The 265,923-nt window shown below is 44.3% G+C and overlaps 1 protein-coding gene and 1 pseudogene across 9 annotated transcripts; one reads left to right on the top strand and one right to left on the bottom strand.

Annotated features, from left to right (window-relative positions):
• Positions 1-28,908: 28,908 nt before the first annotated feature.
• KANK1 (KN motif and ankyrin repeat domains 1) lies at positions 28,909-234,135 on the bottom strand. Of its 8 annotated transcripts, XM_080668062.1 has the most exons (14): positions 234,060-234,135; positions 215,831-215,920; positions 155,997-156,122; positions 94,060-94,178; positions 59,543-62,224; positions 43,252-43,449; positions 42,514-42,622; positions 41,124-41,366; positions 39,589-39,676; positions 36,372-36,591; positions 33,741-33,883; positions 32,886-33,086; positions 30,539-30,637; positions 28,909-29,940 (listed from the first exon to the last, which is right to left on the bottom strand). In XM_080668062.1, exons 4-14 carry the CDS (start codon positions 94,094-94,096, stop codon positions 29,878-29,880), a joined length of 4,083 nt encoding a protein of 1,360 aa, XP_080524188.1. In that variant the 5' UTR covers positions 94,097-94,178; positions 155,997-156,122; positions 215,831-215,920; positions 234,060-234,135; the 3' UTR covers positions 28,909-29,877. The 8 variants fall into 8 exon arrangements, with proteins under 8 accessions (XP_080524188.1, XP_080524189.1, XP_080524193.1 ...); XM_080668063.1 differs by lacking the exons at positions 155,997-156,122; positions 215,831-215,920; positions 234,060-234,135 and adding an exon at positions 233,283-233,334; XM_080668067.1 differs by lacking the exons at positions 94,060-94,178; positions 155,997-156,122; positions 215,831-215,920; positions 234,060-234,135 and adding exons at positions 62,811-62,918; positions 64,128-64,188.
• On the top strand, positions 169,916-170,643 carry LOC308248729 (microtubule-associated protein 1 light chain 3 beta-like; annotated as a pseudogene). The gene has a single exon. The product of its transcript is annotated as a microtubule-associated protein 1 light chain 3 beta-like (transcript).
• Positions 234,136-265,923: the final 31,788 nt, after the last annotated feature.

The following is a 265,923-nucleotide window of genomic DNA, read 5'->3' on the forward strand; positions in this document are numbered from 1 at the left end:
AATGATGTACTTTACTCCATAGATGACTGATCAATGGATAACATTGAAAACATGACTTTAATATTTTTAGAACTATCAGTCACATGCATTATAAAAAAATTAGACATCATCTCAAGCAGAAAATAAGAGATTTGCAACTCCCGCCCCAGAAGTGACCATCAGGAGTGACTTGGTGGGTCCCTCTCAGTCTCTGCTGCTCTCATTCTGTTTGTCTATCTCTGTCACAGGCAGACTCATTCTCACATGTATGGGTCTGCCTGTGGAAATCACGTGTGTGTGGTCTAACAGGTAGGATCCTGGATGCAGAGAGTTTGTCCACGTGTCTCACATGAGAGGACCCCTGGGGTCCTTATCTCTGGGCACATAGAGACCCCTGCACCCACTTCAGCAGCTGCTCAGCTTCCCTCCTCCATGTGGACCAGGATTGGTCGATCCCATGCCCTCTCCATGGATATTAGGGGTTTTACCAATTCCAGGCTATTTCATCAGTGCTATTATAGACAGTCTCAAAAATCCATCTCTGAACAACTGTGCAAGAGTGTCTGTGGGGTAACCCCTAGCGGGAGCACTGCCAGGTGCAGGTGTGCCCTGTGGGACTTTGGCAGGTCCTACACACTGTTCTCCCAGAGGGTGGCCTTTCCCCCTCCTCCCCAGGGGATCTGCTGGGGTCTCTGCTGCCTCACCTGGTCCCCAGGGTGGTCGCCACCAGCCCAGAAGCCGCCAGTCTGATGGTGACAGTGCTCTCTCCTCAGTGTCCACAGTGAGTGTGTCCCCATCGGGGAGGTGGGGCCTCTCTGACATGGAGAGGCGTGTGCACTGTCTCATTGGAAGTGCATGTGTTTGCCCTTTGTCCCTTTAGAAAACAACTTTCCAGAGTTCTCTGCACCACAGGAGGGTTACACCTTTCTCTGGCCTTGCGTTGTGAGGAATGCTTTGCAGCTTGAGGTTTGTCTTTCCAGATTTCTGCATTTTTCTTGTTTTTATTTTGGGCACAGGAAGAGCCAGCCTTTGCTTGACTGGCTTCTGGCCCTGGGGCCACACCGAGCACAGAGCCTGTACCCCAGGATTATGCACGCACTTACTAAAAGGGCTTTTTTTTTTTTTTACATCTGATCTCTAATCCATGTGGGATTTCCCTTGCAAATAACAAAAATGTGATTTCAGATAAACACAAAAATATGTGAGCAGACACAAAAAGGCACAAAGATTCCATGTGTAGGGAACGTCCAGAACAGGTAACAGAGCAGCGACAGAAAGCAGACCAGGGGTCTCCAGGGGCAGGAGGAGTGAGGAGTGAGTACTGTTGGTGCAGGGTTTCCTTTTGGGGGGAAGGAACATCCTGCAACTAGACGGTGGTGATGCTTGCCCAGCATCATGAGTGTCCTTCAGGCTCAGCAATGGCAAAATTTAAAATACAAATAATAATTTTATTTATTTATGAAGTTGAATCACCCCAGGGAGAAACAAAGCATAAAAGAAGAAAGGAGAATAGAGAGAGAAAAAAAAAAGACCTTAAAGTACCCTGAATAATAATAATTAAAAAAATAAACAATTGAATAACCTCATGAAGAAAAATAAAACATAAGGAAAATAGAAGGAAAATAATAAAGGGGGGTAGCACAAGTTTTTCTGAGTGGAGACGGCGAGCAGTCTCAGCCAGCGGCTCTGGAGCTGGCCCTGCTGGGTTTTCAGAAGGCAGCTCCTCCTCTGAGGCAGGACCCTGGGCAGGTTCCAGGGCAGAAGTCGATCTCCGGCCACTCAAGGGCCCTGGTTCTCCAGAACCACAGCTGGCTATATGCACTTCGGGCCTGCGCTGGCCCTCGGTAGTATGACCCAGCTGCCCCTGAGTGGTGAAGGCAGGGCCGGGGTCTTCATCGACCCGCTGCTGTTCCTCTATGACCCGAGTTGAGCTCTGCAATGACAGTGACCAGCAACCGGTCCAGAGACCTCAAACCCTGCCAGGCCCTAGTCGCTGCTGCTTCTGCCCACTGGACCTTCTGCTCCCGGACCAGGCCCAGCCCTGTGTCTGCACAGACCTCCACCCAGTGGAAATGAGTCACCTCCAGGGCTCGGGATAGACCTCGGGCAGAGGGGGCTACCCACACTCCACATCAACCCAGTGAGCCTTGACCCGGGGTGTGAACATGACTGGTCCACCAGGCTTCTGACCCCTCCTCAGCCTGTCCCTGCTCAGGGAAGGCCCTTTCTATGTGAACCCCCCTTACACACACACACACACACACACACACACACACACACACACACACACACACGGAGGGGACATCGGGTTGCTCAGGTGGGGTCAGAGTGGTGGCCTGGCCCACACACAACCACCCTGGGCCTCCCTGTGTTACCTCTGGCTCCAACTGTGTCAAGGGCGACAGGGGTCTGCGCTGAGTCCTGAACCAGCGGCAGCCAATGCGGAACCTACTCTCATCGCTGCCCCTCTTTAGGCCTCGGCCTTGGGACACGGGGAGACCCAGGGCAGGTTCCAGGGAGGACTCCTCATCCAGGGGTGGTGGGGCCTCGGTCATGTCTGCAGGTGCCTCCCAGGCCGGCCCCGGCTCCATAGCTGCCACAGGAGAGGCTGATAGAGGTGGCAGGACCTCTGGAAGTGCCCACGTCTCCAGCTCTTCATCCCACTCCTCATCAGACTCCTCTGTCTGGACTTCAGGTGTTTCTGCACGAGCCTCCTCTGCCTCCTGGGCCGGTGCTGGGTTGTAAGAGGAGAAAAGATCACCCACCTGCTTGCATTTCCTTGTGCCCCCTTCACTCCCCCCCCCCCACTTCCCCCAGAATAGGACACAAGCCAGAGCCTTCCAGAGAGGCCACAGCCCAGGACCCACCACAGGGCGTCCTCCTCGCTGACAGTCCAGCAGGTGGGTGGTCTGAGGCCGGGCTTTGCTCCTGGCCAGTCTCTGGGGGTGCTCCCTGTGTGCCTGGCACTGATCCCTCCCCATAAGCTCACATGCACCTCCCCCGACCCCCATTCTATTCCCACCTTCTCACCCTTGGGCTCTGCCTCCTTGGGCTCCAGGTACTCTGGCCAGGTGTGATTAACATGGGCATTGTGTCGCATGTAGGCACATGCTGGGAACCTCCTGGGGAGCCTGGGCGACTCCAGGAGGTGGCTGAAAAGTGGATCCAGGATGGAGCTTAAAACTGTGTTCTGCCTTTGTTTCCAGGTTGGAGGTGTGCAGAACCTGGTCAGCTTCTGGGCAGAAGTTGATCTCCGGCCACTCAAGGGCCCTGGTTCTCCAGAACCACAGCTGGCCATATGCACTTCGGGCCTGCGCTGGCCCTCGGTAGTATGACCCAGCTGCCCCTGAGTGGTGAAGGCAGGGCCGGGGTCTTCATCGACCTGCTGCTGTTCCTCTATGACCCGAGTTGAGCTCTGCAATGACAGTGACCAGCAACCGGTCCAGAGACCTCAAACCCTGCCAGGCCCTAGTCGCTGCTGCTTCTGCCCACTGGACCTTCTGCTCCCGGACCAGGCCCAGCCCTGTGTCTGCACAGACCTCCACCCAGGGGAAATGAGTCACCTCCAGGGCTCAGGATAGACCTCGGGCAGAGGGGGCCACCCACACTCCACGTCAACCCAACCAGCCTTGACCCGGGGTGTGAACATGACTGGTCCACCAGGCTTCTGACCCCTCCTCAGCCTGTTCCTGCTCAGGCCCTTTCTATGTGAACCCCCCCTTACACACACACACACACACACACACACACACACACACACACACACGGAGGGGACATCGGGCTGCTCAGGTGGGGTCAGAGTGGTGGCCTGGCCTGCACACAACCACCCTGGGCCTCCCTGTGTTACCTCTGGCTCCAACTGTGTCAAGGGCGACTGGGGTCTGCGCTGAGTCCTGAACCAGCGGCGAGCACGTCGGAATATACTCTCATCGCTGCCTCTCTTGCGGCCTCGGCCTCGGGACACGGGGAGACAACACGAAAACATGGTGTCCTCTCCAATGCCTCTATCCGAGTGAGATGGGAAGGGGCAGTTATAGAATGTGGCTGCCTGGTTACCGGGTTCCGTTGGGCTCCATCGTCAGGAAGTGAGGTCACCTGTGGGTCCCCTACCCTGAGCATCTCCTCAGACATGAGCAGTGACCTCACTTCCTGACGATGGAGCCCAACAGAACCCGGTAACCAGGCAGCTACATTCTATAACTGCCCCTTCCCATCTCACTTGGATAGACGCATTGGAGAGGACACCATGTTTTCGTGTTGTCTCCCCTTGTCCCGAGGCCGAGGCCGCAAGAGAGGCAGCGATGAGAGTATATTCCGACGTGCCTGCCGCTGGTTCAGGACTCAGCGCAGACCCCTGTCGCCCTTGACACAGTTGGAGCCAGAGGTAACACAGGGAGGCCCAGGGTGGTTGTGTGCGGGCCAGGCTCACATACAAGGGCCTGAGCAGGAACAGACTGAGGAGGGGTCAGAAGCCTGGTGGACCAGTCACGTTCACACCCCGGGTCAAGGCTGCTTGGGTGGATGTGGAGTATGGGTAGCCCCCTCTGCCCGAGGTCTATCCCGAGCCCTGGAGGTGACTCATTTCCCCTGGGTGGAGGTCTGTGCAGACACAGGGCTGGGCCTGATCCCGGAGCAGAAGGTCCAGTGGGCAGAAGCAGCAGCGACTAGGGCCTGGCAGGGTTTGAGTTCTCTGGGCTGGTTGCTGGTCACTGTCATTACAGAGCTCAACTCGGGTCATAGAGGAACAGCAGCTGGTCGATGAAGACCCCGGCCCTGCCTTCACCACTCAGGGGCAGCTGGGTCATACTACCGAGGGCCAGCGCAGGCCCGAAGTGCATATGGCCAGCTGTGGTTCTGGAGAACCAGGGCCCTTGAGTGGCCGGATATCGACTTCTGCCCAGAAGCCGACCAGGTTCTGCAGACCTCCAACCTGGAATCAAAGGCAGAACACAGTTTTAAGCTCCATCCTGGTTCCACTTTTCAGCCACCTCCTGGAGTCGCCCAGGCTCCCCAGGAGGTTCCCAGCATGTGCCTACATGCGACACAATGCCCATGTTAATCGCACCTGGCCAGAGTACCTGGAGCCCAAGGAGGCAGAGCCCAAGGGTGAGGAGGTGGAGGAGGTGGGGTGGAATGGGGGAGGTGGTGCATCTGAGCTTATGGGGAGGGCTCAGTGCCAGACACACAGGGAGCACCCCCAGAGCCTGACCAGGGGCAAAGCCTGGCCCCAGACCACCCACCTGCTGGATTGCAGGCGGGGAGGACATCCTGTGGTGGGTCCTGAGCTGTGGCTTCTCTGAACGCTCTGGCTTCTGTTATGTCCTAAGGGGGGAGGATGGGCACAAGGAAATGCAGGCATGTGGGTGATCTTTTCTCCTCCCACAACCACAGCACCGGCCCAGGAGGCAGAGGAGGCTCGTGCAGAAACACCTGAAGTCCAGACAGAGGAGTCTGATGAGGAGTGGGATGAAGAGCTGGAGGCGTGGGCACCTCCAGAGGTCCTGCCACCTCCATCAGCCTCTCCTGTGGCAGCTATGGAGCCGGGGCCGGCCTGGGAGGCACCTGCAGACATGACTGAGGCCCCACCACCCCTGGATGAGGAGCCCTCCCTGGAACCTGCCCAGGGTCCTGCCTCAGAGGAGGAGCTGCCTCCTGAAAACCCAGCAGGGCCAGCTCCAGAGCCGCTGGCTGAGACTGCTCGCCGTCTCCACTCAGAAAAACTTGTGCTACCCCCCTTCATTTACATTTTCCTTCTATTCTCCTTCATTATTATGTTTTACTTTTCTTTGTGGTTTATTCAATTATTTATTTTTTAATTTTTATTATTTGGGGTATTTTTGGGTCTTTTTGTTTTCCTTTCTTCTTCTTTCTTCTTTTATGCTTTGTTTCTCCCCGGGGTGATTCAATTTTATAAATAAATAAAATTATGGTTTGTATTTTAAATGGTGCCATTGCTGAGCCTGAAGGACACTCATGATGCTGGGCAAGCATCACCACCATCTAGTTGCAGGATGTTCCTTCCACCCAAAAGGAAACCCTGCCCCAACAGTACTCACTCCTCACTCCTCCTGCCCCTGGAGACCCCTGGTCTGCTTTCTGTCGCTGCTCTGTTACCTGTTCTGGACGTTCCCTACACATGGAATCTTTGTGCCTTTTTGTGTCTGCTTACATATTTTTGTTTGTGTTTATCTGAAATCACATTTTTGTTATTTGCAAGGGAAATCCCACATGGATTAGAGATCAGATGTTAAAAAAAAAAAAAAAGCCCTTTTAGTAAGTGCGTGCATAATCCTGGGGTACAGGCTCTGTGCTCGGTGTGGCCCCAGGGTCAGAAGCCAGTCAAGCAAAGGCTGGCTCTTCCTGTGCCCAAAATAAAAACAAGAAAAATGCAGAAATCTGGAAAGACAAACCTCAAGCTGCAAAGCATTCCTAGCAACGCAAGGCCAGAGAAAGGTGTAACCTCCTGTGGTGCAGAGCACTCTGGAAAGTTGTTTTCTAAAGGGACAAAGGGCAAACACATGCACTTCCAATGAGACAGTGCACACGCCTCTCCATGTCAGAGAGGCCCCACCTCCCCGATGGGGACACACTCACTGTGGACACTGAGGAGAGAGCACTGTCACCGTCAGACTGGCGGCTTCTGGGCTGGTGGCGACCACCCTGGGGACCAGGTGAGGCAGCAGAGACCCCAGCAGATCCCCTGGGGAGGAGGGGGAAAGGCCACCCTCTGGGAGAACAGTGTGTAGGACCTGCCAAAATCCCACAGGGCACACCTGCACCTGGCAGTGCTCCCGCTATGGGTTACCCCACAGAAACTCTTGCACAGTTGTTCAGAGATGGATTTTTGAGACTGTCTATAATAGCACCGATGAAATAGCCTGGAATTGGTAAAACCCCTAATATCCATGGAGAGGGCATGGGATCGACCAATCCTGGTCCACATGGAGGAGGGAAGCTGAGCAGCTGCTGAAGTGGGTGCAGGGGTCTCTATGTGCCCAGAGATAAGGACCCCAGGGGTCCTCTCATGTGAGACACGTGGATCCGATCCCACCTGTGAGACCACATACATGTGATTTCAACACACAGACCATCATATGTGAAAACGACATGACACTGTATGTAGAGAACCCCAAAGGTTCCACCAAAAAACTACTAGAACTGATAACTGAATTCAGTAAAGTAGCAGGACACAGAATAAAAATCCAGAAATCAGTTGTATTTATGTAGATCAATAATGATCAGAAAGGGAAACTGAGAAAATAATACCATTTACGGTTACATATAAAAAATACCTAGGAATAAATTTAACCAAGGATGTAAAAGACCTGTACTGAGAGAATTATAAGACACTGAAGAAAGAAATTGAAGTAGAGCTGGACCACTGTGGCTCAGCAGTTGAGCATCAACCTATGCACCAGGAGGTCAAGGTTCAATTCCTGGTCAGGGCATATGCTGGGGTTGGGGGCGCTATTCTCAGTAGGGGGCCTGCAGGAAGCAGCTGATCAATGATTCTCTCTCAACATTGATGTTTCTATCTCTTTTCCTCTCCCTTCCTCTCTGAAATCAATAAAAATATATTTAAAAAAGAAAGAAATAAGTGGAAGCATATACTGTGTTTATGGATAGGAAGAATTAACATTATTAAAAAGTCCATACTACCCAAAGAAATCTATAGATTCAACACAATTCTATCAAGATACCAATGGCATATTTCACAGAACTAAAACAAATATTCCATAAAATTATATGCAACCACAAAAGACCCCAAATAGTCACAGAAATCTTGAGAAAGAAGAACAAAGTTGAAGGAATCACCCTACCTGAAAACAGACCATCCTACAAGTTTACAGTAATCAAAACAGCATGGTACTGACACAAAAACAGATATGTAAGTCAATGAACCAGAATAGAGAGCCCAGAAATAAACCTACACTTTTATGGTCAGTTAATATTTGACAAAGGAGGTAGTAATATATAATGGAGTAAAGATAGTCTATTCAAAAAATGGTGTTGGGAAAAATGGACAGATATGTGCAAAAAAAAAAAAAAAAGAAACTAGACCACTTTCTTACACCATACACAAGAAAAAACTCAAAATGTATTAAAGATTTAGATGTAAGACTCATAACTATAAAAATCCAAGAAGAAAACATAGGCAGTAAAATCACTGATATTTCTCATAGCAATATTTTTCCTGATATATCTGTTTGGACAACGGAAACAAAAGAGAAATTAAACAAACAGTAGTACATCAAACTAAAAGGTGTTTGCACAGCAAAAGAAACCATCAACAAAATGAAAAGACAACCACTAAATGGGAGAACATACTCACCACTGAGACATCTGATAAGTTAATAATTAAAATTTATAAAGAATTTATACAACTTAACACCCAACAAACAGTTCAATTAAAATATGTGCGAAGGACCTGAACATACATTTCTCCAAAGAGGACATACAGATGGCTAATAGACATATGAAAAGGTGTTCAGTGTCACTAATCATCAGAGAAATGCAAATTAAAACCACAGTGAACTCCCTGGCAAAGGGCAAGGAGACACCTGATTGGTGGTGTTGCTCTTCTATCAGTCAGGGCAAAGCAGATGTACAGTCCTTACTTTATTCTAGCTTGATGCCTGTGTTGGTGGCTAGAGCTGTTTCATGCCTGGGGCACATAAAAAAACACACACCACAATGAGAAATCATCTCACACCTATTAGAATGATTATTATCAATCAAACAACAAGTATTGGCAAGGATGTGGAGAAAAGGGAACCCTGGTGCACTGTGGGAATGCAGATTGGTGCAGCCACTGCGGAAAACAGTATGGAGTTACCTCAAAAAATAAAAAATGGAACTGCCTTATGACCCGATTTCACATTTGGAATTTATGCAAAGAACCCTAAAACACTAATTCAAAAGAATATATGCACCCCCATGTTAATTGTAAAGTTATTTACACTAGCCAAGACTTGGAAGCAGCCCAAGGGCCCATCAGTAGATGAGTGGATAAAAAAGCTGTGATACATTTTCACAGTGTACCACAAAAAAGAAGTCGGCCATAAAAAAGAAGGAAATATTACATTTTGCAACAGCATGAATGAACCTGAATAAACCAGTCAAGAAAAGACAAATACCATATGATTTCATTTATATGTGTAATCTAATGAACAAAATAACAAACAAAATAGAAACAGATTCACAGATAAAGATAGCAGACTGACAGCTGTCAGGAGAAAGGCACTGGGGAGGGTGAGTGAAAAGGTGAAAGGATTAAGCAAAAACAAAACAAAAGGAACCTCATAGACATAGACAACAATATGGTGATTACCAGAGGGAAAGGGCAGTGAGGGCAGGTGGAAGAAGTAAAGGAAGGCTAAATGGTGACAGAAGGAGATTTGACTTTGGGTGGTGAACACACAATACAATATGTATTATAGAATTGTACACTGGAAACCTATACAATTTTATTAACCAATGCTACCCCAATAAATTCAATAAAAATAAATATAAATAAAAAGTATTGTACTGATTTCCAAAACCTTGAAAACAATGGAGAAACATTTATTTACAATGGCTCTAAGAGGTATTCATTTCTTTGTGAAAAGAATCTCTTAAGTTATTCTGTGTTCTGATTGTGCTTTCTAAAATTGAAATGTGTTCAATAAAGCTAACAGAAAAGATAAGACCCATGTTTTGCTTGTTTTACAAAAGGCTTCTGAACCCTCACTCCAAATAGGTGAGGGGTCCTCAAGGATTAAAGAGCACAGAAAACTATACTCACTGCCTCCGGGGCCTTGTCTAGATGATGATGATGCCTCCTGTCCAGCTCATCAAGCCTTTGTGGGGGGATGTCCTTCTCAGAAAAACAACAGCATCTCCTCTGGCGGCTGTGCTTCGCCTGGGGTGTGGTGTGGTGGTGGAAGAAGATCTCAGCCAGAATGTGAAGAACTCGGGTTTTGGCTTACCACAAATTATTTCTATAACATCAAGCAAAAAACCTAACCTCTCTGGGTTTCTGATTTTGTATATTTAAGTGGGAATCAAAAATGATACTTGCATCAGTTGATTCTTCAGAGGCAAATAGATAAATCAGTCCACACATTTGACTTTCTAGAAGTTCATTGCGTAGAGCAGTGGTCACCAACCGGTGGTCCGCGGACCACTGGTGGTCCATGAGGTCCGAAAGATTGGCGACCGCTGGTTTAAGGAAACCTTTGGAGCAGCAGTCGCCAACCGGTGGTCCGCGGACCACTGGTGGTCTGTGAGGTCCGAAAGTTTGGTGACTGCTGGCATAGAGTATACCCCAAAGGGCTTTATTAACACTCACAGCAGTTCACTTCTAAGACCTAACTCTAGGTCTTGAAGAGTTTTCCTATCTGTAAGCTGCTGCTACTGCTACTTGGTTCAGGCTCTCTTGTGTTTTACTGAACACCCTCCAGAATGTCAGTTCCATTTACAAGGACCAACACCTTCTTAGTTTCTCTCAACTAACACGTCAGATTCCTGGCAAGTTGCCTGGACCAAGAACCAACCACAAACCCAGGTAGGCCAATCAATTTCTGGTCTTTAGGAAACTGGAGGTGGGACTCTTAAGAGCAACTGCCTGAAGAACAGCCTTACCCTTAGCAACCACCATTTCTGCTCCTCATCTTACTCAATTCCTCAGGAGAGACTTAAGCACTGGGGCCATGGACTGATGGCTCAAGCTTCTTCCCAAGTCTGCCCAACAATTATTCTACTCATTTCTTTCATTTGACCAGGAAGTGTTCATTGGTCTATGATTTATAGGCATTTTATCTATGATATTTTTAATTGATTTTTTTATTGATTAAGGTATTACATATGTCCCTATCCCCCATTGCCCCCCCCACTCCCGTACATGCCCTCACCCCCCTGCTGTCTCTGTCCATTGGTTATGCTTATATGCATGCATACAAGTCTTTTGGTTGATCTCTCTCCCTTACCCTCACCCTCCCCTACCTTCCCTCTGAGGTTTGAATATCTGATCGATGCTTCTCTGTCTCTGAATCTGTTTTTGTTCATCAGTTTATGTTGTCCATTATAATCTGCAAATGAGTGAAATCATGTGATATTTATCTTTCTCTGACTTATTTCACTTAGCATAATGCTCTCTAGTTCCATCCATGCTGTTGCAAATGGTAGGAGTTTCTTCTTTTTTACAGCAGCATAGTATTCCATTGTGTAGATGTACCACAGTTTTCTAATCCACTCATCTGCTGATGGGCACTATGATATTTTCATTTACTCTTTGCAACATCACACCAATTTGGCTTTCTAGAAGTTCAATAATGAGAAATCCAGAGGCAGGTGTTATGATCACCTACATTCTATAGATGTAGAAACTGAGGCTCAAAAAGGCCAAGTAACTTGTCACAGTCTCGGCTATAAAGGGGGAACCAGTAGTCTAAGTTAGGTCTTTCTGATTCCAGAGCCCCTGTGTTTTCTGGGAGCATGGCAGTACTAGTTTTCCCATTCCACAGAGTTGAGGAGGTCTGTGGTCAGTCACATGGTGATGGTGGTACCATCCAGTGGTGGAAGGACTCCATCCTTCTCAGACACTACTGAGGACAGTGCAGTGGCCAGGTGTAGACACAGGGTGGCAGAGACCATAGGACATACCGCTCCTCTAGCCTGGACTGAGTATAGTCTTGCTTCTTGCTTTCTGTATTCTTTTAAGTTAAGAAAAATATATGCACAACTATTAAATACATACCCAAACTATAAATGTTACATAATCTGCTTCATTAGTGAACAGAAACACCCAGCAGAGTAGGAGTCAAGCTTTGGGTCTAGTGAGAAATGAGGGGCTGGAGTTTTCAGCCACAGAATGGAAAGAGCAGTTGCTGTGACCATGAAATAATTTCCTGCCCTGAGATCAGCAAGGGAGGTCAGTGTTTTGCCTGTTTAGTCTCTTATTTAACTGACTGTGCATATTGCCTGGATTCCCTCCAGGTAATTGGATATACACTGAGTGGCCAGATTATTATGATTTCTGAACACATAATAATCTGGCCACTCAGTGTGTGTGTGTGTGTGTGTGTGTGTGTGTGTAAATATATATATATATATATATATATATATATATATATATATATATATATATATATATATTAGAGGCCCGGTGCATGAATTCGTGCATGGGTGGGGTCTGGCCAGCCTGGCCAGGGGGAGGGGATGTGGGCAGTTGGCCGGCCTGCCTGCTGGTCGAACTCCTGGTTGAGGGGACAATTTGCATATTAGCCTTTTATTATATAGGATATATACTGAGTGGCCAGATTATTATGCATTCAGAGATCATAATAATCTGGCCACTCAGTGTATTAGGAGTGTATTGTCCTGATCAATTCTGATTATCTACTGATATATCCACTGGTCTGGATAAGGCTATCCATTGTAATCCTTGTGGGAGGGGCATGCTGTCGACAACATGCACATATTTCCTTGGTAAAAAGACCAGTGTTTGATGTTCAGAAATGAGAGAACTCAAGGAGCCTGAAATCTTTGTGGAACATAGTGAGGAGAAGTTATGAGTAATAAAACGGGTGACCTGAGGGCTTATGGTTAAGAATCCCTGTGGTTTGGCTTCGTTGGAGAGTATAGGAGGAATGGATGGGCTGAACCCGAATTACAGAGGAACCTGCACCATGTCAGACCACAGAGGAAGTGAGGGAGCCATCGAGTAGCTTTAAAAGGAAATAATATGTCCACGCTGAAGGGAAACAAGGCTGGAAGTGGGGAGAACCAAGTAGGACCCTCCTGCAGCAACCCAGGAGTGGTGGTGCCCTGAACTGAGGGACTAGCAGTGGGAGAAGGGGATGGCCATGAGCTGTTAGGGAGGTGGGACTGGTGGATGTGGTGACCACCTAGCTATGGGATTTCATGTTGTGCATGTGAAGTGCTTAGCTCAGTATCAGGCCCACGGGAAGGAACCGATATGTCTCAGCTGCTATTGAATGGGAGGACAGGTAAGGAAACTGTTACAGAGGAGGGAGCCTGAAATATGTGGGATGGGAATGAGCCTTGAACATTCTACAGCGCAACGTGGAGCAGTGGTGGCATCAACTAGTCCAATGCTGAGAGATCACAGGAGTGAATGAAGCCCAGGTACCACCTCACAGCACATCCTGATGGCAGAGAAGACCTCCTCCTCCTCACACCCCACAAAGACAAGCTGTAGATTCTTCAGAAAAACCTTCCCACTGCCCAGTGGGCTCTTTTTTTTTCTTTTTCACCCACTAGAGCAGCTTGCCTGGGCTCAGCACCGCAGTGGACAACCCAATCTGGACATGGACATCTGTAGCTTACGTGGTCACCCATGGCCCAGCTGCGGTTCATGCTCACCGGGCAACTTGGGGACACCGTTTTTGTGTGAGTGCCTGTGTGCACTGGGGAGGGGTGCCAGAGAGTGAAACTTGGGAGGAAAACAACCTGACCTCAAGAGAAAGAAACGATCTGATCTTAACAGGACAGCTAATACTTCCAGCGGGCCTGTGCAAGTTCACAAGATGCTTTTACAAGCATGGTCTCATGTGAGTTCCTCATCACTTGCTTTTCCGGTATCGCAGGCTTGGAAAGAAGCTGTGGATGCTCTTTGGCTTTCACTCTGCAAGTTCCTCTCTTCCTGGTCAGCAAGTCACATGACCTAAATGTAATCGGGGCAGTTTGGGTGCTTGTGTGACTCCTCTGAGGTCTGCACATGATGGCAGAGTGCTGTGTAGCCTGTCAGTTTTGCTGGGTTCCTGCTTCCATGGATTCTTTCTTGCCCTGGCTCTGGACAGGGTCTTAGGCTTCATGAGAACAGAGGGTGCCCTTCTGTGAAGACTTCTGGGCCAGAGGAGGTGTCACAGGAGTTATTTACAGAGCTGGGGGTGGATGGGGTTTTATTGAGTGCCAGAGTATGGTTCTGGAACTGTCGTCTCCAATCTATGGCAGGAAAAACAGTTCCTTCCGTGGGCTGTTTCACCCTGATTTCTGTGGTACCTGACTTCGGAGGTAGGAGACGTTGGTCAACACTGGTGTGTTGAAGCCGAAGGGAAGAAGTGGCTGGGTGCATAAAATAGCAGTCTTTGCTATTTTAGTAGGCGGTGGCTTCCCCAAGCAATGGCAGGGGCCAGCAAACAGGTCACTTTGGAAACACCTTTGAGGAGTCTTGTCAAAGCCACAGCCGATGTGCTGCAGCAGGTAAATAAGTTCCATTCTCGTTGACCTCTTAGCTGAAGTCCTTAGACTTCCTGGCTGAACCCACAACCGGGAGAACTGAGGCAGCCACTCGCCAGGGACACAGGCTTTCTAATAACAGTTTCTCAGCGGCGGCGCCTGGAAAGTAAGTGTTCTTGTGTGTTTCACTGCAGACAGTCTACCACTTTCCTATTTCCCTCGCCTTGGGGTGGGAGTGATTTCCTCATCACTTGCTTTTCCAAGTATAACTAACAGCTTGGAGAAAGCAGCTGCAGATTCTCTTCAGCTTTTTTCTAATAGTTTCTGTCTTCTTAGTCAGTGAGCCACATGACCTAAACATAGCAGGGGCAGGGTTGTTGGGTGCTTGTGTGGCTCTTCTGAGGCCTGCAGATACTGGCCTACCCCTAACTACTCCAGGCTGCGGTGGCCTGGAGTTCGAGACTCTGAGGCATATGGGTAACTGAGTACTTACACTTTTAGATTGGTGTGTCTTTAACTGAGCACTCTAGAACTTTTTAGGGAACCGATTTTGGGCCCGAAGGACTTTTATTTACCATGTAGTTCCTAGATCATCCTGATTAGGGGAGGAGACTGTCCCTGAGACCCAGGAAGAGTTTGGGGCCGTGGATGCTTGTGTAAAAGACAGATGTCACTCAACGTCCAGTCTTGTCCCTGAAACAAACTTGCCTTTTTGAATTCATCTCAGATAAAGGGCACCTTGACTGATTTCCTTTTGGGATCAAGTCTCTAACATTAAAAATATAATCCCAGTCTGGCCGGTGTGGTTCAGTGGTTGAGCATCGACCTATGAACCAGGAGGTCATGGTTCAATTCCTGGTCAGGGTACATACCTGGTTGTGGGCTCAATCCCCAGTGGGGGGCATGTGGGAGGCAATGATGATTCTCTCTCATCATTGATGTTTCTATCTCTCCCTCTCTGAAGTTAATAAATATATATATTGTATATATATTTATAATAAATATATAATAAGTATTATATATATATACATACATATATATACACATATATATGTATATATATATAATATTTTATATATGTTTTATATATATATAAAATCCCAGTGAGACCTGTTGCTTTGGCCAGGCTTTGCCTTAACTGTGTGACCTTGACCAAATTACTTAACCTCTCTATGCTTCAGTGTCCTCATCATTAAAAAGTAGAAAGTAATGGTGTGCAACTACCTCCTAGGTTTGTGGTGAGGTAAAAAAAAAATCAGTTAACATATATAAAGCCATCAGAACAGTACCTGGTATGTAGTTCAGTGCTATACAAGGTTTGTTATTTTTCACTATTTGAATCCAGAGCAAAATGTGAAATAAAAGGGTATCATGGCAAAAGCCACTCAGAGCTTTCGTTTCTCCATTTTAAAATGAGGTGGTGATACCAACCCAAGTGTCCATCAACACATGGATAAAGGAAATGTAGCATATGCACACAATGGAATATTATTGTCTATATATATAAATGCCTGTACGGAGCGGTTATAGGGTTAAGCCTCAGACTGACCTGCTGGCAAAGCCGCAAACAAGTCCCAGCTTAGAGGGCACAGCTCTCTTAGCATAATTAAGCTTGATCTTGTGACTGCTCCCTAGATCCTTCCTGGGTAGCTAATGGGCTGTGGGAGGTGCAGCAGGTGCTGCCAAAACAAGTGAAACTTACAAGAACATTGTAAATTACCTTGTTTACCTCTGACTATAAAATAAAGCATCAGCTTGCAGTCTGGATCTGTTCTGTGGCTTCAGCCAGGTACAGAAGATCCATGTAGACCCAGCTTATTCTCTTTGTCTGTCTTTTCTACATCCTTTGCCGGCCCTCCCTCAGGCTCGCTGAACCCTTGGCTGTGCTGGCGCGGCACAAGTGGCGCCCAATGCGGGGCTGAGTTTGGCCCAAGTGGCACTCAATGCAGACCTGAGTGTGAGGGAACTGCAATTGTCAGGTGAAAGGAGGCCCCCAGGCGTGCGCACGCAGTAAGTAAGGTAGGGGTGTAGTACTAGCTAGGTGTAAAACATGGGAAATTCAGGATCGCAGGGAAAGAATGTATGCATATCCATGCTTAAGGCTATGCTCCAAGCAAGGGGCTGTTCTGTGAGGTATGAACAGCTTTTCGATTTTTTGGATTTTGTGAGTAAAACCTGCCCATGGTTTTCTGAGGAAGAAAAGGTAAATATAGAGGCATGGGAGAAGGTAGGAAAACAACTTCACGATCATTATATAGCTGAAGGTCCAGAGGAAATGCCTGCCTCTACTTTCAGTCTGTGGTCCCTGATTTGGGATTGCCTAGAGCCCACTCCAGAAGGGGAGTGGAGGAATGTGGCAGGGGAATCAAGACAGATGGGGGAAAGTTGCCAAAGGCTTCCAACTCCACCATCAGCGCCTCCGCCACCTCCTCCAGTCCCTGGGGCTACAGCTCCTGTGGGAGAGAGCCCTCTGGACGATGCGCTTCCTCCCAAATATGAGCAAGGATTGGAGGAAGCAAGGGAACAGCGCCGGCAGGTTTGGGATGATGGGCGTCTGATACAAACATTTGGAGAGCTTACTGTTGCTCATAAGCCTCTCCTTTTACCCCCTAAACAAGCAGAATCATTGCCTAGCTGCCTTTGTGGTACTAGGTCCTCCTTTAGAGCTAAAGACAGACAATGGACCCACATACACTAGTTCTGCTTTTCAACATTTTTGTCAGCAATATCAAATTTGTCATAAAACTGGTATCCCTTACAACCCTCAAGGTCAAGCAATAGTGGAAAGAGCAAATTGTATTCTTAACATGCAATTACTAAAGAGAAAGGGGGAGACGGATGTTATGTGTCACCTCAAAACAAACTCAGTCATGTTCTTTATACTTTGAATTTTTTGAATTGCGATGCAGAGGGTCATACAGCAGCCGAAAGGCATCGGGCCTCCTGTACAATAGCCTCTGCGGGGTTAGCCCGATGGAAGGATGCACAAACTGGACAATGGTTTGGACCAGATCCAGTAATGATGTGGGGAAGAGGTTGTGTTTGTATCTTTCCAGAAGGAGCAGTGCAGCCAATTTGGGTTCCAGAGCGTTACGTACGTCACCACAATGGACCCAGAGAAGATCCTTGTCCCATCGTTCAAAAGACTGAGAGTTGCCCCGATGACAGCAAAGCAGAAAAGGAAGATGACGAAGGCTATACAAAAGACTGAGGTGCCAACATGGGGTCAGCTGAAGAAATTAACAACTGAGGCCCAGCAGATGGCAGAAAAGCAAGAAGTGGAAGCTACTCCCTCAATCATGTTTCTGGCCATGCTAGCATTGGTTAGCTGCCAGTCTTCTGCAAACTCTTACGCAGCCAAGTCCGAGGACTCCTGAGTAAATCAGCAAAAGAAACTTTCATTTAGTAGAAAAATGTTGCTGTAGTTTGATTTCTCTACTATTGTAGTGTTGCATTGGCATTGTTTTATTAATAACCATGTCTGGGTTTTACATTGGCATTGTTTTGTTATTGGGTTCTTCATTGGCATTGTTTTGTTAATATTTTAATAGTCAGAACTTTGTTCTTGATGTTTAAGTTTTACTTCCATTATTAGTAGCTTAAAATTAAAAGAAGGGCGAGATGTAGGGAGTGGTTATAGGGTTAAGCCTCGGACTGACCTGCTGGCAAAGCCGCAAACAAGTCCCAGCTTAGAGGGCACAGCCCTCTTAGTATAATTAAGCTTGATCTTGTGACCCTCCCTAGATCCTTCCTGGGTAGCTAATGGGCTGTGGAGGTGCAGCAAGTGCTGCCAAAACAAGTGAAACTTACAAGAACATTGTAAATTATGTTGTTTACCTCTGACTATAAAATAAAGCATCAGCTTGCAGTCTGGATCTGTTCTGTGGTCTCAGTCACGCACAGAAGATCCACGTAGATCCAGCTTATTCTCTTTGTCTGTCTTTTCTTCATCCTTCGCCGGCCCTCCCCCAGGCTCGCCGAACCCTTGGCTGTGCTGGCACAGCGCAAATGCCTATGCAAACATCTGACCGGTAGCTAAGATGCGCAATGACCACCAGGGGGAGATGCTTTGACCAGTAGCTATGACACGCACTGACCACTAGGAGGCAGATGCTCAATGCAGGAGCTGCCGAGCTGCAGTGACTTGGCAGCTGCAGTTCTCAGGTGACGCACCCAGAACCAGAGAAGAAGGAGCCCTATTCGAGGGTGCGTCACCCGAGAACTGCCCTCTTGCAATCCGGGACCCCTAGGGGGATGTTGGAGAGCTGGTTTTGGCCCGATCCCCGCAGGCCAGGCTGAGGGACCCCACTGGTGCACTGATCGTTCAGTCATAAAATGGAATGAAGTGCTGACACATGCTACACCATGGATGAACCTTGAAGACATTATGCTAAATGAAATAACCCAGACACAAAAGACAAATATTGCATGATTTCACACATGTGAGATATCTAGAAAGGCAAATTCAGAGACAGAGAGTAGCATTGAGGCTGTCAGGGGAGGGGGCGTGGGAAATGGGTAGTTATTGCTTGATGGTTACCGTTTCTGTTAGTTACAGATGAGGATGATTTGGAAAGGGATAGTGGTGATGGTTACACAACAATGTGGATGCACTTAACACCACTGAATTTTACACTTAAAAAGAGTTAAAATGGCACTCTTCATGCTATATGTATTTTACAATTTAAAAAATTAAAAGTGACAAGAGGGAGAAATCAGCTAACTTTGAAAGAGAAGGCACTTGCTGTAGATACGGTTTATCAGGAAAAATTTGAGCTGGTAATGACGTTAGTCTGAAAAGTCCTTTCCAGCCTTAGCCTTCTTTTCCTCTGGCACTTCCATGCTCTTTGTTTCCTTCATGGCACATCTTGGGACAAATCTCCCCAGCACCCCCACCCCTCAATTTCTGTTCCCACAGCTCTCCTCCCAGCCTTGGTGCTACCTGCCTCAGCCTTTCTCAGGTGCCTGCTGCCCTACAGCAGGCTTTGGGTTTTTCTCTACTTGAGTGCGGCTGTTTGTCAACTATGTCTTACCCCTCGATGACCAGGGACTGTATCTTCTCCCGCTTTTATGCTGTTCCCTCCGCTCAAGTCCTAGACTCAGGATGAGTCCAAATGGGTGCCTGAAGATGATCCCCCCAGAAGTCCTTGCCACGAAGAACTAAAAGTACAAAGGACCTGCTTGCACTATGTTCTAGATCTGGGTTTTCCAAACTTTCAGAACTTCTACTCTACCCACTAACAAATGCATCTTACCTTGAGACCCAGAAAACACACACACATACACACACACACACACGTAGTTTCATGAAGTGACACCATTATTATATGTGGTAAAATCTTAGATTGCTGATTTATTCGGTTTTTAAAAAATGCTTGTAGTTACATTGATTTTTGTGTGTGTCTGTAACATTTTACTTGAAATTGTCCATTAAAAATGAAAAAAAAAGACTAACCTGCTTGGTGAACCAAAGCTACACTTACATTTTCCAATAACTGTCTCAGTTTCCTTATAATTCAACGCAATGCGTCATCTCTCTCTATGGAATCCCTCGGCACTGACTAAGGCATGTGAGTCTTGCTGAGAGCCATATGCCCAGCTTTCTGTCTCATCATCCCTACAACCCAGTGGGATTAGTGGAGATAACATTAGATTGATTTTTGTACCTATGAAATCTTGTTTGAAAAAAATACCATTATTTGAAGACTGACTCATGCTTGGGTGTGCCCACTGCTGGCCACTAGGGGGAGCTGATAGGTCAGGCTACACAGAGGAATCGTAAAACTGGCAAAGGGCTTGGAGGAATTGGAGGGAGTGGTCTCAGTGCTGGTGGGGACCTCAGGAAGCCCACGCAAGCTCCCACACCCCTTAGCAAGCCCCTCACAGAGGGACCAGAGGTGCTCGGTCAGAATTTATTTAGTTGAACAAACATGTCTCTAGTGGATTTAGTTGAGTGAACTTTTCCTGGTTCACTTCCTCCTCGGGGAACCGTTTAAATGTAGTGTGTGTGCTTCTTGTTGCATTTTTGGCTCAGCACTCGGACCCTCTTCCTTATGAAGCAGCACAAAACTAGCTCATCCCTTTCTGTCCTTCAGATGTGTGACCGGCTGCCTTGAGACTTGTGAACACCAAGTAGAATCTGCCTCACTGTGCAGAAAACCCTGCTGAGCCAGGAACCCTCCACTCCCTCAGTCAAGGAGGCTGGGTCACTCGCCCCTTTGGTTGTGGGGAATGAGGGATCCCTGGGAGGGAGCCGAGGCCGCAGCACAGCGTGGCCCAGGTGATCCTGGAACCCAGGCACAGAGGAGATCTCCGTGACATCGAAAGCCAGCTGTGCTGAGGACGCCCTGGCCTACCTTCGGTGCTCTCCCTGATGCAAATGAAAGGAAACATCTATCTTAGCTCCAGCACAGCTTCAGCGTCTGTCTGCAGCGAGGAACCGCAGGCCACTAGGCGTCTCAGCCTTCTCCTGTGAGCACAAGGAGGGGCAGCCACAGGCTGGTGAACGCCATTCTCCAGTGCCTCACAAGGTGCTAGCTGGGTATCGTAGTTCTTCTCCTTGCTCCTCCCATTAGTTTCACTTTTCTCCTATCAGCATGGCTCTCAGGCTTGACTAAAGTGATGACTGCAGCCTGCTCCATCTTTCCAGTAGGACGTGGAGTACATGCCTCAATATTTTGGGATTTCAGTAGACAGCTTATATCTAGAGTGAGCCAGAGGGTTATAATGCCCTTAAGCAAGGGAGAAGTCTGCTCACTTCTCTGCCAACTCCCTGCCCCCGCCCCTCCCCTCAACACTCACTCCCCCCGGGCACGCCACAATGTCCAGGCTCCATGTGATCCACTAGGCTGGGGTCAGCTATCGAAGGGGTAGGGTTAGCCTTTAGTAACTGCCCAGAGACTGAGCCAGACAGACCTGGAAGACTGCCTCTGAGCAATTCCATGGACTAGAATTCAGAAATGACTGTGGGGCCTCTCCCTGTTGGCCACAGGAAGAAGCCTGTGGTGAAAATCATGCTTGAAGGTCATGCTTGTCTGCTAAGAGCTTGGGGGGGATTCTAACACAGCTCTTGCCACTGTCCTCTTTGATTCTGCCGGCGGGAAGCCAACGCTGTGAAGGTCAAATTCCCCTGCTCTCCAGTGAAGGCTCCTCAGTGAGGACTGGCTGGAGCCATCTATCCTCCCTCCCTCAGTGGACCTCACCCTGACCCTCCTCCAAAACAGCCTTTGAAATGCACTCCCAAGACTCTTCTAACACTCTCCACTTCCAGCTGCTTGGGGCTACCACTCCGTGATTCTGAGGTTACCATCTTCTGTCCACTGCTTAAGTTCACCGCCACGGGGTGCTCTGAGGCAGGTAACTCCAGGTAGGGGCTCCCCCATGGTGACAATGAGGCCTCTGCCATGGAAGAGGCTCTTCCAGATGTAACTGTCTTCACCCTTCCCCACAGGTATTGGAGGAGGTTAATGGAAGGATGGCTCTTGAGCACCCTCCCAAATCCCACTGAGAACTACTCTTGGGGGAGGACCTCACTATGATGAATTTATTGCTCCAAACTTCTTGTTTATAGCCAAACACTTGAGCATGTGTCTTTGCAATTCTTCTCACAAATTAAAGAGGCAGGATTTGTTTCCCAATCTCCTTGAATCCTGGCTGGCCTTGTAACTTGATTGGGCCATAGAAATGATGAGGTGCCAGTTCTGAGCTTAAGTCTCAAGCAGCCGTGTCCAGTTGTCCTTCTTGTGTCTTTGTGAGAGTTGTGAGACCATGCTTGGGCTACTCGCCGCAAGATCAGAGTCACATGCAATGAAGCCGAATAGCCCTCAGCTCCCTGACCAAAGCCAGCCTGGGACAGCTGACAGTGGGGAGTGCTGGCCAAGGTCAGGGGAGCCAACTCACTGACCACCCAGACATGTAGCAATACATGCTTATTGTATGTCAGGAGGCTTTCAGGTCGGCCTGCTACACAGCATTACTGTGGCCATACTCAGCTAACATGCCCCCCTAGAAATTAGAGAATGATGCACTCCTTGAAGAAATCACATGTATTAGAAGCAACTTTCACCTTCAGATAAAATGAGTTCCTATAGATTACTTCTTCCCTTGCATTGCTTGGAGCTGACAGCTGAATATCTTCCACTGGTCTTCAACTCTAGATGTGTTTAATATCGTGGCAGAAACCAGAGAAGGAGCACCAGAATTGAAAGTCACTTTTTATTAGGCATCAAACGAACACACGTGGGAGAAGCAAAGCCAAGAAAAACGACGCTTACTTATGTTTGCATGGATGCCGGCTAATACGGGACTTCCCTACCCAGGTGGGGTTGGGTGGGTTGTTGGTAGCAGTTAATATCCCTCATGTTGGCATCTGGAAAACTCCTGTGCATGTAGAGGTCAGAGTATGAACCGATCACTGACAGGTCATCTTTATAAAACTTATTGGCGGGTAATGGCAGTGTTTGGCTTCCCTAATTTCAATGCGGATTAGAAGCACAGGTAAAAATCTAGCAGAGCAAGTCCATGAGTCAAAGTCTCTTGTGCTCTAGCAACGGCAGGGTTACTGGCCTCCCAAGCTGGAGTCACTAAACTCTGACACAGAAAGGTGAACTCTGACTGTCCTGTTTAAACGTGACACAGACCGGACCACACAGCAGGGGTTTTTATGGCCGTCACCAAGCTTCTGGCTATTGGTGATATACTTGGTCATATACCCTAACGATGACTGAATGAAGCGTGTGGGACAACTTCATTCGTGTTCTTTGGTCATTCAACGCCTGCTGTCAATCAGGATCAGCAAGCGTACTTTCTAAAAGTGAGCCTTGTCTCTCGGAGATGAATTTAGAGGCGGGGGAGGACATAAACAATGGCCTCCAGTTTCCCAGTGAAACACTGATTTCTCCATCCTCTTCTTACTCATCTCAATTCAGTCTCTGGCCCCAGAGCTATGGACACACACTGCATGCCTCTAGGCGGGAGCTCCCTCGGGTGGGTTCCTGCTCCCATGGGCCCCCGTGGCTTCCCTCACAGATGCTCTGTCTCTCCGACCTTGGCATGAGCATCCAGGAGGACCGCTGCCCCGGCTCTGTACAGGGACGCCTTGTGTGCCTCTGCCCGGTGGCAGCACGAGAACACAGAGATGGAATTCAGAGGCAGCAGCTGAGGGAGGCTCGATGCAGCACGCCCTCTCCTCGGGCCCCCACTGGGCTTTCAGAACCAGAGGGTGATTCTTAAATGAGGATTCACGAGGGAGGGAGCCGGCGCAGAGAGAGGCCCCGTGGGATTAGCATGAAGAAAGATTTTCTTTCTTTCTAAGTATAATGTGTGTGTCATTTTTCTTACATGGCGGCTATGATTAAAGTCACGTCCTCTGGCCAAATGCTAAAACCCAACTCTGGATAAATACAGGATTATACACACTGGATATATTATACAAGCTACAGAAAGACCGATTTGCCATTAAACAAGTGCACCTTTGTAAAATTCAGTTTTTAAATCGAGGAGCAAAGGGTCCACAGGAAACTGGCTAACTGTAAGGCTTAGTCACTGGAAACTGCAAACAAACAAAACCCCACAAAGAATACAAACACCAAGGATGCCAGCAGGTACTGCGGTTGGGATAAGGGGAGTCTCCTTGTAATACTGAACACTCCTCGCCTTGAGCAGCAGTTCTCAAAGTGCGGCATCTGGAGCAGCAGCAGCAGCATCACACCTGGGAACTTGTGGGAAATACCAGTCCTTGGGCCTCTTCCCAGGCCTACTGAATCAGACACTCTGTGGTCTGTGTTGTCACACCCCCCGGGGGATTCTGGTGTGAACTGAGGTTTGAGAACTCCGAGTTTATGAGATACAATCTGCGTCAGAAGGTACATAGCACAGGGCTATCCTTCCCAAAGAGATTTAGCTTTAAGGCATCTATGTAACATATTACCTTCTCTCCTGGGCATCTAGGATGGGACTGATACAGACCATCCTCAGGAAAATTAAGAAAAGCATCATTCACCTGGCCAGGGTGGCTCAGTGGTTGAGCATCACCCTAGGAACTAGGAGGTACAGTTCCATTCCTGGTCAGGACACATGCCCAGGGTCGCAGGCTCGATCCCCTGTAGTGGGTGTGCAGGAGGCAGCTGATCAATAATTCTCTCTCATCATTGACATTTATATTACCTTCTCCGATATCTATAAAAATATCTTTTTAAAAAAGCATTATTCAAATACTCTTCCATGTTCTGTAAGTCACCTAGTGACAGCAGCACCCACTTTCTATACCAATAAAGAAAACCTAACAAACCTCTTGCAGACGTCCCTAACTTATCACAATAAAGGTTTATTTCTTGCCCCCCATGCACCTGGTAACACAGGTCAGCAAGGGAACTCTACTCATCACGCAGGAACCCAGGCTGGCGGGGCCGAGGACATGCCAGGCCCAACTTCAGAAGCAGGCGAGCAGCACCCAGAAAAGGACGGGAGAACCTGAGAACAGCCCGAATGACCACTATACAAGGTGACGCCTGGGCCACGGTAGCCATCGGATGCTACGCTGCGTATTAACAGTAAAGAAAAGGCAAGGCCAAGGCTTCTCAGTTTTATAGTCACTACCTCTTTGTTCCCACTGATCTTCAACAAAATCTATCCCGTACCCCCACGGTCTTTTTTGACCAAATTTTTTCATTCTTTATATTTTTTTTTTTAAAAAAAGAACATACACACAGGAAAGTGCACGAATCCTGAGTATACAGCCTGATGACTTACCACGAAGTGAACATAGCAGTGGACGGTCATCGGGCACTCAGCAGCCCTCAGGCTCCCTCCCAGCCATCTCCTCCCCGTTTCCTAATGGTAACACTCACCTGATTTCCAACATCACGCTTCAATTATTTTTTTTACACACATGCATTCAACTAGCAGGTATCAGCCAGGCAGGAAGACTTTTCAGCCTGGCAGGTGGTGTGACAAACCCAAGCACAGTAGCTGACCTCTGTGAGCTGCCGGGAGGAAGACTGGCTTTTGGGGTGAGGGGTGAGGTGGGGATGGGGTAACACGTTTTGGACAGGGTTGGGCCATGAGCTCTCTGAACTCTCAGGGACTCAACCAAATTAATGAATATTGTCTTTATTACCTGTTTACTTGCGCACATTCCGTATTTCATATCAGGGCAGATGCCATCATAGCCAGCATCGCTGCTGCCTGACAGATGACGAATAAGTGACCCGCCCAGCCGCCCCTGGGTCTCCCACAGCCAACCGTCCCAGTGTTGAACACAGGCTGTTTTCTCATTCTCCCTTTTGTATAGCCTCGCCCTTCCAGGTGGGTCCAGGGCTGGGTTAACTGGCTGGGGAATGAGGAACAAGTGAAATTTATTTTGGCCCAAATACAAGATTGGCTTTTGGTCTTAGGGATATTCCTATGCAGCTTCCATTACCTGAAAATTAGGAATATAGTTCCTATTTTCTTGCCTATTAACTGATCAAAGGTCTTCATGGAGAAACAGTGGGCAGTTGGTTTCCTAAAATGCCAGCTTCTCCCCAAATGTCTTCAAAATCAGACACATCAGTACAGGCATGCACCCATAAACATGGTGCTTTGCTTTCCTGCCTCTCTATAAAATCCCTGCTAGCATTCGGGCCCCACATCCTGGGACACCATTAGAAGTGCTGACTAACTCCATCTGTCACATTGAAGGGCTGACTGTCACTTCCCAACCTTCCCCTCTTCCCCCCCCCCCCCCGCACCCCCCGCCACCCAGGAAATGGCCAGGGACTCTGGTGGGTGGGCAGTGAGTGTGTGCAGCTCTGGAACACTGTGGCCAACCACTCAGCCACATCCTTTGTGGTCATCATCTTCAGCAGATGTGCCTTAAATATACTTTTATAATCAGCTGGCTTCCAAATGACAGCCATGCTAACTAAGCACGGAGTTAACATATGATGAGTAATTTCCTCATGGCACAAAGGAGAATGAAATAGTCTCTGGCTAAGGCCGGGGCTTAAAAAACAAACAAACAAACAAAAAAACACCCTGCGCTTTCAGTAAAAAAAGGAAATAGAAAACTGTATTTATTCCAAAGCCAGAGCAACAGGTCATGGCCTTCTTCCTGTGCAGGAACATTACTGCTTCACAAGGAAGCGGGGAAGGAAAAGATTAACAGGAAAATACTCCCAGAGCAGTCTGCCTGCTCAGCTGCTGTCGCTCATGTACTGAGCCGCCCCCACCTCCCTTCCCCGTCCACACACACAGGTGGATCCGTGGCAGCAGGTTCCTGGCCTTCTAGAAATGACTTCTCCAGGCTCCACCTTGCCTACCTTATTTAGAAAAGAACTTGCGGGTAGTGTTCTCACAACTCAGAAGGAATAAAATTCTCAGCCTGCACCAAAGGTCACACTGAGAAACACCAGGGATGCTCCTTACAGATTCCCAGACGTAAAGAAGCAGATCTGCAGGGTGGGCCCAGAATTTGTATGCCCACCAGCTCCCTGCGGAGATTCCTATGCTGCTGTGAAGGGGGAAGCTCACACAAAGTATCACAAAAATAAAGGTATCTCTGCTTGCAGCAGGCTTCCCCCTCAAAGGACCCACGAGCATTTAAAGAAAGATTACGGCTCGTCTGTTATTTCCCTTGAGGGGAAAATTGCAGTTTTCTTACCTGATTCTGTCAACAAGCACTATCACATAGCTGCAGTATTTCAGTGTTACATTAAGTCAGGGATGAAACCGTGCTCGTGGGAGTATCGAAAAATTACCGGTAGGGACCCAACATGTCATTTACTGTGGGGACTAGTGCTAGATAGTGTTGGGGTAACTTTCCCCAGAAGCAAGGCCCACCTCTGTAGTAAGTATGGGGTTTAGTCCATTTAGTCCTAACAGTAGGACAAGTTGTCAGTTTTACTTAACATTAAAGTCTCAAAGTTCCCATTACTCCATCCCTTTAGTCTTGGGGTGGACTCTGGCCTTCAGCTTCTTCTTCTTCCTTTAAACCCTCACTTGAGGATATGTTTATTGATTTTAGAGAGGGTGGGGAAACATCAATCGGAGAGAGACACGTCGACTGGTTGCCTCCTGTACCCACCCCGACTGGGGATCGAACCCACAACCTAGGTAAGTGCCCTGACTGGGAATTGAACCTGCAACCCCTAGGTGCATGGGATGACCCTCCAACCAACTGAGCTACCCAGCCAGGGCTGGCCTTCAGCTTCTTAATTTCCAGGGCAAGGGTGTCTGGGAAACTGGCTTTTCCGTAAAGCTGGAAATTAAAATCAGCTCTCTCCAGCCCTCTGCCAGCCTCTCTTGGGGACCTTGCCCAAGCGTCCCCCCACAAACCCCTTTCTGTATTTGTGCCTCAATAACTTGCAGCTGTGCCAATGGGGAGACTCAGGCTGGTTTATACAGCGTGCCAAGATCCCAAGATAAAAAGCATTCCAAGTGCCCAGTGTTAGCAGAGCAAACAAGGCACGGGCAGCAGGCGGGCAGCAGACATTCCCCAGAAGCTAGATGTGTACTGAAGAAGACCTCACTCCGCGGTCAAACAAGTACTTGTGTTCTTTTTGCGAAATTTAGCACCAGAAGTCTGAAATGGCAGCACACAGATGTAGGAATTCAATCACCTTCCTTCCTCAAATGCAATGATGAAAATTCCCAGGATCACAAACCACCTGAGATACAGCCCTCCTTGCTCAAAAGGCATGTCAGGCGGTTAAGAGGCAGAAAACTCACAGCCCCATGTTTCTTCAAACACAAACACTCCTCTGCGTTAATTTGCTGTGCGACTTCAGATCTGATGGAACTTGGCCTTAAATAACTATCTGAACGTAAGGTTAGCCCAAATCCCAGAGCTGCCAGATCTGTCCCAGGAGGGAAAGAGATGCTCGTGACCCCGGCACCTGTGGCCTCCTTTTCATGCTTCATGGCCCTTCTGCCCAGAGGCCCCGGCATGAACTGAGCCGTCCCTCTGTTACTGCCCCATGTTGGCCTGAATTGCCAGCAGTGTTTCTCCAGTGCCTCCAAAATTCTTCTCTCCAAGGTGCTAACGTCTGAGCTCGTGAAAACAGGCTGTCCAGTGCAAGCACGGTGATGACACACACCTGTTGGAAAACTCTAGTCGCTGGCCTTATTCTTGAGCTCAATGATGAATGAGCAACAGAAAGGAAGGAAGGAGAGGAAGAAGGAAAACAAAGGTTGAAGAAAAGCCTCAGTGATCCTTTTGCGATGCACCTGGCTGTCGCGATGACCTGGGTTAAAAACCCACCACCAGCCACTCTGCCCAAACACCTCGTGTGCATTTTGGCCACCGTGCCTCTTCATTTTAATGAGACGGACTCGATCCCCATTACTTTTTAGAAGGGACTTGGAGACAGGGGCGCCGGGCCATCAGCTGCCTGAAATAAAAAGCCTGCCTGGCTCCGTCTCTCCTCTCCTATCATCATGGGTTTCCACCAGCACCGGCAGGTGCGGCCAGACTCAGAATCAAGGTGTGGTGCCTCTGCACGTGAGAAGAGCGAGCTCACCGGCTCCCCTTGGAGATTACCTGTCTGGTGAACTGCTTGCCTCACGAGGTCTTAAATTTCAGACTCGTGACATGCAACCTGAGTACTGAGCAGAGCTGGGGCGCTCGCAGGAGGTGTCTTCTGTTGTCAGAGTGCAAGACGGGCGGACCGGGCACTCAGCCTCCCTGTGCAACACATCAGCCGGTGCTGCCACTGCTGTAAGTCAATAGCATCGGGCACACAGCTGTCAGAGATGAAGCAGGGACAAGCAGAGAGCTTAATGAAATTTTATTTTGAAAATATGGCAAGAGTCTAAGGCACTTCAAACATTTAAATACATATAAGACCATGGTAAGTGTGACATGGTATAAAGGAATCCATAAATACGTGGAGAACTACACAGTGTTTCTCTAGAGGCAAATATATAGCCAATTCCTCTAACACAATTCAACCTTTATCATCAGGTAATAGAGTTGTGCAATTATTAATAAAAATATGGTACTGTTACATGTAGTTCTTCATGTCTTTTATTACCATGGAATATAAAAGTTGAAAATACTGTGTCAATTTTATATAGATACCTTTTATATAAAAATTCATATAATACATCCACCGAGATAAAACCAACTGAAAAGATTTCCTTTTGTACGTGTTATACTTTTTTTTAGAGTTCCATCTTTTCATTTTAACCCAGAAATCTACCAGCCCAGGCCCAAGTTGCTGATGACCAAAGTCATCTCAACTTGCTTTAAAATAATACAGACAAAAAAACATCAACAAAACCATCCTGGAATGGAATTTCTGAAGAGCTTCCCAATAGTTCCACACCAGTAAATATAAACGCTTGAGGAGAAACTGAAAACACCGTGCCAGCGAGAACCTGACACTCAGCAGTGGTGGTGGGGGCGGGTGGAGAGAAGACGTAGAAGTTGCCCGCTCAGGTCAGGTTACAGTTTCCTACGACTGTTCATAACGGAGCAGAGACTCAACAGCAACAGCGACGGGTCAAGTGTACCCTCCACAGAAGGAAGATGGCCGGAAGGGAGGCGGGATGTGCCTGCCGACAATCTCTTGCTGGCTCAGCTTCCACCGTGACAGCTCCAGCCTTCCGTCCTTGGCTTTTTGCATTCTGTTTGCTGGTGAGCTCAGGCACAATAGCATACATTCAGTATCTGTCACCCCAACAGGAACAGTTAGCAGCTTAATGGTGGCATGTAAATGGATGGCTAGTTGTACACAATCAATCAAAAGAACCTCGGTGGGTGGGACCAGGAGATGTCTTCCTTCCAAGCCTAGGGGTGCCCTAGAGACCAGGAAAGGGAAAAAATGGGGTTAGTATGTGACCTTAGGCAGATGTGTCCTCTGTGAATAGGAACTCGGTCTACCATAGCTGACAACCACTGGTGAGCCAGAAACAGAGAGGGAGCTGGAACACAGAACACAGGTCCACCAGCAGGAGGTGCTCAGGAGCCAGCTGAGCTCAGCAGTGCTGCGACCAGCTGTCCTGGGAAGTCAACTTCCTGCTAAGAGTGGATTCTGGGACCACAGGTTGCTATTCACATTACCTGCATTACAAAAAAAGGCAGGAACGTGGCGATATGTATTAGTTGGCTTGGGATGAGCCATTTGAATAATTCTGCCCAGAATAAGCCCTTTATGTGAGGGTGTGAGAGTGTGTTGTCTCCTGAGGACAAGCAGGGGTCCTTTCTCCGCTGTGCTAACCATTAGTACTTATGGCCTTCTGAGTGGGGTAAAAGTGATGAACTCTTAGGTTCCAGACTAAAACTTCCATTTTCAGAATCCTCAAAAAACCTGTGCCTCCCATCAACTCCCAGAGGAAGGGGGCCCACCTGTCTGGTGGATTTCAGCCTGTTAACAAATGCCAAATGCACAACACTGACCGGAGACTGGGCTTTGGCGAAGTTGACGTGGGCATAGAGGAGGACGGCGATGTCCTTGTGTCCCGCTTCCAGAGCGATCGAAAGCGCGGTGCTGCCATCCTTAAAGATGAAAGAACAAGCCAGGTTGGATTTCTCAGATGTCCAGACAGCCAGAGGGGAGGAGGCAACAAAACAAAATACCCCCCAGTAACTGTTATGGTCCCCCAAATCTAGGCATGTGTTCAGTCCTTTAAAAGGGAACTTTTCTGGACCTCCATGTGCTAAGCTCTACAAGGACAAGGACAAGGACAAAGGAGGCACAGTCCGCACCCTAAGGAAATCACAGTCAACAGGACAGTCACCCGTTCCCCTGTCTTTCCTCACAGTGGTTAGTGTACGGGCCTGCACACTGTGGGCCCTGGACAGTGTAGGCTGCCCATGGAGAAGTCTCATTCGACCACTGTGCCCACCAGTGGGGGACAACAGGAGATGATGGAGGTAGAAACGTATTTTAATTTTTCCCCCTTGTAATTACAAATGAGCAGCAGGCATGTACCATGTATGTTTTGACATCCTGCAGTTTGCCTAAGATCTCTTAATTTTCCTCTTGGGGAGAGAGCTGGTCCTGCATCCCTAACCCCCCTGCGGAATGCTGTGAGTAACATCAATGCGGAAGCACTGAATCCTGCTGGCTTGCAGAGATGCATCTTATGGAGCCCTGGCTGTGCGGCTCAAGTGGTTAGAGTGACGTCCAGATATGTCAAAACTGCAGGTTTGATTCCTGGTCAGGGCACATACAAGAATCAACCAATGAACGCATAAAAAAGTAGAATAACAAGTTGATGGTTCTCTCTCTCTCTCTCTCTCTTCCCCTCCTTCCCTCCCTCCCCTCCTCCTTCCCCTCTCTCTAAACTCAATAAAAGTAATTTTTAAAGAAGAAATGTATCTTATGGAAATATGTGGAAAACACTACATATGGGAAACAAAAATCATCAGTAAAATGTTCGGTTTCTTTTAAAACTGCAGGGATTTAGATGGATATAAAAGAGCATCAAGGCAAACAACACTATAACTGAGTTTCTGTCTAGTATTGGAATAAAGATTCCTTCGGGTCACTGGCCACAGGAAACACTTTGCATGAGGTCTGAATCTTATGGTCCCTCCCTCCCACTCTGCCTTCTGGGAGGCCAGCTGGGTGCCCTCCCACTCCTTTAAGGATGAGGAAATAGACTATTAGCTGGTGACCAGGATGTCTGGAAGTCACTGTGGCTCTAGGGCCTCGTATTACTATATCCACAAGCTGTTCTTCGTTGAAAGAGAGTAGAAGCAAAAGCCAACCAACAAAAACCAAGACACACGGAACACAGTGTTCTTGAGGGGACAGGCTGGAAATGCTGCCTCCAGTGCGGCAGGACTGCGGGTCCGCTCCTGCGCAGCCACCGCACCTGCAGAAGCAGCTGGCCCTCGCGCCAGCAAATCCCTACACTGGCTGCTCTTCCTGCTGCCTGGGGCCCACCGGGACCTGAGGTTCAGTGCGAAGGAGGATGTTTTTTCCCCTCTCACTTTTTAGTGTTTCCAGTTAGAGGAAGCTCTGGTCCCAACCTGTGTTCCACAGAGATAAACTTTTCAAAACAGAACCAACCCAGCCCGACCTCTATGACCTCTGGACCTTTCAACCCTGTCACCACCCAAATGTTAGTTCCTATGAGAGGAGCAGCTTTCCTTAGGATATTCCCAGTCAAGGGTTATCTGGGAGTGGGCACAGCTCAGCACCTGTGAGAGGAGATTAGACAGATGACGATGGACCAGCCCGAGCAGGAGTGGAAAGATGTGCTGAAGGGAGCCAAGGCTGGCCAGCATCCCTGGCAGATGAAACGTCACTCCCGTGGGCCCTGGTGACGGGCACACCTGCCTTTACTTCATTTCCCTGGGGAAGCATTTCCCTGTAGTAATAACGGTTCTAGCCACCCAATAACCCCAACTTGTAATGGCTGGTCATTTGGATTTCCAAATGGACTGGGGACCTGGTCCTCTCAGTGGACTTAGAAGTTGCCTACATCTGATTCTGTATTGTAAATCTGTTCATTCCCCTTTAATAGGCTGGTTCTCATGCCTGCCCTGCACCTCCTTCCTTTAGTAAATTTTGGGGCGAGGTCTATTTATCGCTCTGCCTTTGGCCTTAGTTAATGGAGTATTAGCTGGCACACAGTAAATGCTGCCAAGCTGGGCCATGAAGCGAGGCGGCCTGGGTGGCGACACAAATCCTCCAGGAGAATCAAGAAGGATTTGTTTTCTGCCCTGGCCAAGTGGCACTCGCAGAGCTCCCCGCTGTGCCCTTGCGGGCCCCCGGCCCCAGGGAGACGCTCACGTTGTCCTCCAGGTGGCCGTTGCAGCCAGGCTGGGCCAGCAGCAGCTTGACGATCTCCACGTGCCCATGCTCGCTGGCACACATCAGGGCGGTGGAGCCCTCGTCGTCCTGGATGTTCACGTCAGCACCGCAGGCCAGCAGGCCCTTCACCATGTCTATCCGTCCATGGCTGACCGCCAGCATGAGGGCTGTCTGTCCTGCCTGCGCAGAGAAATGGCAGTGAACTTCAGAAGTGCATACCGTGCCGGCAGGGTGTGGCCTATCGGTGGGGGGTGGGGGGGAGACTGTGCTGGAGGTAAGAAGCGGGGGGATAGGGGGTGGAATGGGGGAGAGGCGGGAGTGTGATGACAGAGGGGAAAAATGGACATAGAAGCATGCTGGTGGAGGCAGGCATGGAGCAATCAGCTTCTCATGAGCGATGAGCTACGTTAATATGTTAGATCATAAAGTATCGAGTCAGTTTTTCCCTTTAGCTTGGAGGCTCTGTCTCATTATATCAAGGAGCTGGAAAGTCAGCAGATGGTTAAGCACATCTGAACTAGGGGCACCCGGCATGCAGACACTAGTCACCTGGTTGACGCGAGGACTCGCAGTCACTGACAGGCAGGCTGACCTACAGTTTACGTGCACACGGCTCCAAACAGAGGCAAAGGACGGAGAAGTTTCCAATGGGAAGTTTAGGCCAGTATTTCATTGTGCGTTTGGTCGTCCAGGGCTGCCAGGTAGCCATGTGGACTCGGGGCTGGGCCAGTGAGTGAGTGCTCAGTGGTGGGAGGGGGGTGTGGGAAGCCATGCAGGTCAGAGCTGCGCTAGCAAGCACAGACACGAGCGAGCCTGGGAAGGAAGTGCGCTCACCTGGCTAGCTTTGGCGTTCACATCCCCACAGCCAAAGAGTTCTTCCACAACCCGCATGTCCTTCTCCGCTTCCACGGCGGCCAAGGCTGCCAGCATGATGGGGGTGTAGCCCGCCTTGTTCTGGTGATCCACGTTGCACACGTCTGCAGTGATAGGAGTCTTGTTTAGGGATAATTCCTCTCCTAATAGGAACTGATGGGATGGTGTTTGGAAGAACCCAATGAAATGGTCCCAGGAGGTCCAAGTACAGGAGTGACTTGGAAGGAAATGTGAGGGGTGTTTTTATATCACACAAAAAAGTTATTATTTTTTATTTCATGAGGCCAGTGAGCTTTCAGAACATGTCTTGTTTGCAACTAGCGGCTGAACTGGAATCGCGTGGCGGTCTGGGAGGCTGTTCTAAGTAATGGTTGCTGTGAAGGATAAACGATAATGTGGCAACTGGACGTTGATCTGTGTTTAGGAAATCACTGTTTTGGAGTGAAGAAGGCAGTGACAGCTACAAGAGAAAAATATTTGCAAAGGCTTGTGTACGGAATCTGAATACAAAACCACGACTCATTCTGAGGCCCAGGCTTTACTCATCTGACGTGTGTGAGGGCTTTAGAAGCAGAATTTCAATCACACGACACCTACTCTGAGAATTGTGGTCTGAGCAAATGCAGTCAAGTCCCAAACTGCCAGGGACTAACAGACCCTATAAATCAGACCTTTCCTATTCCTATAATTACTAAGAGGTCTTCTGGGGCGACATTATCCTCCAGGCCTTTTAAAATTCCTTCCGCACTAATAAAATGAAAGGAATGGAGGGTGCAGGAAAGACACTTTTGTGTGTGACCAAATGCAGTTAAAATGTTGGGATGTTTCTATCACATGGAGGAGGCACCATGAGACCTTCCCCTGAGTTCTGAAACAACTGTACACCAGGGACATCTACAGCAGTGCATGTTTTTGAATGTAGGAAAGGAAAAGGCTGTGTGATGGGGAAGCAGGTGAGCAGACGTGCTCTGCAAGGCTCCTCAGCATCTGTGATGTTCAGTTCAAACACACTTTATGGAGCCACAATCTCAGCCTATAATGGTGGTCAGTCAAAAGTAAATCCAGCCCAGCCAGTGTGGTTCAGTGGTTGAGCATCAACCCATGAACCGAGAAGTGGCTGGTTTGATTCCAGGTCACATGTCCGGGTTGTGGACTGCATCCCCAGTAGGGGGCCTGCAGGAGGCAGCCGATCAATGTTTCTATCCTTTTCCCTTCCTCTCTCTCTCAAATCAATACACACACACACACACACACACACGAAATCCAGAAAAATGATTAACCAAAGGCATCCAACAATGGAATTAACTAGAATAATTTAATTTACCAAAATATCTTGTCCACACAAAATATCCAAGGCTAGGTTAAATCACCACTTCGAGGAGTAACCCTGTTTTTTGCTTTCCTGGATATTCTCCACTTCTCTGTTTAAACAGTAACTAGGGCTGACAGTATCACCAGCTCTGTTTATGGTCTGAAAGCCTGAAGGGAAGGCGGCTTGGAATTCCTTCCTGAAACATGGAAGCAGTTTTATCCTGACATGGCCCCTACGCAGGGAACAAGCAAACTTAGAAGAGAAAAATGGACAAATCTGTCTGGTTTCTTCCCTGCATTCATCCAACATCCACAAAACAGAGCAGGAAAAGTTGGGCGCTGGGTCAAGCAGCAGCAAAGGAAAACTGGGCAACTTTATAGTCATGTTCTAAATCAGCTGTCCATATTGTGCTGTCATTAATTACACCGAGGCATTGTGAACTTTGGATCAGCTACATAACTGAAGTGGAAATAGGGATTTCAAAAACAAATAAAAATGAGCCTGAAGGGGAGGGGGGAACACACAACATGGGGGGAAATCTACAATAGTGTCAACAATAAAATAAATACATAATAATTAGATAAATCAAAATGCTTTGGGAACTGTATGTACCACTGGGCTGCTCCATTTGAATACCAAGTTGTTTGCTTTCTCAAAGCGACCCTTCCATGTAGCGCCCCCTCACTTCCTCTTTAATACATCCTTTGGCAATATTCTGAGGTGGCAAGTTCCAGTTATAAACAAGAATCTCCACAATTCTCACAACTACGGTTCAGATACAAGAGTAACAGTTTCTTCGCTCTATGCCGATTTCCCAATAACTGGGTGTATTTTGGCGGAAACGCGGATGATTCTACCATAATCCATCACAGTGCCTTTGCTTGGTCCCCACACACCTCCCCGAGCCAGTCGGCCGGAGGTTGTGGAGCAGTGACAGAGGCAGCAGCCCAGGGGCACCAAAGCCATGGCCCCGGGCCCTGGAGTGCACAGCCTCCTGGGAGCCAACCCGCTACCCTTGCACGATTCCAGCAGCGGGAACTGCGGCTCAGGGATGCCCCTCGCTCGCATGCAGCTGAACGGCAGCAAGAATATCCTCCAAACCTCCTCTCAACACAGACCTGGAGTCGGTCTCCCTGTTTCGTTTCCACGCCATGCCTCCCACGTGGAGTCAGGCGCTCCCTGCCTCACCATGCGGAGGAGCAATGGGGAGGATTGCAGAATGGCACAGAATGGGGGCACTGACCAAGCACCCTGTGAGAGGGGAGCCCACGGCCACGTACCCGCGTCCAGGAGCAGCTTGACGATCTCGAAGTTGGAGTGCGACACGCTGTAGTGCAGGGCCGTGTTGCCGTTGCCGTCTGCCATGTTGATGACATGGCGCAGGACCTCGGGGGACACGGCTGCGAAGGCCGCCAGGTAGTCCCCCACCATGGCCGGGACCGCCGACTTCTGGCTGGACACACGGAACCACTCGTGCTGCAGGGTGTTCAGGCAGAACCGCTGCCAAAACACCAGGCCAGGCCGTTAGTGCTTCTATTCATAGACTCCCTGGGACCCAGCTGGAAGCCCAAGGAACCAGCCCTGTATAGCCAAAGCCCACGCCGTCAGCACTGGCTGCAGAAGCAACAGCGAAACCCAGGCCCCGAGGGAGGCCTCAAGTTCCACACTGGATCATCCCTCCTGATTTTAAACTCAAACACATTGTGACTTCTCTAAGAGGCAAAGAGCCCTGTCTGGGAGTTCAAGTTCTGGCCCTGCTTCTCATGGGCCGTTGAAGACCCTGGGGAAGACACTCATCCTGTGCCTCAGTGTCCTCATCTGCAAAATGGGGACAATAAACACACCTTTCCCTCCACGGTGTTTGTGGTAGAAGGACTGAGGCAATGCATGTAAAACTCTTAGGCCTGGCTCTAGTTATTACGGAACTATGAACATTATGTAGTTATGCTGGCTGTGCAAATGATCTTCATAGTAATTGGGACAGAAGAAATTACTCAACCCACACTTAATTATGCTGCTCAACTCCTTCAACATCTCCACAGCATGAGGCTGGGAGACCATAAGCATGTAGCCAGCTCAATTCCCATGCCAATATTAAGGACATGTTCAGCCACGGAAAGGGAGAAAAAAGCAGATCTGGGACAAATTACATTTCCCATGAGGATCATCTGCTTTTGATCATCAGCCCCACTAGCCTCCCCGTTTAGGGTGTGGACACATGATAGGTTCTTCATGGATGACCAGGTCAAACTTGCACCGCATGAAGGTCAAGGGGCACAGCCAGTGCTGGTGATGGGGATAACTACACTTTTTTCATGGGCCCTCTTTTATACGAGTGTACCATTCATCTGTGCTTCTCTTTACAAGATTAAAAATGTATCAAGGAAAGATGAAAAGTCTATGTCAAAAGCAACAGAACCCAAGAAGTCCTCTTTCTATAGGAAGGTTGAGATTGCAGAGCTTCCATCTCTATCTTCTTGCCACTGGTTATGAAGTTTTAGCCCCTTCGACCATATTTTTGGTCACTTATTGAAAGGGGTCCTGGCCAAGAAAGAATTCTTCTATTTTTTTTTGCCCCCTCTTTTCTTTTCCCCCCCCCTCCCTCTTTTGCATATTCAGATTTCTATTTCTTTGGAGTTATAACACGGAAGGAAAGGGAATTATGTCATCTGGTTGTCCTGACTCTTGTTACTGCTAAATACCCAGTGTCCTATAGGGTTATATGGCCCCTGACATTGTGACCATTCATATGTCCACTACTCTTCACAGCACAATACTTTAAACACTTTGTGCACTAAACCAATATTCAATGAACAAAAATGTACCCCTCACGGAATGTGTGCCTGACACTATGCTTGGCAATCTGGGGTCATAGAAATGGGAAGACTTCCCTGAAGACCACATGGCCTTGTATGTTGAGCCAGATTAAAGAAAAAATATATTATGGCTAAAAAATCAGGGGCCTGAAAGCACCAGTTTTAAGTTCAGTTTAAACCTAGTGGGAAATAGTAACACTGTAGTGATGTTTCATGGTTTCGCTATTTGTGACCAAGGTTCAGACCAGCATTTAGTGCATCACTGACAGAGTTCAGCATGTAGTTCGATGTCCCCCCTCGGCCAGGAATTTTATGGAGTATTTCCCTCTGTAAACATCACTGCACGCTCCTTTCAGCACATTGACTGAATGTCAGGACTTGGCTGCCTCTGATGAAGTTAAGTCTCTATGGCAGCACACACAAATATGAGATGACACCATTTTTTTTTTTTTTTAAATACCATATACTGAGATTATGTGATTTAGTTTGGATAAAAACAAAACAAAAAACATGAACCAGTACTCAAGACAGGTATAATCTAGCCCCAGCACTAACTAGTAGCTGCCACTCTAGACAAGACTTATAATCTTTTGGGCCTCGGTTAAAGCAGGATGAACCAGAATAGAGGGGCCTCGTAGGCACACGCCCACGCACTTCTCACGCCTGTGACAGTCACCACCAGCTCTCCTTCAGATTGTGTTTGTTGTACAAGAAGGAAATCTAGTGGCCTCTCCAGGGTTAGATAATTCCTTAAATCCCTCCAGCCCTAACATTTTGGTTTTATAACTCTCTGATCCTGTGAGGCTTATCAATCAACTCCCTCGCTAGCTGCTGACTTAAGTTAACCAGCATAAAACTTCCTATTAAATCTAATGCTAAAATGCAAAGATTCAGCTGCGCATTACTATCTAAAACAACACAAAAAAACTACGTTTTCTCAGCGCACTGAATAGAGCTGTCAACATGAGGGCTGGTCTGACCTATGAAAGAAGCCACACATCGACTTCACCAACGCATAAGAGGGCGACAGACTTGGCAATGGGTCCGATTCACCACTGCCACGAGAACGCGGCTCTGTCCCATATCGTGCCCCTCGCGCTCACTACGGCAACCATCCGCCTCTTTGCTGTTTGCTTCTCAATCTCTCAGCCTGTGAGATGACGACAGTGCAGTTATTCCTAAGTTTAAAAATAGTGGCAGCCTGCATTCCACACCAGAACATAATATGCAGTTTCATAATTAAAAGGAATGCTGGCCTTGGCCCAGATAGGTTTTTTCTTTTTCTTTTTTAAAAACCCACACACATATGCTAATGTAAAAAAAATGTCTTGGGTGTTGCTCCCTGGATCACAAGGTTTTGTAAGTAGAAGCAGAACACGCAGGCAGGTGCCGAGGGACTGCAATTAGCCCTGCCCTCCATGTGCAAGTATGCCTGGCAGATGCACCACCCCTGAGAAAAGTGCAGGGTCGAGGAGGATAGCTGAAATTGGGCCTCCGGGAACGCTCAGTGTGACCCAGGGAGCGGGGCAGCAGGATGCTCGTCCTGCCCACACAGGCTAGAAATAGTTTGGAGGTAAGCATGCTGGCAACAACAGCTCAGGGGCAGGCCACAGCTGCATGACCATGGTGTCCGCTCGGCACTTTGCACAGACTGGGGACAGTGACTGTACATCAGACTCACCATATCCTTGCTGGTCAAAGCTTTGGGGTCATTGATGTTATTTTTCAGTAAGTTGCATGCGGACAACATCTTTTCACTTAATTCATACCTGAAAAGGGTGTGGGGGGGAATAAAAAAAAAGAAGCTCACGATTGGCCATAAAGGAAAGGAAAGGCATTTTTATCTCAAACTCTGTAACACTTTAAAAGATAAGAGACCCCACGCTGAGCCAAGCTCATTGCTCGGTACAAGGTGCTTCCCTGGAGGTGGTCCAGGCGTCCATAGGTGGCCAAGGGCTGATGCTATGATACAGAGCTAACGCCTCCAACCAGAGATCACCAGAGATCACGGCTTTTCATGAGAGTAGCTTTAGGCCTCACCAGTTTGAATTTTATGACATTATTGTGGGAGAACATTTGGATATTTTTCACCCCTTTTGTTCTGAGTTCTTAAAAGTATTTTTTATTCTTATGGAGTTGAAGAGGTCTGAATTACCACATACCCATTATGCTGACCAGTAAACCACATGTCCGAACTCACATTTGGTGACCCAGGAATTGTTTGTTGAACCCACATGAAGTGTAAACTTAAAAATCAGAGAACATAGGATATATACAGTATATCTCAATAAAGCTGTTAAAAAATCAGATGGCAAGACATCGAGCCATTTGAAAATACTTGGAAATACAAACTAAAAATACTTACCTTGTCTTAATACAGTTAAACTTTCACTTGCCAAATTTAAAAAAAGGCAAGCTTTCTAAAATGTTCTATTTATTACATCACATAGTGAAAAACCACACTGAAATTTCCATCTGTTCATTCTCTTGTTTTATAGGCACTGATGCTGTATTTACTAAGTCTTCAAAATTGACTACATTTTATGTGCGTGTTTCAGCCAACCAGTGTTTACTTGGTATTTCAGCTGCTGTTTATGATATTTCAAAAAACCATTCTTGTAGTGTTCCCAATCACTCAATGCACAACCAAAAATAGACGCGTGACTGGTTACATCATCTTTACAGTAAATATGATCTTTGGTTGAGGCCAAAAAACTGTCCCTCTCACACACAACGATCCTGTAATAACAGTACTGAGAAGTGTATCAAGATAAATGACTAATGGTAAAATCTAAAACCTTAAGAGAAATGTGCTGGATACAAAAAACTCAACATGCCTTTACATACAAGGTGAGATGTTCAAACAATGGAACCCTTAGAGGCGCTTAACAACTCTGTGGATGGTGGCTCCAAGTATACAATTAGATAACAGATACTTAGAGTTGAAGGAAATAAAGGTGACCAAACACATCAAGTCGTTCTCTTTGCTACTGTAAGAGATGTAAGAGTGATCACCTTCTTCTACACTTGTACTTATCAATATCACGACAAGATGGATGCATCTCTGAGGAACAGACCAAGTTTAGCTTTCCTTTGGAGATTGGAGAGATTAATAAGCAAATGAATACCACTGCAAAATCTCCTAAATGGCCAACTCTATTGCCAAGTACATTAAACATGGGGAGGGGGAGGGGAGGGAAGGGGAATGTACCACACCTCTCTCTGATTTCCACCTTCTCAGGTTCACATTCTTGAACCTGCATTTCATCTTCCACCCTGGCGGACTTGCAACCTTCCACATTAACTGCTTGGTGCCCTGCCGCCATTCCCCGAGTGTCTTCGTCCTCCTCGTCCTCCTCCTCTTCCTCGGGAGGGTACTCAATGACATCACACTCGTCATCTGACTCGGAAGAAGAGCTTTCCTCTGAGCTGGAATCATCACTTGAAGTTGTCTCATACCTAGGTGGCAATTGGGAGTTCAGGAGATGCAAGGTGCACCCATCAAGACCCAGTGACAGAAATGCCTACGAAGGGAACGCTGAGGACTGACTCCAGAAATCTCACCAGTGTTTTTAGTCCCCACACCAAGCAAGTCAGACTTGTGGCCAGTGGGCTGCATGCCTCATTTATTTAACATGCTTGCCCTACACTGAGCAGTCCAAAGTAAGGTCTATGTAAAAGCCTGGTAGTTCTGAATGGGTTCTGACTTAAGAGGGATAACCTGCATTGCCAACTGGTATACACACACACACACCAGAGGCCCAATGCACGAAATTCGTGCAAGGGGCTCAGCCCTCACAGCCGCGGTGGCTGCCTCGGCCCTCGCAGCCCTGGCTTTGTCCGGAAGGTTGTTCAGCTGTCCGGTCTAATTAGCATATTACACTTTTATTATTATTATTATTAGAGAGAGAGAGAGAAAGAGAGAGAGAGAGAGAACCTCTTGCTTAGTATAAATCACAGGAAACTTTGTCATGTAAGAACTAGGTCTGCAGTTGTTCATTTTTTTCTATCCTTTCAATATAGATTGATTTAATGGTTGTAAGACCAACAGGCTTAGCTATTGACTTGTGCCAATTAGAAGAGAAGGAACAAGCAAGTAGTAAACATTCTACAGAGAAAACAAAGAACTGACGGCAGGACTGGTTTGCTCTTCAGGGGCAAGGCCCTACAATTTTGTTTGCAAACACGGAGCGCCAAGCGAAAACAGCCCATCTTGAAGGAGTGGGCGACTCTCCCTGGCCATGGAGTGACGCTCTCCGTCTCTTCCTGTTTGTGTCTGAGTTCTGATACAGGTAAGTACACGTTGTCCAGAAGTGCAGGAAACCTGCTGCTTTTGCTGAAGACTATTTTTTTTTTTTCAGGTCAAAGGTGAGAACATGTAAATGGCCCAGCTTCATCAGGTATCCTTTCAAGAGTGACAGATCCTTAAAGACAGCAAGAGGGGGAGAGGAGAGAAGCCCAAGTGCCCCTTTCTTAGGAGGGAGTCTTCCATCACCAAGACGTGGCAGCATCCCAGGCTAGGCGCCTCTGACTAGGCAGGAGTAGGCAGGAGGCAAAGGAGACAGAAATACCACGTATAAATGCCGGTACCACCATCTTTCCTTACCCTCCATTAATGCCAACAAACTGGAGATTCTTTTTCGCTCCATTTGAATCTTTGTTGCCGTCTTTCTTCTTCATGATGGACTTCAGTGTGCTTTCATTATTTGCACATACTGTGAAAACATAAATCAAGACGATAAGAATTAACATAACTCATACCCATACAAGTTCAGTGAATAGGTAATCTTTCTTCATGTACATTTAGTTTTTCCCCCTCATTCATGTAAATAAAGATCTTGGCATGTAGATATGAGAAACCTGCACAAAGTCATTGGAAAATTGTGTGCATGCAAAAAAAAAAATTTCAAAGTTCCATTTAATAATGTTCTTTATGGAAAAGAAAAACCATTAGTACTTCCAGACATAACAAAAGCAGCAACTAGCGTGTGTATCAGACGTCACTGTTTAAAAAGTGATGTCGTGTCTCATTTGATCTTCAAAAACCATTTAGGCACTAAAATAAGGGTTATTATTATAACTTTTCTTCAGCTGAAATAACCTGGGGAAAATATATGCCTTCCAGACTGTGAAAAAGGGAAACGCTGTTTAAAATTATTTTCTATTTCATAAAATCAGGTGAGTTTTCTTAAAGGGACCACAGAGCTCTTTCTTTAGCAATCCTAAAGCTCTTCTAGGTCTACCTCCAGGTGAGTTTATCAGGCACAGTGACATCAGGATGGAACGCTGGCGCCACCGGCCTGGAATGCTGACGCTGGGAAGGACTGGGCGGGAGGAAGGTTACCGTAGAGGCCAGCAGCTATCTGGTCATCAGTCAGGTTCACTGCAGACAGCGTGCTTTCCTGAGAGGGGAAGGTATCCTGGCTGCAGACGGGCTCTCCTTCTGTGAACCCCACCTCCCGTCCATGTCGGGATGTCTGCGTGTTTAACGGTCCTCCTGACTGTAGGCCTCCACACCTACAGGTGTATTCCAAATTACTTCCTGTCAGGAAGGAGAAGGGTGAAGAAGTGTGTAATTCTGGAACCAAACAAAATGGGCTAAATGGTCGAAAATAAAAGGATTCTTGCAACTCATCATTTTCTTAAGTGCTCCCCCCAGCCCTGCAATTTTTTTTTGCATAAGTAGAACTACTATCCAAGCCACCCAAACGCAAACCCCCAAGGCCTTCTTGACTCTTAATCTTTTCCTTTATTAGCGTATCTGAAGCTTGTCATTCTCTCTGCTCGGGCTGCTACACCTAGCCTTGAGCTGGGCCACCAGCATCCTGACGGGCCTACTTCTTCCTTTCCCCCTCTCCCGCATGCTGCTGCAGAGCAACACTCCTGCTCAGCTCAAATCCCACCCTTACCTCAGCTAAAACGAAACCTAAAAAATTCCCCATCACTCAGGAAACACAGAGCCAGACATTCTAGATCATCTGCAACCTGGCACCAAGGTACCTCTCCAAGTTTACTGCCCTCTGCGCCTGTGGTCCTCCCTGGGATGGGGACTGCATCCCAGGAGATGGGACTACTTCTGAGAGGCTCTTCTTCCACCGGGCATGCTCCTCTTCCCCACCTCCACAGGGTCAAGCTCTCCCATCATGTCCTCTTTGAGCCCTCCCTCACCTCCCTAAGGAAAATCACTTGCCTTTCTCTGAACTCTCACAGCCCATCCTTCACACCCTGACAGGATCTGTAACACAAGGTTCTAGGTGATTTGTGTGACTGCATTAGACTCCCCTCTAGTCTGTAAATATTTTAAGGACACCAAACAGTTCTAATCAACTTTGTTTCTCTCACCACATCTACCAGATTGCTTTTGTGTATGTTAGGTACTTAATATTTGTTCACTGACTGAAGCAGAAAAATTGGATGAAGTATTATACAATCAATGTATATAGGTATATCACAGAATTTTCAATATGGCTAACATGGGAAGATATTTACAATATATGGTTAAATGAGAAAAGCAGGTATTAAAATTCTCTGTATGGCATAATCCTATTAAAACATGTTAATATATTTACACACAAAAACAAAAGTTATCTGAAAGCTATGATGATTTTAACTTTTCCCTGAGATGTGGTAAGTCTGGTACATTTATACAAAGAAATTCCACGCAGCCATTCAAAATGTTGACGTAGGTGGACATTTATTAACATAGAAAGATGAGTATAATGTGTTAATGAGTTTTAAAAATAGGCTATAAAGATTAAGATTACATGAAAATAAAACTAATAAAGAATTAATAAAAATAGGCTATAAAATAGTATAAAGAAAAGAAATCTATTTTGGTAAATAATTATATTTATATGAACACATATTAGAAAAAGTCTGGAAGGATATGCAACAAACCTATTTAACACTGCTTTGGTAAGGCTAAAGAATTATGGGTTTTTATAATCTTTTCTTCTTTGTGTCTCTATTTTCTAAACAGTGCATTACAAACATAAGCTACTAGTACAACCACAAAATTGAAATCTACACACAACAACGTCACATGATAAGGATTTGATCACAACATTTTTGAAAAGAAAAGCTTTGAAATCTCTTCCCGTAGATCCTCAGGAGAAATTTAAGTACTGATTGCATTTTGAGGCAATCAGAAGAAAAAGAACCATGATAGCCTAGAAATCTGTTCTTGTCAAACTCCACTGTCCATAGGTTCATCTGGGGTATTTGTAAAAATGCTGATTCCCAGGCACTTGCTGCCAGAAAATCATTCTATAAATCTGGGCATTTCTGACCCACCTTCTCCACCCCCCCCCCCCCCACACACACCACTGACCCATTCACAAGAGATTTTGGTGCAGATGGCCCACTTTGGAAACTACTAGTTTAAAATAATACTGTAATAAAAAAGGGTAAAGGGAGGAAAAACGTTCAATGTGAGAGATTATGAATTCTGAAGGCCAGGAAGGTTCAGTGACTTGAAGTCACATTTTGTAATCCTGTGAACAGCACTTTGTCCCCTAATCAAAAACACAATGTTCCCTCCTCTAGCTCTGAAGGTACCTCCTGGTAATTCCTTCACAAATCCACCTCCCTCCTCAGCACACACATACAATATTGAATGCAGCTCTCCAAATATTATTTAATGCCCCATAACCTGATGTGTCTCCCGGCAGCAAATATAAGATGTCTAAAACGCCTTTGACTTAAGCAAATAAACAAAACAGAGGATTTATCATCATTTATCTTCATTCCTCCTCCAAGTACATTCATCATTACTTTGAAATTACTACAGTAACCTCTAAAGTCTCCATAGTAAATCCCCAAGGCCAGAACATTCTTTCTAGAGAAACACCTTCAATAAGCATTTTCGTAATCAAAACCAATGATTTTTAACATGCAAATATACAGTAATCGTTACTATTATTATTGAAATATTCAACATAAAAGTAGATGGTGTAAGAAATCCCTGTGTTCATTCGGCGCTGGGGCAGCAGCTGGAAAGGCGCCAGAGACATCTAGGGAGAAACTGAACTGTTTGGCTTTGGGGGGAGGGTTGGAAGGGCAGCTTTCTCCCAGACAGAACAGCCGGCAGAAGCCATTGTTCCTTTGCTGAGCCCTCCCCCTACAGAGCTGGCAGGAGGGCACCACGTCTGAGTCTCTATTAACCTGCCTAACACTGTTAACCCTGTCCTGGTGAGACCATGCCCCACCCAACTTGTGGGCCCACCAAGCCAATTCCAGTGGCTTTTCCGTACAAATTGGCCTGTCTTGGTTCATATGCTACAGACTTTCTTAACATCTCTCAAGGGTCCACAAACCCCAAATAAGCAGCATCTGGCTTTGGAGTGCCCCAAAGCTCTTGCTAAATAGCCTCAGGCCTGGCATGCTGGCAGCCAGCCTCAGTTCATGGTCTGGCCTTACCTGGGCACCTCCAAGCCTAGCACATGTAGTAGCCATCTGCAGATCGCTTTGTAGCTTATGCCAGATGGTTCCAGGCAGGGCACAGGAAGCGGCTGACCTTGGCCTGCGCCTCTTGGGAGACCAGAGCCAGCACACCTGGTGGACGGCTTCAGACCATGCTGAAGTACCACCCAACCACCTCCATGAGTGACACATTCAAGTGGCAGACTCCAAAAGGGAGGACTCATTGGGAACCAGAGCTCAGCTGAAGTGAGCCCTTCTCTGTGGCATGGCAGCAGCAATCAAGGCTCAACTACAACAGGAGCATGCATATAGCCCACATGGGGTGGGGAGCTGGGGGACACAGGTGGAGTACCTACTTTGGGTGACCAAGAAGGCTACACCATTGGGCTTATAGGATACCTAGGCTACTTTGCCAAGACTGGAAGACATAGCAGCTCTATCTAATACATAGAAACAAACCAGCAAGGCAGCCATAATGAGAGACGAAGAAACATGTCCCAAATGAAAGAACAGGAAAAAAACTCCAGAAAAGAAATACATAAAATGGAGAAATACATAAAATGGAGAGAAGCAATCTACCAGATGCAGAGTTCATAACATTGGTTATAAGGATGCTCAATGAACTTAGAGGAAGAATAGATGAACTTAGTGAGAACCTCAACAAAGAGTTAACATAATAATGGAGATAGAAAATATAAAAAAGAATCAGTCAGAAATGAAGGATACACTAACTGAAGTCAACAGTAGAGTAGATGAAAGAGAGGACCAAATCAGCAATTTGAAAGCCAAAGAATCAGAAAACCCCAATCAGAGCAGCAAAAAGAAAAAAGAATCCCCTCCAAAAAGAGGCCCTGGCCAGTGTGGCTCAGTTGGTTAGGCATCATCCCCTAAACCAAAACGTTGCTGGTTCAATTCCCAGTCAGGGCACATGTCCAGGTTTCAGGCTTGATCCCTGGTAGAGAACATGCATGAAGCAGCAGATTGATGTTCTGCTTTCACATCGATGTTTCTCTCTCCCTCTCCTTTCCTCTCTCTTTCAAAATCAATAAAAATATTAAAAACACCCCCCCCCCCAAAAAAAAAGAGAACATGTAAGGAGCCTCTGGGGACAACTTCAAACATATCAACATTCACATCATGGGGATGCCAGAAGGAGAAGAGAGAGAGAGTAAGGAATTGAAAACCTATTTTTAAAAAAAACCAGAAAACTATCCTAACCTGGTGAAGGAAACAGACATATAAGGCCAGGAAGCACAGAGGGTTCAAAACAAGATAAAACCAAAGAGGCCACACCAAGTCACATCATAATTAGAAAGCCAAAGATTAAAGACAAAGAGAGTCTTAAAAGCAGCAAGAGAAAAGCAGTTAGTTACTTACAAGACAGTTCCCATAAGACTGTTAGCTGATTCCTCAACAGTAAAACTTTACAGGCCAGAGGGGATTAACACGAAATATTCAAAGTGATGAAAAGTAAGGACTTACAACCAAAATTACTCTACCCAGCAAAGCTATCATTTAGAACTGGACAGATAAAGAACTGCTCAGACAAGAAAAAGGTAAAGGAGTTCACCACTACCAAACTAGTATTACATGAAATATTAAAGGGTCTTCTATAAGAAAAAAAAAGGATAAAAATATGAATAAAATGACAATACAAACCTATCAACAATTACTTTAAATGCAAATGGATTAAATGCTCCAATCAAAAGATATACAGTGGCTGAATGGGTAACAAAACAAGATCCTTACATAGGTTGCCTACAAGAGACCCACTTCAGAACGAAAGATGCATAAAAACTGAAAGTAAAGGGATGGAACAAGATATTTCATGAAAATGGATACAAACAAACGAACAAAAGCTGAGGTAGCAATACTTATACCAGACAAAACATACTTTAAAACAAAGGCTATAACAAGAGACAACAAAGGACCCAGCAAGTCCACTGCTGGGTACTTATCCAAAGAATCCCTAAACACTGAATGGAAAAGACATCTGTATGTTCTCCGAAGCATCATTTACAAAATAGCCAAGATACGGAAGCAGCCTAAGTTTCCATCAACAGATGAATGGATAAAGAAGTGGTGCATATATACAATGAAATAGGAGTCAGTCATAAAAAAGAAAGAAAAAAAGGAAAGAAATCTTGCCATTTGCAACAACATGAATACACCTAGAGGGCATTTTAGTGTGCAAAGAAAGACAAATGCCATATGATTTCACTTATATATGGAATCTAAACAAGTATATAAGCAGAAACAGGCTCATAGATACGGAGAACACATTGTCATTTCCCAGATAGGAGAGAGGTTGGGTGGGGCTAGGTGAAAAAGTGAAGGGATTAGGAAGTACAAATTGGGAGTTACAGTATAGTTACGGGGATGTAAAGTACAGTGTAGGGAATCCTAGCTAATAAAGAGGGAATATGCTAATTGACCATCACTCCGTCACAAAGGTGGCTACACCCACAGCTGTGGCCAAATTCCCATAAGGAGCCTTAATGAACAATCAGCAGGGACCTGAGGCTATGCCCTCCCCCACCCCTGAGGGGCTTGACAGGGGAACTCAGGCTGTGTCCCCCACCTGGCAGGGCTTGACAGGGGTCCTCAAGGTGCACTTCCCGTCCTGGTGCTGGGCTAGGGGACCTCAGACTGCACCCCCCGCCCTGCAGGGCTTGACAGGGGACCTCAGGCCGCGCCTCCCGCCTTGGCACCAGGCTGGGGGACCTCAGGCCGAGAGCCCCACCCAGTGAGGCTTGATGGGGACCTCAGGCCGTGACCTCCACTCTGGTGCCAGGCCAGGGGACCTGGGCCATGACCCCCGCCCAGTGGGGCTTGATGGGGGCCCTCAAGGTGTGCTTGCCATCCTGGTGCTGGGCTAGGGGACCTCAGGCTGCTCTCCCTGCCCCAGCGCCAGGCCGGGGACCTCAGGCCACTGCCCCCACCAGGTGGGGTTTGACAGGGGACTTCAGGCCATGCCCCCCACCCCGGCACCAGGCCAGGGGTACCTCAGGCTGCACCCCCCGCCCCAGCACCGGGCCAGGGGACCTGAGGCTGCGCCCTCCTGCCTGGTGGGGCTTGATAGGGGACCTCAGGCTGTGCTCCCCACCCAGCGGGGCTTTGATGGGGGACCTCAAGGTGCACCCCCAGTGCTGGGTCAGGGGAACTCAGGCCGTGCCTCCCCGCCCAGCGGGGCTTGACAGGGGACCTGAGGCTGCACCCCCCTGCTGGTGGGGCTTGACAGGGCACCTGAGGCTGTGCCCCCCTCCTGGTGCTGGGCCGGGGGACCTGAGGCTGCACACCCCCGCCTGGCGGGGCTTGACGGGGGACCTCAGACCATGCCCCCCACCCAGCAGGGCTTGACAGAGGATTTCAGGCCGTGTCCCACACCTGGCAGGGCTTGACGGGGGACCTCAGGCCACGCCCCCCACCCTGGTGCCGGGCCAGGGGACCTGAGGCTACGTCCCCTGCCCGGCGGGGCTTGACAAGGGTGGGAATGGCCTGGTCTGGATCTAGCCCAATGTGGGGGTGGGCAGCCGGGTCTGGATCTCACGTGATTTTGAGACGAATGTGGGTGGGCGGGGACTTGACTCTGGGTCCCGTGGTGTGCCCCAGACTCTGACAGGAGGAAGGTTTTCATATACATTTTACTAATTTTCTTTCATCTCTGACACTTCTATTATAGAGAAAGGGTAAATAGCAATATTAAATTATTTCCCCTAATTAATTCCCTTTTAATGTGCACGAATTTCGTGCACCGGGCCATTAGTATAGTCAATAATACTGTAATAACTGTGTGGTGTTAGATGCGTACTAGATTTATTGAGGGTGGTCACACTTCATAAGATAGATAATAAATGTCTAATCACTGGTTTGTACATCTAGAACTAATATAATATTGTACATCAACTGCAATTGAAAAATAAAAAATTATTTTAAAAAAAAGAAAGGAATCCCTGTGTTCACATCACCAGCTCCAACAATGATCAGAGCTATCTGGTCTCATCTTTACTTCCTCCACCCACTCAGAATTATTCTGAAGCAAGAGCTAGAGATCCTATCACTTGCATCCATAAATATTTTAGTATATATTCCTCAAACAAAGAACTCTCAAAAAGAACTATAATGCTAAAACTATCAAACCTAAAAAAAGGATAATTTCTTAAAATTACCACATTATCTGGTCAATATTCAAATCTGTCCAGTGGTCTCTTGAAAATTTCTAATAGTGTTTAAATCAGAATCCCAGTCCTATACTTCCATTGGCTTTTAAGACTTTTAATCCATATGTTCTTTCTTTTTAAATACAGCTTTTAAAAAGCGTTTTAAAATTGAAGTACAATTTATATACAATAGAATGAAAACATTTTAAGTGTAGAGTTGGTGAGTTTTGGTAAATGCCCGTGTAACCACCCCCCAAATTAAGACACAGAACACTTCTAACCACCCAGTAAACCCACAGGTCCCCATCCTTCCAGATCATCTCCCCGGCCGAGGCAACCGCTTCTCTTCACTTAGCTTTGTAAACTAGGGCTTTTTAAGGCTTCTCCAATCAAGGTCCAACTGCTCAAGCAGGCATTTGAGGATACTTCTTGATGAGTCTGGATAGATTCTTCTTGCCTGTGGGATTTTTTTCCTGCTCAGCTACTACCGTCTACTCATTCAGAATGGTCTAGTGCAGTGGTCGGCAAACTCATTAGTCAACAGAGCCGCAGTTTGCCGACCACTGATCTAGTGACTTAATGATTCCCACTTTGGTGACCTTCTTTACTAGACTGTTCTACAAGCCTGCAATTTCGGTTGCCTTTGTCAGTTAAATTCTATCCACACTCTAATCAAGACTTGGCCCCAATTCTCTTTCCTCTATAGTTTTTTTTTCCTATGACATGATTCCACTGACACCTCTTTTTCCCCCTCCTTGTCCTGACCAAAATATACCCTGCCCTCTGTTTCCTCTGTTTCATGTGAGTCTCCTCCTTGAGTCTCTTGGTGCCATGTTCATATCTGGTGTGCTCTTCAGTGCTTAAAATAGCTCTGGACAATAGAAAGCCTTTGGTAAGTGCCTATGTAATTCAACTGAAAGTCACGAGGACTCTGTTTAGGCTGACTAGCAAGGCAAAGAACAACTTATTAAATATTAAACCAATTCTCATTCACTGAAATCAGAGGGAACTTGTCACCTTTATTGACAGAAAATGTTTTTCAGATGGTACTGAAACTCTGGCTGATCTTAAAGGTCCCACAAACAGTGGTCTGGACTCGTAAGACCCATCGTAGTCATAGGGTACATGTAAGATCACATGTGCACGAGCATGAGACTGTGACAGATGACTGCGGTGTTTAAGTAAAACACAGGGAAAGTGCAGCCAAGAAAGCCGGGAAAAAAGCGGCCAAGAAAATTCAATGGCCTCAACCTCAGCGCCTTTTAAAATCACCTGAGTTGGAGGTGGCCCTTGTAAAAATACAGATGTAATGAACTATCTGCAGGGGGGCCTAAATATTAGTTTGTTTTTAACAGCTCCCCAAGTGATTCTAATGAGCACCCAGGACTGAGAACCAGTGAATTAAATGAGCCAGTATAAAAACAAAACTGGACTGCTAAAAACAAGAGTTTAGACTTCCATCTGGTTTCAATCCATCAACTTGGGTCATGTGAATTATTAGGAATTACTGGTAATTCAGTTATTAACAGGCCTGGACCCCTAATGATAGGAATCCATGACAAGCAGTAAATACTACCCAAACCATATGGGCAAAACAACAAACAGCAGTAATAGGAAGCACCCTCAGCATTCTGGCCTAGATGCTCCAAACACTCACCAGGTGGCAATGGTTTTCGCCTGGGACGTGGGCAACTTGGATCATGAACTCAAAATGGCCATAAAGGCCAATAAAGCATAAGCCTCATTTTATGACTTGACCAGATGTGATGAGTAAGAGAGCAAGTGACGAAAATATGATTTTTTTCTCTCGAAAATAAGAACCACTTCGAAACATTAATTCTTATTCTCAAGTGTTCTTAGTGATTAATGTATGGATAGTTATGCTAGCTAAGGCAAACTATAATGAAAAATAAGTAACCTGAAAACAGGTTTTGGGTGTTGTTTTTTTTTACTTTCTTTAGAAATGTTAAAAGCAAATTTATTTGGTAAGAAAAATTATTCACTGAAAAATAGAACTGTAGGAGTTTTAAAGAGATCACCTTCTCCAGTTTCCTCTGAGATGTTTATTCACCCAGAATGGGTATTAGTGTTAGGAAAGAGCAGTGCTTCTCGATCTGTGGATTTTTAAAAAAATTTACTAAAATAGATTTTAAAAGTTGCTCCGTTCACACATTCCAGCTCTTCTGGCATGCTAACTCATATTTTTATTTACAATGTCAAGTGCTTTCTGAAAACACAACTAGGGACGATTAACCATGTTACGGTGACAATTTTGAGCAAGACACTGTGATATGATTTTTAAAGAACATTTAGCTTACTTGTCAAGAAGAGGTAGGACTGAAATTTCTGAATCATTATGGAGGCCACTCAATGATTTAGGTATTTTCACAAAGTATAAGAATTCAAAGGGATGTGAAATAGTACTTCCAGTTTTTCCAAGAAGAAAAGAGCTTGCACATGAATTCACCCTTGTCAGCCCACATGTGGGTTTGGGGAATAGACAGAGGTTATTTATGAAGGATCACCTATTTTGGGTACCTTTTATGACTTTTTTGGGGGGGAAAGTATGTAGCTTTGGTGGAGAAGGGACAATCCCTTTCCGTTTTCAGGATCACCTCTCAAGCACAGCCTGAATGCCACTACAGGTGGTCACCAACATAAACAGTCAACTTGAACTGGAGATTAAAAACTTACACGGCCAGAGCTGCAGTTTAATAATTTATAGGGCCACTTTAGTATTTTCTTGAGAAAATGCCAGACAGCTGTTATGAATGTATCTAAAAGTGGGTACTCAGAAATTAAAATGTTAGAGTAGATTAAGAATCAGATTCTTCCTCACCACAAGCCCACCCACATCTAATTACACACCATCCCAAGGCAACCAGAAAACCCACACTGACAAGCTGCAGTAACTGAAGCTGGGTTGAGCAGATGTGCTCTCTGTTCCTCAGATACAGCCAAAGTCCTCCTCTGCTCCCTAAGTTCATCCCCTTCCTTGCCTCAGAGAGCTTTTGATGCCAGCTGAACAATTCCAGCACTGTGTATGTGCACACTATTTGGGGGCTGACATATGCCACCAGGGGTAATCATTCACATTTCTGCTCTATGTTTTGGCTTCCCAAGTCCTTCAAGTTATGGGACCACTCTCTCTCTTTGTTCCAGTGCCACACTTTGCATATACTTGACACTGACTGCATAACTATCAATGGACCCCAAAGGAGAAGGGTACAGAGCAGACTTGAGACATCTTTATTGAGATATGAGTGACTTGCTGTTTAGAAGAATAAACAGCAGTAGCCATCATCCCCACTCAACAATCCCCATTGTCATTTATGAATGGACGTCAGGAATTCAAAGCCATTTGGTTTTCACAAAGCACTAATCCCTGTGCTTTAGCCAGAAATGAACTGCACATTTTAGGATTCATTCCGAGTATACTAGTAGGCGTCAAAGTAAACCTGCATCTTTTCCCCAGGTGGCACGTGCATTTAACTAGTACCCACTGAACACGATAAAGCATCGGTTTAAAAACCAGGAGGTCACGGTTTGATTCCCACTCAGGACCGGGGTTGCGGGCTCCCTCCTCAGTAAGGGGCGTGCAGGAGGCTGCCCATCAATGATTCTCTCTCATCACTGATGTTTCTATCTCTCCCTCTCTCTCTTCCTCTCTGAAATTAATAATATATATATATATATATATTTTTAAAGAGGAAGATTTTAAAATGAGTGTCAACTAAAGGGCTCACAAACGGGGTGAACAGATTTTAAACTCTGTAAAAGATTTTTCTCAGGACTGGAGTACTTTTCCCCAAGGTCTGAAACCGATCTGCAATTTCAATCCTTCTGAGGGTCATTATCCCCTTTGAGACTCTGATGAAAATTATGCACTTTCTTTATAAAAATTCCAAACACAAAAATGTTCATGAAGCTATGGACCCCAGGTTAAGAAGCCTCACTCTAAGGCTGTTTTTTCCAACAATATTTCCCTGAAATAGGGTCTGGGGTGTGCCTATAGGGTTGGTGATGGTGGTGGTGGATGACTGCAGGAAACCCATGAATTTTGGACAAGTTCCCCAGCTGAATCTGATGGGCAGTCTGGTGAAGAGCTAGTTTCATATAAAAATTCTGCTGAGCCCTAACCAGTTTGGCTCCGTGGATAGAGCGTCGGCCTGTGGACTGAAGGGTCCCGGGTTCGATTCTCATCAAGGGCATGTACCTTGGTTGCGGGCACATCCCCAGGGGGAGTGTGCAGGAGGCAGCTGATCGATGTTTCTCTCTCATCGTTGTTTCTAGCTCTCTATCCCTCCCCCTTCCTCTCTGTAAAAAATCAATAAAATACATTTAAAAATTGTGCTGAAAGAGCCCCCTGCATGAAAAATCCAATGCATCCTTCTCATGACACAGAAGGACATGGAAGCCCAGGCTCCCCCTTTCCACAGGGGTTCTCCAAGCTCCTGGACAGCCGGTGCCAGAAGCCAGCTACCTACCTCCTGACAGTGTATACTGCAGGTGCCAGGAATACTCTGATGCTCTTGTAGCATTGATTAAAAGACAATTATTATTATTATTATTAAAAAAAAAATAGGTACCAGGACAAGTAACTGGTAATTATTTGAACGAGGAGAAAACTAACTAGAAATGGTATTTTGTAACAATTTATTTCCCTGCTTTTGCTTTGGCTCACATCTCTGTCTACAAAACTGCTTTCACAATTATGGGAATGACTTCAAGTTCATAAACTTTTTAACATACCCAAGATAATGAACAGTGCAAATGTGGAAGCTGATTTAAAACGCAGTTCTTTTGTTTGAGTATGAGAGATGAATTTTCTATAACTCATGTGGCAGGCAGTTCAGTTCCACCATTATAGATAGTTTTGTTTGTATTTCCTCAGACAGTTATAATATATTTAGAGTATTTGTAACTGCATGTCATTTGTCTAGAATTTTCTCTCCTGTTTCCTCTTCCAGAGAGAAAGAAAAAAAAGAAAAGAAATATTAACCCACTCCTCAAACCAAAACAATCCAATTGATTTACAGGAAGCATAAACATGCTTTTCCTAAGGTTTCTTTGATAACAGAAACTTATTTCTTCTTAAATTCTTAATTACAATCTACTTATTACCTATATAAATAATACATGCAAGTTCAATTACTAGGAATTAAAAAGTATTTTAAGAACATCTTTGGTCAGCACCAAATTCAGGAAAAATATCTGTGATCTGTTACGTGACAAATGCATAGAATGTGCATGATTCAACTTTTGTTTAAAAAAGTATGTCTCTAAAATACAGCCCCACTCACATACACACTTGTACACACCAAACACACACGAGGTTACCCCCAGAGGGTGTGAGGCTGTCATTCTTTATTTATGGTCTTCTGAACCGCTAATTTGTTAGGCGCACATACTTGTTGTAATTTTAAGAAAATGGTAGGAGTTTAGGCATAATAATGCTGCTAAAAATAATGCTCTTTTGCATACCAACAAGTTATACCCTCAAATCTTCAACCGTAGGCAGGTTAAAGAGAATTTTCTAGACTGGACACTAATATACTTAATTTAATTTTGGCTTTGTTTTGGGCTTTCACACAGACTCTGAATGAACCTGAACTGAAAATTTATTCTTCCTACTTTGTATTTTCCCATTTTTATCTATATATTTTTTTATTTTGATAAAATTGTTAGTTGGGGAGGCATAATATAATTAGGAGAAGAAGGCAATGGCCAGCCAGAATAATGAAGATGAAAATTTGGATTAAAAACAGAAGATCATTTGTACAATTTCCGTTTGGCAATTTGTTCTTTGTCCACATTTCCATTTCTGGAAGTACTAAAACAGTAACAGCAACGACAGCCAGCATTTATTGAGCATTTATATACTCCGTGCTGCAGACTGTTCCACATGCTTTCCTCTTATTAACTCATTAAATCTTCATTTCAACCCTGTGAGGAAACGAAGACAAGTTGTCCTAGTGGCAGAGAAAGAATTTGAACCCAGAATGTCTGGCTTTGGAGCCCAAACTTAACAGCTCCTTTGCACTAAAGTATTAGGTTGACATAACATACATAATCACTTACATGATCTTTTTGGTAGATGTCATACCCAAATTCCCTATCATTTTATTTGGAAGAGAAAGTCTGAAATGAATACCTACCTATAGTCCAGTATGCCTTTTGGTAGAGAAATGCATGAAACACTGTGTAAGCAACACTCTCTATTATATGGTGTGTGCAGTAAGCCGCAGGGTATTCTGACACACCTTTAATCTTCACAGCTTGCAGGTACCAACGCTCTCTCTAGGCCAGTGGTTGGCAAACTCATTAGTCAACAGAGCGGCAAACAGCGGCTCTTTGGCCCCTTGAGTGTGGCTCTTGCACAAAATACCACGGCCTGGGCGCATCTATTTTGAAGAAGTGGTGTTAGAAGAAGTTTAAAAAATTTGGCTCTCAAAAGAAATTTCAATCGTTGTACTGTTGATATTTGGTACTGTTGATATTTGGCACTGTTGACTAATGAGTTTGCCGACCACTGCTCTAGACCATAGATCAAGCTGCTTTCATTTTCCGTTCGTATAACAAACACCAGATAACATTTAATATCCTGGGTTGAGTTCCTAACCGAATTCCTTCTTCATTGGAACTTTAAAAGCAAAACGCTTAAAATACAAATGTGATGTGGATTACAGTTGTTCTTGTGCGTTCTGAGAGGGAGCTGCCACTATGACCCAATAAGTATTATTAAATATATTTATACTTTTGTTCATCAATGCTGTGGCGCTTGTGCGTTTTAGCTGATTAATTAGGTGTTCATGTGCAGGGTCAGATCTAAACAGAGATGTGTGGAATATTGGTGTGACTGGAAATAGACCAAAATACACGGTAACACAGCCAGACACAACTTTCTTCCCCCTCTTGCTGTTCAGGGTGTCAGGCAGATTACTCCAATGGTTCAGCTGAATATTTTTGGCAAGAATGTGAAACAGAAGCCCCAGTTTGGGGAAGAGGGAGGAAGGCTGGCAGGAAAATGCCTTTATAATGGATGATCTACTGTACCATCTGTGTCTGGAGGTATTTAAGGGTTTTATTTTGACTTCAACATCTGACATCATGATTTTTAAAAAAGCAGTGGAAACAGACATATTATTAGTTACTTAAGACTCTTGCTTCAGTCCACATATCATTTTAATCCTGTTTATTCTAAAATGACTCCCCTGAACATTTATTAGACTCCTTTGATTCTGAAAAGCAAAAACATACACATCAGCTGTCATGGTCATGTCCATTTTTTCTCCTACAATAAACTGTTCTACAGCACGGTTACTAAAAGCTAATATTAATTCAGTATTAAAGTGGAAACCTAGGAAGATATAAAAGATATTTCAGCCACTACTACTCTTTAGGCTCTATAGCAGCGGTTCTCAACCTGTGGGTCGTGACCCACACAGGTTGAGAACCGCTAGCAGGGTCGCCTAAGACCATTGGAAAACACAGATATTTACATGACGATTAATTAACAGAAGCAAAATTACAGTTATGAAGTAGCAACGAAAATAATTTTATGGTTGGGGGTCACCACAACATGAGGAACTGTATTAAAGGATCGCGGCATTAGAAAGGTTGAGAACCACTGCATAGAGAGAAACAGAAAGACTTTGAAATTCTTGTTAATGGCTTACTTACAGTTAAGTCTAAAATACTGGACATTTTCACAATACAATTAAATTTAATGCATATTAGGGCCCTGACCGGGTAGCTCAGTTGGTTAGAGTGTCATCCCGATATGCCAAGGTTGCAGGTTCGATCCCCGGTCAGGGCACATACAAGAATCAATCAATGAATGAATAAATAAGTGGAACAACAAATCAATGTTTCTCTTTCTCCCTTTTCCTCTCTCTCTAAAATCAATCAATCAAAATAAATTTAAATTTAATCTACATCACACAAATCACACGAAGCATTTACATTCGTTTTGCGTGTAGCCTTTGGCCAGAGTTAAGAATATGTTTGCAGTGGCCTCCCAAACCTCACACTACAGTTTAGCACATCAACAACGGAAACCACATTCAACATGCTACTAGCACAACCACCAATGACAACAACCTTGACCCTGTGCTCACCACATGCCAGTGATCAACACATTGACAACCTTCTAGGATGGGAGCCCTTCCAGTCCCCACTTTTCAATGCCCTGGAAAGAAGGCTGACTTTGCTTCCCCAGGTCACCCTGGTTCGTGAGACCAGGACGCCAGGAATGAAGGCCCATCTTGGGCGGATATCATGCACTCTTAGAGACACATAACACTAATAACAAGGGAAGCCATTTTAGTAAGGCTTCCAGGAAAATATTATATGTCATGAAATCTTCCAGGCTAATTTCTCAATTATTAACTTCAATTAAAAAAAATCAGGAGGTGAGCAGGAATTGCAGTGAATAAGGGCAAGGATGAGGAAGACAAAAATGTAAGCACCGATCAAAACAAACAGTGTGGCTAGGGCTCCCTTCTCTCAGAGTTCTGGCTTATCCGAGAGGCCTTCCTGGGCCACCCCATCTCAAATAGCCCCCACTCAGACCACCACCACTCACTATTCCTATACCTGGAGTTCTTCTCTTCATAGCACATACCACCTGACATAGGTTAGGTCTATTGTTTATTTTCTACCAGTATTTTTTTTTATCAATAATATACTGGTAAAAAAAAATAATATACTGGTAATTGGGGTTACAAACATGAAAGGACCTTTTTTTAAGCCTTTCTAAATTAAATGAGCAAGTAAATAAATAACTGGAAGACATCATATCTAACCAGCAGTCCCAGGAGATAGCCCCCAGGCCAGCCAGCATTCATTTGCTTTTCTTCTTCTAGCCTTAGTCCTCAGGCAGAGGCCAAAGCAGCTACCAGACAATGAGAAACAGCAGATTTAACCACGGTTTTCAATCATTCTACCAAATTACCACTCTAAAGCTTTCTCAGGGTTCTAGCATTTTAAAATGGTTCTAGAAATACAGTCCCCACCCTTCCTCATCCCCAGGTCCCGCAGAGTGCTACCTACCTGCGACTTTACCCAGACTCATTTTGGGGAAGTCAGGGTTCCTCAGCTCTTCGGTGCTTGCAGACTTCATGACAGAATTGATGGATGACAGGGTGCTGATGAGCTGTGAGTTGAGAGAGCCTATCTGCGAGTGAGGTTCCCCGAAAGCTTCCGCCAGTTCACTATAGTTCTCAGCCAGCAGCGTCTGCTGTTCCACCAGCAGCTTCTGGACGCGCTCAATGTAGTGATCCAAGACGGTCACCATTCCGGAAGGAGCCTGAGGCTGGGGGCCCTCCAAGAACTCTCCTATAGGCTCATCCCCAACACCTACACTCCTCCTGCTGGCCATCAGCCCCACAGTCAACTGGGGAGGCCCACACGCTATGGTCCTCATTTTGAGACCAACCAGGTAGTTGTCATTAATATTTATCTGGCCCACGCCAGACTCTTTGGTCTTCACGGCTGATGGCCTGTCGAGCCCAGAACTGCCAGAGAGCACCGTGCCAACTCCAATGGACCGAGTCTTGGTGGAGGGGTTAATGTCCTTGACACGGCCTTCTCCTATAGCCACGGTCCGCGTTTCCACAGTCCCGGTGCTGGTCTGCTTGTCCAAAGTGCTGAGGGAAGTGTTGGTCCAGGACTCGACAAGGATGGCCGTCTCGGTGTTGGTGGACTGGTTCACTTGCTCCAAAGCTGTGCTGGTGTGCTGGCTGGTGGTGTGAGGCACTGCCATGACAGCAGCTTCCGCCTGGCCCGCGGGCTCCGTGCTCACGCTCCGGGAGGTGCACTCCTTCGGTGGGCAGACAATCACATCGATGGAACAGTCTCCACAGCCGATCGATCGCACTTCTTTGAGATTCAGGTTGGTCTTGAGCAGCGTCAAGTCGTTTACAGATTCTTCGGTGTTGCTGCCTGTTTCACAGACGCTGATTTCCACACCCACACTCTTATCGCACGTCTCCACAGCCCTTCCAGTGCACTGGTCACGCATTTCCACCCTTTCTTTAACAATCCACCAATTCATGGGCAGCTCCGGCCCTGTGACTTTATTCTCACAGTGGGGCCGGCAGGAGATGCCTATGCTACTTGTTTGCACAGAGGTCCCAACACACGAGTCAACTACGTCCACGTGACGGCCAACCATCTGGTCTCTCGTCTGCACCACTGCCTCCACCATCTTGCTGAAGACAAGCGGCTGGGCCATCATGGCTTTATCAGTTTTTTTCCTCGACCCAGCAGCCTGCAGCTCTTGCTTGAGCTTAGTCATCTCTCGGTCATGGGTGGTTTCTTTGAGCTGTACTTCCAGGCGGTAGATCTTTTCCTTTAAGGCTTCTATGGTCTGCTGTTGCAGCTCAATTTCTTTGTCAGCTTCGGTAGTCACCCCAAGCATGGCCTCTGTCACACTGACCCCAGAATCCCTCGTGTCCGTGACTGTCCCCACAGCAGCATCTTTCCAGGACCTGGAGCCTCTGTGGTACACAACAATATCATGCATGTTCTCGTCGGCACCCGCAGCCACGGACCGACGCTCTCGAGGCCGACACTCCCCGTTCTCCCTGAGGTCCGAGGGGGCCTCATAGCTACTGCTCTGGATCTTCCGCTCCAGGGCCTGCATGTCTGCTGTGAGCTGCCGGAACTCTCTTATCCTCTGTGTGCTCTGCTCTACGCTCTCTATCTCTTCCTCTTCATAGTCGATGTATAATTCCCTGCCACTTCTCGGGTCCTTGGAGAGCCGTTCCAGCTGGGACGCATTCCCAGCACTATAGGACCGCTTCCTCACACCACTGATGTCGTTCTGGGATGCAGCTCTTTGGTTTTGGTTTTTCAGCTGTGAGGCCAACTGCCTTTTCTCCTCTTGCAACACAGAGATCTTTACCTGGAGCACAGGGATTGTTCGTACCTGTTCCTCAAGCTCCTTCAGGCGCTTCAGGGCAATGGCCATCTGCTCCCGGATATGCTGCAGGTGCACGGGGCTCACGTTGGTCACAGGAGTGGAGATCCCTGAGCTCAGGGGGCTGTGGCGGATAGAGCTCCCCATGGAAGAGGTGGTGGCTGCAGCTGGGGCATAGCCACTATAATCCCCGTTGCCTTGGTAACCATTCTGAAGCTGGTGCATGACAGGATTGTGGTTTCCAGAACCCATGAAGGAGGAGAGAGAGCCTGTGGAGCCCATGCCTCCAAAACTGGCCAGCCTGGGCCTTCGGAAGTCACCCGGTGTCGCCTGCATGGTGACTCTCTCCTGCTCCAGTCTTCTCCGGGTCTCCATCAGTGTCTTGGTGACATGAAGGTTGTGCTTCGGGAGTTGTGGTGAGGGTGGTGGCAGCTGTCGACTTTCTGGGATGGTAAGAAAAGTGGGTGAGATGTCCAGAGGGGTGGGCAGCCTTGCGACTGGAGTTGATGTAACTTGGCTTCTGGCTAGGAGGAAGCTGGGGCACTGCTTGTTGTCATTGCTATTGGAAGATGACAGAGATTCAGTGGAAGTCCACACACCCTGCTGGCCAGGTGTGGGCCTGCTTTCTGGACATGGCACAGATGGCTTCCGCCTCTTCTGGATGTTCAGTTTCTTGATGGTGTTTCCTTTCTGTATGTCATCCACGTATTTGAGGAAATCTAAATCTAGTTGATAACCATAGGGAGTCTCCACAAAATAAGGATCTTTCTGTTCCTTGTCATGGTCCCCATTTAGAACATCATCTGCTTTTCCTGAGGGAGAAAGAGAAGACAATCTTTCAATGCTATATAATACACATAATGGCAAAAGCTAGTGTGTGTGTGTGTGTGTGTGTGTGTTAAGCTGGTATTATTTAACCAGTTAACTGCCACGATATTTTGAATTTAAGTAAAAAAGGCCGCCGCTTGCATCTATAGACGCTTATGGTGTACAAATGGTTAAGAGTTGACAGACCTATGTTCGAATCCTGGATCTATAACTTTACAGCTGGGTGAGCTAATAAACCGTTGGGAACTTCAGTTTCCACTCCCCTGCACCGCCCCCCCCTCCCCCAGCAAAAAATGAAAATGAAAATGCCAGCATTTAACTCATAAAGCTGTTAAAAGAATGTAATGAGATAATGATTTTAAAGAGCCAAGAACATAGCAATTCCTTACTAAATATTTTTATTTTTTAAAAGAATCATTAAAAGACTTAAAAGCATTTCCAAGCAGATAATTTCTTTTGTTGTATAAAGTCCCTTGAAGTATGATAGCAGTCACTAACACTCCTATTTCATAAAGTACACTCTGAGGCACAAAAGGCAAAAAAAAACACAAAACACTTAGTATAACTGACCTCCTAGTGCAGATCATGCCGCCTTACTGAACGGTGGCCCAGGGGTCCCAGTGCCTGATCACCTGCACAAGATCACAACTGGCCTTGACTCCTTCCTCACTGAGAGAGCTGAGTGACGAACGCCAGCAGCAGGGTTGCAAGAACGCAGAGCACAAACTTAAACTCTACCTTGTGTTTTCCCGTTTAAAAACAAGGGCAAACCCTGTGCCAGCTAGAGGAAACAGTTTCTCCAACTTTGACTTCTTTCGGACAAAACATCCACTGTCCCAAGAATACCTTGTTTTGTAGCTGTGGTGTATGCAAACAGATGCAAAGGAGGATGGAAATAAGGGCAAGCCTCCGTCCAAACCCTGGATCATGTGGCATTTGGTAAATGCTACTTCTGCCTAAACCAGACATTTAGCAAAGGAAACACAAGTCCTTTTCAAGGCACACAGCTTGCGGCTGACCTGAGCTATGCATTTCAAACTGAGAAGCAAGGCCATTTTTGTTTGTTTAAATTGTTGGATTTTCCTAGAGTCGTAATGAGAAGCGCTGCATTTTTGGAGCTTATGGAAAGGACCCAAAAGCAGCGAGTGAAAACACAAGCCATGGGAATACAAACCCCACCGGACTGCTGCAGAGGGCCCAGTACTTCCCGCAGTTTGGGCTGCCAGCCTGCCCTTCCCCACCGCACCACTGCTGAACATTTCTACCCGATATGGGAATGCTCTGAGCAAGCCTTCTGCCCCTGTTCGCCCTCTTTCCTCTGAAATGCTGGAAAGAAAAGCACACCAAGAAGGTTGCCAAGCAGAGGAGTTAAGAAGTTGTGTATTCTTTGTGCCCCGATTTAAAACAATATTAGACTGCTCCAGCTGTTGGAACTCAGGCATTAGCTTTCAGTTCTCAACCACGCAGGGAAAGCACTTTAAGGGGTGCACAGCACCCAGCATTTTCTAACCAAAGAAGGGTGAGTTGATGCAGAGCGCCCGCGCCTGGAAATCTGTGCTCACGTTAACAAGACCCCGTCTTTCCATCTCTCCTTCCCTTTTAACTCCACATGGACAACACGTCATTCAAAATATGCAGCCGGACCTGTTTTGAGCGCTGCCTGAAATTCCACAAGCAAAGAGAAACTGCAGGCTCCGGTGTCAGACAGAGGCAGACAGATCTCTCAGACACCGCCAGCCCGGGCTCTCACCCACCCCCTGCAGGGTCCTGGCTCCAGGGAATCCAGCCCCATTTCCCCCCTCCACCCCACCCCCCAGATGAGGCCCCCAGGCGGCCAGATTTGCTGACCCGCCCACCCACTGGCTAGCCAGCTCTCCGCACACCTACCAGTCGCCCGCTGCGTTCCCTGCAGGCCCGCCCCGCTGCACTGCACACCCCGCTCTGTAGCTCCGATGCCACGGTTCTTCACCCCATAAGGAAAGGAGGTTCAACATTTGCGTAAACTTAGCCGGGCCACGCGCAGATACCATAGGCCGAGTGTTCACCAATGAAGGCTCCCTCCGCCTTCGGTGGCGCCACCCCCAGCACACTCAGGGGTTCGGCATTCCCTGCTTTCTTAATGAAAACAGGAAACCGGGAGCTTTTGAAAATGTGTGTGCTTCATCCCAGGGCTGCCAGAAGTAAAAAGAACGCCAGCCGTTTAACCATGGCCACAGAGAGGCCCTGTCTGCGGGGCCAGTCCCTTCTCCATGAAAGAGTGTGTGTTCTTGTGTGGAGGCCCGGCAGCCTCGGCCCTCGGTCACCTGAGAAAGGGAGGCACCATCGGCCCCAGTACTCTCTGCAGGCTGGGTCCCCAGCAGCGCCCGGTGGGTGCAGAGCCCTGCGAAACTCGCACCAGCACTTGGCGCTCAACCAGTGACAAGAAGTTATCCTTTAACGTGAATCTCCACTCAGCTTGTGCCATTGCTTCTTCAAAAAAAAATTTAAACACCCTTTTCCATTTACAAAAGTAGTACGTTTGTAAAAAAAAAAAATGTCAGGTAGAAACTATTTAAGTCAGAAAGTCACTCATCCAGCCATCTAGTGGCAACTGTTGATATTTCGTTGTCACTCCCAGATTTTTCTATTTCTTAACATATTTACTTTTCCCACTTAAGCATTTTCAATAGGAAAGGTTAATTTTTTTTGTTTTCCTCCGAAAATATTTTTTTTTAAATATATATTTTATTGATTTTTTTTTACAGAGAGGAAGGAAGAGGGATAGAGAGTTAGAAACATCGATGAGAGAGAAACATCGATCAGCTGCCTCCTGCACACCTCCCACTGGGGATGTGCCCGCAACCAAGTTACGTGCCCTTGACCGGAATCGAACCTGGGACCCTTCAGTCCGCAGGCCGACGCTCTATCCACTGAGCCAAACCGGTTTTGGCCGAAAATATTTTTTAATGCACTGATTTAACATCAGGATTTAAAACACAACGAAATACATCACATGTTTTCAGTGAACTTTAACTGTCCCATAGTGTTATACCTGAAGTTTACAAAAGGCATGGTCACAATGAATTACCCTCAAATGGACTCTAGACTCCTAAATCTGGGAATCGGTAGAGGTTAGAATTTTACCAGGTTAGGATGATTTGCTAATACTGCTGAATCAGACTATCCTAAAGCTTTGTAATTTTAAATGTCATGCTCAGGCAACTAAAACCCACAAGCTGTGTTCTCAATGTGTCATTCTTACAAATGATGTCCACAGTATGAATTGTTCTACAATTAGAGATATCCAGTGTCATTACTTTTTATATCTCTTGCTTTCTAGTGTACCTTTACAAACATTAACACAAATATGACACTTATAGGGCCCTGACTGATTTCCCAACTTTCCATGTAGGTAGTCTTATCTTCCTATGCTAGACTATAATTATCTTCAGAGCAACAATATAATATTTAAAATATATTCCCCCACCCTAGCTGGTTTTGCTCAGTGGATAGAGCAAGGATGAACTCACAGCCTGTGTGCGGCCCACCGGCCACGAGTTTGACATGCTTGGATAGAGCGACGGCCTGTGGATTGAAGGGTCCTGGGTTCAATTCCGGTCACGGCCACATGCCTTGGTTTCGGGCTGCCAGGAATGCAGATGTGATGACTGGAACTCTAGCTGCTATTTTGGACCATGAGTTCATACACAAGGAAAAAGGAACAATGTACTAGATGGAGACCAGGTCTCTAAGAGCTTTGTGGAGCAAAGCTGCTCTGCTACTTCTAGAAAGCTTATACCTCCATACTTTTATGGGAGAGAGAGAAACTTCTTTTTCGTTTAGTCATTGTATGTTTTAGGTCTCTGTTACTTGTAGCTAAACTGAATTCCATGTGTCTACTCCCCCACACAAAAAAAATTAAGACAGATCTTAAAAAGAAGAAAAATGCTAAGTAATATACTGGGGAGATGTTACAGTAAAACTTTTTTATTACAAACATTTTGATTAATTTAAGAATTACAGAAATGTAAAAAGCAACAGTTTAAAAAATCTCTAAGTAGGTTATAAGGAGACTCTTAACTGTCGAAAAAGCCTTATTTTGGACTAACAGAGCTCTGCCTGCCCCTACACAGCCAAAAACCACTGGCTATGTCTGCAACTAGAATCCTGAAAGTAACAGCTTCCAGCTAAATATCCTGGAATCAGAGGGCTATCCCTGGCGTTTACAAGAATTTTCTGAATGTCTGGAAATCCAGTGGTGGAGACTGCTCCTGGCACCACCTCCATCTTCATTATATAGCATTTACCGAAAGCTTAATTGGGTGCAGAAAATGGTCCTATTCAGTGGGAGGAGTAGGCGGAAGGGTTTATAAGAAATAAAATGAGGTAGAGTCTAGCTGGGAGATAAATGCCAAACACCCTAAGCATAACACTAATTGAGATCAGTTACAAAGGCATATTATCAACAAGAACAATATGACAGTATGTGAATGAGTGATCAAAACATAATGGAGTTAACCAGGAGATGAGTTCTGAAGACAAAGTAAGTAAGTGATGATAGACTAAAAGGAAAGACAGGTAAATGGTGGAGGAGAGCCAGGGCGGGGCCTGTGGTGAAGCTCAAAGAAAGATGAGGTTAGAAGAGATGGGGATGGCTGAGTACAGCAGAGGCCACCAGACTTGGGTCCTGGACCAGGGGAATCTTGTCCACTGAGTCACTGTTACCTGGCACACCCGGCCCTGTGCTAGGGGCTCAAAGGTAGCAATGAAGACTGTCTTGATAACTGTGTGTGCATTAGACTGAGGTAAGGAAAGAGATTAAATTCAAGGGGACTAGTTAAAATGTTAGAATCCCCATGTATGAAGTGAGGACCAAATAAAAAAATTATTAATGCATTCAACTTGAATTTAGAGCTATTGATAAAAAAGCAATTTCCTTCCTTCCCTCCCTCCCTCCCTCCCTTCCCTCCCTCCCTCCCTCCTTCCTTCCCTTCGCCTTCCTATCCATTCTTCTTTACCAGGCACTGTTCTAGGAGCTGGGGACACAGTGTGAACCAAAGGGACAAGGTACCCACTCTCACAAGGCTCACAATCTTCTGAAGGCTGGGGTGCATGGAAAAAAAACCACCCAAATATAATGCAAGGCAGAAGTGAAGCAAAAAGGTAGAATCACCAGAATTTATACCAGTGTGTCAAAGTAAGTGAATGGGCTGCTAACAGTGGGCCACGTGTCTTCTGGGGTTGATGTCATCTTCAAGCTGACCTACTTCCTAAACACCAAGGGTCTCAGAGTCCCTCTTTCCCACTTCTCTCTCCCTAGTTTGCATAATCTGCAATTTGGGGTAACCAAACACCAAACATGGCAGTAGCAACTAGAAACAACTTCCCACGTACAGACCAAATTCCCATGTGTTCAGAAAGAAGGTGAAATCAACAAACTGATGGCAATTCTACTCTTTATTCATGTATTTACTACCTGGTACAACTTACTGCACTTGTGAGAGGGGCTCATTTATAGACTCAAGAACAATTTGAAATTTCCTTGCATGAACAAAGTGAAATGGAGATATGAATATTTGAAAAACCATGTCATTTAAGTTCATCAAGTATTATATGATTTTAACTTTTCAAGGAAACCAAACTTAACTGTTCAGACAACATTTGGTTTGGAAAGACAAATTAATGTACTCACTGGAGGTGAAAGATTAGATGGTGGAAAGGAGCAAGGGTACTAACCTGCTAGTGGGATTCACACCTGTTTGCCTCCAGGGGCCATTGGACGATGTTTGGAGACATGGTTGGTTGTCTCAACTGGAATGGGGGCTGCTGCTGACATCTAGTGGGTAGAGGCCAGGGATGCTGCTATCGACTTCCCACCCTCCGCAACAAAGGACTATCCAGTCCAAAATGTCTCTGCTGAGAATGCCTACACTGAAGACAGTGGGCAGAGTAAAAAACCCACATACAGCAATGGAGAATTTGGCCATGTAAACTGTGGGCTTCAGGCCTTCCACTTCATGTTCAAGTGACAGGGTGATAAAAATGCCACTTCTGAGTAAGAAAACACTGAATACTCTTCTACACACTCTACCACAATGAGCCATTCTTTCATACAAGCAAACACGCTGGAAGTTTCTGAAATAGTGTGTCCTGGTGGACTTTTAAATGGACAGAACTTTGATATTATTACTTTAGCTGTTAATTAGGATACAATGACTTCTTTGTTCTGGTCTCACTGCTGCACACTCCAGGCCCAATTACTACCGATTAATGGCGCCATGAAAAATAATTACCCCCATGTGCCGCAACTTCCACACGCTCTCTCTGTGTTTTTCTTTGCCAGATATTCTACCTGACTGGTGAAACTGAAGAACGCTGCTAATCCCCATAACTGTATTGTCTCCTCTCACAAGAAGCATGAGGACTCGGCTTAAAGAGCTGAGTCAGTCCTGAGAATCACATAATTGTCATAGGTTGCCATATTTAAAACAGCATCTTGCTGTTCGAAGCAGTCAAAAAAAGACTCCAAATCCGCTAAGGCTGAGAAGGGGGGTGGGGACAGCGGGAAAACCAGTAGGTTGACTCTGTGAGCGAGATAAATTCCCATGAAGTTAATAACTCACAGTGTGAAAGTAAATGAATTAGCAAATCAACTTTTCTAGACACGGACCAGTGGGATAAAGAAGACAGAGATGCGGAACAGGACCTAGTGAACAGGTTTAACTAGAAAGTTCCCCTGACAACACTGTTAGCATTAGGACCTGTAGACCAAGGAGCTTCCTTGTACCAAATCTACGGGAGAAACTCCATCTGTTAAGAGAACACACAATGACAAGGAGTGTTCCTCACTCTGTTTTAAAATAATGTGTGGCAGATGAGATTTTCCTATATTGCTCGTGCATGTGCCAACGAGTCTTTTTAAATGGGCTCTTACCCCACCCAGCCAACAAACACATCCAGTCATCCACGCAAATGCTGAGCACCCACTAGGTGTGAGGGCCAGCTCTCTGAAGCCTGCATCCCTGTTCCATGGAGTTTACCTACCTACCTGTTCTCACATAGACCTCAGCTTGGGTTGCAGCTGTTTCAAACAGCCACCTTAATGCTTTGTGCAAATAAAATGACAACATTAAGGAAAGCAAAAGTATATGCTGTAAGTGCATAGCAAATACCAGGCCAATTGACATGTCATATGTTACCTACCTGCATAGTTTGTTTAAAAGGCTAAGTTATCATGTGGTATTATTTCTTATAGCTATAACTCTTCATAACTCCATTTAGCTTCTCCCCCTAAATCTTTAGATTTCCTCTCACAGCTGATCTTATCTCTGCTTCCTTAACCTGTCTCCACAGACTTTACTCTGCACGCTCTCCCTACACCTCCACTGTCTCCCATCACTACCCTTTCCAAACTGGCTCCACGTTCTAAGTCTACCCATTCCCACACCCCACAGAGGGAATGCCGATCCAGAGAAGATGCAATTATCAGACTGCAAGATGGTTTTAGTCTTTCATTCAGTAAATATTGATTAAGTAGCTTCCATGTGCCAAACACTGCCAAGAGAGAAGCAAACTGGACACAGGGCCTGCCTGGACAAACTTGCAACCTTTAGGAGGAGACAGACAAGCAGCTGCAGAAACAGGTAAATAGCAGCTGTGGTAAGTGCTATTAAAGTAAAATACAGGAGTTATGCTAGGAGAGAGCAGGGACCCCACTGGGCTGGCCAGTGCTGTATTTTGGAGTCCACCAGGCAATGTGTGCAGGGTGTGTGAGTGTGTGTGTGTTTGGTGAGGAGACTGGTATAGGAGAAATTCTAGGCAGAGGAAACAGCATATACAAAACCTGACACTTTTAGGAATCGAAAAGGAGGTTTTGCCTGATAATAAGGATAACCCCCTCAGTGATTCAGAGAGGGGACAAAGCCCCCATCACACAGGGCCCCTGGAGTCAGGTTTTTGGCCCTTAAGTGCACTGGTTGGCTACTAAAAGGTTCTAAGCAAGGGAGTGAAATGATCAAATTTGCATTTTAATAAGACTTGCTCTGGCTACGTGCTGGAGTTTGCACTAAGATTCTCTTCAGTGTCCTCCATTTGGTTTTCCATGAATTGTTCAGTCCCCATGAATTTTTCCGTAGGTGTCACAAATTCCTTTGCACAACATGAGTTTTATTTAATTTAGCCATAGTGTTAAAACCGCTAGGAGGTACAGCCTGGCTGAATTTGGGACGCCCTGTGGTGTGGTCTACACCTTCCCCAAAATACTGAAGGGGAAACTGGGAAGGCCTGACACATCTGAGCTTCTCAGGGCCGAGCTGGAGCCCAGGACAGGCCTTTGCACTCGTCCTTCGGGCTCTGTCCATGACCTCATCCTGCTAACAAAAAAGAAAATATTTTTCCAAAGGATGACTCACTGCAGAGCAAAATGATGAGATTTCCTTTTCTGAAGGTCATTAAGGTATGATAAACCTAATCTGGAAGGGACAAGTGTGGCATGCGTGAGGGCAGGAAGGAAGACAAAGGGACATTTTAGGGAATGCACGCTCTGATTGAGCATGTTGAGGGGCAGAGTGCAAACTTGCTCCGTATTTGAAACTAGGATGGGAATAGCAGGGACTGAAAATGTCTGTGAAGCAAAAACAACACTGACCCTGGCAGCCAGCAAGTGTCTCCGTGGAGGAGGGAGAGAAAAAGGGGCGGCTGCCAACTCTTAGTGCTCCCGGGCCTAGTCCTTACTCCTCTGCCCACATCTGACTGGGGCTGATTTCCCCAACAGGGAAGGCTAAAGACAGAGGACAGGGCCTGGGGGGCAGCTAAGACTTCTACCCACTAGGAGGTCTCTGGCCAGCTCAATGTCAAGTTGGCTTCCCTCTGGAGTCACCTGAGTGTTACTATCTGCCTGCCTTGCAAGGATCTTGCTGTGGGTGACCCTAACAGTCTGAGTTACATGTATGATCCAGAACTCAGACGACATATGCTGCCTGCTAGTTGTTATTCTCGATTGTCAGCGCACATCGCATTAGCTATTTAAGACAGTGTCAGGAATCTATTTGGCTCAGAAACTCTAGTTTGGGCTTTCACTGTTCAAATGTGGAATAATTTGAGCATCAAACTAACATGATCAATGACAGTCATAGATTACAATCCAGTGAGCAAATGAGGTAGCTTGAGTTGATAATGTTGTAATAAATACAGTAGTGTGCCAACTAATAAATAATGAAGGAATTGTGGAAACAGAAGCCCACCATTTAACAACCATTATAAGAATGGTTGATTCATGCAGGGATGATGAATGCACACTAAGGCTAGTGGATAGAGACTGCCCACTTAAGAAGAAGATATTGGTTTGGCCTCAGAATACCTCCCCCACAAAATACTTATCAATCCCAAAGGGAAACGTGGCGACTCTCAGTATAGACAGCTGACAGACAACCACCTGGACTGGGTGATCGAGGCTATAGCATCACGTGCCCCGGATGCTCTGAGAACAGCACAGCATCATGGCTGTGGTGCTCCTGCCTGGAAGGCATGGCCTGAGTCTAGAAACACTGATGGGATTCTACTTAAAAAATACCCTACAAAATAGCAGGTGCCTCTTTTCAAACTGCCAAGGTCATGAAGGAAAGGGAAGGCTGAGGCTGAGACCTGTCTAGATTGGAGGGGATTGAAGAGATGTGACAAATGCAGCACATGCACGTACGCACACACAGATGCAGAAACGATGGAGCAAATGTGGTCAAATGTTACCCACTGGGGAATCTGAATCATAGCAGCTAGTTAAAGACAGTGTCAGGCATCTATTTGGCTCAGAAACTGTCTTTTTGGGATCTTGCTGTTCAAATCTGGGATAACTGGAGCATCAAAATAACAATGTTAATCATTGCGTGTCGCCTGTGTGTGAGTGTGTGTGTGTGCATGTGCGTGCGTGCACGTCCACATGAACAACTGTAAATGTCTGTTTGTCCCGTGCTGTATGTAAAACCTGCCTTCACTGTGCTGCAGCGTCTCTGGGGTACGTGAGTGCAGTCAGCCAGTCACCAGGGAGCACAGCCAACACTCCACTGCTGCTTGGATGTCATAAAGCAGCTTTTTTTTTTTTTTTTTTTTTTTAAAAAAAAAACAGGGGCTGATGTCTCTGCTCTCCAGTATTACACATTCTTTGAGGAATTTTACATGTGTTTGAGGTATCCTTGTAAACTTGTAGAGCTTCTCAATTATTAATCTTGCAGACTGATGAGCCAGGAGCCCCCTTAGAGAGAATGCAGTCTGAAAGATCCTTTCTGTGGCATTAAAAGTCTTCAACAATTTAGCCCCAATCCAGCTCTTCCCCATTTCCTCCCCACCCTGAACCTCAGCCCACCGGAGCGACTTGCAAGCCTACCTGCCTTTGCTAATTCTGTTTTCTCTACCAGCACACACGCCCTTCCCCAGCCTCTGCCACCTGTCACAATTGGCTGTATCCACCTTAGGGCCCATCCTTTGTAAAGTCTTCGCTTATCTCCAACTGTTCTGTTCTGGGAAGAACTGTCCCCTCCTTCCCTCCATTCTCCTAAAACACTTTGCCTATACTTATGGACACGTGTTGTAGTTAGCAGGCACAGGACTGCCTTCCCCTAACAGACTACAGGCAACCTGGGGGCAGGAACCACGCAGTATTTATTTTCCTATCCCTCACCACACAGCATGGTGCTTGGCACACAGCATATTCAATGTTTGTTGAAATGAAAACTCCCACGTCTAGGCATGTACCGATTATAATAAGTGTGGTGGAGAAAGAGTGTAATGATTAAAATCAGACACTCTAGGGCCAGACTGCCTGAGTTTGAATCCTGGCCTTGCCACTTTCCAGCTGTTGGCAAGACAGATTCTATCCCAGTGGTGCAGTTGGGAAAAACAATGGCCTGCTTTGCAGTCCTGCTGTGGACCACTGAGAATGATGCCTACTGTCCACTATTACTGGACCACTCTGTAGTCTGGTGACACATATAGCCCTGGCATCCCAAGATGATCCAGAACTCCCCTCCTCCACCCTGCCCTGCACCACCCCCCTACTGACCTCCTGAGAAGGTAAAGTTTGAAGTGTTGAAATGTTTTTTCAAAATCAATCGAGTTTGCTAAAATATTGAGGTTTATATTGGTTTCTGCTTCCCAGAGTGGATGAGGGAGATGCTGGCGGAGCCTGCATGAGACTGTGCCTGTGCATGAGGGTACGCAGTGGGGTGCTGGAGCTGGTCAGGTGGAGAGGGGGATCGAGGCTATAGCATCAATTAGGCATTGGAAGGAGGTAAAATAAAACTAAGCAGAAGTAGGCAAACATCCTCCAACCTTTGAAAGTATTATTATGGCCCAAGTTAAAATATTTCCTTGTCACAGTAAGAGGGCAAAGGTAGGCACTGATGTTTCTGAACAAACTCATTCTCGTACCTCTACCAAAGTCGTACGAGTAAAGCGCTCTTTAACACAATGCAGAGACGTGTGCCTTAGACCCAAGGGGCACCTTCCCATCCAGCCAGGATGGCTGCCTAAACTGGGGGAGGTATGGTTCTTTTCTGTATTGTTGTTAACTCTCACCCAAGGGTATTTTTTCCCCATTGATTTTTAAAGAGAGTGAAAGGGAGGAAGGGAGGGGGTGAGAGAGAGAAAAACACTGATGTGAGAGAGACACATCCATTGGTTGCCTCTGGCATGGGCCCAACTAGGAACAGGGAACAAACCTATAACCAAGATATGTGCCCTTGACTGGGAATCGAGCCTGCAACCCGTTGGTTTGTAGGCTGATGCTCTAACCACTTAGAAACACTGGCCAGAGTGGAGGTATAATTCTTTTCATAAAACAAGAACAGGAGCTGTCAATATCTCCCAGTTCACTCACACGCAAGGGGAAGGAGGAATCTGGAATCGCTCCATGCCGCAGTAAGGTCTGAATGTGTGAAATGAGGGGGTTGGTGCGACTCCGTGATTTCCAAAGGTTGCTTCCAGCCTGTGACTCCGACTGCACATTACACAAAACTTCCTAACACCTCATGCTATGTGATCAAGTGAGGAAAGAAGCTAATTGCAGCAGCTGTCAGACGAGATGTGCAGGCAGGCAGAGCCCGTGGCCTCGCTCTCTTCCCAGGTCAATTCGCAGCACCTTTCCAGTTGCACCACAACACCTGGCACCACCTCAGGTTCCCCACATGCCACTTCCCTTTGCTGTATCACCAGTTCTACTCAGGGCGTGTCTCAGGCGCCCAGAAGCCAGGCTGCAGGTGAGCGGCTGGGAGGGAAGGAAGTAGAAACAGTTGCTGTTCCTGGGAATGGAACGGACTGTGCCTTAATAAAGGGTGCGTTACGTTAAGGAGGCCTATGACATTATATTAAGGTGCATTCTATTACAGAGGCCTCGAGGTTTACACAGTGGCCCTCTTCTCCATGGTTCAGTGTCAACCACAAGATGCAGTGACGCTTTACCCAAAATCTGTCTGAAATAGCCAAGATGCCAGTCTTCAGTACTTGCCCTTCACCAGCTTAGGCAGTGTTGCTCTTCAAGGCCCACTGTCTAATTTAAAAAGCCATTGCTGAAACACAGCCCGAATGTTCATGCATGCACCCAAGAGAACTAGCTCAGGAACTAAATTCTATTCTCCAAACATTCTTTAAAAATAACATGTTGCTCTTCCTGGCCGGTGTGGCACAGTTGGTTGGAGCATTATCCCGTAAACCGAAAGGTTGTGGGTTAGACTCTAGATCAGGGCACATACCTAGGCTGTGGGTTCGATCCCAGGCTGGGTGCATACAGGAGGCAAAAGGTTGATATTTCTTTCTCTCTCTCCTTTCTTCTTTCTCTAAGTCAATAAACATATCCTGGGGTGAAGGTTTAAATTTAAACTTAAATGAAATAACATTGCTGCTCTAAGCATAAATAGGAAAATGTGCCAGTTCAAAGGGTGATTGTTGAAGAGCTGAGAAGAAGCATAAACTTGGACTTTGGGACAGAAAGGGCTTTTCTAACACAATAGAAACAAACTGGGGAAGGGTTGAGGGGGGCTGAAATAACTGTATGAGTCTCGGCCCTTATTTTGTTTTATAGTGTTTATATAAGAAAAAGAAACCAGCTTTAAAAGCACATTCAGCAGCTCCCATTAGAAAAACTGAGCTGTAAACAAATGACCAAAAATGGATTTAGCAACAAAAAAGGAAACTGGGATTTAATTAAACCATAAACTCAAAAACTAAAGCCTTAGCAGACAGTACCACCTTTCACTCCTCTAACAATGATGGCTTTATGTTAAAGCCCAGCTAAAGCTGAAATTTTTACTGAACCAAAAATCAAGCTCTGAGTGATTCTTCCCAGCTTGTTAGTAGGAGCAAGTATTTTACATAACATACGGAGCCTGAGTTTCTATCCCACCAAACCCCCACCGGCAACATCGCACTAGCCTCGTCTTCTTCATTGGGGCTTTCTTACTTACCCACCCAGAAACAAAATAACTGATTTTCAGCAAGCAGGAAGCCAAGTCTCAGGCATGCTTCCCTCGGCATTAAAGGGACTACACATGGGCAGGCCAAGTGCCCAGGAGCTGCTGCCGAGAATTTATTTATACCCATTTGGAATTTCCTGACCAACCAGCAGCCTCCTGCCGGCCGCGGGTTGAATTCCAGGACTCTCTGGGCGTCAGTGAGACAGCAAAAAACTACCAACGAACCAAACTGCTAGGGAGGATCTTGACAACACAAGAGGTGAAGACAGACCTCTCCCATGCCCCTTCTGAGTTTCCAGAGGAACTCTACGCTATGAAATGCTAACATAGAAATGCAGCTGCGGGCCTGCTCATGCTGGGAGGACTTAGAAAGGCAGCAAATGCTTCCTTAAACCCCCACCCCACCCCCAAGCCTCCAGGGCTGAGGAAGGCTCCCAGCTATAATCGGAGCCCTGGCTCAGCAGCCTTCTTACGAAGGAAATGATTCCCTGTAATGCTGAACCCAGGCTGGGCTGGAGGCAAGTGGTTCCTTTCCTTGGTGTATTTTTATTTAAGGCAGCATGCAATTTGAAGGCTAAAAACACTCCCATTTGTAAACCACAGACCCAAACCTTTTTTTTTCCTTCATGTTCCCTTAAACATTTTACCTAAATTAGATCACGTGACTTTCTTAGACACAGAATTCGTTCCCAACCCCCCAAAAATGCATTCTGTTTTAGGGTGATCATATATTTGAGCAACCTTTGGTTTCTGTGTAAAAATTTAAAGAATGATATGTCCCTCTAATGGTTTTATTTCAATTCACCCCCTTTAAAAAATAAGAAAGAAGTTTCTTTTAAAACATTCGTCACCTATGCTTGAATACACTGGGTAAAAGTGAATCTAGAGGAAGAGATTGACAGAATTTTCTCTACAGGACAAACAAGCAAAGCCAGTTCTCAACAATAAAGCAGAGATTACCAAAGATTAGGGATGACTCTAAATGGCCTGCTTTGTAAAGTTCAAAACAGGGGAAAGGCAAAGTTTTCAAGGGCCCACTGCATTTGTCTCCTTTAACTGGTTCAGTTTTAGTGTCTGCACCCTCCCCCCATCACTCCATTTATCTTCCCCTTCCATTCTCCCAGCCCGCATCTGGGGGCTGGATACTTTAAGGGATTCTCTTTGGCACAGACATTTTTCTGTGTGAAGCTACAATGATTAAACTTTTTAAAATGATGTGGGATTCATTTAGGTTTGTTTTACACAAAACAAACAAACTGATTGAAAGAGAAATAAGCCAAGAACCAAGCTTCCAGTGCCAGATACTTTGAAATACAGGGTCCAAATAATTCCAAATTATGTTACCCAATACCTCCAACATCAGAGGTGAGATTTGAGTAAGGTCTGTTCTTATGATTTTGGGAGACTTTAGAAAACTTTATTGAGCTATTTACATTTCATAAAATTCACCCATTTTAAGTGTACTGTTGGGTGAGTTTTAGTAAACGTATACCACTGTGCATCTAACACCACAATCCGGTTGTAGAGAAGATCCATCATCCTTAAAATTATCCTCAGGTTTGTTTTATCATTTGCTTTTAACAGGTAATTTTTCTTCTCTGGGCTTTTGAAAAAAGCCTGGTGTTATTTAGTCACATCAGTATTGTCCCAACTAGATTCTAATATCAAAAGTCTTGTTCTTAAGAATTAAACTGAGGAAAGCAACAGAATGTAGTATTTCTTAATCCTGCAAAGCAAAAATATCCTGCTAAATTTTTATTTTCTTTTATATTGTGTTCTGGTAAGAATAGAGCTTATTCTACAAAGCAGTTGAAGGTAATGATCTCGCATGTGTGCTTCTATGAAGGAGAGGTCTAGCAGAAAAAAGTCATTGTATGCAAATAAGTCTCTAGTCCTCTGATAGAGAGGACGACAAAGGGTGTAATGGGAGAAGAATTAAAAATAGGAGAGTCACAAAGGCTCCCATTGTAGTGACAAAGGCACACCTGTCTGCCTTTCCTCTCTCTTATAATTTATATACAAAAGCAGCAGCCAATCGCAGTCTGGGAGGATGAAGATGTACGCAAGGCTTTTCTTCCTCAGATAGGTGGAGAGCAGGCAGAAATGGTGACTCCCAGTGAGAAGCGCAATGCGCCTTAGACAAAAGCCTTCTGTGTTTCCCAGGCTGGCTGAGTGAGTGCATTGACAGTCTTCCCATGAGGGTGGCTGCAGAGTTCTCAATCAAGCATACCTGAGCCTATGCTTCTTCTAAGCTTACTTAACAGGATTACTGCATCAAGATCTTTCTCCAGAGGGCCTGACCCCAGGTTTAGAGATAAAGCCAAAATCAAATGAAGTAATGACTGGTAACAACGAGTTCTATTTTGGACATTTTAAGATGCCTATATCCTGACATGCCCTGAATTTACCTTTCTCCTCCTCTCCTTGATTTCTTACCACTTCCCAGTCTCAGAGACACAGCACAAATGCACCCGGGTTATCTGTCTCACAACAGCCTCCTTGCCCCCATCTTTCCCCACCATGCACTGCGCACAATTCTTCTTGACCGCACTGTTCCAAGTGTGTCAGACATTTATATGAACTCGTTTAATCTTCACAACAACCCTATGATTGTCGGCAGTTCACAGGTGAAACTCATGTCATCCATGTTGCTACTCTACTGCTCGCGCCTACTGGACTGCTGTATTAATGCTACACTGCACTGGAAAGTCACACACCAAACACGTTCTTTCCTGTAGCCCATTAGCAGCCGTGGGCAAACTACGGCCCGCGGGCCGGATCCGGCCCGTTCGGCTGTTCTATCCGGCCCGTTCGGCTGTTCTATCCGGCCCTTGGAGCCGAAAGAGCGGAGGGTTCTCTTGCTCTCCCCTCCGCTCCTTTACTTTGAATTTATATTAGTTCACACAAACACTCCATCCATGCTTTTGTTCCGGCCCTCCGGTCCAGTTTAAGAACCCATTGTGGCCCTCGAGTCAAAAAGTTTGCCCACCCCTGCCTTAGAGGGCAAAGCAAGCTGGGGAAGGGGAGGGGAGCCGACATTTCTGGTGGGTGCTGTTTCAATGCTTTTGCTTGTACCATTCCTTCCCCTTCTGATGTACACCCCACAGCAAACCTTCTCGGACAAAATATTTCTAGTTTGCAAAGATCAGCTAGAATACCGGTTCTGCCCGCAGTTGTCTCATCTTCCCAGCCCCCTTTTCCAGCCAGGCTCTCAGAGTAGCTTGTTTTTCCCCTGTTCCAATCTGTGCGCACACCTTACTTTCCTACAAACTTACAGGAGCTTTGTGCTTTTCATCTCAACCACAGCTGTGGCCCCGGCCCTGCAGGTGCCCAGGACGCATTCGGTCAATTAAATTCCTTGGTGAGGAGCCAAGCTTGGGAGTATTTCCTTTTAAAGAGCTGCATGAAAATGTCAAGGACTCTGAGCCCAGGCCCTCATTTTACCACTGAGGCAGGACAATGGGTGAGGGGACTAACATCACCTTTGCCATTCAAGGTGAAGTTGCCAAGGCTGGAACTTCCCACAGCAAGCATGTCAGAGCCACAAGTTCTCAACCCCGCTGCACAATCAAAGGGCCTGGGCTGTTTCTAAAAAAGCCGAGTCACTGTCGCACTCCCACCCCAATGAATCAGAATCTCCTGGGGTGGGGCCAGAGGCATCAGCAAGTTTAGAAGCTCCCCAGATGAGTCTATGCCACAGCCTGGGATGAGACACTGGGCTAGAAATCAAGCAAAATCTGAAACTCAAAGTGTGCTCTTCCTTTAGGCTAAAAAAGAAGCTGAGAGCCAAAATTGGGGGCAGCCCTTCAAGCAATTCAAGTACCTTCAGAGTCCCGATCACAAGTTCAAATACCTTTAGAATCCAGGCCAGCAACAGAAAGGAAGGGGTCTGGAGGAAGTTGGGGGAGACCAGAAAGTCCCTGTCCTCTCCAGTTGCCTGTGGACCAATAGAAATACTAGTACACCCCACTGATGTGCCAGATCAGTGGTTGGCAAACCGAGGCTCGCGAGCCACATGACCTAAGCATTTAAAAGAGGAACACTGTGGCTCAGTAGCTGAACTTCGACCTATGAACTAGGCCAGTGGTCAGCAAACTCATTAGTCAACAGAGCGGCAAACCGTGGTTCGCGAGCCGCATGTGGCTCATGAGCCACAGTTTGCCGACCACTGTGCCAGATCTTTTGACTTTTCAAGAGAAGCTGAAATTTTATATGAAATTGCCTAATTTCAAACACTTTGACAATTGGTGGGGGGAAAAAACTGTATTTACCAATCCTGCAGGTTCCGATAGCCAGATCGCAAAAGGGGAAGAGGTGGGTGGCAGAGGCGGGGTGGGACTGGGGACTGGCGAGCAGGCAGAAGATGGCCCTGATCGCAGGCTAGGCCTAAGGACTCTACCCGCACACGATTTCGTGTGCTGGGCCTCCAATAAAATACATACTAAAAGTAAAAAAAAATTTTGGGGACAATTAATTCAAATTTTAAAAAAGCTTTGAGTTGGTCAAACAAAACATACTCCCAGGCCTCCGTGTGGCACCCAGCAAGGACTTCCCGGTATTCATTTGGGATCCAATTTCATTCCTGTTCCCATCCCTTTTCTTTTCACACTTTCTAAGTGGCCAACTTTTTCTCATTTTATATTGCAAGAGTCCTTGTTGGAACAAGCTATAACAAATTAGAAAAACAATTTTAATTCTGGTGCATATTAACTTAATCGCTTATGTTTAAATTTAGCTCTTTTACTACTAAGACGTTAAAAGAGAAAAAATCTCATGGATCCAGACAACAGTGGAGTGATTGCAGGTGTGGGTGGGTGGAGGTGAAAGAGGGCACGGGGCGGGGGATAAATGGTGATATAAAAATAAAATGAAGAGAAATAAAGAAAGAAAGACAACAATCAAAGCAACAGTCCAGGATCCCTTGCACCATTTCTCTCACAGGTAAACTTAATGTGCAAAATCCTGATTTATAAGCCTACCTGTAAGAAATCATCTTAAAAAGAAACAGATTGAAAGCAAGATGCTGTTACCACTTTTTAAGAGGGCCTGAGTTATTTCTGCTGTATTTGAGACTTCTTCCCAACCCCTAACGAATTCAAATACCTTATGAGCTACTTTACCCGTCTTTTCTCAGACTGTGATGGGGTGTGACACCAAAAGCTGGGTGTCTAAGGAAACCACGGTGAGGAAGAAAAGCGGGTGTAGTTCCTTTCCATGTCACCACAGCTGCTTCTCCACCCACATCCACCAAAGCCTAAGGGACTGTCAGGACTTGAAGGGATTACAAGGACAGGTCCAGCAAGGGCTCCCAGCTCTCTCTTGCCCTGTGAGGTGTGTACAGTGTTGGGTGTTGGAAGAGGACTCCTTGGGACAGGGATTAGAAGGATCTGTTCCTAAAACTGAATGCCAGGGGAGATTTTCCCAGGAGAGGCCACAATCAACGAGGAGGGTGTGTGCCCTGTGGAGGTGTGAGATTCCACTCAGGTGAGTGCAATTAGGAAGAGGATGCTGCCCGAAGATGGGCCTATCTTAAAAGACCAGAAAAAGTCCTCTTTCTTCATTATACCCTACTCAACCAAGTGCATTTCCCCACACATATTTGAGCCTTAACAATGGAGTCACAATGAATTCATACACATTAGGATTCCTTTTCAGTCTGGGTTGCCCCAGGATTATTACTTTAATCAAATTTAAACAAGAGACTGTCACGCCAGTATTCCTATTGCTTGGGAAACTAGTCAAATACCCTGGTCTTATACTGTATAATCACAAATGGAACCAGGATTTCACAAAATTCTAGATTTATTGTAAAGGATTACTTTAGTTATTTCCTTCAACTAATAAAAAAATAAGCAATGCAAAAAAAAAAAGAAAAAAAAAAGAAAAAAAGAGAGACTGTCACGCAATATGCTTTCATTTTTGATTTAAAATCAACATTTAAAAAAGTCAAATGGCCCTAGCCGGTTTGGCTCAATGGATAGAGCATCGGCCTGAGGACTGAAGGGTCCAGGTTCAATTCTGGCCAAGGGCACATGCCTGGGTTGCAAGCTCGATCCCCAGTAGGGGGTATGCAGGAGGCAGCTGATCAATGATTTTCTCATCACTGATGTTTCTGTCTCTCTCCCCCTCTCCCTTCCTCTCTGAAATCAATAAAAATATATTTTAAAAAAAAGTCAAATGACAAAATTAACTGAAGCACAAAACCAAATAAGGGAATTAAAACTTTAAATTAGATTACCACAAAGACTATAAAGGCTGTAAATAATCAGTGATGATAAGGACAGTTCTTCACATCTAAAAGGGGTGACAGACCTGCAGAGACCTTCCCAAGAAAACCATGGGAGAGAAGGAAGGTAGGCCAACCGGCCACACTCCCACCTGAGAGGTCACCAACTCAGGTTCTCATCCAGTTTCAACCAGCCACCAAAACAGTCTAGATACTAGGCCTGGGACAAAAGAAACCGACCAGAGTTCCACCTCCTCTCTCCCTGGCTGGGTTGCTAACAAGCGGAGAAAGGAGAAAGGAGAGAGGCCATGAAAGAACTTTCCAAATGGCCTGTGACAATAACCCTCCCTGGACAACCACATTATATCAGGTCACCTCTCCCTGAAACCCAAAGCATTTAACAGACATGATCATTGTAAGCCTCCCTAGAGTACGTGATGGAAAGAAGGCAGATACCAAAACTTCCACTTAGAGGAAGAAGAAAGCAAGCACGTGTGTGTGACAAATGAAAGTCACCTGTTCATTCAGGCTGGGAGAAAACTGCAGAGGGCATAAAAATATAAGACTGGCAACTGGCAGGGCTCAATCCCACAGATTCGTAAGTAGGCACTGTCCTGCATTTTGCTCTGTATTAGATGCCCAGCATTATGCCAGCACAAAGTCAGTGTGCTGCAAATATCTGTTGAACACTGAGCATGTTGACTCTATACTCAGTACTAAGCAAGCCACGATGGGCATACCAAGATGAAGAAGACACGGATTCTTGCGTCTTCAGACCTCAAAGCCTACATATTAATGAGATACACAACCATAACTCTTACCTAAAAGCAAGTGATGACAACTACTTAATAGAATGCAAAGCTCCCTGGGAATAATGAAGAGGAAGGGTGACTTTCCACTGGGAGTATCCGAGAACACCTGTTGGAAAAGGTTAAGAGAAGAAGCAGGTCGTGAAGGACAAGAAGGGCTTCTATTAATAGATAAGGGAAAGACGTCCAGAGGAAGAGAACAGTGCTCTGGGCAAAGCCACTGAGAGGGGAACAGGACAGAGTGGGACTGGGGAACAGCAGCTGGGAGGGTGCAGGGGACCACACCTCTTTCACAGCTCTTTGGACAGAGCTGGTGTCTTGCTCCTTGGAGCCGTGGAAGCTGGGAAGGCTCACCATGATTTCTGCACGCATGAGGACTGGAGAAACAGAAATAGACCATGGATTCTATCAAAATAAGGCCAAAAACAACAGCTCAGAGTTAAGAGAAGGGAACAGAGATTAAATAGAGTGAACGATAAAATGGTTGGAGAGAAAGAAAAAATAACAAAAGTATAGAAAGCTGAATGATCCTTAATCTTGCCAGCCATCCTTAACAAAACAAAATCACAAAGCAGTGAGAGTAAAGCAAAGACAGACCCACTTTTGCAGGCCCTGAGGACTAGAGCATTCCACAAGAGGCAACAGCTGCCTTTACTGCCACATACATGAACGTGCAGTCACTTAAAAGCCAGCTACTGAATGAATGAACTGGCTGAACTGAAATATTTCTACTGAGTTCCAAGTCATTCCTTCCGGTAGTCCCCAAATGACATCCTGATTTAAATTCACCACTATTTGGAAAGTTTACTTTTTCATCATCGAAGTGTCCAAAGAATAACACCCCAGAGGAAAAGCCCCCGGCTCTGGGTCCCCTCTACCTTTCTGAAGATGTTCTGGTCTTGGGTTTTTCTTCACTTAAAAGCAGTATCCAGAGGTGGTGTTAAGTTCCAGCAGCTTTCTAGTGCCCAAAGAACGTCTGTGCATCCTTCCTCAGAGATCACAGAGCGAGTGTGTGTGTGTGTGTGTGTGTGTGAGATGCAGGAGAGTGCAGAAGGCAGTGCTCAGGGTCTGCTGGGATCCCTTACGGGACAGGCTGACAGAGCATGTGATGTGATCGCTTCCCCTCACACGGCCAAACAGCTGTCCTTGGGGCAGACGTGGAAGCTGTGGAGAGCGTGGTGCTAATGGAAAAATCTGGTGGCCCAGGACTTCGGTGTTTTGCAATGTTTTCCTGTAGGCTGCTGCTGCACTGCTGGAATGGTCTGACATGCAAACCATTCCCTCCTCCTCTCCCCACCTACAGACTTGCAGGTCTCCACCCCGAGTGCTATAAAAATCAGTGTCTCATCAGGCTGATTCACCCCTGGAAGGGGCGGAGTCCCGGTGAGGGTACATGCTGCAAGGAGCCGGCAGGTCTTCTGCCTCCTCTGCCAGGCCAGAAAAGACAAATCCATCTTTGTCCTCACAGCTGGAGGGGACCACACCAAACGGGCTGCCTCAAAAGCATGTCCCTGGTGCGCTCCCGATCTGAATAAAGCATCCCAGCCACTGGATCTGAAATGCTGGGGAAAAGGAAATAAATGTGCCGTACCTCGGCGGGTGTGTGGAATTAGATGAGGGGGATACTGAGAGCAGAGAGAGGGTGAACTATTTTGGGTGTTAGTTATAAAAACGTCAGAGTTGATGCACACGGACTAAGGTTTTAAAGGTATTAAGCAGCTGGGTTATGAATTATTAGAACTGTCACATCTGTCTCCCCTTTTTATTATTTCTAATCTGGGAATATTCTCCCTTTCTTCTTCCAGGAGACTCTTAAATGTGCCTTCCGGACAGAAACACTCCTAATGCCTTGGCCTGATGGGTGGTGGATGCCAGAGGAAAGGGCACCAGAACATGGGCAGGGATGGGAAAATCGGGCAGGACAAGCTGAATCAATGTTTTCACAAACGTATCTGCAAAGCTGATGGGATTTATCAACTAAACCAAACACTGTGAGACTAAATTTAGAGAATCACATGACTATCTCTGGATGCTACCTAACAGAAATCTCGTCCAAAATATAAAAGACCCCTTCGAGAGAAAACTTCTCCAATTAAGTAAAATTGTGAAAAAGAACCTAAAATAATCTCAGTACTTGTGACTATTAATAGCTAATGGCTTCCATAAACTATTACTCTAGTACCAGCTCCTTTAAGTAAAGATTCACATGTCAAATTGCAACCATGGCCACAACCTTTGATCCAGCTGGGAGAAATGTCACGGACCACTAAAATCTGGCTTGTCACAAACAGGACAGAGCAAGAGCAGTACAAAGGTTTAACTTTCAGGATGAGAACAAATCCCATGAATCCAACAACGTGTCCCTCGGCCCAGCTCTCCCACATGTCGATAGTTCTGCTTTTCTACCTGTTGGTTAGAAAGGCCTCCTGAATATTATAGAATATTATTTAACTTGAATTTTCAGCCATGGCTTGCTCTAAGAACTGCTAGGATTAGAAATCTAGTCACAATTTTTTTTTCAAATCCTCAAAATAGCAGCATGCTTATTTTTAAGTTGTGAGATCACTAAGGTTATAATATACAAATGGGCTGCAGAGCTTAAAAACTTCTCATTTTCAGGCTTCATAATGAACTACAACCCAAAAGCAGAACCAGGCTTTGCCTCCAAAACATGAGCATAGTCCTAAATCATATGGACATGAGTAAACCAGCTACAGCTCACTCCAAAAACATCCCGCAGAGAAGCCAGGAGGGGAAAAAGGGAAACACCAATTTATTTTTAATTAGAATTTCGAGACGTGTTGGAATGACTCTTATCAAATCTGATTTCCTGACTGGGTCTTCCTTGAGGTTTTTATTAGAGAAGTCTCCTCAATGCAATTTTAATTAAAATCTGTTGCCAGAAAAGAGCAAGAATTCACTATTCCTCTGAATTTGAGAACTATGCTAATATTTTTTCGTGCCAGATCAAAACAAACAGCTTTTCTTTTTATTTATAGAAAAGGACCCCGGAGCAGAAACCGAGAGCTTCAGTCACTCATTCCCCAAGCCCATACAAACCTTTCTCAGAAACGACACAGAGGAGATGAACTGGAATTATCCAGCACACAGGAAGAACGCAAACCCTGGAAAAGGAAGCTGCTGAGTTCCACTCCGATGGGCTGAGCTGGCTCACACAAGTCCTCCAAGAAAGAGGGGAAGTGCCTAATCAGAAGTCAACGCCAATACTCACGATGGGAAGTCTGTGGGTGAGCAGGCACAGGACACGCACGTCCTTGGAGGAAGGGCTGTTTTAATCCTTCGCCCCACGGTGCAAGCTTAGAGTGACAGCAACAGCTCAAGTTCTCAACACAGTGAATCTCCTTATGGGGTTTTTATTTGGTGTTTTTTCTTTCTTGTTGGCACCCACAAAGCATCGGAAGAAGTCTCCAACCAAAGGGTATCTGCCCAGCACCCGGATCCTGCCTTTCCTATACTTCCTACACTCACTGGAAGTACCTTCCTCTGCCTAGCTGGAGAGGTAATCACCTGTTTGAAATCAGACGCTTAACCCATTAAGACTCGCTCAAGGTTTGGAGCAAGAAAGCGTATTAGGTGAAGCTGGCTATGGCTTGGATTAAAACTCAAGCCCTGTAAACAGGCAAGCCCCGAGCAGGCACAGATCTTTGAAAACCTCTGAAGGAGCTGCATGAATCCTGGGGTTTTGTTTAACCAGACAGGCAGGACACCGAAACCCAGGTCTCCTGTTTGTAGGTAGTCTCGGCATTTCCACAGCCAGGAAATTCAAGGATAACGGCTTTTTACTTAAAAAATGTAACTGTCTTTTCATCCACCATCACTGCGAGAAAATGAATTATTCCATTTATAAATGTCAGTGTGAAATTAGCCTTCAATAAACTAACAACTAACAGCTTCTTTTAAAGTTGAAATGCACAATCTAACTAAATTCAATTACTAAATGCATATAAGGTATTAGATATATTTTAATTTGCCTCTATAAAATAATTCACACGAAGAGAAAATAACTTAGCAACATGACCCCTATCGTGAAGGACATTTCATTCTTAACCATGCTACTTCTGGGTTTTATTAATTTTCTGAAATTACATACTTCCCCCTGGATCTGTTTAATCAGAACTTCACAGACACCACACTTCTGATTTTAATGTCAACAGAATGCCGTACGCAAAGAAAAGAGACTCTCCATATTGAACTTCTGGCTTAACCATTAACTTTTAGGTGACAAGTCGTGTTTTGTCACCTAAAAGTCGGGCAGGGAGATGGGACAGATAGAATCTAAAAGACCCCCCTCCTCTAGCTCTTACAGGTTTTGGTTCCACCCTCTCAGTGCTCCTGATACACCACTGAACACACCACTAATGGGAGAATGCAAAGCACAAGTAGGAACACACATTGGATCCTTTTGCAAATGGAACCAGGAGACCCCGGAAGGTCATGCCAGCTACCCACAAACCAAAGCAGCCCCAGTTTCTAATCAGCTCACCCTCTGCCTCTGAACCAGCACCGACACGGATGACATGCCTGGGACTCACCACGGAGAACACACCACCTCTGCTGTGCCCGGAGACTCTCTCCACAGATGGCCTCAGAAAACACCGGGGTGGTTCCAGCCAGACCAGTCAGTGCAAACTGGTCTTGCACTTGACAAACAGCAGGCAGTTCCTGCTGTCAGGGTCACCGCAGTGGGCTCAGAGTTCTGTTTGAGAAATACTCCTGCCCGGAAAAAATATTTACACAACCGAGAGTGGGCTGCAGGCGTTCCACCTGCACTGCCAGGAGTCTCTGGCTCTGAGTGACAGGGGGTATCAGTGGCCTTTGTACCTCCTTGAAGATCAGCGTGGAGACAAAGCCTGGAGCTGAATCACTGATGGGCTCACATATGAAATGTATTCCATTAATTTAAAATGACAACCACATTTTCATGCAATTCAATGAAGACTTTAATAAGTAAATAATGCATCTGTCTGGGGGAAAATGTATATATTTCGGCTCTGAAAGAGAAATAGCAAAAGAGGGCAAAACTGCAAATAAACTAGAAAAGGCAAGTATTCGCAAAAATAAAAGATGGTGACGGCAGGCATAAAAAAATCGCTCCATAGTGCTCCTCTACTTGTTTCCTTTAACTGCCGGACTCAGGACAGCAGTACAGCTCCTGCCCCAGTGCCTCAGCATCCGCCAGGCCCTGGCATGGCGGCACCTGTCCAGGTGTGTATTAGGTCAGGAGCACACGGCAGAGGCAGCAGGAGGGCAGTGATGCCCTCTGACATCGGACCTGCACCTTACATCTTAAAAAGTGTTTTTTATGGCTATCGTTTTATTTTTTTTCTCACAACAATCCTGTGAAGAAGGCAGGACAGGTATTATTATCTTCATCTGACAAATAAGCTACTTATTATTTGGCTTCTGAAGAGATTCTAAACTCTAATTAACGTTTCACAACATTAATTAGTGTTTAGAGAGGTATCAATCGGTGCTTCCAGTTTACAACATGATTCAGAAACTTGGGGAAAAGTGGACTGTCCCCATCTGAAAAATCTGCAGAAATACAGCGATGTGCCCTAACCCAGTGGTCGGCAAACTCATGAGTCAACAGAGCCAAATATCAACAGTTCAACGATTGAAATTTCTTTTGAGAGCCAAATTTTTTAAACTTAAACTTCTTCTAACACCACTTCTTCAAAATAGACTCGCCCAGGCCGTGGTATTTTGTGGAAGAGCCACACTCAAGGGGCCAAAGAGCCGCATGTGGCTCATGAGCCGCAGTTTGCCGACCACTGGCCTAACCAATGACCACCCTCCCCCATGTACTTCATAATTAGCTATAAGAGAACAGTCATAATCAATTATGATGCTCATTCTCATCACATTAAAAAATGACATAGGGACCTAGCTGGTTTGGCTCAGTGGATAGACCGTAGGCCTGCCGACTGAAGGGTCCTGGGTTCAATTCCAGTCAAGGGCACATGCCCAGGATGCGGGTTCGATCCCTGGTAGGGGGCATGCAGAAGGCAGCTGATCAATGATTCTCTCTCATCATTGATGTTTCTATCTCTCTCTCCCTCTCCCTTCCTCTCTGAAATCAATAAAACTATATTTTTTAAAAAAATGATTTTAGGGTACTCTTAGTGACACCATAATAAAATGTTTTAAATTAATAAAAACAGAACTGCGTTAGTCATCAGAAGTCCAATGAAGGATCTGGTGAGAAGAAGGTAACACTGACAAACGATTGACAATGACAGGGTGGGCAGGAAGAAAAAAGATGAAACAGGTCAGGTTGCCAGGCTTAGCAAATAAACAGAGGACACACAGTTAAATTTGAATTTCAGGTAAACAAAATACTTTTACAGACTCTGTCCAGCGAACACCTTAACTTCCTCTCGAAGATAAGATTCTGGAGGGTACGGATTTCTGCCTGTTTTGTTCATTGCTGTGTCCCCAGGGCACAGAACAATGCCGGCCACATGGTAGGTGCTGAGTGATATTACCCATATTTAACAAGCGAGGTGGTATGGGCATGGGTACTTGCTATGTAACCCCATTTTGTATGTCTGAAATGGATCCTAATACATTTTACAAATTACAGTATTAACTAACTGCTCTTACTTTCAAATCAGCACCTTTTATCCAATCTATCTGAAGGACGCACTGGGGAAAGTCAGAGTATAAAAGGACTTGTGACTCGTCCCTTACCCAATTGCAACTCTAAGCAGGGACCTGAACGTGGGATGATCAGTTGTCAGATGGCTTCCCAGCCAAGGGCGCGGTGTGGCCAGGTGGTGTTTTTTTCAGCTGCTCTACTTTTTTGTTTTCTTCTTAAAACCATGAACAGTGTTTCCTTTGCCAGTGTCCTGACCCCAACTTCTCATGGGATTTCTTCTCAAGTTCTATGGAGCTCAAAGCAGTGATTTTTTTCAGGGAGATAGGTGGGAGGACCCCTTTTGGGCATAACACATCTAGGGGAAGTATAATTTTAAAAGTGCATATTTAATATTATATTATATCTTTGGAAAATAAAAGTAATATCAATTACTCCCCATTTAAAACTCCTACTAAACTACCCAAATAATTTATCTTTTTCTCAGGGGAAAGATTAGTAACCGGCCTTCATTAGCTGCCATAAAACTCTCTTCATCCCATCTTAATCTGAGGCCTGTAAATTTCATGTTAATTTCATTTCAAAAATAGTATATTTATAACAAGCATATACTTTTGCATTGTTTGAATTTGCCTAAAAAAAAACCAAACCAACAACAGTGGGTATTTGTTTTATAATACAAAATGGGAAAAGAAAAGGTAAAATTATTTTTATGAGCACAATCTTAGCTATGTGAAATATAGGGTGTTCCTAAAAAATGTATACACAAACTTAGCATAATTATAAAGGCAGTGTTTATTAAAATATATTTCATTTTCAAAATTGAGCTATCAGCTGTTAAAGTGTATATACATTTTTTTGGGACACCCTGTATATAAGATATAAAGACTATATGAAAATTGAACAGAACATTTATTTCTGGGTGGTGGTATTACTAGTAATTCCTGCTTTATTTTTTTAGACAATGCTACACATCTATATTTTAAAATGTTCTACACTGAGCATATATATGTATATGTGCTGCCATGTATATGCAGATACAATGTATATATGTTTAGATAGCTGTATGTGTGATTAAAGTAATTGTATATGACTGAGCCTCTAATCAGATTTGCTTACAGGCTTGCTGAGGTCATGGTGACGAGAATAAACAAAAACCTTCCCTTGCCTGGTCCAGGTACCTGTGTACATGAACAAGCCATACCCTGAAACCCAGAAGCCGCAGTTAGAGAGCTTTCCTTTGCATTCAAACTCAGTGCCCAGGCCCATAAGGCAGGATGCAGGGGAAAAGGAAAGGTTATAGCTGGATCATCAGATTTCAGGAACAAGAGAAGAGAGAAACTTCAGGACAGTCAAGTTGGACAAGGAATTAGGGACAAATGGAGTAGATGTCTAAACCCTTGAAGATAGATATTGTCAGAGACTCCAGAAGGTGGAGGTTGGAGACCCCCCCCCCCAACCCCCCACCCCCCCGCCAACAACAACTCCAATTCCCACCTTCCTCTGAGCGTGGGAATGGAAGTGAGGGCAGGGAAGGAAAAGGAAGGAAGATAACAGCATCGCTAGATTGAAACCTGCCCACGACTCTCAAGAAATTTCACAATGCTTCAGTCTCCTTCCTTATCAAATATTTCACGAGAGAAACTGGTAATAATCCCGACTTTTTTCACGTCACTTAGGTAATTTACTGAGCTTCACTGTGCTACCAAGTAGGGATGATAGTGCTGGCGATGATGAGAACAGCGTAATCGCATAGCGACCCTGCGAGGATTAAGTATGAAAATGCAGGCAAAGCAACTTGGTCATTGCAGTGTTCATTACATGTTAGATATTGTCATTCATATTTTATTGTTGACAGCAGTCCTGAGCAAAATTTAGAGAAGTCCCAACAAGTTGGGTAGTAGAAAGGACAAGCAAAAGAATGGGCAAAAGAAACAACTGAGTTTATTTGGGTTTGGTTTTCGGCAAACTACGTCATTCTTGCCAGAGCAGATACTTCCAGCTGCGATTGCTGGAATAAAAAGTCGCATATGTATACCGCATACAAAAATAAAACTCAAAATGGACTAAGGACTTAATTGTAAGACCTAAAACCACAAAACTCCCAGAAGAAAACATAGGCAGTAAACTATCTGATTTCATATTTTTGGGTATGTCTCCACGAGCAAGGTAAACAAAAGCAAAAATAAACAAATGGGACTTTACCTAACTAATAAGCTTCTGCACAGCAAAGGAAATCAACAAAACAAAAGGACAACCTACCGAATGGGAGGATATATTTGCCGATGATACAGCCGATAAGAGGTTGATATCCAAAACATGTAAGGAACTCACACAACTCAATAATGAAAAAATAAGCAATCCTATCATAAAGTGGGTCAAGAACCTGAAGAGACATTTCTCCAAAGAGGATGTACAGATGGCCAACAGACATATGAAAGATGCTCAATATCACTAATCGTCAGGGAAATGAAAATGAAAATTACAATGAGATTCCACCTCAGAACAAAAAGTCAGTAAGTAACAAGTGTTGGCGAAAGGTGCACTGTTGGAGGGACCAGAAATTGGAGCAGCCACTGTGGAAAACATTATGGAGATTCTCAAAAACTAAAATAGAACTAAACATAGGACCCAGCAATTCCACTTTTTGGGTATTTACCAAAAAAAAAAAAAAAAAAAGGAAAACACTAATTTGAAAAGATATATGCTCCCCTATGTTCAATGCAACATTATTCACAATAGTCAAGACATGAAGCAACTGAGGTGTCTGTCAATAGATGAATGGGTAATGAAGATATGGTACATATATACAATGAAATGTTATGCATCAATAAAAAGGAATGAAACCTCCCTACTTGCAACCACAGAGATGGACCTAGAGGGTATTATGCTAAGTGAAAGAAGTCAGACAGAGAAAGAAAAATATAAAGCATGATTTCACTTATATGTGGAATTTAAAAAATATATATAGACGAGAAACAGACTTATACAAACAAGGAACAAACTAATGGTTGCCAGAGGGGTGGAGAGATGGGTGAAAAAGGTGAAGGGGAAATAGTCAATAACACTGTGATAAATTTGCACAGTGACAGATGGTTACTAGACCATGTGGTGAGCACATCGTAAGATGTATAAATGTTGAATCACTAAGTTGTACACCTGAAACTAATATAATATTGTCTGCCAACTATAATCTTATCTAATAATAAAAAAAGAGTAATATGCAAATTGACCATCACTCCAAGACACAAGATGGCCGCCCACATGTGGTCAAATATGGCAGCCTCCATGTGGACACAAGATGGCCACCACAAGATGGCCGGCAAGGGAGGGCAGTTAGAGGTGACCGGGCTGGCAAGGGAGGGCAGTTAGGGGTGACCGGGCCAGCAGGGGAGGGCAGTTGGGGGCAACCAGCCCTGCAGGGGAGGGCAGTTGGGGCAACCAGGCAGGGGAGGGCAGTTGGGGGTGACCAGGCCAGCAGGGGAGGGCAGTTGGGGGTGACCAGGCCGGCAAGGGAGGGCAGTTGGGGGTGACCAGGCTGGCAAGGGAAGGCAGTTAGGGGTGACCACGCTTGCAGGGGAGGGCAGCTGGGGGGGGGACCAGGCTGGCAAGGCAGGGCAGTTAGGGGCGACCAGGCCAGCAGGGGAGGGCAGTTGGGGGCGACCAGGCCAGCAAGGGAGGGCAGTTAGGGGCGATCGGGCCAGCAGGGGAGCAGTTAGGTGTCGATCAGGCTGGCAGGGGAGTTGTTAGGGGGTGATCAGGCTGGCAGGCAGAAGCTGTTAGGGGCAATCAGGCAGGCAGGCAGGCAAGCGGTTGGGAGCCAGCAGTCCTGGATTGTGAGAGGGATGTCCGACTGCCTGTTTAGGCCCGATCCCACTGGGTCCCAGATTGGAGAGGGTACAGGCTGGGCTGAGGGACACCCCCCGCCTGTGCACGAATTTCGTGCACCGGGCCTCTAGTAAGATAATGATTGCTTTTGGGGAAAAAAGTCACATACATGGGCTGGATGTGCCCACTTCAGGTCTCTTCTTTCTGCTGTTACCTTTAAAAGGACCCCTCTTTGTTTTACAGTTTACATATTGCATTTCCTCTATAAATTTCTCCCAAATTTTATATAAGCAATGTTGGAATAGATATGCAAACTATATAGGTCTCCACTGTAACCACGGTGAGAAGTAGAATTGGAGTCTTTATGATTCAGAATGTGGCTTGCTGCATAGTCCCCTGGGAAAGTCACTTTAGAGAACATACCCTTCTCTTGTCCCCTCCTTTTCCCTTTGTGCAGCAACATCAAACACAACTGCTCGGGAGTAGATACTAGGGACTGGTTTTAAGCATCCAAACTCATTTCCTCTCCCATCCTTCAATCCCTCATAAAGAAGTACCAGGGGAGTACACATTACACTTGCATCAGCATTCAGGATTTTACATTTGTCTTTCAACACTTCAATAGAATTGACTGAGGTAATAATTTACCTCACTGATTTCTGTACATAAAGACTCTAAAGATAAAAGCAGGTTCTCTAAGAGATTAAAAATCAAAACAACCCCCCCCCAATTTTAATGGATAGAACATCTCTTTGAAATTCTAGTTATCTAGGCAACTTGCTGTTATCTATACATTTAGTGAAAGAGAAATTAGAAATTGGTTTGACCATAAATACACACACACACTCACTCACACACACACACACACACTCACTCACACACACTCCAGAACAGTTACCTGAGGCACAGCCGTTAACCTTTGTGGTGTGAGCCATGCTGGCTTGAATCCAACGACAGATCTAGAAAGGAGTGAGGAGTCATGCAAATTTATGCATCAAGTTCCCAAATGCATTCAACCTGAAACAATAAAGAGAGCCCCATCAAAATGGATCATTTAAAAGTATGTACAACACTAAATCTTAGACTTCTGTTTACAAGGATGACTGCTAGTGGAGAAAGCAAATCTGAAAGGGGGCAGAGAGCCTATGGCTCACGGGGGGTGGCTGCCCTGGACCCGCCAGTAGTAACACGCCGACAGGTGCCCTGGAGGAAAGCAGGTCTCCAGTTAATACTCTGATGGGAAACAAACTAGTTATCCAGGAACGCAACTTTTTAGGAAGGTGGTCTTCAAATACAAATGACCTCCTAATGTGTATCATTCTGTAGCACTTCACAAACTTTTGGTTTTCAAGCTTATCCTCCTTTTGAAATGTTGGTTCAGTAAGCTTCATTTACTCAAGTTCAACTTGAAAGCAGTTGTTACACTACATGGTCACATTTTTTTAAAAAAAGATGAACTTCATGATAATTTTTTGAGATATCTCAAGTCTTTCACCTACAACACAAATGTAATCTAGTTAATCCGCCTCTTAAAAACAAAAAAATCTTCAATATTTCCCATTGTCCTGTTGGATAAATTTCAAATGGCAGTTTTGAAATATTAGGGTTCGTGTTGAGCAACATACTGGTATTTATTTTACATTGATTCTCTATTAAAGGTTAACTGAGATTACCGTAACATTACTTATGTTACAATCATAGAATTTAAAACAAATGGGGGGAAAAACAAAAATAATAGAAGAAAACATTACTCCAACCTTTGCAAAGCAAACCATGATACAGACAGAAATAGTCCATTGTTCTAACTCTAGGCCCACGAATTCAGAAGAAATTGAGCTTAACAAATTCCAAGCTCAGTGCTGAAGTGTCAATTTAAAAATCTACTATATAACTCCCAACAGTATAATGTTAAAATAACAACATATCCATATATACTGGAATCCTAATGCAGCCGTTGAAATCATTTACAAGTTTTTAATAATACCAAAAAACACTCAAAGGACATTGATTTTAAAACTATCCTATCACAAACATAATTTCATTAAAAACATGTAACAGTAGGATATGTACACATTTAGACATTTATTTAAAACAATTAGAAGTAAATACACCAAAATGTTCACTGCCCCAGGATGCTGTGCAATTACAATTTTAGCTCCTTTACTACTTTTGTAATAATAATTATTAAAAAGAAGCATTAGATACTTCCTGTCAACTTTGTTTTTATTTGCTTTAAAAATGCTATGCAAAAAGCAGCTATCAGACCCCAGTCACGGAGATTCTAAGAGGTCAGAAATGTAAGTAAATAAAAAGGAAGGAAGAGGAAATGGCTCATCACTTAGCTTGTGAAATTTCCCTCATTGTTTGATGGATTTCTACAGTTCAGAGCTAACTACTGTGAAAGCAACTCGGTGCAAACGCTAACGAATGGCTGCTACTGACAGGAGTGCCCCCTGCACGGCTTTTCCAGCTACAATGACTACAGCTCAGCTCCCACAAAGACCCAAAGCTGGACCTTCCACCGGAGGCCTCCACGTTCTTGCTGGCCCCCTCGCCGGCTCCTGGCAGCACACTAGGAGGGGAGGGGAGCTGCAATCTCTCTGACTGTGTGGCGATCACCCGACATTCTGCTGGAAAGGGGCACTGGGTCAGGTCCAGGGCACTGAACGTGGAGAGCAATAACCTCTGTGCACAAGCAGAGCCAGCTGAATCAAAGCAGGCTTTAGGGGTAGAGTGAGCATCATCTCTGAGAACAGGAATAACTATACATGTCTGACAAATGTGCCTTTGTTAAAAAAAAAATAGGAAAGAAAGAAAAGAAACAAATGGGGACTAGGCGGACTGAAGGAAGGGGAGTGGGGAGATAAGGGGGCCAAGAAAAGAAACCCAGCTTCTGGAATTATTCAACGAATTATACTTACAAAAGCCAAGAACAAGAACCTAAGTGAAATCCCTCTTTCCTGGCCCCTTTTGAGCCTGGTGTGTTTGCACTCCTGCTTCATGGTGGCTTGTAAATACCACCATTTAAACTCTTGAGGGCAAGCAGAAGGCAAGAAGGAACAAGCTGCATGGGCTATGGATGCATGAAGTATGTGTCAAGGTATGTGGATGGAGATGTGCCCAGGCTCTTCCTAATCAACCTTCATAAACTGTGGTCCAAGGTTCGCTCACGTTGTTGGACCCCTTTCATCCGGCAGATCTTTATCTCAGATTCAAACGGGTCTCTCTCACCCTCCCACAAACTGAACAATAAAATCAAAACGAGGGGGAGCTTAAAATTAGGAACTACAAGCCTTTCAGTGGTAAAATAACAAGACATGCCTGTCACGGGGCGTGGATCCTGGCAGTGTTCGTGCAAAAACACATTTTATATTGTGTATCGATTTTCCTCAGGTATTGCTCATGCCTGACAGGTGGCCTCAAACTGGGAGGACTCCGTCTTCTTAATGACATGCAGATTCTTAGGTCGGTGTATTGGATAAGCCAGAAAAGGTTTGGCCAGGATCCATTCTCCGTTACAGATCAATAAACTGCTTCTTTTCTCCCTCAGAGAAGATTCAAACCAGTAAATCTTAAGTGGTACAATGGTGGCTTAGTTCTGCTTACTAAGAAAGAGCACTTCTTTGAAAGGATTTAGGAAAATACATCAATAGAGAAAATAAAGAATTTGTCTTCTCTATTTATTTCAAGAGACTGATCTGCATTGAAGAACATGTTAGTAGCTCCCCAAGTACAGTGCAGAGAATAATGCAGAGATTATACAAATTAACCCCTAAATACTTTCCATTAGCTTAATACAATAAATATAAAAACCAGCTTAAAAAAAATAAGCTCCCTAGGTCTTTTCTAAGAACACATCAATAAAAACAAATAGATGAAATTGAGGTTTGCTATGTACTCTAGGCTAGCACTGCCAACCAATCAAATGCCACGTCTCGGTGAGAACCATGATAATGATGACGATGATACCGATGCCACTGTTGATGACAGCCAGTATATATTGCACTCTTGCTGCTATTAGTTATTGGAATCTAAAACATAATCTACTTTAAGGTGCACCATTACTTAAGGCAAAAATAGTTATTGGTGATTAAATGGTGACAAAATGCTTTTTTAAAAATTACATTAATTATAAGACACATCCTCATTTCAGAAGTGTTACCACGTGAAACTTGTGCATCTGAGAATTGGTGAAATTATGTTACATTCAAGGCACTTTTTAAGGCACCGATTTAAACCTCAAAACAACCCTATGAAGTATTAAAATCCTCTTTTCCCATTTTATAGATAGGAAACTGAGGCATAGGGAGGTTTAGAACTTGCCGAGGTCACACAGCTAGTAAGAGAGAGAGCTACATTCGGGGCTAAGCGAGTCCTCGAGCTCATGCTCCAGCCGCTATGAGTATGAGATTTAGAGTGAGGACACTATTGCTTTAACAAGAACTTAGACGCATAGGTGAGTGAGGTGCTTTCCAAGGTAGTCAGTCACCTGACGGATGTATATGCTTATTGCAAGGATGCTTTGCTCAAATCTTTTTTAGACAGAAAGTTATGTTTCAAAATTTATGTAATTGTTTTTAAAGCGATTGAATTTCCAATTTTATTCCTTGGGGTTACATGTTTCAGAACTTAAAGAGGTACTTATACGGCACACAGGAAATGTCTCAGCACTTAACCATCACACTTTCTTCTAGACTCCACATTTAGTCAGCTTGAGTATCGGCCTTGTTCCTTAGATTCTGCTATGAATGTCATTTGACTCTTTCAAAAAATTAAGTACTTTTTCAACTGAAAACACTGTCCACCACTGAGGACACGTGGGAGGCTCTCAGTGGGACCATAGTGGTTTCAAAAATGGATAGAATTAGACCTGGCTGGGTAGCTCAGTTGGTTAAAGCATCATCTCCATATGCCAAGAATACAGGTTTGATCCCCAGTAAGGGCACATACAAGAGGCAACCAATGAATGCATAAATAAGTGGAACAACAAATCGATGTTTCGCTCTCCTCTCCCTTCCTCTCTCTCTAAAATAAAAAGAAAATGGACAGAATTATGGCAATATAATTAGGATAAGAACCCTTCTGCTCAAAAGGACAATTATGACAGTAGAAACAATTTTGATGCGAAAGTTCAAGAATCTCTTTTATAACATGTCATAGTATTTTTTCTTCACTTAATGAAATTAAGGAAGCAATGTACACTGAGTGGCCAGATTATTATGATCTCTGAATGCATAATAATCTGGCCACTCAGTGTATTTGTATCTCAAATGGGTACCAAAAGTATTCTACACTTTTGCTGGAGATCAACCACCTATTTGCCCTGAGCTTTCTATCAGCCAGTGCAAAGGGGAAAACTGATCAGGTACACGATTTATAGTATCTTTGATATCAAATAAATGAGGTACTCAAGAGAAGTACACTGAGTGGCTAGATTATTATGCGTTCAGAGATCATAAAAATCTGGCCACTCGGTGTAGTTTTACCTAAAATCTGGAAAGGATAGAACATACAAAAAATAATAATTTATTACCTCACAATCCTAATGTAGCCATTGTTACCACCTGAGGCTATTTCTTTTCAATATACTGTTTGACTGGACGTATATTTTAATTACCTTCACATGTTTTAAAGACCTATATCATTCCAGAATGTGCACCAGCCATTTTTTCTGAGATACGAGAAAAACTAAAGTGCTGAGCCATTCCCAGAAGTTCAGACACTAGCACTGTGAAGCCGACAGAGACACAATGAAAGGAGGAAGCCTAGAACAGCTGTGTACACCATTCAATTCCAATCCATAGTACGGTCTTACTTTGCCCCAAAAGAATGAGAGTGGCCAAAAAATGTATTCACAAGAGATCACTGGGCCTAAGTCATAAAGCTTAGCTGAGTGTGTTTTAGGGTGAGAAGGATGGAAGGTCCTTCCAGGCAGAAGGAACAGCACATGCAAAGGCAGTAGAAGAGAAAGTGCATGGCAAGTACAAGTACAGTGGCTAGAGCACTGTCTACGTCCATGAGGGCTCAGCTGTAAATAAAGTGAACTGCCAGAGAGAAAGATGGTGTCAGGAGAGTGGGTGCTAAGGATAAATCTGAAGGAAGTAGGTGCTACAAAAAACCAAACTGAAAATCACACACACACACACACACACACACACACACACACACACACTTTTACCCTAATTTAAAAAATGCAAAGTTCATTTATTTCTTTAAAGAAGCCAGAATGCTTTCAAACAGGCATTCAAAAGCCTATCCAATGTATAATATGCCATCTACGAATGTCCACATATTTCTGTCAAGAATTTAATGAAAGGTAATTTATTTAAAAGTATGTTTTGTGAGCAAATTCTGGCCACAGTTCATCATCAGGTTACCTTCCGTTGATTTTGAATATTGGCTCCTACTAGAAGAATTGTGGTGAGTAATATTAACCAGCCCTTGGTTATTTTGCAACCAAATTGCCTAATTATGACCCAATCCCATTTGGTTTCCTCAAATATAGCAGATAGTTTTCTTGGTATGAGTGGGGTATAGGTAAAGAGAAATCTCAACTATCAATCCAGATCTAAATTGAAATTTTACCTGGACACTTGTTTCCATTTATAATGTAAGAAAATGGTTGGGTTTCACCCGTGAGAGAAATTTTATGCTACGCTTGTTCGGTTGTATTTTCAAACTTATTCCTTGGAGTAACATATTTAAGAGGCTGAAGGAAGTACTTAAACCACAGGAACAATTTAAAATGCAGGCAATAAAGACAAAATATGAAGAAGCAAGAGTAAATAAATTCATTCATTTAACAAATGAGTGCCTACGATGTGCCGGATACTGTTTTTGGCACTGAGGATATAGCAATGAACAAAGCAGACACCCACCTCATTCCTTTCCCAAAATAATCTAACCAAAGACCTGTGCTTTGGACCCAAAGATAATTTAGGTCACTGTGTGCGTCACAGATTAGCTGTACGAAAAGCCAATTCCTCACTTGTCTTTTTTTGCGTTATTTGAAAAGACTTCCTATGTTAAGCTTTGCCTCCCAGTGCACAAGAGTGGGCAGGAGTGTGCCCACAGGCACTCGGCACCATGGAAGCACATCAGTAGCTCCCCAAGAGTGTGCATAAGGGCAACGCTGTTAACAAACGGGTTAAAACCGTCGCAGAGCCTGCAAATACTTTCCGAGCCCTGCACTGGCTCTGCTCCAGGTGCGTTGCTGGGATCCACACAGCTTCCTGAACACTTAAAAAGAACTGATGCTGGCAGATTTTCTTTCCAGGAAATTTTCTGTGATGAAAGTTTATCAGATCATAACAACTTAAGCTGAAAACTAACTTATTTTCTCAAAAGAAATAGGGAACAGACTGGAAAAGAACTGACAAATGAAAATTAGAATTTTCCCCCTGACCAGTGTTAGAGTATCGGCCCACGCACCAAAAGATCGAAGGTTCCATTCCCAGTCAAGGGCATATATCTGGGCTGCAGGGGCCAGGGTGCCACCTTCCCATTTTTTGTTGACTTTAGAGTAGGGGTGGGGAACGTCTGGCCCACAGGCTGTGTAAGGCCCACAAAATCATTTGGTCTGGCCCTGCCAAGGAATTATGGGTGAGTTAATTAAATGTTTGACCAAATACGGCAGGCTAATTTTTTAAGCTGATAATTTTGTATGGCCTACGAACCGTGTTATAAATATCCAAATGGCCCTTGGCAGAAAAAAGTCCCCCACCCCTGCTTTAGAGGAAAGTAATTTTATGACTCAGTTCAGTTATAAGCACATAAAATAGTCTTTACTGACTTGCTTTGATTCATCTATAAATAGTTTAAAAACAGATCATAGCAGAAACCTCATCCTTGATTTTATATATTTGTCCATATTAGTGAAGTCTTGCTCTTACTTAGTAAGCATCCCTGGTAGAACTTTATGAGTTAAAATATCAGTGCTTTTGCCTATTCAAATATTAAAGAACCAAAACGTAACAGACACAGATATAAGAGAATTAGTTCAGGGTAGTTTGAAGGCTTTTGTTCATTTCCTATTTAAATTATTTAAAATATGCAGTTATTAATATTATTTACTGCTATCATGGACATTTTCCCTTTCATTCCTCTAGGACTGGATTCTTGTATATTCTGTGTGATTACTCTTACATTAATTAATACACTATTAATGACAAGTTCAAGGGTGCCTGGGACTACCATTAGGTAAAAGAGAACCTAACCTTGAAATGGGGGTTCTCAAAGCGCGGTCCCCAGACCAGCAGCATTGGTAAGGTCTTCTGGAAACGTTAAAAATGCAAATTCTCACACCATCCCAGACCTACCGAATCATGAACTCCGGGGGTGGGCCCAGCAGTCTGCAGTTTAGTAAGTTTTCCAGGTGACTCTGATGCAAGCCAAAGGTTCTTAAAACCACTGCCCGTAAATATTAATTGGTTAACTGGTCAATTGGGGGTGGGGGTGGGGGAGGGATGAAGTCATAAGGCACCTAGAGCCAGGAATGTCCTTTGATTTTATGAAAATGGTACCCAATAGTTTAGAAAATATCCCCCAAGAAGCCTTAGTTTTTTCCCCATTAATTTATTGACAAGATATTGACTGGACACTTAGCATGTAGCAGGGACCCTGCTGGGCACCATAGTGCTAAACAAAATAGACTCAGTTCCTGCTCCTTGGGGCTTATAGCTAGGAATTACACCCATACACACTAGCAAATTATTAGCAAATCATGCTAAATACCATGAGGGGGGGAAACAGGGTTGAATGAGAATAATGGAGGCCAAACTCCTTGGGACTGAAGTTGAGGATATGCAGATGAATGGGATGGGTGGTCTTTAAAGGCTTCTCTAGGGAAATAACACTGAAGATGAGACCTGAGAGATACCTAGAAGTGAGCTGCAGGAGGTGGGAGATAAGAATAGTCCAGGAACAGAATGGAGCTCAGAAACAACGCTTGCACGTGATTTTCTCCAATGGCATATAAAACAACTCAATAGAAGGAAAGTCTTTTTATAAAAAAAAATGGTGCTACAGCAATTGGCCATCTAAAGGCAAAATAATGAAACTTGATCTTAACCCTTCACCTTACACAAAAATTAAGTCCAAATAAATCATAGTCTTGAATGAAAAACAAAAAATATATAAAGCTTGTAGAAGAAAACAGAGATCTCCAATTCTTGGAAAAGAGTTCTAGACATAACACTGAAAGGAAGATGGATAAAAGTAAAAATGGATCAGGCGGTCTTCATCAAAATTAAAATCTTTTTTTTTCTGTGAAAGAATGGCCTGGAAGCTCTGGGGCAGGATAAAGCTCTATGCATTTGAGCAACCGGGTTTATTAAGAGATGGAAAGAGCACCTTGGTCTGAGAGGAGAGGTGAGCAGAGGCGCCATTATGAGATTTGGCCACAAGAAAGAGAATGGGTTTTATTCTAGGTGCAAAGTAAAGTCAGGGAGGGTTTTAAAGCCAACGAGTAACATAAGACAAATCGCCTTATTTCTCAATATTTTGCTTAGGCTTCTTACCATCTTTACGGAGAGATAGGTAGGGGCTGAAGAGCTTTAAAAATTTTATTTTCCACTATTTACTGCAGAAAGGCCCAGCCATCCCTAAACAGAAATTTCCTAGATGTTCTTGTGTTTTCCCCTAACTTCTAAGTTCCTAGTTATTTAGTGGAAAATTAAAAGGGGGCAAGGGCCCAGCCCAGAAGGTACTCTGTAATGTGCTGCCTAGCAAAAGTTCCCAAATGTTAAACTGTGTTATCAGCCAATGCACTGCTACTGAAAACAGTTAGGTTATGGGAAAAGCTGAGACCAGACACTGAATGCAGAGACTTAAAAAGGCAGAACCTGTTTCTACTGTGTCCCAGCCACACTCAAGTGCAAGTGGCCCCTCACGCGTCTTACAAGCTATTCAAGCAAATCCTGAACGGGGCTTTCCTTTACTTGTAATAAATCGCACTTAAGCTTTTCCCTTTTTCATAGAGGAGACTCAGAACATTCTGTGCTTTTTTTTATTGTCAAGGGCTTCCCTCCTGGGACAAGCACACTGCTTTCATGACTCCGCAAAAGCCATGCTGTTTCATGTCCCGTCTACCCTTGCTAGGCGGGCCAATTTCAGGGCATGGGCTGGGGTGGGGGCATTGGCATCTGCCACAAAGATTTCATTTAGAAAGAGGAAATGACTAAAAACCCTACTTCCTGGCGGAGTCCCATCCCCCTGGGGAAATGAATAGCAGTTTGGTGACAACCTGACCGATGAGGCCACACCCAGGAGGGAGAGCCTTGTCCCCTGAGTCAGCATAGGAAGGGAGGACCCCTGGGGTGGGTCACACCAATTTCAATTGCCATCAACCACCTGATCCTTCTGCTGGGAAATGCAACATGCTGGGGGAGCCCACGCAGCAGCTGGGACTTCAATCCCTCCCCCCTCACCCGGAGGTCCTGGCTCTCCCTTGCCCCACTTCCTTTCCCCCTTGGAAAGTCTCTGAAGGCAATGTCTCAACTCCAGCACCCTAGGAAAGTGCCAGAGGGTGGAACCTGCCAGAGGAAAAGCTTCACCCCTAACCCAGGACAGAAAGGTTGGGCTCAAGCCAGAAACATGGGCTGAAGCCAGGTCCCAAGAAGGCTGGCTCCCCGAGTGTGCAATCGGGCAGCACAGAGCCAGGTGCCACCAGCTCCTGAACTGAGGGCCCTGGGCACTACAGAACACCTGGCCCCTGGGTGATAACACCGAACGGGCTGGGTCTCAGGCAATGAGGAAGCTGGAAGGCAAGATCCCAAACTCAGAGTGAATACTGAGATCTAGAGAAAGAAGAGGAGCGGGGGAGGGGGGGGGTGTCGAGAAGGGGGAACACTTTTAGTATATGTGTATCACACTAAAGTAAAATTAATCCACAAACGTTTGTTTGAAACTACAGGTAAAGGGGGTAGGGAGAAGCAAAAACAAAAATTTTTAGCCACCAAAGGAAGGTAAATGTTCACTAATGGAAAACTGTTATTTCCAGTTTAAGGTGTCTGACATCTCATTGACATTGTTCTTATTTGTTCTGCACTTTAAAAAACAAACATAAAAACTGTGTTGATAGGCACCTTCTAGGCCCCTTGCTATGCAAACTGTGGTACCTAGGCCGACAGCAGCATCTACTTGATGCTGACTTGTTTCAAAAGCAGAATCCTGGGTCCCACTCCGGACCTACTGGGTCAGACAGAATCTTCATCCTAACGAGATGCCCAGGCGATTTGTATACACAGGGACGTTTCAGAGGCACCGGTTTGGCCCTATTTGCCTCATCAGGCCTTATGCTTCCTACCCGATTACCTTCCGTCCTGAGGGCCCACAGCAATGGCTCACTGCCTTGGCCTATCACCGAATTACAGCCCAGACCCCACCGCGGACCAATTAAATCACTCTCTGGGGTGGGACTCAGACAGAAGTGTTTTTTGTTGTTGTTTTTTCAGATCACATATTAGAACTTTATTTAGTTGAAGAGGAGCAGAAGTATTTTTTAAAGCTCCCCCAGGAGATTCTACTGCACTATGCTTGAGAGTCACTGGTCTATTCCAGTGGTTTTCAAAGTGTGCTCCCTAAACCGGCAACATCAGCATCACCTGGAACTTGCTAGAATGCACATTCATTCTTCCCTCCCTCCCTCCTTCCCTCTCTGCCTCTCTCCCTCTCCTTCCTCACCCTCTCTCTAAAATCAATAAATAAAATTGTTTTTAAAAGTTAGTTCTCAGAAGGCAGGCATTCTGGATATCTATTTTGCACAATAACTAGGCACCTGGAAATTTTTTAAAAATTATGTTTCATAACAATAGCTTAAAATTCATTTTAAATGAGGATGAAGCCAGGAAGATACACTTCAGGGGCTGAGGGGTTCATAGGGGCAAAAGCATGCAACAGATGGAGACTGTGGTTTAGAGCAGCAAATGAATTCTACCGTCCCAATAGCAGTAATGCTTCCCCAAATCTGACCACACAGCATCCCAAGACTCTCACAGAGATTCTGACTCAGTGAGTCTGGCATGGAGTTGACATTCATGTTTTTCACACACAACCCCAAGTGATTCTTGTTATCAGAGTCTGAAAAACACTTTGCCTTACAGGAATCCCATTCCCTCGGTCGCTGCTTCTCAACGTGTGGCCCTGGACCAGTAGTGTCGGCACCACCTGGGAACGTGTTAGAAATGCACATTCTTGGGCCCCACCCTGGAGCGCTGGATCAGAAACTGCAGGTGGGCCAGAGGTGGGTGTGTTCCCTAGGCCTCCAGCTGGTCTGAAAACCATGGCAGCAGGCCATCTTACATCCTTAAAGTGGAAGCTCCTTGCTCTTATTCAAACACCTAGTTTTTGGTGCAAAGCACAAAGCAACGCTCATCCTGGACCTTGGCCAGTGTCATTCTTATGGAAGGGGTTGCCCTGTCCTTTGGGAAATGCTGAAGACAGTCTTTGGATGCAATCATAAAGTATTCATGTGGCTAGGAACAGAGTTGAGCACACTGCCAAATGCTAGTATGGTGGGCATTTTAAAAATAGGATAAAAATCTACCCTTATTGGATAGACAATCTAATAGCAACAGGAAACAAAGGTTGCATAATGTGGCAAGGCACGTTCTTCTTCCTAAGTTTCCGTCCTTTCCTCCTCTCTTTCCATACTATTGTTTTGGCAGGAAACATTTACCACAAAGATATGAAAATGAGTTCACCGTTCCATTATGTCCAAATACAAGAGAACTATGTGAAAACTCGAGGAACACAAGACAAGAAACATTTACAAAATAGGGACAGGTTCCAGAAGGTTCCCCAAACCTGCAAAATCAAATGCATGGTTTTGTGGTTTTTTAGGAAGAGGTTCTACAGCCTTTGTTAGATACTCCAAAGAGGCCAGGACCCAAGGGAAGTCAAGAACCTCTGAATGTCTACATATTTCACTGGAAACAGATCAGGACAAAAGGCCTAACAATGTCATAGTCAACCATCTGAGAGAAAAGGCACTGCCTTGCCCAGAACCTCTTTTTCTCTGGACTTAAAAGCTGCTCCTTGTAACTGGGGCTCATCCACGACGACGGCAGAAATCTGGGAAACACAAAGCGGCAGCCTGACAACCATGTGTTCATTTCAACATGGCCTTGAACTACCTCCAGGTTTCTGGGAAAGTGTCTTCAATGCTCTGGGCCTCCAATTCCTTGTTGCTGAACTAGGACAGCCGTGATGACACTTCCAGGCCTGACAGGCGATCTCTGGCTCTGCTTGTCTACATCCCAGGCCCCAGAAGAACTACAAGGCTCCCTAGGGCCCACATTGGCAAATAAAGAAAGACCGTATGGAACACTGTGTATGAGTCAGCGGGACAGGTCTTGCCTCACAGGTCCCACTGCCTCTGGAAGGTCCTCCTGGCACAGCGAGACCAGAGAATTCCCACCGGAGAGACGCTGAAACAGTAGAGCTCTGACTTCTCCTCCAACCCAGGATGGCTGCTTTTTTCTGACCCCTTTCTAACTAAGTTATCTCCTCCCCCTCAATGGAATAGTACTAAATTTTCAACAATAAAGTGTTAGAAAGAAAGTGAAAATCAGCTATCATCCCGCTACTATCAACATTTTGGTGTGTATCTTCCAGTTCTTCCCTGTTCTTTTTATTATTATTATTATTATTATTATTATTATTATTATTGATTTCAAGAGAGGAAGGGAGAGGAAGAGGGAGATAAAAATATCAATAATGAGAGAGAATTATTGATTGGCTGCCTCCTGCACGCCCCCTCCTGGGGATTGAGCTCACAACCCAGGCATGTGCCCTTGACCGGAATCAAGCCTAGGACTCTTCAGTCCACAGGCTGTCACTCTATCCACTGAGCCGAACCAGCCAGGGCTCTTCCCTGTTCTTATGTACACATTTGTATACATACAATTTTTTCTCAATATGTTATTTTATAACTTCTAACATTATTATAGCCATCTTTCTAAGATAGTACCAATATCTCTTTTTAATGCCTGCATAGTATTCCCTTTCACATTTGTGCCATATTTGGACCTTACTTCACTATTGAAATATTTAGGTTATTTCCAATTTTTTCATATCACAGACACTTTGAGGGACATACTTTTACACAGAGCTTTGTGTTCTTGTCCAATAATCTGCCATGGACCAACGCCAAGAAGCAGAGCTGTGAAACAGAGATAGAGCCCATGCAGTCTGATGGGTAATGTCAGGACGCCCTGCAGAAGGCACGGACTTAACTCACCTAAACCACTGGGAGGGCCAGTGAACCTGGAATCCATGCCGAGGTTCACTGCCTTTAATACAGTAAACACACCTCAAAACAATGCACGGAAATCTCTCTGTAGACAATTAATATGCTTTCATTAATTGTGAATTCAATATAGCCATTTTAGGTGTTCAACATGGGATTCTACGTCTACTCTTCATCCTTGGCTCAGAGTAATTTATATTGTATAAAACTCGACTCCTGTGTATAATCTGAACATTTCCTCTGGGGGTAAACTTATAGAAACATTTTAATTTTCTCATCCAGAGGTCTGAGAGTGAGGAATCCTTGACTGATGTGGATTGCTCCATTACTCACTACACTAATGGAGCAATGGGTTTGATGTGTAAACAGTTAGCCAGAACGGAGATGGGAATAAATTCCAGGCTTCTGTCCCAAGACTGAAGAGGTCACGGAGTTGAGAGGACACACTTGGAGTGCACACAGTTGGACCCACTATACCTTTTGAAGCAAGCACTTCCTTATCCACTTAAAAGAGGTATCTATTACACATATACCCCCCAAAACTAGCAGATGCTTAGAATAAGTGCTAATAACCATTTCCAGCTATTGCTGCCATTGTGAGGCTGGATTCTGCAAATTAGTTTCCTATTTATTAGTATTACAGAAGCAGAAGTTAATACAGCTAACTACAGATTATATTAAAAAAATTTGAAGCTGTGAAACTGGAGGAAACTGAAAATTTCCTCACACTTTCTAAGTTCTTGTAGCTGGGCGAAAAACTAAATTAACATGACACAGATTCACAGGAGAAAATGTCCAAAATGCACTGGGGCTATACATGCCGGTGCCATAGAATGTGAGACCCCAGGAGACATTGGGAAGTTGAAGATTATAGGTCATTTTGAACAAAGGGAAGGGGGACAGGGGCCTGGGATTTTAAAGGGAAGGCAGGTAATTCGCATGTAGATGAAAAAGCAAACATGTGGTAAATGAATTCTTGCTGGGCCACCCAGAAACAACGGGGACGCAGAGGGAAGTCTAACAAACAGGCTTTGCTAGATTTTCCCCATCTGCCACATTTAGTTTATAATATGATGCTAAGATCATGCTCCCTTCCGCTAAACAGGTTTTTCCATCTGAATTCCTCTAGGCAGGTAAAGGGTGAGAGTGGAAGATTCTAAGTTTTTTGTTTCTTCATAACCAGCAAAAATCAATATCCCAAATGGCCTAGGGGAGAAACCAAGATGGCGGCATAGGTAAGCACCTAAACTGCTGCCTCGCACAACAATTTCAAAACTACAACTAAAAGACAGAACGGACATCATCCAGAACCACAGGAAAGCTGGCTGAGTGGAAATTCTACAACTAGAAGGAAAGAGGAAAGCTCACGGAGAATCAGAGGAGCGGCAAGGGGCTGAGGTATGGAGACGCGCGCAGAGAGGAAGGGCGACTGAGTGCCTGGCTGACTTTCTCTGGCAGGAGGGGGAAGGAAGCCCACGACTGCACTGAACCCCAGTTCTGACTACACTGAACCTCAGTTCCAGGCGAAACCCTGTGGACCCAGGCTCATACAGGGGGAGTCTGGACTGTCAGGTAGAGAGAAAGGCACACGGAGACTCAGAGACCCGGGGGAGCTGCGGCTCGTCTGGAGGCGCGCCCATGTGCGCACACGCAAGTGATCGCAGGGAAAGCTGAATGGGGAGGTTGCCGCGGGCTTTCCCTAGCGGAAGGGAGACGGAAGCTCCTGACTGCACTGAACCCTAGTTCCGACTGCATTGAACCCCAGTTCTGGGTGAGCCCCTGGGGACCCACGCTCTTATAGGGGGAATCTGGACTGTCAGGTGGAAACTCAGGGGAGTCGCGGAAGGCAGAGGTCTGGAGGCACGCGCACAAGGGCAAGGCTGATGGGAAGCCAATACTGTCTGCTCCACCCTGAGACTCTGCCCCATCCAAGCTGAGCACAGAGGCTTTTGCAATTTGGCAAGTCTAATCCTATAAGGCTGTCTCCAGCACCAAACTTCTCCCAGTGTAGACACAGCTGATCCTCACAGCCAACTGGCCTGGAGGTCTATTCCTTCCAGTGATACCAACAACAATCAAGACTTAACTACAACAAGGTTGTACACACAGTCCACAAAAGGGTGCACCAAGAGTGTCCACCTCAGGTTAACTGGGGAGGCTGACCCACTGGGCCATATAGGAAACCTAGCACACAAAGCTACCCTACCAACTCAGGGAAGCAGTGAAAATGTGGAGACAAAGAAACAGATCACAAATGAAAGAACTGGAGGAAAACAAACGACTGGATATAGAATTCAAAACCACGGTTATAAGGCTTTTCAAGAATATCCTAGAAAAGGCCAATAAATTTAGCGAGACCCTCAAGGATATGAAAAAGGACCAAATAGAAATTAAACATACACTGAATGAAATAAAAAATATTATACATAGACCCAACAGCAGACTAGAGGAACGCAAGAATCAAGTCAAAGATTTGAAAAACCAAGAAACAAAAAACACTCAACCGGAAAAGCAAAAAGAAAAAAGAATCCAAAAAGTTGAAGATAGTGTAAGAAGCCTCTGGGACAACTTCAAGCGTAACAACATCAGAATTATGGGGGTGCCAGAAGAAGGGAGAGAGCAAGATACTGAAAACCTATTTGAAGAAACAATGACTGAAAACTTCCCCTACCTGGTGAAAGAAATAGACTTACAAGTCCAGGAAGCACACAGAACCCCAAACAAGAGGAATCCAAAGAGGACCACACCAAGACACATCATAATTAAAATGCCAAGGGCAAAAGACAGAGAATATTAAAAGCAGCAAGAGAAAAACAGTTAATTACCTACAAGGGAACACCCATACGACTGTCAGCTGATTTCTCAACAGAAACTATGCAGGCCAGACGGGAGTGGCAAGAAATATTCAAAGTGATGAAAAGCAAGAACCTACAACCAAGATTACTCTACCCAGCAAAGTTATCATTCAAAATAGAAGGTCAGATAAAGAGCTTAACAGATAAGAAAAAGCTAAAGGAGTTCATCACTACCAAACCAGTATTATATGAAATGCTGAAAGGTATTCTTTAAGAAGAGGAAGAAGAAAAAAGTAAAGATAAAAATTATGAACAACAAATACATATCTATCAACAAGTGAACCTAAAAATCAAGTGAATTAAAAATCTGAGGAACAAAATAAACTGGTGAATATAATAGAATTAGGGGCATGGAAAGGGAGTGGACTGATAATTCTCAGGGGGAAAGGGTATGTGGGGTGCAGGAAGAGACTGGACAAAAATCGTACACCTATGGATGAGGACAGTTGGGGGGAGGTAAGGGCAGGGGGTGGGGTGGGAACCGGGTGGAGGGAAGCTACGGGGGGAAAAAGGAGAAACAATTGTAATAATCTGAACAATAAAGATTAAATTTTTTTAAAAAAGGCCTATTATGGGGTGGGAAAACTTTGGTCCTCCTCAAAACAAAGTAGAGTATTTTTAAAGAAAGAGAACCAGGTACATAGGGGAAAATTCCAAATTTATATATGTAGGGGGGAGCAAAAGTAGGTTTACCAGTTGTGAGTACGCAAAACACAGAGTTAATAAAGCTACTGCAATAATCATACCCAGCATGCCTTTTTCCATACAAACAACTGTAAGCCTACTTTTGCCCACCCCTGTCTACTGCAGGGTGCCCTTACAGAAATAAAACCACATTCTTAAAGACAAAAATATATGATATGTAGTGTCGTACGATCATGAAAAACTCTTGGTTGCTATGCTTTAACAATCTAGACGGTTCTGAAAACCACCTGCATTCCAATCCTTCTTTGGTGGATGAGGACATTTCCTGAAATAACAGAAGTGAAGGAGCCAGGAGAGAGGAAGGCACAGCGCAGCTTTTTTTCCTATGATGGAAGCAGGCGGGAATAAAACTTTCTTTTCTGAATTTCTTCTGGTTTCCTATTTATTTCCTTAATCTCCCCCTTCCTCAAAGCCCTTAACCAATAGAAAAGGAGCAGTTACTGGAAGTCCATGTTCATGAAATACATATTTCTGTATTCTTTTCATGAGCAGGAACATTGAGACAGTTCCTCTCGCTGAAACAGAGCTCCTGGCAGCGAGGGTCTCGTGGGTGTCACTCTGACTTGCCTGTGGTACAACAGTGCCATCCAGAGTCAGAGCCGGCTGAGGCTCACGCTTTCCCGACAGCTCTCCCCTCCAGGTGTGGCCCAGGGTCCCGCAGCACCGGCACCCCTGCAGCTGGTCAGAAATGCAGAACCTCAGGCCCTCGCCCCAGACCTGCCATCTCGGAATCTGCATTCCCACAAGAGCCCTGTGTTCAAGTGTGAGAAGCACTGTTTCCACAGAGATCTTTACCCCACTTCGGCACCTCTGGAAACTTAAAATGGGGATAGCCCTAAGATGACCCATGGCAGTGGCTTTTCTTTATTTTCTGACTGTCCACTTTCACTTGACACATGTGAGTCATTTCTTTAGAGCTCAGGAGCTCAGAGGCCAACCCCCAGGCCAACAGAGCTGTCCACAGAGAACGGCGTTCGTTACGCCTTTGCTCTTGACCAGGCATAACCTGCATGGAAACTTTATTCAAACTGCCCTGCTGTGAAAATGCTAAGACTGCATATACTAAAACAGTAAAATATCCCCTTGGTCTCACTCATCCCCTTGGTCTCACTACCAGAGCTGCACGGGTGGGGAGGGGGCCACAGACATGTTTTGCATCCCCCTTGGTTGGCTGCCGTGGGTGAAAGATGGCCAAAAGCAGGATCGATACCATATGAATGCATCTGCTCACTCTGAATGAAAACCCTGATGAGCCTTTAAGAAGGAATGTCAGCCTTCAAGCTCCAACAAGCCCTGCCAGAGTGCACACTGTTGAAGTGTCAACGCTACTGTTCTGAGCGAGAGTGAGCAAACACATGTTCTAGTCTTACCAGCTCAACACATGTTTTAGTCTTATCAGCTGCCCAGGAAACCTGCTGGGATGTGTACTGATCACCAGACACCATGCACTTAAATCCGAAAGCTGCATTCCAGCATACTATTGGACCAAATCCACACCCTGTAACACTGGGGTCAGTTATCACAGATCTTTGTAACTCCACTAATTTGCTAGCTCCTTATTTCATTTTTGTAATGCCGTGAGCCCGGGTGACTATATATAACTTATGGTCCAAACTGGGACACTTTTGAGAGTGCTAAAATGCTAAATAGATGGGTTGTTGGGACAGCAGGCATAAACCAGGACTGTCCCAGGCAAACTGGGACATATATAATCTCCCTACCTTTAAAGAACTGACAGAAAAAAAAGGTGAGGGAGAGGAAGAACAATAAGTAGAAACACTGGGATACTGCTATAAAGACAGTCTAGAACAGACTAGCAAACAGGCACCATGAGACCCAATACATTCTTATTAATGAGATGCAGTAAAAATGCGCCGTGGGTACGAAGAAAGGCTGACAGTAATGTGTGATATCAAATGTGTCTGTTATTCCCAATGCCATCAACACTTAGCATAAGTGCCAATGAAATGAGTTCTAGAATGAGAGGCTCCTAATAATATAATCTCAAACTTTCGCCCGGGAGCTGCATCACCCCCTTTACCCAGAGTCTCATAACTGGATTATCTAAGAATAAAATTCTCCTAGCTTCTATTTTAAACAGAACAGACACGTCCACAGCTTTACAATTTCACGTGCATTATCTTAGCTCAGTGTCAAAACAGCTTCGTGAGATACCTTCCCCCAGTAACAGATAAAGGGGGGGACTGAAGTTCAGAGAAGTGCGCCCCACATGGCATGTGGCTCTGAGTCAGCACTTACTGGACTGGGCTTTCCTTCCCAGCATGCCGCTCTTCCCCAGTGGGCTTTACAAGTGCAACTATGTACAGTTTTCTGAGTATCTGGCTAACAGAGTCTAGGATAGCCAATGCTCAAAATGCTTTTTAATTAACTAATTAAAAATTATTTTTCGCATGACTATATTAATTCCGAAAGAATTGGTACCGTTCTATTCCTGTGTATAAATTCTCACTTGATGACCTAGTCTAGGCAAATCATATACACAGATTATTTTTTAATGTAGTGAGAGCGTACTGTTAGAGAAAGGTAAGAGAAACCAGGAATCTACCACTACCATGTAGTTAATACAGCTAGAAGGAGAAGGAACATCCAGAAATGGAGGTCTCTGATAGGCAGATTAGCTGTCTGAGGAGCGTATGAAAGCAGAAGGCTGAAATGCACTAGATCTACTGAGATCCTGGAGTTTTAGGCCCGATTTCCTTGGACTTCAACAATGGCTCTGTGTAAAACACGTTCCTCAAACTACCCACTGAAGGTCCTGGATCGAGGCTGGTATTTCACGCCCCTGCCACAGACATGCGGGCCAGCAGGAAAACGGAGGTTGCTCAGTGCCTTCTTCAGTATTTGGTCTTCTGAGACAACAAGGAAAAAATAGCTCGGAACAGTTCATGAGATCACGGCAAAACCTCTGCACCTGACATTCCCCTTTGGGTGCTTCTCCTCATTTGACACCACAGTAGTTATTTAAGCTTCAAGACCACTGCCTTAAAGCAAACTGATTTTTTAAAAAAAGTTTAGGGATTAAATACACATTTAATGGGAAGAGAGTATCGACACTAAAACACTACACTTGTTTTCTGTAGCTTTCATTAATTTGAGATCTGACCAGTGCCAAGGATAAACAGAATGAGTTGATTAAGTTGCATGGGAAGGCAGAGAAAAATCCGAAGAGGTACAAAGTGACAGTCTTATTACACGGAAGCTTCTGTAATTGCTTGTCTCCTATTTCATCAATAAAAGTAAAATACAGCACACTTGTTTACAATGCCAAGAAATATTATAAAACATCATTATCCACCCAGTACTTGTTTAGCCACTCTGTTTGGATCACTAATGAGAACAGAAAATAATCAAGTAAATAGATAAAATTATCAAGAAAATAATATCCATGAACTTAGCTTATACAGAAACCCTAAGCCCATGGCCAATTCACTCACTCTTCTTTAGAAAGTCTAGGAACTCAAAGAAAAAGTCCTATCGCAAGGGAACACATTAAAAAATGATGCTTACAAAGCAGAAAAGTTGGGGCAAACATCCCTATAAAATGTACAGTTCCTAGGGACACTTATTATTACAGCATGATGCAATAATTATAATTGACAATGACAGACCTGACTTACTAAAGGAAGCTTAAATTATGTTCAATATATATTTTTAAAAGTCTATAAGTGTGTAATCAATTTCACAAAGTTTTCAAATAAGTGGTTAAAGTGAGAGAGGACCAGAGAAGACAAAATTAGAGGGACAAATCCTGGGCCACTGGGAAAGCTCAACCGTCCAGAATAGCTTATTCTCTCAAGGAGAGGCAGCACCTATATTTTTACTACAATTTATTTTTAAATATTTTTTAAAAATACTTCCTTGTGGTGCCCGGTAATATTCATATTTTCCGAAGATCTGTATGATTGCCAAAACAGGTATCCTATACAAACTTAGGAAAACATAAACAAAGGGGCCAGGAATGATGTTACTGGGTGTCTGCCCTGCCCGGTGCTGGTAGTGCCTGGGTAGACCTCCGGCTTTAAGTCCTCTTGTTATTCCTGCACAAGTTTGATCTAGTGCTCAGCACAGATGAAGCATTCAAATGCTTATTGAAATAAATATTTAATTGTGTGGCTGAGTCATATCATTAAGGCCAAAAATGTAAGCTGTGGTCAAATCATGAAATACTTTCTTAACCCTTTACCTTGTTCTCGTTGCACAGATCAATGTACACATGTGAATTTTTAAATGTGAGGAATTTCATTTCTTAAAAATGGGATCTCTCTTATTTCACTGATTATTAACTTACAGCCTAATTCTTAAACTCCTAAAAATATTACAGAGCTCGGCCCCTTTTTTACCCAGGTTGATAATAATTGATGCTTCTTTTCAAAACTGTAGCAAGTCCAATAAAATCATGGGTACTTATCATCTCGGTTGAAACCATGCTGACCACACTGATTTTTAAATCTGTGCTTTGTTTAACTGTTTCCCAGAGGACAATATAGTTCAGTCTCCAGACATAGCAAGTCGGGATCTATTCTACTTGTGTTCCCTCTATTTCAGAGGTTAGAAAAAGACTGGCTCTCCCACAGACACCTCATGAGGAAGAGCCAATGCAACCAGGGTGAAGAGCGACACAGACCGCACTGGAATATACATTTTCCCACAGGCAAAACAGAGCCAAGATAAGCCTCGTTCTTCTACGGTAAAATCCTTTGCTTTTACACCAGATTCTCTTGGGAGAAGCTCCCTAGAATTTGGATCAATTTTGAGTGAACAATAAATTAAACAAATAAAAATTATATATTGTAAGAAGGATTTTATTCTGCAAAAGAAACATTTAAGCAGATCTTAAGATAACTACAGTAAAAAAGAAGATATTTTAAGGCAGAGGCTTTGAAAAGCTTATGAAAGTGATTAGAAAATTCAAATATGTACAGACACACAAACACACATCAAATCTATATGCAATTTCAAAGAAAGAAGAAGATGGAAGACCCCCCCTCCCACCCTCAACGAATCTGTGGTTCAAAACTTTTGTTTTAAAGTGTAAGATCTTTCCCAAATTGTGATCTAATCAGATGCTTAAAAATGACCCTGCCTTCACTGTTCTTATGTGTCTCCAGATAGGCTTTTCTCTTCTTTTGTTTATAAAAAAGTTCATAATATATTAAATATGGAGTTAAAGTAGGTGAAAAAAAATATAAACTTACTCATATAAACATGCAACAAAAAGACGTTCTAGAACACCATGGATACTTACACCCTCGCCATCACGTCGACGCTGGCTTACGGATAGAATAGGCTGCCAAGGAGAGACACAAAAATAAAACTCTCAAAATACCAAAAGGGAGCGCTAGCTTTATTCCATCTATAGTAGAAGCTCATCAGATGGAAGAGAGAAAAGATGATCAGTACCTATTTACTGTAAAGGACATAGAGAAATTAATTTCTCTTTATAAATTCAAATAAATTTAAAGTCAGAACACACACACAGTTCTGTCTAGCTTGAATTTTTCTCCCTCTTGAAGATGGTGAATTCATAGGAATGCAAACCATCTCTCAGTTCTGAAGAGCGGGTAGGTCCATGAAGTTGAAATTTGGGGTAGGAAATTTACAAAAGCAACCTTAAGCACTACTAATTAAATTTCCCTAATTAAACACCTAAACTTCACCCTCTTCTTTCCAGTTTTTTTTAGTTTTGTCCAAATGTAAATTGATTCATAGAAGCTGATGTAAAAATAATATCAATTTTTTAAGGTGAGAGAGAATAAGGGCATGGGTCCGTGCATGTTACCCTCAAAGAGAAAAGTTATTCTCTCCCGCCCTTTGTAAAGCAAATCTGAGGTGGCTTGAGGATGCCTCTGTTCCACATTCTTTAAGTGCTGCCGTAAGTTTTAAAATTCTTTGGAATCTCAATGCTTAAAATACCCTGAACGCTGCTCCGTTTGTGTGTTAAGGATGGTGGTGGTGATGCTCTCGTTAGCCATTTAACAAAACAAGCCCATGACCTGGACAGGATGTGAGAAGAACTAACAAAAAGGGAGGATTACCAAGATGAATGATCTGGTTACCTCAATGACCACAGCCAACATGTAAAGAGGTGGATTCTAACACAGGAACTCTAACAATTAGGTAAAAGACTTTCATTTGCTTATCTGATAAAGACAGAATATACACATACATGCCCAGACTACCCCTAGCCACACTTGCAGCACACACCTAATTGCAATAATTACACTTCCAGGGGAACCTGGCTTCTTACAGCTGAATTCTCACCCTTGCAGGACTTTGCCCCACACGGGTCTACATGTTTCAGGCTGGGAAGTATCAGTGGTGGTAAACAGAAAATCAGTTTGGGCTAGCAACACAGCTCTGGGCAACTTCTATTAAAAACCTGACATCAAAACTGAGCTCTCCCTTTTCAAAGTTCATTGCAGCACAGACAGACATTTTAAAATGCTGATGTGTGTCCCAGAGAGGGATTTCATTCAAAAGAATTTCACTTTATATTTCACAAAGCACAGGATTGGGGATGGGAGCTTTTCGGTCCCTAACTCAGGTGAGAAGTTATTGTAAAACTAGAGGCCTGGTGCATGAAATTCGTGCACAGGTAGGGTCCCTAGGCCTGGCCAGTGATCAGGGCCAATTGGGGCCTTCCTTCATTCCGCACCGCCCCCTGGTGGTCAGCGCACGTCATAGTGAGCGATTGAACTCCTGAACTCTCAGTTTCCCGGTAGCTCTCCCGAAGGGACAATTTGCATATTAGGCTTTTATATATAGAGATGAAGCAGTGTACAATGAGATATGAAGACCTCACACCTGGAGCCTCAAACAGACACACAGACAGACACACACAGACTCAAAAGGCAGAAGGCAGGGGCAATGTTTGGTAAACTCATCCAAGATCAAACCTGCATATGGAAAGAAGATGGGCTCTAGAGAAACTGATTCCTGCCAAGATAAGAAGGAGAGAAAATTATAAGGGAGGTGTACATTTAAGTTAAATAGTGGCACATAATCCCAGCTCAAGTAAAATGACAACTTGGAGACTACCCTTGAAGCTGGTGGAAACAAAGCATTTACCATCAGATCTGTTGGGGAGGTGGGGGGCGGGGAGCGCATCTTAAGAGAGTTTTTATGGGGCTCCTTAAGGAACGCAGGACTTACACTGAGGTATGGCTTTTTTCATATTATGCATTTTATGAATCTTCTAAATCATTACCCTTGTTTAGGTGAATGTATTATAATACACAAAATTAAATACAGTCATATCCATTTGCTCAGCCTTAGGTTAGAGGGAGCAGATTGTCCCTACTTTGTGGTCATCGTTATGTTCCCTGTTCTATCTGTTCCTGGCAGTGGCAGTCAAACTGAATGGCAGAGTCACTCCATGGAAGAGTCAGAACAGGACATTTCAGGGCTCATGTTGGTTCGAGGATTATAGGAATCTATAGGGAATCTATGAGACAATTCTAAGGAACCAAGCACTTCAATGGCAGAAGTCAAGTTCAACAAGCTCACAAAAGACAACAGGGTCAATCCTCTGGAAAGAATGAACAACTTAAAGTTTGCCCAGAACCTGGGAGTAAAGAATCAACACATTCTTTGCTACATGTTCTGCCTCCACTTTACAAGACACATTGGGGCACTTTATAGAGCTGGTGCCAACAATGCCATTTGAATACCAATGGTCAGGAAATATGTATGTGAGACTCCCTTTATAACCAGATATTCCTGACACAGCAGGAGAGGCCAAGTTACAGTCACCTTCTTGAAATGCAAGACAGTAAGTAGTAGCCAACAGAGCAAAAGCCAGGAAAGGTGCAGGAGAGGAGAAAACAGAAGTGGGTTGTATGGTGCAACTGTGACTTCAGACGAGGCGGCTTTATTGACCCCACAGGTAAGAAATGCAGTAGGAGCAGGGGGCCTAGTGAGTGAACCCACTGCCCATTCCCATTCGGTCGAGTCCTATGTGCAGCTACTCGACACAAATGGTGGGTTCGTCTGCAGTTTCATGCTGTCAGGTTGGACAGGCCAGGGTTCCAGACAGTGATACAATGTGGATCTTTCTTCATGATGTTGCTCTCCCAGAAGAACCACTGGAACAGGAAGATTCTGTGATACATGCCGAAAGTATTAAGAGGTTTAAGAAGTTGATCAAAAGTCTCAAATAATTGCTGTGTAAGTGGAGAAGAACCACAATAGCACACTTCTTGGAGGAGCAATGTCTTCATCTACCATGAGAGATGAAGACCACACAGATAAATTAACTTGCCTGTCAATGACTGCTCTGCTCCTCCCTTAATCATGGCCTCTGATAAGAACCTCTGGATCATCAATTTCAGTTTCCCCAACAGTTACTCTGCTACATCAACTAGGATATAGGCTAGAGCAGTGGTTGCCAACTGGTGGTCCATGGACCACTGGTGGTCCATGAGGTCTGAAAGGTTGGCAACCACTGGGCTAGATTGTACTGGTATTTGTGTGTGATCTGGATGTGATGCCTGGCACTTCGGCAGCCATTTGGCCGCCATGCAGAGCAAATCTGAGGACACACCAGCACACGGTGAAGAGACAGTATGAACCCAGGTCAGGGGATATCACTGAGCTATTTAACCATTAACCCCAAAAGCTGCTCTAGACTGATGTTATGAAAAGTATTAATCTTCTTCATGCTTAAGGCAATTTCCCATCTGTTCTCATTTAAAAGTTTCTTTTTAAATCTATAATATATTATGGGCCTCATGTGAAATACTCTGAGTACCCACCATTAGGAAAAGTATCTAAAATGCATTATCTAAAAAATTTCTAAATACTCTGACATGAAACATTTAACCAGAAAACATTCCTGGGTTGCTTCTTGGTCCCACAGGACAGTGGTTCTCAAAGTGTGGTCCCCAGATAAGCAAGATCTCCATCACTAGGGACCTTAACAGAAATGCATATTCTTAAGCCTCCCCCCAGACTTACTGAATCAGAAATTCTTTGGGGATAGGGCCCAGCAGTCCATGTTTAAATAAATGTGCCTACTGACTCTGATGAGTTATAAGGCCCACTGCTGTAGGAAACTCTTCTATGACAGCAAATATCAGTCAGTCATCATCTATATATATACAGCCTAAGTGACAGTTCGACCAGTAGCTATGATGTGCACTGACCACCAGGAGGTAGACAGTCCAACCAGTAGGTTAGCTTGCTGCTGGGGTCCGGCCTATCGGGACTGGGCGAGTCAGGCCGGACATGCCCTGGAGCCCTCCCGTGGTCCTTCTCCGGCCCCGATTGTGCACCAGTGGGGTCCCTCAACTGGCCTGTGCCCTCTTGCAATCTGGGACCCCTCGGGGATATCGGAGAGCTGGTTTCAGCCCAATCCCCACAGGCCAGGCTGAGGGACCCCACCGGTGCACGAATCCATTCACTGGGCCTCTAGTTAGTCATAATCAAATAAGCATTTAATCATACAAAATGGGTTCAATAGGTACCATCCTACCCTGCATTTTCTAAACAAAGAAAGTTTTATCATATAGTATAAAGAAAGGCAAGAGAGACAAAAGAACATTCAACATAGTCTCAAACAAAAGCTTTCACATTATCATTGTGTAGAAATGATAATATTTGTTAATATCTGAAGAAAACCAAAGACCTGGGAATAGCAGCCTTGAGAAAGATTGGGGTTGAGAGGACAACTATTCCAATTAACCAGGATAAGATTTTTTTTTTCTTTTCTGATAAATATGAAATTAAGGAGTTTTTGGAGGAGTGGAATAAAGTAGAAATTGTCAAAAGGTGGCATATAACTGGATTAAATAAAACTCTAGATAAAGTATTCCTGAAAGCTGCAAAGGTTTGAACAGGGAATGAGAGAAGGGCTGGGCAAGTCTGAGAGGACTCTGAGAGGATTGCTTTCTGGGCCTAAGGGAAGGCGGACCTTTGATTAAGGGCTTACAGAATAGAATGCACAGCAGGTATGAAGCTGACCGGAATGTTCAGGATCCAGGCAAAACTACCCTGCTCATGGAAAATGACTGAGCCTCCAGGACATCCTTAATGTTGCCTTGAACACTACGGAGCAGAAGGAAGAGGAAGAGATGCTTACAATTCAGGTGGGAAAGTGAAAAAAGGGAAGATGGGTCTTAAACATGCAGGAAATAAGCACTTCTCTTGCATGGCTTGGCATGCGAATGAAGACAAACAGTAAGATATGACGACAATCTGGACAAGAAAAAGTTTGAAATGATTCACCAAGAAGGGTTTTGCATATGGATATCTAAAACCAGAGTTCTCAACCTTAGCTGCCCTTTAGAATCTCCTAGTTCCCATTTTATGAAGACAGACTGGGCCCCCACCCCAGACTACCTGCCACTGAAGCTTTGAATATGATGCCTGAATATGCATACTATTTTCAAAAAGCTCCTCCAATAACTCTGATGTACAGTGAGGACTGAGAACCACTGTCTGAAAATATTAGGAAAACAGTGAAACAAAGAACATCCACATCCTATATGTACCAACTGAGTTTGTGACTCGTTATAAAAAGGATAAGAAGGGATGTGGGTGGATGAAGAGAGACTATTAATAAATTGTGAATGCTTTTACATTTTCCTGTTCCACTAATATGGAATTCTTTCTCTTCTAGTAACAGAAGGAATGCATAGTCTATTTTAAGAACTGCCTCTAGTCTTAAAAGGGTTTATTATGAATAGGATGTAAGAACATTTTCTTCCGTGGGTTATATTCGTCTTAATTACATTTAGGGGAAACCTTTGCACGAATAAAGTCAGGGTCTATGGCTCTCTAAAAAGTATACTAGAGAATAGAGAGACACACAGGCACTCCCCAAGGACCTATGAAGCTAGCTGCAGAGATGTGGCCTTCACACAGGTGCCAAATGAGCATAACAAGGGCAGTTCCATGAAGCAGAGGGAACCTGGGTGAGGACTGGGGGTGGTGAGGGTGGAGGGCTAGGATCTGGAGGGATAGAGAGGAGGTGTGGTAGTAGGCAGGTATAAGGCTTTATAGGGCCACCACAGAAAGGCCAAAATGGCTGAGGTAGGTATGGGAAGGTAGGATACACAGGGGGAAGTAAGGAAGCCCTGTAATCCAGTCCTAATGGTTGACTCTCCACTTCTGTTCCAACCAGGTTGGTTACCAGTGTAGCCTCATTCCCCTTGCCAGTGACTGGTTCAGGAAAAGCTATGTGACTCAATTCTGGTGAGTGACACAAGGAGGCATTCTCTAGGGCACTTCTGGGAAAGGTTTCCTCACTCCTGAGCGAGACACACAATGTTGTCTGGATGTGATCCTGGCATTTCTGCAGCCATTCTGTCACCAGGCAGAGGACACGCCAGCAGATGGTGTGGTGCACAGTGGAGTGGAGCGACAGTCACAAGCTGGGCTTCTGATGACATCATTAGGTCACTGAGCCAACCTCAAGAGCTGCTCTCTGGACTTCTGCTATGGAAAAGATGGCCTTTCCTTTTTGTATATGGCAATTTGACTTGGGGAGTTCTGGGGTTTTTACTTGCATCTAAAACTATTCAAACATTAAGACTGGAAAGATGACTTGGACTGAATTCTTGAGGGCTCAGAGGCCCAGTTTAGCAATTTGGATTTTGCAATATGAGCAGAGGCATTATTAATTAGGAGTCTTATGAGTAAGGGTGGCACTGTTGGTAGTAACCTGAATAGCAGGGGAAAGCGTAATAAGTATTATTACTTAATAGTCCATAAAATCTTTTATTCCCTAATTGTCTTACGGGACACTAAAAAATTAGTGTGTAAAAAAGCCAAGATTGGGCAGAAAATGGTACAGAAACTCATAACCTATGGATGGAAAGAGCCATGTGGCCTTGGCCTGTTTGCTTTGCTAAAACACTCACTTTCATCATCTTCTTTGATGAGGCACCCAGGCCTCCGCCCTGTGCTAATCAAAGTGGAACACTCAACATAGTCCATCAGAATGCAGATCTTCATTTTCCTAAACACACACACACACACACACACACACACACACACACACACACACACAGTCAAGCTACTGAATTAATTTTAAAGCCCCATCCAAAAGGAAGGCCATGCTTTGTGCCTCACACATGCTCTGTGAAACCTACACAGGAAAGTAGTTGTAAAAAACAAAAACAAAACAAAAAGAACACCACACACATAAGCTGCTTTATTTTGCATGAAACCTTCATTCACACCAGTTACAGTACATGTAATAAGCAATTATCTTCTCCATCCCAATAATTATCTTCTCTAACCAGTTTTTAAAATATTTCCCATTCAACTCTCCTTTTAGGATTAACAATGCAATTACTAAACCAGTGATTCCTTTAACCTCCTCTCTTAGAATCCCAAGGGAAAGCACAATTATCCAGACAAATAATTGCATGCTGTGAATGTATCATCCCAGAGGCAAAAATCTGGAAGTATGAAATTTCAGTAATATTTTTGGCCAAGAAAATCTGGAATAGGTGGCTGGTGGTATCTGATGTTAAAGGAAAACGTGAAATCTGACCTTAACAGAATTTCATTGCTCCTTTCTAAGGCTGGATCAATGACTCGTCATCCTTAACTTGAAGGCCAAATATCCCTTCCTTTTCATTCAAATTTTTATGAAGCAACTATTAAGGGCCAGATATAGTGCTCATTCCAGGGAGGAGAGGATCAGTGCTATAGCCTCTGCCCTCGTGGAACACGGAGTGATGGAAGGGAAGTTATTACGGTTCGGTAGTTTAACTGTATGTTACATATCCCAATGATGTGAGCTGAGAGCTACAGAAACACAGAGGAGAGGTAGACACCCCAAACTGGGGTGTGGAAAAGGGTTACTGGAGGACATCAGAGTTTTAAAGATGGGTAAGTTGGCCCTGGGCAGGAGGAAGTGTCGTGCTCAGAGAAGACATGCAGCAGATGCACAGGCAAGAGGAGACCACAGGACCGGGTGTGCATCAGGGAATCGTGGGAAAGTAACTCTGCCAAGGCTGCATGACTAAGGGCTTTGTATGCCAAGCCAAGGAGTTTGGGTTTTCTTCTGAAAGCAATGGGAGTCCCTGAAGTCACCTGAGCTTTGAAGCCACAGCACTGGGTTGAGGTTTTAGGAATTCCTAAATTTTCTGGCTGAAGCGAGGAAAATGTCTTGCCCAGTGGAGGTGTACAGTAGTGGTGGGGGTCTGAGGGAGGACTGGGCTGGAGGTGCAGACAAGGAGCAGAGCAGTGTGGAACGGCTGAGCCCAGGAGTAGAGATGACAATCATCCTCTAAGAGAGAGGAAAGGAGGAATCTTGAATTTTGGGGTGGAATACTGTGGAGACCATGGGACGCTTCTGGTTAAGGCTGCCCAGGAGAGAAGCCCCATGAAACCTGGGGTGCTAATAGGGCCATTGTTTTGTGTGGGCCATATGACTTTCATCAATAATTCTGTTTGCTGGGCATAAACTGCATTGTATATTTATTGTTTCCAACTCAACTAGTGAACTCACACCCTTTGTCTCAAGGTGAAGGAGTATGAAAATATTTGTAGATGGTATGCAAACATATTAACACTGAGCAGAAACAACAACAGACCCCTATCACGCCTAGAACTGCTTATACCAAGATATTTGTTCCCACCAACCGGTCACACCTGGAGTTTGCCTTTTTGTTACACGACCTTCAACAGCCAGACCTTGACTAAGCTTTCGGCAGCCTCACAGTTCCCTTTTATCACCTTTCACCTGAAACTTGTCTACGCTTTCAATTAGTTATTACCTTTTATTCCTATCATTATTCCCTTTGTTGTTAAAATGAGCGCTCATAGTCCACCAACAGAAGAGCTAAACTAACGTGCGTGAAATACCTAGTACACTGCCTGACATATAGCAGGCACTCAGTGAAGAAGCTGTTATTACTATTATTGTCTGCTGTTTACAACACTTTCCTCTCCCTCATCATAGGCCTTGGGAGTCCATCAGGCCAATTCTCCTCTCCACTTTGTTATACCCATTCTTTCCATAGACAACACAGGAGGTGTATCTCCAACATGTTTTGACTGTAGATTGCACCTGTGAAACACAATGAGCGAGTGAGAACTGAGGAGCTATTCTGGACTTCCCCTGAGAAGGGAGACTCAGACATCCTTTGCTATTCATGTCTGCTTCAAAGACCAGTGCGTTTTCTGTAGGACAAGTGTTTGGACACGTATAATTTGTTTGTCTATGATGTGATTACAGGAGGCACAAGAATAATTAAGTTACTGAATCAGAAAATGTCATTGTTTTTCCTAGCATCCCATCTGAGCAGATGGCAAATGATTATTTTTACGGCTTGTTTCTCTATTACATGTAGACATGTGTATTAACATTGTATTTCTGTCACATGTGTGCACCCAGCAAGAAACCAAGTTAGGCAGCTGCCGGGAACGCTGGGGGGAGGGGAGTGTCTGTCTTAGCAGGGGAGCAAGGAACACCCACTACTCCCTGCTAAGGCCAAAAAAACAACTAAGCGTGGCAACACAAACAGCCACCCAGGGTTACTCCTACCACTTAAAGTCACATTTCATCAACTCGGATTTGTCATCACCGCAAGAGGAACAGTTTGTAGGTACCTCTGAGGAAGCAAAAGCACCTGAGATGGGGAGTTGAATAGGGAGCGCCCCATGAAACTGGGGCCCCTAAAGGCCACAAAGAAATAGGCCTGCCATGCAGAAAAGGGTGGCAAGGCACCCTGAACACCTGTATGTGTAGCTCTATTTCAGGATGTTTCCATAAGGCCTATTTTAGATACAAACCAGGTAAAGGCAGATTCCTGTCCAAGACACTAATTTTCAGAGTGATTAAACAATCTCAACTTCTGGTCTTTCCTAGATATTCCTTACAGAAACACGCACTGTAGAAATATAAAACTTTTAACAGCAGGTAACTAACAAAAGACCCAACCCACAGTTTCCTGTGGATTAAAAGAGAGAAGAAAAACAAAACCATGGAGGCCCGGGCTTTGCCCAGTAATAAACCATTTTTTTCTGGGAAACTCGAAAACAAGGTTTATGTCACCTCAGGCAGCATTTTTGTTGGACTCGAGTTCTTTAAGATTTAAATGTTTCCTATTCTCTCTCAACTGTTGGCTTACAGCTAAGTCCTTAAGGGTTTTTATCTGGGGGCCCTACTTGATAAAGACTTAGGAAAATGTACTAAAAATTGTTTAAACAAATCTTTCTCGTGACAGAGGAAATCTGGCTTTTTAATTGCTAATCTGTAGGAGTTTGCTGTCAAAGAAGAGACACCTCTATGGGCTTATGGGGGCTGCCCTGGACATTAATAACCCTAATTGTGTATAACCGTAGTAGCACCTTTCAGACCCACAACACCATACAGATGCTAATTTCTTGGACATTCACATTAGGCTCCATTGCCAGTTTATAATTTAGAAATTAAGGAATATAAAAGTTAAGCAGTTTGCTCAAGGGCATAAAGTCAGTCCATGTCAAGACTGAAGCTTTAAACTAAGGATTGTCTTAACACCTACTTAGAGACGGGCTCTCACTGGTGGTTTAACAAAAAGTTTATTTTGTTCGTTTTTAGTTGCATTTTTAAAGAAGATACTGGTTTGTTGTTTTTTAATGCAACTTTTAGGATGCCTTTTGGCAGCTCTCCAGGTACATCCTGGATTCATTTGAGACTTAAATGGTTATTTACACATTGCTCACTGCTCCCAATGGATTTTAAGCTTTTTCCTGGAAAGGACCTCATGCCTTATTTCTCCTTGTAGCTGTCTCTCACACCTAGAGCAGTGCCCCATCACCCAGAACCTGAGAGCGGCATGAAGCGATGACATACACCGATGACTAGCCTCTTTTTGCTTCAAGGGAAGTCTGTTATAGAGACTGAAAACACAAGTCATCAATTCCAAATAAATATAACCAGGTTTCAGAGATTCCTCAACTGGAGCAAATTAGACTATTCCCTTCCCCCCTTTTTCTTCCCATATTTGGTAAACTCCCATGACACAGCAGGACAACAAAAGCTTTAAAAGCAAACTGTACCTAGAAGTTTAAAGAAAGTTTGAAAACAATTTTAATGAAAAATAAATTTCACATAAAAAAATGAGTCAATTTCAGTTTTTAAAAATTACAATTCAGCTTTTGGCTCTCTGAGCTGCACCATGGTGGTCGGCGAGAACAAGCGCCTTACAAAAGGCAGCGCAAGGGAGCCAAGAAGAAAGTGGTTGGTCTGTTTTCTAAGGAATATTGATGTGGGTCCACTAACCTAGCCTACCATGGTAATCCCTGTGCGCCTTACAACTAAAGAGGCAAGATGCTACTTAACCAATGGGCTCACGTTTCCATTCTGGGGAGAGGAAACAAAAGTAGGCCAATTTTACTGGAGACAGAATTGTGCAAAAGCCCGGTGACATGCTGAGGATTCCACAGAAACTAGTGCACGGCTGGGAAGAGACAAATTCACCCAGAAAACCTCTTCCAGATATCCTTCAAATCTTCTCTTGTAGGCTCTCCCTCCAAACAGCTCAAGGGCTTCAATATTAACTTCAGGAGCTTCTATAGGGTTAAAAAGCAAACGAATCCAACAGGTAAAATTTTAGTTAGAATCTGTTTGTTTTATCAGGGAGAGCCTATCATTTATTCTTGACAGAAGTTTCCTAAGGCCGTGTTTTGGGTTTGTTCTCTTTATCATTCTTCCCAAGAGGCTTAAGCAACAGCAGAGGTAGACCCCAGGATAAACCAAAGCCATCTGGCAGAGCATCTGGGCTTCTTCATCCCCCATGTCTGAACTGCATCCCCTCCACTGGTGAGCGCATAGCTCACATGTGAAAGTCAAGATGCCATCATAGGTAGTGTAGGAACAGGGCAGTGAGCAGGCTGGGCTGGAAAGTGGGAAACTGTTTAGGAGAGAAGAGGACAACAGATGCTCTTAATGGAAAAAAAAAACAAAAAAAAAAAAACAAAGAAGAAGAAATCAAGTCTGGCTGGAAGAATGTCTATTAGTCATGGCAGTGGGTCAGCAAACTGCGGCTCGCGAGCCACATGCGGCTCTTTGGCCCCTTGAGTGTGGCTCTTCCACAAAATACTACGTGCAGGCGCGCATGTACAGTGAAACTTTGTGGCCCATGCGCAGAAGTCGATTTTCGGCTCTCAAAAGAAATTTCAATCATTGTACTGTTGATATTTGGCTCTGTTGACTAATGAGTTTGCCGACCACTGAGTCATGGGAAAGAAAGGAATAGATTATCATGAAGTTTTAGACTTTTCACCTCTAATTGCCTACAATTGCTGTTTCTTGAAAATTTAGGAACAGAGCCGATTCATCAGTATGAAATGACTAAGGACTAAGGCTGTTAAGTCTTCCTTTTTCTCAGGATAATGTGCCACGTGATCAGATTCTCTGTGTGAATTTTGTCATGATTTGAGACTTTCCAGAGTGCTAACACATAATCTGAGAGCTGTGACTGTTCAGTCACCCTTCTCAGCTGAGGCCCAAAGGTAACATTCTTTTTTTAAAAAAAATATGATTTTATTGATTTCAGAGAGGAAAGGAGAGTGAGAGAAAGAGAAACATCAACAATGAGAGAGAAATTATTGATTAGCTGCCTCCTGCAGGGGATCGAGCCTGAAACCTGGGCATATGCCCTGATGGGGAATTGAACCAGCAACCGCTCAGTGCATGGGATGATGCTCAACCAACTGAACCACACCAGCCAGGGCCCAAAAGTAAAATTCTCCAGTGGGCTTTAGGTAAGAAGACTGAAAAGAGGAGAGAGTGAATTAGATACCTTAGATTTCTGGTATTGGGCTTTCTGACAGCACTTTGGCAGTCTGGCCCTTAAATAAGGATTCAGATAGACCAGATGAGAGGAAATAAATGAGAAAATTTGACCCAAGAGGCTTAACTCATAAATCAAGCGATGACTAATTTCAATTTGTAATTTGATCCATTCCATTAGCAAACTGGTGCCCTATACTCAGGTCAAGAGTAAAATTGTTTACAGAGCTATAGTCACTGAAAAAAGACATGCTGCTTCTTATTCCTTCAAACTTTATATCTCTAGTTCTACTCTATCCCCTTATCTAATTAAAAACATTTTTCTTTCTTGCAAAGAATTACTTGTTGCTCACATGGGCCCGTGAAGGAGGTGTTAGGAGAGGGGTGGTTAAAGAGTTCCTGTTCCGTTCCAAGAATTGTGGGGAAGGAATGGGACGTGATTGCTGACACTGAGTAATGGAGAGTTAAGGGCATTTCAGAAGACACTAGTCCTGAGCAAAGTCTCTGGCCTGCCTAGACCTGAACTAGACAGCTGAGAATACAACCAAAGAATTTCAACCAGCTAAACAGATTTGGGAAAACAATACCACCAGAGGAAGATTCTGTTTAAAGTATTTTAGAATTATAGCAAATTACTCATGTTTTAATCAATTTTAACATTTTAATGTGGGAGTATACTGTATATGAAAATTACAGTAAGGCTGACTGCAGGAAATCTGCATTCTGTAGTCCGTGTGCACCCCATAAATTAAATGCAAAGTGACTTGTGGATCATCAAATATCATTACTCTGTCCCTCGCTGAACGGTGGAAAACTATGAGTATGTCAGAGCTCATTTGATTCTAAAAGAAGTGTAGATTTAGCTATTCTGAAATGATGTCAGCTCTTCTTTGTGTAAATACTACACGTTTTTGAAACTTAAAGCAACTGGACCAAACCATATATGATATGTAAAGGGGAAATTATGTATAGCTACCTGTCCCAAGGAAGAAGTTGCTATGACAACAGCTCATTGATGCCCATCTTGATTTCACCCTACCTATTCTTTCACCTTTCACCCAACTAGATAAATAAGACTATGCGTTGTGATATCTTTAAGTACTGTAGGGCTTGAAAAAATAACATTTATAAAAACTATTCTTGAGGCATGGATAAGACCCCCAACACCCTGAATTGAGCACTCTAAACCTCCCCTACTCCTTTGAGAGAAATACAGACTCTGAAGAAAGAACTTAAGATTCTGCCCTTGGCGGGCGGGAGGGGGGGGGGCGGGGAGGGTGGTAAGGGGGGATAAGGTTCTAACAAACCAAGGTAAGAACATTTCTTTAAAAGAGAGAGCCCTGCATTTACTTATGGCCATTTTCCCCCCAAAGGGTGCTGTGGATTTTCAGCAACAGATAGTGAATGTAAGTTCAGAAAGTATTAAGTCCACATTTAAAAATTCTTAAGTCACAATGTAATCAAATAAGTAAAGTTTGGTCATTAATTCTCTACTTCTCAACAACTTTATTCTCTATTTTAAGTGGCAGGTACTTTTTTTTTTTTTTCAAACATGAAGAAGTCACAGATTGTTCTTGGGATAATAGGGTGGAGTGATTTGGCCTCAGGACAGATAGGAGATGCTAGGAGCCAGAAGATAAAAGGCTGCCTCCCCACCCAGCTGTGCACAAGCTTTCCTACTGAATCAAAGCATCCTTTCCCAGGTGACAAATAGGGGTGTAGTAGCTGCAGATTTATTTTTTAAGTTGAGCAAGCTCTATCATTAACTATCATTTAAAGATTATTTCATGATGCCTACTGTGTGTATGAAACAGTGAATCAGATGCCTAGGAGTCAGCATGTTTTAAAAAACTGCACTCTGTAAGAAGAATTCTGTCCTGATAAATATTTTGGCAATGAGACAATACCTGTTTCTTGCTTAAAAATGGGTTCTGGAACCAAAAACACTCTACCTTTTTCAATGAATGCCACAGTTTTACACCAAATAGAGTTCAGATTTGTCTATTTTACTCTCGGAAATGTTGTTCTTTATCCACAGGAAGCTGAACTCCATGGGCAGAACCAGTAGAAATAATCTCCAGGATGAAGTCCTGTGTGTGGGGTGGATAACAACAGGCAGGTGGGCCAAACTTACTTCTTTGATAACTGCCCACAATAAGCTTGGCATCCGGAGGGGTGGTGCCATAAATACTGTTGACTGACAATAGCCAGGATTCTTTTCTTCCTCCACTCTGCCCACACCCTCTTTCTGTAGGATATGATATTCCATTCTATGTGTTTTCTTTTTGACAAAAGTGGTAAGTCTTGAGTGGAGCCTACTCCTGAGAGAAACCTGAGCAGAAGAGAGGAAAACCGAGCAGGCAATTTGAAGTGCATATAGGTATGTGTCAGGAACTGGCCTGCTGATCTGAGTTTCTGCCAGGGAAGATAGGTGTGGAGCGTCAGCCTATCTGCCTAGGTTGATGGTGGGAACAATTCAGCCCAGGAAGCAATTTTTCCTACCAGCCCATTTTGCTTGTACCCCTTCTCCCCCCAGCCAGGGAAAGAAGAGGAGCTGGCTCCTTATCACCACCCAGTCGCTGTAACGGAGACACTGGGCTCTCTTCCTGCCAGGCTGGCTTCTGGCCAAGAGCAAAAGTAACTTTTAAAAGTAAACAGGTAGACCCACCTGAGCAAGTGCTGACATTTATTTAGGGAGGGGTGTTATTAAGGAACTAAAACCCAGGATATTAGACATTTGTCATCCCTCATTCCTTCTTCCCAATCCTTTCCCTCAACTGATTCCATTTAGCTTTAGAAGGCAAAAGATATGTCTGGTTTTGAAAAATAAATGTTTAACAGCAAAGCCAACAACTGACAGTGGTAGGATACAAATTGTTAAATGAAGCCGCTGATAACTGATAAATTAAGCCACAGTAAAATAACTTTAAAGATAGCTCAAGTATATCATGACTATTATGCTTTATTGAACGTAATAAAAGATTATTTGCAAGAATGGGGGAAAAAAAATCAACCTAACTGACTCACCATTCTCTTAATAATACTGTATTTTGAAAACTACTCTCTGAGGATATTGATATCTTCCAGGGTGGGAATTGCATTTTTAGACATATCGTAGATTAAGTCACTATTCATCAAAGTTTCCTGTCTCTTCCCAAGGGGAAATTACATATCCTCACACTCCTGAACTCAAGCATGGCCATGTGATTTGCTGTGGGCGATGACCACGTATCAGTTCCAGGGGGAAGCTCGAAATGGAACTTCACCTCGTTCTCTCTTCCTCCTCTGCTCTGAAGAGGAGCAATGATGCAGACAGAGCTGCTCCATCAAGAGACTGAGGTCAATACAGAGCAGAGCTGCAGCTGACCCACAAGGCACATGCAGGAAGGACAACTGGGCAATCAGTCTTTGTTTAGAGAGCCACTGAGATTTTGGGTCATGAAGTATCATTACCATCTTGACTGATATTGAGTGTCTTATACAGGGCACTTAATAAAGCTTGGGTGAATGGTTGGATAAATGGTAGGAACTACTTAAATGGTAAAAATTTGGTAGGTATCAATTGAATATAAATCAAATATTTCCTTACAGGTTGTGGAGACCACCAGCTTTTAGGTTAAATGACAGCTTGGAGAAGTGGCAAACAAAATAAAGGTCTTGTAAAGCAAAATAAAGATCTGGGTTGTGTAGTATGATAGCCATTTATAATCAACGTGTAAAGTGTCTAGTCCAGCCGTGGGCAAACTACGGCCCGTGGGCCGGATCCGGCCCGTTCGGCTGTTCTATCCGGCCCGTGGAGCCAAAAGAGCGGAGGGTTCTCTTGCTCTCCCCTCCGCTCCCTTACTTTGAATTTATATTAGTTCACACAAACACTCCATCCATGCTTTTGTTCCGGCCCTCCGGTCCAGTTTAAGAACCCATTGTGGCCCTGGAGTCAAAAAGTTTGCCCACCCCTGGTCTAGTCCAACAATCAGCACAAGATCTGCCCTCTTTAATCCAGTTGCTCCTGACATGGGCAGGGAGAATACGAACCAGCCCCTGAGGAGCCACTGAAGTGACTGTCAAAACAGCTTCACTTTAGTGCATGGATATATCTTGCAATAAGGTAGCTCTGGGGACTGGATAAATGTTCAAAGCCTAGTGACCCAAACAAGTCCCCGAGATTACCTAAACCTTGAAAGTCCATCTTGTTGATCGAATCCTTTAGCAGTAAACATGATTTCTTCATTGAGCTTCACTGGGACGGCAAGGTTGGGAGGGGTGCCAGCGTGGTGCCGGGTGGTTGGTGAGATAACACTGGAATGAAGGGAGCAGAAGAGTCCTTGCTGCTCCTTAACACGAGAGACTTTCCTTGGGCTTTTGAGCCTGAAGAGCTTGTCTGGGCAGGCAAGTGGCATCAACTCAGGTGCACAACATCCATTATCAGTTGGCATTGCCTTTGGACCTTGGCACACCAAGGACCCAAGTAGGCTAGCATTCTTCCACCTGGATTCAGCAGCTGTTTTCCCTCATCTCTCTTTCTTACTCAGGGATACTTTGTTAGGTCAGGTGCCACTTGAGATCTCCTCTACCCCTATCTTCTATCTTCATACATCAAAGGCAAGATACAAAATTTGCTCCTGCCCTGGCTGGTGTGGGTGTCGTGCCATGCACTGGAAGGTTGTCGGTTTGATTCCAGGTCAGGGCACATGTCCAGATTGTGGGCTTGGTCTCCAGTGGGAGGTAGCCAATTGATGTGTTCGCTCTCACATTGATGTTTCTCTCCCTCTCCCTCTCCCTTCCTCTCTCTAAATATAAATAAAAATATATTTTAAAAATTTAATTATAGGCAGGTTTTTAAAAAATTTGCTCCTAATGTCTTGGACATACTTTATGGTGACCTAACCTATATCTAGAACCTGATGTTAACTGTACCAATGCAAAGACCAACCAGGGAAAGTAAACTGGGAACATCCAATCAACCAAGGCTTTACCTATGGACAGGCCCTCTGCTAGGTACCATGTGAACAATTAAAAAACCTAAACTCCAGGCCTTAAGCTCAAGTGGCAGTTTTAGTCTAGTTGAAGAGAAAGGAGACAGATTACTCCTCTTTCAACTAGCACAATCTAAAATTGAAAAGCCATTTGGGGATGCAAACCACCCTCAAGGGCAAGTGAAATCAGAGAACAAAAGTAAGGCTTCTTCCTACTGAAAACATTTATGGGAGGGAAAAGGGGGAGTTGACAAAAAGAGAACATATGATGCCAGATGAACTAAAACAGCAAAGAATACAATTCAACCCTAGGTCGTTTGTTTATTAATAATTTCAATTAAAATGCAAAAAGAGACTTTATAGGTCTCAAAATGATACTAAATTTCACAGGAGAAAAAAATAAATAGTTGTAACTTTCAAAGAAAGTTATTTTAAAAGGGGAAGGAGAAGCAAGGTGGAGGAGAATGGATTACCTGGACATGATGTGTAGACTAATAGAAAAACAATAAGGAGTATAAGGAAAAGCACCTGATAAGGTTATATAAAAAGTAAACCCTAACCCTGGCTGGTGTGGCTTAGTTGGTTGAGCATCATCCCATGCACCAAACAGTCGCAGGTTCAATTCCTGATTAGGGCACATGCCTGGGTTTCAGGCTCAATCCTGAGTAGGAAGCGTGCAGGAGGCAGCCGATTTATGTATATCTCACATTGACATTTCTCTCTCTCTCTCTCTCTCTCTCTCTCTCTCTCTCTCTCTCTCTCTCTCTCTCTTCTTCCTCTCCCTTCCTCTCTCTCTAAAATCAATTTTTTAAAAAAATTGTTTACAGAGCCTGGCTGGTGTGGCTCCGTGGTTGAGCAAAGACCTATGAACCAGGAGGTCACGGTTCAATTCCCAGTCAGAGCACCTGCCGGGAGTGCGTGCTCGATCCCCAATGTGGGGCACGTAGGAGGCAGCCGATCAATGATTCTCTCTCATCATTGATGTTTCTCTCTCTCTCTCTCTTCCTCTCTGATGTCAATAAAAATATTTTTAAAAACAATTGTTTACAGTGTCTCCTCCTAAAATTATGTGTATAAGTTTATGCTTTGAAAAAATTGGGTTTATGTAGACTTAATCGAAATCACAACCCCATAAATAAATGCAAGTGGGAAGTTTAAGGTATCAGAAAGTTATAAATGTACAATCTTTTAAAGAGATTATGCCCACTAAATTCCACAAGTTCCTTTACTTACACAAAACCTCTAGTCCCAGCAGCTCTCAACCCCGGGTAGTGCCACCACCTTTCCCTACCACCCTCCAAGGAGACCTTGGACATTTATGTGCTATGGGTGGTATAATGACTGAGGAACATTGACATTTAGAAGTGAGCAGGGGCCAGGGATGCAGAATACCCTGCAGCACAGGGGCCAGTGCCACACAATGAAGGACTGTCCCCCTCAGAACACCAGCAGCGCTGCTAGGCGCCTAGAGGAATAGGACAGAGATCAGTTTTTCTATGACTTCTCACGGGCCTCCCAAGATACACTACAGAAATCCTACAATTCAACAAATATCATTAACTTTATGCCGTCATGATGTAAAAACAAACTTAACTTTTTCATTTAAAGAAGTATGAAAAAGTATGTAATCTCTCCTCAAAGATGGGCATGGGCAAAAGGTTTTTATATAAACAGAACGAAATCACTTCATTTCCTCACATTGCTTTGATGCTACATATGATAAAGGAGCAAACGCTGGAGGTCTAAAAAGTATCCCCACTTATTAAACCTTTTTGCACCTTATCAATACACCATGACCCCACAGCTGGTCCCAAGACTTTGCCAGTAACTTTGGCCCTACAACACCTGAAGGCTCAAACAGAAAGCAGCAAAGGAAAGTGGCTGGAACCTGCTGCCTCGGGCTGCACAGAGCCGAGGACCTGCTGGGAGGTGTGCTCCTGGGAAAAGGGCCACCCAGACATGAAAGCAGCTACCGTGTATAAGCACCTCCGAAAGCAAAAGGGAGGAAGAAATGGAAACTTCTGTTTCGTGCAGAGTGCTAGAAATGAGATCCCGTATGTTTAATTAAGCAGCTTTCCTGCTCTCCCACATTTTCAGTACTTAAGAGATTCATGATCCTGTTTCACTTCCAAAAGCTGTTGACACTGCCATCTAGTGAATCCAGTCCTTTTTACACCAGAAGTCAACAATTTAAGGGCTCCTGGGCCCATTCTTTCTAAGGTAGAGTTTGGGAAGTATAATACGTAGTGTATCCTGTTTTTAATCTCATCTGAAGTACCACTTATTTTACCTTGAGAAGAGGGGAAAAGTTACCAATAGAAAGTCTGCAGTCTACATATTGTTCTATGTAACGGACAAATAAAAATAAACACAATAGGGTCAAACAAGCACTTGACTGTGCATGTGCGGGAGGCAACCCGTTGATGTGTTTCTCTCACATCAATGTTCTCTTTCTCTCTCTCTGTCTCTGTCTCTCTCTCCACCCTCCCCCCACCTTCCCCCCATCCTTCCTTCCACTCTCTCTCTAAAGATCAATGGAAGGAATATCTGGTGAGGATATTTTTATAGCTTACATCAGGGTGCTGTTGCAGGCACGGCCCACTTGTTCCCTGTGTCATGGGTACTTGTGCTTTTCCTGAGTAACCAGGTTACTGAACCTTAAAGAGCCTGTGAACCCTGCCTCTGGCCCCAGTCCCTCTTTGCCTTGATTGCTGAAGAATACAGAGCCAAGTCAGTGGTCTATTTCCAATGTGTTTACAAGACCTTACACAGTACATGCTAGCTCTATCTTCAGCCTCACTTCCCTCTGTCCCAATATCCTTACCCACTGATTTTTAGTTTTATTTTGTATGGCCTTTTAAGCCACCGTAATTTTTGCCCCCTGAAACAAGATTGGGCACATATAAAACAAACATCATGCCCTAGCCCCATGGTCAGCAAACTGCGGCTCACAAGCCACATGCGGCTCTTTGGCCCCTTGAGTGTGGCTCTTCCACAAAATACCACGGCCTGGGCGAGTCTATTTTGAAGAAGTGGCGTTAGAAGAAGTTTAAGTTTAAAAAATTTGGCTCTCAAAAGAAATTTCAATCGTTGTACTGTTGATATTTGGCTCTGTTGACTAATGAGTTTGCCGACCACTGCCCTAGCCGTTTTAGTTAAGTGGATAGTGTGTCGGCCTGTGGACTGAAGGGTCCCAGGTTCGATTCCAGTCAAGGGCACATGCCAAGGTTGCAGGCTCAATCCCCAGTAGGGGGCCGTGCAGGAGGCAGCCGATCAATGATTCTTTCTCATCATTGATGTTTCTCTCTCTCCCTCTCCCTTCCTCTCTGCAATCAATAAAAATGTTAAAAAACAAGCAAACCGCCATTACTGTTATTTGTATGATGGTCCTGCTGGGACCCTGATCATGAAACCACAAGTACATGGAATATCACAGTCCATGGTGATTCCTATCTGAGGCGACTCTTAGGGTTCCCTCTCCACTAGTTAACTCCTCATTAGCAGCACTGCTGATGGCCTACACTGGGGTTAAAGTGCTGTCATCTCAAAGACACATTATCACTTGTAACTGCTGTCTTCTTCATCGTCCAGATCAGCGGTTGCCAACCAGTGGTCTCCAGACCACTGGTGGTCCATGAGGTCTGAAAAGTTGGCGACCGCTGGTTTAAGGAAACCTTTGTGATGGCCTCCTGCAATGTCTGTTCAAACGCCTGACGCTTCTCCACCTGAAGGGACTACCTCTTCATGTCCCGTATCACAATAACACTGAGATGCACTGTTTTACACTTCGTCCCATTTCTAAATAAATGATTTATGACTTTAAATTACAAAGTTTTTATATCATATTTTAAAAAATATTGGCGTGTTCAAAGGCAGAATACAAATTCATGGCCATGGGCATGAAGATGACAACACTGAAATCCCAAAGGCTCTCCTTTTTCTCTCAAGAAGTCTGTAGGACACTGCTGGCTACCTTATCACCACTGGAGCATACATAGTACTTATCTAAAGTCCTGCCCACATGCTGTGGAACTGCATTCAATCACTGTTGTTTAGATAACACGCCCAGTGAGAGTTCACCCCTGGGGCATCTCAGACTGCATACCAGAATTCCCTTTCACATCTCCAGTCACTGGCTATTTAAAAATACAGATTATGAAAACTATATTCTCTCCCTGGTTGGTGTGGCTCAGTGGGTAGGAGTGTTGTCCCGTATACCACAAGGCTGTGGGTTCGACCATGGTCAGGGCACATGCCTGGATTGTATTCTCTTCAGGGAATATAGAAGAGGCAACCAATTGATGTTTCTCTCTCTCTCTCTCTCTCTCTCTCTCTCCCCTTTCTCCTCTCTCTAAAATCAATAAGCGTGTCTTTGAGTAAGGATTAAAAATGTGTGTGTGTGTGTGTGTGTGTGTGTATATCCTCAATCCTACACCCAAGAGTAACAACACTTGACTCTGAACTGCCAAAAGTGCACACACAAAAAACCCCTAATAATTTCTTATTAGCGAAGTAGAGTGAAGGGAGTTTGGGTGGGTTGGTGTGGGAGGTAATATAGGTAATCTGTGTTCATTTTGCAAACAAGATCAGATTTTATTTTAAAACATCATATTTCACACATAAATTAAATGATCAAGGTGATGAAGGTCACTGAGAGTAGTCATCACTGCTTATTATTCCAAAGAAGACTGAAAAGACAGGGGAATAGGGGGAACTTCTCTGAAAAATACTACATCTTTTTTATAAACATCTCATGTATATTATAACATTCTTGTCTTTGGTTGCATCCTTCTATTCCTACCAATGTATCACATGTTCGGCTTTTTTTTAAATACCTGAGAGATTCAATGATGTCATCAGCTGAAGGTCAGAGAACTGGCATCTGAGGTTCTGAATTCCAGACATACTCCTATCTAATGAGGTAGTCGCTCTATTTTATTAAAAAGTGCAGTGAAGCATAACTTTCCCAGTGGCTTCTTTGTTTGGAATCCAGCTTATGTGCAGGCAGCAAGTGCTGAGACATGTCTGAAAAGCTTGACAGACGGGGGACTCGGGTGTCGTGATTTTTATTCCAAGTTCAGCCATCACCTGAGGCCTCCACCTCTTCCCATCTATGTCCTAGCCAGAATACTGGAGAAAAGTCTAGACACCCAATTTCAAAAACGGGAAATAATGCAGAGTCAATGAGGAACTTGGCCCAGTTAGCAGGACTCTCGGTTCAGTGGCAATTATGTCTGTGACTGACCAAAAGATTCCCTAGTTTGCCTGTTGTTTTTATGGTAGAAAGCTGTGAGCTGGACCTAATGCTAGCAAACAGGACTCTGTGGACTAACAGCTAACATCTCTAAAGGTCAAAAAACCACCATGCATGTCAGGCCAACCTTCCCTTCAGATTCAGGATGGAGACAGGGCTGGTGGGAAGAGTGATAAGGTCACCTAATTACACTCAGGCCAGAGTAGCAAGTGAGCACATACAGGACACAGAGGATGCCTCCTTTTAGAGACAAATAATTCAAAACAATTTAGTGAAACAACCCAATGGGAGAATATCATTGCATTATTCTTCTAAAGGCTCGTGCAGGAAATGAACACGTTTGTAAAGAGTGGTCTTATATATTGGTTTCTTTCCCTTTGCTCAGCCACAATTCCCTACAAATGGGAAAGCCCAAAAATTTGATTTCTGCCTAGAAAGGTGGAATCTAGAAGAGGAAATCAAATTTCAAAGACACACGGGTCCCAGGCACACAGCCAGAAGCCTATTCCCTCCTTAGCACACTTGAACTGCCTCCATGGACCTCCCAGCTTCCCAAGTCCAGTCATCACTCCAGGACCTGGAATATACACGTCCTCTCTTATCTACAAGGATTCCTCAATGACCCTTAAACCCAGGAAGGCTGGGGCCTGCTGCTTCCAGCCATCTCTTCTTAATCAGAGTCAAGGGGGCACAGACGTCACTTGAGATTATCTGACACAGGAAACGGCACTTTCTCAAACCAGCTGCTTGTAACCAACACTGGACAGCTCTACGTCTTGTTCAAAGAGGGCACTGCTCAGATTCTATGGTTACAATCATACAAGTAAAGCAGTCCTTCGTTTATTGTTTAACTAGATAGCACACGTCACCACTTCCACATCATTCCACTGCTCAGAACCTTCTTTCCCCATTCTACACAACCTTTGCTCACATGGGGGAGTGGGACTGAGGTCCCACAGAGAAATTTTATTTTCTCTACTTCCATACCATTTTAGTGTGTTAGGATGATTATGTATTATTTTTATAATCTAGAAAGTCTTTGATAAATAAGCCCACCAAATCAAAACATGTTCATACCTGTGACCTAGTTATTCTTGTGAATTTATCCCAAGGAGATAATTTATTACAGCATTAAGATTTCACTATAATGATGTCTTGTCTAATGTAGCAAAGAATTAGATACAATCTACATTGTAAACATGAGAAAGATGTTTCATAGATTATGGTACACGAAAGCAACTGAATATTATTTATCATTATAATTGTAAAGGCTTTTTGAAAATGAGTGGAAAACTATGATAACTACAGTGAAAGTAGTATTCCAAATAGAAAGTACACCACATAAACAAAATGTAACTAAGATATATAAGATCAAAAAGTGTTAGAGTGCTAGGATTTATATGCAGTTTAAATATCTTACTAATTCCCTTTAACAAATAAATATAAAACACTCGCTCACCAGTGATATGATGAAAATTAATTTTGCCATAATTCCAAACTAAGGTATTAACCAACTTCTCCTTTATTTAGAGTTAACTTTTGTGGGTATTTATAAGCTTTTCTAAATTTTACTTAAGTCCACTAAAGAAAATTTGTACCAATGGGTTAAAAGGCAAAATAGGGTCTCAGGATCCATGTCTATTATATCTATCTTTAATGGCTTTGAGGCACCAATCAGAAGTTTAAGAAATTCCCTAAGAATTTAAAAACCCATTTAACTTACAAGCTAATTTATCAAAGTACTTTGTAATTGCTGCCATAATAACTACCACAATGATCAGTTTCATAACATGGTATATCTAGTCAACAACAACTATTTGTATATATGTGGAGGGCCTCTTTAAAAAAGTAATACTGTTTCAACCAACTTTCTGAAGGGTTAGAAGTCAAGTTTTCTTTCCTTTGGGTTCTTAGAACTTAAGTATTTTCAATGATCTTACAAAGGCTCAAATCCCAGTGGGCAGCTGGGGGACGAAGGACAGGAGGGGGCCAGCAGTGACCCCGAGAGCTAACAAGAAGCGTGAGTGCGTGCTCATGTGCTGTTTCCCATGCTTCCATCCAAGAAAAGGCTGCATTGAAGTGATGGGTATGAATGCACCCATTATGTATCACCACCACGGCCTTATCCCACTCAAAGTCTTAACACTGGCTTAGTTCACTTCCCTTGGAGACAATCTGGACCATCAACTGGGGTGGAGCACTTAGGTAACTTTATGAGTTGGCTTCATCGAGCTAGCGTCTCAGGTGTGGTTCCACAGCCACGCCCTAAAAACTGAAAACCTTTTATAACAATTTGTCAAGTCTGTTTATCCCATGGGCTTGACGAAAGACGGATTGACCAAGTCAGCCTGGATGATAAGTGCACTATTCAGACAAAGCCCACCCTTTTCAACCTGAATTCTCTTGATAGTGCCCACATGCAAAGGCCCCCAGGTTAACCCTCTTCATTTCATATGCTTGGAAACAATGACATTTTTCTATTTATAACAATGGTCAAAGAGATTTTTATAAAGCCAAAATACTTCTTGTAGGTTTTAAGAGAATACACAAATATTAATAGAAGAGATTTGGTCTACTGTCATGTAGAATGTGATACACATCAAATAAAGTCATTATTATTACAATTTTCCTATTTTCCCTAAAAGATTCCAAGGTACCCCTTCCCCCCCACCTCTCTCTCTCTCTCTCACACACACACACACACGGATTTTTTTAAAAAAGAAAAACAAATGTTACATTACAGACAACTAGGTAAAGGGCCAGGAACATGAAAGAGGATTGTTATGGTGCTTCCTAGAGAGCCTAAATTCAGCACCACATCCATTTCAATATTCTTTCTTTGTATAAAAATCCTTGCCACCCTTCCATGATATTCCCACCAGCACAAGAGAACAAGGAAGAGGAGAAGTGACAGAAGTTCTTACAGTCCTGGAAGCAGAACTCTGCCTCTGGGCTGGGTGAAGAAAACAGGCTGGCCCTCCTGGACGGGGGTGAGGCAGGTATGTGCAGCTGGTCCTGGAATTGGGTGGAAGCAGGAATCTCTACAAGAACCAACAAGCCCACAGGAGAGGTACCCAACTGAACCTGTGTTTAGCAGACTTAACCTTCTGTTTTCAAGTGGCTTATGATATGCCAGATTTAACCTTAGTGCCATTCTGAATGACCCAACAGCATGCAAAGAAATTATGGAAGATGAAAGAGAGTATCATCTATTAAGTATTGGTCTAAAACCCAGTTTTAAAGAATGCCCCATGAAAACTCATAAAATTTAAATTTAAATCCTAGCCCCAATGTATTTTCTAAAATCTGAGTGGACAACTATATTTCACCAGTTTCTTCTTAGTTTTTAAAACAACTCACTAGTCGTCTTATCTCATCCAACCACTACAATGTGAATTCCATGAAAGTAGGGACTTTGGCTTTTAAAAGCTCATTGATTCTAGTCCTTCTTTCTAGCTGCAGTGGTCATATGGAAGCCATGACTTATAGGGCATCTTTTACTTTTTATATATAATATATATGGTATATTAAAAATATAGTAAAATTCAATGTTAGATACTGGGGAAAAGCTCCATAGTTTTTCTCCCCTGTGGTCTTTTATTTTGTTTTTGTTTTGTGTGATTTTTGTTTTTGTTTCTCCCACTACGGTCTTTTAAAGAGAAAAACATACTTATGACTAATTTGATAAAATTAGCTGAATGCTTAAAACCCACAACCAGAATTCACTGTGTAGCAAAGCTCGTTTAACCACCAACCACTCTACTAGGAAGAGTCAGCACATGGGGCCCATGCTGTGGGCCTGGTGCTTCTCCCAAATTCCATGTGGGGTACAGAGACAAGTTAGTTCCTGTTACCATTTCTCTTTCCCATCCTGGTCACAGCCTAATCTATAATAAAATAATTCTCACCACGCATTCATTCACTTACACAACCACGCTTGCCTACCATTCTGGGCACAGTGACTGTCTTGAGTAAGCTGATCATTTCCCCACAGACAAAGCACTAAGGGAGAGTGGTCCATGGGGGAGGTCTCCTTCACTATCTCCTCTTTTCCCTGCCACTATGCTCAGCATTGCTAGCCTGGGCGATCCCATTCACTATGTGGGTAAATGTGATCATGCTTCTTTTAAAACTCAGAATTGTATGGCATTCACAGATATTCAGTTAGGTCTCTCTCCACCTCTTTAGCTGCAGAGAAGAGTTTAAACACTAGCTTCCAGGTGTTTAATGCTCTCTTATCCCTTTATGCCTTTGCCCTCTCATGTGCTTCTCCTCCCACTCTTTAAGACCCAGTGTAGGCATTTCCTACCGCAGGAAGCCTTCCCTGATGCCCCCTACCAGTTTTAGATACCCCTTTCCTGTGGCTCCATAGTTCCATATGCATAACTTCAAAGAGCTTCACAAACTGGTGATTGAGGTTTTGTTTTTATCCTTGTGGTTGTTTATTTGGGTTCTTTCTTCAATTTACCCATTAGTTCCTTTGGGGGATGGGGTCTTCTTTATTCCAGATCTGGCCCATCAAGCACAGATCCTCTAAACACTTGTTCATGCATGAAACATGGAATGAGCTCGAGTTTGCTTGTACATATGATGTTGATGACTTCCCATATTTTATGGAAAATGGCATACTTCAATTTCTCCCTTTCATCACTTGGAAATCAGATATTAAGTCTCCTTCTAAAGAAACACTATCACGGAAGGTCAAAAAGTAGCTGGCAAACAGGAGTTAAACCTCTAGGAATGTATTTTTCTGTAGACAGCATATCTTTGGCAACATTTTTATTATACACTCATGGTGCACTCTGTCTAAAACATATTTAGGACACATTCTTACAGCAAGATATTTTGTGGTAAAACGTATTTTAGACTCTCAGCAGATGGCACCCTGTGCACTCCAGCCACACACTCTGAAGTTGCTTACTCCACTGCTTGGAGTTTAATTTTCCTGTACTTGCCATTCTTACTACTGCTCATTCTTCATGACCCAGAATCAAATGCCGCTCTTCCATGGAGCCTTCCTGATCACAGTAGACAGAAAGCATCCCTCATTCCTCCATCTCCTCCAGCACTTGTCTCGTTCATCTTTGTATCATCTGCCACAGTATCTCATGCCACGTGTGGCACATACACAGCAGATGCTCAACAGTTGCCATAGCAAGAATGGCCCTTTCTACATATCCCTTAGTATTTACAATAGGGAAAAACTAGAAATAGACTAAACAAATATCAAACATCAGCAGGGGGAGCTTAGCAAGAACCATGGTACATCAACATAATAGGATATTATGTTCCTAATAAAAAGGACCATTATATGACTTCTGGCCATTCATATAAAATAATGCTGTGTGGAAAAATACACAAACAGCATATGAACCATTGGCCCATTTTTTAAAATTTCTGGATGCACATTAACAAGGCAATTTGGAGTCAAATTCAATAAACTTGACATTAATTAGCATTTTTAAGCTTACATGCACAGCATCACATGACACTCATCTTAAATTCTCCTGCATTTAATATGTAGTCACTACCCCAGAAATCATCAAAAAGTGTCTCCAATGACCAATGGCTGGGAATCCTCTTAAGAGCTTTAATGTAACATTATTGTTTTAAATCCAAATCTCAAACATGGACTCAGAGAAGCTTGACTCGCTAGTCCATACCTACTGGAAACATACCTCATCTGAAACCATCAAACCAAGTCATACAGAAAGCCTACCCGCGAAGCTGACTTCCGTACCCCTGGGTTCTGTTAAGAGCAATGGGTTCGGTGAAGAGGAGTGTTAGGCCAAGCACAGTGCCAACCAATCGCAGAGGAAAGGATGAGAACCGAAAGGGGGCAGAGGGAAAGGGCCTCTGTCATGGTGTGACTGGCGGTTCTCTGCACTCAGCAAGGAGGGCCAAATTCACGCTTCTTCCATGAACACTTGAATTTCTCACTGCACCGGGACCACTGAATCCAAATGTTCAGAAACAAGGGAATTCTAATGATATAAAGTGAATCCCATGTCAGAATGTATCTGACTTCAGGAAGGCAGGCTCCAGTAAATTCTACTTATGTCAGTTCCCCCTAATTTTTAAGAGTCTACAAATAGCACGTATTTGATTATAACAACCTTTGTCCTGCTATTTCATTTTCTAGTCACTGCTTTAGGTGCGATTTAAGATATAAAGTGGTAATGAGAAACTTCCCAGCACCACCACTACCACCAACAACAAAAAAATCCAGACCAGAAATAACTATTTCTTACCAACATAGTTGGATAATTCAGTGACAAGAACTTTCTCTGAAGGATTAGTTGTAAGCGAGTGGTTCTGTTATCTATCTCAGAGGTACATACAGTAAATACAAGATACTCTGATAATTAGTTTTTCATCTTATATTCTAAGCATCACTCACATGAACATCATGTGATTTTTAATACTTCAACCCAATAGCCAGTGTCTTTCAGTGTTTAAGTTATTTGTGATTGCTGTGTTTATGATCTCTGCCACTTCTCTTCTTAGCCCAAGAAGGGAGCTTTCAGACTATGTAAGCTGGATAGCTCCTTTAAGTCCCAAACTATCCCAAGTCACTTAAACTGTTTTGCATCTTCAGACCAACACCTATACCCCACTTATCCAGACCAGTAAGGCAGGTTTTTAATTATATGAAAATCCATTCTCCTCCTTTTCCCAAGAATCCCTTCTTCCAAAGGAAGATGTCACCATGAGCCCAGTATAAGCAGAAACTCACACATTAGAGATCTAGGAAGAATAAGCGGAAGCGGGGATTGAAGTCAGGGCTTGTTATTTACCCCAGCCACGTTCCCAACTGCATCATTTTGTTGGTCTTCCTAAATCCAAACTCCGTACAATGTCATTGGCTACAGGGTAAGGCCAGCAAGCATTCACACTAAAGGTCAAAGCAGTTATAACTAACTAATGTTTACAGTCTATCTACTGATGTGTTCAGTGCTTTATTTTCTCTGCCATTAAATATTATGTGCCACCAGCCCAAAGCCTGAAGTTTCCACTCACAGAAATTAAGAAAGTCCAAGAGAAAAGTCATAGTTTTACCATACGGGAGCAAATTACCCTGTCTCATATCTAGTATTTGATGCCTAGAAACCAAAAGCCTGACAATAGCTGAACCCAAAAAAAGCTAGCATTTAAAAATCATTGAAAAGTACTCTGAAGTATTTTACAAATTTAAAAATATTCTGAAGGAAAGGCAATCATAAAAATATTCTCATCTCTATGACACGAGGACAGCCATGGTATATTACATGGAATGAGCACTGAACTCAAACAAAATCCGAACAGTTCTCTGACCTACTAGCTGTGCAATCTCATGTCTATACTTAGACATGTGTAAAACACTCTAGTAGGCATCCTTCAGAGAGCATTTACCTTCTATAACTAATAGAGGACCAAAAGTTATTCTCATTTCCTTAAAATAGGTAATGGACTAAAAATGAGAGTCAAAAATACAAGAATGTTAGGGATATCTGAATGCTAACACTGGCCTTTCACTATTAAAGCACTTTTCCACAAAAGGTTAACCCATTCCACTTACAGTCAGAATACCTGCTAATATTTGTCTACAGGCCTCCCAATGTGCACTGACTTTTAAAAAAATATATTTTTACTGATTTAATCAATGATAAAAGAGAATCATTGATTAGCTGCCTCCTGCATGTCCCCTACTGGGGATCAAGCCCACAACCCAGGTATGTACCCTGACTGGGAATCAAACTGTGACCTCCTGGTTCATAGGTCAAAGCTCAAGCACTGAGCCACACCGGCCGGGCTGTGCACTGACTTTTAAAAACCCACCAATAAGTGGCCTAATCAAAATGATTTTACATCAAAATGACTTATTACCCAGCAGTGTCAAGAGCAACTTTCAGTCCTGCTACATTCATGCTCACAGGGAAGAGGTTGCTTTAAAATTGGTGGAAGTTAAAAGCACTGGCACCCCAGTTGCAATGTGCACACCTACCACACAGACACTGGGTTCTAAACACCATTCTCCAATAAAAAGATCCAGGATTCTTGAGGAAATGACTGACTCCAGGGCTAACGCAAGGAAAATATAAGATAAGGCTGAATACCTGGGGGTGCCACAAAATAAGAAAGGATGGGAACATGTCAAAAGATATCCGGGCCAATCTAAAGGCACTCCCAATGGCCAACTCTGGAACAATTTAAGCAATTAAATAAAATAATGACAGAATTGGATTAGAACCCATACAATAAAGTAACTATCCATGAGTCCATACTGCCGTGTGTGTGTGTGTGTGTGTAAAAGAAAAGGCAGCTCTTCCTTACAGAAGAATTCCAATAAATATATAAATGTATAGGAATGAATGAGACATAGAATCACTATTAGGTAAGTAGTATAGTGATAATAATTGCAGGCAAGATCTACCCCTGGGTGCTAAAATCAGTGGGTAAAAGCTTAAGAAATAGGATATTTGTCCAGACCTACAAGGTAGGTTTTTAATTATAAATTAAAATTTTAATTTGCATAGTCTCAAAGTATCTTCCCCCAAGACATTTATTAATTACAAAGGGAATAACAGTCACTTTATAGTAGAGAAATCCCAGAGAAACTACCTGAATCAAGTGATCAAAGTTAGCATCGCCTTTAGTAAGAGAACACGACATCAAGTCACCACTTGGGGGAAAAAGAACACATCATTGCTTTTGTGGTATTCTTCCCCATTACGCATAACCTCAAAGTAAATACCAGAAAACATCCGAAAACCCCAAATTCAGTGTCATTCAACAAAATAACTGACCAGTACTGTTCAAAAGTTTCAATATCATGAAAGACAAGGAGAGACTGAGGAACTAGCTGTAGTCGTCTGAGGAGACAGAACTAAATGCAATGAAGATCATGGATTAGATCCTGGAACTGAAGGAGGGCATTAGTAAAAAACCAGATGAAATGCTAATAAGGTCTGTAGTAGTTTGGCTAAAGGTACAGTACTAATTTAAATTTGATTCTGGTAATTATACTGATTATGTAAGATGCTAACACTGGCAGGAGCTGGAAAAGAGTATATGTAAATTCTGTACTATCTGTGCAGCTTTTCTCCAGGTTCAAAATAAAAAGATTTTAAAAACTGATGGGAGAGGAAAGCAACTATGTGGCTACCCTTATTCCTCACTTCCATTTGACTTTCTTTTCTTTGGCATTTGACTAAAAAGGTCTTCCTCTGCTTTACTTAGTCAACCATGGAAAAGCATAGAAAGGCATGAGACATGAGACTCAGATACACAGAACATCACAGTGACTGTCTCAAAATTAAGCACAGCCTGCCTTCTGGAGTTTAGCCTGTTGGTCCTGAACAAAAAACAAAGTCATTAACTTTAGAATACGTTAGTGAATTCCCAAACCGGTCTTGGATGGTGCCAAAGACAAGAACACTGGGTATTCACAGAATCTGTCAACAGCGAAAGATCTTTTGGCATAAAATCCAAAGCTATTTAAGAAATGACTGCCAGCATTATTGGGGGCAGGGGGAGACAATGAAAGATAGGTTAGTAGTGGGGTGGGTTTGAACAAAGGGAAGAAGAGAGAAAAGCCCAGGAGGCACATATGTGCTACTAGGTGTTTCATCACCTAAAAATATTAAGTTAGACTAACAATCCATTTAAAAACACCTTGTTTACACAGCTCATAAACATACCCAAAAGGAATTTATTTTTTACATTCTATTTAAATTATATGTGTTACCACATTGTATGACAGTAAAAAGAGTTAGACACACCCTTCCTTTCTCCGCTTTTTCCAAGCATTTAATTACTCACTGTGACATTCTTGGGTAATAGTGGCTAGCATCTGCATCTGTAATACGCAGGCAGTTAAAACAAAACAAAACGAGATCCCTTGCTATCCATATAAAGGTAATATGCACATATTTTTGGCCCTATCAATTCTACTTATAGGAAACTACCTTAAAGAAATACATAAGTATACATTGATATAGGGACAAGATTGTTCATTGTTGCATTATTTATAATATAAAAGAAGCTGAAAACACACTAAATGCTCATTTTAAAAAACCCTTCAAGTATAGTACATATGTACAATCTGCAGTGTTTAAAAGGAATAAGTTAATTCTAGATGTACTGAAACAGATATTCATAATCTATAATGAAGTAAAAAATAAATAAGTTAAAATGTAGACAAAGTATATTATGATTCTACTTAAAGGAAAAAATTATATTTGTACATATATGCATAGAGATGATGTGTTGTGGAATTATGCACCTGAAACAGGTATAATTTTGTTAACCAGTGTCACCCCAGTAAGTTCGACAAAAAGAAAATATATGGAAGGATACATATCAAACTTAAGAGGGACCATGCTAGGGAACATTTGAAGGGATAGTGGAGTTCTTACCTGCTTTTTAAAATAACCAGTAGAGACTACGGATTGTTGTTTTTTATTTTAAATTAAACAAACAAACAAACACCTAATTTAGTCTCCCCTTCAGAGGGCTTCCCAGGCAACAGAAAGTCACACCAGAAAAAGCAGTGACGTCCTAGCCACTTATTTTCTGGGTCACATAAATGGACTTTCAGTTAATCCTTTTCTCAACTGATACCAACAATCACATTTTTATTTATGCTATTTGGTTTCAGCATTTCAATGTGATTATTAGGGAACAAAATAACTTCAAATCAAGAGGCAGCTTTTCAACACTTTTTAAAGTCAAATTATTTGGATGACATGTAGAGCTTATATATCTTTATTTGTTAATTCTCTTGATAGGAATAAGTAGGTCATCATCAATACAAAGCAGCTAAATCAAAAGAATTTATTTTGCATGTTAAAGCAGGTTGGAAGAAGAGGGACAGGGAATCTTAACTCTCCAGATTTTTATGTTCAATTTTTTTTTCAAATTTTTGTCTAATTTTAAGTGTCGTTATTAAAAATTACTAATGCTATTTTAAAAATTCTAGAACCTAACAGTTGAAATCCCATTCAATATTTTTGACTACTGAAAAATATCTACACTTGTAAATCTGATTTTAAAGGGGGAAAAAGTCACTCATGAATACTCTAGTTTATTGCATTAAATCATAAGACATTTTACAAAATATAAATAATCTCAAGCTTATTAACAATTTAAGATTTTAAAGTATTTCTGCTTCACTTTAATCCATGGCAGGGCTGGCTCCCATCATTCCATCGACTTCTTGAAATGAGAACTCTATGCTAAGGTGGAGGATTTAGAGACTTACAAAGTCAAAAAGAAATCATAACTCCTGCGCTTTTAATCATCCATCCTCCTGGTGTATGATTTACCTCATAATTCCCTCCAAGCAAATGAAGAAAGTTTTGAAGAACGAGTTATTCTCAATGTAAATCTCCAGCCAGCCTCTGTCAATCATGCTAGCCTTTCCCCTGGTTAGCCTTTCTCCACCTTCTGCCTGAAAACTACACTACTATTTAATTGCTTTGTGACTTCCCATTTTATGAAGAGGCAGAAAGACATAAAGAGCTGAAACTAGGGGATAAGCCCACTGCCGTAAATTGTCCCCTTAAGCAATGAAACTTGCCTCCCCAGCGTAATAAGGCGGGCACGGTGGAAAACCTGACAAGTGCAATTCTGCCTAAGCCCAGAGCCCGCACCATCACAGAAAGCCTCCCAGTTAGTCCTCTGGAATGCAGTGCCATAGATCAGAAGCCGGGCCAGCCAACGGCAGGTTTTCTCATGCCAGTGTGAAGGGCACAGCCCAGTGAGTCACTGCCCTCCACCTGACTCCATCCCAAACTTTACCTTCTATTCTCATGGACCAGTGACAACGACCACAAAAAGGCGAAGGAGAATGAGAGAGACGGTGTTATGAAAAAATGTATAACCAGACAGCACCCCATCTGCCATCCCATTTCCCTGGAAATCAAACTATGTACTTGTTGTACGTATAACGCAGTGAAAAACATTTCGCTAAATGTACGCCCTCATGAACTTAGGAGAATTTTCTCCTTTCCCACTCCACTGACTCCCCTTGTAAATCCCTCCTTTCTTCCTCTGAGTGAGAGGGAAATCATGATCAGATTACACCACATTCCTGAATGTGCCCGGGCCCCTGCCCTCCGGAAGATTACAGCCAGTGCTTCCAACACACTAAGCAGGGCTTGGTGTCTGAAGCCCTGGGAAAATATCCATTAGTGACTTCTCTAAGATGCTGCCAGCCGGAAAACAAAGGCTGCAAGTGTTGTTAAGGCCCATTGACATGTATAAGAAAGTGGGTTTATGACATTGTTCCAAAAATGTGTGTGTGTGTGTGTATGAAGACCTAATACAGAGTGGGCAAAAGTAGGTTTACAATTGTTCGTATGGAAAATACGATTAATAAATAATAATAAAATAAACTGTTTCACGTACTCACAACTGTAAACCTACCTTTGCCCTAGCTTGTATATTTACGAAGCATAAAAAAAAAGTCTAAAAAAAAATACACAATAAACTCAGCAGTGGTTATATTAAGGGGGTGGGCCAGAAAGTGGGAAGCAAGAGTCAATTTTTTTCTGTGTACAACTTTTATGGCTTGAATATGTGACAATGGGGATGTATTATTTCTGTCATTAATTTTAATTTAATTTAATTTTTTTTTCAAATTTTTTATTAAGGTATTATATGTGTACATATCTTACCATTGCCCCCCCCACCCATTAATTTTAATTTTAAAAGTTAAAATATGGAAAAGCCCTAGCCGGTTTGGCTCAGTGGCTAGAGCGTCGGCCTATGGACTGAAGGATCCCGTGTTTGATTCCCGGTCAAGGGCACATGCCCAAGTTGCAGGCTCAATCCCCAGTAGGGGGCATGCAGAAGGCAGCCAATCAATGATTCTCTCTCATCATTAATGTTTCTCTCTCTCTCTCTCTCTCTCTCTCTCTCTCTCTCTCTCTCTCCCCCTCTTCCTCTCCCTCTCCCTTCCTTTCTGAAATCAATAAAAATATATTTTTAAATATACATATGTATGAAAAAGAGTGGTGACCAACTTTTCCAAACCACAGACTACAATACATGGTCTGCCAAAGCATTTTTGTCCCTCATCTCAGTGCAGGAAGCAGTTAAGGAAAAGTAATGTAGTCATCAGGATGGTGAAGTTTCTAGGTTTCAATTGAGTGTTTAAAAAGACAGTCAGAATATCTACAAGTCTGTGTGAAACACCTAGCAGTTTTTAGCATTACTAGTCGATATTGAGCAAATGGAACAAGTTCCTACACTGGTAACATTATGTCCTCCTCTTGGAAGCCAGGCCGTGGCAGGTGACCCCAGGAGCATCTTTCCTGGTATGGAGCCAGCACGCTCACGAGAAATTTGACTCAACTGTATGAACAGTTTCTGTATTTACTTTTTGCAAAAGAATTACTCAAGAAGAGAAAAAACAAACCAAAGAAACACCAGAGTTCCTAAGGACTGTACTTTAGATGGAAGCTTTCTTTAAAAGAAATTACAAAAGCCCAGCCAGCATGGCTCAGTAGTTGAGTGTCATCCTAGGAACCAGGAGGTCACTGTTCAATTCCCCATCAGTCAGGGCACATGCCCGGGTTGCGGGCTCAATCCCCAGTGGGGAACATACAGGAGGCAGCTGATCAATGGTTTTCTCTCATCATTGATGTTTCTATCTCTCTCTCTGCCTTTCCTTTCTTCTCTAAAATCAATAAAAATACCTTACCTAATAATAGACAAACATGTAAATTGACTGTACCTCTGCTACGCCACCAGCCAATCAGGAGTGATATGCAAATTAACCCAACAAAGATGGCGGTTAATTTGCATACACAGGCACCGAGTGATGGGGGTGAGACACAGGTGTTCTGCCCCACCCCCCAGTCTCTCAGGGCCTCTGGGCAGCTTGGGAAGGTGGGGCCGGAGCGGAAAGAGGCGGCTCCGGGGCCTGAGTGGAAAGGGGCTGGGCCGGAGTGGAAAGGCTGTGCCGGCAGCCAGGGAAAGGAAAGCCCATTCTAGCACGTATCTTCGTACATCGGGCTTCTAGTATATACATATTTTTTAAAAAAAGAAATCACAAAAATTGCAATTGGCTACTCATTTGGGGGAAAAAAAAGTTTTCATTCATATCTCAAATTACACATCAAACTAACTTCTATAGAGATGAAATATTTTATAATGTGAAATAAAACCATCCTACTACAGTAAGAAAATGTCGGTAGCATTTCTATGCAATCTTGTGGTTGGAGATGTTGATTTTCATGCATTCATTCTAGAAACACTAGATGCCAAGCAGCAGAGCTAGCTGTGGAAAACACAGACACAGCCCCTGTCCCTATGGAGTCACAGGCTAGAGGAGGAAATTGGGGAAAAAATTACATAATGATACGTGCACAAAGGAGAAAAAAGCAGGACTATGAGGAAAAGAATACTGAGGAAATAACCAACGTTGGATAGCACTCTGACTGAGGTGAGATTTAAGCTGACGATCCTGTTAACAGTTACCATGGGTGTGCTCTTCTATGCACAGGGCAGTTTTCTAAGAGCTTTGCGTGAATTAACCCACATGGTCCTCCGAAACTCTGAGACAGGTACTATTATAACGACGATTCTTGGGTTACAGGTGAGGTAGAGGTGCAGTAGCTTGCCCAAGGAAACAGAGCTAGGGAATGGGGAAGCCAAGGGGACCCAAGCAGCCTGCTCCAGAGCTCTCTCTGGGAAACTGCCTCCCTGGACAAGGAGGAGTCAGCCATAAGAAATGTGTGTGTGAGCACATGTGTGCAAGCACGCACCTGCACATGCACAAGCACATGTTCCAAGCAAAGGAACAGCATCCCAGGGGCAAGAAAGAGCTTGGCCTGTTCCCTGACTTGAAAGGAGGCCAGTGGGGCTGGAACATAGTGTTCTAGAGTGAGTAACAGAGCTGAGGCTGGAGAGCCGGCGAAGCCAGATCATGCCTGGCCTTGCAGGCCTCAGTGTGGAGAAAGTCATGCTGGGCTCAGGCAGGGGTGTGCCAAGCCGTGATTACACTTCAAGGAGATCACTCTGCTATGTGAAGAACAGATTCGGGGGGATACCATCAAGTCATTCCTGAGTCCCAGCGAGTCTATGTGGAAACCATAGGGGAAAGACTCGACTTCTAGGCCTGGGTATCTACACCGGCGCCTCCTCAGTTCATCTCTGCCATGAAGCAGCGAGATTTACAGACACCCCGCTCTGCCACCGACCACATCCATGACCTTAAGTGAGCAAGTCACTTAAGTCCTCCAAGTCAACTTCCTCCTCTGTAAACCAAGGTTAATAATAGCTGCTCGACCTGACTCACAGCTCTGCTGTGAGGATCAGGTAAGATAATGCATGTGAAAGTGCTCTGTGAGTTTATAAGCACGTTAACATTCTAGTTATTCCTGTTAGTTCTGTTTCCTCACTCTCCTTGACCTCTCAGCATCAACTGAGGCAAGAGTGGTCATCTGTGACCTTCAGGCAGGTCACTGTGCTAACACAATACTACAGGGTCAGCGCTACGGGTCTACTGTGAATCACAAATTTGGTAATGATCATATTTCATTCAAAACAAGCATAACCTTTGGTTTTTAAATGATACAAGCATGGACTTCTGGAAGACAACAATAGCAGCTAACAATGATGAGCATGTACCAAGAATCAGGCGCCGTTCTAAGGTACTTTACGTCAACTAGCACCACTACCAGAGAGGTTTCATGACTATCATTTTATTGATGGGGAAACGGAGGCAAAGCAGTACACCCAGGATTTGAACCCAGGCACCTAGATCTAGAGCCCAGGCTGTTACCCTCTGTCCTGCAATTCTGTTGTGACAAGGTGTGGTCTAGGGTGGAGAGAAAGAAACCGGTCAGGGGGCCATGGCTCGAGTATTGGAGGCAAGAATATGGACCTGAACAAGGACACCTGGAATCTTTTTAAAAGGCCAACAGAAGTGTCCCAGTTGCTAACTACCAATACTGCTGGGGACTTAGGGTCACCAGGCACTTCCATATACTGCTAGTGAGACTATAAACTGGCACAACCTTTTGAGGAGATGATTAGCAGAGTGTATCAAACCCTGGACAGCACATTCCCACATTTCCATTCACTCAGCAATGCCACTTACAGTGGGAATTACGGCTGTGCACTGCAATGTTGTTTCTAAACGTAAGTATAGGAAAACAAACAAATGTCCAACAAAAGGAGAGGGGGTAGAGAAACCACTGCATTCCTATCATGAACACAGTGTGCTCATTTAAAATGATGTGACAGGGAAAAGGAACATGCATTTTATTAAGGAATAGAAGTGTGTACAAAACCCCATTAGTATAGACTTTGCTACCCGACTACTTCAGGTTCTGAGTGGGTTTACCAGCTGTGTGAGCATAGGCAAGTCATTTAATTCCTCTGAACCTCAAGTTTGTTATGTTTAAGTGGGGAATGAAAATGTACCAACCTCACAGGGTAGCGAGAATTAATAAATTAATGTATGTAAAATGCTTGGTACAGAGCCTGTGATGACGCTCATTTGAAAAAAATCCAGCAAATGAACACATACAACACACACATCATTACAAGTATTTGTGATACAAACATTACAATTAATGCAGTACCGTTTTAACCTTGATTATATCTGGGTGTGGAATACCAGATTTTTTTTCTTGTAAATTCTCTGTATTTTCTAGGTTTCCTATACTTGAATAAAGCCAGCCATATATTAATATTTAAGTATCTCCATTTTTTTCAAGTAGCCTTAATAATACTCCTTTCAATCTATTGATTTTCTCTAGCATAATCCACTCCATGCATACTGCATTTATGGAAATGGGATATTTTATTGATTTAATCTGAAGAGTAATACATTTTCCTCTTTATTCTTCAGAGTCAAACAGCTTGCTCATATTTCATCCTATAAACGTCTTTTCTGCACCCATATCTACATGTGCAGGTTAGGGGCACTCTGAAGGATTACTGGGGCACAAAAGGTAGGGGAAAGTGGATTAATGTCCCTTAAAAAGCACAGTTAAAGGAGACAAGCACAGCAACTTCGTGGCAAGTATACGGGAAAGAGCATAGCTTACCTCAGTTATGTAAGGCCAGAAATTACTGCAATAAATATTTCAACTCCATGGACAATGTCCTCGTGTGGTCAAAAGACGGAAGGGCTTCAATAGTTCAGCAGTCTGTCCAGTACAGTGACAATCATTCTGAAAGACAAAAGAATCTGGTTGAGGGAAATGTGATGGAGAAATAGTCCTTTCTAGGCTGCAGACCTGCAGAAAAGGGGAATCAACTGTGAGAGACGGCTATGCAGTTCAGGAATCCAAGGACAGTGAAGTGCTTTTCCTGCTGGGGTGGAAGGGGCAGGCCAGAGCAAAAGAGAACCTCGCATGTCAAGCAAACACAAGTCTCCTTGGCTTTAGGTAACAGCTAGTGCTTGCCCTTGGGGTATATCTGCACCATCACATCACAGAAATAGGCTGCTCCTCATGGCCTTTCAACTTCACGTCCATCGCTGTTCTCCGTGTATTTACCAATATGCATCTGTCAGCTCATGGATACCATCCATTTTATCGTCTAACACTTGCCATTTCAGTCAGACCACTCCATAAAAAAACACATGGCCTTTCTCTTAAAAGTAGCTCCACTGAAGACTCACTCTATAAATGACAGTCACTTGGGATTAACCTCGGGACTGTTTCCAAGTCATCCCTCTCCATCATTCTTTACTGCAAGATCAGTCCACCACAGCTTTCCCTTGTATGTCCTACCGCTCTCTACCTCTTTTTCACGCCAATCCACCGCTATTACCAAATTCTTTGGCACCCTACCTGTTTGTAACAGCAGGCTCTAACCTGTTCTCTCTCTGCGGATCACCACCTATCCTCTCTCTCTTGCAGAACAGTTGCTTCCATCCTATGTCTTGTATAACCTTGAACAGTCCCCCGTTTCCTGGGTCTCGGTTCTCTTCGCTATAAAACTGGATTTGGTGTTCTCCATCCTCACTGTACTCTGAAGGCATATGTCCCTGAGCTTGGATCCTGGCCTAGGCACATGCAGAACTTAGACAAATTCTATTTCCTCAAAACTCAGTGTTATGCATAAAATGGGAATACCATCATCTACCCTTACAGTTGCTGTAAGAATAAGGGCTGTGAGATCTTGCACCTGACATACAGCAGGTACTCAACAAATAGTCCTTCCCACCCTACCTTACAGAATTATCTCCAACTTTGAAGCTCTCTGTTCTGATTTCCAAGTCTTGCATTCTATTATATCCTTATCCATGGTGGTAATAAATTTCTCTTCCATAAAACAAACAAACAAAACACCAAACATACAAAACACAAAGTTCAGTCTAGATCTGCTTTATCTTATCTTCCTCCAATTTCCAACAAACACCCTCTGTTCTAATCAGATAAGTCTTTGCTCCAAAGAATGCATACACCCTGCCTTTGCAGCTATCATTCCCCAGACAAGATACAGCTTTTCTTATCCCTTCTGGCAAGGCCCTGCTCCAGTTCTGGCAATGCCCACCCACCTTTCAGACAATTTAACCCTCACACTGAGAGGGTTAACAGAACTATCCATTGTCTTGTGTTTATTGAGCTAGTTGTCCAATTTGAAAGGGACTATTCCGATTATTTTAAGTTAGTCTTGCACTTCAGCAGGGACAACATTAGGATTTTTGCAAATCCTGGATTTTTTGCATCAGCTCTGCAAATGCTTTTGAAATTTACAAGCATTCGTGCCTTAAGGTAAGAGTCTTATTCATTACACCATTTTCTTTTTTTTTTTAATGAAAATTTTATTGTGGTAAAATATAGGTAATGTAAAATTTAATATCTTAACCACTTTTTGAAGTACACAGTTCAGTGATATTACACGCATTCACACTGTTGTGCACCAAGTTCACACAAGAAACTTATTCCGCCATCGCGAGTAGACCTTCACACACAATCCAGGGGCCTCTACCTGGAGCCAGGAGATGAGCTCTAAGTATGTACAATGTGCGTAGATTTTGTGTCAAAGCAGATGTGTTCTAATTCCAAACAAACATTTTATGTCCAAACTCCCAGCAACAGCAGAGATGACTCACAGCGGGAAAAGACTGTTTCTTAGACTCTTAACTCAAAAAAGATGGTTGAAGCCCCAAGACTAAATGAAAATTCTAAGGGGACTGAGTAGAAGATAGTGAAGGATGAAGGGAGGCAGAGGAAGAACGAATAAAGGAGGCACAGAGGGGTGGTTACAGAGGTAGGAGAAAGACCAAGAGAGTGGAGAGGCACATTAGCCCAAAGATAGATTAGTGACGTCAAATGCTGCAATTTTTTATTATATAGGTAACTAGTGGCCTGGTGCACGAAATTCGTGCACATTAAAGGGGATTAATTAGAGGAAATAATTTAATATTGCTATTTGCCCTTTCTCTATAATAGAAGTGTCAGAGATGAAAGAAAATTAGTAAAATGTATATGAAAACCTTCCTCCTGTCAGAGTCTGGGGTTCACCATGGGACCCAGAGTCAAGTCCCCGCCCACCCACATGTACCTCAAAATCACGTGAGACCCAGACCCGGCCGCACCCCCCCCCCCCCCATTGGGCTAGATCCAGACCCGGCCAGTGCCACCCTTGTCAAGCCCCGCTGGGCAGGGGACGTAGCCTCAGGTCCTCTGGCTCGGCACCAGGCAGGGGGTGTGGCCTGAGGCCCCCCAGCCCAGACCGGGGCGGGGGGCGTGCCTTGAGGTCCCCCATCAAGCCCTGCCAGGTGGGGGACATGGCCTGAGATCCCCTGTCAAGCCCCACTGAGTGGGGGGGCATGGCCTGAGGTCCCCCGTCAAGCCCCACCGGCAGGGGGGCGCAGCCTCAGGTCCCCCATCAAGCGCAGCCTGAGTTCCCCCGACCCAGCACTGGGGGTGCACCTTGAGGTCCCCCGTCAAGCCCCGCTGGGTGGGGAGCATAGCCTGAGGTCCCCTGTCAAACCCTGCCAGGCAGGGGGGCGCAGCCTCAGGTCCCCTGGCCTGGTGCCGGGGTGGAGGGAGCAGCCTGAGGTCCCCTAGCCCAGCACCAGGATAGGAAGCACACCTTAACGTCCCCCATCAGCCCTGCCAGGCAGGGGGTGTGGCCTCAGGTCCCTTGGCCTAGCGCCATTGCAGGGTCTCAGCCTGAGGTCCCCCGGCCTGGCGCCGGGGCAGGGGGCGAGGCCTGAGGTCCCCATCAAGCCCCGCCGGGTGGGGGGCGTGGCCTGAGATCCCCCGGCCTGGTGCTGGCGCAGGGGGAGCAGCCTGAGGTCCCCTAGCCCAGCACCAGAATGGGAAGTGCACCTTGAGGTCCCCTGTCAAGCCCTGCCGGGTAGGGGGGGCGCCACCTGAGGTCCTCTGTCAAGCCCTGCCGGGTGGGGGACATGGCCTGAGGTCCCCTGTCAAGCCCCACAGGGGCGGGGGCAGGGCATAGCCTCAGGTCCCTGCTGATTGCTCGTTAAGGCTCCTTATGGGAACTTGGCCTCAGCTGTGGGTGCAGCCATCTTTGTAATGGAGTGATGGTCAATTAGCATATTCCCTCTTTATTAGATAGGATAGTGAGATGGATATCCTCGAACACACCATTACTAGTAAGTATTTGTTAGAGATAAGGACGTGGGTCAGAGGTATGGAAAGTAAATGGATTTGATATTGTCGATAACTCACTCCATACAATGTTTCAGCCACTCTATGTTCTAGCGGTACACGAGTAGTACACTTATCCGCACTCCCTCTAAAATGGTGTAGCATTATTTTTTTAACTACCCTATTTTATAGATTTTAAAAGTTCATTTTCATTAGCATATCTGAGGTTGAACATTTTTTACTTTTTTTGCGCTTCTTGTGTATGTCCTTTACTTTTCTGTTAGAATGCTCGTCCTACTCATTTGTTGTACCATTTTGTCTATCAGAGATATTACTAACTTAGTACCCTAATAATGGAGAGACAATGGTATATTCATTGGGAACCTTTGGCTACAGGAGCAAAGCCCATCCAAGCCTATCAGAGTCAGAAAGCATCCTTACCATAAGGACACGGGGAAGCCTTGTATCAGGATACTATATACAAACTTTGCCTTATGTGTTGCAAATAGCTTCCTCGTTTTTTAAATTTTATCTCTAAAATGGAAACACCACTACTTCACTGGTCTATTCCGAGGATTTAAAGAACATGCAGGTAAAGTCATGACTAGAAGTAATCACTGTTAAAACAAACCAGAAATTGTTGTTACTAAGGTGCCTTTTAAAAAAAAATCTCACCTGAAGAATGCTTTTTTAAATTGATGTGTTTTTTTTTTTTTTAAGAGAGAGAAAGGTAGAGAGTGGAAGAGAGAGAAACACTGATGTGAGAGAGAAACAATGATTGCCTCCCACATGTGTCTGACCTGGGATCAAACCTGCCAAGTGGCCCAGTTGACGGGAGCATCGTCCCCTGCACCAAAAGGCTGTGGGTTTGATTCCCTGTCAGGGCACATCCCTGAGGTGCCTTATTCTTACAATCCTCACAAAGAGCCCCTTGGGCAGGTGCTATCATTCCTCTTTTCCAGGTAAAATGTAATAGGCATCCACAGTTAGTAAATTTATAATTCGATTTTTATTTTACAAATAAGCTTTGTACTTATTGATCTTTTTTAAAGTACATTTTTATTGATTTCAGAGAGGAAGGGAGAGGGAGAGAGAGACAGAAACATCAATGATGAGAGAGAATTGTTGATCTCGATCAGCTGCCTTCTGCACGCCTCCTACAGGGGATCAAGCCTGCAACCCAGGTATGTGCCCTGGCCGGGCAACGAACCATGACTTTCTGGTTCATAGGTCGATGCTCAACCACTGAGCCACACCAATTGAATGCCATCCATTCTTTTTAAGTTCCATGTGAAAACTCTCTTCTTCTCCCTCCTCTGTGATGTGTCTTTACGCTTAAGTGCCATTTTGGTAACAAGATAAATATTTATGTTTAGGGACCAGGGCCACTTTATCAGTCACTACAAACCTATCCCCGTGACAGGTACCTGACTTTCTATCATTCCAAATACCATTCAAGGTTCTTCGGCAGCTCATCCGTTAGTGATGCCTGCAGTAACAGTACACACCTGAACCTGTGCTCTTGTCAGGGGTGAAGCAGCACTGTGCTATATAAATTTTTTATGTACTGCTTGAAATTCTAGATGAAGAAGCATTCACAGATCCTCTGCAACATGCTGGTTGCTCTGATAGCATTTTAAAGTATTTTTTTGTTGTTGTTGTTGATTTCAGAGAGCAAGGGAGAAGGAGAGAGATAGAAACATCAATGATGAGAGAGAATCATTGATCAGCAGCCTCCTGCATGCCCCACATTGAGGATTAAGCCCGGACCAGGTTCATATGTCAACCCTCAACCACTGAGCCACACCAGCTGGGCCCTGATAGCATTTTTTAGGATTAATGCCGTGTGCAAGCTTTACCATCTTTACCTGTTTTCAGCTACAGGCATTTTATTAAATCAAGCTGTAACAGTAAAACTCCAGGAGTCAGAGTGCTCTGCTATCGCTCCTTCCCCTTGGACAGGCTTGTCACCTTAGCATAGCTTAGACCTACATCACAAATAAAAGTTAATTATACAGAGGGGAGAGAAAACAGTTGGCTAGAGAGCTCTGTTTTCTGACAGATAATGGTAGGGTAAGGATAATTTCTCCCATGAACATCCAAGCACAATTTCTTCAAATGGAAAAGAATGTGGTAATACTCAACATGGTAATGGGTATTTTCAAATTTCATAATTAATTTTTCCTTTAAAATCTTACACTAATGTTGTTAACAATATAGAAACAGCTAGATTTATACATCTATGTATATGTTTTTTAAAAATCAACTATGAGATACACTCTCAAACTGTTATATGGTTCCAGGAGAAAAAAATAAAATAAATATACTCAATTTTTTAAATTTTGTACAGAGGACTCAAGAAAATAGCTTTTCTCCCTTAGGATTAATAAATCAGAAACGAAATGTCTGACTAACTGCTATCCATGCAAACGATACTGCTAATACCTTTTTTTTTTAACCTCGACTGCTTGGCAAAGGCCAAAAAAAGTCACACTTGAGAGAGATTATAGAGGGAATAAAGGGCACTCAGGCATCCAAAGCAACTTCCTTTCCTAATATCTAGATATATAAAGTAGGGAGAATATTTCCACTTGAAGCAAAGGAAACAAAGGCCATTTTTATTTTTTATTATTATTATTTTTTTTACTGTTCAGATCGGAAACTGGATAGAGGGTTTGGTCCCCAGTTGGGGCATGAACAGAAGGCAACCAATGATGGGGTTACCATTTGGCTCAGATCTACCCTTAAGCCCCAGGACAGAAAGCTCCGGATTCTCCAGTGTTTCTCCTCCTTCCGTTCTCTGTAGAAGAAGTGACCACATCTGGGGGTGGCCGGGGATGAAGTGGCAGGAGGCCCCTTGCTATACTCTGAGTGAGGGAATGACGTTCTAGCAGGTAATGACCAGCAGGTGGCGCTGTCAGGTGGTTTGGAAGATACCATAAGGAGCTTCAGTGTGTTCTTATCCCCAAAGTTTAAATGAGAAATCTCTTAACCTTCCCAGAGAATTATTTATAAAGGCACTGTTAGCCTGGCTGCTGTGGCTCAGTGGTAGAGCATCGACCTATGAATCAAGAGGTCTCGGTTTGATTACCCATCAAGGCACATGCCCCAGTTTCAGGCTTGATCCCCAGTATGGGGCGTGCAGGAGGCAGCTAATCAATGATTCTCTCTCATGGATGTTTCTTTCTATCTCTCCCTCTCCCTTTAAAAACCAATAGAAACACACATATTTTTAAAAATTTAAATTTTTAACAAGCTTTCAGAGGATGAATGATGCTGGCCTGGGCACCATAGTTTGAGAACCATTCATTAAGCTTATCCTTTGCTATTATCCTGAACAGTGGTTCTCAACCTTTCTAATGCCGTGACCCTTTAATACAGTTCCTCATGTTGTGGTGACCCACAACCATAAAATTATTTTCGTTGCTACTTCATAACTGTAATTTTGCTACTGTTATGAATCGTAATGTAAATATCTGTGTTTTCCGATGGTCTTAGGCGACCCTGCTAGCGGTTCTCAACCTGTGGGTCGCGAAAATAATTTTATGGTTGGGGGTCACCACAACATGAGGAACTGTATTAAAGGGTCGCGGCATTAGAAAGGTTGAGAACCACTGATCTAGAATATTATCTTCTCTGATTAATTTACTACATAAAACAGAAGTCTCTTACTAAAGGACTAAGAATGTGGCTTTTGTTATCAAGCATCTGACTTACCTCAAGCAAGTATTGTACTAGCTTTCTCTGTGCTTTAACGTTCCCTATGTGCAGTGAAAATACCTCCCTCCATAACACGGTAAATCTGATTGGAGGGTTATCACTATGTAACTTTAAGGATGTCACCAAATGATCAGCTATGGCCTTGTCTTTTAGAATATTGTTGACTGCTTTAATCGAAACACTTTGTAACATTTAAGGTAAGTACCAGAGATCTCTCATTTACCAGGCAAGATGGGAGAAAACCTTATTTTTTTTTTTAAAAAAAAAAAAAAGAGCCTGGTCGGAGTGGCTCAGTTGGCCGAGCGTTTCCCTTGCACTAAAAGGTTGTGGTTTGATTCCCGGGTAGGGCACACGCCTGGGTAGAGGGTTCGGTCCCCAATTGGGGCGTGAACAGAAGGCAACCAATGGATGTTTCTCTCTCACATCTCTCTCTCCCTCTCTCTCTCTCTCTCTCTCTCTCTCTCTCTCTTCCCCTTCCTCCCTCCTTCTCCCCCTCTCCCTCTCCTTTAAGCATGTCCTCCAGTGAGATTTAAAAATAAATAAATAAACGAACAAACTAGATAAAACCTAGCAAATGTTATCTATCTCAAAATTATGAATAATCTGAAAAGATGCTTTTACTTCTTCCTCGTGAAAACAAATGACTTCAAGTTCTGCCGTGTGTATAAAGACAGAATGCAACACATACAGACTTCCATTTAAAATATATAGACACGTAAAAAAGAGAGTAGTAGTATTTTCAATAAAGAACTATAAAACAAAGGCTTCTTCCCTGTTGAGAACGGGGCGGTGCAGGTGCTCGTTTCAATGTTAACCATCATATAAATGCCACATTTCACGCTAGGGAAGAAAGAGAGGAAACGGAGGCCGGTTCCCCAGAGCGCCCCCGTCAACTGGGTCAAGCTGTAAAGTGTGCCAAGGGAATGTACTCCCAAGCCTCATTGGTTATCAGAGCCCGGGCTCTGGTATTTCAGCACAGACAGCTGGCGCCCTGCCCAGTCACCATCCCACTGCTCCTTAGCCTTTCTGGAATGTTAGGCCCAGAACTCCTGTCACCTTTCCAAGAGAGGAGTGAGTCTGAGGTGAGCCATGCAAATAAGTGCAGCCCAAGGGCCAAGGTAAGATGATGCTAGTTATGCCTCGATGAGTCCTACTTCTGTCGGACAAGATGACTCCTTCCACTAGCAAGACAACCAGGGTTCCCATGGCCAACACCCTGGAAGCACAGAGCAGAGGTGGGTGGGCACAGCCCCACTGATCCTCCGGCCTGACCCCTCCAAGCACCTCCCAGCGTTCTCCTCTGAGCCTCTAATTGAAGCTCGGTTCAATGACAAAAACAAGTGTCCATCTATTGTTACCCCAGGCTGATATTAAAGTCTCAGAGTGTGTAGGCATCTCCATTACCGTGTAACGGAGGAAGCCTGACCCTTCTCCATCAATCACTCTTACAAGGAAGTAATTCCTGTCCTTGCATGCAGGATTTTTAAAGTGAACATCAATCAATCTCAGGGGAGAGGGGTGAGTTAGAAAACACTGTCGACAATTTTCCTATCGTCTTTAAAATAAGAAGAAAATGCCTTTGACGTCATAATCCCTGCTACCCTCACCACCTTCCTTTTCTCACTGACAGTGACTTACATTACTTCTGGCCTAAAAAATTTGGCTTATTTATTGGATACATTTAGAGACTGGTAAAGCAGCAAATTTAATTTCTTGATCAAGGCCCTCCACATTCACAAGTTCTCTCCTGTTCTTTGATGTGAAGATGGCCTTTGGTGATGGCGTTAACTCCTTAGGAGGGAAAGGAAGCACCTATCCGGATATGACAGCATCAAAGTTTCTGTGAGTCAGACTCTTCCACCTGCCAGTAATTAAAACCTGTACCAGCTCAAGTATTTTTTCTCAAAACATGCTGGAAACAAATGACGAGCCCCTGTTAAACCTAACCTTCACTGTACTAGGATACAGATTGTAGTCAGACAAGATGTCAAAGAATGAAAAAGCAAGTCCTAAAGAGATCTGCCACTTGATACAACCTCACCATGTCCTCGCGAGCCGCGGTTTGCCGCTCTGTTGACTAATGAGTTTGCCGACCACTGTCCTAGACCAACAAGAAATCATATTTCAGTCCTGGCCTGCACAGCTCAGTTAGTTGGGCGCTGTTCTGTGCACCAAAAGGTCGCTGATTCGATTCCCAGTCAGGGCACATGTTGTGGTTGTGGGTTTGATCCCTGGTTGGGTGTGAGCAGAAGGCAGCCGATCGATGTTTCGCTCTCGTGTCAATGTTTCTCTCTCTCTCTCTCTCTCAAAAAAAATCAATTAAAAAATAAAATAAAATAAATCATATTTCAGAAATTTTCTAAAAGAAAGAATGGAAGATCTTTCTGCTAGAAACAGCCATTGTTACCTCATCAGTTAAAACATACTGATGCAAAGAATGCACTGGCATACTAAAAATTCCTGCTTGACATGTATAGGTGTCCCAAAAAAATGGATACACACTTTAACAGCTGATAGCTCAATTCTGAAAATGAAATGTTTTTAAATAAACACTGCCTTTCTAATTATTCAAAGTGTGTGTATACATTTTTTGGGACACCCTATATGTCCTTTAAAAATTACATATGTATTTGTAATCGCTATTTATTGCAAACACAAGGTAGAGATATATAAGTGGAGGAAAAACACTGACTTTCCAGTTCCAACTTGTTTTAAACCAAAATACCTGACAAAAGAAAAACGGACACGTCCTCCCAGCGACCTCCGGGTGGAGCGGCAAACACATGCGCTCCCAGGTTGTGCTGCACCCACACCCACGAGTTAACTGGAAGAATGTCTCGGTGCGTTTAGGACTTGATTTTATGAGCCAAAACGATGAAGACCAATATCTGCGTCCTCACCAAATACTCATTGAGCACTTTCCTAAAAACCCATCTTTATTCTCTGAATAATCTGTGTACTGCCTTTAAACAAAATCAACTGCCTTTAATTGTTCTGATAAATTAAGAAACATCTCACTTTAGGTGTCTAAATTTCTCAGCTGAGGCTCTGTGCTCCAATTACATTTCAGCATTCATTAAAAAAAGCAGAACTATGTGGTTTCTTACTGTAAATTTACATGGGATTACAAGTGCCTGGTTTTCACTTAATTTTAATGCACATCTTGCTGTTTCCTTACTAGAAATGTGTTCTCTCTTTAATTTTTATTTTATTTTAAAGCGAAACATGGCTATTTCCTTACATATTAAAAAAAAAAGAAAAAAGCAACCTGCCTTGTTCAACAACATGGGATCTCCTTTATTTAAATCTTAACAATCAATGCATTCCTAAGGCTTTTTATGTTATTACTAGAGGCCTGGTGCATGGATTCGTGTACTGGGGGGGGAAAGGAGGTGGAGAACCCCTTGGGGGATGTCTGACTGCTGGCTTAGGCCCGATCCCTTGGGGGATCGGGCCTAAGCCAGCAGTCAGACATCCCTCTCACAGCTGGGGGCTCTTGCACTCTGGGACCCCTCACTCCTTATCGCCCGCCTGCAGTGGAGGCAGGAGAGTCTCCCGTCACGGCCGCTTCTGGCTGAGCGGAGCACACTGACCACCAGAGGGTAGCTCCTGCATTGAACATCTGCCCCCTGATGGTGGTCAGTGTGCGTCATAGCAACCAGTCGTTCTGTCATTTGGTTGATTTGCATATTAGCGTTTTATTATATAGCATTATACGTATTTCCCCAGTGTGGGTGTTCAGAATTTTCATTAAAGAAGGGCTCCAACATTAGAACAAATCCATGGACATGTGTTGCCAAAGGAACACTAGGTAACTTCTGCACCGCCACAACCTCTAGCAATTGTCAACAATCCCCCTGGTGAAGGTTTTCTCTGGCTCTGGCGTGTACATAGCGGTATCAAGTATCACTGTTTGCCTTGGTAACAATGCCTTTTCTTGTGGAGGAGACACATGACACCACCTTGTCACACAAACACCCCACAGAGGAGCGGGTCCAGGATAGAGCCTGCAGCTGGGTGTAGGAGCACCAGAACCATCAATTCCCTGTCCCTCCCCTCCCCCGCAATGGGCTGGTCTACAGGGAGTCGGACACTCACAGACCACCATGGGGTTGGACACGGGTCCCTCCCATTTTTAAAAGATATCAAACCAGTAAAATGCATCAAGAGCCTTTAGAGTGGTTACAGTTTTAAAAATAAATATAACTTCTGACCCTATAATTTTACTTCTAATAATACACACTAAGAAAATGTTTAAAAATAAAACCCACAGACTTAGACATAAACATATTCACTGCCTATTACAGAACCAAAAGTCAGAAACTTAAAAATTGTAATTAAATTATATGCAGACATTAAACATTTATGAAGAGTTTATTAAGATAATGAAATACTTAGTTTGTAAAGTTAAGTGAAAACTGGGTATGCAGTTTGAAGAGTTGACATAAAAATATGTAAATGATTGAAAAGAACTGCATCAATTTCTTAATAGTTTGTTCTTGGTCTAAAAACAATCTTATGAAACTGAATTTTAAAACTTCCGAAACTTAAATGTGGTGAGAATGAATAAAGTAATGTGTGTTAAAAAGCTTACCACCACTGGCATATAGTTCCCTAAGAAAAATGTAAGCTGTCATCACACAGGATCACCTTCTACCTCACACCTGACCTACTAGTCTAGGACTTTAGCCAAATCACAACTTCTGAGCTTTGTCTGCCCTCCTGTAAAGTGGGAATGATCATAGTTACCTCTTAGGGGCAAAGATTAAATAAAACAAAAAATGCCAAGTGCTGAGCTTAGGCACTCAATGAAATGACAGTTCTCTTTCTTTCTCTCTTTTAGAAGATATACATTTTTGTTCATGCTGGATAGTCTTGTGCCAATTTTAAAAATTAACTCTAAATTCGATACACACGGGCACTGAAAGTCACAGAACAACAAGAACATACTCAAATGAGAAGGTCTGGCTCTGACAAGCTCATGCACTGCTCCAGGGGCCCAACAGCCTTTAAAATGGGCCAACACTGCACTGAAGTTCTATGAGAAAAGAACTGAAGAGTGTGCCTTTCAAAAGAAAACATTCCCATGGACGCATAAATGGGTTTCGCATTCTCAAACACGCGCTTCATTTATATGGCCGTTCCAACTGGAAAATACTGCGGACGCTTTCTTTACTGGCTCCTCTCTATGCAGAAGGGACTTAGGCGAGTGGTGTTCTGCACAAGAAATCTTTAAAAGCTGAATGAAAGCAAACATGAAACCAGTCTTTCCTACAGCAAGAACTATGGGTTAAGCCTCAAAGATGGTGCTGCTACCATTTCCTCCCCAGTAGTAATGAGATAGGAAAGGTGGATGTGTGGGTGGGGAAGATCTTCAGAGGCATAAATGGTCTCTGGTTTATTTAAATTACAAAAACTTTGCTTAATATGCCTAGTGGTCTTTAAGAGGATATCGGCACGAATTTGCAAAGGAAAAACAGAGGGAGTCAGACTGTGGTGTCTCTTACAGACATATTAGTGTAAGGTGAGGCCACAGACATATTAGTGCAAGGTGAGGCCAGTCACCATTCTAGCCACACCAAGCCTCTTCTCCATAAAGCTGTCCCACCCACACTCCTTGCTACCTGAACAGCTATGTTTATGCCAAGTGATGAAATCAAAACCAACACTGTTTATCAAGGAGACTTACATGAGTTGACCTGGCATAAGGTGAACCAGACCAATGAGATCCTGAGTCTCCAGAATTTGAATTAAGTATAGGGGATGTTTAACAGTGAGGGCATCTGCAAAAAGGGTGTTAGTAGGCAGGAGGGGAGCCACAGAAAACCAGAACTGGTGCAAGCCCAGGAATGAGGAGGACAAAGGTAGGGATGAGCAGAAATAAGTCTAGATTGTGCCTTTTTAAACATTAGCTAATGTGAATATGAAGCCATCATGGTTGTCAATGCATTTTAAAACGTGGCTTTTCATCTTCCTTATTTTAGCACTAGAGGCCCGGTACACGAAATTTGTGCACCCAGGGGTGGGGGGTGGGGGTCCCACAGTCCAACCTGAGCCCTCTCGCAGTCCGGGAGCCCAGCCCTTGGGGGATGTCCGACTGACAGCTTAGGCCCACTCTCCGCTCATCCTTAGAGCTGGTACAGAGGTGGGAGAGGCTCCCGCCACCACTGCTGCACTCGCCAGCCTTGAGCCTGGCTTCTGGCTGAGCAGCACCCCCACTGTGGGAGTGCACTGACCACCAGGGGGCAGCTCCTGCATTGAGTGTCTGCCCCCTGCTGGTCAGTGCATGTTATAGCGACTGGTCGTTCCAGTGTTTGGTCGATTTGCATATTAGCCTTTTAGTATATAGGATTGCCATTATGTGTACTTTCTATTATCATTATAAAGTAATCTGAGCATGTATCTTCAACATAGATAATATACATGTATATAAATTTATAAACGTGTCTATCTTGAAGATGCGTGCTCAAACTGTTTTGTATGAATTTGGATGTCTAATCAAGAGTTTAAAGATTTCTACTTTGACCTAGACAGTACATGTTGCATTACCATGGGAGACAGAGGTGAGAGAAGTCAGGATGCCAAGGAATGAGTAAAACATAGTCCTGGTCTTCCTTCTAGAAGCTCAGGGACCATAAGGTATTATAGATAAGAAGAGAACATGTGTGACAAGGGAAGTTGCGGTCGACGTTGTTGGGACCTCCGCCACCTAAAGCTGCGGGACCCTCTGCCTCGCCGCCTGCTCCAGCCTCGCGCGCCATGCCATCGGAGAAGACCTTCAAGCAGCGCCGCACCTTCGAACAAAGAGTAGAAGATGTCCGGCTTATCTGAGAGCAGCATCCGACCAAAATCCCGGTGATAAGAGAACGATACAAGGGGGAGAAGCAGCTTCCTGTCCTGGATAAAACCAAGTTTCTTGTACCTGATCATGTCAACATGCGTGAACTCATCAGGATAATTAGAAGGCGCTTACAGCTCAACGCTAATCAAGCCTTCTTCCTGTTAGTGAATGGGCACAGCATGGTGAGTGTGTCCACACCGATATCGGAAGTGTATGAAAGTGAGAAGGATGAAGATGGATTCCTGTATATGGTATACGCCTCTCAGGAGACATTTGGAATGAAATTGTCAGTGTAAGACTAGAAAAATGCATCTGTTCTAGAATTTTTTAAACCCTTACCATCGGGGGGAAAAAGGGATGTTACCAACTGAGATTGGATCAGTTCATCTAAATCACAGATCATCAAAACAGTAGTGTCTTGCCTAGGAGTTTTAGAAAGTTGTTTTTGTACTTTAAGCAGAAAAACTGAGCTCCAAGCGAGCACATTCAGCTTTGGAAAACTATATTATTTAACCTAGGCTGTCTTGTTTTAAAGTTTAAAAATAAAATACTTTGCATTCTAAGTTAAAAAAAAAAAAAGAAGAAGAAGAGAACATGTGATTTCTATCAGGTCTCCAACAAATATTTATTTAGTACCTACAAGTACATGGTACCAGTCTAGGTACTTCCCATCACTTTTTAGTGACATGGCCACTATACATCAAAACATGCTACCAGGCTGAATTGAATTTGCTGGGTCAGTGATCCCTAAACATTTTTGGACCATAGAATAGTTTGAGATTCTGATTTAAAAAAAAATAAAAAAAATGGAACCTCTCTCTAGCAAAGCACACATATTTATACTACTAAAAGGGTAATATGCTAATTAGACCAGGTAGACTGGACATCTTCCAGTCATCTGGTCCTCCTTCCGGACAAAGCCACAGGAGAGGAAGCCGAGGCCGAGACTGAGGCCGAGGCCGAGGCAGTTAGGGGCAAACAGGCCGGCAGGCAGAGGCAGTTAGGGGCAATCAGGCTGGCAGGCAGAGGGGTTAGTGGCGATTAGGCAGGCAGGCAAGAGGGGTTAGGGGCGATCAGGCAGGCAGCCAGGTGAGTGGTTAGGAGCCAGCGGTCCCAGATTGCGAGAGGGATACCGGCAGTCAGACATCCCCCGAGGGGTCCCAGATTGGAGAGAGTGCAGGCCAGGCTGAGGGACCTTCCCGCCACACCCATACATGAATTTCGTGCACCAGACCTCTAGTATACACATAATTCTAGATTTAATTTCACTGATACTTCTTACCTAAAACTCTAAAGATAAGACACTGATGGTTCTACCTATCTGAAATAGACACATATATATAATCGTGTAATCCTAAAATGAAAGACTGTTGTTTCAGCAATGAAAGCACTTATGAGGTTTATTCATAGGCTTATCTTTTCAATGTCATATTATTAGTGGCACTGAGAGAAATCCCATCAGAAATAAAACAGCACGTTTATTCTCAAACACAATGCATGGAACTGACAGACGGAGTATCACTCCAGTGACACAAAGGCTATTCAGAGCTCTCAGTTAATAGAATATTCACAGTTCAAGACCAAACACAATGCACAAAGAACAGAAATACAGACAAAGTTGCTATATTAGGGACGTGGATAACAGAATTAGCTTTCTGGTAACAGAGACGTTGGTGAGGGCAGAAATAAAACAAACAAAATTATTTTCTATTAATGGTCAGTAAATAATAAAGTCTGACATATATTTCATCAGTTTGCTTTAAATGGTTTTACCCAGCAGAGCTATGGTACCACAGGCTTGTTTCACCTTTTCGCAAACAATCAAAGAAAGTACTTGATTAGAAATGACCTGAAAATGCAGGATCTGGCTATCAGAGTGATTTGAGGATCAATGGATCTGTTTCCCCATTTGTAAGATAGAAATAATAGTACTTATTCCACAAAGTTCTCAACTGTGTGGAATACGTACTGTTATTTCAAGGGGAAAAATGCTGTTCTATACCAGCTCAGCCTACATTACACAAATATTTCCTTAATTCGTTCAACAAATATTTAGTGAATTGCAACTATGCACCAAACATTAAGAACACAAAAACTGCCCAGCTAGTGTGGCTCAGTGGTTGAACATTGACCTATAAACCAGGTTATGGTTCGATTCTTGGTCAGGGAACATGCCCAGGTTGTGGGCTTGATCCCCAGTGCAGGAGGCAGCCAATGAATGATTCTCTCTCATCACTGAAGTTTCTATCTCTCTCTGCCTATCCCTTCCTCTCTGAAATCAATAAAAATATATTCCTAAAAAAAAGAACACAAAAATCAAGAGAAATCAGGCCCAATTTCTTCCTTGATAAAGCTTACTATTGCCTTCATCCATTAGAAAGATTTAAGGCTGAATGTTCCATTAGCTGATAGTGACAGTTAACATTTGTGTAGCGTTCTACAGATTATAAAGTACTGTCCTATATATCATGTCATGTAATCCTCACAATAACTGCTTGAGAAGTACTGATCATCGATAATGATCCATCTCATTTTACAGGTTAAGAAACTAAGGCTTGAGAGATCATGTGGCTTAACCCAGCTCTGGAACCCACTGCCCGGATGGCATCAGTACACCATTCATCTCACAGGAGCTGGGCTTTGGGTTACAAGAATAAAACACGTGCTAATTCAGCCGAAACCGGTTTGGCTCAGTGGATAGAGCGTCGGCCTGCAGACTCAAGGGTCCCGGGTTCGATTCCGGTCAAGGGCATGTACCTTGGTTGCAGGCACATCCCCAGTAGGAGGTGTGCAGGAGGCAGATGATCGATGTTTCTCTCTCATCAATGTTTCTAGCTCTCTGTCCCTCTCCCTTCCTCTCTGTAAAAAATCAATATAAAAAAAAAAAAAAAAAACGTGCTAATTCATTTTGAGCTTTCTATTAGGAACATGACCTACAGAAGCCTTCCGCCTGTTTCTATCCTTCCCAGAAGCAAAGGTAATGTGGGGAAAATGCAATTTACTTAGATTAGAAAAGCTCAATCTATATAAGTTATAAAATGGGTAATTTCCCAATTGTTACCTGCCATGGGATCTCAGGGCTGAATGACCCTTTGCTATGCCTATCATACATACAACCTAACAGCATTGAGTTTCAGCCTGAGATATGCCTTCCTTCACTGGTTGATTTCTATAGTGCTTTAAAAAAAACAATTTTAAAACTACTTTTAAATTTTATTTTTCAATTACCGTTGATAGTCAGTATTATTTTGTATTAGTTTCAGGTGTACAGCATAGTGGTTAGACATCTGTATACATTGCAAAGTGATCCTGGGGGAGGACGGGAGCAGCAGGAAGAGGTTAATGGGGTGGGGGGAGGACCTGACTATGACAAAAAACAAAGTGCTCCCCATGATAAGTCTAGTACCCACCTGGCATCATACATAGTTATTAGAATATTATTGACTATATTCCCTATGCTGTACTTTACATCCCCGGGACTATTTTGCAACTACCAATTTGTACTTCTTAATACCTTCATCTTTTTCACCCCACCTCCCTTCCCTTCTCCTCTGGCAACCATTAGTCTCTCATCTCTCTACAGTGTGTTTTGATTGCAGAAATCTTCTGCATTATTTTCCTTACAGACTCTTAACAACTAGTTTGCTACAACAGTAGGATTGACATGTTAAGACTGAAACATGACATCCCTGGGTAAAATAATCACCTGTTCCTATGTAAAATGTCTGTGACATCCTTGAAGGTCTTAGATCACTGTCCAGCATACAGCCCACTGCCCAAATCCCTTCTACTGCACGTCTGCCTTGGGGTAATGCAACTTCTTCAACACATCCAGCTCTATTGGCAAGGCAGTTTGGTAAGGCAACCCAAAGCCTTAAAAAATGTTTTCAGGGACTGACTTTGACCTAGCCATTACATTTCTGAGAATTTGTCCTAAAGACATATCTTGACAAGTACAACAGTGATGAAGATATTTCAAAAATGTTCATTGTAGTGTTGTTGATGGTATTAAGAAACTGGAAACAACCAAAATGACTACCAGTAAGAGATGGTTTTAAGAAAACAAGTGTGTGCATTCATAAAATGAAAGGCTATGCAGCCAATAGAAATTACTAATATAAATTCGTAAGTATTAACATGAAATGATACACATTACTTTTGGTTTAAAAAAAAGCAATTACTAAATAGCGCACTAGTATATGCTCCCCATTTTCTGTTTTCTAACACAGAAAACAATCTTGAATTAATTGACATAGAAAAGAATGTTCTTCTATCTGAAAGTTCTAATTCTGCCCCTGAGGCTGAGGAATGTTTGCTCTCCTATCCACCCAAAGGCCTTTCAACTATTCCTATAGGGGAAAATTTCTAGTCCAGTTACCTCCCTGGCTTGCCTCTAAAAATGCAGAGCTCAGCTGAAAGCAAGCCCTCAGAGGCAGCCTGGCCAAGGAAGAAACAAGGGGACGATTCTCTCCTTGTTCTGAACATTGCGGCATTAACACTGCGGCATTAACACTGCGGCATTAACACTGCGGCATTAACACTGCGGCATTAACACTGCGGCATTAACGCTGCCAGAGGTGCCAACCACGTCACACGATTGGCTAAAACCTTCTCTTTTTTAGCATGAGCTTCTCTAGATCCAGGTCTCCCTATTCCACAATACACAACTTTTTTTTCCTCTCCTATAAATAAGGAAGTGGTATTCAGTGGAGCTTAACTGTATATTTGCTCACCTTGATCCTCTTCAAGTTCTGAAGCCTTTTTCTATCCTGATTTCTAGTATCCATTTGGTTCACTTCCCTCCCATCACTGGGACAGACACAAATTTGATCCACCATTCATGATTTCAGAGAGGAAGGGAGAGGGAGAGAGAGAGAGACACATAGATGATGAGAGAATCATCGATCAGCTGCCTCCTGCACGCCCCCTACTGAAGATCTAGCCCGCAACCCAGGCATGTGCACTGGCCAGGAAATGAACCGCGACCTCTTGGTTCATAGGTCGATGCTCAACCACTGAGCCTCGCCGTCCCGGCTGATCCATCATTCTTTTTTATCAAAGACCAATTTCTCTAACCAGCCCTTTGAAAGGGCTACTGAAACCATTTTACTTTATGATAATTTGAAATATTTTTAAACCAAAACAAATATGGGTATGTTGAAAATAAAATACAAAGTGGATTCATCTTTGTGCAAAAACGTGAGACTTTCAAGGACATTTAGCTCCTGGTTATGCTTCCCGAGTCCCTGTCCACAATCTACCCCTGCACCTTCCACAGCACCACACTCTCCCCCAAAAAGTATAAACTTCCTTCCCTCTTCTTTAATGGAAAAATGAAAATAGCATTGTCAAGGTAGTAAATTACACAACATCAAATAGTTACTAACCTGCAACACATCTATGTATCTTATAATCACGTCCATATTTTCTTTTCACTTTATCTATAAAAGGATCCTAAACACCTTGTGTTACTCTGATATCTCCCAACATGACATTACTCAAACTCTCTCTAATAAATAACTGATTTAAAAAGAAACATGACTATCCTTGGAAAACTCCTGCTGACTTTTTACAACCACTGATTCTTTCCTTCGTAATTACAACCCATCCCTTCTTCCCTCTATTTATTCCATCCAAAATGGTTTCACACTTACTATTTAGAAGACACTGAACTAGTTCCATGAGAGATAAAACAATAAGACAGACCTTATCTCCCAGGAAGGAGAGAGATGACACACATTCACATAAGTACAACACAAGATGAAACTGCTCCAGGGACAGAGAAGCACTTATCTGCAGGAGGGAACAGCTCTATCTGGCTGGACCACAATATGCGTGAAAGGCAGTCATAAAGGTAAAAATAGGGCACAGGGCAGAGAGTCACAAACACATCTAACCTAAGACGACTCCAGCCCTAGCTGGTTTGGCTCAGTGGACAGAGTGTCGGCCTGCAGACTGAAAGGTCCTGGGTTCAATTCCCATCAAGGGCACATGCCTATGTTGTGGCTCAATCCCCAGCAGCCAATCAATGATCTTTCTCATCATTGATGTTTCTCTCTCTCTCCCCCTTTCCCTTCCTTTCTGAAATCAATAAAAATATATTTTAAAAAAAATTTGCTAGGGAATCACCTTAGAGTTTTCTTGGCCAGACTTGGAAAATCTATAATTTTCTATTTCAGAAAATTAAAATGTTTTCAATTTCTGAAGAATATCTGCTTGTAGTTTCAGTCCTTTGGGCCTTTCTCCTGTTCTCCAACAGAAGCCTACAAATCATAATATGCCCTAAACTTGTGACAGTATTTTTAAGTTTACAAAGCATTTACCTCTGACAAGACTTTTAAGTATCCTAAGATATGATTAAACTGGGCCTGGACACTCAAATTCGATTCACTACATACTTGATCACCTCCCTCAGCCTAGGCATCCACCCATTTTCACCTACATTTATTTTGCCCTTTCCAATTAAAAATCATCATCCTTGAGTTTTCTGTGTTGACTGCAGTGCACAAAAATTGTAATGGATAACCACTGCAAAATATCTGCAAGAAATTCTAAGTGGCCACTACCTTTGATTTTTAGAGTTTAGAATAAATCTGAAAGGCCATAGGAACAGACTAGATAATTTACAAGAAGCTGACAAATCTTTTGGGGGGGAAATTCAACAGCGATGGGTAAGTTACCCAAAAAAGGCTTGCTAAAAATACAGTAGATCCTCACTATTATTCAAGTATTCTGTATTTGCAAATTGGACTGCTCACTGAAATTCATTTGTAACTCCAAAATCAATGCTCATGGTCGTTGGAGGACATGTGCAGAGTGGGGAAAGATTCACGTCATTCTACGCACACATTCCCAGCTGAGGTCAGACAAGGCAACACTCCGCCTTCTTGTTTTAGCTCTCATCCCATAAACAAGTGTCCTTTTCACAGTTTGCATTTGTGTGCTTTTTGCCAGTAATTTTGTTGCTTAAAATAGCCCCCAAAAGTAGTGCTGAAATGCGTCCCGTGTTCCTAAGTGCAAAAAGGCAAGGATGTGCCTTACAGAGAAAACACGTTATGTTAGGTAAGCCTCATTCAGGCGTTGAGTTACAGTGCTGTAGGCCCTGAGTTCAGTGTTAATGAATCAACAATACATATTAAATAAGGTGTCTTTAAACAGAAGCACACACAAAACAAGGCTATGTATTTGATCAGTTGGCGAACTGTTATGACCAGAAGTTCACAGGAACCTTAACTTGTTTGTTGTTGTTGTTTTTTTAAATCTCTAGTAGCTATGGTTCAGTATTCACTAATTCAGTGCTCATGCCACTTTACAGAACATAAACTAAGCTAATAATACGAATGGACTATGTCAGTGGTCGGCAAACTGCAGCTTGCGAGCCGCGGTTTGCCGCTCTGTTGACTAATAAGTTTGCCAACCACTGACCTAGACTCTCGATTCCAATAATTACAGGCTGTTGTTGTTCCTTGTGATTAAGCCCCTATGTTAACAGTGGGGGAAAATGGGGTTTCCTCTCAATTTTTCTGAACTTCTTACAATGAGCAGTTTTGCTACCTCTGGGTCTCCTGTTGCATTTCAGAACAACTCCTAGTCCTGGATCAATCCTTTCTTACTATTCTCCATCTTAAGAAACTTTTAAATATTTCCTAAGGTGTTGGCCCATCCTAGACTTGGCCTTTTCCACCTCCTTCACAGCTCCTAACTCCTCTTCTGCACCTTGGTTCCCACTACCTTTTGCACAGGTTCCTTTACAAAACAGAGCTCCTCAGCAGTTCCTGGGTGGCCTCTGTGACTTCTTGGGCTTCCTTCCCCTGCCCTTCCTCACCCAAGGATTATGTCATTTTCATGAACAGTCTTATGAGTCTGTGGCCATCCATTTGCACTTACATTTTTGCCTAGTTGCTTAAAACTCATTTTTTAGAGGCAACCTGCCAGATCGCTCAACGTATTCAGAATCCTTACTTTATTTCTTCTGCAAAAAACAGTAATATAATACTAATAATAATATGGCCATGCAATTTATCCGGATGACAGCTAACATTCAGATTATTTACTAAGCCAGGCACTCTACAACCACATGATAACACCTATTTTTAATGCCTATTTTACAGTTGTGGAAACGATAAGACTTCGTGGTTCAATGATAGTGTGAGGGTCACATCTAGTAACTGGAAGCACTGGGACTCCAAAGCTGGCTAAGAGTCAACCTGGAGCCTAAGACTCAACCCACATTCATTCAGAGGCTAGCACAATTCAGAAACCAGGGTTCCCAGTGCTTCATTGGGATCACTGAACGCACACTAAACTGCTCCCTCTACAGCAGATACATACATACATACATACATACACACACACGGGACGTTTTTACAGAAGCAATTCATGTTCATTCATGAAAACATGAGAAAAAATTAAACAACATAAACACAATAGCAAATACTAATAATATGTCTCAAACTTTTAAAGTAGTATGATTAAAAAGTAGTTGTAAGCAGAGCTCTGAAAAGGTTTAATGATTACTTTAATATGGTTAGTGATGTTTGTCTACAAATAAATTAATCCTATATAATAAAAGGCTAATATGCAAGTCGACCAAACAGCGGAACAACTGGTCGCTATGACGTGCACTGACCACTAGGGGGCAGACAATCAACACAGGAGCTGCCCCCTGGTGGTCAGTGCGCTCCCACAGAGGGTGTGCCACTCAGCCAGAAGCCAGGCTCACGGCTGGCAAGTGCAGCTGTGATGGCAGGATCCACTCTCGCCTCAGCAGCAGCACTAAGGACCCCACGGGGAGCGGGCCTAAGCCGGCAGTTGGCCATCCCCCAAGGGGTCCTGGACTGCGAGAGGGTGCAGGTCGGGCTGAGGGACATCCCTCTCCCCACCCCCCACCCCCAGTGCACAAATGTCGTGCACTGGGCCTCTAGTGATGTTATAACATAATGAAGGTTAAAAAGTTAATGATGTTATAACATAATGAAGGTTATTTGTTATTTTTTAAATAGAAAGGTTTGGCAGCATCTTTATCACCACTAAAGAGTAATTTTAGCATTTCAAAGGAATTGTTTCCTAATCGTATTTTGGGGAACATATTTTCAAAAACATTTATACGCTAGGAACCTACAAATCTTGTTAAGTCAAATATTTCATATTCCAGTGCAAGTCTGGGCACATCAAATCTGGAAGAATTTCTTAAGGCTTACTAAATCACCCTAAGTGATTTAATTCCCAGCCAAAGGGGAACCTGAAACTTTTAGATTATTGCAGCTAATAGTCAGGAGCAGCGAGGAGAGAAGGAGAAACCCATCAAAGCTTTTGGCACTGAAATGTCCCGGAGGAAGGACAATCTCCATAACATACTCATTAGAATTAATATTCTAACTAATTGGTTCCTGGGTTCTGAATTATGTTTGCTCATTCAGCAATGTGGGCAACTGTCATTCACCTAGCAAAGTGGGAGCATTTAATCACTGTAGGGTTAACAGTGTGTACATCTGGCATATCTAAGTCATGTGCCATCATGTACATGGTGGTTGGGCTAGGACCATGGTCGGCAAACTGCGGCTCGCGAGCCACATGCGGCTCTTTGGCCCCTTGAGTGTGGCTCTTCCACAAAATACCACAGCCTGGGTGAGTCTATTTTGAAGAAGTGGCGGTAGAAGAAGTTTAAAAAATTTGGCTCTCAAAAGAAATTTCAGTCGTTGTACTGTTGATATTTGGCTCTACTGACTAATGAGTTTGCCGACCACCGGGCTAGGGGAAGGTCACCCCATCGATTTCCCAAAAGTGGGAATGGCTCCATGGAGTCACTGTCTCACTCTTTGCCCTGGTGGACATCAGGACACCATTCTGCTTTGGGTTGTGGATGTGGTCTGAGACTGGGAAATGGCTTTTTAGGGGCTAGCTATTGGCCCATCTACTTTCATTGGCACTTATTCCTGCCCCCATATTAGTGATTCTCAAAATGCGGTCCCCAGACAGCAGAGTCAACTGGGGACTTGTCAGAAATGTAAATTCTCAAACGAGTCCTAGAACTCTTGAATCAGAAAGTCTGAGGGTAGGGGCCCAGCAATCTGTTCTAACATAGCCCTCAGGGGATTTGGGTGAGCAGTACAGTTAGAGAACCACAGCTATAAATGCTTGTTTTAAAGTGGTCATTTATTGCCCTGGCCAGGTGGCTCGGATGGCCGGAGAGTCATCCCATACAACAAAGGGTTTCAGGTTTGAGTCCTGGTCAGGGCACATACCTAGGTTGCTGGTTCGATCCCTGGTCAGGTTGCATACAGGAGGCAACAGATCAATGTTTCTCTGTCATATCAATGTTTCTCTCTCACCACTCCTTCCGCTCTCTCTCAAATCAATAAAAACATATCCTTGGGTGAGAATTAAAAAAATAAAACAAAACAAAAATAATAAAGTGATCATTCATTAAGACTGCCATTATAGCCTGGCCAGTACGGCTCAATGGTTAAGCATTGACCTATGAACCAGGAGGTCATGGTTTGAGTACATCAGGCACATGCCCAGTTTGCAGACTCGATCCCCAACAGAGGGCATGTAGGAGGCGGCCGATCAATGATTCTCTCTCATCATTGAGGTTTCTCTTTCTCTCCCTCTCCCTTCCTCTCTGAAATATATATATATATATATATATATATATATATATATATATATATATATATTTTTTTTTTTTTTTTACATTAAACCTATTAAGACTAATTCATTGATCTTCCAATATTCCCATGAGTAAATTCAGATAGAGAGATACTTTGAACTTACCAAAAGTTCAGGGTAGGAGAGTGACTAATGTGAAAGTTGAGGGATGGGTGAAAAAGGTGAACAGGATTAAGAAGCATAAATTGGCAGTTATAAAAACAGTAACAGGGATATAAGAGTTCAGCATAAGGAATATAATCAATAATACTGTAATAACTATGTATGGTGTCATATGGATACTAGACTTAATGGAGTGAGCATTTCGTAAGATATATAAATGCCTAATCACTATGTTGTACACCAGAAACTAATGTAATATTGTATGTAATTTAAAAAATTAAAAAATGTAAAGCACACTGCCTGGCACAAAGTAGTCCTCACTCCACAACAGTAATGGTATTATTAGCTAACAAAACTATTCAATTTTAAATACTTCTGAACATACGTAAGTCTCTAGAAAGTAAATGTGTAAACATCTAAATCACTTTCTATAGAAAAGCACCTGATAAATGATTTTTTAAATAAAGGTGACAAAATTACAACTGCATTCATTCCTAACAAAGGATCCCATGACTAAAAAAACTGCTCATTCTACAATAAATGCAGTATACACAATACCTTACCGCAAACACTGTGATCAAGAGAAAACATTTCAAAATATTTACTTTAAAAGATCCCTAAGCTGCCCAAGGAGGAAAGCCAAGGCACAGTACAGACTTGCGCAGATTAGTCAAGAATGTGATTGGATGAATGAAAAAAATTACGTTTTGGCAAGGCTGAAGGAGGAGGCAAAATTTCAAGTTTCTGCGGGTTCATTCAAATGAGTACTTCCCTTCCTTTTTGCAGTTGATAATTCAACACACATTTCACATTGTAATTAAAAGATCGATAAGCCACATCCAAAGAAACCTGTCAGTTAAGAATCTTTTAAATATGTTCTAGGTTAACATGAACATTACTACCAAATGTTGTTTGACAAACACTGAGGAGATGCTGCCTTACCTTCCTACAGACCTGGGTTGGAGTGAAGGCTTGCTTGGTCATTCACCAGCTAATAAGACCTTGGGGAAGATCCCGAGCTTCCTAATTGATGTCCTGCTTCGACTTTTGTCCTCCTGTCCATTCTCCTGTGACAGCAGTCACGGGATCCTAATCTGTTCCTCGGGGGGGCGAAAGCCTCCTTCCAACCGCAGGGCCTTAGCACATGCGGTTGCCCACTGTTCTGCTCAGAGCATCTACTCCCAGTCTTCATCCAGCCAATTCTGAGTCCTTCAGGTAGACACACTTTTAGATCACTTATGTTTTCAGACATGCAATATTGTCAGATGAGATAACTTCTTTCAATATCTTTCTGGTTTCCAAAAACAGAAGCTGGTGAAGGCTGAAAAACAACTTTGGACCTTCTGCATTTAAGCAGATAGCTAACTTCAGATTCAAAATTCTGGGGGCTTGGGCTGATAAAACCGAGAAACCCAGTACACTGAATTTGGCATTGAAAACCATCACGGGTAATGACTCTTTCTCCCACCTAGTCATTCTGGATAAAAGAGGGAAATAAGTAAATGTTTGTCCTTCTCCCACCCCCCCACCCCAGCATGCCTTCATTCTCACGTGTCACTCCTTTATTCTAACTGGGGAAAAGCTGTAGGGAGGGGGCGAAGCTTCATGGTCCTCTTATCACAAGCTTGGTTATACAGATCCACACATGTGGGATTAGCCAGGAACTGCTATTCCCCATGCCCTGTTCCTTATCCATTTCCCTCAGTCTGCAGTGTTTCTTTCTCCCCTGGCCCTCATCTCTTTTCCAGCTTTCCCACTCAGCTTCTTTCAAGATGTGCAATAGACACGGTGACATGGCAAAACGAGGGGCAGGGGGCTGGATTTAAACAAGACTCCTGGAGCTACATTCTCTGAGAAATTATCCTGGAGCCTAGGAAAAGGGGAAGGAGGGTTCAAAAAAAGTCAGAAGATAGTTCAGGGAAAGAATGGCGAAAGGAATGGGATGAAATGGAATGGTTGGCTGCTGGGCCTGTTTCTTATAATTAAGCCCCTACCTCTCACAACCCGAGAATCAAGAGTAGAGAACTTGTAGGCCTTCCCAGGTGTACAGCCACTGCCTCCCACTTCTGAGAACACTTAATCTGATAAAGGAGTCCAGGTTACTTTCTGATAATGGTGTTTTGAGAAGATGACCTGTCTGTTCTTGCCGCTCGGCCTGAAAAAATATATTGTTACAGGTCTGTAGTCAGCCTTATGTATACATGTGGGAGGAACAGGTGGCCAGAACCATGTTATTAAATAATGAGTGTTTTTGGAGTAATAAACACCTTAATGGCTATCATAAAACCTGATTAAAGATTGGAACTTCTCTCTGAAATTACCAATATCTAAAAAGATACTAAAAATTAGGACCTCGAGGGGAATCTACCATAAAGTCGGCTTATTTATCCCACCTGCACTGTGTGTTTTTTAAATAGGAACTCGTTATTCTGAATATCTGCCTCCAGCCCCGTGTTACTGAGACTGCAGACATTCCAGACATGCTCACATCAGAAAGCAAGGTCGGGCTCCAAAAGGCCTCAGCACTATGTGGAGAGAAAAGACCAAAACCCACAAGGAGGTTTTCCCCAGGGAACTTGCTGACCCCAGGCCTGTGTGTGTGTGTGTGTGTGTGTGTGTGTGTGTGTGTGTGTACGTGCACGCCAAATACGCCAACCCCAATTAAGGGTCATTTTGCCTCCTAGAAGCTATCGGAAGATGAAAGCAGTCCCTGGTCACTTCCTCCAGACAGACAATCGGCAGCCACCTGCTTGGGGATTTAGTCACCAGCCTCCGAGTTCCCATGTCATGGAGTCACGCAGTCACTGCCGTTTGTACTCCAGAGAACAAGCGGAGGAGGAAGAAACAAAGGAGCCAGGTGGCTGGGGCAGAGGAGTGGGGGGGCCTCTTTCTCACACTCCCACAATGCAGCAATGGGCTGTGGAAGCCAGGTTGCTCCCCATCTCCAGCTACCTGCTGAGGCGGCTGTCTGAGCTGGGACAGGAAAAGGAAGGAAAACAGTCCTCTCTAAGGACTCCTTTCTGAGGCCTGCTTCGTCTTTTATCTAAAGGAACAAGCATTGCTCAACATGAAACAGAGCCTGTCTTGGAGCTTTCCTCTTTCGGTTTAGTTCGATTCTGCCATGAACAAGTCCTTAGCAGTCCTCTTCACTGATAAACTGGAGAACCTGCAACTAAACCAAGTCAACCAGAGAGAGAGGCAGGATCACTGTTTACTCAGTGAAGCGCTCTTTTCCCATAGGGCTGAGTGGGGTGTTAGGGAGGCAAGTGGCCCGCAGTCACACCTGCTATAGGAAGTTAGGGGACTGATCTTGCAGAAGGGTTCTGATGGGACATTCTCCACTCGCTGTGGAAGGCTTTGGAACAAGGGGCCTGGGAGAAGAACTATCAACTAAGAGAAAGGAAGAAATAAAAGCAGAGAAAAAATTCTGTGCAATAGGTGGAAAAATTAAAGAAACTTCTTCGGAATTATTGGTGGGATTAGAACAAAAATATTAATTTTACATGATATCATCTATAATTTCATGCAATGTATACTCTATAACCAGATTACAAAATTCCTGCCTTTTATATCTTTACTTATCTTACCCTCTACTTTATTTGTATTGGGTACAATATAACATGACCATTACAAAATGTTTTAAAATCCTGATCAGAAAATTTTAAATTAAATTACTACAATCCAAAAGAAACTTGACCACTGTTAACATTTTATAATAACATTTATATATATATAAAAGCCTAAGCGACCAGATGACCGGCTGGTCGCTATGACGTGCACTGACCACCAGGGGGCAGATGCTCAATGCAGGAGCTGCCCCCTGGTGGTCAGTGCGCTCCCACAGTGGGAGTGCCGCTCAGCTGACAGATGGGCGCCAGACACCAGGCTGATGACTAGCGAGTGCAGCTGCAGTGGCACATGCCTCTCCTGCAGACACTCCCGCCGGGCCTGACAGGCACAGCACCCAGCCTGGGCTCTAGCTCCTCCCCAGCCGCCTGCTGCTCCACGCACTACTTTGTGCTGTGCAGGACTGACATGGACAGCGGACTGGAGCCCGACGAGCTGGCGGGTAAGGCCAGGCTGCGTTGGTGCAGAAGTCCACTGATCTTCACAGGCCAAGTTAAGGGACCCCATCGGTGCACGAATCTGTGCACCAAGCCTCTAGTTTTATATATTTTTTCTATGCAAACATAGACACACAAATAAATACATGGTGAGTTAGTTAGGGAGATGTTGATTTATAAAAATTTCCTCATACTATACACATTGGATTTTTTTTTCACCGATGTTGTGAATATCTGTTTGTTCAAATAAATGTAAATTTGTTTGCATTTTTTTTTAAGATTCTTAGCAAACAGCTCTGCTATTTACTATTATAATAGTCCTATCGAGCAAACAGGAGCATCTGTATGTGCTGCTGAAGGTTTAACAGCATAGGAAGTACCAAGTTCACCTGCAGCAATCACAAAATCAGGAATCCCTCATATATCACTGGCAAACCTTTAAAAAGCCCTCCTCAGTCAATAACTAAAATGACACTAAGAACAGAGTTTCTTTCCTACATATCTTCTTCTGGCTGCCTAAAGTGAGAAAAACCTTTAGTAATCTTTTTGACTGGGGGCTTACAATATGGTTTAGGACAACTACTGATATTATGAAGGTATAAGAAAGATCTTAATTAGTTTCCCTTAATTACTTACCCATTAAAAAAAACAATACAAAAGACAAACGAGAAATAGTTTTTTTAACCATAGATAACCTAGTTATAAAGAAAGATTATGAATTTCATAGTATGGAGCAGTTTAAAAACAGGATAAACGTTTACCAATATTTCCCACAGTCCTGATTAGGGAAAATGTGAAAATGTGAGATGATCTCAAGCTCTTTCTTAACTGTATGACCAAAGACTGCCATAACTGGAAGTAAGATTTTACATCAACATTCTTCAGCCCCAAACTTCCTGCTTCCCGCCCACCAGCATTTCCCCTTTCACAAAATGGGCTGGTCTACTACAGAAGTTTAGAGTGACTTTTACTACTTTAGGGGCTGTAGACCGAGTAGTTAGGCTGTATGTATACCGATACACAACAACGGTATCAAACCTATGCCACTGGCATATAACGGTACCAAACAGGAGGGTTATTCTTGTCATCAGCCCTATCTTTTAAACTAGTTGAGAGACAATTTCATAGAAAAGAGTCTAAAATACATCACCATACACAGTAACTTATTCAGAAAGAACATGCCCACAACCAAGGCATATCTCACATTCAATGTGGCCAGTAATTCATTTTAATTCAGCTGTTACCATACTTTTCTTTTTTTAAAAAAATTTTTTTAAGCCTCACCCAAGGACATGCTTAAGTGATTTGAGAGAGAGAGAGAGAGAGAGAGAGAGAGAGGAAGAGAGAGAGAGAGAACATTGATGTGAGAAAGAAACATTGATTGTTGCCTTTCTGACCAGAGATCAAACCTGGAACCTAGGAATGTGCCCTGACTGGGAATCGAACTTGCAACCTTTCGGTGCACAGGACAACGCTCAACCAACTGACCGGATAGGGCCATCATTTTAAAATTAGGACACTTCCTGTTCTTAACCCATACCTCCTCCTTATCTTGAACACACTTTTTGCCAAAACTTAATATTAAGCTTGTTTTCATTTGTCCAAATGGGTTTAGATTTACCCACTGTTGCAGGGTAAGGTACTTCTGAAAACAGAAAAGGCAACTCTGTCCTTCAAACTTACCCAGGACTGTCCAAAGCTGTTCTGTGAATTCAAGTGCTTCCCCATTGACCACACATTACAGTAAATGTTCTTGTTCATTGGACCCAGGACACTGTCCGCCTCACGTTAGAGGGATCACAAAATTTAGCCAGCAGCCTTTTGTACCGTGTAAAACACAGATTACCAAGTGAGCAGCCAGCATGTCTGGGGGACTTTGATGCTGCAATCTGAGAAGGCTGAAAAAGGACACCACGAGAAGGAGCTGCTAATTAATCCTCCTCCTCATCAGCCAGCCCCAGATGTTCAAACAACAACTAATCTGGGAACGCAGTCTTGACATTGTTGAGATAATCACTTGATTTGTTCCCAAAATGCTGGGAGAGCTGCTGCAACCCTATCTGGTGAGAACCATTTGTACTCTCTTCTTCCCAACGCCAGGAGCAAGGCTTGCTTCCAGAGACAAGGACTACTTCCTGTCTTTTTTCCCAAGCCAGACAGTCAAGGAGGTGACTGACCAGGCATGAAAGCCTTATCAGCCTGACACTGAATCACACACTCTACTCTAGATGAGCCAAAGCTATGTCCCTCTCTTGGCTGCCAAAAGGATTTCCTGTCCAATGGTATTAAAATGCAGATGTCGTACAAAGAGCCCAGAAACAGAGTTTAGGATACAGGGTTCCCGTGCCTTACGGTATTTATTGGGGGGCGGGAGTCGGGGGAGGGGGGGGGTAGCTAGTGAAAATGGCTACCAAAGAATAAACAGTAGAACTACAACCTGAAGAGTACGAATTATGTGTAGAGAGGTGAGGCGGCAAGATGAAAACGGGCACCAATGAGACTGCAGCCAAGTGGCACTGTCCCCAGGTCCACCGTTAGCCACCCCCTCCCATTCCCTCCTCCTCACAGAACAAGATCTCAAAAGGCTCGCCCACACCAAGGCTTCTGCCTTTGCACCATTGACATTTGGGGCGGGATAGTTCTTTGATGTGGGCTGACCTGTGTGTTGTACGATCTTCAGCAGCATCCGTAGCCTCTGCCCACTAGATGATTGTAACACCCACCACCATGGTTCAGCTGTAACCTCCAAAATGTCTCCACACATAACCAAATGTCCCCTGAAAGGTTGGGGGGAGGCGAGGGGGCAAAACTGTCTCAGCTTGAGAACCGCTGACCTACCCAAGGCACCACATGCATGGGGGTGCAGTTTGTACACTAAACAAGGGCACCAGCTAAGGTGGCCGGTGGGAGCTGAAGGCTCATCCATGGTCCACCCACCAACTCATGCACCCCAGGACTGTGCCCACCCAGAGGGGGCACAACTCTTTCTAATGCCCTCAAAGGGCCACACAGGCCAGCAGAAGCACCTTCCTCACACCCCACTCACCCCTCCCCCTCTGCCCTGGGTCCATTAGCCATCAAGCCCCTGGAACTGTTCTTGCTGCCAAACCCACAGATCTGTCTGAATTCCCACGCTCCAAAGCACTGGACACTGGTAACTGACCCTCTTTGAAACGCAGGCTTGCAGGTTTCCTCCAACCTCCCTGGCCGACCCTCCTCAGGGGACTGCTCTTCAGGGCTGGGCCCTAAGCCTTCTTTCCCACTCTACATCCTCCCTCCCCCTCACCCCCCAACTTACTGTTCTTATTACCTCACAGCTGCAATGATTACCACAGTGCAGGAGACTCCCAGAACCCAGCTCACTGTGCCCTTTCTCTTTTCTCAACTTTAAATGCACATTTCCCTTCTGACATCCCGCAGGCCCTAGAACTCAATCTGTCCCAAACTGAGCTCCGCGTCCTCCCCCACAAACCTCCCGGGCTTCCTCTCACTGAGCAGCAGCTGGATCTCCCAAAACCTGGGCACTGCACTTGACGCTTCCCTCTCCCCATTCAGTCAGCTCAGAGACGCTATCCAAAACCCCACCTTTCCCTAGCACTGTGCCCCTGCTCTGGCCCAGGCTCCGATGCCCCTCACCTGGGTATTTCTGCAGGCATCTCAGTCCTCAGGCCATCCTCACACCCCCAAGCCGAGGGAACCTTCCTACCTGCACTTCTGATTATATCACTCACCAGCTTAAAACTCTCCAATGATTGCCCACCACCTTTGAGATAAAGTTTAAAATTTATTAACATGTGCCTGCCCAGGTAGCTCAGTTAGCTCAGTTGATTAGAGCATCGTCCCAACACAACAAGGTTGCAGGTTCAATCCCCAGTGAGGGCACATATGAGAAGCAACCAATGAATGCATAAGTTTGTGGAACAACAAATCAATGTTTCTCACACTCTTTTCCCATTCCCCCTCTCTCTAAAAAAAATAAATAAATAAATCAACATAAATAAATAAATGCATTAACATGGTGCACCAGGCCCCTTATGATTTCGCACCCCCACTCCCCCCCTCCCCGCCACACACACACCTAACTCCACCCTCCAATTTGAAGTCACATACTAAATTCTCTCTGGTTCCAAACACAAGATGCTCGGCCCCCTCAGCCTCTTCCCCAAATCTGCCCCTTCACCTGGCTAACTCCACCTCACCCAACAGGTTTCAGCTTAAGCTTCTCTGACTCCCACCTTCCACTAATGTTCCCAGTATTATGTGCCCATAACAGCCTGTCCTCCTTCAGAGCCCTTACTCTGCTGATTTGCCCTCCCCTCCACCCATAAGCGTCAACCTTACTTAATCCTCTGTACAGTGTTAGCCAGATCCTCTAATTAATTTCTTATCTCAAATTTGTTATGGCTCATCATCAACCACAAATATAAGTATCAAGGCTATAGAACGCCCCTCTGTGTTAAGTATTATAGGGATATCAAAACATATGCATGACATGGAACTAGTTTTCAAGAAAAATATCAAGGTGAGGAAACAACGTAACATGAAATGTTATACTTACTAAGCAGCATGTCTGTCTACAAATGCAAATCAGTAGAGGCAGCTTGAGAAAACACGTAGTTAGGAGACGTAAAGTTGAGACATTATCAGCACGAAGTACAGACAATGGGGGCGGGGGGGGGGAGAGATCAACCACAGGAATTGTAGGCATGCATATAAGCATAACCCATGGACACTGACAGTAGGGGGTGAGGGCATGTGCTGGGGGGTGGGAACGGCCAGGGAGAGGTTAATGGGGGGAAAAGGAGGCATACGTAATACTTTAAACAATAAAGAATTTAAATAAAAAAACTGGGAAAATTTCAAACAGTAACTTTCACAGGTATGTTTATGAAGTATACTTACTATGCCAGATGCCTCACAAAAACGCCTTCATTTTTATTTTTATAGCCATCCTCTGAGGGGAGTATTACGATGTCCGTTTCACAAATGGGACAACTGACGCTCTGCTCTGAAAAGAGACAGAATTCTCTGTCCAACTGACTCGGATCTCTGTTCTAAGCTGGCTCTCAAACAAGTAACTGGCCAGAAATAGCCTTTGCCCAAGTCCCCAACTGGGAAACCCACCAGTTTGAAGGAACTTTTGCAGGTTATCTATAATTAAGTCTGGATTGTTCCAACTTGAACTAGTAGCTGTCAATTTAGTTTTAAAATAGCTCTGGCCTGAGGCAAGCCATGCCTCTTACGTACTTCAGATGTTTTGTTGATCTTTACTTTCAGTAACCTTTACTGAAAAGCCCTAAAGTTCTTTTCTCCTCCTTCCAGGAGAGGTGAGAACAATCCCTGAATGCTGGAGGTTTCTGCCTCTCCTTTATATGCAACTTTTACCAAAAAAAAGGGGAGGGGGGGAGGGAGCCTTTAGGCCCCTTAGACTTTGCTAAGGTCTTCTAATCAGTTGCCTGGGCAAGTAAGGCATTTACTGAGCACTTATTACATGCCAAACACTTTGTAATACCATCTCTCTTGAATACATATGATACCATTGTAATTACCTAGTTATTAATAACAGGAAAGGAGCAAAGGGAAGATAGGTACATACCCAGTAAAGCTGGGAAGACTAGCGAAGGTGCTTTCCTGTCAGTCACACCTGGGAATAAAGGTCATTGGTCAGAATGAGTGTGGCCACTGCGAATGCGAGGAAATTTGGGATACTCAATTCCCTGAACAAAGAAGCTCACGTTCTTGCTGCTTGTGTGTTCTTGGTTCCTCTTGTGCTCTTGGGGCTCTTATTGCTTGGGGCATGCTCTCCTGTATTCACATATTCACCCACATGGCCCACGCCCATGCGGACCCCACACACAATGGACTAATGGACTGCTGCTAGCCTGATGCTGAACTGGACCCAGGTCCAACCTGGAAAGACAACTCTGGACACTGGCTTTGCTTCTAGCTCTACTGAAACCCCAGCTACACTTCTTCTATGACTGGACTATGGGAAATGTAACTTTAGAAACTCAGAGATGCAATTCCACGCAAATAAAAACCGCTCAATCTCCAGTGTGAGTCTCAGAAAATTCTTTTTCTCAATATATCATAGGGACTCCATCCCCAGCAGCCCGTGGGGAAGAGGATAACCCAGTTTTTCCGGTACCACAATCACCCTCAATTAGCTGTTTTACTACCTCCATTTTACAGATAGGAAAGTGGAGACGGAGTGCAGGCAAACCCTCCATACCGTGCTAACAATGCCAAAGTCAGCTTGTCAACAGCGCCCCAAGAACGGTGCTCTGAGGGGAAAAAAGAAGGATGGAACCTTAACAAAGGTGGGAGGGGGAAAAAAGTCAACCCAATCGATAAATGTTTGAGCCAAAGAAGGGCAAGATGCTGTGATGAGTGAGAAAAGAAAAGAAATGGACCCTCAGAGAAATTAAATCTATGCGCAGTGTGAAAGACACATCCAAATAAATGAAAAATAGAAGGCAGTCCCTCTGGTTTCTCAACCTCGGCATTGTTGACATTTTGGGCTGGATAACTTTGTTGTGTGGATGTTTAGCAGCATCCCTGGCCTCAAACCACTAGCTGCCAGGAGCACCCCTCCCCTGAATCGTGACAACCAAAAATGTCTCTGACATTGCCAAATGGCCCCAAGGAGCCAAGTTACCCTCTCGCCCCTCCTCACCCCCCCTCCCCCACAAAGCCTCTTGAGATCCATTGCTCTAAATGAGTTAGTTGCTGAAATAACTAGTTATTTTAGGGCCTTATCTTAGGCACAAATTTTCAGAGTTCTTTTCCAACATATTAAGACATGAGTCAGTCAAATGCAGAATTATAATCTTAGGAAAAAAGAGCCCCCAAAATTACTCATTCACCAAGGACATCAGCAGCACTTCAGAGACAATGTTTACATTCTCCCAGACCTGTGGTCTGTTGAAAAATTAATTTACCCCATCCACGCTTTGATCTTCTAGCAAATTATTTCCCAAGACAAGATTTAACTTGTAAGGGCCCTCCACACTAACCAGCTGTCAGAGGGGAACCAGCATCGAATTCCAGGTGGGGAAGGGAGAGGGCCTTCCCGTCCTCCCAAAGGCACCCTACTCAGTCACACGCCAAATGCCACCAAGGGGCCCAGTGTTCCCACGAAAAACGTTCAAACGACAATGCAGCGTGGCTCTGTGCCCAAAGGAGAAAGAGCCTGTTAGGAAGAGCATCCGTTTTACATCCCAGCACTAGCACGCATTTCGTTAGGAAAGGTTTTTGCTGCTGTTTCCGTTTCCTTTCTTAATGTCACATTAAAGAGGAGAGTCACAACCCACGTGGTCCCCTGGCTTCCATGGCCTGTTTTCACGAACGAGGGGAGGGAGCTTCCGGCCTTTCCACAGCTCCTGCTCATCTCTCCCTGTCGCGCAAGGTGTGTGCCGCCAACCAGGTGGAGTAGATGAGCCCTGAAGAAAATGTTAGTTGTGTTAGTAACCACGTGGTTGGCCTATAGCAGTGGTCAGCAAACTGCGGCTTGCAAGCCACATGCGGCTTGCGAGCCACATGCAGCTCGCGAGCCGCGGTTTGCCGCTCTGTTGACTAAAGAGTTTGCCGACCACTGGCCTATAGGAATGCCAGCTGCAAATGAAGGCCAGAGATTAATTTTGCTGTGTATGTATACCTTACCTTGTGTGGTAGGCAGAATGACACAGGCAGGCAGGCAGAGAGGCAGACAGGCAGACAGGCAGACACACACCAAGAGGCTCAAGTCCTAATTTCCAAACCTATGTAATTTACATTACATGGCAGAAAGGACTGTGAAGATGTGATTAAGGTTAAGGACCTTTAAGATGAGCAGATGTGCCTGGGTTATCCCCATGGGAACCAGGGAACTAGAGGAGTGCTTGAAGGCAGACAGCCTTTTCTGGCTGTGGTCAGAGGAAGGATAGATGACAGAAGGAGCAGGAGAAATTTGGAGCGTGAAAGGGACTCCTCTTGTCGTTGGTGGCTGTGAGGATGGAGGAGGGGAATCAGGAGCCATGGCCCCCGGGAACCACCCCTGCCCATCTCTGGATTTGATTCCAGTGAGCCCTGCGTTGACCTTCTGACCTACAGAACTGTGAGATAATACACTGTGTTATTTCGGGCACTAAACCTGTCGGCTTTGTTAACGATGGGGTAAAAAGCATACAGATTTTGGTGCTGGCAGTGGGGTGCTGCTGTAACAAACACCACCAACTGTGGAAGCGGCTCTGGATTGGGCAGCGGGTGGAACCTGGGAGGAGAATGACAGAAAAGTCTAAATTGCCTGAACAGAACTGTTAACAGATGCATGGACACTGGGACTGCCAGGGAGGGCTTCAGAGGAAATGAAGAGCATGGTAAGCAAAGCATGTACTCTCCTGGAGAGGCCTACATTGCTAAGAGCAGAGGATGTCACAGATACCTCTATCCTACCACACTGCTGCGCACCACGAACGTGACGCCCCACAGTGGGGGACCAGCCCTGCCACCCAATGGGACAACCCTGCCACCCAGGGTTACTGCACAGCCCACCTCACCGTTTAGTGAGTCAACTGCTCTCTCTGGAATGCCACTTCCTCACCACGTGAGCCGGGCAGACGACCTCTGAACCACACTTGGGAATGATCCTAGTACCCACATCCCGGGATTGTTATGGGGATTAATGAGGTCTCACAGGGAAAGCCCTCCCTGGACAGGGGTCCTCAAACTACGGCCTGCGGGCCACATGCGGCCCGCCGAGAACATTTATCCGGCCCGCCGGGTGCCACTGCCTATCCTGTTTAGCAGCCCACTCATCCCGGGCCTGCAGTGCGCATAGGAATTTGTTCATAGTTGTTTTTTTTTTAAACTATAGTCCAGCCCTCCAACCGTCTGAGGGACAGTGAACTGGCCCCCTGTTTAAAAAGTTTGAGGACCCCTGGCTTAGGAGATCACAGGTACTCAGGGGTGTGAGCCATCTTTCTGACCTAGAGTGGAGGGTAAAGTGACTGGAGAGGACACTCTCCTTCCTTCCTTTCTCCCACAGGAAAGCATCTGGAGTCTTCCCTAGGGAAGCCTTGGGGCATAAGCATAAAAGAAGGAAACAGGCGAGCCTGGGGGATGTTCAGAAAGCCACTGCTCTATAATCTACGGCAAGGTTTGGGGCTCAATGGGGATATTCCAAAATGCAAAGGACAGATGGACTGAGGCCTGGGGAGGCTGCCCCAGACTTCAGAGAAAGAAAAAAAGGGGGGTAAGTTGTTTCCCTGGATGACTCCATTGCTGGAAACTTGCCAACTGCATTTTGAGAACACTGGGCAGAGAGATACTGTGCCCCTGTCAGTGCCAACTTGGACAGGAAGTGATGCACTGGGTCCCACGGTCCAGAAGCCAGCAGGAGGGGGCGACGGGGCATCCTCAAAGAAAGACATCAATTCTCCAGCCTGGCGTCCCACCTCAGCCTTCCCTCTCCCCGCCTCTACCCATCTCCATCCATGGAATTAGAATACACATCGAAAATGAAAAGACCACAATTGTTTCTACATGAGCAAAGCAAAGCCCAATTTTACAGAAACTCATAGAATTTTCTACTTAAGAAGAAGAAGAGGGTTTTTTTTTTTCCTTATTGTAAAATTTTTTTTAGTTCTGGTGCTTTCCTAAGGTTTCTTGGAGAAGACATCATGGGGATGGGAAAAAGGCACTAAAAGCATTTGAATATCTTTTCTGTCTCTTTACATCTGTACCCCTGACCATAAATTACAGTGGTTCATTCCCCAGGATTAACAGTCGATGGTTAAGTGTCAGCCAGCAGCCTATTGCATAACTAAGAGGGGGGAAATCACCCCAGGAATGATTAAGATAAAACCAAGTGGTGAAGAATTAAATCACTCTCTGCTAGTATGTTCATAAAACAGATGTCTGCTGCCAACACAGTCAGCATTTTCTACATAAAAGCTGGGATTTCCCCCCTTTGTTCCCTCCACCCCCCGAAAAAAAATCTCTTCGTGCTTGTTAAAAAAGACATCAGCTCTTACATTACTTTCTGTTGGTAGTAAAATCCACAGCTCAACCCCGCCAGCAATGTGGTTAAAGCACACATTTTTATGAGCAAAGCACATGTACCCACTGAACACAATAATGCTTTCAAAAAAAAAAAAAGAACAAGTCTCAAAAGTTCTTCCAACAATCCCATTGTTTTGGATTCACAGGCTGGGAAAACGTACATTTCTGCATGACATTTTCTGAATTTCCACACGTTGGGTGGGTCTCAAGGCTCATTCTTCACACTCCCACTATTAATTACTCAATGCCCTTTCCAAGTAAACCCAGACAGGCAGTTATCAGAGCGGAGGCACTGTTTGGGTGCCTAAGACCACAGAACCGGGTGGTATCTTCGCCCACCCCTCCCCCTGCTCCCCCTGCTGCAAACCCCTGCTGACCCCTGTGAATAAAAGAGCACAGTGGTAGAAGCTACCGGGTGGCTTTTATTCTCCTTATCTCAACCCAAATCTGTAGAATCAGGGAGTGTCAGCTAATGAATCTCCAGATCCTTCTAAAAGGATGATGTGAGCGCCTAGTAATTTTGTTTTGTTTTTCATAAACATGGGAAAGGGGAGGTATGGCTTGGAGACAGTTGGATAATGAACTCAGCCACTGAAAACAAATGCCAGCCTACTTTCTGCAGAGGAAAACAACATCATGGGTAGGAAGTGTCACATGACCTTGGCATCAGCCTCCCTCACTCTGTCAGGAACTAGAAATGCCCCCGGGTTTGATGGACTGGCTGGAAGAGCCGGTCTCTGTTATCCCTGACTTCTCACTGGGCAGGATGGTCCTCCAGGCAGGATGGTCCAGACATCTGACTGTGAGCCAATAAAAACGATTTGGTATTCAAGTCAGTCAAGTAATTCAGGATTGGAAGATTGTAACAGTGTTCTGAAGGATAAAAATATATATGGTATGTATAAAACTTTCCATTTTATATGCCTCATCTAGGGGCATAAGAGGTTTCCTGTATTAAGTACTCAGACTGTTGCCAGACACTTTAAATGCATTATGCATTATTTGATCTGTTCCTTACAAAGAACCCAGTAACAAATTGCCTCCGTGTTCATTCTTCAGATGAGGAAACAAATTCTGTGTAAGAGCTGAAAATGCTGACTGCGTTGGCAGCAGACATATATGTCCTATAAATATACTAGTGGAGAATGATTTAATTCTTCACCACTTGGTTTATCTTAGCCACCATTCCTAAGGTGCTTTTTTGAGGCTTAGGAAGTCACAAATCAGCACACCTAAACTTAGAACCCGAATTCATGCTCTTAACCTAGGATTCACTTTTGGGATGCACCATGATTACCAAAGGATTTTTAAAAACAGCTAAAACTCCTCCAAACTGCCCTGGGAATGCAACAAATTTCATTGACAAACTTAATGATTACCTCCTTTTTCCAACAACCTTTGCTCCTGCATATGAAAGCCTCACACACCCAGCTTTGCCTCAGACCAGCAATAAGAACCAATATCTTCCTGGCACTGGTTTCAAAGCAATGCGAAAATTCAAAAGTGCCTTTCTCTTCAAAGAGTCGCCATCACTGCAGGACAAAATCCAATTCCAAAGCTGCTGTGACCAACCACTGCATGGGGCCAGATGCCCCATTATCTTCCGCAGGCCCCCGGGCCTCCGAACACAGCCACCTCTTGGCTCCCTCCTGCAGCTGTGTACACAGGCTTATTATACCACAACCCCAGCTTTTGTTTTCTGGCCAAGAGATAAGAAAAACACGGTTGACTGAGATGCCACTGCTGGCAAGGAAATCTCTGATCTACTCCTGAATGCACGAAATCTGAAGTGCATTTCTTCATTGTGAACTCAAGCCGTTTTTACCCTCTTCCAAGATACTCCAAAATCAGCGATTAAGACTGCATTTTAGTCCCAGCTTAACCAGCAAGCTGGATGCCCAGGCCAAGGAGCTAGTGAAGAGTCTCCAATGAGCAAGGCTTAGCTTCCGAGTATCAATTAGACAAGTAGAATGGTGGTTGCCAGGAGCTAGGGGGAAGGGGAAATGGGGATCAGTTGGCATGGGCGCGGAGTTTCTGTCTGGGATGATGAAAAGACTGGAGATGGATGGTAGTGGTAGTTGTGCAACAATGTAAGTGTACTTAATGCACTGAATTGTAGAGTTAAAATGGCAACAACCATAAAATCATGGAAACATTCAAGTGGATGCTTCGCTTCTTTCCTGAAACCACTCACTTGTGAAGGGAAACGTGACCACGGCGCCTTGTAAAATAAATCACTGAAGATCTTGGGCCCATTCTAGGCACTACAGGGAAGACTTTAAACACAAGTTCTAGGCTCAGCGCTCCTAAAAAAGATAGCGCTCTCTCTCAAGTTACTTTCTGATCTGTACACACTGTCTGCCTTAAGTGGTGCCTACGTCCCCTGCATAGAGGCTTCTGAGAGAACTGGCTACAGGGGCTCCGAGCAGCCCACTCACTATTTTACAATCTGATTACGGACTGAATGCCTGTGTCTGTCCCCCTCCCATAATCCTGTGAAAGCCTTAACCCCCGATGTAACAGAAACTGCAGGTCTGGCCTTTGGGAGGGAGTGGTTTAAATTCACTAGCTTCAGGAGGAAAACAGTTTCCAAAATGACTCTCGTAAGCATGCAGTGGGCACCACAGCTCAGGTGGGCATTTAGACAGGTGCTCTTCTCTCTCCTGGTGTCACAATCTAATACGGCAACAGTCTGGCTCACACAGACACACGCACACTTCCTGGGCTATTTCAGAGGGATAACTGAGGAGAGATGCCAAAAGGCTGTCAAGGTTCAGAAGGAAATGGTCTGCGGTCCGCTGCAGTCTCCTTTTTCATCGCAGACAAATAAAAGCTTCTCATTGAAAGGAAATCAGCGCTGCTGCTGGACTCCCGCTGACTACTGATGGGTGCTCTACTTTCATCACCTGAGTGAACCAAGAGCTGCATCTCAAATGACCGAGTCCCCACAATCAAGTCTCTTCATCCAACTCTCAAACTCAAAAGAGTTCCGCTTTGCAATTATTGACCTATTTAATCCTTTTTTTTTTTCATCCCTCAAGGTTACATGTTCTGACCTGGAAGCCAATCTTGATCCCCAAAGTGAATAATTAAGTCCTTCTTATCCCTGGTTCTGGCATCCTGTTTGCCCTCATTGGAAAAATAAGTAAATAACAAACCTTGGTTAGAAAACTCTGACTTTTACCAACCTAGCTCAGTATACTTCTTTTGAATTATATAAAATTCTGATTGGTTTTTCTTTAAATTTTGAATAGTTCATTTTCAAATGTCACTGCAAAATTTTTTTTGGTTAGTATCAACCCCAACAATAAAATAAAAAACCTGATCCTCACAAACACAAAAATACGTTAGAAAATCCTTAACAATGAGAATAGTAGTACAATTAAAACATGAACAGATGGGCAGGTCCAGAGAACAGAAGAGGCAGGAGATGGAAACAAAGAGTCACGGATTTGGTACATGATAAAGAGATAAATGGATGATCAAGTAAGTGCTTGAGAGAACCAGAGGCCATCTTTTAAAAAGTAAATTGAGATCCCTACTTACTAAAATTAATTTGAGATGGATTAATAATCTATATACATATAAAAGGCTAATATGCTGTCAAACCGCCCAATTGGTTGCTATGACGCACACTGACCACCACGGGGCAGATGCTCAACACGGGAGCTGCTGTGACACGCACTGGCCCTTTACAGAGAAACGGCACCGTAGACCTGGCACCCACAAAGCAACACTCGGCTTCCCCCAAGTGGGACACAGGCCCTGCCACTACCCCGGAGCAACAGCCCACCAAATTGCAGAAGGAGAAACCAAGATGGCGGCATAGGTAAGCACCTAAACTGCTGCCTCGCACAACAATTTCAAAACTACAACTAAAAGACAGAACGGACACCATCCAGAACCACAGGAAAGCTGGCTGAGTGAAAATTCTACAACTAGAAGGAAAGAGAAAAGCTCACAGACAATTGGAGGTACGGCAAAGGGTCTTTGTGCGCGCAGAGAGGAAGGGCGGCTGAGAGCCTGGCTGACTTTCTCTGGCGGAAGGGGGAAGGAAGCCCCCGACCGCACTGAACCCCAGTTCTGACTGCAGTGAACCCCAGTTCCGGGCAAGCCCCTGGGGACCCACGCTCTTGTGGGGGGAATCTGGACTCTCGGGCGGAGACTCGGGAGCCGGGGAAGGCGGAAGACTGAAGGCGCGCGTGTGCCAGTGCGCACAAAGGCTGCAGAGGTTGCCACAGGCTTTCCCTAGTGGAAGGGAGTCAGAAGCTCCTGACTGCACTGAGCCCCAGTTCTGACTGCACTGGACCCCAGTTCCAGGCGAGCCCCTGGGGACCCACGCTCTTGTGGGGGGAGTCTGGACTCTCGGGCGGAGACTCGGGAGCCGGGGAAGGCAGAGGTCTGAAGGCGTGCGCGTGCCAGTGCTCACAAAGGCTGCGGAGGTTGCCACAGGCTTTCCCTAGTGGAAGGGAGTCAGAGGCTCCTGACTGCACTGAGCCCCAGTTCTGACTGCAGTGAACCCCAGTTCCAGGTGAGCCCCCGGGGACCCACGCTCTTGTGGGGGGAGTCTGGACTCTCGGGCGGAGACTCGGGAGCCGGGGAAGGCAGAGGTCTGAAGGCGCGCACATGCGCGCAAGGGAAAGGCTGACAGGAAGCCAAGACTGAGACTCCACCCCATCCAAGCTGAGCACAGAGGCTATTGCAATTTGGCAAGTCTAATCCTATAAGGCTGTCTCCAGCACCAAACTTCTCCCAGCATAGACACAGCTGATCCTTACAGCCAACTGGCCTGGAGGTCAATTCTTCCCAGTGATACCAACAACAATCAAGACTTAATTACAACAAGGCTGTACACACAGTCCACAAAGGGGTGCACCAAGAGTGTCCACCTCAGGTTAACTGGGGAGGCAGACACACTGGGCCATATTGGAAACCTAGCACACAAATCTACCTTACCAACTCAGGGAAGCAGTGAAAATGCGGCATCAAAGAATCAGATCACAAACGAAAGAAATGGAGGAAAACAAACGACTGGATATAGAATTCAAAACCACGGTTATAAGGCTTTTCAAGAATATCCTAGAAAAGGCCGATAAATATAACGAGACCCTCGAAGATATGAAAAAGGACCAACTAGAAATTAAACATACACTGACTGAAATAAAAAATATTATACAGAGACCCAAAAACAGACTAGAGAAACACAAAAATCAAGTCAAAGAATTGAATTACAAAGAAGCAAAAAACACTCAACCGAAAAAGCAAAAAGCAAAAAGAAAAATCCAAAAAGTTGAAGATAGTGTAAGAAGACTCTGGGACAACTTCAAGCGTACCAACATCAGAATTATGGGGGTGCCAGAAGAAGAGAGAGAGCAAGATACTGAAAACCTATTTGAAGAAATAATGACCGAAAACTTCCCCCACCTGGTGAAAGAAATAGACTTACAAGTCCAGGAAGCCCACAGAACCCCAAACAAAAGGAATCCAAAGAGGACCACACCAAGACACATCATAATTAAAATGCCAAGAGCAAAAGACAAAGAGAATATTTAAAGCAGCAAGAGAAAAACAGTTAGTTACCTACAAGGGAGCACCCATACGACTGTCAGCTGATTTCTCAACAGAAACTATGCAGGCCAGATGGGAGTGGCAAGAAATCTTCAATGTGATGAATAGCAAGAACCTATAACCAAGATTACTCTACCCAGCAAAGCTATCATTCAGAATTGAAGGGCAGATAAAGCGCTTCACAGATAAGAAAAAGCTAAAGGAGTTCATCACCACCAAACCAGTATTATGTGAAATGCTGAAAGGTATTCTTAAAGAAGAGGAAGAAGAAAAAAGTAAAGATAAAAATTATGAACAACAAATACGTATCTATCAACAAGTGAACCTAAAAATCAAGTGAATTAAAAACCTGAGGGACAGAATAATCTGGTGAATATAATAGAATCAGGGGCATAGAAAGGGAGTGGACTGATAATTCTCAGGGGGAAAGGGGTATGGGGGGTTCATGAAGAGACTGGACAAAAATCATACACCTATGGATGAGGACAGTGGGGGGGAGGTAAGGGCAGAAGGTGGGGTGGGAACTGGGTGGAGGAGAGCTATGGGGGGAAAAAGGAGAAACAATTGTAATAATCTGAATAAAGATGTATTAAAATAAAAAAAAAAAACAAATTGCAGCCGACGCTGCCAAGACCCCATGGTGCAAAATGCGGCCCACAGCCCAACCCAGCCCAGAAACAGTCACTGTGTTCGTCCGGTAGCTGTGTCCATCCGGGTAATGACATCACGTAGCAAAACCCATCTTCCTCTCCCTCATGACTAGCCTCCTTGGAGTTTCTTCAGCCCAGGAACATGACTTGCTTTATAGCCAGGTGCAAACATTTTACACTTTAAGCAAATGCCTGTGAAGTGTTTTCCCATGCCTCATCTCATTTGATCCTCACAGAAGTCCTAGAGTAGGTAGATAGGAGACTTGGTGGAATCCTATTTTCTTTTCATTAGCCAGAAAACGGAGATCTAGAAAGTTTAGAAACTTGACCTGACTGAAAAGAAGTAAGAAATGGTGGACCTTGAAAATGACTTCAGGTTTTCTCACTGCACAGAATATAAACACTGCTACAGTTAAATATTTTACCCTTTGTTCTCCCTGCGTGATCTACAATAATAATCTAGTTCGTGTTGATATTTACTGATGTGTTGCTGACAATTACCTGAAAGAGAAGTTTGGGTGCTTCACTGGGCTGGAAAAAGTTTAGCTAAATCAGAAAGCAGGTCTAATTAAGCAAGTTTATTCTACATATATAAAAGGCTAAGTTGACTCACGCATGTGTGATACATATAAAGCTCTCGCTGGCACCAATCACATGCGTGTGTTTTGTTTGTCGCTGTCAATCGTGAATTTGATTGACACTTCTATTATAGAGAAAAGGCGAATAGTGATATTAAAATATTTCTTCTAATTAATTTCCTTTCAGTGTGCACCAATTCGTGCACTGGGCCACTAGTTTAAATATAAAAACTGAAACCAAAGAAGTGTCAGAACAAACTCTGGACAATTAAAAAATAATTTTAGAATGGGGAAGGCCTTTATGGCATTAAATTTAAAGGCCTTAAAATAAGAAGCTGATAAATTTGTCTACATGGAGAAATGCAACATAATCCAAGTAAAAAAATGAACAATAAACTGGAAACAACTCCCATTCTTATCATAGGTAAGGGCACATTTCCTTATACATAAAGTGACAGAACTTGATCGCTAACAGCCCAATAGCAAAGGACAGAACACTTCACAGAAAGGCTCAAAGTCACTAATCATCAGAGAGATACAAATCAAAACAACAATGCGGTACCATCTCACACCTGGGGGTGACACCTATTACAAGTACAAATGCACAGAGCCTTTCACCAGGTAATTCCATATTTAGTTTGTTATCACATGTCAACAAAAGGATGTATACACAAAGTTATCCCTTGCAGCACTGCTGCAAATAGCAGAATCAATAAGAAGCCGATTTAACAAAATATGGAGCCTGTAAAAAGAAATACTATGCTGCTATGCTTAAAACTATAAAAATAGCCTAGCCGGTGTGGTTCAGTGGTTGGGTCAGGAGGTCACGGTTCGATTCCCAGTCAGGGCACATGCCCGGGTTGCAGGCTCCATCCCCAGTGGGAGGGGTGTGCAGGAGGCATCAAATCGATGTTTCTAACTTTCTATCCATCTCCTTTCCTCTCTCTAAAATCAGTAAAAATCTATAAAAAAATAATAATCTAGACATGCCCAATCTCAAAAAATGTGTATCCCTCTAAACCTCTCTTGGAAGCTGCTGGCAATGCCCTCTACCAACCAAGGTAAGAGACCAAGAGAGGCCACAAGGAAAGAGGACCCCATGGGATCCAGGAAAGAAAAATGAAGAGCACCTCAGGGTTGAGGAGGACAGTTCAAAAGGGATGCCTTCAGGAACTGATCGAACAGATAACTGCTGCTCCTTCAGGTGACAAACGCAGTTTGTTAATAAACTGGTTGTACGGTTTCCAAGGACTCACTGTGAAATTCCCAATCCCAGTCCTAATGGCTGAGCCACAGCCAGGGGAGAAGGGCGACGGGCATAACCTCGTGTCGTTTCCTCTCCTAGGTCCTGCCACTCATATCACCACAGGCTGCTGACATAAAAGTCCAACACTTATTAGAGTCAGTAACTCAAAGTTGGCCAACTCAGAAATAGGAAATTCTACACATTTTTGCAATCTATGTGACAGCACTTGCTAAGACTGTTTAAATTCTAAAGAGAGTTCTCCAAAAATTTCAAGCAGAATTTAAGTTCCAGGAAGACGGTTAAGCCTATGGCTTTGAATACCCCCTAAGATTGCCCCCATCCGAAAAGCACACACTAGGATATCTATTTGTTCAGACTGAACACCCTGTCATTAATTTAATCCTTTTGGGGTTTAGCCAACAATTCCTTTTATTAAATAGTGACAAGAAATTCTTTCAATGGGTATTATGTCAGAAATGAGGGTCCTTGGGTTTAAGAAGCAAGAGTTTGGGATTGACAGTAACAATATACAAGTATATTAATACAGGTCTAAGTGTAATTCAATCAAATAAAAGCCTACAGAGAAATAGAATACCCAAAATTACTGTTTCAGAACACTGATCAAACTAGTAAGTTGCATACTACCAGAAACAATGGTGCTGACTCTCGCTGAAGTTCAAAAGAAAACCAGCTATAAGCTAAGACAGACAAATCTTTCATAAACCACTTCCAAAGGTTACTTATAGGGTCTAACAATAAAAGACTGTTGTTGTCAAAAATAAAAATAACTACAGAACAAGTTTTCACCCAGTGAAGGCTGGAGAAAGGGGAAAGGAGGGGAGGGTTGTATGTTTACCGACGTACTAAAGCAGAGAGTCACTATCACAACTGAGCATAAAACAGTTTTTGGCATCCTAACAGCCAAAGCAGAAAAGGAAATACGACTTAAACAACTTTCATAACTGGGGAAAATAACAAAAAGTCCCTGCTCATCAGGGAAACAAATGTTTTCCTAACAGTGAACTGAAACATACACTTCCTCACATGAGGGGTTCTGAAGGCCTTGTGAATCTTTCCTTCACTCAACCACCAATATCTATCAAGTCAGTGCCGCCTATCTTTCCAGAGCCCATCCTAGGAATTTGGTAACCATCAGCCAATAAACCAGATAAAGATCCCTGCCCTGGGGAAGCCCGCAGGTACTGCTGCAGTCGAAGGACAACACACACAATAGGTAAATTACACACTATATTGTTATGCTATGGCACAAAAGAAGAGGAAGGGCTGGAAAAGGGAGATCAGGAGCAGCAGAAGACAGACTGTAATTCTGAATTTTAAGGTACTGAGACAATTGACAATTGACACCTCAGTAAGGACGAAGAGTAAATCTGGAGATGAGATTGCTTCAGGCAAAGGCCTTAAGGGGAAGCATTCAGGTATGTTTGAGGAAGAGCAATGAGGCCAAACACCAGAGGGGGAGGGCGAGGATAGGAAGTTAAGAGAGGAAACTGAGGGAGCAGCTCATGAAAGCCAGGGAGTTCACTGTAAAAACTTTTCCTCTTATGGAAATGGGAAACCAGCAGAGGGTTTGAGAAGTGCCACCATCTGACTTCTGTTTTCAAAGGATCATTGTTGAGAATAGACTACAAGGGCAGAAGCAGGGAAACCAATTATGAGGCTATTGCAGTAATGCAGGTGAGAGAGGGTGGTGGCAGTGGAAAGGGGGAGAAGGATGCAGATTCTGGATATACTTCTAAGGCAGAGTCAACAGGATTTGCTAAGATTGGAGGTGGAGTGTGAGAGAAAGAAGAGTGAGGATGAGCGTACCATTTTTGGATTCCATCATCCATCAAGACAGGGAAGACTGTGGGAAGAATGAGACTGGGGAAACCAGAACTGTTTTGGCCATGCTGAGTTTGAGGCACTGTCAGACATCCAGATGGAGATATGAGCAGGAAGTTGGACATATAAGAGTGGAGTTGGGGAAAGAAGTCAGGGCTGGAGAAATAAATGTGAGACTAACCAGAATCGATAGTAACTAACGCCATGAGATTGGATGAGGTCACCAAGGGAGTGTCTACAGAAAAAACAAAAACAAAAAAATCAAGGACTGAGCCCTAGGGTCCTCCAAAAATCAGGGAAATGAAGAACCAGCATAGGAAACTGAGTAGTGGCCAGTGAGCCAGGAGGCGAACCAGCAGGTGTAGAAACAGTTAACATGATCACGCTTTATGTTATCCATCAATAACAGCAAAAGGAACATCAAGTCGAACCAAGTTCAGAGAAGATGCTCCTACAGGAAGCTACTGCACAGCTGTCCAGGTGTTTAGCTTTTGGTCAGTTCTGGCTAGATTACCACAGCTGTCAGCACCAAGGAGGAGTAGGAAAGGAAAGGCCAGCGCAGGTCGGAGGCTGGAGGTCAGGAGAGCACAGGCAGGCACACACTGCAGCCCAAGCAGAGTAGAGTTTGGAGAGGCAGCTGGGTTAGATGCCAAAGTAGCTCCCTGGGAAACACCAACTCCAAATCCAACAGTTAGTATGCAGTCCCTTCCTGACCTGCCCCTGCAGAAGTGCCCATTATAGCATTGTCTTCTGCCAGTTCAACCCCACCTGGCTCCCAGGCCTAGAGCACAGAGGCTCTGGCACACCAGGAGCCCCTCCCTCATTAGCAAAAGGGCCCTGAGTCTGAGTACAAGGGACAGAGACCCCAGCATCCCCCTGAGCACACAATAAAGGAGGGAAGGGGAGCACACAAAGGAGTGTTATCTGGTATTCATTCTCTCTCTCTCTCTCTCTCTCTCGCTCTCTTTCTCTCTCTCTTTCTACTTCATATGAGCATGGCCCCTCTTAAAATTTTCAAATACACCAAGTAAGTATAATATATATATATATATATATATATATATATATATATATATACATACATATATATATACATATATATATATATATATATATATATATATATATATATATATATATCCAGCCTTGTTCCAAAAAGGGGTTCAGGCAAATCTTAAAACTAGATTGAACTATATTGACCTTAATTTTAAAATCAGGAAAGAAAATATCAAATTCAGAACAAGGGAAAGTACAATGGAATCGTAAATGAGGCCTAAATTAGTCAGCAAAAAAGACACCATAACTTCCAACATGGCTGTTTGCCAGTGGGATATAAATTTGGCCAAATATTTTCTTTTAATTTCTTTATTGATTAAGATATTACATATGTGTCCTTATTCCCCCATTACCCGCCACCTCCCATTCATGCCCCCCACCCCCCTGTTGTCTATGTCCATTGATTAGGCTTATATGCATGCATATAAGTCCTTTGGTTAATCTCTCCCCACTATCCCCACTGTCCCCTACCTTCCCTAAGGTTTGACGTTCTGATTGATGTTTCTCTGTCTCTGGATCTATTTTTGTTCATCAGTCTATGCCGTTCATTATATTCCACAAATGAGTGAGATCATGTGATATTTATCTTTCTCTGCTTGGCTTATTTCACTTAGCATAATGCTCTCTATCTTCATCCATGTTGTTGCAAATGGTAAGAACTCCTTTTTTACCACAGCGTAGTATTCCATTGTGTAGATGTACCACAGTTTTTTAATCCACTCATCTGCTGATGGGCACTTAGGCTGTTTCCAAATCTTGGCTATGGTGAATTGTGCTGCTATGAACATAGGGGTGCATATATCCTTTCTGATTGATGTTTCTAGTTTCTTGGGATATATTCCTAGAAGTGGGATCACTGGGTCAAATGGAAGTTCCATTTTTAGTTTTTGAGGAAACTCCATACTGTTCTCCACAGTGGCTGCACCAGTCTGCATTCCCACCAGCAGGGCACAAGGGTTCCTTTTTCTCCGCATCCTCGCCAGCACTTGTCATTTGTTGACTTGTTGATAATAGCCATTCTGACAGGTGTGAAATGGTACCGCATTGTTGTTTTGATTTGCATCTCTCTGATGATTAGTGACTTTGAGCAGGTTTTCATGTCTCTTGGCCTTCCTTCTTTCTTCATTCGAAAAGTGTCTATTTAGATCAGTTGCCCATTTTTTGATTGGGTTGTTTTATCTGCTTTTTGTTAAGCTGCATGAGTTCCCTGTAAATGTTGGAGATTAAACCCTTATTGTTGATATCATTGGCAAATATGTTCTCCCATGCAGTGGGCTTTCTTGTTGTTTTATTGATGGTTTCCTTTGCTGTACAAAAGCTTTTTATTTTGATGTAGTCCCATTTGTTTATTTTCTCTTTAGTTTCCATTGCCCTAGGATCAGTATCAGTGAAGAAATTGCTTTGGCATATGTCAGAGATTTTTCTGCCTATGGATTCCTCTACTATTTTTATGGTTTCCCGTCGTATGTTTAAGTCCTTGATCCATTTTGAGTTTATTTTTGTGTATGGTGTAAGTTGGTGGTCTAGTTTCAATTTTCCCAACACCATTTATTGAAGAGACTGTCTTGACTCCATTGTATGTTCATGCCTCCTTTGTCAAATATTAGTTAAGCATAGTGATTTGGGTCGATTTCTGGGTTCTCTATTCTATTCCATTGATCTATATGTCTGTTCTTGTGCCAATAACAAGCTGTTTTGAGAACAGTGGTTTTGTAATACAGCTTGATATCTGGTATTGAGATCCCACCTACTTTGTTCTTCTTTCTCAAGAGTGCTGTAGCTATTCGGGGTCTTTTTTTATTACAGATGAATTTTTGGAAAGTTTGTTCTAGATCTGTGAAATATGCCGTTGGTATTTTAATGGGAAGTGCATTGAATTTATAGATTGCTTTGGGCAGTATGGACATTTTGATGATGTTGATTCTACCAATCCATGAACATGGTATGTTCTTCCATCTGTTTATGTCTTTCTCTATCTCCCTTTTCAGTGTCATGTAGTTTTCCACATACAGGTCTCTTACCTCCTTAGTTAAGTTTATTCCTAGGTATCTTAATTTTTTTGGTGCGATGGTAAATGGGATTGCTTTTTTAGTTTCTCTTTCTGTAAGTTCATTATTGGTATATAGAAATGCCATAGATTTCTTGGCATTAATTTTGTATCCTGCTACGTTGCCGAATTCATTTATTAAGTCTAGTAATTATTTGATGCAGTCTTTAGGGTTTTCTATGTACAGTATCATGTCATCTGCAAATAAGGACAGTTTTACTTCTTCTTTTCCAATTTGGATGTGTTTTATTTCTTTGTCTTGTCTGATTGCAATGACTAGTACATCCAGCACTATGTTGAACAGGAGTGGTAAGAGTGGGCATCCCTGTCTTGTTCCTGTTCTTAGGGAAATGGTTTTAGTTTTTTCCCATTGAGTATGATGTTGGCTGTTGGTTTTTCATATATGGCTTTTATTATGTTGACGTATGATCCTTCTATTCCCATCTTGTTGAGAGTTTTTATCAAGAAAGGCTGTTGGATTTTGTCAAATGCTTTTTCTGCATCAATTGATATGACTACGTGATCTTTATCTCTCAATTTGTTTATGTGATGTATCACGTTTATTGATTTGCAAATATTGTACCATCCTTGCATCCCCAGGATAAATCCTACTTGGTCATGGTGTATGATCTTTCTGATGTACTGCTGGATCTGATTTCCCAGAATTTTGTTGAGGATTTTGGCATCTATGTTCATGAGGAATATTGGTCTGTAATTCTCTTTCATTGTGTTATCTTTATCTGGTTTTGGTATTAGGGTGATGCTGGCTTCATAGAAGGAGCTTGGAAATGTTCCTTCCTCTTGAATTTTCTGGAATAGTCTGAGGAGGATAGGTTTTAGTTCTTCCTTGACTGTTTGGTAAAACTCCCCGGTGAAGCCGTTTGGCCCCGGGCTTTTGTTTGCTGGTAGCTTTTTGATGACTGCTTTAATTTCTTCCATAGTTATCAGCCTATTGAGATTTTTAGTATCTTCCTAAGTTTTGGAACGCTGTATTTTTCTAGGAATGTGTCCATTTCCTCCGGGTTGTCTAGTTTGTTAGAAACTAGAATAGAGTTGTTCATAGTATTTTTTAACAATCCTTTGTATTTCTGTGGGGTCTGTTGTTATTTCTCCTCTTTCATTTCTGATTTTGTTTATTTGGGTCCTCTCTCTTTGCTTCTTGGTGAGCCTGGCTAGAGGTTCATCAATCTTGTTTATCCTTTCAAAGAACCAGCTCTTGGTTTTGTTGATCTTTTGTATTGTTTCTTTGGTCTCTATGTCATTCATTTCTGCTCTGATCTTTAATATTTCCTTCCTTCTGCTCACTGTGGGCTTTTCTTGTTGCTCTCTTTCTAATTCTTTTAGTTGTTGAGTTAGATGATTTATTACCATTTTTTCTTGTTTTTTGAGGTAGGCCTGTAGAGCTATAAACTTCCCTCTCAGGACTGCTTTCATTGTGTCCCATAGTATTTGCATTGTTGTGTTTTTATTGTCATTAGTCTCCAGGATGTTTTTAATTTCTTCTTTGATCTCATTGGTAACCCAATCATTATTTAATAGTGTTTGAATATTTTGGAATGTTTTTATTGTAGTTTATTTCTAATATTATGCCATTGTGGTCTGAGAAAATGCTTGATATGATTTCAATCTTTTTGAATTTGGGGAGATTTTGTTTGTGACCCAATATGTGGTCTATTTTTTAAAATGTCCCATGTGCACTTGAGAAGAACGTATATTCTGTGGCTTTGGGGTAAAATGCTCTGAAGATGTCAATTAGGTCCATCTGATCTAGTGAGTCATTTAGAATTGCTGTTTCTTTGCTGATTTTTTTGTCTGAAGGATTTATCCAGTGATGTCAGTGGTGTATTAAAGTCCCCTACTATGATTGTATTGTTGTTGATCTCTCCCTTGATATCTTCCAGGAGTTTTTTTATGTATTTGGGTGCTCCTGCATTGGGTGCATATATGTTTATCAGGGTTATATCCTCTTGTTGTATCGATCCCTTTATTATTATGAAGTGGCCTTCCTTATCTCTTGTTATGGCCATTACTTTGAGGTCTATTTTGTCAGAAATAAGTACTGCTACCCTAGCTTTTTTTTCATTTCCATTTGCCTGAAAGATGTTTTTCCATCCCTTCACTTTCAGTCTGTATGAGTCCCTTTTTCTGAGGTGGTTCTCTTGTAGACAGCATATATATGGGTCGTGTTTTCTTATCCATTCAGCCACTCAATGTCTTTTGATTGGAGTATTTAGTCCATTTACGTTTAAAGTTATTATTGAAAGGAACTTATTTGTAGCCATTTTTATTTTTTGTGTCCGTTTTCCTTCTTACTTTTTTATTTCTTATTTTTACACCACTCCCTTTAGCATTTCTTGCATTGCTGGCTTGGTAGTGATAATTTCCCGCATTTTTTTGTCTGTGAAGTTCCTTATTTCCCCTTCAATTTTGAATGATAACCTTGCTGGATAGAGTATTCTTGGATTCAGTCCCTTGGTTTGCATCACTTTGTAAATTTCCTTCCATTCTTTTCTGGCCTGATGTGTTTCTGTTGAGAAATCATTTGATAATCTAATGGGAGCTCCCTTGTATGTAACTTTCTGTCTCTCTCTTGCAGCCTTTAAGATTCTCTCTTAGTCCTGAATATTTGCCATCGTAATTATGATGTGTCTTGGTGTGGGTCTTTTCGGGTTCATCCTGTTTGGGACTCTCTGAGCTTGTGTGACTTTTTTCTTTGCCACATCAGGGAAGTTTTCTGACATTATTTTTTCAAAGAGTTCTTCTAACCCTTGTTCCTCTTCCTGTTGTTCTGGCACCCCTATTATTCGTATGTTGCTTCGTTTCATGTTGTCCCATAGCTCCCTTAGGCTCTCCTCCTGTCTTTTAATTTTTTTCACCAGTTGCAACTCAGTTTGGCTGTGTTTTGCTTCCCTGTCTTCTAGTTCACTAATTTGGTCCTCCGCTTCTCCTAGTCTACTGTTGAAACTTTCCATGGTGTTTTTTATTGCAGCTATATCACTCTTCATTTCTTCTTGATTCTTACGTAAGTTGTTGATTTTTTCATCCATTTCTTCTTGATTCTTACATAAGGTGTTAATTTTTTTCTTCCATCCGGTTTATGAACTCTATGACCCTTAGTCTGATTTTTTTTCTGACATACTGCATGCCTCTATTTCACTTAGCTGCTTTTCTGGCGATTCCTCCTTTTCTTTCCTTTGGGGGTATCTTTGTCTACCCATTTTTGGTCTCACCGACAGATCTAGATGTCAAGCTGTGCAGGGGCTGCTCCTTGGGTGGCAGTGGCTTCTCTAGCTGCGGTTGCTCCTCGGGTGGTTACGGTAGCAGCTGCTTCTCAGTTGGCAGTGGCTCCTCAGGTGGGTGCTGTTCGCAGCAGTGGTGCCTCCTCTGGCTGGTGGGGGAGGTTGCTCATATAGCTGCTGTTCCTTGGACAGGGTTGGGCTGATTATGAGGTTTCTGCTCCTCAGATGAGGACGGGTTGCTCGTGTCTGCTGCTCCTTGGACAGGGCCGGCTGCTCACATGGCTGCTGCTCCACGGACAGGGCCGGACTACTCGAGTGGCTGCTGTTCTTTAGATGGGGACTGGCTGCATGCTGCTGCTGTTCCTCAGATGGGACAGGCTACTCGTGATGCTGCCGCTCCTTGGACAGGGGCAGGTTGCTTGCAGGGCTGCTGCTCCTCGTATGGGTGCGGGTTGCTCATGCAGCTGCTTCTCCTCGGATGGGGGGCGGTCTGCTCATGCGGCTGCTGCTCCTCGCGTGGGAGTGAGCTGCTCGTGCTGTTGATGCTCCTTGGACAGGGACAGGCCGCTCACCCGGCTCCTTCTCGTTGGACAGGTGTAGGCTGCGTGTGGGTGCTGCTCCTCGGACCAGTGCAGACTGCACAGGGCTGCTGCTCCTTGGACGTGAGCCGTCTACTTATGTGGCTGCTGCTCTTCAGATCGGGGGAGGCTGCTCGTGTGGCTGCTGCTCCTCAGAAGGGGGTGGGCTGCTCACACAGCTGCTGCTCCTCCGATGTGAGCTGGCAGCTCGTGCATCTGTTGCTCCTCAGAAGGGGGTGGGCTGCTCACAAAGGTGCTGCTCTTCGGATGGGGGCAGGCAGCTCAAACAACTGCTGCTCCTCGGATGGGAGTAGGCGGTTCGTGAGGCCGCTGCTCCTCAGAAAGGGACAGTCTACTCACACAGCTGCTGCTCCTCAGAAGGGGGTGGGCTACTTGCACAGCTGCTGCTCCTTGGAAGGAGGCTGGCTGCTCGTGCAGCACAGCTGCTACTCTTCGGACAGGTGCAGGGTTTGGGCTGCGCGCAGCTGCTGTTCCTCAGAGGGGGGCCGGCTGCGTGGGGCTGCCGCTCCTCAGTAGTGGGTGGGCTGCTCAAGCGGCTGCTGCTCCTCAGATGGGGAGAGCTGCTCGCATGGTTGCTGCTCCTCAGATGGGGGAACTGGCTGCTCACACAGCTGCTGCTCCTTGGACAGGGGCAGGCCATGTGAAGCTGCTGCTCTTAGGCCTGTGGCGGGTTGCTCATGGGGCTGCTGCTCCTTGGACAGGAGCGGGCTGCTTACGTGTCTGCTGTTCACATGGTTGCAGTGCCCTGGGCTAAAGCATTGGGCCGGTCAGAGGGGAGCCTGCTTTCGAACTCACAGGAGCCTGCGCCCAGGGTGGCTGGAGCCTCATTAAGCATGGGATCACAGCCTAGGTAGCATGTCCCTGAAAGGAGTGGCTGTAGAGTCCCAGGTGTTATCTGAGGGCACTCTGGGTGGAGTTGAGGCTGGGAACCCAGTTACAGCAGCTCTCCCCTTCAAAAAGGCTAGGCCTCTAAGGACAAGCAGGCCTCACGGTATTGTTTGCAATGGTAGCAGAGGCTGCCTAGTTAGGCAAGCCTGATTAGCCTGCCCATGAAGGTCCTGTGGGATCTAACTGTGCTTCACTCACTCTCTCTCACACACACACACACAGCCCACCTGACCACACGCTCCTCTTTTACTCCCTCACTCACTCATGCTCTTTCCCTCACTGCCGCATTCTTCCTGCCTCTATAGTTGGGTCTGGAGAGTTATTGACCTGTTCGTGGATGGAGTTTCCTCTCCAGGTGTCTGGTTATGTGGCTTGCTCTCAAGCCCATTGACCAGACAGGATAAAATTCACCTCAACAAGACACAACACAGAGGGAACTAAGCACAAATGTACACACAACACCAATATAAGTGACCACCTGAGCAAAGAGAGTTAGGGCAGAGAAAAGAGAGTGCAAATGCTATCGAAGGAAGAGAAAAAGATAAGGGATAAAAGACAAAGGAATAAAAAGGAGAATATATATATGTATGTGGGGGTAAGACACCACAGAACCAATAGATAAACCAAAAAAAAAAAAAATACAAACACCACACACCCAGCAAAGAGGATTCTTGGCCAAATATTGAAATCACAATTTCTTACAGGACTCACACTGTTCAATCAATCAAATGTTTTCCCAAGAAATGTCCCAGCATTACTCCACCCTATAGCAACTTTTCCAATGATTCTTCTAAAAAGGGCTGCCAAGAAACACAAAGGGGATTGGGAAGTGGGAGAGTTTCCTGTGGCTGCTTCTTACACTGTTTCCCATCCTCAATCGTGTAGGCTGAGGAGATCACACATACTAACTCCACAAAAGAAATTAGAGGGAAAAGGAAATACGGTATTCCACGTACCCAATATTTCAGTGGAACAAGTGTATAAAATCAAGTTTTCGTTAATAGCTGGGGCAGGCCAAGTGTGCAGAAAGAGCCCAGAGTGTAGCATTCAACATCACCAATGGAGGGTTGGTCCACCTACTGTAATAGGCAGCCAAGCGGAAATTTTGATATTCACATAAAAACTGCAGAACCTGCCCTGCTGGTGTGGCTCAGTGGTTGAGCATCGACCTATGAACCAAGAAGTCACAATTCGATTCCCAGTCAGGGCACATGCCCGGGTTGCGGGGTCGATGCACAGTGTGAGGCATGTAGGAGACAGCCAATCAACGATTCTCTCTCATCACTGATGTTTCTATCTCTCTCTCCCTCTCCGTTCTTCTCTGAATCAATAAAAATATATTTTTTAAAAAGATTCTGATTTTGTACTTTTTGTTATTGTTAATCCTTATCTGAGGATATTTTTCCATTGACTTTTAGAAAGTGGGAGGGAGAGAAAGAAACATCATTTTGAGAGACACATCAATTGGCTGCCTCCCGTACATGCCCGGACCAGGGCCACGGATTGAGCCTGGAACTTAGGTACGTGTCCTTGACTAGAATCGAAGCCAGAAACCTTCAGTCCACGACCCAATGCTCTATTCAATGAGCCAACCCAGCTAAGGCTGATTTTGTACTTTTTAAATGGTAAGATAGACATTTCCCAATAAGGATATTAGCAATAGCTCAGCAATTTCACTTTTGGAAGAAAAAAATACCAAGGCATATTTACTGGGCCCTAATAAATTTTAATTTCAACAAAAGACCTCCATTTCTCTACCCTTCTCTTGACAGAACCATCTGCCTTTAGTTGGCGGCCAAGACCCTACTAATTCAAGCAGTTAAACAAAAAAACAATGACCAATGAGATAGCAGTAATACATGAAAAATCAAGAACTAAAAGTCAAGAAAGGCCCTAACTGGTTTGGCTCAGTGGATAGAGCATTGGCCTGTGGACTGAAGGGTCCCAGGTTCGATTCCGGTCAAGGGCATATACCTTGGTTGTAGGCACATCCCAGTAGGGAGTGTGCAGGACGCAGCTGATTGATGTTTCTCTCTCATTGATGTTTCTAACTCTCTATCCCTCTCCCTTCCTCCCTGCAAAAATCAATAAAATATATTTTAAAAAAATAAAAGTCAAGAAAGTAATAATAGTAATTTCTTCATTAAAATACAGGTCTAGACCTTTGAGAAACAATGAGTGGAAAGTTACCAAATTTCGGGCACAGCTTTCCAGCTCATAAAAGATTAATCAGTCCTGTGTACAAAAATTAGACCCTATTTTCCATATCTAGGCAGATTTCTGAAGCATAACCTTTTCAAAATAAACCCTGAAATACAGATTTAATCAATTCTAAAAACTGTTTCTGCATCAGCATACAGGCCATTAAACCTCTGAATTAAATATAGTGTGCCATTGTGGCAGCTTATGTTGTTTCAATTACTTGCTGCCCTCCCCATGAGAGGATTATACCTCCCACTGTCATGTGACAGTGTCCTCAGGTGGAGGAATTATTCTACTTCCCTACTTCACTGCTGGGTAGGCTTAGCCAAATGACTTGCTTCAGCCACTGGTCCTTTCCTTTCTTACCCTTTGCTACTCCCAGGAGATTATGTTCCAGTCGGGGTGGCCCATTCAGCTTGGATCTAGAGCAGCCGTGGGCAAACTACGGCCCGCGGGCCGGATCCGGCTGTTCTATTCGGTTCTCTTGCTCTCCCCTCCGCTCCTTTACTTTGAATTTATATTAGTTCACACAAACACTCCATCCATGCTTTTGTTCCGGCCCTCCGGTCCAGTTTAAGAACCCATTGTGGCCCTTGAGTCAAAAAGTTTGCCTACCCCTGATCTAGAGTAAAGAAGACTCTTGGAGCAGAGCCATAGCTATCATGTAATATGAACAAGAAATTAAAATGTTGTTTTAAGCCACTGAGCATCTAAACTGAGAAATGAAACCAACACTTTACTTTTTAAAATGTTTTAATGCTCAACTGAGTAATTAATACCTACAGCAGCCTAATGAAGGTAGATGGACATGTAGATCTTACTGCCAGTGAATTTTCAGGCTGCCCATCTGCATAACAAATATAATAATCTGAAAATAACACCTCCCTTTTCCTAATTAAAGTTTTTGCCTTATAAATATATGCTTTAGGGGAAAGGGGAAACTTAAGTTACTGACCTTTAGAAGACCTTCTTGAGAACAATGGTAGGTTCAAAGAAGATAAAGTTCCACAGCTCACTGTTCCACAGTCCCGTAATTAATCTCTAACTGATAGAGGGATAAAACAAGAATCAAGGTTATAAATTTAACCTATACACCAGTCTCCCAGCAAAACAAGGAAATGTAACTGCCTGGGATTTTATGGGATGTAGAAATCATCCCCCCAAAAAAGCTGAGGTTCACTTTAGCTTTTTACTATTAGTCCTTGCCCGGGAGTCTTACCAATAGGATCTGATAAAAATAGTTTTCCAAATGAGCGGTTAAAACAGAGCTTGGTGAAAATGACTTCTTTTCTGGAAGCCAAAGAAAAGCAATACCCTGAGATAAGACTCCTCTCGTAGCTACTCTGATGAAACACATAAAGTCATTGAAAAGTTAATTTCTGAAGAAAAAGCATTCAACACCACCTCTCGCAAATGTGCGCTAGGTCTCGGCAAGCTGGAAGTCCAGAGGACTCAGAAACTTACTAGGATTAAGCTGAAAGGTTGTCATATCCAGAGGAGGCTGTGGTGAGAGTCTGTTTTCAGTGGGAAGAAACAAATGGAAGCATCTCCAAGTCAAGGTTTACAGACCTTGGAAACTGTAAACCTACAGTTTACCCAAGAGACTGGGAGGGAGAGAATGCTACACTCTGCTTTGAATCCGGGGCCTAAGGTTCTCTCCACCAGCGTTAGCAAGCCCGAAATAGAGATCAGAATGGCTATTTGCACTGCTAAGTTTCAATCAAGTTAGGAACAGTATTTCCTATCATCTGAAACGAAATTACACCCAGGAGATGTGACTCCCCATGTATTTGGGAAATTAGTCCATAATCCCCAAAATGGTACAAAGTAACAGCAGCTCCCGCTACAAGACTAGTTCATAGTGGATCTTGGTAAAACCAGAGTTCAGGGAGACTCCGCAGGAAATCAGGTTCAAGCTGCTGGGGTGTCCTGTTTGAAGTAGACATCAGAGTCTGATGTGGTTGGGAGGGAACAAAGAATTTCTGGGGACTTCCCCGACCCCCTGCTCCAAATACTAGCTGGACAAAATGGGAGGAAGCCTACCTTCAGCAGGAGAACATGTGGTAAAATGGCTATCTTTTTTTTTTTTTCCTCACACACGTTTCCCTTTCTAGAAAAATCCACCTGTCCTTAACCTTGGCTTCTTTGTTTGCTATCTAATCCCAACCTCCCTGGCCACAGCTAACTGGACCATAGGGGGGAAATGAAGTCAATCAACAGGGAGGGAGAGAGGGCTCCAAATTTTTTTTATATATTTTTATTCATTTCAGAGAGGAAGGAAGGAGAGAGAGATAGAATATCAATGATGAGAGAGAATCATTGACCGGCTGCTTCCTGCACGCCCCCAAATGGGGATCCAGCCCACAACCCGGGCATGTTGCCTGACTGGAAATCGAACCGTGACCTCCTGGTTCATAACCATCTATAATAATAAAAGCGTTAATATACTAATTAGACTGGACAGTCGACCGACCTTCCGGGTGACCTTCCGGAGGAAGCCACGGCTTCGAGGGCCGAGCCCCTTGCACAAATTTTGTGAATCGGGCCTCTAGTAAGGTATAAAAAAGGAGTTAGGCTTGAAATGGGAGGTCATGATAAACAAAGGCTGGGCTGCCATTTTCTACCACATGTGAGCTGAAGTCGAGAAAGAGGATCTCTACAGAAAAGCCAAGGAATGGTGCAAATGCTGGAGACGCGACACCATGAGTGCTCCCAAGAAATCACAACTCAGGCCCTAACTCCCCAATGCCCAGGAGGACTGCCGGCTACAACGCTGCTGAGTTTCACTGGGTTCCTTCCAACAGATTCCTTATTGTTGATGCTGGTATGTTTCAGCCAGTTTAAATGAGTCCTTCTCTTCTCTTCTCTTCTCTTCTCTTCTCTTCTCTTCTCTTCTCTTCTCTTCTCTCTTTCTTCAGTCAATAAGCCTTATTGGTTTATTTGAAAGTGCTTGATCTTAATAAACTTTCTAAATTAGAAATAACATACATACAGTAAAATACATGTCTTAAATATTTATCATAATGAATGCTTAAAATAAACATATCCATGTCATCAGCAACCAAGTCAAAGAAAGAGAATATCATCGGGGTCCCAGCACTCACCTCCCCCATACCCCTTGCCCCGTCACGATATTCCTTGCACCACTTCCTGCTCTAACTTCTGTTACCATCACTTATTTTTTGCCTCTTTTTGAGCTTCATAGAAATGATTCATACAACATGTACGCTTGTTTCTTACTTCTTTTACTCAGTGTCTAAGAGATTCATCATGTTGTTCTATGTAGCAGTAATTTGTTCTTTTTTATTGCCATTTAGTATTTCATTACATAGTCATACCACAGTTTATTTACCCATTCACGGATATTTGGATCATCTCTATTATGAACATTCTTGTAACTGCTTCTGGTGCACATATGCACTCATTCCGGTTGGTCATCTAGGAGCATAAGTACTGGGATATGGGATATGCATTTGTTCAGCTTTATAGATTAGTCCAAATACATTTCAAAGTCGTTCAATCAATTTATACTTCCACCAGCACTGTATGAGAGTTTGAGCTTCTCTGTATCTCCATTAATGGTTGGTTATGTGTTTTTATTTTAGCCATTTGTGTGAATATATCCTATAAAATAAAAGGCTAATGTGCAAATTGTGCCCTCCACTGGAAGTTTCACTGCGAGTTCGACTAGGGGGCAGGGCCAGCCCTGTCCCCAATCACCCCCCTACCCAAATTGGGACGGGCTGACTGGACCCCACCCATGCATGAATTCGTGCACTGGGCCTCTAGTGTGTGTGTGTGTACGTACACACACACACACACACACACTGGCATTTTAGAGTTGTTTTAATTTTGCATTTTCCTGATTTTTTCTCTTTTTAAAATTAAGGTTTTTTGTTTGTTTTTTGGTTGGTAGCTGTTCTTTACAGATTCTGCACAAGTTGCTTGTTGGATATAAGAATGACAAATATATTCTACTTTGTGATTTGCCTTTTCACTCTTAATTTTTACTGCTGAATGAAAGTTGTTAATTGTAATGAACATGAGAATAGGGAAAATAGTACATGTTGCAATGAGAAATAGCCCCAATCCTCTTGGTCTATACAGCCACTGATTTATGGGAAAGTTAACTATATATGACCGGGCCTATGTATAGGCCCTAGACCAGCCGTGGGCAAACTACGGCCCGAGGGCCGGATCCGGCCCGTTCGGCTGTTCTATCCGGCCCGCGGAGCCGAAAGAGCGGAGGGTTCTCTTGCTCTCCCCTCCGCTCCTTTACTTTGAATTTATATTAGTGCACACAAACACTCCATCCATGCTTTTGTTCCGGCCCTCCGGTCCAGTTTAAGAACCCATTGTGGCCCTCGAGTCAAAAAGTTTGCCCACCCCTGCCCTAGACTACAATTACAATGTTACCATCCTCACTTCCCCAAAGCTTCAGATACAAGGACTCACCAACTGTAGTTTATCAAGGGAATTTATGCATTATGTCCTGGAAACATTGTTATAAATAGTGAAGGATTTGAAACACCAGCCCTTAGAAGTCCCATAGCATGCTTCCAGCACAGCTCAGCATAGCCAGCAGTTCTGTAAAGCATTTCCCAGAAGAGATGTTCCCAGAGCCAAGTACCCAACACCTCAACAACTTCCCAGCAATAACCAAGATCCCATTATTCTAAACAACCAGCGAAAGTTTCCTTGGCAGGAGGAGCAACAAGCTTCTCTTCGAGTGAGCAGATTTCAACAAAGTCTGGGTCGGGCTCACACACATTATCTATTATCTCATTGATCCTCTCAGCTCCTCTGGGCACTGTCTCTCTCCTCATAACCATGTTACAGGCAGAGAAAGATTATTAGGCTCAGCCAGAACGGTGGAAGAGCCTGAAGAGAAAGCAGAAGAGTGGTAGCACTTCATGGAGTTGGGGTTTCCCCCGGGGCCAAGGCCCCTGAGCCTGCCTTTGCTCTTTTACATGTCCCCAGGGTTCTTCTTCCATCTACTGTGGGCTACCTGAGATCACAGCCCTTTCTCTGGCCATAAGCAAACAAGACAGGTCTTTTAAGAATTTTCCTCCCAGGGAGTTTTACAGTCAGGAAACACTATATCCTGGATGTTCCTTGCTTTATCTTCCCTCCCTGCTCTCCCGGTCCCTTTTCTCCTCCTCCCCGCAAGACACAAACACAATGACTGAATGATATTCATGTTTCTTTTCAGGCAGAAGCAAAGGAACACATGCCTGGCAGGAAGCAGTAGAATTAAGAGTCTAGAGCCCCATAGTCCACCCACTGCCCTATATTGAACCTCCTCCCTTCAATATGACCAGAATAAAAGTAACGGTTAAAAATGGGGAAGAAAAAGCTCTTCTGGGTCACTGAGGGTCAAGGAAAGAAAAGGAGATGCTCGGGATGAAGCTGGATTTGGCATCTTCAACCCGGCCTGGGACCCAGGCAGACGTCACATGTGACTCACAGCAGTTCGTCAGGACTCTGAGCAGGTGAGCACAGGTATTTGGTCAAATAGGATGTAAGGCCAGAGGTTTACAACACCTTTTTTTTTTTTTTTTAAAGAAAATGGATGATTCATAAACTATAAACTATATAAACATCAAGCCCCTTAAGCAGTATTTCCTGCCTTTGCAAGGAAAGTTGACTGAGCAGGAAAGAGTGACAGTTTTTTCCATTGTACTAAAGCAAATACTTTCCTGAATCATTACGGGCTAAGAGTCCTCAAGGTCTTCTTACTCATTCTTGATTTCAAGAGGTGAACCGTTGGCACACCCTTCACTACAACACAGACCTGAGCCGGGCACGGTGGCACTGTCTCTGAGTGAGATGCCTTGGTTCTCTGGACAGTGTTGAAAAGCTCTATGCGCACATGGGATTCCGTGAAAGGAAAACCGAGGCCTTTCCAATTAGGTTTTCCTGGTTTGCATGAGCATTCAAACAGTGGCCTTTTCTTGCCTGGGGTTGGCTAAAAGAACTCCCTTCCTATCCGCCCACTGCGCTCCCCCACCCCAAAATAAAAGGAGAAACAGTCTCTTTCTCTATAGCCTAAAAATTGATTAAAACTCTCCTGAAGCCCTAGCCGGTGTGGCTCAGTAGATAGAGCGTTGGCCCATGGACTGAAGGGTCCCGGGTTGGATTCTGGTCAAGGGCACGTACCTTGGTTGCAGGCTCCATCCCTGGCCCCAGTCGGGGCGCATGTGGGAGGTAACCAATCTGTGTGTCTCTCTCACATCGATGTTTCTCTCTCTCTGTCTCTCCCCGCACCTATCATTGTCTAAAAATCACTGGGAAAAATATCCTTGGGTGAGGATTAACAAACAAACAAACAAACAAACAAACACTCTCCTGAAAAAAAGAATACACTGAATTTGGGGAGGATAACTTACAGCACCCTCGTGGCTCTAAGCTCACACACATAAAACAGTGTGACTAGGGATGAGTGGTGGAGAACAAACAGCAGACTCAGACACACACCTGGCAGGTAGGGCCAAATCTTATTAGGACAAATCTCTTTATAACCAAAATGTGTAAACTTTAGCTGACAGAAGCATAGCATTCCTGATGATCTACAGGCCAGGTTGCCATGCAATGGGCACCAGACCCCTATGACAGCTGATGAATCTAGGCCTTCATGCAGCTGTGGCAGCCCTAGTATATGCTACTGATGAAATTACCACATTCATTCAACTACCACCTGGCCAATCCATAAAAAGGCTATTCCTCAGGTCTCTGCACTGTGCCTCCCACCCACATTGCTTCATTCCCAGCGTTATGAACAGTTCTCAGATCCCACAACTTCTCCCCTTTCCTTCCCACCCAACCCCCCCCCACCCCGCAATAAAAATCTATTAGAACACAAGTCCATTTGATTTTACTGGAGGAATAACCATAAATCCCCTCAACTTAAAAAAAAATGTTTCAATTGCCAAAACCGGTTTGGCTCAGTGGAAGAGCGTCGGCCTGCGGACTGAAGGGTCCCGGGTTCGATTCCGGTCAAGGGCATGTAACTTGGTTGCGGGCACATCCCCAGTAGGAGGTGTGCAAGAGGCAGCTGATCGATGTTTCTCTCTCATCGATGTTTCTGACTATCTATCACTCTTCCTTCCTCTCTGTAAAAAATCAATAAAATATATTTTAAAAAAAAATGTTTCAATATACAAAACTTTCATATCAGTAACTATTTGAATCGCTTCTCCCACTTGCTACTGAAACCCTGCCAAGGCTAAGAAACTTAGTAAATAAAGTTCAATAATTTCTCTCCCAATCTCCTCTCCCCTTGAAGGGATTCAGCAAACTGGACTCCCACGCGTGAATTTTAATTCTGAACTGAGATCAAAGTGTGGTGTCTCTGGAGGCAGAGAAATCTTATTCCGTCCTCAAGGTTGGAAGCCTGGATTCCCCAAAGACACGTTAGGTATGCCCCCCCAGGATTTAATCTTGCCAGTGTCATAGGCGGGGGCGGGGGGGGGGGGCGGGGAACAGCACTGGGTGCTAAGACTGGTGGGGGTCCGACTGGACCTGGGTTCAGCAACCTCGGTACCTGAGTTCTGGCTAGGAAAACATTCAGAACCAAGACTCCAACTACAAGAGAACATTTATTTATACAATTACAGAGGTAGAAGAAATAATTCGTAGAAGTGGGCTGAGAAAATGAGTTATGGAGGCAAAGGAAGGGCCCTAGGAGCTTGAGAGTGAGGAAGGCAATGGTAATGTGGTGAAGGGGGAAGGTGGGGGAGGGGAAGGGGAAGGAAAGGGAAAGGAAGAGAAAGGGAAAGGGAAAAGGAAAGGGAAAGCTGCAGGCATGCTCTCAGCTCCCAGGAAGAGCGCACTGGGTCCTGCATCCTAAGGGTTTTTAAGGGTGGAGATTTTAAGGGAGGTTCCAGGGCACAATCGATCGCAATAGAGTATTCATTGGTTTTCCAGGTGAGTCCTTTCAGGGTAGGGATCTCCACTGGTTGATTGGTCAGCACCAGGGCAGGGGGTTATTATCCAATGAAGCTGCTCTTGAGGTCGGCTGTGGTCGCTTGTCTGGTTTTGCTGCTTTTCTGGGCCAGGAGCTAAAATACAACTGAGGCCTAGATGTTACCTCTAGGGAGGAAAGGTGGTGTGTGTGTGTTGGGGGGGGGGGGGGGGGTCCAAACCACGTGACCATGGTGCCCATGGACTTGCTAGGGGAGGAAAGGCCACCCTGGGGGCGAGGTCCCACACTGCAATTGTCCTTTGCCAGGCACCTGGGGCTTTCCACCCCGGTGGCCTTCTGTATAGTCCTTGCTCTGCTCATGTCTGTAGCATCACATGATATGAACAATCTGAGCCCCTAAAAAGGGCTTCTTTTAATTAGTTTTTTTTTCTTTTTAAATAGGAACAAGTAGCTCTGTTGAGAAGAATGAGAGAGAATGAGAATGAATGAATTCAAGCTTGCTTTCTATTTTTGCTCTATTTTTTCATATTTTCCCCGAGGTCAAAATGAGACAGGCTAGTAAACCAGGAAAACAGAATAGGGAAACTGAGACAGACAGTTAAATGGCCAAGCAGCTTACAGCCATCTAGTAAATCACAGAAGTCCTATCTTCCCTAACCCAAGGACACTTAAGAGTAAATGATTTATACTTCTCCCCAATCAGAGGGTAAATAGCTTAAATCACCCTACTCAGGGTGACAGTTAACAGAAATCCAATTAGTGCCACTTGTCAACCACACCCAAGGTCAGATGAAGTTAAGGGAATAAATTACATTTTGACACATTAGCATCAAGTTGATGAATATTCCATTCAGATCCTCCCGAGACCTTCCCTAAACCCTCAGCCTTTAAAAACCCTCAAAAACTGAAGGTCCAGTCCTAGCCAGTGTGGCCAGTTGCTTGGGCATTGTCCCATGAACCTGGAGGCTGCCAGTTCTACTTCCAGTCAGGGCACATTCCTAGGTTGCTGGTTCAATCCCAGTAGAGGGCGTGCAGGAGGCAGCTAATCTATGTTCTCACTAGGATGTTTCTCTCTCCCCCTTCCTCTCTCTAAAAATCAATTTTAAAAATCTTTAAAACAACAACAACAACAAAAACCCCACAAAGGTCCCAGCTCCCAGCATGCCCTCCCTCCCAGGATCATATCCATGCCTTTCCCTGTCCCCCTCCCTCCCCCACAGGTATGCATCTCCTAAACTCTAAGGGACCCTACAAGGCTTGCAACCAGGAAGCAATGGGCAGTGGCTAAACCCCTGTCCCCAAGACCCCCTTTTCTCTGACTTCTTACTGAGACAAAGCAGCCCAGCCTACGCTCATCTCCCCACCTAGTCAGTCCCTCACAGGTTGCTTCTTCTATCCTAGGCCCTTCCTTGTTTCTGGTCCCCAGCTTTAATAAACATCCTCTGAAAGTCACCTGGACTCTTACCCTGCACAAAGTCAAGAACCCACACAGGACCTCCGGCTCACAGATTTCAGGAATGGTGAAGCACGTCACGCAGCTACAAGGTCACTACCATCCAGATGGCCTGGAAGGCCAAGCCTAGGAGACTCACTCCACCCCACTCTTCTGGAGAGGAGAATCGGCATGATAGAAGAATTTGAGAAAGCCCTGGGGGTGAAGCTGCCAGAACCTCTTTGAAACTGAAGAAACTAGCAAAATTCTCGATAATATCTGTGTGGCAAAAGCTTTGGAATGTCCTCTACCTGGGACCACAGCCAGGCTCCCAGATAAGCTTGGAAGTGACATACATCAATCTTATATTCATCTGTGATCACCCCCAGATAATGAGCCCTTTGGCCAAAAAAAATGGCACTGCTCTGAAGAGGGTCCGACTGAGCACTTTGAGCTGTTTGTCACAAAGAAGAAACTATGCAACGCCTACAGGAGCTGAATGACCCATGGGGCAGCGGCAGCTTTTTTGAAGAACAGGCCAAGGCCAGGCCACTGGCGATGATGAGGCCATGTTCACAGATGTCAAGGGCTGCCCCCCACAGCTGGCTGGGGCGCGGGCATCCACCGAGTCACCATGTTTCTCACAGACCCCAACACCAGTAAAATCAAGGAAGTACTGTTTCCTGCCATGAAACCGGAAGACAGGGAGGAAAATGTAGCAACTGCTGATATACTGGAAAGCACAACAGCTGGCACTCTGTCTAGAAAATAATAACTGCAAGTCATATGACTCAGGCATCTTTGCATTTCTGCAAAAGATCAAGGATTGCAAGGGAATTCTTATATGTTGCTAGTCATTTGGCTCTTGCAGTCACCAGGCAGAGAAAAAGAAAAAAGAAGGAAGACTTCCTTTTTCACCCCTTGTTACCAAATAAACCATTTGTCTCTAAAAAATAAAAATAAAAAAGGTAAACCAACAAGAACTGAGGTTCTTGTGTGCTTCTCAGGGGACCAGATAATTATAAAAAGGGGGATTAGAATGTCTTCTGGGAGTTAAACTAAGCCCCATTGCTCAATTCCATTAACTAAATGGATTTAAAACAAAACAAAAAACCCAACAGAGCTACAGGCTTCCTGACACTTTGAAATATATAACAGTTTCCAATTAACTGATTGCTTCTGTAATGAAAAGAGCATGGATTGAGTCACCTGCTATGCTCACGCAGAGTACATACTCACAGGCAATTCACATGTCTAGTGGCTGGAGTGTTTTAATAAGAGCCTCATTGTCAGGCTTCCCCTACTCAGGACAGTTCTGTTTTCTCCTTCAGTGCCCCTCCCAAACACAAGATACACACACACACACACACACACACACACACACACACACACACACACACACGTGAATACGCCAACAAACCTGAGTTTCCACCTCTCCATGGCCTTGTCGAGTATAAAATACTTTACTGAAAATTATAAAGGTAACTAAAAAAAAAAAAAAAGGAAAATCTATAATAAGATAAAAATAAGAGGGTATCTAATAAATACTGTACTGGAAGGCAGAGGGCAGAGGAAGAGAGGGGAGAGGTAATATAACCCCCTTAACAGGGAATTGACAGCTACTGTCAAATTTGCAAAATCAAGTAGTATAGACTGTGGCAGTTTAACATGAAGGCTGCAAATTCCTTGATGTTCTTCTCATCAAGTGGAGGGTCTGTGTTCCCTCCCCTTGAGTCTGAGCAGGCTTTGTGACTGCTCCAACCAACAGAGCTTGGTAAAAGGGAAGTCACGTAACTTCCGAGGCGCGGTCATAAAAGGCCACAAAGCTCCCAACCGGTTCAGGTGAGGTGCCCACAGCTCGCATTCCCTGTATGTGTCAACATGAAGGGTGTTTGGAACGAGATCAACATTTTAATCGCTGAACTTTGGGTAAAGCAGATTGCCCTCCGTAATCTGGGTGGGCCTCATCTAATCAGATGAAGCCTGATGAGGACACAAAAATGGGCCTCCCCAAGCAAGAGGAATTCTCCAGCAGACAGCCTTTGGTCTTCATCACTGGCCCTCCTGAGCCTCCCATTTGGGAGCCCACATGGCAGATTTTGGACTTGTCAGCCTCTATAATCACGTGAACCAATTCCTTATAAACATATACACATCCTATGGTTCTGTTTCTCTACCGAACCCTGATAAATAGTCATTCACTGCATAACGATGTTTCAGTCAGCACCCATCACATATTCGGTGGTGGTCCCCGAAGGTTATAATGGAGCTGAAAGTTTCTTATCACCTAGTGATATCATAACCATCATAAAGTTATAGCGCAATGCATTATTCATGTGTTTGCGGTGATGCTGGTGTAAACAAACCTATTGTGTTGCCCATCATATGAAAAAATAGCACATATAACTCTGTATAGTACATAACACTGATAATGATAATAAATGGCTCTGTTCCTGGTTTATATATTAATATACTACATTTTTCATTACTATTTTAGAGTGTACTTTTCCTACTTATTAAAAAGGTATGCTGGGTGTCATCCCATGCACAGAAATGGTTTCAGATTCCATTCCCGGTCAGGGCACATACCCAGGTTGCAGGTTCAGTCCCTGGATGGGGCACATACAGGAGACAGCCAATCAATGTTTCTCTCTCACATCAATGTTTCTCTCTCTCTTTCTTTCCCTTCCTCTCTCTCTCTCCAAAATCGATAAAAACATATACTCAGGTAGGGATTTTTAAAAGAAAGTTTGCGCCCTAGCCGGTTTGGCTCAGTGAAGAGAGCGTCGGCCTGAGGACTCGAGGGTCGTCCCGGGTTCGATTCTGGTCAAGGGCACATGCCTGGGTTGCAGGCTTGATCCCCAGTAGGGGGCGTGCAGGAGGCAGCCAATCAATGATTCTCATTGATGTTTCTCTTTCTCCCTCTCCCTTCCTCTCTGAAATCAATAAAATATATATTTTTTTCAAAAGAAAGTTTGCTGTAAAACTATGCCGTGTTACGCAGCCAGCAGCCTCATACTTCGTCTCGATTGCATCACTTTCTCATGTGCTTGATCTAATCTTGTGCTTTGTACAGTAACATGCTGTTCAAGTGTTTGTAGCCTAGGAACAACAGTCTAGGTGTGTAGTAGGCTATACCATCTATGTTTGTGAAGTACACTCTTTGATGTTTGCACAACAACAAAATCACCCAGCAGACTGCACCCCCATCATTACATTATGTCAGGGGTAGGGAACCGTTTTTCTGCCAAGGGCCATTTGGATATTTATAACATCATTCCTGGGCCATACAAAATTATCAACTTAAAAATTAGCCTGCTATATTTGGTCAAACATTTAATTAACTCACCCCTAATGTCTTGGCAGGGCAAGACCAAATAATTTCGCAGGCCTTATGCAGCCCACAGGCCAGACGCTCCCACCCCTGCATTATGTGGGGCATGACTATACATGGAGGAATCTGGTGGCCATGTAAGTAATCTGACATCTAGGGCCACCATGCTTAACTTATCATATGTATGTCAATAGTCAACACTGAGCCCAGCCTAAAGCCTTCTTAGACCCAGACCGGCCCATTCACGAGCTAAGTGCCACAGGAACCTCAGACATCATGCAGAGCAAAGGCACCCAGCCAAGCCCTGCCTGAATCCATACTAGCATGAAACAATCGTTTAAGCCACTAGATGTCAAGGTCATTTGTTCAATGATAACCACCGGAAGACCTAAAAACATAGTCGACAGTTAAGACACCTGAAAAGAGACTATACTCTGAACTAGGATCAGAGTGATGGATTTCGTTTTCATTTTAAATCCTTCTTTGTTTTTTTGCATTCTTACAATGTGCAAACATGACTTCGGAAATTTAATAACAAGGTATTATATAACTGAAATTTGCTAAGACAGTAGAACTTAAATGCTTCTAACACACACAAAATACATATATTGATGATGTGTTAACTAAAAGTGTACATATATCAAATCATCATGATGCACAACTTTAAATATCTTACAATTTTGTTAATTATACCTCAATAAAGCGGGGGGAAGATTTTTAAAAATTAAAGGAACAAGAGTGAACATGCTTAGCACATACTGTGTATCAGGCAGTCTTCTAAACACTCTATGTGTTTTAACTCATTTAACCCTCAAAATAATCCCATGAGAGGGGGGTGACTTTATTTTGCCCATTTTAGACATGGGAAATTAAGGCACAGACAGGGTCAGTAACTGTACCAAGATCACACATCAAATGGCAGAACCTAGATTCAAACCAGTCAGGCTGGGTCCAGAGCTGCGTTTCCACAAAGATCACCAGGCTCATTCAGCAGTCACAAGCCCCTGGATAAAGGCATCGCCTCAAAGTGCGCTTACCTGGGTCTCCAAGCATGTGACTGACCACACTTCCGACACGTCAAGCACTGCTGGGCTGCCTTGTTTCTTCAAAGCCTACCTAACTGGCAGTGCTCTTTACTCTCCACCTGTACAGTTTTCAAGGCCCAAGGTCCCTACACATCACCCAAATCTCTCCTCTCAGCATGAATTTCTCCACCCCCTGCATTTCCAGAATGAGCCATGTACATCAGGTATTTCCATCCTTCTGACTCCTACTACAATTCTGTATCTATCTCCTCACTTGCTATGAACTCTGTGAGATTCTTTGCTCTAAACATTTCTTCTACCTTTATATTAGTTTATCTTCAATATCTTCCAGACAAAGAATGGCCAGGAAACAGCAGCAACCCCATGGTCCAGAGTCTATGAACCGTTAATCTCTCCCCTTGAGATGGCTCAGTGGTCTCTTTTCTTTAAAGATACCTGCTCCCTAGCCACTTCCTTTTTCTTTTAAATTTAAATTCTTTATTGTTTAAAGTATTACATATGTCTCCTTTTTCCCCCCTTGACCTCTCCCCGACTGCTCCCACCCCACTTTCTAAAGACCTCTTTAAAGCTCAGCTCAAGTCTTACTGTTTATGGAAGCCAATCTTAACCGACCAGGCAAGAAAGGCCTCTTTTGACTCAGAACTCATACAAGCATTCCGTATCTGTTAAGTAAACTAAACACTCCTATGTCACATATAAGAATTCTGCCTAAGTGGTATTGTTAATTTTTATACAGCATTTCTGATCATATTTCATGGTATGATTCTTATATCACCTAAAGCTCCTAGCTTCGTACCTTTGCAAAAAGCATCCTATAAAGAAAAATACTACGTGATTAGTAAATGAGATTACAACAAAGTCACATTTACACTATTTATCAAGAAGATATCAGGGTCACCGGCTGGTGTGGCTCAGTGGTTGAGCATTGACCTAGGAACCCAAAGTCTGGGTCCAGAGCTACATTTCCACAAAGATCTCCAGGCTCGTTCAGCAGTCACAAGCCCGGGCTGTGCACATGCCCAAGTTGCCGGCTCAATTACCAGTATGGGGCATGCAAGAGGCAGCTAATCCATGATATTTGTCTCTTGCCAATGTTTCTATGTCTCTTTTCCTCTCTCTTTCCCTCCCTTCCTCTCCCTCCCCTCTCCCTTCCCCTCTCTCCCTTTCTCCCGCTCTCTCTTCTCTCTCTCAAATCAATACAACATATCCTCAGATGAAGATTTAAAAAAAAGAAAATACAATAATTAATAAATAATAATACAAGAATAAGCTGTTTCACATACAACTGTAAAACTACTTTTGCCCCACCCTATATACCAGTAATACTACAAAATTTAACAACATTTCCAATGTTGGGTAAATTATTGAATGAAAACATAACCATGACATTGTGGACTTGTATAGGAATTAGAAGTCATAAAGACTGGAGAAACATTAAGATATAGTGTTAAGATACAAACAACATACAAAATTGAATATTAGGATTATTAACTCCATAAAAGTATGAACAGACATGGAAAAGCACTGGAATCGAACACAACAGATATAATCAGTGTGCTGAGACCGATTAATATGGGCCACCTTTTGTCCCTTTGCCAAAATCTCCTTAAGTCTACTACTTTTGCAATTTAAAAAAGGATGCGACAGCCCTGGCCTGTGTGGCTCAGTTGGTTGGGCGTCTCCCATGCACTGAAAGATTGCTGGTTCGATTGCCAATCAGGGTACATGCCTGGGTTGCAGGTTCAATCCCTGGTAGGGGGCATGCAGGAGGCAGCTGATCTAGTGATGTTTCTCACATCTCTCTCTTCCCCCTCCCATCCTCTCTCTCTCTAAAAATCAATTTAAAAATCTTAAAAAGGGGGGGGGGTAGGACAAAACTCACATGCACTGCTGGTTGAAGTATAAACTATATTGCAATCTGTTTAGCAATATATGCTAAACTGAACACTAGAACTCAGCAATTCTACTCCTGAGGACATTCCCAATACACATACAAATGTGTACATGTATATCAAGACATATACTAGAATGTTCAGTCACACAATTCACCAACGACAAAATTTGTAAATGACTCAATGCCCATCAACCCTAGAATGGATAAATAAATCGGGGTAGAATTACACAATGGAGTATTGGCCAGCAATGATAATTATTGAACTACTAGAGGCCCAGTGCATGAAATTCGTGCACAGGGAGCGGGGGGGGGGGGGGGGGTGTCCCTCAGCCCAGCCTGCACCCTTTCGCAATCCGGGACCCCTAAGGGCCCTGCAGGATCGGGCCTAAACTGGCAGTCGGACATCCATCTCACAATCCGGGACCACTGGCTCCTAACTGCTGGCCTGCCTGCCTGCCTGATCACCCCTAACCACTCACCTGCCTGCCTGATTGCCCCTAACTGCTCGCCTGCCTGCCTGATCGCCCCTAACCACCTCTGCCTCGGCCCCTGCCTTCACGGCTTTGTCCAAAATGACATCCAAAAGGTCGTTCAGCTGTCAGTCTAATTAGAATATTATGCTTTTATTATTGTAGATAGCCATAAACAATGTTGAGAAAAAGGAACAATATATAGTCACTTCTTTCGGATTATTAGGCAAAACTAATCTATGGTTAGACTATCCCTTGGGGATAGTGATTGGAAAGGAGCATGAGGGGCCTTCTGCAATAAGGCAGAACACAATGTTCTGTTCCTGGATCTTGGTGCTAGTTATAAGTTTATGTTCATTTTGTAAATATTTGTCATATTGTATGTTATAGTTCAATTTTGTAAATTACACTTTAAAAAAAATAGAGAACACATAAGCCAAGCCACCCACACATGAGGCAAAAAATTTCCTGTAACATTTGAAACCAGTTGGCTTCTTTATTTGACTGGAGAGCAGAAGAGAAGGATGGTGGCTGTTGCGTAATTTACCTAGCTTCAAAATGTGATTTTTTAAAAGCATGCACAAATAATCCAACAAATGCCTGAGTAAAATATATGTTAACTTTTTACTGAGATCCCTTTGGCTGTCTCTGAATTCCTTTGGCTGTCTCATCTCACAGATACTCCATTTTAATGGGCCTGGTCTCCCACAACACTCTTCTTTCAGCCAGACTCCTGCCCCCTCCCCCATTCCTTGAATTTCCTTTAACTAGACCCTTTCCCATCCTCCTCCTCCGCCCTGGACTAGGGGATTAATGCATGAGCAGTTTAGTTCATGTGACTATCTGTGAGTAAACGTTGATACTCACGAAATGAACCTCTTCTACTGGCCTTTTGCCTGTGATTCCTTTCTTTGGGGCCATTTTGGATGATTTAAAACAAAACTATTTTTAAATTTGCAGTCCCTTTTTCCCCTCTATCATCTCCCCCCTCCCCGCCCCCCCCCCCCCCCCAGCTCACTCTGGCTGAGGCAGAACCTCAACTAGAGTGATCTGTGGACTTGGCAAACTAGAGTGCAGAAAGTGTCCCAAAGCAACACTTTCTGCACTCTCGTTTAGAGAGAGGGGAAGAGAGAGAGGAGAAAGAAACATCAATGTGAGAAATATCAATTGGTGCCTCCAATACCCACCTAGACTGGGAAAGGAACCAGCAACCTGGGTATGTGCCCTGACCTGGAATTGAACCAATTAATGGGACAACTAAGCCACAACGTCCAGGGCTAATTTGTGTGTCCTTAAAGGAGGCATTCACTCCTCCCCTAGGGGATTCTCCTCCATCCTTACACATTTTTTTTTAAATATATGTTTATTGATGTCAGAGAGAGGAAGGGAGATAGAAACATCATTGATGAGAGAGAATCATTGATCGGCTGCCTCCTCCAAGTGGCGGAGCACGTGAGCAACCTGGGCATGTGGCCTGAGAGGGAATGGAACCATGGCCTCCTGGTTCAAAGGTCCTCCTCAACCTCTGAGCCACGCTTGCCAGGCTCCTTAGACATTTTAATGTTGACATAGGACAGCCCTTACTTAATTTTTCTCGCACTGCCTCAGCAGCAGCACCTTTCCCCAAATCTGTTAAGTGGAAAAGGACTGAAGGTAACTTCTCAGTTTGCTCAATCTCTATCTTGGGAAAACTTCTCCTTAAAATGAGGGAGTACTAGGCTGGGGAGGAGAAATGGCGAGTGACTGCTAATGGATAACTGCTAATGGGTATAAGGTTTCTTTTTGGAAAATGTCTGGAATTAGGTAGTAATGATGACTGCATAACTTTGTGAATATACTAAAAGACCCTAAATTGTACACTTTAAAAGGGTAAGTTTATGGCATGTTTATTATATCTCATTTTTTTAAATAAATTAAAGGTGGATGAGTGCCCAACTTTTTTAGGAAAAAATAAAAGAACACTAACAGGTAAAGTGCTAAGTACCTCCTAAAAATCAAATTGAATAAACTCATGAATTAAAAATGATAAAACCGGCTCTGATTTCAATCCAGCTCAGAGGTAGGGGGCGAGAGGGGGGGAGTGGATGAAAGTGAGGCAAGAAACTGCACAATGACAGACCTGCATGATGAACCTCCCTAGTTAGTCTAGCGCTCTCGTCCTAATACAACATTTCATTGATACAAGATGAACCTCCGAGGAGACTATGTGCAGAGAGCGAGCACTGGGGGACGCCATAAGTTGTTTTTCCTGATAACTCGGCCAAAGCCCTCACCCAGTCACCCCGGCGCAGCAGCGCTCTGGCTGACCTGCGGGACTCACTGCGGAGAGTGGCCTCGGAGAGTTCCACGCGGACCGGGCGGAGAGGATGAGCGGGGAGGGGGGAGGTGGCTGCTGAGCGCAGCATTCCCTGCGTGTCTGCCTACGCGGCGTTAGAGGGGGCGTTCGGGGGCCAGGCCCGCTCAAAAGCACGCGCACCCTCCCTCGACCTGACGTTGCGGATTCACCAGAAGCCCACGCCGTCCTGACCGAGTTCCGCGGGCCCGAGGCCGAGTTCCCACACCCCTCCCCCACCTCCCGGCCCCTCCGACCGCGGCCCGAGTCATCTCCGAGTCGGCTGAGGGCGACTCGAGGCCACCTGCCGCTCCGGAACAGAGATTAAGAGGTCGACCGCCTGCCCTCCCGTGGAGCAGAGAACTTCTCGGGGAGACGTCTCGGAGAGGATCTCCCATCCCATCCCGAGCGGATTAAAGGGCCCGGGGGGCATCAAAAGGCCGTGCGCTCCGGCCGGACTTTCCCGCTGCCGGGAGCCAGGCGCCCCCCTACCACACGGACCCAGCCTCGCGGCGCAGCGAGCGCCAAACCCCGGCGACCCCGTCCCTAGGCCCGCTCTGGGGCTGCCCAGTGAACCAGCGAGAGGGATCCGCGGGGCTGCCCTCCGCCCCCGCCACGGCCGCCGTGCGCCCCCGGCGCGCGCCAACTTTCCCCAGTTGGGCGGAGGCCGGGCCGGCGCAGAAGTCGGAGCCCGGGTGGCCCGCGCCCACCCCGCGGGGAAAAGGGCGCAGCTAGTCCCCGGCTGCACTCACCTCCGGGCGCTCCTCCTGTCCTGCCGAGCCGGGCGCGCCGCTCCCGGGCTCCGCCGGCTCCGGGACCTCGGAGGAGGGCGGGGCGGAGGGGGCGGAGCCGACCCGCTGCCCAGCGCCAGAATTAAACACCGAAACGCTCGGTAGCCACCCAGCCCTGCAAACGCGGCCATGGCGAAGAAGTCGGGGGGAGGCTAGTCAATCTCAGACGCCGGGTGAGGAATGCCTGTGGCTGCGTCCCGGAGCTCGGCGGGAGGGAGCCCCATGCGGGAACCCCGGCTCTGCGAGCGCTTTGTACCCCGGGACCGGCCGGCAGCGGCCTCAGTGCGCCTGCGCGCGGCCCCAAGATCACCGAACCCACGAGGCACCTCTGCTCACCTCGTCCGAGGTCCCCGACCCGGCCCACCAGCCTCTGCACCGCCGGAACCAGGCCAAGGAATTCCCTCCGCACTTTCCTCTGCCCACGTGTGTTTGCTTTTACCCCCGAGGGAGGGAAATAGCCCATCCCCCGCCCCCTTGAAACTTGCTTCAGTTCAGATCTATTATCTCTGACGGGGGGGGGGGGGCGTCCCTGAACGCCGCAGGGGAGGCAGGTTAACACTCCCATCCTGTGCCTTTTTGCTGCAGCCTTTCACTCCGCTAAGCATTTGCTCTGAGGCTGTGGGGTTGTTTTCTGGCCCGGGGTGAGAAAGGGATTATGGAGCGTGCGGTCTCCTGCAGGTGCCTGAGCCGGACAGTCTCTGGGGCAGCAGCAGCCTCCCGCCGTTCCCCAAACCAGCCTCGTGTCTTCCGTGCGTTCGCTGCTGCCCCGCCTCGGGACGGAATCCTCCGTGGAAAGCAGAGGATGCGTGTCCAGAAGGGCGCAGGTGTTGGGGGGACTCCAGAGAAAACGCAGTGCCTGCCTCGGGAACCGATTACCGAACTAGGACGTCTGACACTGGATTCAGTAGGGATTAAGAGGCCTGGATTTGAGTCTTCTTTCAAATTGAAGATGGTTTGAATAAACAGGACGGGGGGACCGACATAAAAACCAACTAAGACAAAAACCATTAATGCCAGCTCTCTAATCACTGATTTTCTTAAGGGAGATAGAGGGGGGCTCTCCCAAGCTCTCCCGCGGAAAGCACGCCCAGCTGGGCCTTACACACATCACAACTTTTTGCTAGTAGGTTTAAGTGAAGAGTCATCAAACGCCACAAGTTGAAATGCTGGCCGCTGGGGGGAAGAAGCTGGCAAAATCAATGCTTCTCTACCTGTGCGTGGTAGAGCACACCTGCAAATTCCTGAAATTGATGGCCACTGCCTGTTATGAGGACAGGCAAAGGGCAGCTCAAAGATACTGGGGACAGGAAATCTTATTTTAGTCTTCGCAGGTTTGCCGGCTCACCAGGTAACAGTAAATAAACCTCTGGGCCTCTGTTTCTTCATCTGTAGAACAGGGTGTATGGATTCAGTAGGTCCTTTCTAAAATACCTCCCCCTACCCACCCCCAGATGTCTATGAAAAACACAGAGAAACTTCTTCACAAGGTGATGAGTGGGGAAGGGAAAATCGGGGAGTGGGGAGGGGCTCCTGCATATACAAAGTGCCTGCACCCCTATATTTCTTCTTCCTTACAGTCAGTAAGCATTTATTTCATAGGCCTTCAAATGATGGCAACTCTAATCAATCAAAAGTATGGCAGATCCAGAGTTTTTAGTGGATTTATATTTGAAAAACCTTCATTTTTCAGTCATTTTCCTATTGAGATACAATTCACATAAACTTACTCTTAAAAGGTATAACTCCATGATTTTCAATTATTCACAAAGTTATGCAACCATCACCACTTATCAAATATAAGTAAGGATCTTTTACAACTCGATGACACTTCCAGAACACTGTCAGTACTCCAATATAAAGAAATCCATTAGAGTCATTCCCCAGTCCCCCCACCCTCACCTTCAGTCCCAGATAACCAGTAATCTACTTTCTCTCTCTATGGATTTGCCTGTTCTCATATTTTATACAATAGACATCCTTTGGGTCTGGCTTCTTAAATTTAATGTAATATTTGCAGGGTTCGCTCATGCTGTAGCATTGGTACTTCATTCCTTTTTATATCTGAACTAGAGGCCTAGTGCATGAAGTTCGTGCACTGGAGGGGGTGTCCCTCAGCCCAACCTGCACCCTCTCCAATCTGGGACTCCTCGGGGGATGTCCAACTGCCAGTTTAGGGATTGGGCCTAAACCGGCAGTCGGACATCCCTCTCACAATACGGGACTGCTGACTCCTAACCATTCGCCTGCCTGGCTGCCTGATTGCCCCCTAACCACTCCCCTGCCGGCATGATTGACACCTAACTGCTCCCCTGATGGCCGATCACCCCCAACTGCCCTCCCCTGAAGGCCTGGTCCCCGGGGGTGGCCATCTTGTGACACGAGGGCATGAGGGTCAATTTGCATATTACCTCTTTATTATATAGGATAATGTTCTCTTGAATGGACAATACCATTATTTACCAATGCATGCATTGATGGACATTTTAGATTGTTCTTTTTGGCTCTTATGAATAATGCTGCTATGAACTTTCATGTACAAGTTTTGTGTAAAATTTGAGTGTATATCTAGGAGTAGAATGTCTTGGCTAAATGGTAACTCTATAATTAACTTTTTGAGGAAGTAAAATTTTTTTAAAGTGGCTATACTATTTTACATTCTCATTATGAGGGTTCTAATTTCTCCAAATCCTTGACAGCAGTTGTTACAGTTATCATTTTGATTATTTATATCCTAATAGGTATGAGTTGGTATCTTCTGGTTTTAATTTGCATTTCCCTAATGACTAATGATGTTGAGCATCTATACTAATAATAGAGGAATATGCAAATTGTCCAGGATGCCATCACAGTAACAACCGAACAGCAGGCTGCATGAGGTGACAAGGCCGACAGGGGGTTAGTGTGGGATGACCAAATGACTGAACAGCAGGCTGCGTGGGGTGATCAGGCCAGCAGTGGGCCAGTTGGGGGCAACCAGGCCAGCGGGGGGAGGGGGAGCAGTTGGGGGTGACCAGGCTGGCATGGGGGGTGGTTGGGGACAATCAGGCAGGCAGGCAGGTGAGCAGTTAGGAGCCAGCAGTCCCAGATTGTGAGAGGGATGTCTGACTGCAGTTGGACATCCCCCGAGAGGTCCCGGATTGGAGAGGGTGCAGGTTGGGCTGAGGGGACCCCCCCCCATGCACGGATTTCGTGCACTGGGCCTCTAGTCTTTTCATAATCTTACTGGCCATTTGTATATCTTTGGAGAAATGTCTATTCAATCCTTTACCCATTTTTAAATTTTTATTGTTGAGTTGTAAGAGGTCTTATATCTGATAAGTGATACTAGTCCTTTATCTGATATATGATTTGTAAATTTTTCTCCCATTCTGTGGATTGTCTTTTCACTTTCTTTATAGTGTCCTTTGAAACATGGTTTGTTTTTTTAATTTGATAGTCACTAACACTTATAAGTTAACACAATAGTTTTTTAGACTATTATACTAATACATACCCATTATAAGAAAAAAACTTTGGAAAAATATAAAACAGGATAAAAAAAATAACAATCACTTATGGCTCCATCTCCTAGATATAGCCACTGTTAAGATTATAGATTTCCTTCAGCCCCCTCCCTTTTTTAAACTTTATTTTTATTGTTGATACTATTACAGATGTCCCCATTCCTCTCCCCCTTTGCCCATCTATACCCAGCCCTTGCCCCCGCCCCCCCCGCCTTCTCTCTAGCCACAGGCCCTTTTTTCACACACATTATTTATTTATTTGATATCACCCCCAATGGTCCTGCTCTTTACTCATGGGGTCATAATGAGGACTGTCTTTCTGGCAGCATCCCCCATGTTCAGAACCTTCTCCTCTCCCTCTTCCCATCAACCTAATTTGGCCAGTGTTCATTCCCTCTGGATTGAGTTAAGCTAATCTGGTACATTAATAACACATGTAACCACAAGTTATACAAGATTTGCATCTGCCCTGGTTCTTTGATATACTACTACACTATCAGACTTCTTGCATGCTGGACCTTCATGTAATGCAATTAGGTATCTGCTGTACACTAGGAATTGTGTGCAAATAGCAGCAGCCAGCTCCTTGTCTATGAAATGGGAATAATACCACTGTGCCTGCTTAGCCAAATTGCGGTAAGGATCAAATCTTGCAGAGTGAGTGGGCCCGGAATGGGCCTTGGGTATGTTGCAGACAGGAATCTAGACCTCTGAGTGTCCTGTACACCAGGCCCCGAAGGTCCATGGCAGCAAGAAGATCAATCAGGAGAGAGTGAGGAAGACGCCCAGGCAAGAAGTCACCAAAGTGCTACCAGACCTTGGGGGCAGGCCCTGGAAGTAACTTCTTTCCTCATACTCGTCTTCATTTCTCCTTTTTTTTTTTTTTTTTTTTTTTTTACAGTGGATTCCACAGTTATCATTGACATTTTTAAAAAGATTTTGTCATCCTCAAATATGTTAGAGATGTAAGGGTAGGGGTTTTATCTGGCTTCATGAAAGAGAAACTGTGATAGCAAGAATATGAGTGTGTGTGTGTGTGTGTGTGTGTGTGTGTGTGTGTGTGTGCGTGCACGTGCACTCCTGCCCGAGCAAACCTGGGTCACAAGTGAGTCTCAAAGAAAAAGTAAGCTGGGGAGCAGGGAGGACTGTGCAGTTGCCATAGCAGGATTCACCACCTGCTATCCTTTTCCAATGTTGACCTTGGGGTTCTAAATTTTACTACGGAAAGCTGTGTGTTCCCTCACTCTTGCAGAAGTCTTACTGCCACTAAGGAGTCTTCCTTTTAAGGAACATATATTAATATTACAAAATGCTAGTCTGTGACTCACAACCTGGAAGACTTGCCTCCTGCCAGTGGTTCTTGGTTTCCTCTTCCAGAACAGTGCTGTAACCTGCCTGGTTGGAGAAGGCTAGAATGGAAGCAGAAGGGAATGGCCCATATGGCGGGCTCTGCTCCTTTCTATATCTCCAGAGCTCAGACCTCAGATTTCACTAGTTGGTTTGCCACTTAGTTATAAGCATTATGAAGCTTAGGAAATGTCAAAGCTAGTTGCTGCCTGAATCAGAAAACACATAAGGTAATTCATCTAAATCTAGAAAGAAAAGAGGACCCAATTTATTTCAATCTATAGCATGATAGCCTCACACTTGTGGTTCTTGGAAATAACCATTGGAAAGGGAAAGGACTCGATTCATTTGCTTTCAGTATTTTACAAGTAAGTTGCTGTTCAGTGTGCATTAAGCTAAAGGCCTGTTTGAGTACATTTTATATGTTGCTGCAGGACAGAACCCTAGTTCAGGAACTTAGAGATAAGAATAGTCTTTAATCTTCATTATTTCATTGTTACTATTATAAAATATTTATAGAGGATTCAAAAGGTATATGACATTCTCCTAGGATGCTGAGTGGAGGGATTATGTGTATTAGCCTGTCCCTGCAGAATCACTATATTTAGAACATTTATTTATTTAACAAGTATTTATTGAGGGCCTACTGTGCCCAAAGCACTGGGTTCAGCTTGATAAAGGACACAAATAACCCCAAGAAACTACCTGTCTTAATGTCCCTTAATAAAGTTAAATGTAGCTCCCTTTAATCATGAATTATTTTTGCATGTTAAAGATGGCTTGCTTACCTGGCGGTCCTCAAAACCTTATGAGGAAGGTGGGTAAAGTCAAAGATTGAGCACCAGGACTGACCAAGGTGGAGAAATGATGGCTCCCTACTCGGAGGCTCTGGTTACAGACGGAGCCATTTACTGAACACTGTATTCAAAGGAGACCTGATGCGTATAACATAGTGTTGAATTTCAACAAAGAAGGGCTTAGTCAACTTTTCTCTTCCGGGCACAATTGTACAACCTGACAAAGCACAGCCAAAGGCGGGGAGGAGAATGCTGAAGGGGATGAGGCAGACACAGGGTCTGGGGACAATGGCTTTAGTTCAGGGGTGGAACCCTCTTTGAAATTCAGCTTTGAGACTGGGAGCCAAGGCAGTTACTTATAGGATTTTTCCAAGGTTTTATTGTCTACTGTCATTCCTAGGAATTACAGGAAATATAGAGTTCTAGAAAGCTGTTATCATTATTATTTTACTATTATTTTAACAAATAAGTTCACCCAGCTCCTTTGCATTCACCTTAGGTTGGCCTAATGGGCAGTTCACTTATCTAACCAATGCACATATTGTACGTATTCACTACCGGTACTAGTCTGTGTACCTTAGGAGCGTGGTCCTCTCTGTGTTGTCCATCTTTTATGTATCTAAGAGCTCTCAGTACATTGCCTGGCTAATTGGAGCTATTTTATATTGTGCCAGTTATTATTTTGTTATATTTTGCAAACTGAAAATAACACAAATGTTCTACAATAGGGAATGTTTGAGATCGTATGACACAGGGAAGAATGCTAGATAGCCAGTAAAAATGCTAAGAATGTTGAGTCTGTTGGTACTTATGAAGTAATTCTAAGGGGGAAAATCAAATACCAGGTAGAGTGTAAACACTGATAACAACTATGTAAAAAAATAAATGCTTGTGAACTACCAAGGATCAGGAGTGATCTCCAAAGATCGAAAGTGATTGAAATAGGTTAAGGTCTAATAAATTGTTTATCTTCAAAAGCTAATTAAAATATATATATCATTGTATTAGTTATTTTATTGCTGTATAAACCAATCACCCCAAGACTTGGAAGCTTGAGACAACAAACATTTATCATCTCACACACAGTTTCTAAGGGTCAGATTCTGGGAGCTGCTTAACTGGATGGCTCTGGCTCAGGGTCCCCCATGAAGTTGCAGTCAAAATGTCAGTGAGGGCTGCTGTCATCTGAAGGTTTGTCCATGGCTGTGGGTCCACTTCCAATAAGGCTCTGACTATTCCTTATCATGGGAACCTCTCCTCTCCACAGAGGGCCTCTACATAACATAGGGCTGCTCGTGACAGGCAGCTGCTTCCCCCAATGCAAGTGGTGAGAGAGAGAGAGAGAGAGAGAGAGAGAGAGAGAGAGAGAGAGAGAGAGAGAGAGAGAGAGAGAGAGAGAGAGAGAGGAAGGGAATAGCCATGATAACTGCAATGTCTTTTTTAACCTAATCTCAAAAGTGACCTCCCATCACTTCTGCCATATTGTATGGTCACATAGACCCACCCTGGGACGATGTGGCCGGAGACTAAACAAAGGACAGAGGTGAATACTCAGAGACAGGGGTTACCGGGGATCATCTTGGAGGCTGGCTACCACGATTATTAATAACAATAATATGGCGTTTTTTCTCAAAAGCATGTTTTGGTTAGTAAATATACATTTCAGGTATACACTGAAATATGTTTTTCAAAAATACCTAATCTTCCTAACTATATTTTTCAAAAAATAATCATGATATTTAGTTAGTACTTTCTAAGTGCCAAGCACTATGCTAAGCATTTTCCACGGACCCTCTCCTACAACTATCACAACTCCAAAGGAGGCACTGTTAGTTGCCCATTTCACAGAGATGGGACTTGAAGCACAGAGAGGTTAAGTAACTTGCTCAAGGGCACAGTAAGGAAATCAGAATATGAACTCTGATCAGTGAAAACACATACAGCATCACTAAGCTATATGGATTCCCTCTAGTCATAGTTTTGTGAAAGAAATCCCTAACCTATCCATGCTTTACAGGTACACAGCCATCATTCTAGGTAAGTGGTTCAGGATTTCCTTGCGGCCACAGAGTAAATAAATAAAGACTAAAAATTGGAGGTTAGGTTCATGAGGTCCTTTATCATGATTAAGACAATAAGAGTTACCTGTCTTTTTTTTTTTTTTTAATCTTGTAGGAAATACTCTGGTAAGGTGCATCATATTTTTTAAAATATCATTTTATTGATCTCAGAGAGAGGAAGGGGTAGGGAGAGATAGAAACACCAATGATGAGAATCCTTAATTGGCTGCCTCCTGCATGCCTCCCACCAGGGATCCCAGGCATGTGCCCTGACTGGGAATTGAACTCCTGGTTCATAGGTTGATGCTCAGCCACTGAGCCACACCAGCCGGATAATTTTTTTTAATGAACATTCTACATTTGTTGCTATGTATGTTATTTTTTAACCAGAGAAGATGTGTTAGAAATTTCTAGAAACCACAAAAACTCTAGAAACAAAATATGCTTTTATCCTAGAAGAGAAATAAGCTAGGTCAGGATTGAAGTATTTCCATTGCCCAAGAAATAGCCTGTCACTCTGTAAAGTGACCCTATAAAACCTGAACAAATATTTACCTTTAACATTAGAAAAGGGCAGGTCAGCAAATGACATTTCATAAGGGACGAAATGAAAGAACTTCCTTCCTTTATTCCTTTATTTAGTATGTTTTGTTTCCCCAGACATAGAGGTATTGTTTGATAAAAGGTCAGTATTCAGTCTAACTTGCCCAGGTCTACCTAGAACTATTAACTGTATGCTTGGTCATTTCAGAAGGCCAGTTTACTAGTTGACAGTGTATTCAATAAAGGTCTCATTGATACTGAGTTTTTTCCTTAAACCGACTAAATATATCAACCATAGTAATAACCGCTAAACTTTATTAGGTTAAGTGCTAGCCACCATGACTATATTATCTGTAATACTTTCAGCAATTGTACAGGATAGATACTGCAATTACAAAGCCCAATGAAGTTAAGCAATTTGTGAAGCACACACCATCAGGGCAGAGACTCAAACCAAGATTATCTGTCTGATCCCCAAATCTGGGCCAGTTTCAAGGTGCCATCAGCCTAACCAGTAGCCTTACCTAATTAGCTCAATATAAGTTGCAACAGCCAAATATCATGTGGTACATATTTACACTGCAATGTACATTGTTTATCTGAAATTCAAATGTCTTGTATTTTTATTTGCTAATTCTGGCCTCTTCAGGTGGAAGGAAACGTGGGGCTTCTTGAGTGTAGTGGCTCTCAGCCAGGGGTGCTTGGCAAAACATATACAGATTCTACCCCATATGCATGAAGCTTCTGAAATGGATCCAGGCCTGTGAATTTTCAAAATGTTCTATTCATTCATTAAAAATATATATTTAATGAATACCTACCCCGTATCAAGTGTTTTTCTATGGTTTGGAAACAGAGCAAGAAACAAAATAAAATTCTACTTTTGGGGATCTTCCCAAGTGACTCCACAGCTTCAACCCTGTTTAGAAACAATGGGTCCAGCACCCTCATTTTACAGATTGGGGGAACAAAGGCCCAGAATGGTGTCATGATCACTGATAGAGGAGGGACTAGAGATCAAGTCTCCTAACTCCTAGACCAGTATTTAACAAACAACAACATGCCCAAACGGTGTGGCTCAGTGGTTGAGCGGCAACCTATGAACCAGGAGGTCATGGTTCAATTCCCTGTCAGAGCACATGCCCGGGTTGTGAGCTCAATCCCCAGTGTGGGGCATGCAGGAGGCAGCCAATCAGTGATTCTCTCTCATCATTGATGTTTCTACCTCTCCATCTCCTTTCTTCTCTGAAATCAATAACAATATATTTTTTAAAACAACAACAAAACCTCTCTGCCTTCAATTTTCCAGAATACATCCCTTTTAGTATTTGATTTTCTTTAAAATGACAATCTTTGGTTTGCAAAATATGGTGTCAGAAGCAAGGTCATTCTTAAAATAATACACTTAATACTGCTTGAGGCTCTCATTGTAACCATAACACCAAGATTATTGTTGTCAACAGAAAACCATTAACAGAGAATCCTGACCCCAAAGGACAGTGGCAGTCATTATTGGCGCTCCATTCTTTACCCAGCAAGTGAGCAGCATTTTTCACATGCATTGACTCATGCATTCTCCCTACAACCCTGTCTCCTATAAAGGAGACAGAAAAGATGGTATTATAACTGCCCTTTACAGTTGAGGTAACTGAGATGAGCTCACACATAAAGTTCAATCAACTCATAAATGGCAGAAACAGGACTCAAGTCCAGAATTTCTCCAAGTTGGAATAAAATAATCTGAGGGTGAGTGACAGTTTTAGCTTCTTTCTTTTCTTCCTCCTTCAGCAGGAAAGGGCAGCAAAGGTGGGAGAAACCTGTTGCAGGTGCAGCTCTAACCTGCCTGCCTGCTGGGAAGCCTGTCCCTCCCCTGCAGCTCTGTCTCTCCTCTCCAGCTTCACATTCCAGCCTCGGGACAGGGCGGTGTGAGAGCATATACCGATGGCAGGAAAAGCCTCCATCCAAACGCGCACAAGGCACCCAGGAACTGTGTCCCACTCTGCCCCATATTTGTAGGGATCGACGGAGCATATTAACTAGTTAGTACTTCATTTGTAGGAAGTGAGCGGGCACACTGGACTGTGTTTTGTTTTTGTTTTTTACAAGATGGATAGAAATCATGCAGGGCCACGGAAGAAGGAAACGGGAAATGAGAGCTTGGGAAAATGGGGCCTAGGTTTGCTGGGGAAGATGCTGACTTCTTGTCCATTTTCCTGAATTCCCAAGGCAGGCACACCCTTTCCACGCAAATTTAAAAAATAAAACTGCCACAAAAGAAAAAGCAAAAAAAAATAAACAAACAGAAAGAAGAATAAAAAATAAAACTGCCGAAGTCTGTATCGCTACCTCTTTTGGGTACAGGCTGCCTTCAGCAGTGAGGGATCGCTGGGGAGAGTTTGGAAGTCAGACTCCGGCCCACCTCCATCATTTGAAGACTGAACAGGCTTGCCCAGAATAATTTGCCCATCGGTTCCACCATCCGTTCCTCCAATCCACACTCTAGCACACTCATCCCATTGATTTCCAGTTCACTCCCTTCTGCTTCAGGCTTTCAAGTGCCCTGTTGAGGACCCATTCATTTTAATAATGAGTTAGAACTTGGAACAAAGTTCTGTTGCCCCCACGATGCAAGTCAGTCTCAAGTACTAGCGCAGAACTCAGTATAGTTATTTATTTGTTTTTCGAAGACTTTTAGCCCCGCTGGCCCGCTGGGCATGGTTCAGTGGTTGAGCTTTGACCTATGAACCAGGAGGACATAGTTCCATTCCCAGTCAGGGCACATGCCCCAGGGGCATGCAGGAGGCAGCAGATCAATGATTCTCTCATCATTGATGTTTCTATCTCCCTCTCCCTTCCTCTCTAGAAATCAATAAAAATATATCTTAAAAAATATATTTAATTTGACTTTAGAGAGGAAGGGAGAGAGAGAGAAACAACAATGTGAGAGTGAAACATCCATCAGCTGCCTCCAGCACGCCCCCTACCAGGGATGGAGCCTGCAACCCAGGCATGAGCCTTGACCTGGAATCAAACCAGCAACCTTTCAGTGCATGGGATGATCGCCAACTAACTGAGCCACACCAGCCAGGGCTCAACATATTTATAAACCAAGAGCAGCCTTCTAAAAGGCTCTTATTTCCCACAACCCTCCCTCCCCCAACCATCCTATAGACATCTATCCCCTGAATTTTCTAAAAGACCAACTCACTCTCCTACATAAAAATAATTTCACTCCCCTTTTATAAAAATGAAAGCCTTCCACAGTCCCTCCATTGAAAAACACCCGTGTTTATTCACCTGATAATCCCTGCCCAACCACAGTTTAGGTAAGGATCAACGGAGACAATGTAGTGAAAATGCTGAAGACTATAGTGAGTTACGTTCACATAGTATTTCAGAGCTTCTGAAGCATTTACATCGCATTTCAAGATATCAGAGAAGACAGAGTTGAGTTACTTTCAATATATGTATATTTTGTTTCTATAAGTGAGTTGTTAAATTCCAGGCCTTTCACTTTTTTGTCAGTTGATTGATATGTAATGTAAACTTTCATACAAAATTATAATATTAAATGTCACATACTATTTCATTATATGTCAATTAAAATGAACAAGGCAGAGCACTCACCTAGTTTTTCATCACAAAGAAGGCATAAAAATAAGACTTTGGCCATATTAGTCCTTATTTGCAATATGTATTGAGAAGGGCAAAATAAAGCTGTAAAAAGCATGAGCTTATGACTCCTTGAAACTAGCGAGATGAAAACTGTTTTATGTAATTGAAGAGTCTATATAATATGGAAAATATTTGGGGTTCTTGCTTGCTTTCTATTTGTATCATGAATTAAAGTTTGGAAAAAAGTAGTGCCTCTGAATAAAAGACCAACGGAACTGTGATTAAAAACTGCTGTTAGTTAATGAGAATTTAGGAGAGGCGCTAAGAAGTGGCCTCTGCAGTTGGTGTGCCTGCATCTCAATCCTGCCTCTGCTGCTCCTAGGCTGTATGACCTTGGATAAATTACTTAATCTCTTTAGACCTCAGTTTCCTCATCTGTAAAATGGGAATAATAATAGTAGTTCCCCATAGGGTGGTTGTAAAGGTTAAGTGAGTTAATGTTTGCAAATTACTCAGAATAGGTCTGTCTCATATTAAACACCTTATAAGAGGTAATGGCAGTGATGATGAATATTACCATAAAAAGGACTTGGCCCTGAGCGGGTCTGCCTAGGGCCGGCCAGTAGTGTGTGGGTTCTTGACTTAGTGCAGGGAAAGTTGCACAACATGGGTCCAGGTGAATTTTAGAGAACGTTTATTAAAGCTGGGGACATGGAACAAGGCAGGGCTGGGGAAAGGAGCCTAGGCTGGTCTGCGTTGGCTCCCTAAGAATTCAGAGAAAAGGGGGCCTTGGGGGAAAATGCAGGGGGAGGCAGGGGGAGGAGGGTTGCCTGGGAGAAACTGCCACTGCCCATTGCTGCCCTGCTTGCAAGCCCCATGGGGTCCCTTAGAGTTTAGGAGATGCATGCCTGTGGGGAAAGGGGTAGGGGAGGCCAGGGTGTGCTCCTGGGAGGGAGTAGCTGTGCCAGGAAGATTTGTTTTGAGGGGTTTTAAAGGCTGGGCATTTAGGGAAGGTCTCAGGGGAGTGTCTACATAGAATATTCATCATCTTTATGCTGATGTGCCAAAATGAGGTTTATTTTCTGTCATCTGGCCTTGGGTGTGGTTGGCAAATGGCACTAATTGGATTTCTGTTATCTGTCACCCTGAGTAGGGTGATTTCAGCTATTTACCCTGTGTTTGGGGAAGAAGTGCAAACCTTTTACTCTTACGTGTCCCCGTTTAGAGAAGATAGGATTTACTAAATGGCTGCAAATTGCTATTTAACTATCTGTCTCAGTCTCCCTATTCTACTTGTCTAGCTTACTGGCCTGTCTCAATGATAATGATGACGATGATGATGGGGATGATGATTTGAGGGAGAAAGACAGGATCAAGTTCTGGGTTACACAGAGCAGAGGACTTCTTCAGAGTCTGCTGTGTACCCTGGGAAAGCAGTTTACCTAGCAGGACTGGACCCTCATTTGTGAAATGGCTCTATGGCCATGTGTAAAACAATTCTATAATTACCACAGACCTGGAGAAGGGCCACTCTGTCTGAATATTCAATTGATAAGGGTTTCTGCTAGTCATCAGAGTCATTAGAGTCTGAGTTGATTCCTGTTGCAAGAGATGGAAAACCCCAAGTCAGACTGGCTTAAGGTAGAAGGGAACTTGGCTCCTGGAACTGAAAAGTCAGGAGAAGCCCTGGCTTCAGGTTGGGCTCGATCAGAGTCTCAAGTAGTGACGTCAGGACGCAGTGTTTCTCCATCTCTTAGATCTTCCTTCTGAAGTGACTGCTTCATTCTCCAGTTCTACATGAAGGTCCCTAGTAGCTCCAGACTCTTGTCATCATTACTGAAAACAGACCCCGGTCAGAAGGAATGTGGGAATCTCTCCCAACTCCTCAGCTCAAGTCTCCTAGTCTCCACAAATGGGCATGAGAGATCTTTTAGGGATTGTGGAAATGTTCTAAAACCAGATTGTTGGGATGATTACTCTGTAAATATACTAAAAAAAATAAATAAAATAAAAAAATCACTTAATTGTGTACTTCAAAAGAGTGCTTTTATGGTATATAAGGTATACCCCAATAAAGCCATTAAAAACAGATTTTCCTTGTATTTCTTTGGCTGATAGGGTCACATGCCCATTTTTGAACCTCTCACTGGGTCAGAGAAATGTGCTGCTCAGAGTGGCCAGACCACGTGCACACCCTGGAAACGGGGACAAAGTCAGTTTCAGCCAAGGCACTGGATCTGCGAGGGGGAGAGGGTGGTTTGCTGGGTGAAAATTGGGTTCATGGATTTTGCTTCCTAAATACCCGAAGACCAAAGTTGACCCAGAACTAGTCCAGGCTTCCAGGGCCTCGCTGCGCTAAAACCTGGACCTGCCATGGGCCAAAACACTCACATACCTGCCTTGTGAGGCCCGCCTTTGGTTTTTCTAGACTTCTCCATGGCAAATGCCAAGTAGAATGAATCACGTGCAGGATTCTTATTCTTGGAAACATTGCCAGTAGCCGTCTACAGATAAATCAGAAAGTCCTCTCCTGACTCAACACTATTTTCTGTGGTGTTGACTGGGCTTGGGCGCTGCCCAGGGCTCCCCGGGGCCCACTTGGGGATAGAGCGAGGGGAGGAGTCCTGTGTCACCTCCCTGTGCCCCGCTAAGCAAGCCAGCAGCCCCGTGGTCCCTGAGAATGAGCCAGAAACAAATCCTCTGCCTTTATTTTTTGTCATTTTACACCCTTTATCTCACCTCTCATTATCTCTTGCAAACTTGATTCTCAATGCTTGTGACTGTGGGGCCAAAGGAGGGATGAGGTAATGGATTAGAATGAGCTGTATAGCTCGCATTTTAACTGATTTTCCAGGGCACAGGGAGAGACAGTGCTCGAGGCTCCTCTTACTTGACTGAAGAATGGCAAAATCAAACAAAAGCGGACACATCCGGAGTATTGAGAGTACAGGCGCTGTGCTGAGCGCTCTATATCCGTTGTTCTTTTAGTCCTTACAGCAACCTCCAAAGGTGGATCCTCTCATCCACATTTCACATGTGAGCAAACTGGCTTGGGATGTAAATGAAGGCAGCACAGCTCGTCTGAGGTGCAGCTGGGCTTGGAGTGGGGGATGTCTGTCTGTAAGGCGGAACGTTTAACCGCTAGCTGCCCTTCTGCTTCTAACAAGTCTGGGTACGGTCTGCAGGCCCCTCCACTGTCAAGACCTGGGTCCTGGAAACCCTTGGCTCCGCTCAGAGCTCACCTGGGGCAGGAGCAATGAGGAGCCACTGACCTGGTTCTGCGAGGCTGATGCTGCGGCTCCTGGGACCACAGACAAACACCCGGCCTGCTGCAGAGGGGCACAGATGGGTCTGTTTGGCCAGCACCATATTGTTAGGGGTAGCTGCTCTCATTTGTAATAAACCTGAGAGCCCTTCATGGGGCATCCTCTCTCCACTTCACTCCTGATTTCCACACTCCTTAGAGCATTTGCCCAGTTATTTCACACCTGTCTGTTAGTTGTCTGACACTCAAAAGCGTTTGCCTTTACATCTCTCAAAGAGCTAGCAAGTTCCCAAGAGGGCCTGCCCAGCCCCATTTTCTTCCCTGTGGTGTCAGAAGGCCTGAGTGGAAAATGGGAAGAATGCATGTTCTCCTGTAACCAATGGTGTATCTGCAGGAGAAACTATAAACTTCAGTCTTATTACGGATCAATGAGGCTGTTAGGGGCAGGACCATTTCCCCTCCCTCTACCCTAATCCTCACATCAGCCCTATAAAGCGCTCACTTCTGTGATTCCTATTTGACAGGTGAGAAAGCGGAGGCTCGCCCAGGTGCTGTAACTGGCCTTTACGAAATCAGGTCCGAAGCCCTGGCTCTCCACCACTACTCACCGCTTGTGCTCTCAACCCTGCTCTGCCCAACAGGATCGCCTGGGAAGATGTTAGAGGATACAGGGTCTGATTCAAATCCAAACCAAGTCCATCTGAGTCTCCAGGGGCTGGAGGTGAGGCATCCCTGGTGGCTGAATATTTTTAAGTGCCCAGGTGACTCTAATGTCCTCAGAATGTGGCACTCTTTGAACAGCAGGTGTTACACATTTACATGCATATGGGTGTTTTTTTGGGAGGAGGTAGGGGATGCTTACATCCAGCGATAGGCCAGCAGACACCCTGAGCCCTGGAGGGTGTGTTTACACACTCACAGGAATGGTGCAGTAACAGGAGGTAGTATTGTGTAATGGTTAATGGTTGACGAAGACTTGGGTTTGAATCTGTACCCCTCACTGATGTATGACTTTGGGCACCTCGGAGCCTCTGTTTATTCATCACGAAAGAGGGAAAAATAATGGACCCCACCTTAGAGGCTGTTGTGAGGAGGCAAGCGAGGGCATGCAGGTGCTGAGCTCAGCACAGAGTCCGGCACCTTGTGAGCCGTGAGTCACTGTTAGCTGCTGATGGCAATTACCACACCACTAAGTGCATGCTACAGACACCAGGTAGTTTCAAAGACCAGTTCAAATTCTGAAAATGGTTTCTGCCTCCTCACTTCTGCTCATCAAGATTTTAGAAGGACTCTCTTCCCTTGAAAATGGAATCAATCCATTTGCGTGGTGGTTTAGCAGCAGGATAAATGTCCTGGAGGCGGCCGAGGTGCAGCCTGTTGATGAGCCTGCAAATAGGCGGTAGTGTTGGGTGTGGAGCAGGCAATAGAAGGGGAGCTCTAAGGCTCTGACGACAGGGGTGTGGCCCAGCTCGGGAACCTGGGGCTCTGGGGAAAGGTAAGGGGAAGGCTGGAGGCTGAGGAGGAGCAGGAGCAGGACCCAGGCTCAGAATGAACAGGGATGGGAAGCCAGCGTTAGGGCCTGGGAAAAAGTTGGGAGGTCTTTCACAAGGATCCAAGGACCTTCCCTCTTCCCACCTACCTTTTGGCCTTTTTTTTTTTTTTTTTAACTATTCTCACCACCTCATAACTCTACTCTCCGTTTATCTTAATGTTGTTAATCCTCTTAAGCCTAAATCAATGTTAACTTTTCTGTGGCTCTTTGTGGGCCAATCGAAATGTAAGTTCTAAGTGTTTCCTCAGGCCTTGATGGGATTTTGCCTAGCACTGTTAGTTGTATGAGCATATCTTGTTTAAAAATAGTTTTGAGTTCCTAGAGGATAGAGATCACATTTTATACTTCTGGGCCAGCCTGCCTCTCCTACCACAAAGGTTAACACAAGTGTTTGGCTCTTAATAGATAAAAGTGCATCATTTCCACATGCAAGTCAAAAAAGTGGCAAATGTCCTCTTGATCCACAGGCCACATCCAGCAAAGATGTTTTATTTGGCCAGGCCAGTCCTTTTTCATCTTTTTAAATATTAAGTTTGGATGCCTGCGCACAGGTGGGGTGTGCTTGTGCAGTCCTCCACCATTTAATCCATTTCCTAATGCCTTAACATTTCACACAATTTATCTGCCTGACCCCTAAAGGCATTTGAGTCTGTAAACCCTAATTTTTAAAAAATATGTATTTTTATTGATTTCAGAGAGGAAAGGAGAGGGAGAGAGTGATAGAAACATCAATGATGCGAGAGAATCATTGACCGGCTGCCTCCTGCTTGCCCCCTACTGGGGATGGAGCCTGCAACCCCAGGCATGTGCCCTTGACCGGAATCAAACCTGAGACTCTTCAGTCCACAGGCTGAAGCTCTATCCATTGAGCCAAACCAGCTAGGGCTGTAAACTCTAATTTGATTCTTTTTGTTTGTTTGTTTTTTGTTTATTTGTTAGTTAATCCTCACCCAAGGATATTTTTCCATTGGTTTCTAGAGAGAATGGAAGGGAAGGGGAGAGACACAGAGAGAAACATCAATGTGACAGAGACACCTTGATTGGTTGCCTCCTGCTCAAACCCCAACCAGGGCCAGGGATGGAGCCTGCAACCGAGGTACATGCCCTGGACTGGAATCGAACTTGGGACCCTTTAGTCTGAGGGCCAACGCTCAATCCACCGAGCTAAACCCGCTAGGGCAGTGAGCCCTAATTTTTGAGTCCAGCTCCCCAAGTTCTTGGATCTTCCCCACAACATCTCTAATACATGGCTCTCTTGCCTGTGCTTCCAGAGGCAGGAAGTTTATGGGGAATAAAGAATGAATGAAGAGGAGAGAAACCAAGATGGCGGCATAGGTAAACACCTAAACTGCTGCCTCGCACAACAATTTCAAAACTACAACTAAAAGACAGAACGGACACCATCCAGAACCGCAGGAAAGCTGACTGAGTGAAAATTCTACAACTAGAAGGAAGGAGAAAAGCTCACAGAGAATTGGAGGTACGGCAAAGGGTCTTTGTGCGCGCAGAGAGGAAGGGCGGCGGAGTGCCTGGCTGGCTTTCTCTGGCGGAAGGGGGAAGGGAGCCCCCGACCGCATTGAACCCCAGTTCTGACTGCACTGAACACCTATTCCGGGCGAGCCCCTGGGGACCCACGCTCTTGTGGGGGGAGTCTGGACTCTCGGGCGGAGACTCGGGAGCCGGGGAAGGCGGAAGACTGAAAGTCCACTCGCGCCAGTGCGCACAAAGGCTGCGGGAGGCTGCCACAGGCTTTCCCTAGCGGAAGGGAGTGAGAGGCTCCTGACGGCACAAAACCCCAGTTCTGACTGAAGTGAGCCCCAGTTCTGACTGCAGCGAACCCCAGTTCCAGGCGAGCCCCCGGGGACCCACGCTCTTGTGGGGGGAGTCTGGACTCTCGGGCGGAGACTCGGGAGCCGGGGAAGGCGGAAGACTGAAAGTCCGCTCGCGCCAGTGCGCACAAAGGCTGCGGGAGGCTGCCACAGGCTTTCCCTAGCGGAAGGGAGTGAGAGGCTCCTGACGGGAGTGAGAGGCTCCTGACGGCACAAAACCCCAGTTCTGACTGAAGTGAGCCCCAGTTCTGACTGCAGCGAACCCCAGTTCCAGGCGAGCCCCCGGGGACCCACGCTCTTGTGGGGGGAGTCTGGACTCTCGGGCGGAGACTCGGGAGCCGGGGAAGGCGGAAGACTGAAAGTCCGCTCGCGCCAGTGCGCACAAAGGCTGCGGGAGGCTGCCACAGGCTTTCCCTAGCGGAAGGGAGTGAGAGGCTCCTGACGGCACCGAACACCAGTTCTGACTGAAGTGAGCCCCAGTTCTGACTGCAGTGAACCCCAGTTCCAGGCGAGCCCCCGGAGACCCACGCTCTTGTGGGGGGAGTCTGGACTCTCGGGCAGAGAATCGGGAGCCGGGAAGGCAGAGGACTGAAGGCACACACGTGCTAGCAAGGGCAAGGCTGATGGGAAGCCAAGACTGAGACTCCACCCCATCCAAGCAGAGCACAGAGGCTATTGCAATTTGGCAAGTCTAATCCTATAAGGCTGTCTCCAGCACCGGACTTCTCCCAGCATAGACACAGCTGATCCTTACAGCCAACTGGCCTGGAGGTCAATTCTTCCCAGTGATACCAACAACAATAAAGACTTAATTACAACAAGGCTGTACACACAGTCCACAAAGGGGTACACCAAGAGTGTCCACCCCAGGTTAACTGGGGAGGCAGACCCACTGGGCCAAATTGGAAACCTAGCACACAAATCTACCAACTCAGGGAAGCAGTGAAAATGCGGCGTCTAAGAATCAGATCACAAACGAAAGAAATGGAGGAAAACAAACGACTGGATATAGAATTCAAAACCACGGTTATAAGGCTTTTTAAGAATATCCTAGAAAAGGCCGATAAATATAACGAGACCCTCGAAGAGATGAAAAAGGACCAACTAGAAATTAAACATACACTGACTGAAATAAAAAATATTATACAGAGACCCAAAAACAGACAAGAGGAACACAAAAATCAAGTCAAAGAATTGAAATACAAAGAAGCAAAAAACACTCAACCGAAAAAGCAAAAAGCAAAAAAAAAAATCCAAAAAGTTGAAGATAATGTAAGAAGACTCTGGGACAACTTCAAGCGTACCAACATCAGAATTATGGGGGTGCCAGAAGAAGAGAGAGAGCAAAATACTGAAAACCTATTTGAAGAAATAATGACCGAAAACTTCCCCCACCTGGTGAAAGAAATAGACTTACAAGTCCAGGAAGCCCACAGAACCCCAAACAAAAGGAATCCAAAGAGGACTACACCAAGACACATCATAATTAAAATGCCAAGAGCAAAAGACAAAGAGAGAATATTAAAAGCAGCAAGAGAAAAACAGTTAGTTACCTACAGGGGAGCACCCATACGACTGTCAGCTGACTTTTCAACGGAAACTATGCAGGCCAGACGGGAGTGGCAAGAAATTTTCAATGTGATGAATAGCAAGAACCTACAACCAAGATTACTCTACCCAGCAAAGCTATCATTCAGAATTGAAGGGCAGATAAAGAGTTTCACAGACAAGAAAAAGCTAAAGGAGTTCATCACCACCAAACCAGTATTATATGAAATGCTGAAAGGTATTCTTAAAGAAGAGGAAGAAGAAAAAAGGAAAGATAAAAATTATGAACAACAAATACATATCTATCAACAAGTGAACCTAAAAATCAAGTGAATTAAAAACCTGAGGAACAGAATAATCTGGTGAATACAATAGAATCAGGGGCATAGAAAGGGAGTGGACTGATAATTCTCAGGGGGAAAGGGGTATGGGGGGGTTCATAAAGAGACTGGACAAAAATCATACACCTATGGATGAGGACAGTGGGGGGTAGGTAAGGGCAGAAGGTGGGGTGGGAAATGGCTGGAGGGGAAATATGGGGGAAAAAAGGAGAAATAATTGTAATAATCTGAATAAAGATTAATTTAAAAAAAAAAAAAAAAAAAAAAAGAATGAATGAAGAAATAAAACGGAGTCACTATAGTTAAGCTGCTAAATTACTAAACTTAAGTTAGCTGAGTCATGAGGAAATGATTCTATTCTTTCTTAAGTAGCTTGGGAATATATGTATACACACATTCTATAGATAACCCTCTGATTACTCCCTGAAGACTTAGGAAAGAATGTTCATGTCCAGACCGCCTGACATCCATTAGCCAAGCTCCTGCACATCTGGAAGACTATCATCTGAGACCAATCCAGAGGCTACGCATGATCCTTCTCAAGAATGTACTTCTTATTCTGAGAACTCTCAGCTTTTCTCTCTGGTTTGGATCACTCTGGATATTGCTTAGCTGTGCTTATGATTTGCAAACCCCAACGCCCCTTAATAAATCTTTGCTATTTATTTCCAGACAAAGCCTCCTGACTCTTTGTATCAGTTGATAGGAAGTTTGTTCCATTGGTGGAAAGCTTCGACTATAAAGAGTTCTTCCTGAATGAAATCATAACTTAGAGCCAGCAGCTGAAATTAACCTATTACAAATTAACTACTTTAAATCTTTTTGGTAGCTCACTACTTCCTGCTGAGTACTTTTCCTATTCCCAAGCATTCCAACACGAGACTGAGTTAGCCTATTGGGTACATTTTCCAACCAGTTCTTTAGGAAGAAGACAGGAAAATTAGAACCACATTTGACTTTGTCCTACAACTACGGTCATCTGAAAATGACCTTAGCAAATATTGTTCTTCACTCTTGTAGAATAGTGCCTGCATGTATCTACCCAATCTTTTGTACTTAAGATTGAACTTTCTCAGTCAGCTTGGAATAATCTTATGTCTGTCTAGCTCATCGGATTCTGGGTGAGTTGAGAGTGCTAGGCTGCCAGTACCCCCAGAAGGCTGCAATTTGAGGCTATGATAGATCTAAGTAGATGTTATCTCATATCGCCCCATTAAGCCTAGACATTTTCACAGGTTTATGCTGTACAGAAGTTAGCTTGTGCCTGAATGCACAGGAATGCAAGCCCAGCAATTATTTACCAGATGGAATGTGTTTTTTGTGTTCCTCTCTGTCTTAAGGGAACTCTTTCAAAGCTTTTGGTCCTAGTTTTGACGGAGTGGATTGTAGACCTGTTATAACCTGATGAGTGGTGGTGGGGGGGAGAGAATTCCATATTTTTCTGTTTTCAGGAAAAATAATCTCTATGTGAAGAGCCATCTGGAGAACTGGGTGTATTATAAATCATTGTTAACACCAACTATACTCAATGGAAGCCCAGTTATTTTCTTGCAAGTAGAGACAGGAGGATACAGTATTGGCTTCTGAAAACAATGTTGTCGTGAATTTCCTTGTGGGAGAGCCAGAGGTCAGAAAGACCCCAGGCTGTTCCTCTGAGAAGAAAGGAGCTATTATGGGGGAAATGAAAAGCCATTTGGATTTTTCTCTTCTCCTTCATCTGAAGCTCCCACAAAAATCTAATGTTTTTATCCTATGCAGCTTTTCTTATATACTTTTAGAACTATTTGTAGTAATCTACTGCTCTTAATTAAGATGCACATTTTCAAGTCAATGTCACTGAATCACCTTAAGTGTGCCCTCTAAATCCCTTAACCTCTCCCATCCCATTTGGCAATATGGCTAATGGAAATGTACCTAATGTGGCTAACCTCCTGACACAGAGGTAATCAATACACATCAATTCCCTCCTCTTGTAAGTAAGAAATCCCAAAGAAGAGTAAGTCTACGTGCAAGTTATTTTAAATAGCGTAATTTCAAATAGCAAAACAATCAGATACAATCTAAATGTTAAACAATAAGCTGTTTAAATCAGATATGTGTTGTAGATATTACCCTTCTTCTATTAACACATCCCGATTCTCCCTTTTCCCCATTAAATAAGTGGAAAATCAACTCAGAAAGAGCCACTGTATCCCTTCTTTGTCATCACAGTGATTGGTCCAGGATGGACACATGATCCAATCCAGGTCAAAGGCCTTTCCCTAGATTTTCTGTTGAAAATACATTGTCTTCCCTTTTTGGTGGAGAGTTGCATAATTGACCCCACATTTGCAGGTGGCACAGCTCCCGTCGTGTGGAGAATTCTAGGAAAATGAGTAATGAAGAACGCTGGTGACATCAAGCCCCTAGCTCCCAATACTTAGGACCCCAGGGAAGTGTGGTTTTGATAGTTCAGTGAGCAAGCCCAATATTTTCCCATTGAATTCCTCTTTCCCTAAGGTAGTTGGAGTTGGCTTTATGTTAGTTGCAGCTGCAAGAGTTTAAACTGACAACTTATGCAGCCATTAACATTGATACTTAGGAAGATTACATAGCAGCAAGAAAAAGTGATTTTGATGAATTTTACAAATAGCACCATATAAAATTATGCAGCTATGTAAAATAATCATGCATATGCAAAACAAGTGGAGAAGACATACCTTAAAGGTGTAATGGATATTTAGCGTGATAAAATTACAGGTGATTCACCCCCCTCTTCATACAATGGGGTCAAAAACTTACCAAACTACATTCACTGTACAAGGTAAATGTGGCTTGTTTCCTGCAAATGACCCAATCCTCATTGGCTTCCACCACATTGACCATTATTAACCATATCTTACTCCCTTTTGTTAGAAAAGAGTTTTGTTTTAAAAGAGTTGTTTTGTTTTTTGTTTTAAGGCAACTGGCTAGTCTTGCATTGCTTCCAGCCCTTTTTCCAAGATGATGCCTTGGTGCAGTGGTCGGCAAATTCATTAGTCAACAGAGCCGCAGTTTGCCGACGTAGGCCTTGGTGTATTGTGGTGACGGGTAATAGGAGAGATTGAGTTTTAGATTTGCACATATGATCAGGGTTGGTGTCATAGACTGAATGTTTGTGTCCCCACAACTCACACATTGAAGCCTGAACCCCCAATGTGATGGTGTTTTGAGATGGGGTCTTTGGGAGGTAATTAGGGTAGATGAGGTCATAAGAAGGTGTGCCATAGCCGGTTTGGTTCAGTGGATAGAGCACTGGCCCGAAGGCTGAAGGGTCCACGGGTTTGATCTGGTCAAGGGCACGTACCTCAGTTGCAGGCTCGATACCTGGACCTGGTCAGGGTGCAGTGTGGGAAGCAACCAATCGATGTGTCTCTCTCATATCGATGTTTCTCTCTCTGTGTCTTTCCTTTTCCCTTCCACTTTCTCTAAAAATCAATGGGAAAATATCCTCAGGTGAGGATTGAAAGAAAAAGAAGAGAGGTGCTACTCTTTCTCTGCATGCACACACCCAGGAAAGGCCATGGGAGCACACAAGAAGTTGGCCATGTGCAAACCAGAAACAGAGCTCTCACCAGGAACTGCATCATCTGGTGCCTTGATAGACGTCCCAGCCTCCAGAACTGTGAGAAAGTAATGTCTGTTGTGTAAGCCACCCAGTCTATGGTATTTTGTCCATCTCCTCTGTGCTATGGAATATCACTATTTTGCTTACGGCTGACTTAGCATTTAACCTTGATCTCATGGCTGACCTGGTGTGATGAGTTCACGACCCACAGGCAGACAGACAGGCACCTTCCTACACACTCACTCACCCGTTGATGACACTCAAGAAGGCTCAGTAAAAAAAAAATTCTAATATAAATAAAAAGTCTTTTTCTGTTAGATGCCATCACATAGGGACAGCTATTTCAGCTTCTTAATTAACTCTGGCTTACTCTAATGTTGAAATCAACTCTTGTTCCTTCCGGTGGCAAGATCATTGCCTGGACACATTCCCAGGTGACCATGGATGCCCGAGGTTTGCTGGAGGATTATACACATACAGTATAAATAAGTGGTGACTACCCCTCGCTAACCACATCAAATTTTCTTAATATCATCCCTACCAGAAAACCAGAGAATGCTTCATTGTAGGGCACTTCTAGGTCACCCAGGATCACAGAAATGATGGGAGAGAATGATGGAACTGTGCTGTGATGGTCCCCCATCAGGGGTCTTTCCCATGGTGATCACTGCCCTGTCTGACATTTCAGCTATGGGATTTGTGAGGAAACTAGAGGAAAGGTTGCATCAGATCCCCACCTAACGACTGTGGGGTCCATGCCCCTTCCCTGGATCTTCCTCTGTTTCATTGTAGGGATATTATACGGGCCTTGGAATCAGTCAGACTCAGGTTCAAATTCTGCCTCTGCCTCTTACTATCCATGGAGCAGTGGGGCCAGTCCCTCGCCCACAGAACTGCAGTGGCCTCTCCTGTAAATGGAAACCACAGCCGGGTTGTGGTGAGGATCAGGTGAGCCGGCACAGGCAGAACACCAGCATGAGTCTGGAGTACAGCAGGTGTGCAGTCACTGAATTCTGTCCTGCTGCTCCAGTCAACTATGGCTAGATACAACCTATTCCGAGTAAGTGGCCCTAAGGACTATTCCATTTGCCATGAGAGCTTTAGTGAGCTTTACCTGAATGCCAACCAGGCGTTCGCTCATGGTTCTGTACCTGAGTAGGGCTCAGCTGAGTGGTGTTTCTGCTGGCCTCACCTGGAGTCATTCCTGCACTCATGCCTCTCACCCGGAGACTTCGTTGGGGTAAGAAATCCAGGATGCCTTTACTCCCATGCCAAGCATCTAGACCGGGATGGCTGGAAAGCAGAACCTGGCCTGGGTCCCTCTTTTTCCACCAGGTCACTCCATCAGGGTGGCCAGCAGGGCCAGCTTCACAGCTCTGCAACATGTGCAATCACACAGGGCCCTACACCCAGAACCGCCCTGCTTGCTTTCATATTCTGTGGCCACTGCCTTGAAATCCTTAATAAGTTTGAAACAAAGCACCCTGCGTTTTCATTTAACACTGGGTCCTGCAAATTATAAAGCCAGTCCTTGTAGTCAGATCTCTTTCTACAATGGCTCAGAGCTCCAAGAAGGTGAAAAAAAAAAAAAAAAGTTGGCAAGCTTCTTAAGACCTAGACAAGAACTCTCACAGTATCACTTCACTGCACTCTGTGGGCCAAAGCAAATCACAGGGCCATTCGGATTCAAGGAAAGTCTGCATGGCGATCCACCTCACTTCCATTTCCTGTTGTCTGCATTCCCACGAGCAATCAGGTCCCCATGCAGTACTAAGAAGCAGAAACCCACCCAAGCTACCTCATAAAAAGAGGGATCTATGGTAGAGCCTCACAGAATGGAAGGTAACCACACCTCAGGAAAGTGGAAATAAGAATGAGAAACTCAGGGCCTGAGGCTGTGCCTCTCACGGATCACACTGGTTTCCTTGGTCAGTCAGCCACGGTCGAGGGGGAGCAGCAGGAACTTGGTCACTCAGAAGAGACAATTGTACCTTCCAGAAACTGTGGCCAGGACAGGCCCCCAACAAGGGGCTGTGGATAAAGACGACTATATAATCTGACAGAAATGCCTTCTTTATTTATGAAGTGCCAATAACTATGTTCAAGACCAGGTCTGGACCCACAGGGATATAACTTGGCCCAAGAGGAGAAGGGCCCCTTCTTTTCAGTCAACTCAGGGCATTTCTTGCTACCTCTGATTGAAGCAAAGGGGGAGGATACGGGCATCAGATTTCTTTTTATTGTTCCTTATGCCCAGTGAGTTAGTCCTGGTCCTTGCTGGCTGGCTCACAAGTCTTCATGTGGCAACACCCACCTACAATGGAGGTTTAGGAGAATGATTTGGAATGGCAATTAACCTCATAGAACAGTGGAGAGAAGAAGGACCAGAAATTGTGATTTCATCTCACTTGATTCTGTCCCACTCCAGGGAAGGTGGCAGAGTTGGGCTCTAAGAAGGAGGGATTCTTACATGCATAGCCCCATCTCTTGCCCTCTCTCCAGTCTCTCCTGTCCTGCCCCTTACAGTTCCTTCCTTCACACCCTCAATCCAGTGTCCTTACCTCTCTCTTGGGAAACCTCATCTCTTTGCCCCAGTACATAGCATCCCTCCTTGATTCTTTCTTGGTGCCTTCTTGCAAACGCCAATGTTTACAACCTCCATTGGTGCTGGGGTTTTCCCTGTGCCCAACTTTGTCAGCTCTGAAAGACAAAGTCCAGTCTAGTAGGCGAAGAAGATGTTGGTGGAAAGTCTGTTGGCCATCCACCTCACCTCCATTATTGTAAAACAATAATCTTGGCATTGTGTAGTTGAAGGAGAATTTAAAATTTTCCATTGTCTAGTTTACATGACAAGAATCACCACATGAGTTTTGTTAACCAGTGTCACCCCGATACATTCAACAAAATAAATAAAGAAAAAAAGAATCACCACACGAACTACTAACAGTTCTGTCTTAACTACCCCGGATGCTGGTGTCTACTTAGATAAGAACTTCCTGATCTTAAATCTCTTCAATGATAAAAATAGGGATAGTTCCTGGCCTCAAGTGAAGAGGACAGTCCTATACACAGATAAAACTGAGGAATAACAGGCCAATGAGGGGTGGGTGGAAAAAGAGAAGAAATTTTTAACTAAGTGTGGAGTGAGGGATTAGCCTGTGACTGGGTTCCAAGTTGGAGCTCAGGTACAATGGAAGGAGAGGAGACTTTCAAACCTCACAGCCCTGTGCACAAACGCGGTCCCCCTGCTGTGGGGGTGCTCTCTCGGGGTACAGACTGGCGCTTATTTCCTCATCTCTGCGGGAAGGGCATCCCGCTGCCCACTCAACTGTGCTGGCTTGCCAGGAGAATGAGCGTTCAGGCGGGTGGAAGCCAAGCCTGGGCACAGGTGGAGGTTCCTCTCAGGGGACTTCACCACACCCCTCTCCCCGCTACTTCTTCTCACCTTTTCATTCCAAGTACACATCTAGCTGCGACCTCCAGGTTCATCCAGTTGGAGGGGCCCAGGAAGGCGATTTTAGAACTATGCCCATTTGCCATGATGTTACTTTACTCGATTCTCACTTCAATTCCTTTTTCTGCAGCTTTGCAACTCCTGAGGAAAAAGGCCCCGAGTCTCCGTGAAACCCTCAGATCCTCAGTTGATGCTGCATAGCATCTCCCTTTCCCAATTTCCAGCCACTCCCGTGTCCCATAGGTGGACGTCTGTGCACAAGCTGAAAACACCACGTGCGCATGCGCATTAAGCCCCATGGCCCGGGGTGGGGGCGTGGAAAGGAGGGTGGAGGGGTGTGAGGCTTGATTTCCTAAACTCCATCTAAACTGCTGTACTTGCTGGAGCACCCTTCGCTCAATCATCGGTGGATTAGGGCCAAGGAGTCTTCTAATGGTTGGGCTCTGCACAATCCTTTTTAGAAAATTTTTGCTTAATAGGCACCTAGAGGCATTCGCGTCCTGGCTGCAAAGTTGGAGCCAATGGAGTGGGGCCTGGGAGACCCCAGACAAACTCCTGGCTTCCAAAGGAGCAATGTCAGCTTAATTCTTGCAAATCCGTCATGGCTGCTCTTTCTTCCTTAGTACTGTGGGGAAACTTGCCGCTCAGCGGCTTTGTTTCAGGTGGAAGTCAGTATGCTCTTGATATCCTCAGAGAGCACTGACAGCCGGGGGATGCAGCTGGGCTGTTGGAAGCAGTGTACTTACTTCCCGGAGGAATGTACTGGGAACATGGGCAGGTGAGAAGGGAAGCAGGGTCCGATTGGGTTTCCAGGCGCCTTGCGTACCCAGTCAGTTCCACTGATAGCCTTTCCTCCTTCTCCCTGAAGGCCCTTGCTGTTGGCCCTTGCCAGACGGTGCATACTAGTACACTGCCGCTGCAAGTTGAATAGACCAGGCTCTTCTTTTCTGGCACCTCAGGCCTCTGTCCTGCCTGCACCTTTGGCCGGCTTTCACTTAAACACTGCCTGCGGCGGATGCAACTGTGTGGGGGCCTGGCGAAACTTTCTGGAGGTGTCAGTTGTAAATAGTGCTGCCTTACATTTGGGATAGCACTTTTGATTTACAAAACACATTCCCAGGAATTCCTCATCTCACGGGATTTCCACAGCAGGTTGGAAGAAGACAGAGACACTCTTATCCCTATTTCACAGGGAAAAATCCTGAAGCTCAGATAGGTATAGGGCAGTGGTCGGCAAACTGTGGCTCTGTTGACTGATGAGTTTGCCGACCACTGGTATGGGATTGGCCAGAGTTCTTGGTCCAGAGGCTTTTAGAAGTCACCATCTTTTTTTTTTCTTTTTTCTTTTTTCAATCTCACTAATAACCTGTTGGGTGACAGAAAAATTTGTTCACCCATGTCTTGTTCTCTCATTGCATAAAGGAACCGATAAGAGGAAGGGGAGCTGGTTTCTCACCTGTATCCTTTACAGCTATACCTCCTTGAAAATCACTCCCTTATCCTTGCTACCAGTGATTTGCCGTCTTCCAGTGTGTGGGGAGAATAGTAAAGGTGGAAGCCATTCTGCTGTCAAGCTAATGTCACAAAGATCGTCATTAAACAGGAATTGGGTTGGATTCAGTAGCATCATTCCAGGGACAGCAATGCTCCCCAGGATGTGTTCCAGCATCAAGGCCTTAGGGATCAGAAATGTGATCATCCCACCCGAAGCTATGCTGCATTTCCTCCAGCAATTCCAAGGCTGAAAACCTTAGTGACCGTCAGAGATTTGGCTTTTTAATCAGGCTGTGAGGTTGGGTTTAAGATTATTAAGGATAAGGTCTAGGATGATTCAAGGGAAAGCAACAGAAAAGAGAAAAAAAAATCCTCTTAATTCTTGTTCACACATTGGTAATAGGTAACGTCAACAGGATTGGAAGGCTATTCATCTGTGGCCAATTGACCATCCTCTTCCTCTTTTAAGAGTGGTTTTTAACCTATTGCTACAGCCTCGCTGAAATCATCCCTGAGGGCCACCTCCATTCAATACTTTGATCCTTTACACACATTCATTGAGTGTCCACCATGGGCCAGGTACTGGGGATACCATGAAGAGCAAAAGACCATTTTGATATTTGACTCTTCCCACTCAAATCTAACCTATTCCATTTCCCTATTCCCCTCATTTTCCTCCCAGTGCCCTCCCCTTCCCCTCTCACCTCTATAGTTCTGACTCCTGACCATTTGCACTGTTTTGGCAAAACACTCCAGAGTATGAATTACTGGTTTGGGAAAACATCCTGCTCCATCTATCCCAGTCCACACTCTTCTTCAGGATATGATAAGCCCTAGGGTTCTCCTTCATATACTTCAGATCCCCTTAATTCCCCTTCCAGAGGACGGTCCTACCAGGTCGGAGTTTGTGAACATGATATGAAATGAACTGTAATCCTTATGTCCGCACAAGTTCCTTCTTCTGGATGCATTTTCTTTAAAGCAAAATGTCCTTCAGAGAGCTCTCGTGGTTTGTTTTCCATCCTTTAGCCTTTCTTACTCGCTCCCTGCGGAACTGCCAGCTCCTTAGCCAGGTGGATTGAGTTGTTATTGATCCCACTTCTACTGCAAGGAGAGAAGCTTGCTTATCACGAACCACTCCAATTAGAGTGAACCCAAGGAATTTTACTGGGAATTCTGCAATACAGAACTTTTCCTCTTTGTGGAAGTTGGTGGTATGAGGTTGTGAGGCTCAGGACTGCATTTGTCATGATGAATGAGTCTGGAATTTCCAGGGACCACTGCTGAAAGCCTGAGGATGGGGCCAACCAAGAGGAAACAGAGATGAAATGGACCCAGGAGATGATGCGTGGGTCCTGAATCAAGCTGGGTCTGAACCATTACTACCTCTGGATTATTCAACTAAGCGAGCCAATGAACTCAACCACCCATTTAAAATACTGATTTTTAAGTTTGATTTTCTGTCTCTTATAAAAGATCACCATCCTTAGGTTAGGGCTTGCCAAGAGTGTAGCAGTGGTCTGGGTTATAGATGTTTCTTGAGGGTGATCACCCAGCCTTCTGGGAGGGACTCAGAGCAGCCAGAACTCCAAGGCTGGTCATCTCTAGCGGCAAGTAGTTTTGTCCATTTATCCCAGTGAGACAACAAATACAAAAATTTAAGTACACTATTATGGTGATTTTAAAATATTTTAAAATTATTTAACAGCCCTCTGTTCAAAATTTAGAGCCTAATTCTCCTCCTCTGGGATGTGGACTGATCTTAGTGGTTTGCTTCTGGCAGACATTGATTTCTGAGGCCGGGCCATAAAAGATAAGGCCACTTTTGTTTTGTTTCTCTTGAACCACTCACCCTGAGGGAAGTGGTCATGTCATGAAGGCTCCCTGTCTTTGACAACAGACTTGCAATCATAATGACCAATGCCACCCCTAAAAGGTTTTTGTTAATATAAATCTATGGTCATGGGTAGGACTGAGTAGAACTATAGACTTAAGACAATGTATGTCAGGAAAGTCCAATCAGGTCTATGCAGTACATTCATGTTTCCTTTTTCCGAGATTCTTAAGAGATAGTGACAATTGCACCCTTTACCTTGCTGAAGGACAGGAGGCATGAAATTAAAGCTTTTAAAATTGGACTGTCCAGTATAGTAGCCACCTGCCACATGTGGCTATTAAGCACTTGAAATGTGGCTAGCCTTAATTGATATTAAGTGTTAACTGTAAAATCTGTAAGTGTAAAATATATACATACATATTGCAAAGACTTGCTATGAAAAAAGAATGTAAAATACTTCATTAACAATTTTTATATTGATTGCATTTTGAAATACTATTTTGCATATATGAGGTTAAATAGAACATAGTATTAAAACTCATTTCTCTTATTTTTTTATGATTTTTTTAATGTGGCTTGCACTATGTTTCATTGGACAGGGCTGTTCTAGAAGCAGGTCTTCTTGCACTCACTTATTCATTTAGTCATTCAACAAATATTTATTGAGGATCTTCTGTGTGATGAACACTGGGCTAGGGAACAGCAATGCAGCAGTGAACACAGTTCCTGCACTTGGACAGCAAGTGGCACCAACTGTGTAAAAAAAGATACCAACAGGTATCTAAAAGCAGGGGACATTTAGTCAGGAATATCCTAGGTAAATGGTCGGCAAACTGCGGCTCGCCAGCCACATGCAGCTCGCGAGCCGCGGTTTGCCACTCTGTTGACTAATGAGTTTGCTGATCACTGTCCTAGGTTATCAGGATTATTAGGGCTCATAGCATTAAAAGCCAGCCCTATGTAACTTAGCACCTAACCCTGTCGTTTGAGAGCAGAATAGAATAGGTGCTGATAATGATGGCCATCCTGAGTCCCTCAGGAAACGTTATATTCC

The sequence above is a fragment of the Plecotus auritus genome, assembly GCF_963455305.1.
Source record: "Plecotus auritus genome assembly, chromosome: 5".
In the NCBI taxonomy this organism is placed as follows: domain Eukaryota; kingdom Metazoa; phylum Chordata; class Mammalia; order Chiroptera; family Vespertilionidae; genus Plecotus; species Plecotus auritus.

Bases quoted from the DNA above. Each gene is read 5' to 3' on its own strand.
- KANK1 (XM_080668062.1), bottom strand. From the start codon at position 94,096: ATGGCTCACACCACAAAGGTTAACGGCTGTGCCTCAG. The intron at 43,450-59,542 runs GTAGGTAGCACT...CCTTCCTGACAG, and splicing joins GAGTCTGGGTAAAGTCGCAG to GAAGTAATTTGGAATACACC. The intron at 33,884-36,371 runs GTACGTGGCCGT...CTATCACTGCAG, and splicing joins CAAGCTGCTCCTGGACGCGG to ACGTGTGCAACGTGGATCAC.